This window comes from Macrotis lagotis, chromosome X (genome assembly GCF_037893015.1).
Source record: "Macrotis lagotis isolate mMagLag1 chromosome X, bilby.v1.9.chrom.fasta, whole genome shotgun sequence".
NCBI lineage: Eukaryota > Metazoa > Chordata > Mammalia > Peramelemorphia > Peramelidae > Macrotis > Macrotis lagotis.
The window spans coordinates 329,456,240-329,700,032 of record NC_133666.1 but is presented as its reverse complement, the minus strand read 5'-3'; the positions used below and the strand labels follow the sequence as shown (position 1 = coordinate 329,700,032).

The 243,793-nt window shown below is 36.1% G+C and overlaps 2 protein-coding genes and 1 pseudogene across 2 annotated transcripts; 1 reads left to right on the top strand and 2 right to left on the bottom strand.

Annotated features, from left to right (window-relative positions):
* The first annotated feature begins 327 nt into the window (after window positions 1–327).
* Window positions 328–140,156, top strand: TPPP (tubulin polymerization promoting protein). The gene is made up of 4 exons (XM_074200923.1): window positions 328–401; window positions 47,022–47,335; window positions 121,361–121,514; window positions 124,433–140,156. The coding sequence occupies exons 2-4, from the start codon at window positions 47,028–47,030 to the stop codon at window positions 124,625–124,627; spliced, it is 657 nt and encodes a 218-aa protein (XP_074057024.1). The 5' UTR covers window positions 328–401; window positions 47,022–47,027; the 3' UTR covers window positions 124,628–140,156.
* On the bottom strand, window positions 95,835–114,068 carry LOC141503469 (60 kDa heat shock protein, mitochondrial pseudogene; annotated as a pseudogene).
* Window positions 136,478–217,172, bottom strand: CEP72 (centrosomal protein 72). The gene is made up of 12 exons (XM_074200922.1): window positions 217,097–217,172; window positions 208,822–208,949; window positions 207,995–208,187; window positions 206,282–206,396; window positions 199,867–200,048; window positions 178,541–178,741; window positions 175,074–175,408; window positions 172,754–172,889; window positions 159,577–159,770; window positions 157,535–157,661; window positions 144,543–144,654; window positions 136,478–141,336 (listed from the first exon to the last, which is right to left on the bottom strand). Exons 1-12 carry the CDS (start codon window positions 217,170–217,172, stop codon window positions 141,180–141,182), a joined length of 1,956 nt encoding a protein of 651 aa, XP_074057023.1. The 3' UTR covers window positions 136,478–141,179.
* Window positions 217,173–243,793: the final 26,621 nt, after the last annotated feature.

The following is a 243,793-nucleotide window of genomic DNA, read 5'->3' as shown; positions in this document are numbered from 1 at the left end:
GGGCGCGGGGACCCCCGCACAGCTGGCCGGGCCGGGCAGCGGCGCGCCCCGGGCCTCCACCGGCCCATTTAAGGCAGAGGCTGAGGCGGCCGCCGGCCGGGGGCTGCGGAGCCCTCTCCTGCGCGGCCCCTGCAGAGCCGGCCGGGGGCGGGGCGGGGCGGGGCGGCGGGGCGGGGCGCGGCGGCCGGGGGCGGGGCGCGGAGCCGGCCCGTGCAATGAGGGAGGTGGGCGGGGGCCGGGCCGGCGGCCGGCGGCCAATGGGCGAGGGGGGCGGGGCGGAGGGGCGGGGCGGGCGGGGCCGCCGGGCACAGCCGGAGCCGCGGCCGGGGCGGCTCTGGGGTGTCGGGTGGCCCCGGAGGACTGGAGGAGGCGCCGCTGCTCCCGGAGCTGCCGTCCCCCGGGTAAGTGGCGCCGCGCGGCCCTCGAGGGCGGCGGCAGGGCGGGCCGGAGGCGGGGCGGCCCGGGGAGCCGGTGCTCTGCCCGGGCGGCGTCGGGGTCCCCCGCGCCCCGCACCCCCGCCTCGGCACCTGCGCCGGCCTGGGCCGAAGCTGCGCGGAGGGGTCCCGCGGGCGGGGGCACCGGGGCGGAGTGGGGGCGCGCCGGGGGGCGGAGGGGCCGGAGCCCCGCACCCGAGCCTACTGCGCCCCGAGAGCCCCCACCCCCGGGCCCGGGGCCGCGGCGCTGTCGCCATCACCTCTGGAGACGCCTGGGCGAAGGAGCCGCAGCCTCCCTGGCACAGCCCGGGGAGGGCCAGAGGCGGGGGTCTGCATCATCCCCCTGCCCCGCTCCTCACGGGACCTGTGCCACCCCTCAGGCAGGGACCCCGCCCGGCTTCCCTTCCCTTTGAGCCGGTGGTCTAGGCAGGGAGACTCGGGCAGCCCTTAGAACCCCTGAGCTGAGACGGGGGGGGGGGGCAGGGAAGAACCTTTGTGTTTGCGCTGCTACCCCCCGGCTGGGATGGAAGGGGAGAGCTCGAGGGAATTCAGGGGTCCCGCGGCCGGGGTTTCTTGGGGAATTAAATAATCAAAAATCACATGAAGCCCCATCCCTTTAGGCCTCCTATAACTGTTCAGTTTTCCTTCCCATCTTTATGCGAATACATGTAACAGCCTGGCTGTAGGCACTTTTCTTTATTGCCCCATAGCATGAAATAATTCTGCTCATAAAAATCCTGCGGTAGCTGGTTATAATGGATAAGCAATAAAAAGTCTTCCCCCGTTCCAGGTTATGATTCCAAAGTTAAGACATAACTGTTTGTCAATCAATTAAAAAATTGATTGAGTTTCCTCTAAGAGGCAGAAGCTAGGTCAAATTAAGTAACCTAAGAATTTAAGATCCTAAAATTCTTGTGAATGGTAAAAACGGGTCGTTTTGTGTCCTTGTAGCCTTGAGATGAATGGGGGATCTTTTGGCCTAATTTGTTAAGGTTCACTTCGTGAATAGAGACTTTCCACCAGCTTCAATGAATTTGCTCCAGTGCAACAGTTTTCCCTTCCCACACCAGGATTATTATTCACAGTGTTAATGGGACAGATTTTATCATATGCAAATCTCCCAAGTTATTCCCTGAAGAAGTTTTTGTCTTATCTCAGCTTATTGTCTCAGCATAAGTCTGTGAGCAAAATTCAGAGTGTATGCAACCCAAGCATCACTGGACTTTCATAACCAGGGGTAAAATTTGAGCATTTCTGTATCATTAAAAGCTTTCTCTCTTAGACAGAAAAGTGATGAATTTTAAAAAAAATGAGAAGCTAAGAAGTCTGCATCTTCAATTACATTCATTGCTTTTAAAATCTGGTCAAAGTACATTATTACATAACTGTTATGTTTGCATTTCCTTCTACTTTAACAGTCTTTTGGGTATCCTCTTATGGTTTCAAAATAAATTTCAGTTATTTATTCATTTATTAAACATTTTTCTCAGGTCCTGATGTATCCAAGGTACTGCACTAAGTGATGCAAAGAAAAATAACACATGGGCCCTATCTTCCAGGAGCTTGTAACCTAAGGGAGAAAGATCTGTACACAGATAACTGTGCAGCAGTATGAGAAAGACGCCATAAGAGGAGTTCTGGGGAGGGAGGGGAAAAAAAGGTCTAGCTGATTGTATGGATGAGGGATAATGAAAGGTGACATGGAATCATGGATCATGGAATATTTGATGTTTGACTAGGGTCTTAGAAGAGGGGCAGGATTTCAACCAGCAGTAATGAGAAGGAATGCCATGAATGCATTAAAGGAAATAAATTCTATCTGACGCATGGTTTTTTAGTGATCCACAACCCTATGACTGCTACTAAAGCAATGAATGATGCATTGCTTTTATCTTCTTAAAACCTGTGGATTTTTCTGTGCATGATTACCAACTGTTAAATCAATATTTGTTGGAAGCTGGTCTATGTTATGTAAAAAAATTATACTGATTTCATTTCTTGTTATGTCTTCTGTTGAAAGAGAAAGACCTTGAATACTTTGGGGTTTTTCCCCCCTTTACTTTTTATTTCCAGGAAGGCTTTACTGCAGTAGCTACAACTTGCCACATAGGTGAAGGCTTTCCAACATGCTGTGGCAATATGTCTTCTACTGCCTTAGAGCTGACAACACCCTTCAGTGATGAGACAATTAAAATGGAGAGCATCTTCAGGGCAGAGACTGTGGGATTTACAATTATACCTAATTATAGCCTATGATTTTGATGTATGACACGATATCGTCCCCAAGAGGATCAGATGCAGAAGATTTCACTTCATCTGTTCCAGATAGATTGAAACGTAGGTCTGCAGGGCAGGCAGTTTTGTTTCATCTTAATGTGTTTAATTTGTGTCCTCACTCCCGCTCATCCCCTAACCCTGAATGTTAGATAGATAGATAGATAGATAGATAGATAGATAGATCCATTGATTTACTGCATCTGATAATCAATGATTCCTGACAGTTTCTAATTACCATATTAGCTTCAAGTTTTAACTGGAGAATCTATATTGTTTTCACAACACCCCCAGCAAACCCATCTTGTTAAATTGGCAACACTAGCCACCTATGCCACCACCAGGGAGTGCCACCAATCAGAAGAAATGAGGCCCACTGAGAAAGCCTGCCTTAAGTAACACTTTAGTGGAACCTCTGAGCATCTCATGTGGTATATTTATTATTGTAGGGGAAAGGGTTTATTCTGAAAATGATTGAACTAGGAAAAGCAATTAAATTCAGTTTCAATTAAGTTCTATTAGAAATTCTAACATATTGCAAAGAATTATGCAGAAACAAAAAAGAAGATGCAAAGATGGTAATATATAAGGATGAAAAATTTTAAAATCCCTACCTTCAAGGAACTTGTATTTCAGGAGAATATAACATGTACTCAGATAGAGCAATTTGAGGAGGGGAATAGCTTTAATGAGGGACAGAAATCGCTTAGAGAAAACTCAAAGAGGAGGTGGCAAATGAGCTAAGCCTTGAGGAAAGAGACGGTACAATTTTAATAGTCTACTTCAGTATTTAGCATCAAGAGACCTGGGTTCTGGCCCCAGCAACCTCTGGAATTTTGTTTTTTTTAATTGTTTTTAATTGATATGATCTTAAGCATATTATTCGGTTTTCCTGAAACTCACTCTCCTCACCAATAAAATGAAGATGCTATCCTGAATGATGTCTAAGGTCTCTTCCAGCTCTGACATTCTTTGATTATAAAATCAAAAAATATGTAAATGTATATCTGTGGTCAGAATTTATAAAAAAAATTTACCTTGTGATAATTAAGCATTTTTTGTTTTCACATCCCAAAAACAAATTTGTTATTTTGAAAAAGGATTGTTCTAAGCATATAAAAAATTGTTCATTTCTAGCAGCTTAAGTGACTTCTCAGTTCTATAAAAAAGAATTATGGTTTCTTTCAAATGATTTCACATCCAATCCACAAAAACTGGTTACTGTACTAGGTACTCAAATTGTTCTAGCTTCTGAGTATACAAAGACAAATGGAAGAACAATACTTACCCTCAAGAAGTTTACATTCTCACTTCTATAATAAAATCAATCAAAAGATATCCAGCTTACAATCTAGCTGAGGAAAAAAAACAAACACATTTGAAAAAAAAGTAGCAATTTAAGACAGTATGTTCCAGATAATAGGAGTTCAGAGGAAGGAAAATATGGAAATCAGTTTCCTTAGTTTTTTTTTAAACAATTGAGGTTAAGCAACTTGTCTGGGGTCACACAGCTAATAAATGTCTGATGGCACATTTGAACTCAGGTCCTCCTGATTCCAGGATTGGGGCTTTATCCAATGCACCACCTAACTGCCCCAATTTCTTAATGTTTTATTGACTATATAACTATTTTAGCTTCTGCAATTGATAACATGAATGAGATCATAAATTATTGATTAGTATTTAATTTTTTTAAATATTCAAATAAGGCCTTTCTTTTTTTTTTAGCAAGTATATAGCATTCTTCAATATAAAGACCATGGTGGGGAGTGGGAAAGAAAATCTTGTTTTCACTATTCTACATTTTCAGTTCTTACCCAATCTTCGTATAGCCTAAGCCTCCCTTTTTACCATTGGATATTTTAGAATACAACATTATAGTAAATTTTGCTTTATGGGGAAAAAAAGACAGATGAAGAAGGACTGAGTCAAATCTTTTCGCAAACTGACTAAGAAAAATATGGATGGCCTTTCTTCCATAATTACATGTTTTATTATTTAGATGCATCTATGGTTTCATCAATTTAGTTTACTCTCCTCAGCAGAGAGGCCAGCAACCCCTCCAAATATTCTCATCATTTATGATTGTAATCCATGTTTTCTCGAAAAGCCAAAGAATACACCCAGTGTACTAAAGGCCTTGTTTTCACACTTTTAATGTCTATGGACAAGGGATGGTGTCTCATATTTCTATATGTGTCTTAACATACCATACATGCCGCTTTGAACATCTACTTAATAAATATCTTTTGTTTAAGTTCATTTTAAAGGAATAAAGTAATTTGTAGAGTAAGGCTAAGTAATTTCATACCAGAAAAATAAAAAAGATCTTTCTCTAAAACTTCTCTTTTTATCTCATTTGTTCCATTAATATAATTATTACCTCTGTGGAGATGATTTCCAATTCTGTGTATTCAGTAGTTTGTCCAATGTTCTATAGTAATCACTTAAGGTAAAAATAGCCTAAAATGTCATTGAAAATCCCTTGTTATATACATATACAGCAGCATGGTTAGTATCTTTAAACTGTTTTAGCTGGAACTGGATTATGGAGTCTTTATATATATATATATTTATTTTATTTTGAACTTAAATAAACCAAGCATTCTCATAACAAAATGGGGGGGGGGGGAAGACAATTGCACACAAAACTGTGAATCTATTATGTACAACTTGTTATTCCTTTTAATTATATAATAAAATTGCCAGTAACTTTCTTTTTCTTTCCTTCCCTCACCCCACCCTAGAGTTGGCCATCAAAAGACATATATATATGTATATATATATATATATATATATATATGTGTGTGTATATATATATATATATATATATATAGGTATGTATGTGTATAAAATCATTCTATACATTCTTTTATTTATCAGTTTTTTCTTTGGATTAATATAACATCTTTCTTCATAGGTTCTTTGTAGTTAATTTGGGTATTTATAATAGTCAAAATGACTTAGTCGCTCAAAGCTGTTCTAAAAACAATATTGCTGTTACTATATATAGCATTTTCTTGGTTCTGCTTATTTCACTCTTTGGTATTTTGTGCAAGTCTGTTCATGCTTTTCTAAAATCATGGAGCTAATCAATTTTCAGAGAATAGTCATATTGCATCATGATCATATATCACAACTTGTGATCTTTTAAAAGAAAATTATCTATATCAGAGCAGATAGGTTTAAATGGTTACTAAGGTAACAATTCCATTCCATATTATTTTTCACTTTCCTCATGGAATTTATTGATCTAGAGAAATGCAAGAACCAGGATCTCTACTCATATAGAAGTAAATAAAATTAAGTAAAGATTTATCTGACCAGAAAATAAAGAGTTAGGGGGAAATGCATTTTACATTTGCATACATTTAAAACAACTTTACACATAAGTGAGATTAAAATTAGAGGATGAACATACAACCATATAATCGTTTCTTTTTCTTGCTTCACCAAAAGGTAAAGGAGAACACAAAGGAAACAAAGAGGACAACCCCACTAGGTGCCTCCTAGTCGACCAAGATCTCTAAAAAGGCCAACCAAGGTTGTCCTTCCTTTCTTTTGCCATTGGGAATAGTCTCTGTGGTTATAATGAAGAGGGGTTCTAGAACCATATTTAGCAAATGGTGAGATTTGTCAAGATGCTTGCATAGTGAGAGCTGTGTGACCCATTGAGAGAACAGAAATTTTTATCTCACAATTTATATCACTAGGGCATGTTTTCATTGAATGGTGGGAGATATCTGTACTATTTATTAAAATATTTTTTAACTTTTATATTAAGTTTGGACAAGTAAAATGTATGGATAATATCAGATAAATACACATATAAGACTCCATTGTATAACCCCATTCTGTCTTCTGAGAAATAATTCCTTATTTCCAATTATCTGATGGACAGGTCCACCTGGATATCTTGCCAGCTTATGCAACTCAAAATATCCAAAGTCAAATTAATTATCTTCCCCTTATTCCTGCTCCTCCTCTAAATCTCCCTATTTCTGATAGGACAACACCACTTTCCCAGTTAACCAGATTCAAAATCTGGAAGCCATCTATGAATCTTTTCTTTTTCTCTCTCTCTCACTTCTACATGCAAGTGCCAAGTCCAGTTGATTCTCTCTTCACAATATGTCTTGCATCTGAACCTTTCTCTTCAACATGTCTAGTTCAGATGCTCATTATACAATGACTTTGCAACACCATTCATTAACTCTACTCTTTCCCCCTATTTAATTCTTCAACCAAATACTTGTCAAAATAATCTTTCAGGTTTGACCATGTCACTATCCTACCCAAAAACTTTGCTAATTGCTTCTACAATAAAACACAAGCTCTGTGCCCTAGTACTTTAGGCTCTCTTTTATTTGGCTGCAGCTTATTTTTTCAACTTTATTTCACATTGCTTCTTTCCACACTCTATATTCCTGAAGCTCCAGTTTGGATTTGCTTTCTTTGTAAATGGGAAACGTTGGGAGAATTTTTAAGTATGTTCTGATTAATGGGGCAATGGAAACAAAAGAGATGTTAGCTCTCTTTATAGATAGATATTTTTGTTTTATTTATTTGTTTGTTTTAAATATTTATTTTAAAATTTTAATTTATGGAATAAAACAAGCATTCCAATGAATAATACAATAAAAAGATGAATGTATATGTAACTGCAAACCTATGTACAACTTGCTATTCCTTTCAAATAGACAACAAAATGATCATGTAATTTTTCTTCTCCCCATCCTGGAGTTGTCTATCCTGAGATAGATAGATAGATAGATAGATAGATAGATAGATAGATAGATAGATAGATAGATAGATAGATAGATGATAGAGATAGAGAGATGCTTATATGTAAAATTATTCTATATGTTTTTTTCTCTAGATATAGATAATGTCTTTATATCTCCTTTTTAGTTAATTTGGGTATTTACAATAGACAAAATAATGATGAACTTAAATGATTTTTAGAAAAAATTTGGAAAGATTTGCAATAATAAAGAGCAAAAATGAGCAGAACCAAATGAACATTGTATACAGTAATAGCAATAATAGATACTTTCAAGAAAAACAAACTGTCTTGGGGCATTAACCAAGAGAAATTAGTTGTAGATTTTTCCATAGAGATCACCAGAATTATAGCAAAGTCTTTCTAAATAGACCTCAGGTCTTCATTCTCATTTAAATTGTAAGGGTATATACTTTGAAATATCTTCATTTTGATATTTGAGGCTAACCCCTTTTGCATTAAGTTTTTTGTTACAGTAAGAATGATGGCATTAGGGGAAGCTAGGTGGTGCAGTGGCTAGAGCACCGGCCTTGGAGTCAGGATTATCTGAGTTCAAATCTGGCTTCAGACACTTAATAATTACCTAGTTGTGTGGCCTTGGGCAAGCCACTTAACCCCATTGCTTTACAAAAAAAAAAAAAAGAATGATGGCATTCAAAGGTTGTGGCACTAGCTTGCATGTGGATTGACATGAAGGCAAAGCCATTATTTCCCTTCTTTTCCTTGCTGTTCAGTCTACCAGATACTAGCTTTGAAAGGTAATTACTGAAGATCTGTCCATTAAAGTTATGCTTTCCTCTTCAAAGATAAAGACAGGACATCTTTTTTAAGGATAACAGGGGCAGCTAGGTGGTGCATGGGGCAGCTAGGTGGTGCAGTGGATAGAGCACCGGCCCTGGAGTCAGGAGTACCTGAGTTCAAATCCGGCCTCAGACACTTAATAATTACCTTAGCTGTGTGGCCCTGGGCAAGCCACTTAACCTCATTTGCCTTGCAAAAAAAAAAAAAACCACCTAAAAAAAAGGATAACTGAATGCATCCAATGGCAGACATTGTGAACAATTCTCAGATCAGCCTGGCGTAGGGGATAGATCATGTGTTTAACTTGAAGTCCTAAAAATCTGGTTCAAATAGCTCCTTAGAAACTTATTTGCTGTGTGTGGGCAAATGACTTCCCCTTTATCAGACTTAATTTTCTCATCTTCAAAATCTTTTTTAAAATATTGCTTGTATATGAATGCTGTAGAATACTAGTTCTTGTAAAAAAATGGCTAATGGGTAATGCTTGAGTGAATCCTAGAAGATTTATATAAATTGATACAGAGTGAACAGAGAAAAGAGAATAATTTATATAATTACAACCTTTAAAAATACGTCTTTGACAGACTTAAGGATCAATGAAATTGTCAACTACCATTCTAAAGGACCAATGAAGCATGCCTCTTGTCAGGGAAGTGATGAACTTAAAGATACAGAATGTTACATATATGCAGGAATTTGTTTTGCTTCTTTACAGCAAAGGTTTGTTTTTCTTTTTATCTACCTTAATGGGCAGGGAAGGAAAAGAGGTGACAGAGAGAATATAAATGCTTGATAACAAAAAATAATAATAATACACACAAATACAAAAATACTAAAAATAAAAATAATACATTGAACAAACTATTTTTTGGCAGTTGTGAGGCTCAAATGAGATTATGGACATCACAAATATAAATTTTAGTTTAAAAAAGTACAAAGTGCCTCAAACAAGGTGGACAAATGTTCACAAAAAAGATGGAACTTCTGGAGGACAAGATTCCTAGGAGAATGACATTCATCTAGCCAAAAATATTTTGAGTAACAAAGGAAAATAATAAAAGCTGAAACTTAGAATATAAGGTCCTTGTGAGTAATAATTATTTCCTTCATTTTGCTTATGTTCCTAATGCCTCTCAAGTAGTACCTAGAACTTAATAGGACTTAAAAATGCTTCTAGATTTCAATTATTGTAGCTGTTTATGTTTTTCAAAGTATTCTACATGTACTACTTTATTCCATCCTCTTAAAAGTCCTGTGAGTCAGATATTTATTATCTTGTTTTGTAGGGAAAGTGAGGCACAGGGTGATTTAAGGTATTTGCCTCTAACCACACAGCTCATAAGTCTTTAAGCTAGTCCAAATCTTTGGCAACTCTTTGAAAACAGAATTTTTCCCCCTGCACCAAAATTCATCAGACATTTAGTGATGAACATTTGAGGGACAACTTAATGGGAGTACTGGCTTACAACTGAAAAGCTTCGAAACCCAGACCACCTAATAATACAGTCTTCTTGAATATTAGAATTATGAAAAGAAAGAAAAAAATCACTTTCGCTGCTTAGGTAATGTTTGAATAGGAGGAGGAAGAAAAGAGGAGAAAAGCATTGAGAAATCAGGAATAGCAGGAAAGAAAGAGAATTCATAGAAGGTTGACTGTTTGTGGAGGCAGAAAAGAAGAGACTGGACCAAAGAGAAGAGGATGCCCTGAGAAGTAGGACAGTGTTAATTGGGGAGAAGGGCAGGCAGAGAAGGGAAAAGGGAGAGATGGCATTGAGAGAGGCTGTGGCATCATTATTCCAACTGCCTGCCAGCTGAAACTCCTCTCAGAGATCCTGGTGTCATTGTTGCCCCTGGGCCAGGTTGGTTTTCACCCATTTGAGAATATTGTCTAGTTTCATGCCAACTGATAAATATCTAAGACATATGATAAATATCCCATTTTGTAACCCATCCAAATCCATTAAACCAGACACAAATTCATGAAAAATGGCACCTTAGAGTAAAGTAGTACCTTTATGAGATAATTATTTTGGTGAATAACTTCATAATCAATGTAATATAAGAGAAAAGGCACTGACTTAGAAGTCAGAAGACCTAGGTTTGAATTCGAGTTTTACTTAATAATTTCATAACCTGGAACAAGTCATTAAAGTACATTTAAGTCATCTAGAAAATTGTAATAAGCATATTAGCAAAAAATTATTTTTTTAAGTTCAAACAGAGATCTAAGAATTAGAAGAAACTCTAGTTTAAATTCTACCTGAAAGAGAATTCTCTTTATAATATTCCAGACAAGCACCCTTATAAAGTCAAAACTAAGAAATTTTACTTATAGGCAATCCAGCAGCAAAGAGAATTCTTGGGGCCAATCCCCTGAGACTCAGGAAGTTACAATGGAAGAAGAGCAGGGTAAGACTGGACCTGACTGGGAAGAATGAGCAGCAGCATTATTTGTTTGGTTTTTTTTTAGGTTTTTTTTTTTGCAAGGCAAATGGGGTTAAGTGGCTTGCCCAAGGCCACACCGCTAGGTAATTATTAAGTGTCTGAGACCGGATTTGAACCCAGGTACTCCTGACTCCAAGGCCAGTGCTTTATCCACTGCCACCTAGCCACCCCCAGCAACATTATTTGACAGCTTCCTGCTTTAATTGTCTTTTCTTCCCTGACTAGGTGTCAAGGTCTCTCATTTCTGTGCTCTATAGGTCCTCTAAATTTGTTGTTCTGGACCAAAACTCCAATTACTCCAACCTAATTATGCCTATTCATGGGAAGTAAAATACTATTTTTTCCTTTTAATATTCTTATACTAAGTTGTACTAGTGGCATTTCTGGACATTACTGTTATCAGACATACACTCAATGAACACCATTACCTTTCCTCTTAACTGAGAAAAAGTTAAGCAAGCCAAGGGACACAGTGTTTGACATTCCATCAATATTCTGCACCTCTTTATTCCCCATCTCTCAAATTTTCTTTTGGGTACAGGCTGGACATTACAAACACTCAGCAGGCAACTTTTTCTTGTGATCTTTTTGTTTATATCATTGTCATTATTTATGTTACTCACCTTTTTGGAGTTCTAAGTCAAAGAGGCTCAGAACTGAAGAGAAAAGGGGGGTCAGGAGAATCTCAAGTCAAAGTCTTCTTTCCTTGGTTCCCTAAGCTTCAGGGAGATTTGATGCTTGATCTAAACTGGCAAATCAACAGGATTGCTGATGACCATGACTTTGGAGAAGAGGAATTAATGAATAGGAGACAGAAAGGTCAAGTTCAAAAAGTAAGACATGCTGGACTGGGGATTGTCCTTGGAAGAGAGGTAGAAAACTGTAACTATCAGAACCAGAATCATATCCTAGTCAGTCTATATGCTGCACTTTGCCATCAAGGGTTAATCTGAGTGTGGATGGGTTTCCTACTTCTGATGACTTGGGTCAGCTGAGAAGCCAAGGACAAACATTCCAGAGCCAGTGAGTAAACCTCTGAGATGCAGGAATGCAGTTGTTGGTTAGACCACCTCCAAGGGTTCTGAAGGAGGTAACTCCCATGTTATCTACCAATTCATTCCCTTGCTATACTCATTACTTGATCAGGATGTGGACGGAGCGGGAACCAGCCATTCCTTCTGCCTGTCCTCTTCCCTCTTACAGAAGCAAATTTTGGCCATTTAAAAAATGACTAGCTCAGTGCCATATATTGTTTTAAGTATTTTCACAATATGTGATATGCAATTTGAAATCTGAGTCAATTCTCCTTACTTGAATGCTATTGGTGAAATTAGAAGTAGAGTGAGGACAAATGCAAAAGGGAAGTGGAAAGTATCATAAACATAATTAAAAGGTATCATAAACAAAATTTGAATTTTCTAGTGCCAACTGACTGAGGTTTTGAGCTACATAGTTTGATGAGATTACATTGCTTTAGAAAGTGAAAGAATAATGTTTAAGACTAGCTTCCTATTGAGACATACCTATAAGGAACCTTAGGCTGCAGGTGGGCAAAGTGACTTTTAAATAACTATTTTTTGACTTGCTAAGGTTTTAAAAGAATCCCCCACCCTACCCCTAAGAAGAAGTGAACTGAAAGAAAGTCATACCTAAATAGAGAAGAGAATTCTCCACCACCATCTACCTTCCTTAGCAAATAATGATAATAAAAATAATATTTATATTGTATCTATTATATACTAGACTGTGTTAAACACTTTGCAAATATTATCTCATTTGATTCTCACAGCAGCCCTCGGAGAAAGATACTATTATTATAATTTTACAATGGGGAAACTGACATTAAGTGAAAGCCATTGTCAGATGGCTATTAAATGTTTGAGGCTAGATATGAACCCACATCCCTGACTCCAAGCCTGGTACATCCTCCATTGCATCATCTAGTTATTCATGAACACTTTAGCTTCCCTAGCTAGCAGCAGTGCCTGTTGTTTGTTATGTAGGTGTATCATACTATGTATGTGTATATGTCTGTAGACATTTTGATTCTGCTTACTTCATTCCGTATCAATTCATACAACTTTTCCAATGTTTTTGGCATGCTACTAACATTATCCATTTCTTACAGCATAATATTATTCCTATATATTGATACACCATATTTTGTTCAGTCATAAACCAATAGATGTGAGAATTAACTTTTTTTTTAATAAAAAGTGTAATTCTATTGTTTTGGTACACACAAGGCTTATCTCCTACTCTACCTGGTTTCAGTTCTAAGGAACAAAGTGTCCCCTGATGTGTGTGTGTCTCCCCATCCCCCACCCTTCCTGCCTCCTTTTGTGTGTTGTCTCCCCTTTAGATAATAAGCTCCTAGAGGGCAAGAGCTATGTTTTTTTAAATTTTATTTTAATCTGAACTTAATTTAAACAAGAATTTTCATAACAAAATGGAATGGAAAAACAGAAAATTGCGCCTGCAATTGCAGATCTATTTATGTGTAACTTGCTACTCTTTTCAAATAGACAACAAAATTATCTTGTAAAGTTCTTTTTTTCCCTCCCACCCTCCACAAATTTCTAGATGGCTACCATTAGACATAAATAGGTGTATATATGAACAAACACATACATATACATGTATAAATCAGTTTTTTTTCTCCATGCAAACAACATTTTCCAGAGATCATAGGATCTTTGCAGTTAATTTGGGTATTTATAATAGAATGACTTGGACTCTGAGAATTGTTCTTAAGATAATACTGCAGTTACAGTATATAATTTTTTAAAATTTTACTCTACATACTTCATTATTTCATGTAGGTCTCTCTATTGATTCTAAAATCAATGAGCTCATTTTTTATGGTAGAGCAATACTTCATCATGTATATATATCACAGTTTGTTTAACCATTACCCAATTGATGAACATCCCCATGATTTCTTGTTCTTTGCCATCAAAAAGAAAGCTGCTATGAAAATTATAGACTATAAAGGTTCTTTTTCTTTTTTCATAATAATCTTGGGAAATGGACCTAATAGTAGTATTGCTGGGTCAATGGGTACAGGCAGGACTATATTTTTAGTAATTTAACCTCAGCACTTAGCATGGTGTTTGGTAAAAATAAATATTATTGGATTGGATTTGGTTGTTATTTCGTCTTTGATGTTTTTGATGCATTTATATTGTATCTCTGGATCCAATATGTGAAAATTATTTTTTCACTTTATTGTAAATTATTTTCCAGAATCTACCTTAATACTCAAGGCTACTCTAGCACTCTTCCTGTATTGGTAGTTTCCTCATTTGAGTAATAGCTGCGTAATTCCAAATCCAGGTCTTATTCCCATATTGTTTTATCTAATTCTTTTAAGTAACCTAGTTCTTTATAGTAATAAAAAGAAAGAATTCATTTATAGATTAATTTCTATACAAATCAAACTATTAATAATTGGTATAGAAATTAATCTATAAATGAATTATTTCTCTTTCTTTTTATTTTTTAATTGTATTTATCTTAGCCTTGTACATTATAGTAGATTGGATCCCAGATGTTTTGTGCATTTTATAGCTATTTTAGATGAGCTTTCCATTTCTACTTTTTCCTCCAAGGAATAACAATATTTTATCTTATCAAAGATTTTTCTATTCTTATCTAGAAATCACATAATTTTTTTGGATTTTGAACTTTGTTTCTTTGATGAGTTTGAGTTCTTCCCATCTTTTTTTATTCATATTTTTCAATTTACATGTACTACAACTATGTTAAAATATATTTCCATATTAGTCATATTGTGAAAGAAAAATCAAAACAAAAAGGGAAAAACTATGGACTCTCTGAGTTTTTTAATTAAACTCATGTAATCTGTATTGGGGATAATTTTGCTTCCTTTTTAATTAGAATTTATGATTTTAATTTTTGTTCTTGTCTTGCTTTTGCTAAAAATTTCCAGTTGTGCCTATTAATGAGGAGAAGGGACATCCTGGCTTTACTCTCCTTATTTATTATGAAAGCATTTAGGAAAATATTAATTTGTTCATTTATAGTTTGCTGTGAGTTTTCCTTTTTACTATTAGAAAAGGAGGGAGTTGGAATTTATAAGGGTTCTTATCGCATTAAATCTATGATGTCTTAAAAAGTTTATAAATTAAGTGGGAGAGAGATAAATATATAAGAAAACACAAAGAAAAATAATAAATATGGTAAAATTCCAATTTATCTTTATAACCACGAAAATTCTATAATTTTCTAATAATCTTTTTTCCTAGCCTGGTATTTTTAAAAGGAAAAAAATTTGAAACTGGAGTCTGACTGATATTATAAGCATAGCTATAAGGCTAAAATAGGCAATCTTCCTCCTTTTTTTCCCCTTCCTGCTACCACACAAATACCCTGCCTAAGTCTATACCAAATAATTATATGAAACATTCAATGCCTACTTCTTTACTCTCTGATTGTTTGCAACATGAGATTTTTTTCCACTCTTTCCTCGTCTTATGCTATCTAAGACTGGATGCTCCCACATCCATTCTCCATTTTTCACTTCTTTTATCTATGATAGGAGAACTGATAGTAGCTTAGAAAAAGGAAGAAATCTCAGTCCTTTCTCTTCCACTTAATTTTGTCTTCATCAGCGGAGTCCCCAGACCATGTTTCACTTCTCTAATTTACCAAGAAAAAAAATCAAATTAAATGACCTAGGGTCTTTTGCAGTTATAATATTCTCCAAGTGCCCACACAATCCTCTCTAAGAGCTTCTAATCTTTGCTCCACTCTCTGTGACAATACCCAATTATATATGTCTTTCCCCTAAACAGATAAATCTGTCTCTAGTCCTTTATACACTCACTGTTTATCAACCACACTGTGACTTTCTCTCTCCCTGTGGGCTCTTAGAACACTATACCCAGAAGGGTAGGAATTACAGGTGACCCTCTCTATCCTTCTTATCCTGAGTTTTCATCAGTAGTATCTCCAGCTCCCTCACCACCAGATGCCTCCCTTATTTGGAGATACCCATGCTACCATCATACCTGTCTTCTAAGGGTCCTCTGGATTGGAATTTTATTAAATGACTAAAGGGGTGGGGGGGAAGGAAATCTCAAAAGCAGTGAAACAGATGTAATCAAACAGAGTTCTATTTCCAACATTAATTGACCAGATCCCTTATTATTGCTATGGAGTATTGCAATAGCCTCCTAACCTATCTTCCTGCCTTCCTTTGCTCCTCCCTTCAATCCATCTTCCATCTTGTCTGTTGCCAGATAAATCTTAAATGTGTCCATATGAAGTCACTCCTCTGTTCAAAAATATTTGAAAGTTCCTCATTAAAGCCTGTCAAAGTTCCAACTCATCTGCCCAGCATTCAATGGTTTTCACAGTCTGGAGTCATTTTTTTTCTTTATAAACACAAATCTTGCCACACATGCTGAACTGAATGGATAACTGTATGCCCCACCTAACCCTACATATACAGTGATTTCCTGCCTCTGTGACTTAAGATTTTCTGAGTGCCTAAAACGTCATCCCTTTCTTTCTTCATTTTTTCTCTTTTTCCCCTTTTATTGAAGCCTCATTCAAATCCCACCTCCTCCAGGAAGCCCTCCTTTTCTCTCTCCAGAGTTGGTAAAGCCTTTCTTTCATCTTGGCTCACACAGCATTTTGGATGGTCACCCTCTAATGTACTTATGCATTGTAATGCATTAGAGCTGTGGTGGTAATTGATCCCTCTTACTAGACTCCAGGTGGGCTCCATGAGGGTGGAGACCAAATGTTTTCTAAACTGTGCATTTGTCCAAACACATAATGTAGGGCTCTGCATACAATAAATTGGTGCTTAATAAATTTCAGTTACAAGTACCTTAGCAATACCATGATTGATTTCATGCAGAGAGCTTTGTTTTATTCTTATCTCTTTTTTAAAAAATTTAAAATTTTATTTCCAGCTAAGACATGTAAAAATAATTTTGATATTTTTCTCAAATTTGAAGCACCAAATTCTCTTTTTTCCTCCCTCCTTTCCTCCCCAACTAAGAAGGCAAGAAATCTGATATATTACATGATATGTGCAGTCATGAAAAACACATTTCCATGTAAATCATGTTGTAAAAGAAAGCACAGACCCTACACCCCCCCCCAAAAAAAAAGAAAAGAAAAATAAGGAAAGTAAAGAAAAATTATTCTTTGATCTGCATTCAGGCTCTATGGGTTCCTTCTCTGGAGGTGGATAGTATTTTTCATCATCAGTTCTTCAGAATTATCTTGGATTATTGCATTGCTGAGAAATCCTCAGTTGACCATCATACAATATTGCTATTATTCTACACAATGCTCTGGTAGTGCTTATTTTACTTTATATCAGTTCATGAAAGTGTTTTCATGTTTTTCTTCTTTCTTTCTTTTCTTGGGAGGGGGCAATAGGTTTTAAGTGACTTACCCAGGTTCACGTAGCAAGTAAGTCAAATGTCTTGAGACCAATTTGTCTTCCTGACAGGGCTAGTGTTCTATCTGTTGGGCTACCTAGCTGCCCCTTTTTTCAGGTCTTTCTGAGAGCATCCTGCTTGTCATTTCTTATAGCATAATGGCATTCCATCACAATCATATACAACAACTTATTTAACCATTCCCCTATTAATGGGGAATTCAATTTCTAATTTTTTGCCACCACTAAGAGAACTGTTAAAAATAATTTTGTATATATAGTTACTTTTCCTTTTTTGAAATCTCTTTGAGAAGTGTTATTGCTTGATCAAAGGGTATGCATAGTTTTATAGCCCATTGGGCATAGTCCCAAATTGTTCTACAGAATAGTTGAATCAATATACAATTCGCATAGTTTTATAGCCCATTGGGCATAGTTCCAAATTGTTTACAGAATAGTTGAATCAGTATACAATTTTGCCAAAAGTGCATTAGTGTTTTAAATTTCCCATATCCCTTTCAGCATTTGTCATTTTCTTCATCTGTCATATCAGCCAATTTGAAAAATATTTTCTAGGCCCCGTTGGAAAGACCTGAGTTCAAATTTGACTTCAGACATTTGACATTTACTAGCTATATGACCCTGGAAAATTACCTCCCCTCCCCCAAAAGAAAACACGAAGAAAAACCTGAAAACACTAACATAAACTGATATAAAGTGAAATAAGCAGAACCAGAATAATGTATAGAGGAATAGCAACATTATATGATGAGAATATCTCAGCTTTATATTTATAATTTATATATATATATATAACTGAGAGTGCAAAAAAACCAGACTCAGAGTTATTTTAATTTGCTTTTCTCTAATCAATAGTGATTTAGAGCATTTTTTCATATTAATAAAATATTTGATTTGACCATTTATCAGTTGAGGAATTTCTATAAATTTCTATAAATTTGGCTCAGCTTTCTGTATATTTGAGAAATAATGTCTTTTATCAGAAAACTTGTTAAAAAATTTTCATACTACTATATACAGTTATTTCATACTATATACATACTATATACTATACTATATACATATACATATACATACTATACTATGCATACTATATACATACTATATACAGTTATTTCTTCCACAACATAGGGATTAGGGGAATGGTGTCCCTGTGATCTGGAAAATCCATGCAAACATGTTTGGCCCTCCCTTCAAACTAGAGAACAAGTCTGATTTTTTTCTTTTGCTTTGTTAGGGTTTTTATTTGATCATGGGCTATATGTAGGTCAATATTAAGTAAAATTACTCTTCTATGTCATCTGCAACTTCTACAAAACTCCACCCAAATTTTATTTAATTTCTTATGATGACCTACAATACATCAAAACCATAATGGAGAAAGTCATGATGCAAAAGGGATAATTGTATTTCCCTCCATGCTACTTGCCTCATTTATTCTACTCTCATTCTCTTTTCACCTCATCTATTCTCAAAAGTGTTTTACTTCTGACTTTTACTTCCCCTAATCATCACTCCCTTCTATTAGCACTACCACCCCTTTTCTTATTCCCTCTCCTCTTGTATTTTCCTATATTGCAAAGTTAGATTTCTACACTCAACTGGGTATGTTATTTCCTCTTTGAGCCAATTTGATGAGAGTAAAGTTCATGTCCTTTCCCAATCCCACCAATTCCCCAATTTCCCCTCTTCTGAAAAAGTTCTTCCACAGCTTTATCTCAGATTATTTTCCCCATTCTATCTCTCCTTTTTCCCCTTCTCCCAGTGCATTCTTCTTTCTCATCCCTAAATTTTTTAAGACAATCATCCCATCATATTTGATTCATTACCTATGCCTTCTATACTCCTTCTAATTGCCCTGATAATGAGAAAGTTTTTAGGAGTTACAAGAATCATCTTCCCATGTAAGAATGCAGTTTAACATTATTAGATTCCTTATGATTTTTCTTTCCTCCATATCTTTTTTTTTTTGCTTGTCTTGAATCTTGTATTTAAAGATAAAATTTTCTATTCAGCTCTAGTCTTTTCATCAGGAATATCTAAAAGTCCTCTATTTCATTGAATATCCTTCTTTTCCCCAAAAGATTTTTGTTGAGCAGATGATTCTTGGTTGTAAACCAAGCTCTGTTGCCTTCCCATAATATCATATTCTAAGTGCTTCAATCCTTTAAAGTAGAAACTGCTAAATTTTGTATTATCCAAATTGTGGCTTCACATTCTTTGAATTGGCTCTTTTAAGTTACTTGCAGTATTTTCTCTTTGACCTGGAAATTCTCAAATTTGACTATAATATTCTTGGGATTTTTCATTTGGGTGTCTCTTTGGGATCAGGAGCTGATCAATTGTTTTTGATTTCCATTTTCCCTTTAGAGAGTTCTAGAATATCAGGGCACTCTTCCTTAATAATTCCTTAAAAGATGATGTCTTGTCTCTTTTTTTTATCATGGTTTTCAGTTAGTCCGATAATTTTTAAATTATCTCTCTTGGATCTATTTTCTAGGTCAATTTATTTTCATTTTCTCATTTTCTTTGATTTTTTTTTCATTCTTCCAATTTTGTTTTATTGTTTCTTGGTGTTTCAAAAAGTCATTAACCCAATTCTGATCTTAAAGGAATTTTTTTAGTGAGCTTTTTTTAACTCCTTTTCTGTTTGACCAATCCTACTTTTTAAAGGATTCTCTTCAGTGAATTTTTGTATATTGTTTTCATTTAGTCAATTCTGCTTTTCAAGGCATTCTTCTTTTTCTTTAAATTCTTATGCCTTCTTTACCAAGCTGTTGACTCTTATTTCATGATTTTCTTGTATCAGTCTCATTTCTTTCCAATTTTTCCTCTGCCTCTTACTTGATTTTCAAAATCTTATTTGAGCTCTTTTGTTGCCTGAGGCCAACTCATAATTTTCTTTGAGATTTTAGATGTGGGAGTTTTGACTTTGTTGTCTTCTTCTGAGTTTGTGTTTTGATATTCCCTGTCACCATAGTAACTTTCTTGTCAGGATCCTTTTTTGTTGTTTGCTCATTTTTCCAATCTATTTCTACCAGCTCATCATTTTCTCTACCACAGCAAAATTTCTCCTTTATAGTATCCCCATCTATTTCTTGATTTTTAACTATGTCAATAAGGGGCTCTAATTCTGAGTAAGATGAGGCAATGTTTTCAGATATTTCAGCTGTTTCAGAGCTAATTCTGGAGATCTATAAGTTTTTGGCTCTTCCAAAGAAGTATGATCTCAGAAGAATGTTCATTACTTTTCTGTATTATGCACTTGTCTATGAGTGATCACAGGCACTCTTTTATACCCTGAAACTGTGAACAGGGTCCCAGCTCCCCTGTGGCTGCAAGCTTTACTGTGCTAATGCTTCTCTTTACCCTGAGACTCAGGACTCTGAGCCAGGTCCTAGAATAGACAAAGCAACAGAGTCCTACCCCTGGTACCAGCAAAAGGACCCTTGTAATCTTCCTCTGGCCAGTTTTCTAACACACTCACAGTCTGTCTGCTGAGGGGTCCAGAAACCACCAATATTATCACTTTTTTTAGTAGCCCACAAGGTTTGCTTCTGGTTTGCTGGAGCATAGCCTGCAACAGGAATTCTCAACCAGATACAACAGACCTTTCTTGCAGACCTTCTAAGTTGCCTTGGGCTGAAAAATTATTTTACCTTATTCTTTTGTGGGTTCTGTTGAATGTGTTTTAGGGCACTATTTAAAAATTTTTGAAAGGGTTTGGGGGACAGCTCATGCAAATTTTCTCCACCATCTTGACTCTACCCCCCCCCTTTATTCCTATTTCTTATGTCAGTCTTCAACCCCAAGTGGAAGAAGGCACTTCCCTCAGCTACCCTAGATACTACAATTTCCTTTTTCACTATTCCTCAAGGTATCTGTGACTCCAGAGAAATCCTTTTCTCTGTTTTGAGCTATATTTCTCTGCCTGAATTGGTTTGCTAGAAGATTATGTTAATGACTTGTCAAGGCAAATTCTACTATTTAGGTGAAACCCAGGATTTTCAGCTGTGGACCAATTGTAGCTGATCCAACATCCATGTGGCCTGGGTTGTCTGGTGATTTTTCATTAGCTTCTTCTAAACTCCAGTGACAGTCTCATTTCAAAATGCTACTCCCATTGGCAGAACTTTTGAACACCTTCTATAAAAGTTGCAACATAATGTTGCAAAAGTTCTAAAAAGTTGCAATTCTCTATACTCTGAAAAGCATCATTGATTCTTATTTTATTTGTAGAACAGAGGGGAAAAAATGGGTTCTACTGGCTGTTCACATCTCTCCCCCCACAGATTCTCAACTCTGTTCAACATCCATGTGATGACCCTTTTCCTACCACTCCAAAGAGTGACCTTTTTGCATCCTTAATAGAAAATTCTAAGCTCATATTGTGGCTGTAGTCAAACACTGCAACTTGATGCTAACATAGTGATGTCATTTTGATCTACTTAAAGAATGAATGATAGCCATACATATTGTAAGCATAGTAATAACTAGTAACTTTTATTGGCAAGAGAGAAACTTATCTATTTAGGTCAAAAACAAGAAAGTAAGAGGAAATAAAATTAAAGGAAGACATTTAAAAATAATTTCCAAACCACAAAGTTCTACTATATATATATATATATGTGTGTGTGTGTGTGTGTGTGTGTGTGTGTGTGTGTGTGTGTGTGTGAAGGAAAGCCATTTAGAAATCTCCAAAATACTTCAAAAAAAATTCTGTCATATTTCGAGCTTAAGAAGGAGAGAAATCTTTATCAAAAACATATAGGAGGGGGTAGCTAGGTGGTGCGGTGGATAGAGCACCAGCCCTGGAGTCAGGAATACCTGAGTTCAAGTGCAGCCTCAGATACTTAACAATTACCTAGCTGTGTGACTTTGGGCAAGCCACTTAACCCCACTGCCTTACAAAAAAAAACAACAACACCTAAACACACACACACACACACACACACACACACACACACACACACACACACACACACACACAAAACCATATAGGAGAGTCATTAAGACCAACAAAAAGGTCATTAGTGACTGATGCAAGTAGGAGACCCTTATCCCCTAGAATTTGCATCCCCATCCCTGACTGCTCATGGTTCCACATCCCTGCCCTTCATCTTTGGAGCTACAATTTGGAATTAGGATATGGAAATGTCTAGTATTTATTCTTGGCATTTGAAGTTAATCCACTAAAATTTTTTTTCACCAGTAGAAATATAAATTTATTTGTTAACAAAATATTTATTGAAGACATATTGGAGAAGGCATTGTGCTAGGTGTTGGGAATTTTTTTGGCCAGACCTGTGATTTCATTGGCATAAAAGAAACACTTAATGAAGAAATTCTCCTTACAGGTGCAGATCTGCAATCATTTTGCAATTTACAGTCAGTTGCTTAAGGCTGAAAAATCAACATGTCTCACCTGAAGTCATACAGTCCGAACTTGTTAAAGGCAAAACATGAACTTGACTCTGGAGTCAGAATATCTGGGCTCATATCTTTTTACTACTTGTGTAAGCTTGGGCCATTCTTTTAACATCTCTGGGCTTCCCTTTCTTCCAATATTAAATGAAAAGAATGAACCTTTAAGGTCCCTTGCAGATCTGAATTGATTCAATTGCTTTAACTTCACCTTGGTGAGAGCCCTTTTGTATTAAAAGAAAAACTTGTTCTAAATCCACTCTGTTCTCTTGATTATTTGTTCTCTGCTCCTAGTCTCCTACTTGTCAAACAGGAAGTTATTCATTACATCTTCTGAAAGTCTTCATTATAGGGCATTCAGAATAGGAGGATTCAAGGGTTTTATTTTGCTTGTTCTTCCAATTCTTCTATGTAGATGTGTTCAGTTGTTTATCACTGAATTAAATTGTGTTCCACATCTCCATGCTAGGAGGTGGGTTGGGAGTAAGCACATCTGTCTGTGGAGGAAAATTGCTGTTGCTTTTTCCTTTGTTTTCGAAGAAGGAAGGGGAGGTAATACTAAGACACATACATAAATTGGATTTGAATGGGGGGGGGTAGTGCAGTGCTAAATCTCAAATCTCACTTTCTCCTCCAGAGTTATCTGGTCCCAGTGGTCAGATATATTAATCAGATGGACTGGAGATGATTCTGGATGTGACACAGTCAGGGTTAAGTGATTTGCCCAAGATCACACAACTAGTATCAAGTGTCTGAGGCTGAATTTGAACTCAGGTCCTTCTGACTCCAGGCCTGGTACTCTATCCACTGCACCACTCAAACTCTTACTAAGTGGCCCTAAACAAATCATTTCACTCCATTTGCCTCACTTTCCTCATCTGTAAAATGAGCTGGAGAAGAAAATGGTAAATGACTTCAGTTTTCTTCAGAAAAGAACCAAGTAAACCTTAATTACTCCAGTCCTCTTTTATTATGAAATGGAGCCCTAACATTAAAATCACAAATACTTCTCTTCAAAAGACTGGAGTATGATACTTAAAGAATAATTCCAACTGATTAAAGTTGTATCATTGCAAAAGCCTAAACAGAGACAATTCCTTGGATTTAGGCCCAAGGCATTTTCCTCTGCCACAGATTCAATACATTTTGAGTCTCTTTAAGCTTCTGTCTCAGTTTTTATTCTTCTGAGACAGACAAAATGCAAATAGCTTTACTTTTAAAGCTATATAGCATTTTACATTCATTATCTCATTTAAACCTGATTGCTAATCTGTGAGATGACAAATCTCAAAATGTTATTTTCTTAATTAAATTTAATCAACAAATACAAACATTTCAAGATACAAAAAGAGAGAAGCTATTAAAAATTGCTGGGCAGCTAGGTGGCACAGTATGTAGTGTGCTGGGCCAAGAATTCCTGAGTTCAAATATGACCTCAGATACTTATCAGCTGGGTTACCCTGGGCAAGTAACATAACCCTGTTTCTCTCAGTTTCCTTATCTAAAAAATGAGATGGAGAAGGAAATCGCAGACCACTCCAGTATTTTTGCAGGAAAACCTCAAATGGGGTCACAAAGAGTCAGACACAACTGCAAATGACTGAACAAAAATAAAAACTATTTAAGGGTCTACATAAGAAACTAAACTTCTATTATAATTTTTTCAAAAATCTATGTAGCAAGTTTAATAAAGTAAAATTTTTTCTACTTCCTTTTTTTGCTTCTCCTGTTGTATTTTTAAGTTTTATTAAATCTCTTTTCATGTCTTTTACTACCCCTCCTCCCATTCTCCTTCTCTTTCCCTACAACTGCCTAATACAAAAATTATCCACTCATTTTACAGATGAGGTTTTGGAGTCTCAGAGAGTCAGTGGGCCTTACTTACCATCACACAATATATAAGTGATGAAGCCACTCTGCTATACTTTAGTAACCACATCATCAATACTCTCTTCCTTATTTGAATTATTTGTTTAAGCTGTGGTATCATCTGCTTTAAAAAGACTCTCTGAGCTAGTTGATATTTTTAGGAAATGTTTGTAAAAAAAATGGACATTTTATTATGTTTTATACTCAATGATCAACCTTCTATGCTCCAACTTTACCTGGTGTCTTTCTGTTTCTTTCTCTTCTTTTCTTGTAGGAAGAATTTTTCACATATAATTAATCTGTCAATCATTCAGTAAGTAATTATTAAGCTCTTACTATATTCAAATCTTGTACTAAACACTGGGATGCAAAGAAAGGTCTTCAAGAAGCCAATACAATATACAAATAACTATGTATATACCAGATATATGTATAATCAATACATACTTATTAATTAATATGTCCTGATAATTAATAAACACTGATTAAAAATCATAATATCTTGATAGAAATTGGTATTTACACAAACAAAAAAATCTTATTTTTTGCCAGCAAATAGAAAATGAATGTAACAGATAGAAGACTAAGAAAACTTTATATATTTACATTCATTATCTGACCATATTTTAGTCACCATAATATCTTCTTTCCAGATTTAAAAAAAATAGTATTCTCTTTTCTATATCAAGCATATGTATATATATATATATATATAATTAACTTATCAAGTTAATTTTTACATGATATATGGTATATATAACCATATTCAGCTGTTGTAAATGAGAATTATTGTTAGAAAGAAGGCTTCAATGGGGGGGGACATAAGGAAGATATCAGACCACCAGGATATCAGTGGTATGGTTCAATGTCTTTATCTTTCCTTCTCAAGTTTTCATATTCTACTTTTGGTTAGTTATTTATGCCTCATCTCCTCCTGTAATCTCTTTGATGGGAGCAAAGCCATGTCTTACTCATCTATCTTCCCTGGACTCTAGCATAATGTTCTGTATCTAGTAGACATCTAACAATATTTGTTGAATTGCAATAGAAATAGATTTTTTTAAGAAAGTTTTTCACACATTGAGCCTGTTGAAATCCCAGCTCTAATAACCTATTTGTACTAAGAATATGCCCCCTCTATCCTAGCCCCTCCACTCTACCCAACCTCTAGTAGTTGTCATAGTGACAATACCTTTTATTGATAGATGCACCTGTCCTATTGATCCTACATCCCAAATGTCCATATTCCATTCCTATGATAGACTTAGAATTTCTTGTCACATGTTTCCCAGAAGGAGCTAATGACATCAAATCAAAAAATTCTCAGGACTAAAGGGAATGTCAAAGGTCATGAAAGATGAACTCTAACTTTAAACATGCATCTAGTCTGTAACATATCTCATGAGTAACTTTTTGAAGAGTCCCAATGACAGGAAACTAGTAGACATTCCACTCTCTTTATGGAATGGCTCTAAATATTATAAATTCTTTTGACACTTGTGTGTGTAACCTCAGTCAAATCACTTAACTTCGATGGGTCCCAGTTTTCTTTTCTGCAAAAAAGAGGGGATAAATTAGATGGTCTCTGAGGTCCCTGAACTTTTAGCAAGTAAATAGCTTCAAACTGAATGTGGAAGAGTTAGAAAATTTTCCATAGTATTTACAACAGAGACAGGGAACATTGGGCCCTTGGGTACTGCCAAGGCAACTGCAAGCTGGAGTAGGGGGGGATTGGAAATTCATTAGGCCAAGGAGTTTTTTTAGGGGTAAATTAATCAAATGTTTGACCAAATAGAGCAGGCAAATGATTTTATAAATATCCAAATGATCCTTGGCAAAGAAAAGACTCCCTACCCCCGATTTAGAACTTAAAAGAAAATTGAGAAATTACTTATTCTAGTCCTTTCATCTTATACATAAGGACAATGAAGCCTACTAGTAAGTGATTTGTTTCAGATGATATCAAAATAGCACTACTAAGTAGTTGGAATTTGGTTCTAAATCAGAATCCAGTGCTCCTTCTAATAAACCATGCATCATTTCCCTAAGTTTTCAGATTATTTTTATTTTGATCTTTGGCCTTTTCCCACTCAAATTGCTGCATAATTTATTTGCTTGATACTAGATGGTACTGGCACAAAATAAAAGTTAGCTAATATTAAGTGAATGGAACAGTGATTAAAGAATAATAACAGTTTGATAGAAATTAGTATTTACACAAAAAGTAACCTTAAATATTTTCACCAGCAAATAGAAAATGAATGTGACAGAACATTTAGAAAGATTTAGACATTTACAATAATCACCTGACCATATTTTAGTCACTATATTATATTTTTCCAGATTTTAAAAAATAGTATTCTGTTTTCTATAACATATCAAAGCTTTTTTCTTTTATACAAAATCAAAAATGGCCAACCATTCACAACAGTGCAACAGGTAGAGGGCACACCTGTAAGAGGTGCTGCAAATAAACACTCAAAATTCCAGGGGAAAAATATTACCAATACTCTTGGGGTTCATTTTCATTGTCATGTATTGAATATTTGATAGATTTCATGGACATCATTTTATCTCTAACAGAAAAGACTAGTCTATCTTAGAAAATTGGCCTTTTAAAAAATGAGTTATAGAAGTAGAATTTTTAAAAGGAAGCCTGAGGCCATCTACTCCCACTCATTCTTGAAAAGGAATACCCCATAACTACATTCTTGACCTGTCATGCTTGTACAATTCCTGACATCATCAGGGACTTTCTCAGTTTACTTTAAGGCATACTTTAGCACACTCTGAGCCCCCTTCCCCCTCCTCCCAGCCCACCAGTCCCTTTAGTCAAATAGAGGACCCTAGTGCCATGCTAGCAGCCTGCCATGTTCTGGCTTTATGGATCTTGGGAAGGCAGTTCCATGTTCCTTTGTAAATGTCCCTGTCCATTAAAGGAGTGACAAGCCTGGTGTTACCAGAAATGGTTCAGTCCTTTCCCCCTTGGAGCTTGTGAAAGTTCTTTGAATTATGTTCCACTTTTTTTTCCCCATCCGCATGTCTCCCTTATCACTTCCTCCAAACCACTTTTAGTTTCCTATAAATAATTGGTAAGAAAGGCAGCAAATATTTACAAGCTACCATTCAGAAGTGTGAGCTTAGAAATCTGAAAATTGTGCTTCCAATGCTTCATTTTTGTATCCTCTCCTTTTCTAAGGAGTATTATCAGAATAGATCACAATGCAGAGCCATATCTGAGACTTACTATCTCTCTTTGACTAGATGGATAGATTGCATTTGATGGTCTAATGGGAAAAAGGTTTCCTGTTAATAAAAACAAGACAATGGCTTCCCTTGGTCATTCCCTCTGAGACAAGGCATAAAAGATAATATTTATCTTCAACCTGAAGAGCAATCAAATGCTTTATGAAAATTATCAGAAAGATGGGAATGATGCTACTGATTTAAAATACCATTTAAACATCAGAAATGACATCAGGGATTTGATCACAGGCTTAGATTATACCAGGTTTATTTAGGTCATGTGAATGTTCTAATTTGGAGGGCTCCCTGCTGGTAATTAGGGTTGCTGCTAGAAGTTCCCTGGTGGCTCACTATTAGTGACTGACTACTTATTATATGTGAATTGTTCAGTAGCGGTACTTCATATAAATAGCAACCATGGACTAGAATCTGAGCTACCAAGAGGTTTCAGGAGCCTCTAGGGTCATAAGAAAAGGATGAGGGCCTCACTGCAAAAAAAAAAAAATGCCAGGAGGGGAGGCTAGGTGGCACAGTGGACAGAGCACCGGTCCTGGAGTCAGGAGTACCGGAGTTGAAATCTGGACTCAGACACTTATAATTACCTAGCTGTGTGGCCTTGGGCAAGGCACTTAACCCCATTGCCTTGCAAAAAAACTGAAAAAAAAATGCCAGGAAATTCCAGTTAGACTTTGGATGATCCATAGAATCCCCAATGAAAAGCCTGTGCATATAGCTATAACCCTAGACTTAGGTGAGACCCAAGTAATCTCTAAAGCTCTTAGGAGGGCCTTAAGAGGAGGGTGCTCAGAATAAATGTCAAGGACATTTGGTGGAATCAGAGAAGGAGTAGGGAAGAGTAGAGGGAGTCCCTGTATATTTTTCTTGAAGGATTGTGAAATAAAAAAGACTACTACCAATGTTTCCTTTTCCTCCCAATACTCCATTCACATTTAGTCTTTATCCCTAAATGCTATCCTGCTTAAGTATCCCACTGAAATATCTATAATCAGTCTGTTTTATTATACCATGAAAACCTCACATCCCCATGAGAATTTGTGCCTGAACTACTGTTTAGTAACTGTGTGCTGTAGTGTATTGCAGTGCTTTGTTGGGTCACAAATATATCTTTGGCAATGTCAATCAATCAGAATTTTGCGAGTGTTTTCATTTGTCAAAGGAAGAAACAGATGACAAGAATATAAATTTCTATCTGGGATTTGGTCCAAAAGAAAACAGCTTCCAGGAAATGTCCCAAGGCCAAAACACTTTCAGCCCAATAACCTACACCTCCAACTATCAGAGAGTTCAAAGATGTTGGAGGCACTGCAAGATACTGATTGGGGGAGGTCATCTTTATTGTATTGTATTGTAGTTATTGAGGAAGGCAAGTAAACCAGTTTGCAAAAATAACAACAAAATAGAAAGCAAAAAGAAAGTTCTAACCCTCATTCCTGTAAAAAGAAAAGGAGAATCCTTCATTTTCTAATCATTCTAGTTAAATGAAGTTTTATGGGAGATAAAGAGATGGAAAGACAAGAGTTGGCAGCAGCTTGGATGTGATGAAGGGGAGAGCTTATCAAAAGGAAAGAATCAAGAATGACTCCAAGTTTGAGAAACTAGGTAGAAAGAGGGAAATATCTGGAGGAGGGGTAAATATTTTAGGGGTGGAATGGAAGGGGAGGAGTAATAAAAAAAGAAGTTTGTCTGGAATGTGGAACATATGAATGAGAGGGATGAGTCTGGAAAGGCAAACTGCCAAGCAGATTGTTAAGGAATTGAGGAGGCATGTACTGGGAGGCCAAGAGTTTATATGGTGAAGTTCTTGAGAATAAAGACAAGGATTAGGGTAAAGAATAAAACTGAGCATTAAACTCCTTTGGAAAAGAGTGAGAATGACTTGGGAAGAGAAAGGTTAGTCTAAGTAGCTAAGGGACTAAGTGCTATAACTGGATGGAGTAAACCTCAAAGGAGAAGTGATTACTGGGTTATAGTAACAAAGGGGAAGTCTGTAATCAGCAAGAAGTTTGCCTATTTTCTCCTGACCCTTTGTGTGTGTGTGTGTGTGTGTGTGTGTGTGTGTGTGTGTGTGTGTGTGTGCTGGAGTAGGGAGGGCAGGAGGGAGAGGGAAATGAGCAACCAAGAGTTTAAGGGTAGTCAAAGTTTTAGACTGACTATTCAGAGTTTCAGTGTCTTTAGAGGAATCAACTTCTTTGAGTTCCAGATGATAAGAGTATAAAAACAACATTTATTAAGCTCCTACTAGTTGCAGGACAGTACCTAAGCATAGGATAAGATCTTTGATGAAAGAGAGTTCTTAAACAATAAAGAAATGTTCCAGGGAAGAATTTCCCCAATGGAATGGGAGGTGAAAATTTATTAAAGGAAAGTGGAAAGTACAGGAACTATATATGTATAGTTTTATCCCCAATAGATGTTGACAAGGAAAAGGTGAATGAATGAATCAGTGAATAACCATTTATATTTCTATATGCCAGACATTTGGCTAATCATTGAGAATGCAAAAGAGATACAGTTCCTTCCCTCAAAGAACTTACATTTCAATGGGAGAGACAACAAACATATAAATAGTGGTAGTTAGGGAATGATGTCTTAGCCTGCAAAGTCAGAGGGATTTTGAGTAGAATACTAGAGCATTCAGTTAATACACTTAAAAGCAATGGTAGTATTTATTTGATTTCAGTTCTCAGAACAAGTGGAAAGTATATGGTAGGGGGTAATGACAGGCACTATACTTAATGGAAGATGTGAAAAGTGACCAAAGGTGGTTGGATCTGGGACCAGTTGTATGATAATGGTCTCACCAAGACACCATGCATGATACACAAGGACTTGACTCCCAAACAACCTGAAGGGAACAATTAGGAGGAAGTTTGTCTTCCCAGGGCATGTATGTGGAATGTCAGAAAATCTCCCAAGATTTATTACATCTAATACCTGATATATAGAGAACTTGAAATAATTCATATTGAGTTAAGAACATATAATTCTTAGGGAATTACAGAATCCCTGGGTTAAAAACTGAAGATTTTTAGGGTACAGGTGCTTTTTCAATAATGTTACTGATTGAAAATATAAATAAATGTTTGAAATACTGAAACAGGGCTTAAAGTACAGAAATGATAAACATTTGTTTTAGAATGGAGTATAGTAAACAAGCTGAAAAACACATTTTCTGAAAACTTAAAAGTTTGATCAAAGTAACTGTATGCTGAAAGTGGGATAGGAGCAAAAAAATTGCCCAAATAGGATATTTGTTTGTTTGACAGTATATTTGTTACAAAGGTTTTGTTGGGGCGGAGCCAAGATGGTGGCAGAAGAAAAGACTCTCCTAGGTGCTCTCTTCAAAATATTTCAAAAATCTTAAAATTATGACTCTTACCTAAATTTTCGACAGACAGAACCCACAGAAAAATCCAGTGAGGCAATACTCCACCCCAAGGTAACCTGAAAAATAGAGGAAAAATTCTGTTCCATGGGGTCAGGGGGTAGCCCCACCAGAGTGAAGGAACTTCAGCCTCCTGAGAATAGCCCCAGAGTGCCTGGGAGCCATAGCTTCCAGCAGCAGAAGCAATTTCCTAACTTGTACCTCAAGGAGTGCAGCACCAAGCACAACTTGGAAGATCAGCAGGGAGACTTCTGCCAGAGCAAGCACGAACCCCAGGCCCTCAGCGTACCCTGGCACTCAGCATGGCCCTAGCAGCCCAGATCCAGGAAACAGAAGTAGGCCCATGGAACTGGCCAGAAAGAGCCACTGAAGGTAAGGGAGTGGAGGGAGACTTCGGAGGTCTGTCCTCTGTCCCTGGAACAGGACTCTGGAGCTCTGACCACATTCAGATCCTGATTACAGTCCAGCCCCCCCACCCCTGAGAACAGGGACCACCCCAGCCCCTTGGCAGAGGGGTGTGCTTGTGGTCATTTACAGACCAGAATAGGTCTTGTGGGGGTGTCCCAACAATGCTCAAAAGCTCAGGAAGCACTCCAAAACCAGGCACAGGCTTGGGAAATGAGTAAACAGGAAAAAAAAAAAAGAATCAGACCATTGATAAATACTTTGTCTATGATCCCATGGAGGATCAAAATACCCAATCTGAAGATGAGCAAGTCCAAACTTCTGCATCTAAACACTCCAAGAAATATAAAAATTAGGTTCAGGCTATGAGAGAGCTCAAAAAAGATTTTGAAAATCAAGTAAGGGAGATAGAAGAAAAATTGGGAAAAGAAGTGAGAGAGATGCAGGAAAAACATGAAAACAAAGTCAGCAGCAACCAAGGAGATCCAAAAAAATGCTGAAGAAAATAACATGTTAAAAACCAGCCTAGGTCAAATGTATAAAACAGTTCAAAAGGTTATTGAGGAGAAGAATGCTTTAAAAAGCAGAACTGGCCAGATGAAAAAAAGAGACAAGAAAGTTCTTTGATGAAAACAAATCCTTCAGATGTAGAATGGAGCTAAAAGAAGCTGATGACTTAGCAGGAAATCAAGATACAATACTTCAAAACCAAAAGAATGAAAAATTAGAAAAAAATGTGAAACATCTCATTGAAAAAACAACCGATCTGGGAAATGGGAAACAGATTCAGGAAAAATAATTTAAAAATTATTGGGATACCAGAAAGTCATGATCAAGAAAAGAGCCTTGACTTCATTTTTAAAGAATTCCTACAGGAAAATTGCCCTGATATCGTAGAAGCAGAGGGCAAAATAGAAATTGAGAGAATCCACCTGGAAAGAGATCCAAAAAAAACAACCCCCAGGAATATTATAGCCAAGTTCCAGAACTCCCAAGTCAAAGAGAAAAATATTACAAGCAGCCAGAAGGACACAATTCAAATATCATAGAGCTGCAGTCAGGATCACACAGGACTTAGCAGTGACTACATTAAGGGCTTGTAGGGCTTAGAATATAATATTCCAGAAGGCAAAAGAGCTCAGAATGCAACTGAGAACAAACTACCCAGCAAAATGGAACATCCTCTTCCAGGGGAAAAGATGGACTTTCAATGATACAGGGAAATTTCAAATGTTCCTGTTGAAATGACCAGAGCTGGACAGAAAGTTTGACCTTCAAATACAGGAGTCAGGTGAAGCATAGGGAGTGGAGGAGAAGGTCAAATTATGAGGGACTTAATGATGATGAACTGCATGTTTTCCTACATAGAAAAATGATACTGATAATACTCATATGAAACTTCTCATTTAATAGAGCAGGTAGAAGGAGCTTTTATAGATGAAGCACAAGAGAGAGCTGAATTTGAAGATATATTGTAAAAATGGAGTCAGTGACTAAAAGGGAAATGTACTGGGAATAAGAGAAAGAATAGGTAGAATAGGCTAAGATATTTTATATAAAAGATTTTTTTTTGCAATGATGAGGGTGAGGGGGAATGAAGGAACCTTCACTCTCATCATAAATGGCTCAGAGAGGAAACAGCATACCTACTCAATAGGGTATAGACATCTAGAGGAAAAAAAGGAGAGAAAGGGGAATGAGGGGAGCGGGTGATGTGGGTGATAGAGGAGAGGGTAAGTCATAGGAGAGAATAGTCAGATATGACCCATTTTCTTTTTTACTTTTTGCAATGTGCTGGAATTGGGTGGCCTGTCCAGGACCATGGGGCCAGATGGTTGCTGGATCTCTGGGGTGGAATGGGGGCCTAGGGGCTGGTGCTCTGTCCACTGCGCCACTCATCTACTCTACAGCACATTTTAGAAGAGGGACAGAGTGAAAGGAGAGAGAAAATATAATAGATGTAAGTGAGGAAGAATGGATGGGAGGAATTACAATCAGCAGCAGCAACTGTGGAAAAATATGCAAGTACCTTCTGTGATGGACTTAAGATGATCCACTGGAGACAGAGATGATGGTATTAGAACACAGACTGAAACACATTTTTTTCTCTTTCTTTTACTTTATTTCTCATGAGGTTTTATATTTTTGTGGGCAGGGGGTATTATGTTTACTCTTAAATGAGAATATTTTAGTAATGGTGTAAATAAAAAAAGAAAAAAACAAAGGTTTTGTTATTGTTGTTTTGCATAGAGGTAGAAAAGTTGGGAGGGAGAGGAAGCTTGTAATAGGGTTAATGAGAAGAAAAAGAAAAGTCATCAGGCATTTTTTTAAATGCACAGACATTTTGTTGTTTTTTTAAAGGAAGTTACCAAAGAATCACAGATAAGCAGGACAGTTTTGTGTTAATTTTGTTTTATACTTAAAAGGAAAAGCAAAATGTACTTAATAGTTTTTATGTTTCATATACAATTCTCTTTTCCTATTCTATTTGGTATATGAAAATATTCTAGTTGTTTTATATTTATAAAGTTCAGAATTTTTTTGAAAGAAAAAAAACCTACTCATATACAACAGCTAACCCAAATACTACATCCAATAGCAGACTGCCCAATCAGAAACAAACAAAAAAAAAGAAATGATAATTTTCAGCAGTTGACACAGAAGGAAGATTTAAACTGAATTTAGGATTTAAATTGAATTTAAGATTTAAACTGAATGAATCAGTTTAACTTTCTGCACCAAACCACCTTTTGGTTGAACTCCAAAGCCAAAGATTTGCTTTAGTGATCATTTCATTCTTCCTAATGTTGAAAAAACAAAAAAGGGGACCCCACCATTCCTTAGAATCTAATTCTGACCAATAAGAAAGAAGCAGTTGCTAGAGTAGAAAGGACTGAAACCATGAGAGGAATTATCAAGTCTACATAGAGTAACATGGTCAGTGAAAAGAAGGAGTGATGGTCATTCTTACAGGTATCCTGCAGGGGTCTAGCCTCCACGGGGTCCTTGGAACCTGACAGGAGGGATAGAGTCGGCAAAAGTAATTGAGTCAATGCAAGGGTTTGAAGGCAGAAGCAGGTTGACTGACTGTCAGCTGCTCAGATTTATTTTTATAGTCTCAGAATCATATAAGCATCAAGCAAGCAAGCTAAGATCATTTTCTTGGTTACAAAAGTTTACAATTTTCATTATCAAGCATATAGTTCATGTGGTTACAAGTTTAATCATGCAATTCATGCGGTTACAAGTTTCATTATCAATCATATGGTTAATTAATTTTTTGTCCCTGCTCAGACTGTGATGACCTTAACTTGTCTGTTACCTAGTTTGTTGCTGCATTGTAAAATTATTAATTCATTTAAAGTTATTAATTAAGCAATTCATTTAATTAAATGTTTTTTTATGTTTCTGTGTATGTAATGTTTTTCAATACGCTCCCTTGATAACCTATAGTAAGGGTAGTTATGTTTGTCCACCTATCCGTTGACTTCTTCAATAACCAATTTCTTTCAGCCCTTGTTGACAGAAACCAGGGTTTCTGTGACTTTTTTTTATTCTTTCCTAATAAACGAAGGCTGTTAAAGTTCACTTATCAGTCACCTATACTGACTATTCTTTTACCATCTTTATCATATATTCCTGTGTATGGTAAGGGGGGGGCAAAACTATTGATTTCCCAGGATTCTACCTAACCCATTTTGTATGTTTTCCCTATATATAGTCTGATGTCTCCTTGGAATTCCCAATGTTATATTTTCCAAAGATTTCATAATATTGGAACCTTTTGTATGCCTCAGGGAGAGGCAATCCTGGTAAATTTGGACAGAGTTTACAATCTGTTTTATTCAAGGAATTTCCTTGGAATCCTTCCTTTATAGTCATTCCACTATTAGTATAGGTAAGTTTTGCAATCAATATTAGCCCTACAAATATTGGTATACATGGAATCCCTATGCATATTGAAGAAGGAAATGTTGTTTAATCAGGCAGTGTGGCCGCCTTGAGTCTTCTTGCCATGACTGTGTCAAGCAGCTTAGAGAACCTGGCTCCCAACAGTATCTAACATTTGAAAGTACAGATATAGCTCAAAAGTCTACATGAGAAAACAATCCAAGTGATAGAAATCTCTCAAGAATGAAATTCTGATGATAGAAAACAGTTATTTCAATAAGAAAGATAAAGGAAAAGCTGAGGAGATCAATATGATCCCAAAGAAAAAATCATCTACTAACTTAGAAGCTAAAGAGATCTTGGAAGCAAGGACAAATAACTTCATTTCTCTCTAAAGAATGATTTATGAGCACTTAGGGAATAGAAAGAGTCAAGATTGGATCTTGCTACAATAACCTCATTTTCTTTTGGATAGGGTGATTAGACCTATCAAAAGTGATTATCTAAGTAATGTTGGAATCATAACATTTTATGGATTTTATTGTTCTGGCTAAGTCTTTCATGGGATACTTGGGGTTCTTTAAAATTATGTCTATTGATGTCTTCTGTTTTTACCCCACTATCATTTCTGGATATATTTCCTACTCCTGTTTAGAACTTCCTTTGGAGCTTTACATGAACTGATACTGAATGAAGTGAGCAGAACCAGGAGAACATTATAAACAGCAACGGCAGCATTTTGCAATGATAGACTTAGCTCTTTTCAACAATACAGTGATCAAAGACAATTCTAAAAGATTTGTGATGGAAAATGCCATCCACATGCAGAGAAAGAACCAAAGAATCTGAATGTAGAACAAAGTATGCTATTTTCACTTGCTTGTTTTTTCTTGTGGTTCTTCCCTTTTGTTCTGATTTTTCTTTCACAACATGACTAATATGGAAATAAATTTAATATGATGTACATGTATAATCTATATCAGATTGCTTACAGTTTTTGAAAGAGATGAGGGAAGGGAAAGAGGGAGAAAATTTTATGAAAATGAATAATGAAAACTATTTTTACATATAATTTTAAAAATAAACTATAAAGACAAAAAATTTTAAAAGCTTCCTTTGTAACAAAGAAAACTTCTAAGTAAATACAACTGAGATAATGACTAGATTTCAGAACATATGTATTATTATGCCTTAGTAGTCCTCCATAAGAAGGAGGTTCATTTTAGTATCTCTTCTTGGAATCATTATTGGTTTTTCAAAAAAAAAATTAGAGTTCAACTTTCTTTGAGTGATCTTTTCATTTACTTTTTCATATTCATGGTATATACTTTTCTTCTGGTGCTGTTTATTTCATCCTGTATCAGAGCATGCAGATCTTCCAATAATTATCTGAATTCCTCAAATTCATTTTTTAACTGAACAACTATATTCCATTTTATTTATATACCATAGTTTACTCATTCCCCAATCAATGGTTATAAATTTTATTTTCAGAACTTTATCATATAAAATATGGCTTTTAATATTTTGGTACATATGGGGCCTTTATTTCAGTTTTTAACCTACTTGAGACATTCTATTCATCTAAATACAGGAAGCATTTATCTGAGTGAAGTGAACTATATGCTAAATAGTGTAGATACAAAAACATATATCATGTAATTGGATCAAATGAATAGGTGTCACCTGTCTTACATACTTCAACTTTCTTATCCAAACTTGGTTGAACCAAGACACAATTTCACTAACAGTGCACAATGAAGTCTCTCCACTTTACTCCCATTTTTGTCATCTTTATAATTTTCCAGGAGAAACTTTTTCATTTATTTTATTATTGATTTCATTTGATTCTTTGGAGTTTCCAATACTTTTTTAGAAAACTTTATTTTTAACCTTTGGCTATTTATCTATTGGGAATGGATTTTAGAGAAATTGATTTTTAGATGCTGGAAATAGGCATAAATGTAGCATCTATTAAGTAGTAAGCACAATGCTAAGTGATTTTTTTTATATTTGATCTTTACAACAACCTTATAAGATAGATATTATTATCCCCATTTTACAGTTTAGGAAACTGAGACAGAGAGATGTTGAATGATTTACTCAGGGCCATAAACCTAGCAAGTCCCTGAGGTTCAATTTAAAATCAGGCCTTCTTGATTCCAGGTCTAGTGTTCTATCCACTGCCTTGAGACTGGCAAAAAAGAAGGGATTTAATGTCAATAAGGGCCACAGCCTCACTTTCTATAGGAGGAAACAGTCCAAAGAGGTTAAGTCATTTGATAGTATCTAATTGATTATGATATTATTGTAGAGCAATGTGGGGTAGATGATAGAACAATTAAATGAATTCAGAGCTGATTGGAGGACTAGATCCAAAGGGTATTTACTAATTATTTTGTGGAAAAGAAGTAGATCAGTGACATTCATTAGGTTAATTCAAACTCGGGTTGAATTGCTATTTTTCTATTTTTTAAAAATTTCTGTTGGGGGAAGTTTTCTATGCATAAGCAACACAATTGACAACCAGTAAGTCATTCAGGTCTAAAGCTTACCCTATTTTTAATACCTACTTTAAATTCAGGTGGTCCAACTCTGTAGACAGTGTGAGGAAAAAAAATAGGGGTTAGGGAAAATGTAGCCCAAACCAACAATAAAATTAATATAGAAACCCTTTCCTTGTATAAACACATCTTCAATCACGCTTCTAAATTATGAATCAGAGAATATGAGTTAAAAGGAAACTCAGGTCATTTGGTCCAGCTGCCTTATTTTGTATATGGAGAAACTGAAGCTCAGAGAAGATAAGGTTCAAAGTTGCATGTGATTGAATTCTGGCTAGAAACAATATTTCCCATAGTTCCCATTGCACAGCACCATAGATAGATCAGATGAGATGAAAGTCCTCTTTATTGTATCCTAACCTCTTTGCCATGTTACTCTTGCTAAAAGGCAAGACACTTTCAGAGATTAATATAATATCTGGGATACAGTATGTGACTGACTGACTGCCTTCCCATTGTAAGATCTTTGGAGGCTAATATTAGTTTTATAAGAAGGTGAAGTAAATAGTCATAATTTAAGGGGGGAAGGAGATGCACCCTTCCCCAATTAATGCAACAAGTATAAGGTCTGATGTGTGTTTTGAAAAATGAACATCTCACTGAGGATGACAGTAGAGAAACAGACATAGTAGGTTTGCGTGTCAGCAGGTTGCAAGGCAAACCAATGAAGAATTTAGATGTTTGATAGAGAAAGAAGACAGGATGGTCAGGCAGCAAGGGATGACAGGTAGATGATAGCCCAGGTCTTTAATTGGCATCCTCTTGATGAAAGGAGGAATCAAGAAAGGTCTCTAGAAGGTAACTAACCTCTGTTTACATTGCTCCACATCAAACAATATTATGCCTTTCCATGCTTCTCTATGTTCATACTATTCATTGATTCTTGTAGCATAGTAATATTCTGTTACATTTACAGTCTATATTTTGTTTATCCATTCCCCCAGATCATATTCTTTGATTATCTTTTGGAATGGTTTTTGGTAATATGTATATGTGTATGTATGTGCATAAATTTATACCCATATATACTAGATAGCTTTACTATCTATATTATATCATATATATAATGTACTCTATTATATAGCATTTATTTATATTACATATATGCATATGCATATATAGTATATTAAATGGTACACTAGATGTATAATATTATATAATATATATGTACATAGATAGATAGATAGATAGATAGATAGATAGATAGATAGACATATTGTATATGAACTTCTATTTGTTCTTTTGAATGCAAGCCAGGATGGCATGCCTCTCTTGCCTCTATTTCCATCTTCCTCTTCTCTTCCTCTCTTCTCCCATGCTTCTCTCTACCTCTTTGTTCTTCTTTCCCTATTGTTTCCTATAGTATCATCTTCCCCTATTCCTTCTTCCTCTTTTCCTCTCAATGTCCAGAGGTATAATTGATAGGTGTAATCAGGTTAAAATGGTGGAGAGATATAAGGAAAACCATCTTGTTGCTCTTCCCCTACATTCCCACTACTTGCTTAGGTATGCAGTGTACCATATACTTCATTTAGACTGTTGACTATATAAAAGACAGAACAGCCCCTCTCTAAAAGACTCATAACCTATGCCAAGGAATCTAAATGAGAAAATGAGAAGAGTGTGACCATGGTAAGATATGATAAATTGGTTCCTTGACTGTGCTCCAGACTGAGATCAAATTTTTTTTGCCTTCTTTCCTTGGTGAAAGTGTCCTAATTGAACAAAGTGGGTGTGCCCCTGAAGGCCAGATTTCATGTCTCTCCTTGTCATGCAACTACTCTCATGATATGCTTTTCTTTGAGTTTTCAGGAGTGTGTGAATGATCTTCCTGGAAAACACCCTTACTTCTGTTTATATTGTCTTGCAGTTAATAATAAATGGACACAATATCTTACAAATTGACAAAGTCGGTAACTATACTCTGTAGAAGGCTACAAAACTGGAATTTTCCAAAAGATCTTTCAAGGCAGAGCGATGCATGGCTTTGGCTAGGTAGAACCTAGCCAAAGTCTGAAATTTGCTCACATCCAAAATGGATATAGTTATAAGGGTCATATTAAAAAGTATCTATATGAGTACCCCTGTTCAGTTGACCTTAGGCAAATGTTTGCTTTGTTGGAGTTTTGTGGGAATTTTCTGTTCATAATTATTTTGTACCCCTTCTCCTCAAATATGCTATATTTCCATGGATTTGTATGAGATTTGTTGTTTTTGCTATTGTTAGTGTTACATCTCTACCAGATTGAAAGTGGGGCAAGGAATTTTGTTTAAATTTATATCTCCCCCAGAATCTAACATAGGGCTCTGCCGGTCCTAAGAAAACAGTTAAATTCTGGTTGAATCTAATTGAAATGATTAGTGCCCAGAGAGAAAAAGAAAGAGATCCAGAGATCCAGGACCTAGGGCCCTGCCTCATAAAGAATTAGCTTCAAGTGTCCTTTGAAACATGTGTGTCTTTAATTTCTCAGTTTGACTTTGAAAGACTCCAAAACTAGAGTTCTCTTTTCATCTTCTCAAAACCCATTGAAAATATTCTGGGACCAAGGTGGTTTTGAGGGGAGAGATGGAGAGGTCTGCCCTGGGATTTTCTAGGCAACTGCATTTGTTGCCAGTGTGAATGAAACTTGATTTGGCTCTCACTCCCTCCCACACTTGACCCTTTTCCCTTTAAATGATGTTTGAGTCCAGGGTGGAACTAGATCTCTTGGGAATGCGTTATCCAAACACTGGAGAGTGCAGAGGAAGGTAAAGGGCCCAGTTTCCATCATGTAGTAGGTGGCCTGATAGTTCTTGCTTCTCCTTCCTTAGCCAGTTCCCTGGGACTGTAGGGCCTCTTTGGGACAAGTGATTTATTTTCATTTTCCTCCTGGTGGAAAAGCAAAGTGGGGGAGAAATATAAGTAGGAAACAAGATGACAGGTCTGCCGTCCATGCTGGCAGCCTTTTGGTTCCTCCCTACTTTCCTCTCCCTGCTCTCTGCTACTCTGAAAACATGATGAGGGAAGCTGCCTGTGTATGTGTATGTGTCTGAGGGAGGCAGCAAAGGAACAAGAGATAGATGGATAATTGTCCTTCAGCAGCTGTGGGACTAGAACTGGCAGCATCCCACAAACAATGGAGAACATACTTAATGAGTGGGATCTGGGTCAAACATGCTTCTTCAAATTTGGAGCAAAATACATCAACTTTTGATAATATGCAACCAAGAAACATTTTAAAATCAAAGCTAAATAAGTTAGGTTTGTTTTTTTTTTTTTTAGACTAGACCTGTGATTGCATTGGTGTTGGGATTCTCGGTGAGGAATTGATTCTACCAAAGTAGTTTGACCATCCCTCTGCAACTTAAGTGCCCAAGATTGGCCAGAACTTGAAGGCCAGTTCTCCATTCATTAAATGTGACCACCTCTCAGTACATTAACATCTATAAATAAAAGATTAATTTGGAAGATTCTTTTTGGCCATATTTGTGCTCCAATAAAACTGCTCCTTCACATAAAGCTTGTTTGATTCTTTAAGGATGATGTTAGCCCCAATACGCAAGAACCACTTATTCTGTTAGTTTTTAGAGAAGGGGATCATTGGCCTCCACAGAACTTACCAAAAGAATCAGAACTTTCTCTGAATACAATGAAGTTGGTCTGTGTTGTCAGAGCACTTAGCTCTGTTGTTACTGTGGAGCCTGGAGAAAAGAAAACCAAGGAGGGTCATGTTTGGAATCTTCACATATTTGAAGGCTGTAGGGTAAAAGAGAGAGAGACTAGACCAGTTCTGCTTGGCCCTAGAGGTCAGAGATGGAAGGATTGGGTGGAAACTACAAAGAAGCAGCTTTTAGTTTAAGAAACAGATAAATTTCCTAATAGACCTGTCTAAAATGGAACTGGCTGCCTTTACAAATGATGAGTTCTCTGCTGCAAGAGATCTCCAAGTAGTTGCTGTATGTTTCTGGGTTGTTATAGAGACAATGGGTGCTTCTGTGTGAGTCCTGAACCAGACTAAAAACACTTAAGAAATATTTAACAAAATGAATTAAAAATATAACAAAATAGATAATGGTTTTGTTATTGTTGTTTAATTGTGTCCAACTCTTTGTAACCACAATTTTGCTTAGCAAAGAGACTGAGGTGATTTGCAATTTTTTTTCCCTCCAGCTTATTTTTACTAATGAAGAACTGAAGCAAACAATGTTTAGTAACTTGCTGGTATCACACACTTAATAAGTATCTGAGGCTAGATTTGAACTCTGGAAGATGAGACTTCCTGACTCCAGGTCCAATGCTCTATTCTCTGAGCTGCTTATCTACCTCCTGTAGATAATATTACAATTTAAAATTATTTTAATATACAACTTGCAGGGATCCTTATGTACAGTTTAAAAGGCCCCTTTTCTATTTAAGTTTGACATCCCTGTTTTATCTGACAATTTGACTAAATGAGTCCTGAAGTTCCTTCCTGCTCTGTACTCCTATCATGCACCAAATTCAAATCCTTGAAAGAATGAGACTTGTTGAAGTGTTAGTGATTAATAATTCACTGATCCAGTATCATTAGAGAAGGAACTGGTTCACAATATAGAATTTTCCTGCTACTGAAGTCTTTTTATTTGAACTATTTTATAGAAACATATTTTTAAAATATATTCATTTTCCTACTGTCCTAAATAGAACAAATTAATAATTTAACAATGTTTTTCATCATTAATTTACTGATATGACTTTAGAAAAGTCACTTGACAATCTCTGAGTAATTGAGGTGTAGAGGATAGAGCACTTTTTTGGAGTCAGGAAGAAGACCTGAGTCTATGTAGCAATTAACAAGTTCGATCTGCCTCAGTTTTCACAACTGTAAAACGGAGATATAATAGCCATCCACTCCACACAGGGGTGTTGTGAGAATCAAATGAAATAATATTTATAAAGTGTTTGTCACCTGACAAAGGTGCTAATTAGATGCTTGTTTCCTTTTAGGTCTCTGTTTTGATTTATAAAATGGAAGAGCAAAAACTAGGTAATCTCCAAATTTCCTTTCAGGCCTGTTATTCTGCTATGAATATATACAGCTCTAAAAGTCTATGATTCTGTGATCAATCTTACTGTGTTGTATGTAATATAAATGCCTTTATGGGTCACCATAGGCCAGGTCTGAGTGATCCAAACCACTTAGTTTAGGAAATTGCCGTTTCCCAAGTTCTGACTTGAAGTGTCTATCCTGGTAGGGGCAGATGCTAGGGATGCTAAGCCACTCGTGTTGTGTTCCAGCCAGTAGACATTATGCATGTTCTCTCCATGTGTGATAGTGGTTGGTACTTTCTACCCGCCTTTTCCCTTTTAGGATGGTGAAGCACAAAAGAAGCTTAGCAAATTTAGAAGCTCCTATTTTAGATGAAGTAGAGGTGTCAAAGATTAAATTGGAAAAAGATTCTAGGGCTCTGATACCTGACCTAGGTCTTTTCTTCTAATCCAGATTTCTTTTACAGATGTTGGTCATGAGAGAATCACAGGCCATGGAAGGGAAGTGACCAACTAATGACCCCAAGAAAGTATTAATCCCTTCTCTTCAGCTTGCTAGTCAGATAAAAAGATACATTGAGAGCCTCTTTCATTTTGACTCTTCACATTTAAGAATTTCCAAGACTACAAAGGGCACCTGGATTTACCCATGGACAATTTAGCTAGAAGATATTAAATCTTGGAAAATGGACATACTTTATGGATCTGGAAGAAGACTTGAGTTCAGATCCTGTTTCCGATATTTACTTACTTGTGTGACTCTGGGCAACTAACCCTAACTCTCAATTTTTCATCTGTAAAATGAAGATGGTAGTAGTATGTACTTCACATTATGGTTGTGAGAATAAAATTATATAACTCATATGTATATTTGTGTATATTTATATATATACATATATATATATGTATATGAGAGAGAGAGAGAGAGAGAGAGAGAGAAAGCAAATGGTATTGTCCTCCTTTAGGCCCATTTTGCAATTGGAACAGTAGAGACACTGTCACATAGTAGATAGTAGAGTTGGAGCTGGAACTCAGATCTCCTAAATCTTCTAAACTAGGAAATCATCCCTGGAATTCTCTCCTTCCCCACCTTTATCTCTTGGAAGCCCAGATTCCCTTCAAGGCTTGGTTCAAATTCCACTTCCTTCAGAAAGCCTTTTTCATTACCGCTGACATCACCTTATATTTTTCTATGGAATTGTCTTTTATCCCCTTACTCTTTCCTCATTTTTTTCTTTCATTTGTATCTTCAGTACCTAACATAGAAGAACGTGGAACACAGAAGGTGTTTAAAAAATGCTTGTTGGTTGTTTCAGCTTTCCATTGTTAAGATGATGTGTGCTCATTGTATTTTTTTTTGTATTTTTGAGTATCAAAAGTTTCAGTTCTGAAAGTGAACAATAAATGAATGGTTCTAGTAAAATGAGCTTGAACTTCTTCACACAGACAACCCTATTTAGGGTTTCTGTGTTGATTTAAAATAAGATTTAGGGTGCTTCTTTCTAACTTCCTCCAGTTTATCTTCATGCTATTTGTTTCTCAGTAATATATTAGCAAGTTAATCATCAGATCATTTTTTCCTCAACAAAGCAACTATAAGTTTTGAGTTTGGAGCCAGATGTTTTTGATTAGGGACCTTCCCAAATTTCTCATCCTAAGACAAGGAAGATTCACTTTATGGTTGGCACTCAGACCAGTGAGCCATTAAAAAGTTTCTTCAGCTGTGAAGTCAAACAAAGTCCCTGCTGTTTACTCAAGCTCCTGCTCTGTAGTGGAGTTTGTCTTTCCAGAATGAGTAAAACACAGTTCAATCTTTATTACAATTTTGTAGATATGAGGAACCAATGGTAGACATCAAGAAAAGAAAATGATGCTACTCTTTGTTTTGACTACATTCCTAAAGATGATAGAACTTTCTGTTCTATATAATCATCTGAGAATACTGGAGTGTTTTAAAGGAAAATCAAAAATACCTTTGTGGTCAAAAGACTTAATGTTTGAACCATAACTGGCAATATTGGTGACTGAGACAATTTAGTTGAATAGGGGAGAAGGAGTCCCTGGAATACCTATAGATGGGGAAGATTTGGGAATAGGAAGAGGAAGGAAGCCAGTTTGGACTAGAGAGAAGAAAGGAACATCTCATTTGTTATTCAGGTCTCTCTAAACTTAGGCACCTTGGAACAAAGTCTCATTGTTCTACCCTAGGTATTGCTCTGCTGATTCAACTTTAATAGACTTTCTCTCTGGTTATTTTTCCCACATAAACAACTTCATATCTGGTTTCCTCAAATTACTATAATCTTCAATCAGTCCTCTTTCTCCATCTGACATATACCTCAACTGGAATCTCAGATACTATCTTTGTGGCAATGCATTTGTTTCCAAGGGTTTTCACTTCTGTTTTCCCTGAATTCTCTCCACCCTACCTCCCACACATACTTAGATTGAAATCTAAATAACTGCAGGGCCATTTATCATCCTTATATTTGATATCTATCCTTCTCATCCACATTATACCTTTTATATTTAATATTATTTTCCCATTAACTTTGAGAGGTGGTTAAAGCAGGTGATATGCTTAACTTCATATGAATCATTATAATTACTTATATTTATATAACACTTAAGAATTGTAAAACTCTTTACATATATCATTTTATTTAATCCATACAACAACCATGTATAATAAGTTTCTAAGTATTTTTAATTCCATTATACGAATAAATAGTGAGACTCAAAAAGATTGTGTTGTTTGTTGTTGTTTCCCAAGGCTACTTAACTAGTAGAACCAGGATTCATTCCTTGCCTAGTGCTCTGTCTACTACATCACATTGTAGGATATGTTGGCCTAAGTACGCAAGCTCTTGGGTGGCCTTGGAACCCTGGCATTTTGCACTGGAACAAACTGAGGGATGCAGAATAGTTGTCTAAATCATTTAAACAAGTGTGAGATGTTTGGCAAATGTAAACTCAGTCAAATTTCCTTGTCAGTCATCTGAACTGTAATGAATTGTTCTGGTTGGGTCAGAGGTACTTAGGTCTGCCAAATAAGTTAACAGAGAATTTTCAGACAAAGAGAGGTCTAAAGTTTGAAAGGCAAGGGTATTGTGTGGAGGGTCAGAGTCCTGAGTGAGAAGATCAGGGTTCAAATCCCACCTCTGATACATATTGGTCATGTGAACCCAGGCAAGTCATTGAGGTATTGAGAACCTTTAAGAAGATGAATTGCAGAGCAGGTTCCAGGCTGCATTGGTGCAGGGAGTGTCCTAACTAGGAATTTCCTTACACTGATGAAATCATGGGCCTCCACCAAAAAAAGAGATGCTATTCCCTGGGAGGGGGCAGGAAAAGGGTGTCTCCCATGATAGCCTTTTTAATATACTACTTTGTCCCTGGAGGAGACAGAAAGATAGAAGTCTGGGATGTACTCAGTTTCTTCAGCTATAAAATGAAGGGGTTGACTTAAATAGTCTCTGAGGTTTCTTCCAATTCTAATCCTAAAATTCTGTTTGTTGTTCCCTGGTTATCTATTACTAATAACAGCTAATGATGAAAGCTAACTTTGATATAGTGCCCACTATGTATTGGGTTCAGAGCTAAGTGTTAAAATTATCATTTCATTTGATTTTCACAATAACCTTGCAAAGTAGGGGGTTAGTATTATCTATATTTAACAGATGAGGAAAGTGAGGGTAAATGACTTGCTTTGGGTCATACAGTTAGTAAATATCTGAACTCAAGCCTTTCACAGTGTTAATTTGCTGTTCACAATGCTACTTTCGCTCCTACTTTTCTGTTCCCAAGTCTCAGAGTAGAGGAGACATTATGATGGCCCCCCGGGGGGGGTGATGCTCCCTAAGAGTTCTGACTCCTCTTTTGTTTGTTTCTTCACATCCTCTCTTACCTGTCATAGCATGTACAAGACCTCCCTACATCCTGTGAACAGGCTAACCAAAAAAGTGACCCTCGGGCATTTCTATCTGCGAGGATACAACAGAATGACTTCTCTCTTTCTCTTTTCTCCAGAAAAAAATGGCTGACAAAGCCAAGTCTGGCAAAGCTGCCAACAAGACTCCCCCCAAGTCTCCTGGAGATCCTGCCAAGGAGAAATCAGCTAAACGACTCTCCTTGGAATCCGAGGGCACCAATGAGGGGGCCAGTGCCCCAGAACTCAGTGCCCTGGAGGAGGCCTTCAGGAAATTTGCTATCCATGGAGACACCAGAGCCACGGGAAAAGAGATGCATGGGAAAAACTGGTCAAAACTCTGTAAGGACTGCCAAGTAATAGATGGGAAAAATGTGACAATCACCGATGTGGACATCGTCTTCAGTAAAATCAAGTAAGTCCCTGTTCCTGTTCACCAGCTCTTTTTTTGGATGTAAAGTGGCTTATACTGTTGTGACCTAGAAAGTCTCAACTCAGTCATAGACCATAACTCATCATTTCTTCCATATCCTCATTAGTAGATATGTGGATGTTCTACTCTTTTTAAGCAAGTATTGGGATTCTTAGAATTCTTTTTTTGTAATCATCTAAGCAGAAGTAGGTACTTCAATTTGTTAGATGGACATATCTTCTAAGAAGACTGACAATGCTGAATTCTCCAGAATGCTTATTGGATGAATATATTTGCTACTGTTGACAGGAGGGAATAGGGGCTGGTTTGTCAGGGTCAGTAAGCAATAAAGAATTATGACTTCAGAAATTCATCTTTTTTTGTTCCAGGATAGTGTGTCATGTTAAAAGAACTGGAAGAAATAGGGATGTGGGAGAGGAAGAGATCAAGAGAAAGGAGGGCTAGAATAATGTTTATATAGATGCTATTGTTTGGTGTATAGGGCAAGAATCCCACCTCCCTTGATAAGGTATGTAACTATAAGAGAAAGCAGTCTTGGGACCCTAATATGTGTGTGTGTGTGTGTGTGTGTGTGTGTGTGTGTGTGTTTTTCAAATAAATACATCTAAGACTTTGATTTCATGGGTATGGGGAACTTCGAGGTGAGGAAACTATGAATATAGATTGGCACCTTCTCTGCGTATTAGAGTTAATACTCTAGAGTTGCCTAAATCATACCTGGAGTCACCATATCAACATGTGCTGGAACTGGAACTTAAGCCATGTCCTCCTGACTCTGAGATCAGTTCTCTATCCTGTGTTATACCACTTCTCTAGATAATCTTTAAATCTTTATTATCTATCATTCACTTTTCAGTAAGAAACCTTTAAAAGCCAGCATTTCTGATATCTCCCATTATAAATATTCTCTCTGTCAACCAGAAAAGAAGTTGAAGCAAGTCTGAACAAAATGAACCCCACACCAGCATGAACAGAGACGAGATCTGCTCTAGGAGTCAAATTTCATCATTCTTACACATATAGTCAAAGTCCTGTTGTATTTTTTTCATAAGCACCTTTCCATGGTTCTCCTTATCTGCTAAACTTAAATAAAACAGCAGATGGATACTTTTCACACCAATATTTATTTTTTTAATTAAAGTTTTATTTTCAATGCAATCTGTCTTTGTATATTTAAGAATGTTCAGAGTTTGGGAAATTTATACTGACTTTTGTTTCCTCAACTGTCCTATCTCTCATGGCTTCCCTGTTGGTTCTCTTGATAACTTTTTTCCTATTTACTTCACTTCCATTTAGTCAGTAGCAAGTGCCTAGTACAACATGGCAAGCAAAGATTGGGATTAGTGGAGGATGTAATAAAAACAAAAATGAAACCATTCTTGCCTGCCTATGAAGAGCTTACAGTCTTCAAAAAATCTTATTTTTATTGATTAACTTTGGTTTTGTGACTTTTTATTCAAAAATATAATAAATTTGGTATATATTTAAAAGGAATAGCAAATTGCATATAATTAATTTTCGCTTCTGTGTGCAGTTTCCTTTTTTTATTACATACCATTCTATGGAAGTACTTGTTTTATTAAATTAAATAATTAAAACTAAATAAATAAATTAAAATGTAAAAATTAAATAGATACATGTGAAAAAATTTATCTTACCCTTCACTCTTTGGCACAAAAAAGAGGTAAGAAAGGGAGTTTTGCAAAACCAGTTAACGCAGAATATGAGTTTTGTGAGAAAAAGAATAGCTTGTGGGGTTTTTTGTTTGTTAGAGTCCTCTGGTATTGGGGAGGCCTTTAATAAATGCTTAGTGATTGATTGTGCTGATAGTCTCTACAACATAAAGACTACATTTCACTAGGCAATACTAATGAGCAAGTAAGTAAATGCAAAGTACATGGTGGGTCATGAAAAGTAAGTTTACTGTGGAGATTGTTCTAATAATTAAAAGAGTAAGGAGAGGCTTTGAGGTTTATATTGTCCTTCAAATGAGAGTTCTCTAATTTTGTACTTCTCCCCTTAGACTAGGGTGAACCTAATCACCTGAAGTAAAATCTGATGATCACAGGTCCAGAGATTGAAGGGACCTCAGCAGCCATCTGTTCTGACCTATTCATTTTATGGCAAAGGAAACAAAGATCCAGAAAGTTTAAAGACTTGCCCATGCTTATCTAGGTAGTAAGCATGAAGTAGGATTTGAACCCATGTCCTCAGCTTCCAGAGGCAGTGCTCTTTCCACTGCCTTCCTAAATAAATTAGTTCTTACTTAATTTCATTGCTTTTGACTACTTGGAATTTTCTCTCAATTCAATAAATATTGAGCACCTACCATATGTAGAACCCCATTTTCAGAAACTGTGGAAAATTCCAATTTAGCTAATGTAGACTTTTTGCCCTCATGGAGTCCATTTCCTAATAGTCCATATTACAAAAAAAGTATTATTTCTGTAAATGTGTTTGTTTGTTTTTGACCAATGAGAGAAGTAGGCCTGTATCCATCAAACCTAACTTCTAAATTATTATTGTTGTTTAGTTGTTTTTAATAGAGTGCTTAATTCTTTGTGACTCCATTTGAGGTTTTCTTGGCAGAAATATTGAAGTGATTTGCCATTTCCTTCTCCAGCTCATTTTATAGATGATGAAACTGAGTTAAACAGGGTTAAATGACTTGCCCAGGATCTCACAGCTAGTAAATGTCTGAGGCCAGATTTGAACTCAGGAAAATGAGTTCTGATATGATTCTGGGTCTGGTATTGTATCTATTACTTCACCATACCTCCTAAAAGCTTTCCACAAAGGTGTAAGAACTTAATCTAAGAACATGCATGCCTAATAATATGATAAAGAGACATGATTTTACCTCTGAGTTAGTTTTCCTAAACCAATGCCAGTCCTCTTCTCTACACTTTGTAGAACAAAGGCTAAAATTGTATCCTTCCTTGGTACAAAAATATCAATGAAGGCAGATCTCTGTTTTAGGATTTTGCTCACTAAAGTGTGTTTTGTCCACTAGCTCTATTTTTAAGAGGCATGACCAGAAGTACTCCTAATTTTGATCCACCTTGATTTTTTTGACCTGGTTTTCTTTTTCATCTTATTAGCCTCCTGATTCCTAGACCTTTTGTTTGTATTTTGATTGAGATAAATCCATAGTCCTATCAACAGTTTTCTACCATTGCTCTTTGTCACCATTTCAGGCCTCCTCCCATTCCCCCTGCCTCTCACTCCAAGCCTTGGTAATGTTTGCTATTCTTCAATATACAACACACTCTGGAAACACATTAGAACATAGCTCATCTTGACATAGGTTTTTATAAGTTATCTTGTCCTCCAAAACCTAGCAACTCCTTGTAGTAAAGCCTTGATAGAACACAGGCTGTATTCATTTGGATTATTTCTTTTTCCATTCCTTTTATGCCTTTTCCCCCTAAGGGGGGTATTTTGATTTGAATCTTTTTTATATAACTAGAGATTTTTCTCTATGAATATCATGTGTTTCCTATCAAAATTTCATTTGAATTAGCTATCTGTGTAATTTTTAGCTGTCTGAAATCTATAATAAACATAGAGAAATGTAAAATGAAAGACTATAACTTCAGTTATTATAATTTGTTGCTTCCTCAATTTAAGTCCAGGTCTTGAAATCCCAATGTCTCTTTTGGAATATGATTTTCTTCAAGGAGTCCAGGTCAATATAAAATCATAAATGTTCAGAGCTAGAAAGAACTTTACAGATAGTCTAATCCAGGCTTCAGTAAACTCTGACTTGTGGTCCATCATTTTTATTTATTTTAAATAAAAACCATTCTTAGTTCATGGGTCACATGAAAACAAGGGCCCAAGGACTATGATTTGCCAAACCCTGATCTCGTCACATCTCCTCATTTTACAAATGAGGCCTTGAAGCTCAGGATAGTGAGGTGATTAAACCAGGTTACAGAGCTAGCTGGTTAGTGAAAGACTCAGGATGAGAACTTAGGTTTCCTGATTCCAAAAACGTTGCTTTTCTTATTATACACACACTATGTTAGTCATTGTTTACCATTTCCAGGGGAGACTTTGTAAATCTTAAAGTATTAAAGTTTACATACATATGTGCCTCTGAATTGGGCTAGGTGTGTATGTCTTTTGTTGTGTAAGTTTAAGTGTGTGTGTGTGTATGTGTGAACAAAGAGACACACATACCTCTGGACATACACATAAGACGTCATATGCAGATACAATACATATACACAAACACATACATGGACATACACATTTACATATATAACTCTATTTCAATATTATCTGTTTCCTTTGTAACCCTATGAATTTTGTTTTATGCTTCTGCAAACATGAGAGATCTTTGACACAAAAAAGTTAAGGAGCCAGATTTTAATGAATAATGGAAGAAAGAAGATAAGCCATTTGAGGTCAGGAAAGAGTTCACTTTTGTCTTGATAGAAGTAGCATAAGTGGCACAAAGAATGTTAGACTTGATGTTGGGAGAGCTGCAGACTCAAGTTCTCCTGCCCCCGACTTAGCAAAGTATAACTTGGACAAGTCACTTACCCAAGAGGTTTGTTACATTTTTTGTTGTTCTTCTCTGCACAACATCCTTTGTGATGAAAGATTGAGGCATCAAGATTGGTAACATGAGTCAAAGTTCTTAGAAAAGCAAGGCATTCCTCATCTTCTAAAAGATGGAGAGTGCTTCTCAAGATAATTGACTGAATCTGTGTTTCTGCCTAGGGGACTATCCAGTGTTACTCCCTATGGATTTAAAAATCAATCAAGAGAAAAAAGAAACCAAACTAGTGTGGTTGCAGGGCAGGGCATCTCTTGGTAAATGTGATCTGGGGTATGATTTTAAGTTAATTATTAGAATAACTTCCAATTTGGTCCATCCAAACTTGGGAAAAACTGGAATTCTTATGGACTAACATCCCAAATATCCATTGTTCACAGTTGAAATCAATATAAGTCTGCTATAATCAGCAGAATTGTGGCTTTGTCATATATATACTGCTTTTACTTCTAGCCAATGTGGCTTCTTCCAAACTAAAGGAGGAAAACTAGGTCAGCTATATTTAACTTGTATAGTTTGGGGAGGAAGCAAATATATTCAAAACATCCTCATCTTCCAAAGGGATGTCAGTGTTCAAATCAGTTTAGTTCCACAGACGTTTAAGTGGCTACCACATGATTTGAGTCCCTTCGAAAAATGTGATTAGGAAAGAGCAAAAGCTAGAGTCATAGAACCAGTCTTCAAATTCTATCTCTTCTTCTTACTACCTGTGTGACCTTGGATAATTAACTTACTTAAACTCTCTGGACTTCAATTTCTAGATCTATAAATTGAGAGGGTTGGACAAGATAACCTCTGAATAACCTTGAATCCTAGGTCCTGTCAATCTTCAGACAAGTGGGGGGGGGGGGGCATGGGGAAGGAAGAGGTAATTCTAGTGTAATAGGAACACTAAAAGTGACTTGAGTCTTAGCTCTGCCACCTTTTAACACTTATATAACCATGGGAAAGCCAAGTACCCTCTGGGCCTCTGCCAATTGAGGAGCCATGAGACACCTTGCATTTTTCAACAAGGTTGAGGGAGCTAATTAGCTAGAATTTATAGTACCTTGGTAAGATAAGGGCTCAATATTGTTACTAAATATAGTCACAATGGATAACTGAGATTATTGGATAACTCTACTTATTCATTATTACCAAGGTTAAGACTAAATAATGGGTCTTAGGAAGGGGCATATGTATGTATGTATATATATATGTATATATTTACATATAGATAGATTTGTGTGTATAAGCACACATAAATATAAATAGACAATATATGTACATATACTTGTGTGTATATATATGTTAAACATAATTTTTATACAGATAGTTCTTGTTTTATATAATTTTGCATTTTGCAAATATGAGTCCCTAGCTGGCAGGTGGGTAGTAGGCAGTTCAGGTACAAGTCCATGCCATGGGTCCTGAAGCCACTTTGATTGCAGTATCACAGTCTCAGAGAAGACAAGGTCCCAAAGAGCCCCCCCCCACCCCGAAGGGAAGAGGGAGCTCTGTAGAAGGGCACACTTAGGTTAAGTAAGAATTAGCTTTAAACGTCATATGAAGATATACTTGGTGATTTAAGAGTTTAAGGTTTATTCTTCATCTGTAAATGCTCCCTCAGACCAGAAAAATGTGTATTTCATGTCTTCCTTTTTTTTGTAACTTCAATATTTTTTATATTTCTGTGTATTTCTTTGTAGCCTTTCATATTTGTCTCAGGTTCTACAGAGAATAATTTATCAGGTTATTTGATACCTATGCTTGGGAGGTGTTGCTTACTTTAAAAACATATCTACATCTTATAAAGTGGGGGGGGGTCATGATGCCAAACATTCATGTAATTTGGTGCTGTGAAAAGAGTTTTCGGGAAGTAGAGGACCTGAGTTCAAATTCCAGTTTTGTGACTTGCTGCTTGGATGACCTTTGGGTGAATCACTTCACCATGCTGAGGCTTACTTTCCTCATTTGGAAAGAGACTTATTTTAAGTAACTTCTAAAGTACCTTTCAACTCTATGAGTTTAGTTGATTAAATAGACTTCTTAGGTCTTTTCTATCCATAATATATCTATGATGCTCTGTCAATGCTTCTGTCTAAAACCCCTTAAGACTCACTGCTGATGGTAGAAAATTAATTCATTTTAGTTATTTGGAGTGAAGATAATATGATAGGCTAAGTACCAGGAAAACAGTCCAGTCCTAGTTCTAATTCTGGTCCCCAAAACCTGGCTCAATTCAGGATGGGTTATTTGAACTCTGCGACCCAATATGTCAAAAGGGAGGATGCTTGGTTGTTTATAACTGTATCTATGAGCTTTTCTTATAGTCTATAAGCATTTATTCAGAGATTCTGTGAGTGATATGGTTAAGGCTTAAATTATAGGAAGTACAAATGGTTAAAATAAGGAACTAGACTTTACATAGAGCTCTAGGGTTTGCAAACTGTTTTGCAAATAGTATTTCATTTGATCTTCACAATAACCTTGGGAGATGGGTCCTATTATCACCATTTTATAGGTGAGGAAACTGGAGCAGAGGTGATATGATTTGCCCACAGGTATGAAGATAGTAAGTGTTTGAAGTTGGATTCTAAGTCCAACACCAGATGACCCAGGGACTATGGTGCTACACTTAGAGTTTGTGCTTAAATGCACCTTCAATTCTGATCCCCCACGAGGAAGAACAGGAGAGAGAATACTGGACTTGGAGTCAAGGAAGTCCAGAGTTCAAATACAACTTCAGATAATTACAAGCTATATGATCCTGGACAAAATCACTTAATCTCTGTTTGCCTCAGTTTTTTCATCTGTAAATTGGAGAATGTGATGTACTTTGCAAACTAAGCATCAGACCAAATCTAGGACATCCTCCTACTTTCCTCTGCTCTTCATCATCCCTCTTTTTCTTTTCTTTCCTCTTCTCTTTTACATTCCTCTTTCCAGGCTTACTTCTTCTTTGTCTTCCCCACCAAAGAAAGCAGTGTGGGGGTGTATGTGCTGATAAATGCGACTCATTTCAGTTCCTCTTTTTTAGACTCGACCAGTTTTCCTTTATTATGCTCCCTATAATGTGACTCTCACAGAGAGAGGACCCATCTCTGAGCAGAATATTGGGGATAAGATCACTTAAGAAATGAAGACACCCTGCCCTGCCACCACTATTCTCTCTCTCTCTCTCTCTCTCTCTCTCTCTCTCTCTCTCTCTCTCTCTCTCTCTCTCTCTCCTCTCTTCTTGTTCCTCTATCTCCCTATTTCTCTCTCTCTCTCTCTCTCTCTCTCTCTCTCTGTGTGTGTGTGTGTGTGTGTGTGTGTGTGTATGTGTGTTTGTCTGACTGTCTCTATCTCTCTTCCTCTCTCAGCATGGTAGAAACACAGAATTCATTGGGGAAAATTTAAATATCAGGGAATGTCCTTTTCATCCAGCACGAATCTGAAGTTGAACTTTGGTAGATCTGAGAGTGAGTGTGTGTGTGTGTATGTGTGTGTGTTTTTACACATTTTGAAGAACAAAATATCCAAGAATGATTGTGTCCAATATCTGTTTGACTAGCATTCCCACATGTTGCTTTGGGAACATAAATTTCTTGGTTTATTGGGGTCAGCAACTGCTCAGGGGAATTTGATACAGAAGATATGTCCTACACATGCTCCACTTGTTGGATACAGTTAATGTGGTAATAATAATAGCCTTGATAAAAATACCTTTGCTCTTATTTTAAGAGCATAAGTACAGAACACTACAAGGAAATTATCTTAAGTACTGCCATAAAATTGTTAATTCTCTGACATTACTTGATAGAAAAAAAATCAAAATATTTCTGTTTATCCTGGCAGGTTACTATGGTTCCAGGCAGGCCTGGGTGACGTCATGTTTTGGATCTCTGTGAGCCTTTATTTAGGTAGTTGTCTCCATAGCAACATTTGTTTGTTTTGATGTAACTATGTGTTAAATTTTAAACAAATTTTTGTGGTTATATACTAGATTTTTATTGAAGACTACTGTTAAACTAGATAAATGCCTCTCTTACCCCTCCTCCCCCACAAAGATTTAGCCATATTTGAAAGGAGTCAAATAAGATCAACCAAATTTAACATTCTGAAATGCCAGCAATTGATATTCCTTTCATTGTTATCTGCATCATCTTATACCTCTGAAACGCAAAATGCAAAAAAAATCACCTTACTCATGTGTGTGCCCATATGTGTGTGCATGCATGCATATGTTCTAGGGAAATTGCTTATTCTTCCTGAAGAATTTTTCAAGACAAGTGCCACTCAGCTTTTTTTTTCCCCCATAGGATCATGGGTCTGGAGCTGGAGAAGCCAATACAACACTGTATCTAAAATGTTTTATAGATCTTGGTAGATCTTCATGATAGATGTATTTTCTTGTTCTTCACACAACCAGTTTGTGGGAAGCAGGTCAATGACCATTTCCCCACTTCATATTAGGGAGGCTAACATTTCAGAGGTGGTGAGAGTAAAGTTGTGTGGTTTATGTGGTCAAGGTCTGGGAGGGAGTAAATAATGGAATCCAAGATTAAGCTCTTCTGGGACTCAGACTTTGATGGGAAATTGAATACATCCCTATTCTGCACTAACTACCAGGGTGAAACAAGTCACTGTTCTTTTCTGGTCCTCAGTTTCCCTATCTGTCAAATGAGGGGGGGGATGGGCTAGTTGACCACTAAGGTTTCTCCTAACTCTAAATCTATAAGTATATGATAGTACCCTGTTCTCCCTTTCACTTCTTTTTAAAGCAATTGCTTCTCTAGTGCTACCAATTTAGATCACTTAGATGGCTCTCCTCAGGTCAGTGCAGGGCTAGCAAGACCTTCTCGCTGCTGCCCACAATTGGAAGCCTGGAGAACTGAACCAGATGTTCTGCAACCACAGCTGCTTGATTGTGATTCCCTGGCAAGGCTAAGACTGGGTCCTACTTCTCCCCCTTAGCCACCAGAACACTGCAGCAGTTGTTTTCTGCCTGTCCTGGGTAAATGCTAGGGATTGTTTATTTCAGACACCTGTGGGAGAGATGTGTACTCTCTCATAACAAAAGAAATTTGTCATACACGGGCTGTCACCACAGAAAGCTTCCAACTTCGTCAGTGAAACTCGAATGCTTTTGTAGGGAAAGTTTAAAAAAATGAAACAACTATGTTGTATCATGCAGGCAGATTTCTACGCATCAACTTCCACAGGTAAATTAAGAGGCAAAAGGTGACATAATTAAACATGACTTCTCGACTGCTATATCTTGACTTGCTTTCAAAATCAGTCATGACTAATCTTTTGAGAACTGCCTATTTTCAAGACAATCACAACAGTTGTGTTGACCCCAGGAAACAACGGTAATTGAATTTAAAGCATTGTACCAAAATTGTCTGTGCTGAGTAATTCTGACTTTGAGAAGTAACTGCCACTAAGCATTGACTAACCCTGAGAAAGTATAACCACAGACTACAGAACTACAGAGAAGCCAATATTACGCTCTCATTTTACAGATGAGAAGACTAAGACCTACAGAGCTTATGTATCTCAATAAGACTATTTTTAACAGTCCCTGGCCTAAAAGCAAATAAGTTGCCACAAGAATAATTTCTTCAAGAGAGCATTAAACATTTTTGGTCCTCATGAAAGGAAAAAGGACTAGGCTTTGCCAGCCTTGGATAGAATAAAGGAGGGATGAAGAAGGGATAAGCAGATTTAGTGTAATTGAACTAGCTAAACCTGAGGCATGTCATGGAAGACTATTCCTGGATAGGAAATGAGGGAACTCATATTTACTGGATTTTAAGGATCAAAGAAGGTGGTAACATATTAAGAGAGCTGTATTAATACTTTGACAACCTGGGGAACAATCCCAGATTTACTTTATAACCTTGGACAAGTCACTTCACCTCTGCTCTTCAGTTTCCTCACTTGCAAAATGAAGCAATGAGGCAATTAGGTGGACTGAGCACTGGACTTGAATCAGGAAGATCTGACTTCAAATACATCCTCTGCAACCCTGGACAAGTTACTTAAGTCTTTTTGCCTCAGTTAGAAGGAAATGACAAACCACTCCAGTTTCTTTGCCAGGAAATCCCCAAATGAGATCACAAAGAGATAGAGGTGATTGAAACAACTGAATAACAACAAAAAGAAGAGACTGGACTAGGTCAGGAGTTCTTCTTAACCTGGCATTGGTGAACTTTTTAATAAGTATTTTAATGTGATTGGTTTCTTTTTAATCCTATGTATTTTGTTTTGTTTATTTAAAACAATTATCTTGGCACTGGCCTGGAATCTAAGGAGTTCATGAGCCCAAAGAAGACAACTGGACCAGCCCATCTCCGGGGTTTCCTCTCTCAATGCTAGAAGGGTGGACTTTCCTTTACCCATGCTCTCTGATAGTGCAGATAATAAAGGAGACCCAGATAGAAAAGCACCTTAAAGTACTAAACAAATATGAGATCAGCTTATGGTGTCTTTCTTCTTTCATGATAGAGAGAACCCTGAATGCTACAGTTTGAGTTCTCAGCCAATGGACCTTGCTAGTTTGCAGTTAACCTGCCTTGCAGGCTTTAAAACAAACAAACATGACCAGTTCCTCTGGAATACTTCAATTATGAAAGCTTCCATGCACATTTTTAGTCACTGTCAGTATAGCTTCCCCTCCCAATAAAGTACAAAACATTTGTTTCTAGGAAACAAATGTCTTTCCACAAATGTCTCATGAATCCTCATGACAGGAGAAAGGTCTGGCTGCTGCCTAGCTACACCGTGACTGGGCAACCTTCTGCACATGTTCCCTCCTTCCTGCCTCCTTCTCCTCCCTATATCAGACTCTGAGGTCCAGCCCCATCCCCACCCTTGTCCTAGACCCTGGCACCTTTGACCTTGCCCAGGGCACTGCAGTGTAGGCAGTGATAGGGAGCTTTGTGGGACTTGCATGCCCACTTCCCTCTCCACCTCTCCCTCCTCCTCAAGTCCTATTCACTTCCACCATCCTCTTGCATGGATCTATTTGGAGCCTGCCATATGACCCAAATCTTATAGATATTCCTTAAGCACTAGTTATATGCAAAGTCAGTATACTTGGATCTGGGGGTACAAAAGTAAAAAAAAATGACACAGGCCTTTTCCTTAGGGAACTTTAAATTCTGTTGGGAATCTGGTACCCAGGAGCTTGGTGCTTATACAGCTTACTCTTGTGTTTTTGTCACAAAATGGAGGGACCTGTGTGGTTACTGAGCACATAGAGGGGAAAATGAGGCAGGATGTCTTTATTTACCTCTCTGTTATTTAAATCTTTCTCATCATTCTGTCTAGCTTCAAATGCCCTAGTAAATAAATGACTCAACAATAACAACAACAAAATGAATGTTCACAAAGCTGTGTTGGAATTTCACTATGCTTTCTGGCCTGATTTTTTTTTCCCATTAGGCTAGTCTGCTTCTCAATTCAATTTCTACTTGTTATATTAATTTCCAGGGCTCCTCTTAGTTTAATTAGCTTCTGACTGAGAAAACATTTTTCTGCTCTGTGACTCTTAAAAGACTTTTCTCTCTGACTCTTTTATATCTTATTTCAAAGAATATGTGGGCAGGACTGGACAAAACTCTAGGTCAGTGATGAATTCCAAACTCTTTTACGGAATGCCAGCATTCCAGAGACAGGTCTTCATGACTTCTTTGAAGGAAAACGGTGATTATGATAGATGCATTTAAATTGTGTCTAGTCCATCCCCTTTAGGGACTACCCTACCCCACTAAGGCTTTAGGATAGGGAAAACAAACCAGAAGGGTTTTATAAACTTGAAAGTTCGTCTCTAGACTAATTTTAGTGTAGTATAATGTATCAATCTTTCACCTCTTTCATCCATTCCGATATAAGCACCAAGAGTACTTTATCATCAAAAAAAATTCAATTTTCTTTGTGGTTGTCTTCCTCACCAAAGGACTTGTTGGATGTTCTGCAAGGCCAGCTTTCTCTTTGAGTAGTAAAGATTCTAAGGAGTAGAAAGGTAGAAGAAAGAAAAGATCCTTGTAGATGGAGGAGCACCCAAGGGGGCACCAATGATCACAAAAATAGGGCAATTTATCATTTCTACCACCAGTTAGTCTCCTCAGGATTTCCAACTGAGTCCCCATGCAAGTGCTAACCCAGTTTCACAACCAATGTGATTCCCAAAGCATGGTGCTATCCATCCCTCCTCAGTTACTCTTTTATAAAAAGTGGGAAGCTTCTCCAAGAGGGTCTAAGGTTTGAATTGTTATTACTTATACCATGATAATATAGTTTAACATAATTTACCTAGGGAAGCCCTCATTATCTAAAGCAGTTTCAATTTATCCAAATATTCTAAAGTGTTTGAGGAAGGGAAAGGGGAAAAGGAGTTTGTTATTATTGTGCTAATTATCAGATAGCCAAAACCATTCTTATATAAGATATGCCCTTTATGGTTTAGTTGATAGGATTTTTTAAAAGATATATATTTTTTTATTTGAAACTAAACACTTCTTATAGAGTGTGCTAATATATAAAGGTAGGTGGATTCCAGTGCCTTCTGTGTGCTAATATATAAAGGTAGGTGGATTCCAGTGCCTTCTATTACCCTTTTTATGCTCCCTTTATAGCTAAAGTCTGTGTACAATGTGTTCCTTTTATTATCATTAATTTCAAATTGGGAAAAGAAAATCCCAGAGGGATCTCCTAGGTCGAGGTTGTTAGAACCTACCCCTGGAGGTGGGTGTGTTAATCTATAATGCCCTCTAGTGGCAAAGCCATAGCAATGGTAAGAGTTGTATATTTCTACTGGGATCAAAGCATGGTTGATCATTCACCACACATCCCTAGACAAGAGCCAAGATCAAGATCGGAGACTCTAAGTCAATGTGAACAATATTTTTTCCCATAGTTTTCACCCTTTTTCCATCTCTGCAGTTCTTCTCACTGAAAGTTAATTTGGTTAGTCTTTTATCCCCATGAAATATATACATATATGTGTATATGTATGTATGCATAGAAACAGAGAGAGATTGAATGAATGAAAGAGTTAGAGTTGGAAGAGAACTTAAAAATCACTTCGGCTAATCCTCCCTCATTTTATAGAGCAGGAACCTGGCCTTGGGAGAGACTAAGTTGAACCAAAGTCACATAGTGATAGATTGGGGATTTGAACCCAAGTCCTATAAATCTAGTAGCCCTTAGTACCTAGAAACCATCTCACTCTGAAACTGTAGGTGCACTTAAATAGAATTCATTTTTATAACACATTCCCTTGCAAAGCATATTACAAGCATGACAGTAGATGACAGGAATCTTAATTGCAACACCAGTGAAATTTTAGATTATAAAGGAGACTCCACTTACCTCAATTATGGATTATTGAATAATTTTCCTTGGTCACAGATACACACATACATGTATGTGTGTGTATCTATATATGTATTATATAGATATAGTTATATAGATTCTGTGTTCAATGACATTTTTTATAGTGATTCTAACAATGTGTAGGAGATAGTTAAGTGGTTCAGTGGATAGAGGACTTAAAATCAAACAAACCTGATTTAAACTCTAGCCTCAGACACTTATTAACTGTCCCTTAACCTCTGTTTGCCTTAAAACACTGGAAAAGGAAATGGCAAACCACTCTAGTATCTTTGCCAAGAAAATCCAATGGACATTGCATTGCATAGGCATGCTATGATCCATGGGGTCATGAAGATTTGGACACAATTGAATGACTGAATAACAACAAAACCTAGTAAATCAATCATAAATTGCTTTGTGATTTGAAGGATACTGATTAGATGATTCTATTTGTAAATGATTCCAATGACTATATAATATTGAATATTTTTGTTTAATTATAATGTACATATTGCCTTCCCTGTGTGTATGTTTCTCAAAGGCAGGAACAGTTTTGCTGTTTTCCTTCATATTACTGACACTTAACACAAGCACTTAACACTAACACACAATAAGCAGATTGACAAGCATAAAGGAAAGGGGGGGCTAGGTGGTACAGTGGATAGAGCACCAGCGCTGGAGTCAGGAGTACCTGAGTTCAAATCTGACCTCAGACACTTAATAATTATCTAGCTGTGTGGCCTTGGGCGAGCTCCTGAACCCCATTTGCCTTGCAAAAAAAAAAAACCTAAAAAAAAGTAGGGCCCTCTCTTCTAAGAGGGGAGAGAGAGAGAGAGAGAGAGAGAGAGAGAGAGAGAGAGAGAGAGAGAGAGAGAGAGAATCTTTGCCCTCAGGCAGAAATCCTGTCAGGCTAAAATAGAGCTAAATATTTTTATCAGCCAATGTAATGATGTAATGGCAGCAACTTAGGGATACTTGAGGAGATACCCCTAGACTTTTGAAAATGGACTTTTTAAGTAAAGATCAACTATTTCAAGATACCCCCTTAGTACTGCTGCCAGAGACAGCACATAGGTTGGATGAATCCTGGGGCAGATCCAGTAGACAGCTGGGCAAGAGATAGGAAGCCAATAGCCCATTCAGGATCAAGGGGATATGGTACTGTACAAAGTACTCCTCTATTGGAAAGCTGTTATGAAACTAGGATAATTCTGATGGAAAAAAATTTTCTCTCTATTTGAAATATTAAATTTAGGAAAAATTTGATCTTGGTGATTAGTATCTGCCAGACATGTACTTTTGACTGATTATGAAATCAAAAATATTGACTTTTGAAGATATGGAAACTTAGCCTGGATTTCTCCAACCTCAATCTGTTACTTTTTTTTCAGTGCAGTGATCCTTGCTATCTATCACCCTAACCCAGAAGTATTCCCTATCAAATCAGTTGGGCTATTCTGTTTTTATAAATAGGACCCCATGAAACAAGGGTAGAAAAATGATGTGAGCCATCTAGGTGGTACAGTGAGTGCTGGATATGGAGTCAGAAAGTCAGGAAGACCTGAGTTCAAATCCAACCTGAGGCACTAGCTATGTTAGTCACTATCTGCCTTGGTTTCCTCATCTGTAAAATGAGGATAATAAAATCACCTCCTTCCCAGGCTTGTGATAAGGATAAAATGCAGTAATATTTTGCAAAGGACTTTGTAAGGTTTAAAGCACTTTAGAAGTGCTAGCTATCATCATCATCAACATCATCATCATCAACATCATCATCATCATCATCAACATCATCATCTGAGTTGCTGATGGTAGCTCAGGAAATGAGCAGATGAGCTGTGAGGGTTTGGGTATGGAACTCTTGGCTTAGCTCTTGACCTTGGTAGAGATCAGACCTTTCTGACTAATAAAGCAAAGACCTGATTTTAATCCCTTGGAACTCTGCCCTTGGCACTGGGTTATGACTCCTTTTACAGGTATTGTGCAGCCCATTTGTAAGCATAGGCAAAGACTTATAGTAAAGACTAGTCCCTTGTCATCAAAATCCTCAAATGGAAGTTATATTATTAATAATAATTACTAATATTCCTATAATACTTACTCTGTATTAGGCACTGTGCACTTTAAGCACTTTATAAATAATTCTTACTATTATGGGAATGTCTTACATGATTGCACATGTATAACCTATATTGTACTGCTTCCTATCTCAGGGAGGGATGAAAAGAAGGAAGAAGAGAGTAAAGAAAGGAAAGAGGAAGAAAAGAAAGAATAGAATTTGAAACTCAAAATTTTTTTGAATGTTGAAAAAAATTGTTTTAATGTGTAATTGGGGAAAATAAAATATTATATTAGTAAAGCATAGTGGTCAGAAAATGATTTTCCATATGACTTTCTTATGAAGGGAGGAAGGGAGAACAAGGGGAGAATGATTATATAGCTATAGGCCAGGAGTTGTAAACCTTTTTTTCATGGCAGTCTGAACCCACTTCATAGAAGATTGTTTTAAATGCACAAAATAAAATGAATAGGATTACAAAAAAACCAATTGCACTCAAATGCTGTAATCAAAATATTAAGAGAATAAGTTCGGGGTGGCTAGGTGGTGCAGTGGATAGAGCACCAGCCCTGGAGTCAGGAGTACCTGAGTTCAAATCTGACCTCAAACACTTAATAATTACCTAGCTGTGTGGCCTTGGGCAAGCCACTTAACCCCATTTGCCTTGCAAAAACCTTAAAAAAAAGATTAAGTTCCTGGAATCCAGGTTAAAAACTCCGAAGAAATTTTATTACTAGTTTAGCCTCTTCATTCTAAGCCTGAGGGATCTGAGATCCAGGAAGTTAAATGACTTGCCTAAGAACATACCATTGCTTAATAGCAGAGTTAATACTAGAACTCAGTTCCCTTGATTCCCATTCAAGGGCTAGTGCCACAATACTTTTCTTTTCCCCTCTTTTAATTGACCTTCTTTATTGGCTAAACATTTTGTCAAGTCAAATATAAATTTTTCTTTCACTGTTTTCTCTTAAAGCCTTCTAGACTGTGTGGTAAGTATTGTCCCAATATACTGGCCCAAAAGATGCTTTCTGGGATGGAGAAGAAGGTTCTCTTACCATCAGAACCATAAATGCATTACAGTAAGCACCTTGCCAGAGTATTCTCTTTTAGGTGAGACTGCTTTTACAAAGAAGCCCTTTTGGAGTCTCTGAAGCTTAGATAGGTGGGGTTAGGTGATTCTGCTTTAGCTAAGCCTTAATAATAAGCTGTAGCCTATCCCAGGACTCCTATATTTAAGTGGACTATTTTTCCTCATCAACTTATATTTTCTTTGTCCTCCAGGAAGTGTTCATAGTTACAAGAAGATATAAAAGACATAATATGATCTGACTCCTTCTCATTTCTTCAGGCCCGACTTTGACAATATAGCATATTGAGAGGTCTTAGCATAAAAAAATAATCTTAGAAACTCCACAGAGTGTCCTTGGGCTAATATGAGGCTCAATTGCAAATGTCACTAGGACATTCTGTCTTCCCTTTGCCCTTGCTCAAGGAATTTGCAACACTCATGGGGCGGCCAGTAGACTGGAGAACATTTTCATGCACATTATAAAGTATTTATCAAGCCACCTGATTCTCAGTTTCATTCTCAGGTTGCTTAGGAGGAGAAATTTGGGAGTATGATTACAGGGCTGGAATGGAAAAGTTCACTTGTAAATGCTAACTCTGCAGCACATGATCTGGCCTTTGAGATTGTGAAGCACATGATACAGTAGGTGAAGATTGGTCTTCAGCCAAATGAATCCCTGGTCTAACTAATTTTATCTGGGGACAGCACCAAAAAAAGGCAGCCTCCTTTCTACACATTTTTACATCCTGACATGGATATCAATTGGTAAAGATCCCTTGATGTGAGGTTCTATAAGCAGGGGTTCCTAATACACCCATATTTTTCACTACCTGAACCCAAGCATCACAAAAAGCATCATATGTGTTTAAAAAGTGGATATTTCTTAGATAGAGAAGGTTGGAATCCAGTTTTGTCTTTATAAGATTAGGTGACCTTCTGTCTTTTGGGGTTTTTTTAATAGTGTTTGGGTAAAGAAGATGGGAAATTAGTGGAAGGAGGATCTGGTACTGCTTCATGTTGGAATGAAATATGATATTTTCAGAAAATCTAATATCTCTTTGGATGGCCCTTCAGTTACTAAAAGATATATTATAAATAGTAGATTTGAGTTCATAAAGATCTGAGCTCAGACACTTACTAGGCAAATGACCCTGGAAAAGTCACTTAATTTCCCTTAGACTGTTTTTTCAACCATAAAATGAAGGTCATGATAGTGTATTCTTCACAGGGCTGTTGTGAGGATCAAATGAGAGAAAATTTGTAAAATATTTTGCAAAGCTTAAAACATATAAATGTTGTTGTTATTGACGTAGTTATAACTAATCAGATGATGGAAGTGTCTCATGCTGTTTAAAATCCAGTCAGCTCTCATATTGCACACCTAATAGAAATGCATTTATTTCTGTTTCGTATACTAGGAATGGGAGGTTCCTTTATCTCTGGAGATATTGCAACCTTAGTCAATCAATAGGTGTTTGCTAAGTGATTACTATGTAGCAAGCATTGTGTTGGGGGCAGGGGATACAAGACACCCTTGATTAATTTTGACAAATATTGCTTTGTTGTAGAAATTAGACTATTTGTTGAGATGCAAACCTATTCTTGAGTCAGCTTTATAAGTTTAACTTTAATTTGAGGATGTTAAGTGATGCTGTCATAAAGATTTATTTTGAGAACAACCTGACCTCCATTAAGAACCTTCCTTTCCAGGTCAGTATAAAAGGATATCTATTCCCATCAATATAAAGAACTAGTTGGAAAAGCAGAGAGAGTAAAATATAGTTTTTCACACTGCAAGCCTGTTGCAAAGTTATTGTTTTCCTGTGGGTTCCTTGGGAATTTTCCCATGCAAATGTATTACTTATTATTCTATTTTAGAAGATATTTACAAGTGGGTTCTCAGAAACAGGCATTGTTAATCAGCTTTTAGGAGCTGGCTCTGTTTCCTTTGGAGGAAAAGAAATTGTACAATAGTCATGCGCTCTGGTGATTCAAGTTTCACTTTGGGCAAAAACTTTTGTGGACTATTCCAAACAAAAAGCATGGCAACATCACTGCTTACAAGGACTTAGTGTTAGAGGGAATGCAACAATTGTTTCATTTATTCAGGGCTATCAGTGAGTATCTTACCATCCAGAATAGACTTTTGATTTAATTTATGAAAAAAAACTTCATTTATCTATTTCTGGAGCCTCTTCTGACTTTTTTGTTCCATCTATGTCACTGCTGCTCCTATGCTCTGGTAAATGTTGTCAACACTTTTCTATTAAAAGAAATATCCTAACTGATGCTGAGCGAAGGGAGCAGAACCCAGAGAACAATGTACACATTAACAACAACACTGTGAGTTGATCAACCTTGATGGAAGCAGCTCCTCTCAGCAGTTCAGAGAGCTACAACAACCATATTAAACCAGCTATGGACAATGTTATCCTCATCCAGATGAAGAAAAACAAAACAAAACAAAAACCCTACCGAATCTGAATGAACACGACATTCACTTTTTAAAAATTTGTCGTGTATTTCTTTCCTATCTCGTGGTTTTCTTTCTCTTCCCATTATCCTCATTCCTCATATCGAAAATGACTAATCTGTAAACATGTTAAAGATAAATGTGGATGTATAATATTGAGTTGACAGTTTGCCACTGAGGGGAGGGGGTGGGAAGGGAGGGGGGAAGGAAATTATGTAACTTAAAATATACATATCCATGTGGATGAATGTTGAAAAACTTTCATAGCATGTAATTGGAAAAATAAAATAAAATGCCAATTTAAAAAAGTTTTAAGAAAGAAATATCCTAATTAATTTAAGAATAAGGTAAGATGCATATTTATTTCTCCCTTTGGAACCATGGGATGATTTTCAGAATTTGGTTTGTTATTTTTGTATCTATGAAGAACTAATATATCTTACATAGTTAGACACAACTTCCCATCAAGTCAAGTTGGGAACCTGGGGACAAGAATGATAGAAAGTCACATTCAGCAACTAATTAGCAAGCAAATTCACCCTAATATTTGGGGAGAGGGGAACATGCCTTCTTAAAGAGTCTAGGAAATGTTTTCTAGAAGTCCTACTCTTTTCACCGAGTACACAGAGATCAAGTCTTAGAAGTTGTTGAAAATTTTATGTTGGGCAATGCCCAATTAATGGTTTGTACTTCAGAGTTACAGAAACTGAGAGGAAAATGTAAATGAAAACAAATGAGGCTATATAGATTTTGAGACTAAATAATATATCACATGTAGAGGAAAGATTGAAATATCAGAGATTTTAATATTATAAATATGAAAAGACAAATGATTTTAGCAATAAAGTATAATCATAACACTGTGACATTTTTTATTCATTCAAGATGAGTGCTGAAATTTTCCAAATACAATATGATCATTGTTTATAAAAATGGTCATTGACATTGTTTTGCAAAATCATTATATTTATATAATTTTCTTGGTCACACATACCATAATAAATGATAGGCACATAGTGAATAAATCAAAGCCCTCTTCTAATTAACATTTAAGAGTAACAGTTATTTCAAATAAGAAATATAGTCACTATTTATTTAACCACTCTTTTTCTAACCAGTTCTTAAACCTAGAGGGTAAAAGAAGTGTAATGTGTTTTTATAGTGAGAAATGCACTGATTCACCAGAGCATCTGGTAAGAAACTTTTTTTTTTCAAAAGGGCCTTAGAGTTCAGTTTGTTTTGAAGTTAGTCTCTCTAGGTCCACCTGGAGCCCGTCTATTTGCCTGAGTTTGTCCCTGACCTAAGTAAACCTCCCTCAAGTCCTTGGGCTAGGCTTAAACCAGTAGTTGTTGTTTTAAGATATATTGCTGTTTTTTGTTTTTAAACTAGATATTGTCTTTAAATCTTAGCTCCATACCTACCACTGAACCCTCCCTTTATAACAATGAAAAAGTTAAGCAAAACCAACTGACATAGTGTTGATGTCTGACACAGTATATCATTTTCTATCCATAAACCTACATTTCTTTACTTTTAAGAAAGCGGTATGTTTCACCATCAAATCTCTAGGTCTAAGATTGTGTAACTGTTCAATTGTTTTAGTTGTGTTCGACTCTTCATGACTTCATTTGGGGTTATAGATACTGCAGTGGTTTGCTGTTTCCTCCTCCAGTTTACAAATGAGGAAACTGAGGCAAACAAGTTTAAGTGACTTACCTTAGTTCACACAGCTAATAGTGTCTGAAACTGGATCTGAACTTCAGTCTTCCTGCCTCTAGACCTGGTACTCTATCCACAGTGCCACCTAGGAGTCATCATAATTAACCAGAGTTTAGCTGGGGTCTTTTTAATGTTTTCTTTTTTTTCAGGACTGTAGATATTAGAAATATTCTCCTAGGTCTTTGTACCACTATATCAGTTCATACAAACTTCTCATGTTATTCTAGATTCTTCATATTTAGTCATATCTTATTGTGTAATAAACATTCATTATATTTATCTATCACAATTTTTTTCATCCATTTCCTAGTCAATGAGAATCTACTTTTTTGCAGTTTTGGGTTCCAATCAGATTCCTGGTGGGGGGTAGGGGGGATTCCATGCAAGATAAGACGTTTCAAATCAATTTGCATGCATACATAAGATTCTGGAATCATGGAGACCAATAGACAATTCATCTTGACATAGGACTTTTAAGTGTCAACAAAAATACTATGTAGTTTGTGCTTTTCAGGCAACGATCACCATTCATTGTTTTCTGATTTCTATGACCCATTTGTATTTGTCATAACAGATTTCTAAGTAGATCCTCCCTCATCCAGCTTCCTTACTGTGTTGGCCTTTTGTGTGACAATCCATGAACAAGGTCAATTCAGGGAATCAGAGGTTATATCTTTTGATAATTCCTTTTGAAATCAGCTGCTTTTAAGAATTCCCTAAATAAAAAGAGATTTCTGATTAACCAATACTCTTGTAAGCTGGTGTTTGTAATTGATTGATGTGGGGCTAATTTCTCTGATTTCATTTGGTTTCTTTCCTTTCCTTCTTTCTTGTTCTTCCCCACTGCATTTATTTTGAGGCAGTGGATGTGGGGCTTTGAATAAGAAATTAGTTTGCATGAAAAAAGTGGTCAAGAAACAGGTCAAGCAACTGACCTTTAATTCCTATGTCACACTCAACTGAAATATCCCAAAGGGTCAGTTGTTTTGTCAGCCAGGAAGGGCTGAACTGAAGAAGTCCTGTTATTTTCTTGAAGTCATCTGGTAGATTCCACTTTACAGCCCAGATTTCCAGTAGCCCAGACCTAGCATGTCCCAGAATAGTCTTTCACTTTCATGTTCTCACACATGTCTTTATTAATTGTATACATAGACACCAAAATGAAATTGAAACAAACTGAAATTGTTGGGAGATCAGTGACTATATTTTTTCCTTCTCTATCTCTTTCTGTCTCTCTCTATATATCTTTGTTGTCTCTGTGCCTCTGTGTCTCTCTATGTCTATGGCTCTATTTCTCTCTGTGTGTGTGTGTGTGTCTGTCTTTCTTTCTCTCTCTGGTATCCCAATCTTTTCAACAAAAAAAAAATTAGTCTTAGAATAGGACAACAGGATAATGGTTTGCTTTTAGATTTAGTTAATTGGGAAGAGAAAACAGGAATAGGTCTCTAAAGTTCCTGAGAGGTTATTCATTGAGCTGTGATGAAAACATGAAAGCCCTAATGGACTTGAAGGGAACAAAATCACTCTTGACTCCCTAAAAGTAGACTCCAACACAGGGATCAAACTACAATGCCTATATAGGGAATTGAAAGTCATTATATTTCTAGATCACCATAGACATTGTGTACAGCAGAGTTTAGGACTGAATGATAGTAGGGTCTTGAGGCCTTGACGGTGAAGGTCAAAGATGAGCTTTGAAATCCTTGTACTTTCTCCTCCCCCCCCCCAAATGCTAATGCAATTTTACTATTAATCTCAGCTTTTGATTACCTACCAGGGAGACATATTTTCAGGCAAAACAAAATAATGGGGAAAATGTGTTTGTTTGCTTATTTGTTTGTTTGTTTTTAGAAACAAATTTTAATAAATTTTATTCCCTTTAGATGAGAAGATTTAAGAATAGGCTTATTCTCTGATTTTGAAGGGTTTAATCTCATTCTGAATCTGAATCTAGTTTCTGATGAGGGAAACCCCCTTTTGTCTCCCTTCAACTTCAAGTCTGGGAGTGAGTCATTCTGGGAGCCTGCAAGGACCTGGTAGAGCCTGGCACTGTGAATAGGAACCACTGTGAGCAGAAGGGGCTTGTGTGCTCTGCACTGGTGGTGCGATGCTCTCTTAAATTCCAGGCTTTGCCCTTCAACACACTAGTCAGGAAAAGGACATGGAGAGGAAAACAGGGGTTCTATTGAATATATCCCCATTACAGCTCCAAGATTAAACTATAAATATAAATATATATATATATTATATATATATATATGCATATAGTTGGCACTTTTATAGTTTAGTGAATCACTGTGCAAAAAAGAACAGGGAGGGTGTCTGTGTGAGTGTGTGTGTGTGTGTGTGTGTGTGTGTGTGTGTGTGTGGTGGGGGGGAACTATTATTTTTTTCATTCTCCCCCAGCACAACTTAGGTGCTAACTAGGCATTTTCATGCTTCCTACACAACACCTTTTCCCCTCCCACCTTTGAGACAGATGCCATATGTTTCCAGAGTCCTTGTCCAATGACAATCAGATGCTGAATGTAAGATATTATTTTGGATTCAAGTAGCAATACAGCTCATATTCTGTCTCCCACAGTGTCATCACAGGACAGATTGTGGGAGAGATGGTAGTCCTTCCTGTTGGCAACCTCCAAAATTAAGACTATATCTCAAATCTTTCTGGTTTGCTTTAGACCAATTTACCTAGATCCTTGAATTTATTTATGAGTTTTTGTTTTGTTTTGTTTTAGTTTGGTTTTTGCATAAAAAGACCACAACCTTATACAAAGGTCAGTATTACCTTTTCCCCTAAAACTACCTCTCCCTACTCTAATTCTGATTTTTCTTTTACATGATAAATAAGTCCATGTTCACCCAATCCATAAACTTCCAAACTTGACCCACTCAACTTAATTATTTTTAATTTTGAAATTCATTGGAATTCAATAGCACTGTCTGGATAGTTCTCCAACTCCATTTGTTCTTGAGGTGAAGTGATCAGAACTACATAGCCATCAATTTTTTTTTCTTTTAAACCAGAGAATGTTTTTAGTTTCATTTCCATTGTTCTCCCTGATATTGCATATCAAATGAGTCCTGTGTGTATAGCTAACAATCTAAAATAACTTTAAATCCTTTGTCTGAATAAAAGTTAAAATTTTATGAAGTTAGTTTGGACCATTTTTCCCAAAATGTATTATTTGTCTACATTAAAGTTTCTCTATCAATCTGTACAACCTCATGAAATCTTCCTTGTATATCTCTATTGGCATATTTCATTGACCAAAAACAGCTTAATTTTGTCTATCAAGCTGGCGATTTTACTGCATTCTACCTCTTCTCGTTTATAAATCAAGATGTTCTATAAAATTGATCCCAATTCTGATTCCTAGGGGATCCTACTATCTCCATTTCTCTACCTTGAAATAGAGAAATTAGAAATCCCCCTAGATAGATAAATGGAAATATTTATCTCTATTCTTCATGTTTTCTTTGTCAGCTAATGGCAAAGCATTTCCCCCCAAGCCCATAGTGACTCATTTCTTCAAAAATTCTTTGAGCTAAAAGTACATAATAAAAGGTTCCCTTGATCCAAGTCTATAATTACTAAGAAGGGAAACTAGGAGATAAAAACTACCTCAATTAAAGCATAATTACAAAGGGTAATACATGCATTGAAGGAGCTAATGTCATCATATCAGGATCATTATAACAAAGGATGAATGAGAATTTGGTTACTAACTAGGCAACTGATAGAGAGAACGTGGGTAAACAAGGATGGCATACACTCAATCAATCAGATTTCTTGCTTGCTGAATTGTAATTGGCTTCCACAAATTTCCTTATCTATTTTTATAGTTTGTTGATATTCCATCATCACTGACTTCCAATCAAAGCCCCAATTTGCTACTTCAAAAATAAGCCAAATTGATTTGCTATAATCGTTCCCTTCAAAATTTGATTATTCATTCAGAAGACAGTATAACAGACCAACTATGGCCCTATGTGGATAATACTCTTCCTCTTGTTCCATGTTTTCCTATGGCTTATTTATATAGTGTATTTCCTGAAACTTGCCTTCATGATTTTTCTCCCTATTCCTAATTAACAAGTAATAAAAGAGAAAATTTGAATGAATCAGATTTTATACTTGTCTTAGTTCAGAAGAGTGCTTATTTTTATGTTAAACAGTGATTTGAGATTTCATGAAAGAGAACTTTTCATTAGAGGGTTTGGATTTTTTTAAGATCAGTTAATCTGGGCTTGGAACTTAATTTTTGTTTTAGTTATTTTCAGCATTTTTATCATATAACAGAATATTTTAATGCTATTGGCTTTTTACATGATTCTTATCTCAGTTTTATTTTTAAAAAAACACCATTTCACAACTGCCCCTTAGTCAGGTAGTCAGGTAGTCTGAGAAGGCTTGTGTTTGTGACATATGTGGTGATGCCTGTCATTAATAAGATTGTTAGTTGGTAGTCTGGATTTTTTCCCCTTATAATAATAATGAAATGTGCTTCTTAGAAGTTTTTTGCCACATTGAGAGCTTATAACTATCATGAAACCCATCCAATTTCAATTTTTTCTTCATATGTTCTGCTCTGTTGTAAGGAATACTTTGAAAGATCCATCATTTGAATTTTCTAGGCATCTTCTCCCCTCTTCACATTTGCATTCTGTTTAATTCTCTCATTATCTAAATATCTCCCTTCCCCAGTATTACTCACCCTCTCAAATCCATATCTCTATACCTCCTAATTCCTTCATTTCAGCTGGGTTGCTGAAATCTTTGCTGCAGGTTAAGGAAACTTCCAACCATAGATTGGAATTTTAGTAGTCTATACTTTCATTGCTAAAAATAAATAAATAAATAAACGCAGAGAGGAAGAGAAATCCAAAAGCTTGGCATTGATCCTTGACAAATTTCTAGAGAAGATTACTAAATAGATGATTTGTTAGCACTTTGAAAAGGAAGGTGTAATCACTAGGACCACAGCATGTATGTGTTCACTAAGAAGTCATGTCAGACTAACCTCATTTCCTTTTTTGGAAAGGTTTATTAGATCAATATCAGGCAAATGCTGTAGGCATGGCAAGACATCTAACAAAGCCTTACACGATCTCTGAACAGTTTATTGGATTCCTCATATTCATGAGGTGTAAGATGCCAACCTGGAATTTGACCTCTAGTGGTATCTCAGTGGTATAGCAGATCTGTTAGAACCAAGAGGTGGTGTATGGTTTCAGGGGCAAGTGAAGGAAAAGAGAATAAATATTTATTAAGCATGCAAACAGGTGGCAGTGGATAGAGTGGATAGAAACTCCTCTTCCTGAGTTCAAATCTTGCCTCAGACTCTTACTAAGGAGTCATGGAGAGTAGGACACAACTGAAAAATGACTGAACAACATGAGACAGTGCTTCCAAAAAAATTGTGGGTTTTTTTTATTGATTAGTCATGTCTGTCTCTTTGTGACCCTATTTGGGGGTTTCGTAGCAAAGATACTGGAGTAGTTTGCCATTTCTTTCTCCAGTACATTTTACAAATGAGAAATCAGAGGCAAGCAGTATTAAATGACTTTTCCAGGGTCACAAAACTAGTAAGTATCTGAAGCCATATTTGAACACAGGTCTTCCTGATTCCAGGACTGCTGCTCTATCCACTACAACACCTTGCTGCCCTAAAATATTTCTAAAACAATTAGCTCATTTTATCTTCATAACAACTTGGAGGGATAGGTTCTGTTTATACTCCAATTTTACAGTCAAAGAAAGTGAGAAAAGTGGAAGTTAGGTGACTTGGCCAAGGTCATATAGATGTTATCTGAAATCATATGTGAACTCATATTTTCCAAACTCAGCACTATATCTAAAGAATATTGAACTGGGAATTAGAAGAGCAGTGTTTTATAACCTTTAGAAAGTCAGGTTACCTCCTTGTATCTCAGTTTCCTCATTTGTACAATGAAGATACAAGACTAGAGATTTCTAAGGTCAAGTCTAGTTTTGGTCATCTAGCATTCATGAGTGCTAACCTCTAAGAGTTCCTTAGAGCCTTGCAGAAAACACATGTCCATGGGTTTCCCTGCAGGAGAAAGAAGCAGAACCCTCATGAGAGGCTGACACATAACTTTGCTCAGGAAAGGTTCTGAATATACACAAAAGTGTGCAGATAAAGTACCTAGGATTTTCACAGTGGATTAAAAGTGGGATACCCATTTGTTGAAGATAGAAGAATGGGTGTGAGCTAGTTTAAGGCACAAGGTGGGGGGGGTATTTGAAATTAGATCAGTCTGATAGAGCATTAATTCGACAACATTCGAAAGTCAAAAGAGAGAACAAGACCAACACCCATGTGTGGGGGGTCAAAGTATGCCTGAAGTACAAGCAGATGGAAAGTTAGAATTGAAATTTAGATAAATTCCAAACTATAAAAAGTGACTTAATTACACCTAATATATCTGCCCTTTTTTATTTCTTCCTTTTCCTAGCTTCTTCTGAGATATATGGGTATGTGTTTGTGTGTGGATTATAAAACTGTTGCATTGGTACTCATTTCTTTCTTGTTTCTTATCAGTGACTCAACTTCATGTCCCATTCCCTATACCTTGTAAGAAAGAAGTACCACTAGACCAAATTCTCTTGCCTCTGAAGTCAAAACTAATCAATATCTTTCAATGACTGTGGTCGTCATATACAATGTTTCTTGATTCTGCTTCTTCCTATATGAATTCATAAATGTCTTCCCACATTTCTGTGTTCTCCATATTTGTTGTTTCTTACAGTCAATAATATGTCATAATTTGTTTAACCATTCAGCGAATACCTACTTTATTTAATACCTACCTAATTCCTTGCTCCTATAAAAAAGTGTTTATATATATATATATATATATATATATATATATACATATATATGTATGTATATATGTATAGGGACTTCTCTATCTTTTTTCTACAATGGATTCACTGAATTAAAGAGTTTCTGTACATTTTATTGATTTTCCTAATGTAATTTCTATATTTCTTTCTTAATAGTTGAACCAACTTATAGATCTACCAATAATGAGGGTCATCCTACAATCTACCCCAAACAGGAAGCATTTTTGTCATTTGTCATCTGCAAAAATAATAAGTGTATCTGGTGAAAACTCAAGAGTTTTCATTTGCATTTTCTTATTAGTGATTGGAGCATTGTTTCATATGATTGTGGAAAATTTTTGTTCTTTTGAGAACTACCTCTTTATAGCCTTTGATAAATTACATACACATACACACATATATGTAAAAATCTATTGTATGTAGTAGTTCATCCTTTATTCCTGAAGAGGACCAACATTGGGGTGGGGGAGAGGAAGGAATAGGGCAGGAATGGCTCTGATTCATATATTTCTATATCAATTCCTTATCTACTTTTTTGTATGAATCAGACTTTTACAGAGGTGATTGATATGAAGATTTTTCCACTTAATAACTATTCCCTTTCTAGATACACTAATTTGTGCCAAAGCCTTTAATTTCTTGTAATTGAAATTGTCTGTTTTATTGCTAATGATCAGCTCTAACCCTATTTAGTTAAAAATTCTTTTCCCAGCCTTAATTATACAAGGTATTATTTTCATTTGCCTTTAATGTTCATGTGATGTGAACTCTTACAATTACGTCAAATTCTGTTGGGAATTTATTATGATATATGCTATAAGATATTGACATAAATAGGGGTGGCTAGGGGATAAAGCACCAGCCCTGGAGTCAGGAGTATCTGGGTTCAAATCTGGCCTCAGACACTTGATAATTGCCTAGCTGTGTGGCCTTGGGCAGGCTACTTAACCCCATTTGCCTTGCAAAAAACCTAAAAAAAGAGAAAGATATTGACATAAATTTAATTATATCAAACTGCTTTTCAATTTTCCTAGCAGTTCTTATAAAATAGGCCTTACATCAATAGCTTATGTTCTTGAGTTTATCACACAGAATTGAAAGAATGAATGAATGGAAAAGCATTTATTAAGTCTTTACTATGTGACAAGCATACAAATATGAGTCAATAAAGCATTTCCTGCCTTCTAGAAGCTTAACTTCTAATGGGGAGACAACATAAATTGGGGGAATGGTGGCTAAATAGAAATGTCAGTTGAACAAGAAAGCTCATCAATCAGAACCAGGGTCCCAAGGGTCAGAGTCAAAGTCCTAAGAAAGTGCTATGGTATGGAAATGAACAGGAAGAGGCATAGTAGACCTTGGGTATAGGGGCTTAGCTAGACTAGTTTTGCTGCTTTACAACATAATTTGAAATCTGGATGTGTTAAATCCCCTTCATTTCTACCTTTTTCCTATTGTTTCTTTTGAGTCTTTACCTTTTGTTCCTTCAGATCAGTTTTGCTATTATTTTATCTAATTCTGTAACATAAACCCATTGATAATTCTTCTTTCATTCAGAGACTTCCCTGGTCCAGTTCTGTTAATCTATGATTTAAATGAGAGGTTAACCAGCTATAGCCTAGGGGCAAAATCCAACCCATCCCCTATTTTAGTACAGCCATGATTTTTACATTTATGTCAACCATTTTTAGTTAGTCTAGCTCTCATTTAGATGAAGATATGAAAGACAATAGAATCCAAAAAGCTCATAATTGACATGGGAAAATTTAATGAAAATAAATGTGGATTTCTGCAATTAGGTTAAAAAAAAGCTAAACAAATAACAGATGAGGCAGATGAAAACAGTTTGGAAGTTAGATTGCAAACTCTATAGAAGTCAACAATATATTGTGGTTGAAAAGGCACTAATATTATTTTAGATTGCATTCATAGAAGTATAATGAATAGAACAAAATGGGTTAGAGTCCTGCTCTAGTCTTTGTTGATCAGGCAGCATCTGAAGTATTGATTTCAATTTTGAGCCACCATACTTTGAAGGAACACTGACAAATTTGAGTGTTGTCCAGGGAAGAATAAGCAGCATTGCATAGGGAGTTTAGACTGTCATATGAGGAACAGCTGAAGAATTTTAGCTTAGAAAAGAGAAGACTTAGGAGAACATGATAGGTGTCTATAAATATTTGTCACATGAAAGCAAGATAAGACTTATTCTGTATAGTTCCAAAGAGCAGAAATAGGAGTGAGTGAAATTTATAGGGAGATTGGTTTTGTTTCAGTATTTTTTATAGGAAAAAACTCTTTTAGAAATCTAGGTGTACAAAAATAAAAATGGACAACTTTGGAAGATGGTGACCTTTCTGTTTAAGCAGTGTTTAGATTTTTCACTATTAAGCATGCTATAGGAAGTATTTCTGGATGGTTTAAAAGGCCAACAAGATGACCTCTAAGGTCTTAAGTTTCTATGATTCATCTTATTCTTGGAAAGTTGATCCTTTAATCTAAGTTCAGACCTTTATTCTTATTACAATTTATTTTTTAAGTTTAAACCCATTATTCTGTTCTGTCTCTTCTCTCTCTCTCTCTCTCTCTCTCTCTCTCTCTCTCTCTCTCTCTCTCTCTCTCATACACACACACAAACATATATGGTAAATATTAAAACACCAGAGAACAGATGACTTACTGTATAGTAAAATTCTTCTAAAAGATTACACAGATATAAATCAATGGTGCATTATTATGAAAAGATTCAACATAGAAACACAAAATTCTTTTACCTAACTGACCTCCTCTTCTCTCCTTTCTCTGTTGGGTTAAAAAATGTGATACTATTTACAAACATTTGGCTCATATAGTATCTTTTCAATAATACAATTAGAGTATAAAAGGGTATTTTATAGACAATAAAGGATTCTTATAATATCCTTTGTGATTACCAGGGACTCATACATACTAAGGATCAGGGACAATGTGAGGGATCATGTACAATTCTATTAATATATCTTATTCTTAACCAAACACCCTCATACTATAATCAGCTTACTCCACTTGGACTATAAACTCAATACTTTCAGAGTGTTTTGAAGAAGGTTATTCTTCATGACATTCCTAGAAGGAGGGACATAGGATCATGTCCTTTGCACAAGACAATTCAGCCTCAGAGATGATGACTTGCCATTAAAGAAGACAGGAAGCCAAAAATGATGGCTTGGTCCTTTAGAGGTAATACTGTTTCTCCTAGAAAAGTGTGTTTCTTTATAGAAATCACTCTAGATACTTCAAGAGTCCTGATTTATCTAGTGTAGGAGCTCCCTCTACTTAAATAGCACATTAGTGGACTGTTCTTATTAGGGTCAAAAATAAATTCACCATTTATTAGTCAAACTTCTGATAGATGAAAACTAAATAGGGATTGAGATTGAACCTGGATGGGGCAATATGGTAACAGCACCGGTCTGGGAGTCAAAAAAGGGGGCTTAAATTCTGATTTAGCTCATTATTACCTGAGTGATCTGGAAAAAGTTACTTAGCTTCTCAATGATCGTATCTGTAAAGCAAAGTTGTTGCATTAAATGGCCTGTAGGTATCTTCTAGCAAATAATCTATAATTCAAGATCCAGAACAGTGGTGCCCAGAATAGGGTCTGTAACGTGGTCAGACAATCAAAGGGTGGGAAGATGAATTCTATCTTATCCTTCCCTTAACAAATCATGGATCTTTTCTCCAACACAGACATATCTACCTTTCTTCCCATCCCCGTGATGTGCAAGCTACCAACTTCCCCTTTTGAAAGTGGCATCACTCTCTGGGACAGTTGAGCCTCTGCATTCAGAGAAGCATCTCCACAGGTACCATTGGGACAATTTCTTCCCAAATATAGCATACTTCTCCCACTATTTGCTCAACCAGTTCCTTTGGGATTGTAGCATTCCCAGCACACCTTAAAGGCTAAGCTATATGCTTGGAGCTGTAAGTAATATCCCAGTTCCCCCCTTTTTCATTTTGAATAGAGAAAGGCTTGAATGCACAAATATTACCACATGAATAGGTTGTGATCTGCAACTTAGATCTCATGGCATTGTTTTTCCCAAACCTACCCAGACATCCTTATTCCTGTTGAGTACACTCAGGTTCATCACTTTGGTGTTATCTAATTTTGTCTTGTATTCACTCTTCATGTTCAATCAGTTGCTGAATTACTATTTCTACAATTTTTTATGTCTCTTTCCTTCTTTCCTAGTTCAATTTCAATTTCCTAGTTCAATTTCCTAGTTCAAGTTTCCTAATTCAATCAAACATCACTTCTTACTTGTATAATTATAAAACCTCCTATTTGACCTTTCATATTCACATATTCATATTTAGCTGCTGAGTTGCCTGGGCGGCTAGGTGGCGTAGTGGATAGAGCACCGGCCTTGTAGTCAGGAGTACCTTGGGTTCAAATCTGGTCTCAGACACTTAATAATTACCTAGCTGTGTGGCCTTGGGCAAGCCACTTAATCCCATTTGCCTTGCAAAAACCAAAAATAAATAAATAATAAAGTGAGTTTCCTAAAGTCTTTTCCTCCCATGCTTAGTAAACTCTACTAGCTCCTGATCAACTCTGTGATCATTTATGTTCTCATCTTTGTTTTGTCCTTTAAATTGTCTATTTCTGTGCAATTTTTATAATTTATAATTATACATTAATAGGGCATATTTATAACATAAAAAAGAAAATAAATTATGTTGGAGGCATTTGCTCAGATATGTATAAAGACAGAAATATATAGATATAGATATTAACATATGGCCAACAATAACTATGATCAAAAAAGTTTAGAAAACTCTACAACGACTGATGGCTGAGTTCATATTCTTAGAAGCCACCACAATTCAATATTCAATTATTCAATATTACTGATATTAACTGATCATTCAATTAATTAACAAGTATTTATTAAGAATTTTCTTATTACACAGTATAGTTTATGAGTAGCTCTCCCTACCCCTACCCCACTCCCTTCATTACCCCACCCTGAGAATTCTTTTTTTAAGCTAAACTTTAGAATAGAGTTTCTCCCATTCATTCAAAAATTTGAATGATTTTATTTTAATTGTTTTATTATTCAATTTAGTATCATACTAAAGTTTTAGCTTGGTGAGCAAAGAAATCTTTAGACCCCCTTTTAGCCTCAGATATTCCCAAATCTTTCCATCTGAGTGGATGAATGAGTCAAGATAGGTTTATTGTCATTCAAAATCCCACAGCATTTGAACCCAAATCCATTTAGATCCATGGAGAGGGGACCTTTGACTATATTTAATTTTTTACTTGTACCGAATTCATCATCATTATTTGGTTATTTCCCCAAATATGAGATCTTATATAAGTAGAAGTGCCAGTAAACTCGAATAGCTTAGAAATGCTTTGCTGACTGTATTTTTATTTAAACATCAAGCATTAGGAAGCACTGTTCATTTGAACTGTCTGGAGATAAGGTCAGTCTGATTGAGCAAAAAAAGTCTGAACCACAGAATATTTTAAAAATAAATGCAAATTTTACTTCCAAGTACAAATAATAAATTCAAATTAACCTAAAGTAGTATTGCCAAGCTGATGAACTTTTAGTACATGCTTTAATGGGTAAAGACAGAGTCCATAATTAGTATGCATAGTGTGGTTATTTTAAGGATATTCTGAAAGTGATTGAATCAGTTGCTATGGGATCTCCTTTGCTCTTCTTTTATGCAGTGAACGTATTTTGCAAGTCATTTTTTCCAGCACTAAACTAAACTTCAGCCTAGACCCTAATAAAATTATCACCAATTCTGCATTAGTGCATCCAAAGGAATCAAATTGCATTGTATTTAAGAAAGACTGATGAAATGATCAGTTCTCTCTCTGCTTCTAGAATAGAATAGCACTAATCTCTATGAAGTACTTTGTTTTTAAATTGTATTTAATTTTTAATTGCTGACCTTATTATGACTGCTGATCTCATTCTTAAATTATCAGTTGAATATAAAACAGCTGTAGCTTTTATGACCTGAACAAGATTAGGTTTGCAGCAAAACAAGTTGCCTCCCAGCCTAACACTTGCAAATACAACTAATTTGTACAGAAAAGTCCTGGGAAGATGAGAGGTCATGGGGAGAGAGTGGAAAATCTATCAGCAACAAGCCTTCTGTGGGAACAGGGGACATTCATCCTGAAATAAGTTTTATTTCACTTTTAGCTAGGGAGAAATTTTTTTTTTCCTGCTGAAGGCTGAAATGAGGGAGACACCCTGAGGATTCTTTAGCTCATTGATTTTTGAAGGTCAGGTTACCATCATCATATTTGACCCCTATATTTCAAGACTAGAGGAAATTTGGCATAATGAGTAGACTGCTGACCTTGGTGAGAAAAATATCTGGATTCACAGACCCCTGATAGCTGTGTGACCATATACAAGAGCCCCTGAAAACTTTCTTGAAATTAGAAATTAAACAATAAGTACTGGAAGCATTAGAAGAGGAAGTTCCCAAAGAGAAAAATCATAGTTCAAGATCATCCTTACACTATCTTCCCCACCTCTGCCCCAAAATTTGTCTAAGTTTAAGAGAGAACAAGGAGATTTCCTGGATTTGAGCCTTAAATGTCACTATTCAAACTTCCCTCATTGAAGAAATTTCCAACAATGTCACCTGAAGGCATGAATGGGCAACTACATAGCTCATCAGTCATTAGGAAGAAAGAAGAACTGAAGTTTCACTACAGAAACCTAGATGGAGTGGAGAAATGGGCACTGAACTTCAGTGAGTATTCCTAAGTGTGTTTATCAATACTGGGCCTCAGAAATCCATCCTTTGTCTATGTAAAGCCAACCCTCTGAGCTCAAAAACAGTGAGGATGACTGTGAATTGGGTACATCGGAGGGTACAGATAACTGAGTTAAGTATTCACATTAGGCAGTATGGCAATGTATAGAACTGTTGGATTTGGAATTAGGAATACACAGGTTTGAGTCATTAGATACTTATTAACTGTGTGACCCTAGGTAAGTCCTTTAACTTTCCCGAATCTCATTCTTTTCATCAGTAAAATGTAAAATAGTAGCACCTTCCTTTAATTACTGTTTTCAGAATCAAATAAGCTAATTTATTCAAACTCTGGATAATATAAATGAGAGACATATTGGTAGTGGTGGTGGTTGTTATTCAAGCTTCAAATATGCATATATTCTCTGACACACTGGACTCTAAAAGAGAAAAAAAGAAGAAAAGTTGCAACTGACAAATCTGACCGATTGAAGTGCTACTTACTTAGAAGCAGAGATTTAAGTCTGAGAGAAACCTTAGAAATTATCTGATTTATCACTGTTATCTCACAAATGAGGAAACAGATGCATGGAAGTGGTCACAGGATAATAATTATTACTTTTTGTAATAATTAATAATAGTATTGATGTAATACTAATTTATATTCACTATAGTTTCAGTGATTTTATCCCCCTAACTATCCTGGGAAGTATTTGCTATTATGATCTCTAGATCACAATATGATAATAATAATAATAGTAGCTTGCCCAGGATCACATTGACTAGGAAATTGGGGTAAACTAGGGTCTTCCTGACTCCAAGTCTATAATAAATCTGTAATAATTAGCAGAGGCAAAATTTGAAGCCAGATTTAGTGTTCTTCCCATCATCTCATACTGTTTCAGAACAGAGATGCAGGGATCCTTTGGTTAAGCTCACCTATAAAAAAACTTTTTGCACTTCCAAGATGAACATCTAAGAAAGATTGCAAAGTGGCTAGTTGCACAACTCTCTGTACCTGTGTGAACTTTCTCCAATTTCCCTTAGGAATCCTTAGCATAAGCTGAGAATTTGGTCCTGGGGTTTTGTAGAGAGCATAGGACTGGGAAACAAGCAAAACTTCAAAGGACTATTTTAAGGTCCGAATGAGCTAATATGTGCAAAGTAATTTGCAGCTTTTCAGTTGCTATATAAAAGACTATATAACTTCCCTTTCTATATTTGAATCCCTCCTCTGGAATTTATAACTTATACAAATGTGGGCAAGACCCTTAAATTTCTATGGATGATTATTAAATACCTAGTAAGTGATATAAAACCAAAAATTAATAGTTATACTAGGGAAAGAGCATTCATATAAATAAATTAGTACCAAGTATATACATATATGAAATAAATAAATGCAAAGTAATCTTGGGGGGCACTAAGCAACACAGTGTGCTAGACCTCAAATTAGATAGGCTCGTTTTAGTGAGTTCAAATCTGACTTCAAGACTTAATAACTATGTGACCCTGGGCAAGTCTCTTAACCCTATTGATCTCACTTTCCTCATCTGTAAAATGATCTAGAGAAGGAAATGGCAAACCATTCCAGTATCTTTGCCAATAAAACCTCAAATGGGGTCATAAAGAGTCAGACCAATTAAAATGACTGAACAACAATAACAATAAATTGTCTATTTATTCTATATCAAACCTTTCCAAGAGAAACTTGCTTGCAAAGATTTTTCCCTCAGTTAACTGTTTCCATTCCAATTTTTTTCTTTCTTAATTTAGTTTGTATAAAGTCTTTTAGGTAGCTAATGTATAGAGTGCTGGGAATCAGGAAGAATCAGCTTCATGGAGTCTAATGTAACCTCAGTTGTGTGACCATGGGCAAGTCACTTGACCCTGTTTGTCTTAGTTTCTTCATCTGGAAAATGTGCTGGAACCAATATTTCTTCCCAAGAAAATCCCAAATGGGTCATGAAAAGTTGGACGTGACTGAAAAATGACTTAAAAAACAAATCTTGGGAGAATGGCACTAATAACTGTTGGGATCATGAAAGACTTGATACAAGAGGTGGCATTTGAAGGAAACTAAGGAAGAAGGGATTCTGAGAGTAGGGGATGAAGAATTCATTCCAGGAATGAAAACAAGTCATGTAAACATATGGGGACCAGCAATAGACTGTCCTTGAAAACAACAGTAAGAAAAAAATCCAGTTTGGTTGGAATCCAGAATATGTATAGGAGAATAATGTGTGATAAGGTTGAATGGGTAAGTGGGTAATACAGTTTCCTCACCTATAAAATAGCAATAAGAGCACCTACCTCACTCACATGACTCTTGTGGTTCAAATGAGATAATTATATTTTTACTTTTTAAACTTTAAAGTACTACAGAATTGGTGGTAATTAATCTCTTTCTTAACTTTTTGATGATGTTCAGAAAGAAATGGTCCTGGGACAAATAACTATTCTATTCCCATCCTTTTATATTAAATGTCCTCTTAATAGTTACACAGATGAGTAAAATAACTGATTTTTGAAGTTTGATTAAAAATATTAGGATGTAGGCTCATCCTCTATTGGTTCACCAAGTTTCCACTGTCCAACTCCGTTGGTGGCCACAACCCCAGGTATGATGTATGCCTCCTCCTGCTCTATTTGCTACATTTCTATGTTTTGAAAATTTTTCACTCTATGTGGCTTGGGGGACTGAATACCTGATATGCCAACTTCCATGACAAACTTTGACCTTTATGGATCAATGTCAAGCCGAGGCAATTGTCTATAACAGTTCATTTATGATAATGGTATAAATGTACCACAATTTGCTCACAAAATTCTGTAGTGTACTTGGATGCAAGTTATCAGCACTATTAGGATTTTCCATCTGTCAGTTCATGAAAGAAAATGACCAAGTCTTGTGTTACTGGGTGATAAATTTTTACAACCTACAGTGATTTTATTGCTCACTTTCTCCTATTTTTTGCATAATCTACATTGATTGTTAAGACCAGGCTCCTTTAAGGATCAACCTTCTGCAACTTACTTGATCCTGAACTGCTACCATAAGCAACCTCCTTTTTCACAAAAAAATTCACATGACTCTTTCACTAGTTTAATAATTATTTTTTAAGATATTATTGGCTAAGTTTATTTAGATATTGTCTGGGATAGTCCTTTTGACCATTCTTGAATCTGTCATTTCTTAGGTTCCATCCTTTTTTTACATTCAGCAAATCCAATTGCATTTATCTGTTATTAGACTTGACTGTTTTTCAGGGACACGAGATCTACTTGTTCCAAAAATATTTGTAAAGGCTTTTTTAACTTCTTTATCTTGTGCTCTAAGGATTTCTATCAATCTTTTTTCCTCCTTTTTGACAGAAAAGTATTTGTCTTTCTTTAAATGCCTTAGAGCAATGGGCCTTGTGTTTTGTTAATAATAAATACTAATTACTGCAAAAATTAATGATATTAAGTAATTTTATTTGGACACTTTCCAAACCTCTTGGGGTCCATTGTACAATTCCCAAAGTATATACATTGCTATTACAAAGGTGTTATTTACTTTAAAATTATTCTTTCTCTTCAGTTTTTGTTTTAAGATGCCTATAATTCTTTATTATCGTTAGTATTACTCAGGAGGGAAAATAGAGGAAGGGGATACAGTCTAACATTCCTCTGTCCCCTGACACTGGTTGAAAGAGCTGCCAAAAATCAAGGAAGTTGGAATGCTGAACACTTTTTTCCTCCCTTCCCTTTATTGATTTTACAAAATAAAGTCCTAGGAAGCACTTCATAGCCAAGGTACCTGTTGCCACACTAGACAGTAAGACCAATGATATACCCCACAATCTGGACTATTGCTTAGCATCTCTCTTGACATCCCATTAAGTAACTTGGAGCAAGGGAAACTTTCAAGAAGGGTATGAGCTCAGTCAGGTAGTGATGCTGATTGAAATAGCAAGGAGATCTCCTCCCTCTTTACAGTTGAGCACACATGTGTTTATATGCTCCATTATTATTTGGGTGGACCCATCATTACAAAATCTAAATGTATAGTTCTGTGGTCTCTTATCCTGTATGACTGGCCAAATGTTGTCATAAGCCCTGTCTTCTTTCCCCTTCACTGTTCTTTTACTGTACAACCTTGACTGTACTTCCCCTGACCCCTTAGCTCTCACTTCTAATATATATACTCTTTCTAGAATCATTGATCATAGTTCCCAAGAAAATACATAGGCTCTTCCCCAAAGACAGCTAGGAAGGCAGACACAAAGATTAGGAATAATGGAGTAGGAAGAATGAGTAATTTTTTGGTCAACCAAAAACTGGTTTAACAGTTTTGACAAACCCATCCCTGAGAATCTGCTGTCAACTAGTTCAATTCTGTTTCCTTGTCAACCTACAAGTATGTTTGGCTTGTAACCCAAAATTGCAGTTCAGTTAAAATGGTAGAAGGATCTGAGTAGAAGAGATATAAATGGGCCCAATTTGGGGACCATCTGAGCCCATGAAGCCCAGGGTGAGGGTTAATGAAGCAGAGTTTTTGGTGGACTGGTAGCCAAAGACTGAGCACTCTTGCTTAAGATTCCTTCCCTCACTCACTCATTGATTCATTCATTCAATCACCAAAGACAGATTGAGCTCCTATTCTCTGTCTCATAAGCATTATGCTAGAGGGCAGAAGCAGATTCAAAGTGCAGATTAGATGAGCAAAGCCCTTGGCCTTATAAAGTTATTATTCTTCACACAGTTAACAATCTTATACCAGTAGAACCACATTTTGACAAATGGCATGAAAACTTGATCCATAGAATAAATTCCTCCCTTCCCACATTACCACAACACCCTTAATGGAAAATTTGTTCTTATTCCTAGATCCACTAAACTAGGTCTGCAGTTTTCATGGCATTTCTAGTCATTTACTACTATATCACTCAGGTCATTGACCTTCTGGCCTCATCTGATTCCCTGCCCTGCTTGGATTCCCATAGTGAGTCTCTTATATGCTACCTTCATAAATACCCTATACTTCCTCCTCCTCCTCCTCCTTCTTTTTATCTTTTTCCTCCTCTTCTGTTCCTTCTCCTCTTCCTCCTCCTCAACTCTTTTACATGTTCTCTGTACTCACCTGAGATCACTCATCCTTTTCCTCTCCTCTTGAATGTTGGAGCATGTCCAAGAAGGTCATGGGACATCACCAAATGGCCTACTACAAATCTATGTTGTCTCACTTCAAGTAGATTCTCATGGACATTAAGCATTCCTTTTATTAATTTCTTGTCCATTTTCTATCACTGTTCCATGGCCACTGACAATTCTAAACCTTGTTTACCTTTCCATACTCTAACAATCTTGCCCATGTACCTCATTCTACATTTCCCTTTCTACAGAAAAGGTTCCTTCCCTTTGCTCATATCTGCACAGTGCTCTCCTTATCTTTAAAACAAGCAAACAAAAATAAACAGAGGTAGCTTGGTAGTATAAAACTCAGAACAGTATATGAATACTGGTCATTATCATTATTGTTATTATAATAATAAACAAAACTTAACCCTTATATCCCCATTTCTGTCCTTATTTTTATTACCAGATACTCTCTCAAATCCTATTACTTTTCAACCTTATGTAATTTGACTTGCTTCACTGCTCTACTGAACTACTTGTTCTGAGACCATCATTGATCTCCTAGTTGACAGATTCAAAGATCTTTTCTTATTCCTCATTCCCCTTGACCTTTATGGATCAGTTAATATCACTGACTCCTCCCCATTCCCTTTCACTTATTCCTTCTTCACCTTTAAAACTGCTTCTTTCTTTTTCCTTCATTGCCTCCTCTCTTTCTCTCTCCACTACTCAATGGGTGTTCTACAAAATTTGGTCCTTAGCGTTACGTTTTTCTCTTTCAACACATTCTCCCTCAGAGAATTTATCTACTCTTTAGCCATCACCTCTATAGAAATGACTCCCAAATGTAACTGATAACCACATCCAATCAGTTATCAAATATTGTTGGTCTTGCCTTATTTTCTCTAATATCTACCACTTCCTTTTTAGAATTATGGATACTATTTTGGATATATTTTTTGGTTTTGCAAAACCTCCCATATGGTTGGTATTTCTGGCTCTACCTCTTTCCTATACACCTCTACTTTTATCCCCCCACTTCAGTTATCTTCCTAAACTTGTATAGTCCACTTAGGGACTAAGTTGCCCAGGGATGGTTTTCTTTCATCATTGGTGATAGCTTCTGAGGTTCCCTATTGCCTTCAAGGTCCTTCACTTGGCTGACCCCAATCCATCCTTACTAATTTATCTCTCACTCTTCACTTACAAGAATTCTCAATTTATGCAAAGCTGGGCCCTTATCTGAACCTAACTTGGATATATCTAACCCCAGCCCAAAGCAGATTCAAGAAAAATGAAAAGGAACTCTATAGAGCCCTTCTTGGATAGAAAACAATGACCTTTCCCAAGAGAAAGTTAATTTTCAAAAATCTACCAATTAGTACAAAAAGAGAATTAAAATTCAGGCTTATTAATTATCAAAAATCTTTGATGAATCACTATTAATATAGGTTTAAGTAAGGTGATAGAAAAGGCCAGTTCTTTCAAGCAGGTTTAAAACACAAAATTTTGCCCAGTTGGCAGTCTAAAAATGTCTTGACCCTGAACTGTGATGAGGTTAGCAAGTACTTTTTGGCAACCATTCACTGACAAACAGCTGCAGGGCTTTTATAGTACAGCAAATAGGTTAAATAAATAAAAATTCAAGTGAACTCTTTCTGTTTTTTCCCAAGTAGTGTCTATTAACTGTCTTTTAATTCTGGGAGTTTATTTCGACCATGTTTGTTTTCCTTTTGTGAACCAAAGGATATGGGATCTTATAAAAAAATGTCCTAACTCTAGATGGCTAAGAAGGTCATAGGGTTTTTTTCCTTCTAGACAACAACTCTATTTCTAACTGCTTTTTCTTAAAATGATAACATATTCAAGTTCTTCTATTCACCATCTAGCTTGATTCTGTAGAAATCAAAGCCCTGTTCCTGCTCCTCTGTATCATGGACAATGATCATGGGGTCATAGGATCTGAATGTGAGTCCCAGCTCTGTTGTTGTATATACTCATGTGTTCTTGGATAAGTCAACCCCAACCCCAACCCCTGCTTTTCATGCCTTAGTTTTCTCCTCTGTAAAATGAGAAGGTTAGGCTAAATTATTGCCAAGCTTCCTTCCAACCCTCCATCCTGTGTTCCAATGATCTTTCAGATTCAGAACTGAGACCTTGGTTGATATAAGGAAAATAAGTTTCATAAAACTATTATTTCAGGGAAAACAATTATTCATGCATTCTTTTATTTATTAAAATTATTAAATATCTTCCAAGTGTAAGGAAGAGCTTTTGCTAGAGGTTGGGGGAAGAAGCATAAATAAGTAGAAAAAATGGTAATATTTTTATGTTTTTTAAGTTAATGTACTATTCCTTTACATACGCAAAGAGGACACTTGCTAGTCCCTTCATTAGTTTTTCTGATAAAGAAAATGGCCTTGGCTTATTCTGTTTTATTATCTTTTGCTCAAAATCATTTATATACCTATGCTAGGAAAATGACAGAAACCAATGATTTTGATGCCATCATTTTAATTATCTCAGAAGCAAAAGGGTCAGGCCTTAAGAGTCCAGAAAACTTGGGTTCCAATCCCATCTCTTACACACCAGCTGTGTAATCCTTAGTGCCAAGGCAGGCTTTCTGAGGTTATCAGCTTCAGACAGCTGTTGACCTGTTTTGGCAGAAAGAGTATCCTCACTGGGAAACAAAGTCAGAACAAACACAAAGTGGATACACAACAACTCAAATTTAGATAGTATGTTATAGTTTATTAAGTTATTTCATCAAAACAGCTCTTCCACAATCATTCTATACCCATCTTACAGATGAGGAAACCAAGGCTGATGAGGATAAGTGACTAGTTCAAGGTCACATTGCTAGTAATTGTCAGAAGTAGGTTTAGAACCCAGGCCTTCCATTCCAAGATAAGCCTTTGTTCTACTATATTACTCCTTGTTGCACTTACTTAGCTATATAAGTATTTAATTCTACTTTGCAGTGAGCTACTTATTCCCACTTCCTTAGTTTATATTGTGGAGAACAGACACTTGAGAAGGCAGGAGGTCTGGTTTCAGACTCTTTTTTTTTTTCCTTAAAAATCTTTGAGATTAAAACTATATTCTACTATTCTCTTTCCATGTGAAACAGGCCTCAAGAGATGAAAGTCAGAGAAGTGTGATCCCTGTGCTATCTTCTCCTTATAGTGTTTGAACTTCACTGACATTTATGTATCACTCTAAAGTTAGTAAAATAATTTATACAAGTTACCTCTTGTGGACCGTCACAATAACCCAAGGCTTGGATACCTCAGGGGTTAAAATCCTCATTCTCTACCCTGTGAGGCGGGGGCTATTATTAGCTTCATTTTGTAGTTGAGGTAATGACGCAGATAAAAGTTAAGTTACTGAGTCAGGGACACATGACTAGGAAGGATTTGAGGCAGGATTTGAACTCAGATCTTTGTAATTCCAGGTCCAGTGTTCTCTTTACTGCACTACATCTGCCCCAGCTTTCTTGAGTGCAAGTCATCCTGTTGTGTCCCCTGCTGCTTCTGCACCACTTCACTGGAGCTCCCTCTCTATTTCTTTATCTCTCTCTTTAGTTTCTAGGCTAGCTAATTGCATAGTCCTCTAGGTACCAAGTTGAACAATGATAGTTTCACCACCTCAGTTCAGCATATTTGGGGAGGTTAAGTGACTTGGCCAGAGTCACACAGCTAATGTCTGGGGCAAGATTTGAACTCAGGTCCTCCTGAATCCAGGACCATTGCTCTATCCACAGTGCTACCTAGCTGCTCCATTTCAGCATATTTTCACTGGCATATATCAACAGGAGTCCATGAAGCAAATATATTTACAATTTAGAAAATGAGTTTTTGGGGTTCAGCCCCTTTGTGATTCATTGTTTCAGCACCCTCTGAGAAGAGAGTATCGGCCTTCCCAAGAACCTGCCATCCCCATTCCTCCACATTTCCCTCTATTGTCAGCATTTTCTGTCACCACAGGTCCCCTCTGATCAAGGACCAGGACTCTTCAGCTGAGCAACAGGAGCAGATTCTATTCTCCATATGTGCCCCTACAGTCATGGAAAGAACGGCTGAACTATGGTTCAGTTTCTCATTGGTTTCCTGCAAGTGCCATTTCTTGTCAGTGAATCAGAAGAAGCAAGAATCAAAGGCTGGTTGTGGGTGAAATATTCCAGACTGGCAGACAATAAGCATGTGAAAATCTGCAGAAGTCTCCACTGCTTCCTTTTATCCATAAGTCACTAGTGAAAAGGGAACCATGAGCTCATCCTCTAGGATTTCCATACAAAGTGAGGTGTAGACTGATGTCTCTGGTATTTCTTATCACTTTAGGACTAGTTAGTAGATCAAGCATCTAGGATTATTGTTACTTTTTGGCTTTAAAAGACCCAGCAACTTTATTCCATGAAGTCAACTATCAATAGATAGAACTTATAGAAAGGTTTTTCTGATATATATGCACACACAATCTATAGAGTAGAATCTATATCCATATAACAAGATCTATCAAATAATCATGTACATAAAGAGAGGGATGAGGGAGAGAGAAAGAGAAAGAAGAGAAAGGGGAAGAGAGAGACAGAGAGAGAGAGAGAGAGAAGTAGACAGAGATAAAGAGAAAGAGCATGTGTGAATTCTAAGATGGAATTAAGTCACTGAAATCCCAAATAGTTTGAGCATATAACATTAGTTCAATCAACAAATCCAGATTTCTGCAAGTCCCTATGCTTGATCAGCTTGAATATTTTCAGCAGAGCTGTGAATATTCTTCTTTCCTTGAAGCCCACTGAGTTATCCATGTAATGCTAGGCTTTACTCAGTGGTATTGCACAGTCTTTTCTCTTAGAAGAATAAACAGAGAACACCAAGAACTGAAATAAAAATGTGAAGGGAAGAAGACTAAACTAGAGTTTTGCTCTTTGACACAACTGAGACTTTACCATACTCAAAAGTACCTAGAAACTTGGACTGCATTCTGTGTTGCTTCCACAACTGCTTCTCAGATATCTCCTTTCAGTGTCCTTAGGTCATTACTTTCCTCCCCTCCCCATCACTTCTCCTCCATCTCTTTCTAACATCTCTTTATTTGTTCTCTTTCTGTATAAGAATGTAAGCTTCTTCAAATCTGTTTGATTCTATTTATATTCTCCTCTCTAAGCACAGTGTCCAGCAAATAGTAAGTAGAAATAACTCAAAGCTGACCACATTCCTTATGGTTCATATCAGTGACCTTAGGCTCACTGACTGGTTATTAGAAAATTCCAGGGCGGCTAGGTGGCACAGTGGATAAAGCACCAGCCCTGGAGTCAGGAGTACCTGGGTTCAAATCTGGTCTCAGATACTTAATAATGACCTAGCTGTGTGGCCTTGGGCAAGCTACTTAACCCCATTGCCTAGCAAAAACCTAAAAAAAAAAATTCCATGCCACCAAATGCATTATTAGACAATGCAGAGCACAAAAAAGACATGTTTTGTTGAAAGCCTGACTTTAGTATACCCTACATAGAGCATATAACCTATATAAAGCACATATTACTAGGAAATCAGGACATAAGTTTCACCCTGTCCTTGAATTTGGATGAATTTCTTTCCTGAGAATTCTTGTGACCATGTCAGATCACAAGTTGCCTCTAAGTTCACAAAATTTCCAAAAGCAAGGTATTAAAAGGTTCTTCAAGTTAGAACTTAATTCAAGTTTCTCCAGTTAAGGTCTGACAGATCTAGTACTAAGGAATAAAACCAATGGAAACCAATTACTATTGAATATTTGGTTGGGATCCAGAGACCTTTGAAACGAGTCATTTTTGTTGTTGTTGTTATTCAGTCATGTCTGACTTTTCTTAACCCACTTTGGGGTTTTTTTTTTTTTTTTTTTTTTTTTTGGCAAGGCAATGGATTTAAGTGACTTGGCCAGGGTTACACAGCTAAGTAATTATTAAGTGTGAGTCTGGATTTGAACTCGGGTCCTCCTGACTCCAAGGAAAGTGTTCTATCCTCTGGGCCACCTAGCTGCCCTGCTTTGGGGTTTTCTTGACAAAGACAGTGCCATTTTCTTCTCTAGCTTATTTTACAAATGAGAAAACTAAGGTTAACATGATTGTGATTTAATGTCACAGAGCTAGTAATTGAGACCAGATTTAAACTCAAAAAGATGAGCACTATGCCACCTAGCTGCCTGTGAGCAAATCATACTCAACTAGTATTTATAATGAATCCATGGTGTCCAGAGTACATTAATTTTTATTATTTATTCATGACATTCTAGAGTGATTTGTATTTAAGTCATGATGTCATTGGTCCCCTTCATGAATGAAGGACAAACAGCAACAACGACAACAACAACAACATTTTGAGGTTCTGAGGAAGATAAACACACTGTCCCTGAACTCAAGTTTACAGTTCTTATAGATAAGATAAAAACAATTAAAATTTTAATACATGATGAACATGTTCATTAAAACAGTATGAAGTAATGAGGGAGGTCTGAAAGAAGGATCAGAGAAGACTTTTGAGAGAAGTTGGTCTTTGAGTTAGCGTTTAAAGGGGCTATGAATTCATCAAGTAAAGAGAGGGGATATTGGACATCATAGGCATAGGGAGGCTTGTGATCAAAGGTATGAAAACAGGAAAATTGAAAGGATGTTTGCAAGGTAGAGAGTAGTCCTGTGTAGCAGGAGCATAGACAAAGTAAAAGGAAGAAATAATGATAAAATGATGGAGAGTTAGGGTATTATCAATCTGGGGAAGGGTCTCAAATGTCAGTTTAGGATGTTTTAATTTTGCTCAGGAGGCAATAGGGAACTCCTAAAGATTTGAGAGTAATGAATGTCCTTAGAATCCAGAATTCTAGTTTAGGTAATAGACCATAACCATGTCATTGCTGGCCATGTGCTAAGAAAGTAGACTTGTTAGTATATGGACGGAGTGTTGAGAGGAAACTGAAGATTGTGTTTGTTTTATGGGCATTGACATTCTGCTATGCATTTCCAGAATCTGATGCTATCACTGTGTTTATGAGGAAGTCATTTGTTTGGATTTTCCCTTCTGATGCATTCCTTTTTGTCCTTTCAATGAAGCATTTCTAAATGACTGGGCTTCTAATAACCCTTTCTAGGAAGGGAATTTAGATCTCTTGCATTAACTCAGTGATGGAATGGAAGAAAGCTTGAAAATGGGATGATGTTCTAATGTTAGCAGTCCCAAAGTCACCATTAGCAAATGACTTCTTGAATGAATTTCTAGAGATAGAGCTGCTGAATTATTTACATTTATGGATATTTCTCAGTCAACTTCTGCCTGTGGAGGGTTAGGAGAGGAGAAAGGCTTCCTCTCTGCTTAGAGATTTGTTTATTTTAGTATTAACAAAGGTTAAAGGACTCCTTTCTACAATTTTGGCTTAAACTGAACCAGTTATTTTAGGGTACAGGATCCAAGAGGATAATAACTTTGTTAGTGTCAGTTGCTATGTCAATGTGGGTGGCCCACTAGTTAAACCTATAGGTAATCAGTTTTTGGTGAACATAATCTTTGTTTCATTAACAATATGTTTTACCCTACTAGTATAACTTCTTATATAACTTAATGGCTAATAATAGTAATAATAATTCATAATCATTTTAAAGTTTCTAGAAAGCCTCCCACACAACAAGCCTGTAAATTGTAGAAAGTGGGCTGATCTTGATCTCATGGGAACTGGGTTCAAATTTTGGCTCTGCCACTTACTACTTATATATCAGTCAAGTCACTTAACTTTGCTTTATTTCCCTGACATATTTTCCAACTCTGGGTCCATGATCATAGTGAGGTTGATAATGCAAGTGTTCATATTGCTCCTATTTTACAGATGAGAAAATAGTATGTAAGTTTGATAAGATGAATAAAAATAAGAGATGACCAGTAAAGGTTAATGGCAAAGTCACAGTAATAATCCTCAAAGGCAGTAGCTAAAATCATTATCAACTGAATGGATCTGCAATGATTTTATGATAGGAAATTATAATTTTTATCTGGTCTTTTTTAACTTTAAACAATTTTATTATACAAAGATCATCATATAATTGTATTTTTCTGCATTGTACACAATTTTAATTAGTCTTTGCATAGATAAGCTGTTTCTGAACTTTCCTTCTAGTAATGGAAAACACTAAAATTCTGATTTAACAGAATAATAAAAGTGCCTCAACTGTTTTAAGTTGACAACAGAACACTGGTACAAAGATCTTTTACCCAATGTTAGGAATTTACAAATGTCTTTATTTATAAAATTCAAAATAAATTATCCACAGGAATGGGTGACAGCAGGAAACCTTTACATATTTTTCAACTGAAACCAGAAACTGATGGTTATAGTGATCTTCTTAAATATCAGTCTTTACTTAATTTTTCTAATTGATTTGTCTTAAATGAGTAAAGAGTTAATGAGAATTGTTTGTGTCACAGTTTATAATTATAGAGTATTATCATAGGAAATTAGAACATTTGGTATCTCATACCTCCACTCATGCCACCTATCCCTCCCTTCCCAGGTTCTTTCTCTTCTTTAGGAATTTCAGTTACAAGAACTTCTGTTGTAGTTAACAGAAAAATCACACCAGCAGCATAAGCAGTTTTATAATCTTAGTTGGGTCATTCCTTTTTCAACCATATTCATAAATTCTCCAAGTCTGGCATCATAACTAATCTCTTCTAAGGCAAGAATGCACAACCACTTCCAGCACTATACCTTCTTCAACAGCAGCATGGGTAACATTTAGTGTATCAGTCATTTGGTCTTTCTTTTCATTCATTTCTACATCACTTGTTCCCCTAACCTTTATTACAGCTACTCCATCAGAAAGTTTGTCCAAACATTCATTTAACTTTTTTTTAATGGTCATTAGCAATTGTCTCTAACTGTTCAATGATTTCTTGAATACATTTTTCAATCTGGAATTTTTACCCTTTTCTTCCAAAAGCATGGCTTCATCTTTTGTCCCAATAACTTCCCCAACTTTTCCAAAGTCATAAGCTAAGATATTTTCAAGATTTAGAGTCAATTCCTCTTCTTCAAACAGTGCACTACCAATAGCAATATCCATATGCTTAAGCTAGTTCTACCTGTTATCACCAAAATCTGGAGCTTTTATTACAACAACCTGCAGCCCAACTTTTAACCCATTCAAAACCAATGTATTTAATGTTTCTACATCGATAGCTTCAACAATTATTACTTAAGGCTAACAGTGGACATTTGAAATTTCAAGTGCAGGTACAAAAAAGATCTTTTCACGTAAGAGAACATAGGCATCCTGGAATATTCACATTTCTATTTTTTAGCTATAATAAAAAATACAGAGCATTCTATCAAACTCTATGTCTCAATTTCTAATTCATCATTAAATGTTTTCCTTCCTTTACTGTGATGATACCCTTTCCTCCAACCTTTTTTAATTGCTTCAGACATTATTTTGCTAATTTCTTGGTCTTGTTTTGTAGAAATTACAGAACCTGAACAATTTCTTCTGGGGGTGTGACCATTTTAGACTGCTCCTTAAGCATCAACAGCCATCATCACACCTTTTCTGATCTCCACTGAATTTGCTAATCTCCTTAAAGCCTTCCTTAGCAAGGAAGGACTGTGGGGCAGTGCTAGTGCCCCTCTTCATTTGTGTTTTTGGCAATATCCTGAACTAGCCTATCACCAATGTTTTTATATTTTTCCTTCAAATCACTGTTGCTTTTGCAACAGTCACATTTTCTTTTGATACCTTAGGACATCTTCAACTATCCAAAGATTACAGTCCTCTCCTGTGACCCCATAGTATCAGCAGCAGCAGCAGCTAAATTCATTAAGACTCTGGCATTTGACATCTTTAGCATAAGAATATATCAAATGGGAGGCCAGAGCCCTCAGACAATTGAAACATTTCCAATCCTCCTTGGCTCTGTTCCTCTTCGACTGAGGTCATACCTTCTAGTGGAGCCACCTCCACAGTGATCACTGCCATTTCTTGCAACCAAGTCCAGGTCCTTCCATGGGCTGAAGCAGTGTTAAGCTGAATGTTTTGATCCCACATTTGGTAATGGGCAATGAGTGGTTGGTGGTACATTTTGCAGATGTCCACCCTGATAGTTAGAAATTCACATTCTCTTGAATTAAAAAAAGAAAAGACCTTCCAAACATAGATGCTGCTTAGAAATATATCAGGGAATTCAAATCACAGGAGAATAAATTTAGAGTTGAACTGTACCTCAAAGTTCACCTAGACTAATCCTGAATACAACCATTTTACAAATGAAAAAAAATGAGATTCTGAGAAGGAAAGGGATTTGTCCAAGATCTTACAGATAGTGAGACAGAACCAGAATTTAAGAGAGTCTTCCTGTCTCAGAGTGCATTTAATTTAGTTATTTGGGTTTTCATTTATCCAGATGATCGCATTTCCTAGATAATTTGATGGAAAGACTGTGTTATATATGGCATTTTCATAATATAGCTATATTGAATGCAAGAGTATTATAATTCCTTAACTTGCTATTAATAAAACTAGAAATGATTCTGTAAAAATGGTCTATTGTATATCTACTTAATAGAAGCCCATTATTACAATACAGCTGATTAATTATTCCTGAGTCCAAACTTAATGAGCACATACAACAAAATCCTGATTTAAAAAAATGTTAGTTCTATTCTCCCAGTATTAAAAATAAACGTGTTCTATAATTTGCAAGAATTAGAAGTTGAATCAATTCAACATTCTAATTATATGGAACAGGAAATATTAGTCAGGCAGAATGTTACAGAATTTAGAGTTGTAAGGGACTAGTCTATACTGTTAGAAAAGTATTCCCTTATGAGGAACCATACAGTTTTTTTCCCTTGAAGACCTCCAGGCTTCAAGGGAGAACCCACTAATCCTTGAGGAGGTCATGCCACTTTTTGATTGCTATAATATTAAGATACTTTCCTTTATATTAAACTTAAATTTGCTTCTTTATAGTTTCTGCCCATTGCTATTTGGTCTACCCTCTGGAGTCAAAATCCCTCTCCTACATATCATCTACTTGATATCTTAGAACTATTACATCTTCTCTGATTGAATACTAATACTATTACATCCTTCTCTAAGCTCTGTCTAATGATTCTTGTATGTTTTTATCTGGAGAGCTTTCCTCTATCTCCATTCTTCTCTGGAGGCTGCTCAGATTGTCAACATCCCTTGTAAAATATGATTCTCAGAACTGGAGAGTATTCAAAGTGTGGTTTGACTAGAGCAGAATGGAGTGTTCTCTGTGGTCTTGGATGTTCTGCCTCTTTCACTATAACCAAAAACTGCATTAACTTTCTTTGCAGCCATATCACCCTATTGATTCATATTGAGGTTGTGCATATTGGTTTTTATGGTTTTGTATATTGAACTCTACATCAGTTCATAAAGTCTTCCTATGTTTCTCTGAATTTTTCATTTTCATTGTCTTTTAAAGTGCAGTAATCTTCCATTGCATTCAGTTACCACAATTTGTTTAACCGTTTCACAATTAATGAGCTTATAATGCATTTCTAGTTCTTTACTAGCACAAAAAATGTTTCTGTGAATATTTTAGTAAACATAGGACTTTTTTGTCTTTGACATCCTTAGGATGTATACCAGCAAAAGGATCTCTGGGTAAAAGGGTACAGGCCTTTTGTTTAAAGCATAAATCCAAATTATTTTATAGAATGGGTGGGCCTATTCACAGTTCCATGTATTACTGGGCTTTTGTTACTGCAGCCCCTCCAAGAATGACTAATTCCATCTTTTGCCATCTTTGGCAATTTACTTGGCATGTGATGAAAATTCAGAATTATATTTCTCTCATTAATGATTTGAAATAATCTTTTAAAGATCTTTTTGAATCTTACTCAGCTTGTTAACAATTCTTCTCAAGACTACTTTGTATATTTTTAGTGATGCTAGATACACATTTCTTGACTTTTATTCTTATCTTCTCTCCTTCTAAACCTCCTCTACTTGCTCACTGATCTATTATATAATCTCTAATAATTCAAAGGAAAAAAACTTAGAAATAAGTGTTTGTTAAGTCAAGATGTCTCACCTATTAAGGATACCTTTTTTTCCTGGCCCTGATATACATATTCATCATAGTCATTCCCTAGGTATGCTTGATGTCCAGTACCCCAACCCCTGAATGAAATCAAACTCCTCACATTTAAATCTAAATATTTTGCCATATTCTGCCCTCACTGAACGTGGGAGACAAGCAGCTGAAAATTATCTGAAAAGGTATAGAGATGAACATGAGAAGTTTTCTCATGATACCATAAGGAGACTGACCTGATTAGAGACTGTGTTAACAAATAATTGAAAAATAAATCTGAATCAGGGTAAGATGATTAGATTGGGGTTGGGGGAAGGCAAAGAACAATCTTGAAAGTTTGAAGAGATTAAATTTTTTATTCAAGGGAACCATTGATTCTAAAATCTCTATCTTCAGTTTTGACCTGAACTTCAGCTGCTAAGCTTCTTTTGCCTACTAGAGACAAGAATGTTCTAAAGAAGAAAAGGGAAAGAGGAGGGATCAATCTTTGGGAAATGTTCACAGTCACAGGGGAGAAAGAAGAAAAAGAGATGGTAAATGAAACAGAGAATGAAGTCTAGATCAAATAAAACAAGTTTTCATTTTATTATACAGAGACAACTTGGAGCCCAAATAAGTTAGGGTTTCCTTGCTAAGACCTCACAATTAATTTGTAGAAAATCTGGAATTGGAACCCCAGTCTAATTCCAGTGCCTTCCCATTATACAAACACTGAAATGTTGGAGGAAGGTCAGAAAGAAAGAAGAGGGGGACAAAAAGAATTTATTAAATGCCTACTATGTGGCAAGCTAAGCACTTTAAAATCATTATTTCAATTAATCAGAACAATAAAGAGCAGCATTGTCAAACTCAAAAAAAAAAAAATGGAGCCACATAGCCATACATTAAAGTCCCTGAACGCTGAATATTTAACTTTAAAACACAATTTTAACTATGTTCTATTGCATTTTGGTTGATTATTTTGCAATTATATTTTAATCTAGTTTGGATAGTATTCTCAGAACTCAATTAGTCCAAATGGCAAGTCTAGGTATGGATATTGCAAATAACAGTTAATCTGACTCTTCTTTGGAAGCTGAGTTAGAATCTCTCTTGAATGTAGTTGTTGATGATAAAAAAAAAGAGCTTGAGAACCTTGGACACTCAAGCAGGGGCAGGGAAGGACATTAAAAACAAAAATCACACTTCACACTTTTGCCTAAGAAAGGTGTATGAGACTGGTAATTCCTTGGGATTAATACTTGCTCTTTCCATATCTAAAACACTGTGACATTTCTGGGAGCAAGGTAAAGTGGAAGAGTTAGAAGATACACTTGAACAACTACTACTCTGAAACCTTTGACAGGTTACTTAACCTCTCCAGGTCCTTGTTTCCTCATCCATAAAATGAGGAGAAGATTGGTCTAGATGGTGTCTGAGGTCCCTTTCAGCCCCCGTCTCTTCCACTGAGTACTTCATCCAAGAAAGTTTTTCATATTTAGAAAAGAAAAAGGGCAGCTAGGTGGCAGAGAATGCAGAGTCTGGAGCCAGTGAGTTCAAATCTGGCCTCAGATACTTACCAGCTGTGTGACCCTGGGCAAGTCACTTCACCCTTTTTGCCTCAGTCTCCTCATCTGTAAAATGAACTGGAGAAGTAAATGGCAAACTACTGTAGTATCTTTGCCAAGAAAATCCCAAATAGGGTCATGGAGAGTCAGACATGACTGAAAAACAAGTGAAAGAGAACCAGTTGTATAGTCAGAAGATCTGAATTCAAAACCTGGTTCTGGGCTTTCATTTTCTCCTCTGTAAAATGCATTGGTTGAACTAGATGACCTCTAAGGTCCCTGTAACCCTCAGTCTATGATTCTACAATCCTTGTCTTTATCTCACCCCTTCCCTCATTTCTTCTCCCATTTTTAAGTAGATGTATATATCTTTTGGTTTACAAACTTTGACAGGTCTGAAGAAGGGTAAAAATACCACTGAAGAAGGGTAAAAATACTCATATCAGCCCTGTTTGTGGTGGCAAAGAATTGGAAATCAAATAAATGTCCTTCAATTGCAGAATGGTTTAGCAAACTGTGGTATATGTATGTCATGGAACACTATTGTTCTATTAGAAATGAGGAGGGATGGGAATTCAGGGAAGCCTGGAGGGATTTGCATGAACTGATGCTGAGCGAGATGACCAGAACCAGAAAAACATTGTACACCAAACTTTGACAGGTCCAGACAGTTGGTTAAGGAAGCATTTATGGAAAAACATTATACAAAGAGTTTTAAGAAATTACTAAGAAAATAGAAAGTATGCTCCCTTCTCTCAAGTTTGCAGTTTGGGTGGGGGAGACTAAACATACACATGCAACACCTTGTGGTAGCCGGAGGAACCTTAGACTAGAATGTAGGAGTCCTGACTTTGTAATTTGTGTGAATTTGAATCAGTCCTTTATATTCTCTAGGCTTCATTATCTCATCTGTAAAACTAAAGAGTTGAACTAAACTATCTAAACCTCTTTCAACTCTGAAATGATTCTAACTGAACTTTACTACAACTGTAGCCTTTTTAAAAAAAATTATCTTGTTTTTAATTTGTGAATTAAACATGTATTACCATTATAGAATAATAAAAGGATGATTGTATATGAAACTGAAAAATTTATCATGTACAACTTGCTATTATTTTTAAATATAGAATAAATTTATAGTGTAAATTTCTTTTTTTCTTTTTTTTGTGAGGTAATGTGGTTAAGTGATTTCCCCAAGATCACACAGCTATTTTCATTTGAACTCAGGTCCTCCTAACTTCAGGGCTGGTACTCTATCTGCTGCACTACCTAACTACCCCTATTTCTTTTTTTTTCTTCTTTTATCTTTTCTCTCTCCATCCCACCCTAGTGATGGCTACCATTAAACACGAATATGTAAAATCTTTCTATATGCAGATAACATCTTCCTTCATACATCTTTTTTAGTTAATTTGGGTATTTATATAAGTGTGCCAGGTGGAGAATGTGCTAGACACTGGAGAAAGAAGCCATGAATGGAAAAGTAGTTGCTCTCGAGAATCTCATATGCTTAATGGAACATTGGAGTATTGATAATAATTGCCTTATTGTTTTAATGCTTAAGTGTCTTTCTTTGTCTTATGTTTTCTATTATAAAATCAATGCCAGCTGTAAAAACAAAACTAAAAAAAAAACTTGGAATAATATGCTCTTGGTACATCATAATGAATAGTTCCAACTCTGTGAATCAGGTTTGTTTATCATTGAGTGCAAAATAGTATATGAAGAAATAAATCAGTAAAATTTCTTAAAGTTATTAAGCAAGGTTTTCTGGTTGCACAGTGGAGTACTGAGCCAATTTTAAAAGATAAAGATGATTATGAATGGAGAGGAAAAAGACAGCTTATCTTATTAAAAATATCATTCTAGGGAAAGGACACAAATTATAAATGCCTAGCAATCCACAGGGTAGGGACCACAGGTAGGGTGGTTTGAAGGTGAACAAGTAGAAAGATGTAGTAGGGAATTTTAAAAAGCAAGGGTAGAAAAATAAATAGTAGCAGATAGCATGCCTTAAATATATCATATCAGACTGGGGAGTTGAACTTTTTATGTCAGAATCACTATAGGTTCTTAAGCATAATTTACTATTTGAAGAAGCATTTGTCTCTAAGCTGTTTTCTATAGACCTTAGGATTATGACAGGCAGTAAATAAACATTTATTAACCCCCTACTATAGGTCAGGCAGTAGTAGAATTAATACATTCTGGTGGGTAAAGTCTAAATTGTTTTTCAATTTTGTATCCTCAACTAGAGCACAATGCATCACTCATAAAAAGTAAGTGATAAATATTTATTGGATTGAATTAGGAAGATAAGAAACATTTTTAAAAAGTTATTTGTGAACTTTTCCCCCTTTTGGCTAGATGATTTTTTCATTCTCTTGATCCTAAATTTACCATTTGAAACTCACTTTGAATATTCCCTCTCCATTCTTACCTAACACTCCTTTCCAAAAAAAAAAAAAAAGAAGAAGAAGAAGAAGAAAGGAAAAAAGAAATTCTATTATACAAATTTGGTAAGTTTCAAGTGGTTCTGGTTTGGGGGGCAATTTTTTTCTATAAACTATTAAAAAAGTTATTTATAAATGAATATGTTTAGTCATGCCCATATAGATACAGGGAACATGAACCTATAATCATAGCATTATACATATGTACCATCCACAGTAAACAAGGGCACATATCTCTCCAAGTAAAGCCCATGTTTCATTTCCCAGGCCCCTGTCTATGCCTGGTGGTTCCAGGAAAGAGGCTATTGGTGCATTGGAGTATTGATAATAATTGCCTTATTGTTTTATAATGCTTAAGTGTCTTTGTCTTATGTTTTCTATTATAAAACCAATGCCAGATGCATAAAAATACCTTGGAATAATATATTCTTGGTACATCATAATGAATTCTTCCAACTATGTGAATCTGGTTTGTTTATCATTCAGTGATATGCCTGCCTTGTCCCATATCCCCAGAACTTCTAATACAATATAAAATCACAAAATTTCCTCCATTTTTGTCTCAAATTATTCAATTAAATGACTTCTGATCATGTGCCACAATTAACCATCAAAGATTTTTAAATTAATCATCTTTATTTTCCAAAGACTAATTACTTATTATAAAGGGATCAGTGTCAAATTGACAAAAACTAAATTTAACATGCTTACCAAGCTAGTATTACTTATAGCAAAATTCTTTAATTGATTTCCAGGAGTTGTATGATAGGGAGAAATAAAGGGAGCAGGTGTATTTGCAAGGCATTTGAAAGATATTGCTTAGAGTTTTCTTTCCTTTCAAATTTCAAGCAATGAAGTTTTCAAGTTTTAAAGGATCTTTGGTATAAAAGAAGGAAGAAGGACCCAAGGAAATCCTAATTTGCTACCTCCTTGTAGCCCCTGGAGAACAAAGATTTCTAACACAGACCATCTGGTACTTGCAGTGTGGCTGGAACCACACAGGCAAAGTTAAGATGCATTTGCTGAGACCTATTTCTATTTGAGTTTGATACCATTAAGTTGTAGACATTCATTGGAAGTTAAAAAATCTGCATTTCCCAACCCAAAGAAGGTCATTAGGAGAGAGAGATCAAGAAGGGAGACAAGAGGCATCTGACCAGGCCTCTAATCCATCCCTACCCAGACTCTGACTTGATAGACAGTAGCTAGTTGTTCCCTTAATTAATTTAATGCTGATAAGAATAAAGCACATGCTATTTAAGAAGTATCATTTGTCAATATTGATGATGTTTCAGGGAAGAAAAAAAAGGAGAAAGGAAATCATGTTGTGAGAAGTTTTCTTTATATGGTTCTCTAAAAATGAAAGTTGAAAAATACAAAAGTAATTTGAAGCTAAAAAGAAGTAAAAAAATGTGAATTAATGTTTTAGGATAAAAATGATATTAGCGATTCTCTTATTCTTATAAAGGCAGACACAGAACAATGTGGAATTCTCTTTTCACAGATCTAGATGCATATGAAGTTGAATCAATATGTAGTACTATATTTTATGATACATGTTTACCTTCTGAAGTATTCAGGATATGTGAGTAAATATGAATTATAAGGAAAGTTGGCATTTTTACCCAATATCACCTCAAATTAGGTAATGAGATAATAAGAGAGTTTTCAAGCATTCCTACTCATAGAGGAATACTCATAGAGGTGTAGAATTGAAAGGAGCCCTAGAAGTCAACAAGGTCACACTCTTCATTTTACAGAAGAGAAAACAGAAAGAGAGTTTTAAATGACTTGCCCAAGGTCACACAGTGAGACAGTAGCTGAGGAATGATGAAAGAAGCCCACAACCTCTAAATCTAGACATGGAAATTATTCTGCTAGCCAAAGAAGTTTCCTCCCCACCCACAAATCAAAAAGATGTCTCAATGTGATATGGGTTTTTGTCAGAAATAAGATCACAATGCTGAGCTCTAAGGCAAAAGAAACAGGAAATCTGGAAGAGGGGGTGAGAAGGCAAGGCTGGTCAGATGAATAACCAAAGTGACCATGCCTATAGACTTGATCAACATATTGACATCGGTAATTGTTTTTGACACCACTGGACAGAATCCCAGTCTAGAAAGGGAAATGTCACTTTTAAGGATGCACAGTGGTACTATTCATTTTGTAATTCATTCAGTTAACATATGCAAAGTAGTCACAAAATAATTAACTGTATTTTCAGTGGGATCTTAGAGTACATCTATTGAAGATAAAATTTACATAGTTATATATAATATATAGTTAATATGTATATAAATACCTAATATGTAGATATATGCACACATATTTGTGTGTCTATATTATATGTGGGTAGATATACATATATATACCAATACATAAATATAAATTTTGGGGATGGGAGTAAGTAGTGTCAACTAGAAGAAATCAGCAAAGGGCCTCTCTTATAGGGGATGGGCAACACTTCAGTTGATAATAGAAGGTAGCCGAGAACTCTGAGTGATGGAAGAGAGAAGGGAAAACATTTCATATATGGAGAACAGTCAATCTGTGCAAAGGTCCATGGAAAGGTTAAATGTTGTTTAAAGCTGGCAAAATGTCAAATGAGTGAGGGGAACAGCATGAAATACAGACAGTTGGGTGAGAGGTGAGAAGAATACAAACCAGGCTGGTGGCTTCTTTGAATAGAGAAAAAGGGCCAGATGTGAGATCTAAGGTGAAGGTGGAACTCATCATCTTTGGCAACTGATTGATTTAGGAACTGAGGGAAAGTCATGAGACTAGGAACAAATTTGCTGATAAATGTTTAACAACTGATTCTCCAGAGGGAAAAAAAAAGTAGACATGACATATTTTTAAGTTTAAACTGCATCATTAATATTTTTTCTCCATCACTTTCTTGAATTTAGATGATGACCTTTAGTAAGCTAATTTCTGAAATTGTAAATCATACTGAAATTTTTAAAAATCAGTTTTAAGAGTAGGGGAGGTAGAGCACCAGCACTGGAGTCAGAAGTACCTGAGTTCAAGTCCAGCCTCAGACACAATAATTACCTAGCTTTGTGGCCTTGGGCAAGTCACTTTACCCCATTTGCCTTGCAAAAACTAAAAAAAAAAAAAGAGTAGGGGAGGATTTGATCAGGAAGGAGATGGGAATAAGGAATAATAAATCCTATTTGGATATAAAATGCCTATAGGACTTGGATTTGGATATATCTTGGATAGTAAGACTGAAAATCAGGTGAAAAATGAGGGTTGGATTTATAGATCTGAAAGTCATCTGAATAAAGGTGATCATTGAAACCTTGGGTGTAAAAGTCACTGAACGAGAAGACCCAGGACAGAGCACTGGGAATATCTATGCCAAAAGAGCAGAGAAGGGAGATGAGGCAGCATATGAGAGGAATAGTCAGACAGACAGGAGACGAACCAGGAGAAAGCAGTCTCAGGAAAACCAGGAGAACAAAAAGAATCCTAAAGGAAGGGGGTAATAAAAAGCTCCAAAGGAGGTAGTAGAGGCCATTTGCATTCTTAGAAGTTTCCCATTTATGGTGTCAGAAAAGTAATTTATGGGACCTCTACCCCAAAAAGTAGGATGTGGCAAGTGGTTCTTACAGGTAGGGACTACTTTCAAGCTTAGTACACTGTTGGCAATGGAAGAGGCCTGTGAAATGTGACTTTTTTTAGCTGGAATTCCATATACATGCTTAGGTTTTAAAAGTACCAAAGCTTGAAGATGCCATCAACCAACAATAATAATTATGATTATTGTGAAGAAACTTGTGGTTAAAATATAGAGAAGTACATAGGCTTCAAATAAGGTTGTCTCTTTTAGTGGCAGCTGAACATCATGTCCAATATAGCAAGGGTGTCTAGGGTGGATGGGTGTGTTCACACAGGTATTTAACAAAGGTTTGGCAATAGCCTTGTGGTCTTTTGTATTACTGTGGTTGTTGATTAAGTTTAGCAGTCATTCACTTATTCAACAAAACCTATAATTCACACCTCCTGAATGCTCTGAAACATGCCCTAGGAGAGATGATATAACAAAAAATGACTCTCCTTAAGTTTATAATCAAGTAGCTTCAAAAATTATGTCACAGACATTTAGACAATTGATATTAACATTTCTTTTAGTGCTTAAAACTTTACAAAATATTTGCCTCAAAGAACTGGAAATTGAAGCAATGCCCATCAATTGGAAAATGGCTAAATTAGATGTGGCATATGAATATAATGTAATACTACCAAACTATAGGAAATGATGAGCAGGAATATTTCAGAAAAACTTGGAAAGACTTACATGAACTGATGCTGAGTGAAGTGAGCAGAAGAACATTATACCAGCAACACTGTGTGATGATCAGCTATGATTGACATAGTTCTTCTCAGCAGAACAATGCCATCAACATCCAGAGGAAGACCTAAGGGAGTCAGAATATAGACTGAAGTATACTATTTTCATTTTTTGTATGTGTTTTTTTTCCTTTTGTTCTGTTTCTTCTTTTACAACAGAACTAATATTGATATGTTGTACATGATTGCACATATATAATAACATATCAAACTGCTTAGAAGGTGGAAGGACAAACAACAACCAACCCCCTCTCCCCAAAACAATGTATATCTCTCATGACAACCCTCTGAAATAGGTAGCATCTGCCTTTCATTTTCAGATTCAGAAACTGAGCCAGAGAGAGAGAGAGTTAGTTTAGATGAGTTGTCCAATGTTATATAACTAGTGTATGGCAGTGCTTGGACCAAAGTCTCGGGTCAGAGGGGTAGCCAGGTGGCGTAGTGGATAAAGCACCGGCCCTGGAGTCAGGAGTACCTGGGTTCAAAATCCTGTCTCAGACACTTAATAATTACCTAGCTGTGTGGCCTTGGACAAGCCACTTAACCCCCTTTGCCTTACAAAAAACAAAACAAAACAAAAAACATAAAAACAAAGTCTCGGGTCAGTAGATATTCCTAATTCATTATCCTTCCTACTGTATCAACTATCTTCCCAATTCTAATATAGGTTAGTTAGTAGTCTATAAATTTAACTATATACTCTTATCCCACACCATTGAAAAATAGAGAGTATTTGGCATATGTCTCTTTTCCTGTGGATTGACATAAGGATACTTCTACTGCGTATCTTCCCCTTTCCCCTGTATTTATATTTTGTAGGAGTTGATGAGAGTATATATGTTCTAAAAACCCTCTGAACCCGAAGCATAATAATGTAAAATTTTATATTTGATTAAGACTTTTTAAAAACGTTTAAACATCGATATGTATTAAAACAGAAGCCTGTCTCTCCTTATCATTTACTTAAGACAAATTCCTTGAGCCCTTACTAGCTAGCTCTTCCTAAAAGATATTGTTACATAGTGAAAAGAGGACTTGATTTGGAGACAGAAAATTCATTCAGCTCAAATCTTAGCTCTGATAATTATGATTATGTGACCTTGGACAAGTCACTTGATTTCTTTCAACTTCAGTCTCCATCAGCCCTGAAGTCAGGAAGACCTGAGCTCAAAATCTGACCTCAGACACTTAATAACTGGTGATTCTAGGCAAGTCACTTAATCCTGATTACATGAAAAAAAAAGTCACAGGGGCAGCTAGGTGGTGCAGTGAATAGAGCACGGGCCCAGGAGTCAGAAGGACCTAAGTTCAAATCCAACCTCAGACACTTAATACTTTACCTAGCTATGTGACCTTGGGCAAGTCACTTAACCCCATTTCCCCTTAAATAATTTTTTTTTAAAGTCACATAAGGAGACTCAAACCCAAGCCCCACTCCCTTTAAATGCAGGGCCTTTTCCATTGCAATGTACTGCTTCCTTAGACTTTACATAAGGCATAACTTTATTGAGAGCCTTAAAGTTCCTGCCTGTAAATAGCCTCAACTCTAGATGGTTGTGTTTTAAAAGATCTGAGTTAAGACCATGATCCCATGCAGTGATTAGAAAATATAAGAAAATACTTAATCAATTGGTTTTGATTAAAAATACTTAATCGGTTCTCAGCCCCACTTTGAGAATATCCCAGATCACTTGAGTCACATAGATCATACTAGAGACCAAGGGCTCAATCTCTGTGACCACTTAATCCTAGAACAGATTAATAAATATCCCACTTGCCATCTTAGACAACAGAGAGTGGCCAAGTTCTCATCGTCTGCTCCTCCTAATCCAGACCTGTTTTGAGGGTTGTATACCTTTAAGTCCAAGGACATTTAGCATCTGGACAAGCCAACTCTAATTGAGGAGATGTTTGTATTTTATTCTTGAAGACATGAGGGAGGTGATGTCATGACAAACAAATGAATTGGATTTGAGTGAGGGGGAATCTGTGCTAAGTCACCAGCCTCAGTTTCTTCTCCAGAGTCATCTGGATTCAGTGGCTAGATATGAATCAGGATGACTGGAGATGGTCCTGGATAAGAGACAATCAGGGATAAGTGACTTATCCAAGGTCACACAGCTAGTAAGTGCCTGAGGCAGGATTTGAATTCATATCTTCCTGACTGCAGAGCTTGTGTTCTATCCAATGTACCATCTAACTGAGGAGAGCAATAGATTAGACTAGATAGGTGGTGAAATTCGATGATTCTCTAAGTTTGTCAGCCAGTCAGCAAAAGACCCTGGCCCCTTTTAGCCCATCTCTGCTGCCTGGGCCAATGGTAGCCAGAGAAAAATCTGGGGGTACTGGGAGAAAAAAAACCCATTTGGTGGCTGCCTTCTTATCTGTGCTTGTCTGTATAGATGTCCTATTGTATGTTGGTATGATTGCCACAGACTTCCAGTAGGGAGGGTCAATCATCTCATCACTGCAGTTGTGACCAAAGGTCCAAAGGTTAAGTGTGGAACAAGTTGTAATGATCCAGAGGATACTCCAGTGGATTCTTTGGAGATAATCCTGGTCAGTAATGCATACATCTGAGGGTCCTACAACCATAATAATTACGATAGTACTAGCTAGCATTTATATAGGGCCTTAAATTTTCTTCAGAGTTTTACATATATTATCCTACAGTGACCCTAAGAAGTCAGTGGTATTATGGCACTAATAAATTGAGGAAACACATAGATTAAGTAATTTAATCAGCTGGCAAGTAACAGGTAGAATTTGAGCTCTGATCTGTCTCCAGGTCTAGTCCTCTTTTCCCTTCCCTAAATTATCCCATGAATTTTTTAAATAGTCAAAAAGAATAGTGACACAAGAAAAGGAAAGCCAAGGGTCATTAGGCATGGGATAGAGCTCTGTCCTGGTGACCAATAAAGATTCAAACATAGGTAGATTCATTGCCTGCTTATTGGCTGTACCCAAGCTGACTGTGGAGGCTCAACTATTACTTCATTCTCATTCTTTCATTGTAGTTTTTTTGTCCTGTTTCTCTTGCCTGGAGTGAGTAGAGATGGGTGCTAAACTGACCCAGTTTACCAGCCCTTAGGGATTAGATGTTGTCTAGAGAATGTTTAGACCTCTTGGGGGTAACTACTCATGTGAGCAGATCTCCTGGGGATCCAAAAGACCCAGTCCTGATCTGCCTAAATCTGCAAGCTTCTGAATGAACTGAACTGACCTTGGGAATGTAGCTGACTTTTGAAACCTAAGTTCTGGCTCTTAGTTTATGAAAGTTTTAGCCCTTCTTTCTTTAGAGTGTTTATGTTCCAGAAAAGGAATTGAAATTTTCATTTTTTTCTAGGTCCGCTTAGAGTGAGGGTGGGCTATTTGATTGTCAAAGTCTGGGAATGAAAAGCAGGAGTGTGCAGGAGCAAGTGGTTGAGATTCAGAAATATTCTCTATGACCAACATCGGTTTGCCTGAGGACTGTGACCTTCAGAATCTGAAATTACCTCAGGGATTACACAACTGATGGGATAATACTTTGCTTTCTAGTAATATCCCATCTAAAACTGCCACATGTGAAGATATATGCAGGTGTTCATGTGTTTGGAGGTGTTTTCTGGTAATGTTATTGCTTATCTTACAAAGGAAACATTTCTCAGAGGCAGCTGTAATTTCCTTTTCTATTACTGAGGCACTTACCTTTGACAGATATTCTCTGAATTGTAACTATTGCCTAATTTGTCAACTTTGAAAGAAGTCCACTTATTAATAAATGCTTTTCTGAACATTGCTTTGAACTGTTCTTTCTTGTGAGAGTCTATTGCAAAATGAACTGACCAGAAAGGCTGTATAATTACTGATAGCTGTTCTATGCTTTAAAATCTTTTATATAGAAGTTTCACAGCTAGGGTTTAGGAGATAGCAGAAGAGTCAGGTTGGGAGAAGCCAGGACCAGGAATCCAGGTAGGTTTAGCCTTCCAAAGGCTGGAAGACTGGGGTTTGAATTCAGGTACACACACACACACACACACACACACACAAACACACAAACACACACAAAACCATAAGAAGAGGAGGTGGCAAGAAATGAACAATGAGCCCATAGAGATGAGTCCACATAGCAGGTGGTTATTTCAATAACTAGCAATGGCAAAGGGAGATATCACTATGACTAAATTCTAGTTCTGCATAAACAACTTAGGAAATTACAAAAGCATTAATTATGAAATTTAAAAGGTTCTAAACCTCTTAGGAAATGAAAGGGAATGGAGTTCCCAAGCCAGGATCAAGGCAAGGAATCAAGAAATTAGGATCCAAGAGTAGGATCCCAGGAACTAGGAAGTTATGGCATAATCAAATGGTACTCTTTTCCTAGAATTACCTTGGGAAATGGTTAGCATATGTCAGAAACAGTTGTTTCCATAGAGATTTTATGTAAAAATATACCCTCAAATTTTACTAACTTTATGGCTGTTTTCCTTTCTAAAACCATGGTTAATGTTTGGAATATTTTATAATTTATAGGGACTACTAAAAAAAAGTGCAGGAACATGGGACTGGGTACCAGAAGACATTGTGTTCTAACTCTGGTTTAAGTGACTTTGGGTAACCTAAGTTACTTCCTTGGGACTTAGTTTCCACATTTGTAAAATGAGGAAGTTGATCCAAGAAGATGCTTCCTCCTCTTCGCCCAAGAAAAACTTGGAAAGGATGAAGCCCAGGATATAAACCCACCAGTAGATGACTGACTTTCCAATATATTTGCTTTGTTCCAAGGTTTTAGCAAAACATTTTTTTAGCTAGTTCTTAGAGCAAACATTTACAAAACATGGTGAAATATTGTCTTTATCACTGTTACAGAAACTGTCACTGCCAGGAAAACCATTCTTGCTGCCATACCTTAGGAGACAACTATAATTTTATTAATATATGTATATTCTTTCAGGGTCCTCTCTGTTGTTTATATGGACCTAGTAGTGTTGGTTTTGACTTGGCATTGATGAACTTCAGTTACTAAAAATTCAATCAGGTTTCCGTGTGGTTTCTAGCTCCAGTTTATTCCTGCCAGTTCACAGTTTTCCTGTCCTTGTAGTCACCCATCATATGCACCTGAATAAACAGCTGTCACAGATGAGAGAGTACTGTGGTTCAGGTTGGAGTTTTTTAAATTTCTTTTTTCTTCTTTGGTCAAAGTGCTTCTATAAATTGGCACGGCAAGCCCCAGCTTAGGCTACAAACACTAGCTAACAGAGTAGTAGGTTGCCCAGCAACAAAGATTCTAAATACTCCCTTTGAAATTTAGATTGGGTACAATAAGTTCTTCTGTGGCCAAAAGAGCATTGATCCACATTTTCAGTTTTTTTTACAGGTTCACAAAAATAAATTCACACATAAGTGTTAAGAGTCATCAAAGAGCTCCATGATCCCAACCATATTAACTTCTGTAGCCCTCAGTTTCTTTCCCTTTAAAAAGATCTCAAAGGTCCTTTCCAATTCTGACATTGCAAGATTCAGAAATTGAATTGTCATATACCAAAAGGTATTCTAAGGTAAACTGAAACCACCTATTGTTTCAGTGTGAGTTTTTAAATCCATATGCTTCAAATCAGTAAAGAAAAGCAAAAAAACCTTTGAAATAAAAATAAAAATTTACTTTTGGTTTTAAAAATAAATAACATAATAAAAGTAAGTAATTTGATCATTATTTGCACCTGTCCTAAAGTGTTATGGTAAAGTTCTGCAATTAGGTATTAATTAAAACCTCAAGTTATAGTAGTTACACATATAATGGGATTAATGCTTTGTTTTCTAATAAAATCAACCAAAACTATTGTGTCTATGTCTAGGTATGTGTTCATGTGTATATATGGAACTGTTTGCTGATAGTGGTCCCGGACACTTATAAACCCCTATTAAACATATCTCAGAGAATAAAATCTGGGAATTATAATTTCATTCATACAAAATAAAGAGCCAAGATGGGTGTTGTGTGTATGTGGAGGGGGGGAGCGGGGGGGGGGGATTTCTAAAAGCCAGGCCAAAAAGATGTTCCCACTACCCTGAACCTTAATCTGATCACAGGAAAAAAAGGCTTGGAGTGCTTATTTGTAATCAGTTATCATCATGAATTCAGATATGCTATGACAGACACCAGCACAGTGTACCTCACAACCTACTAGTTCTCAATCAAACCTTTGCTCTGGGAGCTGGGGGAAGTATTTGAAGATCTCCCTGCAGGTCAGCAGCACTGCATCTTCTGCAGGGCCAGTGGCTTTCATGTTTCCCTTGTATTTCCATGCAATTCTCTAACTACTGATAGCTCCTACTATTGCTAGCATTGGGTGGTCTTGGTTCCTTTTTTTCCCCATTGATGACTTTTATCAATGACCATAAATGGCCTTCTCTTTCCAAGGCCATTGCTTATAAGAATAGAGACAATTCTGATTGTTTGAGGGGATTTTTTGGAGTGGGGGAGCAAGATTTTTTGTGTTTCATGAGGGTCTATCTCTCAGTTAATCAAACTATTCAGTCATGTGGGTCTACAGTAGCTGCCTTAATGAGATTTCAAAAAACCCCAGAGGGGACCTGGAAAGCTTCTCCCTCCTCCCAATCTGGGACTGCAAAGCAAGAGGGGAACTGGTAAGGATGACTCCCTCTGGGGTCAAGATTGACATGTGTTCCTATTCTTCCATGAATTATAATTTCAGGAAATCCAATAAAACAGAAATAATTTTAAATTGAGAAACAGGACTTTTGGTTTCTCATTTCATGATTATACAAAGCAATGGATAAGCACAAACTGATATGCAGTCAATGGGCAACCTTGAGAGCAAATCAAATTCAGGGGTAGGTAACCTGGTAAATTGATCACAACCATCACCTCCATCCTTTCACAAACTTAGACTATGGACTGTCCTGCCCACTGCCCTGAGCCATCATTATCTTGCACTAGACCTCAGCTGTTGTCATGCCACTGGGCCTAGCCTTACCCCTACCCCTAGACAAGAAGAGGTACAAGAAGTTATATCTTGCCCTAAGAGGTACAACCAAAACTAGGACTGCCCACAATTAAAATTATTTGTTGCTTTTGATTTTTGTGCCAATGGACCCTTAAATATGGGATTAAATTGATGAAATTAGGGACAGATTATAGAACAGGGAGCCTAAGTAGTAGAGAAATGAAGCACAAAGTAGAGATTACAGTCTGAGGAAAGTAATCCAAGAAGACTTCCTGGAAGAGAGAGTTTGAGGAAGGGCAAGGACATGATATGGCAGACATGAGAGGTATTCAGATGGAAAGAAGGGCATGTGCAAAGACCCAGAGAAGCTTAGATCTAATCTGACAGGTAACAGGGGAACCACTGTGGGCATTTGAGGTGTGGGGGTGATGTAATGGAAATGGTGTTCCCGGGCTTGCCTTGGGTGGAGCTGGGGAAATTGAGCACGGACTTCTGACCTCATTTGGTTTTCAACGCCACTATTTTTCTGTTTGATTGCCCTGAGCCATCATTTTATTTTTGTGTCTGTAACTATCATCCCTTCAAGCCTTAGGTCATAGATACAGAACAAGGGGATTGATTTTATTTAGATCCTTTAAATTCTAATCAGGGAATGTTTTTAAACAGGATATGAAACCAGGTACACAAGGCTGTCAGTTGCTAGGAGGGTGTTGTGTTTACCATTTGGGAGGAGGTACAAAGGAAATTATCCTTTACTACACTCCAGGGCTTCTGAAAACTGGCCCTGCCAAAGTCACATACAGGTCATGTCTACACAGAACAATTACCCACTTTTCCAGTTTAGCTGTCACCTTTGATCAAATTAACTAGAAACTTGGCAGATTTTTATTGCCTTTTGGAGCCCACACACACCCTACTTCCCTCAGTTTACAAAGGGTTGTGAAAAAAAATGGGGAACGGGGAGAACAAAGAAGATATTCTTAATATTTTGAGGGCACTATTGTAGAGGATCTCTGTGACTTGTCTACCCAAAGGCAGAACATCCAACTGGAACAAATTAACCCTCTTCCTGACTGTGTGAAATCTGTTCTATTATTTGTATTTTTTTTAAATGTATTTAAGGCAATAGGGTTAAGTGATTTGCCCAAGGTCACACAGCTAGGCAATTATTAAGTGTCTGAGGCTGAATTTGAACTCAGGTATTCCTGACTCCAGGACTGCTGCTTTATCCACTGGGCCACCTAGCTGCCTTTATTATTTGTATTCTTAAACATTACTAAGCCATGAATTTTCAAGCCAGTGTTTTAAAGTTTACAAGGTGTTTAATACATGTTCATTAATTTGATCATAAATATGACTCATTAGTATCAATGAACTAATTTTTAGATACATAAATCAAATTAGAGCTCCTTGAGGATAGGGACTGATTCAATTTTGCTTTTGAATTCCAGTGTCTGGCTTGGGACTTGATACATAAGAGGCACTTAATAGATACTGGTAAAGTAATTGATCAGTTTGATAAATTGAAGATGTATTGACAGATAATGTTTCTAGGTTGGATTTCCTGATCATTTACTAAGAAATTATTCAGAATTTTTAGTGTAAAGGCTGCCTTGGCAGAAGCTAAATATATATGTGGTTTTATGTAGAAAGTAAAGATAAGAGGATGTATATTTTCAATAGCTGCTTGAATAACGGAAAGGTGACTGAGTCCACATGAAGAGGTTTCTTATGTTTAGAATATAGATAAGGAGAAAGCTTGGGAGTAAAGTTGGGTTGATTAGATATAGAAGCACCAGATGATTTTGTGACAGTCAAAGTTAGGGAGAAGGAATCAGTAGCCCAGAGAAAGCTGATAGAAGACTTGAAAGACAAGATGTAAATAGAGGGCCACAGGTGTGGAATCTGGAGGGGGTCTGCTTTGTGGGTCCATGCAAACAATTCTGTACAAACAAGACATATAGGCATAGCTCTATGTATTTGAGAATATATAGGTGCATAGAGAGAGAGAGACAGACAGACAGACAAAGACAGAGATATAAAGACATAGAATAAATTTGAAATAATCAACAGAGGGAAGGCATTAAAATTAAAGGGGATTAGGAAAGACTTCCAAGAGAAAGTGGAATTTTAGCTAGAACTTAAAGACAACTAGGAAGGTTTCATGAGGAGGGAGAGTATTTCTGACAGAGAAAATATCCAACCTTTTTGGCAATATGTTTAAATTTAATGCTTAGTATTGAATGATTTTTAGTGATTTGTCTAGGCTGACTTAAGACTGCATTGGATAGGAGCTGTTATAAATGGCTCATAATTATAAATCCTTATTCCAGATTAAAATAGCTTTTACAAATAAACTTGTCTGTAGAAAAGATCCATTCCTCCTAGCAATAAAGGCAGTGAATTATGAAAATTTCCAGTCTTATATATAGTTTAAAAAGCTTGTCCCTTCCCTTTGTGCCAGCCATTGGTCAGGATTATTATCTAATTAATACATTCACCCCATCCCATTCTCTAAAAACGTTTTCCCTGCTCTGGTCCTTATACTAATAAGCACAGTACAAGGACCCTAGGTCAAGGACCCTTGACTAGCTGAAGCTAGTCTTTGACCTCCCCCTGGGTAAGGAGGTTTAATGTTGGGTGAGGGGACCTCATTCAGCTCAGTGATTGGTCAGGGTCATTTCTTTTGTCTTATATTCACACACCTGCAAGTAGGAACCAACAGCCATAGGCAGACCACAGTTTTTGTAATATATAAATATTTAAACTAGCACCCTCTTCTTATATTCTGTGGGAGCCAAAGATGCTACATTCCTCACAGGGGCTCCGAACACATATTAATATATGTATATGCATATTTTACATAAATATACATATATATTTACACACATATACACATACTTTAAATGATATCAGTTACTTACATATAACAAGCATGTCTCAGAGGTACCCTTGATAGACTCAAATTCAAAGTAGAAGGAAATGTGTGTGTATCTATTAGCATATAATGCTATATAAAATGTAGCCATTATTATTAAGAAAATACATGTATGCATATATATTAACTTCAATGTGGGGAAAAGAAAAATATAAATATACACTCATATATGCATATTTATATGCATGTAGATATGTCTATATATATACATGTATAGATATAGATGATATAGATGTAGATATAGATATAGATATAGATGTAGATGTAGATGTAGATGTAGATATAGATATAGATATAGATATATGCACACACACAAAATCTATTTCTATCTATACCCTGTCTTGTTCAAGCAGTAGCAAGGAGATTGGATCATAAAATATGTCAGGGCTGCGGTGAGAGGGTAGAGAAAAAGTATAAGAAGACTAGAAAGGTGGAGCAAAGTAGGACTAGGTTATCAAGAGCTTCTAACTCCAAATGGAGAATTTTATATTTGCTCCTGACAGTGATAGGGAGCTCCTAGAGTTTTATTGAAAGGCAAGAAGGTGATAATACAGTCACAAGCACTTTGAGAAGATCACATCATTAGCTGATGGAAAGGTGGAGCAGATAGAAGAGACAAGGCAGAGAGATCAATCAGCAGGTTTGTGAAATAATCCAGGCAATGAGAAACTGCAGGAGGATGGTGGCTGGGTCAGAGAAGGGAAGTGAGGGAAAGAATAAGCATTAATATGGTACCCATTAAACACCAGGCTCTTTATAGATATCTCATTTATGGCAGTAAAGAATAGAGCTGAAACATGAGCAGTCCTTTTGACCCTAAGTCTTGCAGTTTTTCTGTTACATCACACTGCCTCATTCCCAATTTAACTTTTTAATGACAAAGAAAAAGACATAGGAGTAAAGTCAGAGAGTGATGACATAACATATAAACATAGGCAGACCTAGTGTTCAAATAGGCTTTTGTTTTATTCTCCACATTGAAAACTGTCATCCTAGTTTCTCTGTCTGATCCTTTTGACCAATCCTATGGGGTCATAATAACAAAGTCCCAAACTGCCCAGTTTCAGAAAACTGGTTAAATTAACATGGCCACATGCTAGGAAAATATCCACATTTTAATTTTTTTTTTTTAAGGATTAATCAGGAGTGGCTGTAGACAAAACTGTGAAACAGATGCAGTTTGTCTTTGCTGCTTTCCAACCTTCCCTTTCCCTACCCATCTCTCAGATCCTAACCCCCCACTCCCTTAGCCTTTGCTTAGGGTCCTTTGGCCTTTTCCAGGCAGTGCCCTATTTTTATAGAAATACCAATTTAAAAAACTTGGGCGAGACCTTAGAAAATATCAAGTCCAAACCTTTCATTTGACAAATAAAGAAACCAAGATAGGTAAAAAGATGAAGAGATTGACTCCAAGTTGTACAGGCAACAAGAGAAAAAAAAAAACCTAGAAGGAAAATGGCAATATTCTGGGTCCAGGGTGCATTGTACTATATGTTCTGGACTGGTCTATTCTGTCAACATTTTCCTTCCATGAGCATTCCCCAGTTGTTTATAAGACAATTAAAGTAATCCATACTAAATCACTACTGGAGAAACTAAGCAGCACAGTGTACAATGACAGGTCTGGAATCAGGAAGACCCAGATTTCTAAGTTCAAACACAGCCTCAGACATTCACTAGTTGTGTGGTTACTTGCTGTGCAAATGACTTAACCCTGTTTGCCTCAGTTTCTTCATCTGTAAAATGAGATGAAGAAAGAAATGGCAAACCACTCCAGGATATTTACCAAGAAAATCCCAAATGAGATTACAAAAAAGTTGAACTCAACTGAAACAACTGAACAACAAAAACCAAAGTATTATTATTAGAAATAACTCACATTGGGGTGGACAGTAGATAGAGCTCTGGCCCTGGAGTCAGGAGTACCTGAGTTCAAATCCAGGCTCAGACACATAATAATTGCACAGATGTGTGGCCTTGGGCAAGCCACTTAATCCCACTGCCTTGCAAAAAGCTAAAAGAAATTAAAAAAAGGAAATAAATCATATTTATGACCAATAAAGCTTTCTTCTCAGACATTTAACAGTGTAAAATGCTTAACAAAAAACAAAGACTCTCTAATAGTAGAATTCCTGGCTCATAGGAAAGGGTTCTTAACTTTATTTTGTGTCATGATCCTTTTGTGTCATGATACCTTCTCAGACAAATGTTATAAAATACATAAAATAATAGGCACAGAATTACAAAAGAAATCAATTATACTACAAATTTTTAAAACTTCATGGAAGACAGGTCAAGAAGGAGAAGTATTTTAGGGTAGGGAGAGTAGGCTTTCCCAGCATTCTGGGAAGTTCCTGCTTCTTTTATAGCTGAGATCCATCAGCATTGTGTATTCACTGAAGACAATGAAAGTCATTGGAATCAGTTATCCCCGAATCTGTTGCAAGAAATCGGCATGTTTTACATGAAGAGGAGAAGATTTTGGATAGAGGTGGGCTTGGCAGCTATGTGACACAGTAGGTCTAGCCTCATCTTCATGAATTTGAATCCAATTTTAAATACTTAGGACAAGTCACTTAGGTCTGTTTGCCTCAGTTTCCTCATCTGTAAAATGAGTGGAGGAGGAATTGATAAATCAACCCAGTGTCTTTGCCAAGAAAACCCCAAATGAGTTGGATAAAGAGTCAGATGTGACTGGAATGAATGAACAGCAACAACAGGGGTAGGGACATAAAAGTTCCTTTAAGCGTATGAAGGGCCATCATCTAGAATCAAAATTATATTTATTCTACTTGATCCTAGAGGGGAAAAACCAGGATCAAAGGGTAAAAACTATAAGAAGCAGATTTATGTTGGATTTAAAGAAAAATTAATTAACAATTTGCTGCTGTATAAAAGTGGAATGAATTTTTATCACTGAAAGGAAAGTGGGAGATTGTCATAACAGGAATGCTTTTTTCAAGGATAAGATAGATGGGATAGTTAAAAGACCCCTCCCAGTTCTGAGATGTGGGAATTTGAGTATGGCTTCCATATTTAGTCTCATTTCTTTATAATCACTCCCTTATGTAATAATTTTTAAAAAAGGAACAAACATGCCATTTCTCAAAAAATTCTCCCTACTTCTAATTTGTCAGTAAACTAGGTTGGCAAAATATAATTTCTCTGTCATTATTGTATTTGAGGAGGGTGTGTAGTGTGTGTGTGTGTGTGTGTGTGTGTGTGTGTGTGTGTGTGTGTGTGTGTGATCTCTCATCCCACTGGATGAGTTTTTCTCCTAGACTACTCTTTTTCCATGCCCACCACAACTTTTCTGTCATTTCATTTGTCATTAGCAGTGACATCCCCAGGTTCAATTAGAAAATGGTTTGACAAAAACTCCTCTCTGGCTTAGGTATTCTCTAATGAGACTCTTCCATGGATCCAAAAATCTTGATGCATTGTGGAGAATAATATAAAGGTCTTGACTCTGTGGGCTGTGGAGTCGGAACATCCCATATGGTATGATCAGCCAGGATACAATGAGCTCAAATTCCCTTCTGAGTCACTTAGAGTAATGGGAGAATTAATTGTGTGTCCCTAAGGCTTATCAGGGCAGTGTGATGTTGCTACACAGCAAACTGGAACCCTAACTGCTGCTCCCTCTAATTGTTCTTTTCTTTCTCTGTTGCAGAGGGAAGTCCTGCAGGACCATTACTTTTGAACAATTTAAAGAAGCTCTGGAAGAACTCTCAAAGAAACGATTTAAAGATAAGAGCAATGAGGAGGCGATCCAGGAGATACACAAACTCATTGAAGGAAAAGCACCGATAATATCGGGAGTGACGGTATAGCATCACATTTCAGGGTTGACTTCAAGGCCTTTACCTTGGGGAGGAGGGGGTGGCTCCCCTCCAACTGTCCTTGGGATGTGGAGTGGAGAGAAGTAGCCAGGAGGAAAGGGCTTGCTCTCATGTTACAATTCTGAGGGGCTGGAGTGGAGGAGGAGGAAGGGAACTAAGCAAGAAGGAAAAAGGGGGAAATAGATATGAAGGAGGAGATGCACTAAAGGACTGATGAGGGGCAGTGCTCATTCACTTGACATTGTCTGGGCAAGACAGATGGGTTCCTCCGAAGAGGAAGGAAAAATCCTTTTATATCCCCTATCCAATACCTCTCTTTTTACTAATCAAATATAACTGAAAATCTACCTTTCACCAGCTTTATCCTTTGCTATAATGTCTTTGGGAAGAGTAATTTCCAAATTCTTTTAGGCACTGACAACTCAGTGCAAATGAGTAGTATTAGATCCTTTTCTGGGAGCAACTTTGTAAAATAAGCAGTTAAAAAGGCATGACCTTGAGTATCAAACAAAAGAAAAAGAAAGATTCTAAGGATGGTGATGAAGACAACCTAGACATGGCAATTTTACACTATCCTTCATATCAGAAGACAAGGAGGGAGTTTCAATTCAAACCCTAGGAGCTGATGTAATAATCGATAAACTACTAACCTAACCTCTTCACTTTATATGTATATATATATATATACATATATATATATATATGTATATATATATATATAAAGAGAGAGAGACAGAGAGAGAGAGAGAGAGAGAGAGAAATTGAGGCACAGAGAAATTAGATAACATGTCCAGAGTTGAACAGTTTATAAGTATTTGAGGTAGAATTCAAACCTATCCAGCTATACCACTAATTCTCAATGTGATCTGTGGACCTTTGGAACCTCCTGAGACCCTTTTAAGGGACTTGAAAGGCAAAACAATTTGTATATAATATTTAAGATTTTAATTTCTAACATGTGACTACTGATAGATATAACATATATAAACAAGTGGTCTTTGAGGGGTCCTCAATAATTTTGAAGAGTGTAAAAAGGTCCTAAGTCCCAAAAGTTGAGAATCATTGCACTATACCTTGGTGTTTAATGATACTACTGTTAGAATGTCTAAGAAAAGATTGGGTCCAAAAAGGTTAAATCTCTATGGATTTGGGGCAGGTTAGGTAGTCATTTCATAGAACCCTTGAATTCTGAACAAGATTTAAATAAAGTATTTGTCTTAAGATTAGATTTCTTGACCATGTTACCAATATAGCAGTAAATTTCACTGTTGAGTTTTCCATGTCTTGGCTTCTTTACCCTGACTCCCCCCCCCCCCCCGACACACACACACACACTTAAACTAGGTCCATTTGGACTGTCACAGGGGTCTTCTAAAATTCAGAAGCTGGAGGAGTAACAAAATTGTTAAAAATCGAAGTGGGTTAAAATTTTGTGAGATAATGAGTTCTCCATCACTGGAAGTGTTTAAGGGAGAGACTCAGTGACCATCTGTTAGAGATGTTGTGGGAGGTATAACAAGTTTAAGATTTACAAAAGACTTTTTTGTCCTAATTTCCTTTGAGTCTCACAACAGCCTTGTAAAGTAGGTGGGGTATGGTTACTATCCCCATTTGCAGATGAGGAAATTGAGATTGAAAGACTAAGTGAACTTGCTCAAGGTCACACAGGTCATTAATGACAGAGTTTGGATAAGAACCCAGATCTTCCTCCTACCCTCATGTTTTTTTTTCTTCATTCCATAAAATGTCTTTCAAGAAATCTCGAGGATTCATCTGAAACTTGTAGAGTGGGAAAAACCTGGTCAGTGTTCACAATTCAAAGCATTCAAAACTCCATATGGTTTGTTTTGCTATATAGCCATACACTATGGCCAACTGGAACCCAGCCTAGAATGAATTCAAAATAAAGGATTCAGAATTAATGTAAAAGTGTGCTTATGATTAGTACAAACTTTTGAGAGTGAAATGTTTTTGCAGTAAGTTGTATTAGTTAAATATGACAAGAAACAAAAGTGTCTCCTCCTTTAAGGAGATTTCTCAGAACCCACAGGTGTAAAATGATGCCCCTCTCATCAAAGTTGTATTTTCTTTCTTGAATCTTTTTTGTGATCATAGTCTTCTTGGTAGTTCAGTTGGTATGGGATAGAGCATTAAACTGAGAATCAGGAAAACAGTTTGAATTCTACTTCAGTTAAGTGTGTGACCCTGGATAAGTCCCTTAACTTTTTTCTGCCTCAGTTTCATCATCTGTAAAATAGGGCAAATACTAGAAACTCATAGTGTTGTTGTAAGTATCAAATGAGAGAACATAAGTAAAGTGCTTTTAAAATTTCAATGTATTGGGGCAACTAGGTGGCACAGTGGATAGAGCACTGGCCCTGAAGTCAAGAGTACCTGAGTTCAAAGGATTTGATACTTAATAATTACCTAGCTGTGTGACCTTGGGCAAGCCACTTAATCCCACTGCCTTGCAAAAAAAAATTTCAAAGTATTCTATAAATGCAGGCTCTTGTTGATACTATTGTTATATATTTTTGAACTTCCAACAGATTTTTAACTCTTAGAACAGAGGTTTTTAAACTTATTTTTTAATTTTATGTATTCCTTTGGCTATTTGGTGAAGCCTGTGGACCCCTAGCATTATAAAGAAAAACAATTATATTAGAATAGTCATAAAAAAATTTTTTTAACTTCATTGACCCTAGGTTAAGAACCTCCATCCTGGAAAGGAAGGACTGGACTGCAAATTTTTGTAACTCCATTAATGAGCACAGTGCCTTAGTATATGTTTAAATTGTTCTCTTTAAAATGAAATGATTATTTTACATCTTTCCTTTTTTTCCCTCTCTCTGCTTCTCTTCTCCTTTACATTCCTGGTCAACCTTCCTGCATCGCCACTACAGAAAGCCATCTCCTCTCCAACTGTGTCACGACTGACAGACACCACCAAATTCACTGGATCCCACAAGGAGAGGTTTGATCCATCTGGCAAGGGAAAGGGCAAGGCGGGGAGAGTGGACTTGGTGGATGAGTCAGGCTATGTTCCTGGATATAAGCATGCGGGCACATACGACCATAAAGTCCAAGGAGGGAAATAGGCATCCTCTATGGAGAACAAACAAGCATTGTCTGGATAGCGATGGCACACTGTTCAGGTTGGCATGAAGGCGAAGGTGATGATGTTGGAAATCGTTTTCAGGAACTGGAACTTATTCTACCACCTGCTGAGGTCCTCACAGCACAAGGCAACACTTCTTTACATTCCTCATGTTTAACGTGGGCAAAAGCAAAGGGGAAAAAAAATGAGTCTCTGAGCTATAGGCAAGAAAACCAAATGGAAAGGTCTTTTTTTTTTCTTTCTGATCCACACCATATCAGCACAAAGAGGCTAAAAACATTCCCAAATGTTCAGTGTTGCTTCAGGGGTGAGAGAGGGTCTTCCTTTGGAGTGTTCTCCTGACCTGCTTCATGTCTGGCAGAACATCTTTCAGAAGAATATTTCCCACGTGAGTGGGGTGGGGTCTGGCCATGCCCTTTATCATGAGTCCACTCTGCCCTCAGAGACAAAATGCTGAGCATTAAACTGGGAAGTAAATGGCTGTTTTTTTTTCCCCAAAGAACCTTCCACAAATCCATATTTAAGCCAGAGACATGTAGTTCCTGGATGATTAGTATGTGAGCATAAAGTGGCCTCTTCCCCTTCTGTGAACCATATCTACTTAAATCCAAATCACCAACAAGTATCAGGATCCACATAGCAAGGCTGGGGGAGGGGGAAAGGGGGAGGCTAGAGGCAATGAGAGCGAATCTACTAACTAGAACATATAAACACAACTAAATTAAACCTTAGGCAAATAAAAACAAGATTAAAGGTTGGCCACAATTAGTTTCTAGGCTTACACTGCCACATAGTGGTGTGAAGGGCATAGGAAATCTCAACTACATTAATAAGCAAAAGCTAATAAAGCTAACACTGCCTAGAGATTGTGCCCAGAATCTGGCTTGCACTACCATGTGCTGTCTGCACAGGGCCCAGGAGCCTAGTCCATGCAAGCACAACTCCGCACATTAACAAGGTATTGGCTTATTTGCTAGTTCTGAGGTAATGAAGTTTGAAATCTCAAATAAAAAGGTCAAACAAATGGGAAGAAAGTCTTCTGAAGTAGGACAAAAAAAACCTTCCCAGTTTACAAAATGCTATTCATACCTTCTTCACCTCTCCTCCCTCTCCAGAGTTGCAGAAAAATGACTTGATTTTGAAGTGAAAGTCTTATATTTATGAAGTCCATGGGCAATTTATGAAAGGCATTGTTCTCTATGTATCATAGAGTGCTCATTTCATATTACTTAAATCAAAAAAAAGAGTTTCAGCCATTGTAATGGCTTTTATGTTTTATATCCTGCAAGCAGAAGTTCAGAACAAATCCATTATTTGTCACTGCTTTTCCCTGTTTTGAAAGTAAAACCAATATGTCATTAAGTCCAAAACATGCAATGAAAATGAGTTATTTTTTTTTTAGCCTGGGTTGCAGTTGACCATTTAAAGCTTTGCTTTTCCTTTTGTGAAATGGAGTTTAACTTTAATAATATGTAACTTTGGCTATTAAAATTTAATCAATTTTACAGTCTCTCTCTGTTTGTCCCCTTTCCCATTTTGGATTCAGTACAGATTTTAGAAGTATCTTTCAGAGTAAAATCAGGATAGGATTATGTATGCTTTGCACACAAAATCAATAATTCCATCTGGTATTGACAATACCCAGCTAGAATCAATTTCCTCCCCTTTTAAAAAAATTTTGAGTAGTCTTTTACTCTTTTTTTAAAACAGTAATTTACTATTAACTGACTTTCCCTTGGAAGCCTCCTTTATAAACTTGACCTTCCCTGAACTCTTCCAATCCCTAACAGGACATGAAACCAAAACAACAAAAATAAACAAAGGAAAGAAGTCTCTCTTAGGCCCCAGATTTTTGTTTGGATTTTGTTTTGTGTTTGCAGGAAAAGAGAAACACAACCATGAGTCCATTTTTTCAGAAGGCACTGGGGACTATCTTGTGCTAGAATTTCCCAAGCCTTTGCCATCACTGTATCTTTTCAGGTTTCTTGAAGTTTCCAAGATATTTTTGTGGAGCTATGACAAGTCTTAACATTGTTGCTGTTGTTGTTATTGTCTTTGTAATCTTATATTAAACAGGGTCCCTGCATCATTCACAAACCATAAAAGAAGTGTCTACAAACATTTCCATCTGTACCCATGCTCAATAGTTGTAGCTGAGTTAAATTAGTATTACATTTGCCAATTTGTTCAACATACATATTTGTTTAGGTCTCAGGAAGCTTTACTTTGTATTCAACACCGTTTTAGTCATGGGAATATTTATACTTTTATATAAGATGTGAGTGTAGGTTTTGCTATGAGCTGAGTATCATTTTGAGCCTTAGATAAGTAGTAGAGCTAGGCCTCCCAAGAGTGAATTTACTCACTTGCTAGTCAAGCATAAGGGCAGGGAAAGCTTTGGAATGCTTCTCAGCCACCCATCCTAAAGCTTGGGAGCCTAAAACATAAACTCCTTGTCTTCTGTTGTTGGTGCTTTTTTTTTTTCCTTCTAAATTCAGACTGAGCACTGAACACCTCATGATGCAAGGGTCCTGCTTCTTCATCAACAAAGGAAACGTTAGCCAGTAGCATGTAAGGAATATTTTGCTTTTGAAAATGGATGGTTTCTAGATTGTGTCCTATTTCATTTCCACATATGATGGAAAGATTTCCTGTCCCAGTCTTCCCATAATTACCACTTAAAACAATACATCCATTAACATTATTCATTCATTTCACTCATTCTTTCATTCACTAGTTCAACAAAATTTTGTTATATGTCTACTATGTGTAATACTAGGGGAGTTGTAAAGCTATATGATGTCCCTGCACTCCTAAGGGTCACAGATTAGAAGGGGAGGCATGAAGGAAGCACAGTCTCTTACACTATGAGATAAACAACTTCTGCCCAGAATTAGAATACTGAGTTAATTGATTCACACAGTGCATTATGCCTAGGCAACTAAATTATGCTAATTAAGTTTTGCCCCTCTTGGCTTTGCTTTAGTTTGTGGTCCTAGGACTTGGGAATCCAGCCTCCAGGTGAGGTCTGCTTCCCACTCAGGTTTAGCCCAGAGGCTGGCAGTTTAGTCTCTTTTTTCCAGCTAAAAGAGTAATTCTTCATTTTCAGAAAAAAGAGCTTCTGAAAGCACCTGCTCAAAAAAAGCCAATGCAAATTCCTAGGTGTTTTAGCCTGGCTGAGGTGAGGCAGGACATAAAACAAAGATTTCTTAGCCATTTCCCCAGCATTTTGATGGTCTTACAAAAACCCAAAGGAAATGAGCCAGAAGTTTATCAGTTAGCAAAGAATTCCTTGGATTGAGATAAGTTATACTCACAGGAACAGAGATATAGAAATGGAAGGGACCTTTGAGGTCATCATGTCATTTTACAGATGATGAAACTGAGACTGAGGGAAGTGAAGTGGCCTGTCCATTGTTCACATAGTGTCAAAGGTAGGGTTTGAACCTGAGTTTTCTTGATTCCAAGTCAGTAATCTTGACCACAGAGTGAAGTGAAATTCAGGACAACTCTAAGAATAATTAGTAGCAAGGGGAGCTGGAGCACTTTCTTGAATTTTCAGGTTTTTTCTGTTTAAAGTGAGGCCTGAGAGACCTGCATTACCTTTGGTAAGGCCTGTGCCTGAGGCTGCCAAAGAACAAAGACCCACAACTCTATAATGGCCTTTTATAGTATGTGTTAAGAGATGGGACATGCCACCTGTTCCATGTAAAACATGAGCCTCTCTTCTTCCTTTAAATACCATGATGTCACAAATAGACTCTGAGCTCAAAAGTTTACAAAAGCCCTACCTAACTTTCGTGTCAAAGGAAATATCAATTAAGGTATCTTCCCTTTCCAAATGGATGGGGAATGGGAGGGGGCTGGGGTACTGTGACGGCAGTGCCACCATTGGTGCTTTGATATACCCTATTTTATTGACCCTGTTCTTAAATTACAGTAACTGACTGGTATCTCACACACAAATATATAGAATGTGAACTATGGACGTTCTACAAATGCTATGGATCAGTTGGAACCAATGACAAAACACAGCCTGGGGACTTGGAAATGCAGCTGTTTTCATTATAAAGTAACTGATGAAACATCTGGATCTGGATTGGATGCATCATTTGGCCTTTACAAGCCAACAGTATCTTCTTCAAATGCAAGAAATCCTCTACTGACATTTTACATTTGATTTCCAAGGCCCTCTTTCCTGAAGAATCTAAGAGTCTAGTTTAAGAGACTGAAGGGATCTTTTTACCTTAGATGATGAAGAGCTGAAGTTAAATGGAGGTTTCAGACTTTAGTAGCTATTTGTAGACATGAAGACAAGTTCTCCCTGCTTCCAATGAGAGTTCAAATAAGAAAAATATCTTTCCCTTTTCTTTTCTCATAGGTCTGGACCTACATGTAAAGAGCATCTCTAGGGGAGAGCTAATTACTTCCTGAAAAATGCTTTTGCAAAAATCCAGAAAACTGTTGGTAGCAGCATTTTAATATGCAAGTGCAATAAAGAACCTCAATTCACCTATTTTTAACTCCATCTCTCAAACTTTCTCCTATGCTAAACTTTCTCCAGTGGCTAAATCAATTCCTTCTGATTGGAATGACATACCCTTGGTAATCTGAAGAGAAACCCAAATTGGGGCATAGAAGATAATCATGTGAATATAGGCCCACTTTGGAAAAAACGAAATAGTCCTCTCTGCATTCTCTTAGATTTGTCAACATCCTATGGGGATAGGATTTGATCTTTACATAGGCAAGTTTCTCCCCCCCAGCCAGGATCTGTATAACAGCCAACGGAAAAAACCTTCCAGGATATCAAGATTCAATCCATTAAATAAATTATGCTTCTCAATGCATAAGGTCTTTTTGCCTCCTCAAAAGTGAACTGATCTTGGGGACTGGGTGAGGAAATTAAGCAATACATACCACCAGGCACCCCCTAGAGAATTTTATAAAATAGAAACAAATTCATTTTCTAAAAGTCTTTCATAAGAAAGCCTCAAGTATATTTCCTTACCTAGGGAAAAACATTCCTTTCATTGGCTCCCATCTAAAATCCCATTGGATTTTAAAATGCCACATGAATAATAGAGCAAAGGAGTCAATGGCAAAAGTATGATCAAGTGAAAAAACATGAAAAATTATGGAGATGACTCTCTTATACTATTCAGCTACATTTTACTATACTATCCCAAAATTATTCAAGAATTGTTACAGCAAAGTGAAGAAGATATACCTTTTGATGTCCTTTGCAATTCTGTTATCTCACCTGTACTACAAATAGCATGTACCTTCTCATACCATGGGATGCCAAGAACTTGTGTTTTGTCTTTTCATTCCTGCCTGAGAATGACAAGTAGCACTAAGGAGTAGGTGTGTTGGATTTCTGTTCAACAAGCAATTGGTGAATCATCTCTTTCTACAGTCTTTATGACCTGTTCACATTCAACCACAGACATATTCTTCTGGGCTTTGTGATTATTTCTTTTGGTCTAGTACTAAGATACAGGTTCTGATTCCATTCCATTCATTCATTCATTATGGTTTTTGATTAAGTTGATTTCCAGGCTCCTCATTGTCTTGGTTTAGATAGTTCTCATTAAAGTTTTAATGATTACATGTTATCATGGATAAGGAATGGACTTGGAGTCAGAAAGACCTGCATTCCTCTCAAACATTTACTAGCTGTGTGGGAAATTAGGTGATAAAGTGAATAGGGTTCTGGACCTGGAGTCAGGAAGACATGAATTCAAATCCAGCCTCAGACACTTAGTAGCTGTGTGACACTGGGCAAGACACTTAATCCTTTTTTGCCTCAGTTTCCTCATCTGTAAAATAAGCTGGAGAGAGAGATGGCAAACCACTCTAGTATCTTTGCCAAGAAAACCCCAAAAGGGTCATAAAAAATCAGACATGTCAGCAGATAAATAAGCAAATTAAACAACCAACTGTGTAACTTTGGCCAAGTCTCAACTTCCGGGCTCTGCTTTTTTCACCTTTAAAATCAGGGGGTCGAATACTATACCATCTAAGGTCCCACCTAGCTTTAAATCTTTAAGATTCTATGGCTGTAAAATAAGATTCATCTTATTCCTGGGCAATAGGCCTGGCATTTCTGACTACCCTTAATTCAGTGTGGTCACAGAGACAAGTTATGGTGAACAGGATAGAATATGCATGGCTGAAATGACATTTTACCAGTTGAACAAATACCCTGGGGGGGGGGGGGGCGGGGATATGAGAATGTCTATAGATGTAGGCTTTAATTCTTCTAAACTGAGTATTTCAGCAGTTTGCCTACCAGACCAAATTCTCCATTTGAATACATACAAGCCTTTCTTTGTTCATGAGTAGATGAAGATAGAACTATATCTTTCCTTTAAAAAATCATTTTTTTAAATCCAAAAAGCTATGGGAATATAGGCTCATTTGCCTATTTCATCATTTATCTGCAACCAAGGGGGTGGTAAATATTAGTAATTCTACTGAGCATCACAATATAGAGACCATTTAAATGTCCTAGTTAGTTGGTCAATGGGCTTGTATTAAACAAAGAACCTTTGCTTGGATTTGGAGTCTATGCCCCTAAAACATGTCTGTGTATTATCCTCAGTTCAGTTTCTGGATACTGTATATAGCATATAACCTGAATGTTTGCCTTTCTTGCATGGTTTATGCAATGCCAATTTAGCTTTTCTTAACCAAGGTTAAATGATTAAACATTTCTTAGTTAGGGTGTGGGATGGGGGGAGGGTTCTATACAGTTTACACCCTGAGAACACTCACCTTAAAGACAAGAACAATTTCTGTCATGGAAAGGGAGTGTATTGAAGGGTATCTTAGCCTCAAGAGAGAAAGGTAGGAGGAGGTTGTTTCATGACGCTGATCATAAAAAATTATTTATATTTCTATTTAATCTCTACTTAAGATAATGGTCAATGCAGAGGAGATAGGTTTAGTAGAGAGGTACCAAAATCCAAATTCTAATTATACTATAAATATAAAATGTTATAGCAAGAATTATATATTTATACAAGAGTATTTTTCAAATGTTTTAATGCCTTTAGTCTTTGAAGTTTTGGACAGATGAATATGATAACAATGCCAAGAAATCAGAACATAAGCAGCATGGAAAGTTTGTCATCAAATGTAGTTGTTTTTTAGTCTCCAGATTCCCTGACTAATGGCTGGCTGTCTTGTGTTGATCCACCACTATAGGTCAGGTTCAGATATAACATCCTGATAATCAATGCCTGGATTGCATGAACCTGGGCATGCCAATTTTCTCTTCAGCAGCTCAGGATCCAGCTTCCTGGATTAGAATTTGTTAACCCTTAAGGTGCCTAGCTGAAAAGTTTAAATGGCTGTTAGGTTTGTCTTCCTTGAGGTAAATGTATCAATTGCTTCAATGAACTTTACCCAATCCTACATCCTAACTCCAACCAAAAAACTGTTGTGTGCTTTCTTTGATACCTTGTCTCTTGCAGTGTTGAATATAGCATCTTAGGTCAGCTCTACTGTGAAGTTTTCAATCTACTTAAAGAGTCTTGGGGGTTGGGGGAGAATACAGAATTAAACTTGTAAAGTTGTTTTCTATTTACTTACTACTGAATGCTTGCTTAAATTTTGCAAGTAAACGGCTTAGTTTTTTAGGATGGGTATTCCTCAATCTGGACTGTAGTGGCTAATGAGCACATGGGCATTGGTGCTTAACTTTCTAGATTGTGGCAGTCAGATATCTTCTAGAGAAACTGAAGGGTCTGATCCAAAGGCATTGGTGGGCTTCCATCTTGAACATGAGGGGCCTGGTGAAGGGCAAGCACAACTGGAGGCATTGTATTGAACTCTGACCACTCTTCATTGAACTGCCATCTTATCTGTATGCTTTTGGGGATAGGGGTGGGGAGGGGAAAGAAAACTTAAAAGAAACTTGAAAGGGATCACATACTACTAGTTTGTACTAAGTTTTTCAGGAAAGGGAAACAAATTTATATATATATATATGTGATATATTTTTACACTGTTTTATTAATGCTAGAAAGTATTAAATGTTTCACATTATCTGTATGATAAAAGTCAAGACAATATTATGGACATTGAAACTTTGTAAGGTGGTTGTCACTAACTTCTAAAACTGTATTAAATCGTGAATAAGCTATGATGTCAAAATAAGCATTGCTTTTCTTGATATATAGCCCTCTGGATAGCCAAGCAAAGTAAGTCTGAAGTTCCAATGTAGCCATTGTCTGACTAGAAAAGGCTTGGCTTGCAAACCTTTAATATAATGTATAGTGTTATGTAAGTTGTATATTCTGGAGGATTGCAACACATGGTGTATGTTTTTGCTGTTGATTGTATACAATATTTGTTCAGTTGGTAAAGTGATTAATAAATGTGCTAAAATATGGGACTGTTTTCCATCTTTGAAACAAATGAATCTCAATGCCATCCCCATCTTATAAGCAAACTATGTAAAAGTCAGTATTATTTATGTAATAAGCAATTAAAAATTCTTCCACCCTGCTCTGGAATCAGAAGGATAAAGTAACTTGTCAAGCTACTTGATGAGCTTCCAGCTGAATCCCTTGAGATTTCTACCCAACTTTAGAAAGTGGAGTACCTTCTGTCCTCTTATTTTCATATCTAAATTTAAGTTGTTAATTTCTTATTAATACATATCAATCAATATAGCAAGCAAGAAATATTAAGTGCCCAATGGCAATACAAAGACGTAAGTGAAACACTCCCTGCTCTAAGAAGTCTTGCACTCTAATAAGGAAGACACATATACATATATAAAATATACAAAATAAATGAAAAATGGCAGATCAAGTCAGGAAGTCACTATCTATTGGGGGACTCAGGAAAGGCTATGTGAAGAAGGTAGTCCTTCAATTGATCTCAGTTAAGGAATCCTAGGAGGCATAATGAAGAAGAAATAAGTGCTTTCATAAGCTTCTCAACTTTTGGAAACAATTTGTAGGTGAAATATTGTTTTGCCTTTATAATAGGAATATGTCTCTTCTTAATCAATCCATCTTTCTATTTGTAATAAACTATAGCTATGAGATAGTGGAAAGAGCAATGGACTCTGAGTTAAGATTCAAGTTTTTCACTCTCCCCATTTAGATTCCAAGGGGATAGTCCCATTCTTTAAAAAAAGTCCAGTTAAGAGGGGAGGGGTCTAGAATTAAGGATGTTTGGGAGGGATATGGGGGCATTTTTGCTTAATGTACCTAAGACTTAAGCTAGGTCATCTCCCAGTCAGAAGAATCTTTGGAACTAGGTCATATTCAGGAATGGTCTGAAAATTCAAAGCTGGAGAAGATTATATAGAACTAAAAAGCTTCTGCATAAGCAAAATTAATGCATCTAGGATAGTAATCAAATGAGGGGAAAATAGCTTGAATCGAATTGGATCAAAAAACTTAGCTAAGAAATTTATAATCCAAGATTTGTAGATAATTAAGATAAACACACAAAACAACTATGAAAATATAAATATATAACATATTCAAAAGCCATTTTCCATTAAGTGTCAAAGAAAATGAACAAGTTACCCAAAAAGAACTTCAAACTATTATTATATCATATTATCATATGAAAGAATCCCTCAAATTACTAATAATAAGAGAAATGCAAATTTAAAAACATCAACCATAAGATTTTACCAGATAATAAAATGGAAAAGATGACAAAAGATAGGAATAATCAATGTGGGGGTGTTATGGGAAGATAGGTACATTAATGAGTCATTGGTGGACTTGTGAATCAGGACAATCATTTTAGAAGGCAATTTTGAATTATGCAAAGTGACTAAAATACCCTTTGATCCAGAAATTCCACTATTAAGCTTATACTCCAAAGAGGTCATTAATTAAGAAGAAAATCCCCATAGAAACCAAACCATTTATAACAGCACTTTTTGTGGCAGCAAAGAATTAGAAGCAATTCAGAGAGGAAATCTATGTGGAGAATAATAGCCAAACAAATTGTGGTTTATGAATGTAATGGAATATCACTGTGCTGCAAGAAATGACAAATATAATAAATACAAAGAAGCCTGGAAAGATTTAGAAGTCTAAAGCAAAGACAGACAAGCAAAGAAAACAATATACACAACAATGTAGATCACAAAACAATCAAAAATTACAAAGAATAAACATAGCACCAAAGAGATATAACAAAGTGACCAAACTTAATTCTTTTCCAAAGATCAGAGGTTGATGAGCATGGTACCAAATATTTTGAGATTTTTTTTTAATGGATTATGTTTTTCTAAAATAATTTTTTGTTTCTTCCTCTTTTTTTCCTTTTAAAAATATTTGAAACAGGATAACACTCTAGGAGGGAGAGGGGAAAGGTTATTGGAGAAATTCCAGTGATATCAAAAAACAAAATATATCAATAACTTTCTTAAAAAAAGAAATTAAGAGGTACATGGGTACTCCAGGCCCTCTAATTTTTAGATTATTAAAATTAAATGACTACAATTTAGATTTTGCAATTTAGAGTTGGTCCACAACTGGTTAGTTTATTTAATTCAGTGAGTAAAAAAATAAATTCTCTAAAATCTCAATCAGAAATGGATTTGTAACTGGTTAAAAAATAGCAAATGAAAAAAGAATAAAGGAAAAACTATCATTAGTATAAGTTATATTGGTTTATAAGCTTACTACAAAATAGTGTGACAAGATAAGTCAATAAAGCTGTCTACAGTGTCAGGCTTCATCAAGAGGTATAGTAGTTAGGACAAAGCTACTTATTGATGATCTGCTCTGGGCAGATATATTTGGGATATGGAGTTCAGTTCTGGATATATTTTAGGAAGACTTTTTGACAAAGTAGAAAGCAATCAGAAAATATCATGACCAGGATTGAGAAGGGACCAAAGACCATACCATAAAATATCAGTTAAAGGAACTGGGGAAGGGAAAGCAAGTGGGATAGTAGCTCATCTTCAAATATCTGAAGAACTGTCAAGTGGGGGAAGGACTAAACTTGTTCTGCTTGGCTCCACAGGGAAGAATCAGGAACAACTGATGTAGCATAAGGAAAATGTGATAGTTGTTAAAGTTATCCAAATTCTAACATGTTACTTCCCAAAATGGTGGATCATTTTTCACTGGAGTTTTGTAAATCCAAGTTGGATGAACATTTTAGGATCACAAATTTAGAGATAGAGGGGGTCTTGTAAATCATCTGTTCTTTACAGTTAAAGGAACCTGAGGTTCACAAAGTTTAAGGGAATGACTCAAGGCCGCCTAAGTAGTCAGTGCAATAACTATTTGAACCTAGATCCTCTGAATCCAAGCCTCTCATTCTTCCTATCACCCACACTGCTTCATTAGTTAGATGTTATAGAAGGGATTCCTAAATAGTTTGGATTAATTTTGTATGACATTCACCATGGAGAATTTATATAAATATATAAGAACAACCACCATTCTGCACTGCAGTTTTCTTGAAAGGACAGAAAATCACTAATAATAAGAGAAATGTATTTAAAGAACAAAAGAAAAATAAAATATTGAAGGTGTTGAGGAAGGAAAATCATTAATTTGTCCAGTTCTCTCAAAAAGACCATTTGGTACTAATCTACAAATAATCTTTGACAAAGCAATGCCATTATTAGACAAATGCCCAAGAATATCAAAGTTAAATGGAAAAGACCCATACATACAAAATTATTTATAGTAGCATTATTTTGTAGCAGTAAAGAATGGGAAACAACTACTCACCTGGAGATTGGTTGAAAAGACTGAGGCATATCAATGTGAAACTTGAAAACATTTTAATGATCTGATATAGAACAAAATAAGCAGAATGAGGATAATTTACATAATGATAACAATAATGTAAAGGAAAATAACTGAAATATTTCAGAATCTTTATCAGTGTCATGAATACTCATATGTTCAGAGGAATAATTATTATTACAATTGCCTTCTAACTATGGGCAAAAATATGATGAACTAATGGTAGAGAATAAAACTTTTTCAGACATTGACAATGTTTAGAATTCTTTGACCAGACTTGACTTAAATGCAGTGATGTGCTCTCTTGGGGTCAGGAGAGGTAGTAGAAAGTGACATAAATTTTTAAAAGAATGAACATCAACACAACCAAAATGCACAAAAGAACATTTTTAAAATTCAAAAAGGATAATAACTAGCTAAATTTATTACAAACATTGTTTAGTATATGCTTTAAAAACTGTATATAACAATAGTTTATCATTCCATATACATTTTTTTTTGTCCTTTTCTCTATGTGTTTAAGATCAGGTTTATAAAAAAAAAAAAAGAAATAGCTGTGGGAAGATAGGAGACAGCAGTAAGTACTTTTCCTAGTATTATTGCATTGTTTTAGGGGCCAAACTGTAAGATGAAAGATTGACACTATCACAGCAACTTTGGTTAAATTCTCAAATTATAAAGTATACGGATTTTCCATAGTGGTGTTGCTAGACCTGCTCCTTTTCAATCCTTTTTTTTTTTTTTAAGATCTTGGTAAAAAGATGACCAGTTTTATAATATCTTGTGACCTCAGGTTTTGTCATCTATATTATGTCTTTGTTAATCATGAGATTATCAAGATAAAAGGGACTTCAGAGAGGTTCTTTCTCATTTTCATGTCAATTCTTAACTTCTTCCCACATTGCTTAGATATCTCCTTGGTAGTAATTCAAGATGACTCTCTTGGGATCATTACTATCTTTGGCTTCCAAATACCCTTGCTAATAATTATATTGCTAATTCAATGATTATAATTATCTTTAGAGTGAGTCCCAAGTATTCTACATCTGTAAATTTTAATATTTTGTTAGGCTTAATTTAGCATGGTGCTAAGAATCAGAGATGATCATCCTGCTATTCTCTGACCTGATCAGTCAACAACTCCAGTTCTGGATACTTTTTTAGGAGGGCATCTGACACAAAACACCAATATGACAAAATAACTCAAAACCATTCAATAAAAGTATCATCAAATAAAAGAACTAGTTATGATTATAGTGGAGAAAGGAAACATTAGGTTTCAAAGAAGACCAATTAAGAATTAATAGAGGGGGCGGCTAGGTGGTATAGTGGATAAAGCACTGGCCCTGGAGTCAGGAGTACCTGGGTTCAAATCTGGTCTCAGACACTTAATAATTACCTAGCTGTGTGGCCTTGGGCAAGCCACTAGCCACTTAACCCCATTGCCTTGCAAAAACTAAAAAAAAAAAAAAAAAAAAAGAATTAATAGAAGCAGAATTCACTCATAAGAACTTCCTAACTATTAGAGTTGTCCAAAAATGGAACATTCTGCCATATTAAATGTTTACATCAGGGAGGAAATTACTGTCCTGGGTAGACCACATGCCCTTTATAAAATGTCCTCTTTCCAATTCATTTGGCTTCATTCTACCACAAATCATTACCATGAAGATATGAAATGAAGATTTTAAATAAAAATTTAATAACATATTTCCATTTCTTTCCAAGCTTTATTCTCCATTACCACATTAAAAATCAAGAAGCAAATTATTTCAAAATTTTGACTCAAGTAACTTAAGAAAAATATCTATTGTATGTGGCATGTTTTGACTCATATATAGAGAACAACTTGATTTAAAGTTTAAAGCTAATTAACATCACTTTTACCAAACTAATAAAACTATTTGCCTTGGGGTAAAGTTTGAATTACAGACAACAGCAGCAAACAAAGTACATAGAGGGGTGGCTAGGTGGCGCAGTGGATAGAGCACCAGCACTGGAGTCAGGAATTCAAATCTGAACTCAAATCTAGTCTCAGACACTTAATAATTACCCAGCTGTGTGGCCTTGGGCAAGCCACTTAACCCCACTATCTTGCAAAAACTTTAACAAAAAAGTACATAGAATTTAGAATTAAAAGACAGCATCATTTTATTCAGAAGGATCTTGAAGCTAAGTGAAATGACTTAACCAAGGCCACACAGTAGTAATTAGTTTGTACTCTAACCTAGATCCATTGCCTCCCAATCTAATACTCTTTCTGTACATTCTTTCTGTCTGATTTCCTTCTAATATACATCTAGACCACATGGATTAGACAATAACTTCACTTTGGTACACAGGTAGAACTAGTTTTTCTAAGTTTTTTATTTTTCCAACTTGCTTCTTCCATATGATCACATAGACCTGCATAGTTTTATTTCTTTCACTGCGAATGAGGTGTCACTGATCATTTATTGCTCTACTTTTGTAACAATGGATAGAAAGAGACCAGATGATTAAAAACCAAGGAACCAAAAAAACCCCCAAATCTGAGGCTGTTCTCCATTTGAACCAATGATAGTCTTATCCACAAACTATCACCAAGGCCAAGAAGTGGCCCTTCCCTTCTTGGATGACTTCTTCCAGGCATTAGCAAACAAGGGAAAGAGGAATTTCCAAAACCAGTTTTAAAGCTTGGGGTCTGGTGTTTGGGAGAAAGAATGTAAGAGAGAAGACACAAGAGCACCAGATTCAAGAGATTACCATCCTGCAAACCTTTACAACTCAGAATGAAAAAATAAGAACTGGAAAGGACAAAAGTTATTCAACCATTTATTTTACAAGTAAGAAAACTGAGGCAAAGAGAAGATACAGTGCCTTGCCCAAGATCACACCCAGCATTATTGCCAAGACTGAGAAGAGAATCACAGTCTCTTGATGCCCTTTCCAAAGATTTTCCCCTTGATGTTGCAAGAAAAGCTCCATTGGAGGAAAGAAAAGTGAAACAGAATTACTTCTAATGCCTCTGCTTTTTGCAGGAACATTTATTTGGGGTGAGGGTGGGGCAGATTATCTGTTCAAACAGTTTTGGAACACTTTTTAAACAAACACAAGGTCTTCAAAAACAGGGCAGTTAGAAAGTGCAGTGGACAGCTGGGCCTGGAGTTAGGAAGACTCAGCTTCCTGAGCTCAAATTTGGCCTCAGACACTTACTAGCTGTTGTGACCTGGGTAAGTCACTTATCTCTTATTTGCCTGTTTCCTCATTATAAAATGAACTAGAGAAGGAAATGGCAAATCACTCCAGTATTTTTGCCAAGAAAACTTCAAATAAAGTGAAGAAAATTTGGATACAACTGAAAAGATTGGAACTACAATAAATAACAAATCATACCTTTAAAATTAAATTCATGATGTACTCAAAATGAAGGTCTATTTTATGATAAATTTGATCTATCTAAAACTAAAATGTCCGCTACAAGCATTAACAAAAAATTAGGTTAAAAATTTTGCCTAAAATGTTTTAAAGCTTTTAAAATTCTAAGGCAAGAAAAATGGTTTACCTAAATGATAAGTTAATGCTTAATATAACCAGCATTTTAGCTTTAGATAAGTCAAATTTATTATAAAGTAAACCTTTGTTTTATGTGTTATCCATTGCATACATCTATATTAGATGAATGCTGAACCCCTCTGGATACCATGTGAAGTACATTTAAGCCTATTTTATAAGAAAATAATAAGAGAGAAATCATGAAATTGGGGGATTGCACTGAATGAGAAGGTGGGAGACCTGAATTCTGGTCTTTGTTCTATCATAATAATTTTAGGAATTCATTTAAATTGTATGAATTTCAGTTTCCTTAGTCATAAAATAAGAACATTGGATTAATTGATTTCAAGTCCTTCAGCTGTAAAATTCCATGGAAAAATTTTTTTTAAATTAATAGATTAGATCATAATTGTTATCTTTGCTTTCCAAATATACTACTGTTACTAGGATCCTGGTCAAGAATGCAACCTCAAAATACAGTGTTTTTGCTATAAGAAAATCCAATCCTCTTGATGTTATAATTTCCCAAAAAGTATTATAGTGAAAAATAGGAGCAGTCTATACAGTTTTATTTGTATTTTCTGAATTATTTTGATTTTAATTAGAAAAATATTTTCTTTTCATTATAGGTTGTTTGTTAAATTTTAAAGATGATTCTAATAATATTTTGAGCCAAATTTTGTTCCTGTAAAAATGGGTCTCTCGTTTGTGGTAATCAAAATTACAGAACTCTAAGTGAAGTTACTATTAAATTTATGAAGCATCATTTTATAACTGAATTTTTAGGACTATATAATATAAATATCTACAAGCTGAGTTTCCTTTGAAGATACTTATTATATTAAATGATAATCACAATTTAATAATTTAGCAGTTTTAGATCACATATAATAAAAGGCTACTCTCTGAATATTTGCTTAATTATTATTGCTCACTCCATCTTAAAAAATTTCACTGCCTGTTCCTTATTTATAGGCTTAGGATTTAGATTTCCTCAGAAGAAAAACTCCTTATTTTTCACTCCCCTTTGAAATTTAAGAAACTTTAAAAAAAAAAGACATATCTCCACACATATAAAATTTCTAAAAAAAAATAAGAAAATAAAATTGTCTTAATTATATCCTTCCTGAACAATTAAATATGAAGTAATGCAAAGATCAGAGGTAAAAATAGTTTTGATATAATTTTAAAATATAAAAATATGGACTGAAGAGCTAAAGAAATTCTCCAATATTAACACAAATATTAACTACTACTGAGATCAGAGTTGTTAAGAGGAAATTGAGACATTGTCTTTTTTAACTCATTATAACTCCAGTGTAACTGTTCAACTTCAGCCCTATGTTGAATCCGGGTCTGAGTGAGTTCTTGCAAAAGATGTTCATTAGAAGAAATCAAAGAACTGCAAGAAAAATAAAGGAAAGAAATTAGTTGGGTTTTTTCCTTCTTTGAAATGATGTGCTTAAAATCTATCCAAAAGCTCCAAAGCATTTCAAAATTACTATCCTTCTCCAAAGTTTTAATCAGTATGGTTCAAAAAATAAAAATTTGTTCATTCTTTTGCTCTACGGAAATGATGCATTAATGGATTCTTAAAAATGAAATAAAAGGAACAAAACCATTTCACTAAGATCATCATTATTCCTACAGCAAAAATAAACCCATTCATCCATGGATCAATAGCACTAAAATCCATGCCACAAGCATTCAAGTGCTTTCTCTTTATAAGGAACCACAGAAATCCATGGGAAGGGTACTGGGATAGCAGCCAGGAAGTATAAGGATAAAGGAACACAAGGTCATTTAAGGAGGGAGAGAGCACTATCAACTGGAAGTGGGCTACATGAGAAAAGACACCACAGAGGAAATGGTACTTGAGATGAAGTAAGGCAAGGATTCTGAGAAGCAGAAATGAGGATCAAATGAATTTCAGGCTTCATGAAGCAACTAATTTTTCATGTTGGTTTCAATGTAGACTACACAAAAGGAAATAATTTGAAATAAGGCAAAAAAAGAAAGATTAGAGCCAGATGGTGAAAGGTCTTAACAACAAGACTGAAGAGACATTAAAAGGGGCAGCTAGGTGGTATAGCAGATAGAGCACCAGCCCTGGAGTGAGGAGGACCTGAATTCAAATTTGGCCTCAGACACTTGATTACCTAGCTGTATGACTTTGGGCAAAGTCACTTAACCCCACTGCCTTGCAAAAAACAAAACAAAACAAAACAAAAAAAGAATCACTATCCACAATTTGGAGCCAGTTTATGAGCAAGGAAATAAAATGGTCAAAATAAGTTCTATAGTTAAATTCAGATCATGTGGGTCTGAAATATGTTTCTGCCACTAACTACATATGTAAACTTTAGTAAAATACTTAATCTTTTGCCCCTCAATTGTCTTATTTATTTAGTGAAGGTCACTTCTGGCTCTACACATCTATGAGCCCAAGGGCTTCTGAGTAGAAGATGGTCTCAATACAGTTAATATACCTAATTAAGTCCAGGCAGCAGTACTAAGGGTCTCAATTAGGCTTGGTGATAGTGTGAATGGAGAGCAGATAATGAATGCAACAGAAAATTGTGGTGGTAGACTGACTATAGAGAATAAAGAAAAGAGGAAAGTCAAGGAAAATTCCAAGGTTATGAACTGTAGGTGCCTGTAAGGTAGGTACCCTCAACAGAAATAAGAAAGTTTGCAGGAGGAACAAGTTTAAGAGGGGTCAAGAAAGAGAATCAATTCTAGTTCAGGCATAGTAAGTTATTAAGCCAATTTCAATTTTAGCCAGGACAAGATGTCTGGCAGGAGCTGGCAATGTAAGACAAATTCAGGAGAGAAATTAGGCCCATAACTAATTCAACCATTCCCCAATTGATGAAAGAAAAACTGCAATAAATATTTTTCTATTAATTTGTCCTTTTTACTTTTATAAAATTTCTTTGGGGTCTGGATCTAGTAGCAGGACTCCCAAGTCAAAGACTATGCATAATTTAATGGCTTTTTTGGGCAAAGTTCCAAATTGTTTCCAAAATTATTGTACTATTTCACAACTCCACCAATAGTTTATTAGTATTTTTCCATAGTCCCTGTAGTATTTATCATTTTTCATTTTTGTCATCTTAGCAACTTTGGTGGGTATGAGGTAGTATCTCAGAATTGTTTTAATTTGCATTTCTCTTTCTCTGAGAATTTTTTTCATATTACTATAGATGATTTCTTCTACTGAAAATTGCCCATTCTTATCCTTTGAAGATTATTAACTTGTGAATCAAACAGCTCTTGAAAAAGACCTTTATGTCTGAGCAATATTAGCTATGTGATTTTACACACCTTTGTAGCAGGCTTTCTCATTTCTCATTCACCCAAGAAATTTCTCCCCTGACAAAATCTCACTTCTCTCTTTACAACAAACAAATCAATCTCTTTTAATCTTCAATTCCTATACAGCAGTAGTCTGGTTTCCAGATGTAAGCTGGACTACAACTGCAAATGATGGGAATGCTAGAGTTTGTTCCCAAATTCTTTGAGGTTTCTAATAGCAGCATTCCTATCTCTGGCCTGAGGAGGAAAGAAGGCTGAACAGAGGGAAGGAGCAAATTTATATCCTAGCCTTGTAGCAACTACCACGCAAAAAAAAAAAAATCATGTATACTCCAAGAACAAGCATATATCTGCACTATTTACAATTCAGAGAATTTCTTCCAATTTTCCCCGGATCACTAATGTGCCATCCTTCAACAGTTTCTCCCTAGTACCCATTTATATTCAAACTTTACTCTATCCAACCCCCAAAGTATACCTCTTTTAAACTTCTCTTTCAGTGTCTTAAGATTTTCTTTGGTATGCTATTCTTCTAATTTACAATCCAAAGTCTTTTCATTGTTTCCACACTAAAAACTATTTTTAAAATTTGAGTCACTAGGGGGATTGGCAATAATACTTTATTCTGGATATGGAATAATCTTAAGGATTAAACAAGCATTTTTCAGTTCGGAGAAATAATACCAGTAGAATACTTCAAGTTATCAGTAATAGAGTTATTTAATCTCTGTGTGAATAATCTAGAAAAATTCCTCATATTCATAGCTTTCTAATTCAGGATACTAAGCTCTCAGTTTTAGTTCCCTTCCCAAAGAACCTTGAATCTCTAGTAAATGTTCTAGTGTCTAGGTAAATACGTAATTGTGAGTGTATATATGGCAAAGTAGAAAATGCAGTAGGATAATAACAATTCATCCCTCTTGCTGGATTTCCTGTTATTTTTCCCTACCCTAAGCTATCCAATTGCCTTTCCCTCCCCTGAATCATCACTCATTCTCTGCTATCACACTTCATATTACATAATGTTAAAACTGAAAGGAACATAAGAAAACAATTTTAGATCTGAAAGGATTTTATGTGATCAGATTCATTTCAAAGATGAGAAACTGAGGCTCAATGAGATTAAGTTAATATTAACTAGCCAATTAGTCCCAGGACCAGGATGAGAATACAAGTCTCCCAGAATTCACTGTTCTTTTCATAATACCATAAAAACCTCCAAATGCATTCCCCTATATGATTATATAAAGAGTAACACTTTAGAATCATACATTCTCAGCAGCAATGTACCTGTGACTTTCCTGAAGCATTTCTGTGAGTTCCTGAATCTTGGCATAGTGCTCAAGATGTTCCTTTAAGTTATCAATTTCCCTGGACAACTCCTGATTATTGTTTTGAAGATCTAAAATAAAAATGAAATCTTTTTAGTATTGCTTTATTTACTTCCATAAATAGGGATTTTAAACTTAATTTTTATAATTTGACAATAGCTGTGCTCCCAAAAAAAGAAAGGTAGTTTGAAAAATAAAAATTGTCATACATAAATGTCACATATTGAAAATAAATCTGTAAATAAATTTGTTCATTAGATCAATTTTAACAAATACCAACTATCTGTGCTTCTTAGAAAACCTAGTTATAGATATTACAAGAAAATTTGAAGTACATGAACCATATTACTTAGACTTATGGATAGACAAACAATTTATGAATAAACAAGAGATAGAAAGCAGAGTGAGGTATAAAATGGATAATTTCAATTACATTAAAATTAAAAGGGTCTACAAAAATAAAACTAATGTAGCCAAACTCAAGAAAGCAAGCAAAAAATTGGGAAATCATTTTATAGAGATAAAAAGTCTCATATCCCAAATATATAAAGAACTTTGTCAAAGCCATAAAAACATGAATTATTCAAAAACGTCAAAGGATGAATAGGCAGTTTTTTGACTGAAGAAATCAAAACAAGTAACTTGTGTAAAAACGCTCTAAATCACTATTGATTAGAAAAATGCAAATTAAAACAACCTTGATACATCATCTTACACTAATCAGACTGGCTTAAACAATTAAAGGGAAAAGTATTGTAGCAGATCTGCAAAAATTGGGACACTAATTCATTGTTGGTGGAATTGTAAACTGATTAACCATTTTAAAGAGCAAACTGAAATTATGCCCAAAGAATTATTAAATTGCCTGTACCTTTTGACCCAAAAATACCACTATTTGATCTATTTGCAAATATGATTAGAGAAAAAAAGGAAAGAATCTTTATCTTCTAAAATATTTATTGCAGCTCTCTTTGTGATAGCATAGAACTAAAAATTGTACAGATGCCTGTCAATTGGGAAAAGACTGAGCAAGTTGTGGTAAATGATAAGAAATGATGAGCTTAATGACCTTATAAAGACATGGATTAGCCATTCTGAAGAGCAATTTAGAACTATACCCTTTGATCCAGCAATACCATTATTAAGTCTATACTCCAAAAAAGATCATTAAAAAGGGGAAAGGACTCACATGTCCAAAAATATTTATATCAGCTCTTTTTGTAATGGCAAAGTATTGGAAATTCTGGGGATGCCCATCAAGTGGAGAATGGTTAAACAAGTTATGGTATATGAATGTTATGTTTTGTAAGAAATCATGAGCACAGAGTGGCTAGGTGGCGTAGTGGCCTTGGGCAAGCTACTTAACCCCATTTGCCTTGCAAAAATCTAAAAAAAACAAAAAACAAAAAACAAAAACAAAAACAAAAGAAATCATGAGCACTCTGACTTCAGAAAAGCCTGGAAAGACTTGTATGAACTGATGCTGAGTGAAGTGGGCTGAACCAGGAAAACACTGTACCCACTAACAGCAACACTGTAAGATGATCAACCATGAGGTTCAGTGATTGAGGACAATCCTGAGAGACAGGTTATGGAAAATGACACATCCAGAGGCCAAACTATGGATTTTGAATGCAAAGCAAAACTTACTATGCTCACTTTTCAAAAACTTCTTTTATTATTTTTCTTTCCTTCTCAAGTTATTTCCTTCCCTTAGTTCTAGTTTTTCTTTAAGAGCTTGAGTAATAGAGAAATGTGTAAAACACAATTTTACATGTACAGCCTATATCAAATTGTTTGCTGCCATGGGAATAGAGATGGGAAGGAAGGGTAATGGAAAAATTTGAAATTCACAAACTTGCAAAAGCATAAATGTTGAAAATTATCTTTGCATGTAACTAGAAAATAAATAAGGGGAAAAAAGTGAAAAGCTTAGAAAGACCTACAAGAAATAATGAAGAGCAAAATAAGTAGAACCAAGAGAATATTGCGGGGGGCAGCTAGGTGGAGCAGTGGATAGAGCACTGGCCCTAGAGTCAGGAGTATCTGAGTTCAAATTTGGACTCAGACACTTAATAATTTCCTAGCTGTGTGGCCTTGGGCAAGTCACTTAACCCCATTGCCTTGCAAAAACTTAAAAAAAAAGGAGAGAATATTGCAGTAACAGAATTGCTCCTTTAAGAACAACTTTGAGCAAATAAGTCATTTCAGCTATTACAAATATCCAAATTAAATATAAAGGAAGATGCTATCAACATCCAGAAAAAGGAAGGATAAATAGAAATATGTATACAGTGATTTTACACACATATGCACACAAATATACATACATATTTATTTCTAATGGTAGCCCATCTCTAGAGCAGAAGAGAACAGAGAGAAGAGTAAAAAAGAAAAAATTTACATAATAACTTTATATTTAAAAGGATAGATTTGCAGTTTCATGTGCAATCATCTTTTTAAATTATACTATGCTAGAGAAATGCTTCTTTTATTCCATAAAATAAAAACAAATATTTCTAAAAACCCAAGCATATCACCTATAGTAAGCTTTAAAAATAAGATATAAAGTTAAAATATTTTTTAATCTTGAGAATTCATGAGATATATACATTACCAACAGCTCTATACTGCCAGTATTTCAGTCTCTCCATATTTTCCCAATCTATCACCACTGCTCTGGTTTCACTCTCCTTGCTTTATAATCATATTGTTATTCAATTCATAAGCATCTATAATGGTCCAAGCATAGAACTAAGACGGTGATACAAAGATAAAGTCTTCTTCCTCCAAACAGTCCTTAACTTTGTTTATATTCTATTTAAGTTAATAAAATTGATACTTTATCCTCCTCCATCCTTGAATCTTCTGCCCCTGATTATTCCAGTGAATGTATTCTGACACCATCTCATTTCCTCTTCCTATTCCCTAAACTTACTCTGCTCCACTACAATATCAAGTTACCTAACTGATTTTTGACATATATTTCTATGTGGCAGACATTTCTTTTATTTTTCCCTGATTATGTTTCACATTCCTTCAAACCCCTCCTCCCATAGCCAACCCCTTGCTCTGAGTAAATAACCTTGATTCCTCCTTTGTTGTTTTCAGTTGAGACTATCCATATTGAGTACCCTTCATTCCCTAATCCACACTTTGAAATTTCTCAGTATTTTCACCCATCTCTAACTTTTCTGCTATAGTCTCTGAAAGGTGGTCCTTCCTGTTCAAGTCAATGTTAATCCAATCATATTCTCCCAATCCTATTCTTTTTCTGGAGTTCAACCTACAAATTGTACTAAATAATGTATAAACAATGATATAATGACAAATATCATTTTTTTCTACTTTTCTTCTCCTATCTGTTGGATCCAAGAGGCCTACAAATGTATTCATAAGTACCTTATTCTTGTTAAGAAATCTTCATTTGGGGAGCCAAGATGGCATCAGGAGAAGAGCCTCTCCCAGGTGCTCCCTCCAAAATATTTCAAAAATCTCAAAATTATGACTAACTAAATTTTTTAGAGACAGAATCCACAGAAAAATCCAGTGAGGCAATTCTCCAGCCCAAAGTAACCTGGAAAATAGTGGAAAAACTCTGTTCCATGGGGTCAGAGGGGCAGCCCTGCCAGAGTGAAGGAACTTCAGCCTCCCTAGAATAGCCCCATGGTACCTGGGAGCCCTGGCTCCCAGCAGCAGAAACAATTTCCTGACCTGCACCCAGGGAGCACCAAGCACAAACTTGGTAGATCAGCAGGGAGACTCTGCCAGAGTGAGCACAAAGCCCAGGCCCTTAGCGCAGCCTGTAGCAGCCCAGATCCAAGGAACAGAAGCATGTCTGTGGAGCGGGCCAGCAGGAGCCTCCAGGCAGCTGCACCCTGAGAGCTCAGCACACTGAAGGTAAGGGAGTAGAAGGAGATTTATGAGGTCTGTCCTCTGTCCCTGGAACAGTTCTCTGAGGCTCTGACCACATTCAGATCCTGATCTCAGTCTAGGCCCCCCAGAGAACAGAGACTTCCTCCTTCATCCCCATGGCAGAGGCATGTGCTTATGGTCATTCACAGACCAGGAGAACAGTCAGAGCCCCACACACTGAGGTCCTTGTGGGTGTCCCAATAAAACTGAAAAGCTCAGGAAGCACCCCAAAACCAGGCACAGGCTGGGGAAATAAGTAAACAGAAAAAAAAAAAGGAACCGGACCATTGACAAATACTTTGCCTATGATCCCATGGAAGATAAGGAAGTCCAAGCTTCTGCATCTAAAGACTCCGAGAAATATAGACATTGGGCTCAGGCTATGACAGAGCTCAAAAAATATTTTGAAAATCAAGTAAGGGAGATAGAAGAAAAAAATGGGAAAAGAAATGAGAGATGCAGGAAAAACATGAAAATGAAGTCAGCAGCTTAGTCAAGGAGATGCAAAAAAAATGCTGAAGAAAATAACATGTTAAAAACCAGTGTAGATCAAATGGATAAAACAATTCAAAAAGTTATTGAGGAGAATGCTTTAAAAAGCAGAATTGGTCAGATGGAAAAGGAGAAAAGAAAGCTCTCTGAAGAAAACAAATCCTTCAGATGTAGAATGGAGCTAAAGGAAGCTGATGACTTTATGAGAAATCAAGACACAATACTTCAACACCAAAAGAATGAAAAATTAGAAGAAAATGCAAAACATTTCATTGAAAAAACAACTGATCTGGAAAACAGATTCAGGAAAGATATTTAAAAATTATTGGAACATCTGAAAGTCATGATCAGGAAGAGAGTCTTGACCTCATTTTTAAAGAATTCCTACAGGAAAATTTTCCTGCTATCCTAGAAGCAGAGAGTAAAATAGAAATTGAGATAAAACACTGATCTCCTCCAGAAAGAGATCGCCCCCCCCCCAAAAAAAACCCAGGAATGTTATAGCCAAGTTCCAGAACACCCAAGTTAAAGAGAAAATATTACAAGCAGTCAGAAGGACACAATTCAAATATTGTGGAGCTGCAGTCAGGACCACACAGGACTTAGCAGCAACTACATTAAGGGTTCATAGGGCTTGGAATATAATATTCTGATAGTCAAAAGAGCTTGGAATGCAACCGAGAAACTGACCATCCTCTTCCAGGGGAAAAGATGGACTTTCAATGAAATGGGGAAATTTCAATTGTTCCTGTTGAAATGGCCAAAGCTGAACAGAAAGTTTGACCTGCAAGTACAGGACTCAGGTGAAGCATAGAGAACGGAAGAGGAGGTTAAATTATGAGGGACTTAATGATGATGAGCTGCATGTTTTCCTGCACAGAAAAATGATATTGCGAATACTCATATGAAACTTCTCATTTAATAGAGCAGGTAGAAGGAGCTTTATAAATGAAGCACAGGAGAGAGCTGAATTTGAAGATATAATATATAGTAAAAATGGAGTAAATGGCTAAAAGGGAAATGTAATGGGAGTAAGAGAAAGGAGAGGTGGAATAGGCTAAGATATTTTGTATAAAAGATATTTCATGTAGCTTTTGTAATGGTATGGAACGAGGGGGAATGAGGGAACCTTCACTCTCATCAGAAATGGCTCAGAGAGGAAATAGCATATACACTCAATAGGATATAGACATCTAGAGAAAAAAGGAGAGAAGGGAGAACAAGGGGAGGGGGAGATGTGGGTGAAAGAAGAGAGGGTAGATCAGAGGAGAGAATAGTCAGATATGACATATTTTCTTTTTTACTTTTTGCAGGGTGCTGGGATTGGGTGGCCTGTCCGGAACCACAGGGCTGGGTGGTTGCTGGGTCTCTTGGCTCCAGGGCCAGTGCTCTGCTGCACCACTCAGCTACCCTACAGCACATTTTAGAAGAGGGACAGAGTGAAAGGAGAAAGAAAATATTATAGATGGTAGTGGGGAGGAATGGATGGAGGGAATTACAATCAGCAATAGCAACTGTTGAAAAAATATGCAAGTAACTTCTGTGATGGACTTATGATAAAGAATGTGATCCACCTGAGACAAAGCTGATGGTAGCAGAACTCAGAGTGAAACACATTCTTTTCTCTTTATTTTACTTTATTTCTCATGAGGTTTTATATTTTTGTGGGAGAGGGGGTATTATGTTTACTCTTAAACAAGAATATTTTAGTAATGTATAAATAAAAAAAAGGATTAGTTCTGAATAAATAAAAAAATATTCATTTGCTCCACCATCCCTTCGAACTATTGTTTTATATAACTCTTCCCTTTTGCTAACATATTTTAAAAAATCATTTGTACTCACCATTTCCAAGTCACTGTTTCCACTCTCATCATCATTTATACATTCAGCATCTTTCAGTCAAATAATTTCTGAATCTACCCCTTCTAGTGAGACTCTTCTCCCAAAGGTTACCTAGATTCCCCTTTCTTCCAGCAATACTCTCCTAGAAATTCCAACTAGTAATATTCTTCTAAAGTAAAAGATCAAAATAAAAACAAATGAAACTATGAGTTTTGCTTTGCTTCAAAATCAACCACCAAAGTTTAACTTTACTCCATTTGACTTGCCTTATTCAATAGTTATTTCAATTCACCATTGGTTATGTGCCTTCTATGTGCAAAACATTTGTTGCTAGGGAAAGAGAAACAAGATCAAAACAGTTCTTGTCCTCAAAAAAAAACAAAACCTATATTCAAATAAAAAGAGTAGGGGAGAGGAGAGAAAGATTCAACTTTTGCCCAGATAATATAAAGTAACCTAAAAAAAAAAGGTGAGAACACTAGATTGGTGGTGATGATGGGAACCAAAGAATTCCCCAAAGAAGCATTTGAGTTCTAAGAGATAGAAATGATGAGCAAATAGTTGCACATGAAGAAGAGATGGCCTGTGTGAACACATAGAGGTGGAAGATGGAATGCTAAATTCAGTCTGGCCGGAATGCAGAGTGTGCATTGTAAGAAGTACAGTCAGATTAGAGAGGAAAGGTAGATTTTCATTTATAAGAGAAGTTCAAAGGCAGACCTTGGGAAATTAAAAATCATTAAATCCTGCTTTAGTACATAATCGCTATGAGATTTTGAGCAACTTGCCCCAAGTGCTTCAGGAAACTCTCAAGAATACAAGGGAGTTTCTTCACCTAAAAGTTCCTTATACTAAAGGAATTACAATAGAGTCCCTTTTCCCTAACCCTATTCTTATCTCTGAATACTGCAGATAAAACCCATTAAAGGAAATGCAATATGTTTTCTGAAAGTAGAATTAACATTTAATAATCTACTAATCATAAACAAAGAAGCATGGAAAAAATATGCTGCTGTAACTTTAAAAATTTGTCAAATTATGCCTTGTATAAAAATATACGAAATAGGTTTTAAAAATTAAAGAGTTCTATTAGCAACAAGGCCATTTTGTGAGTTAGTGCTTCCCTGATTATAGAAAACAAGTCCCCATTGTATTTTAAATAAATAATTCTTACAACAATTAAACTAGACATGCAAGTGGAAAAAAAAAGTAGAAGCATCAGGCAGCAAATGACCCAACACAGCTGGGATTAAGTTGAACTTGGCAGATGTGAAACGGAGAAGTTGTGAAACATATCCTTCCCAATAAATATAGAAAAGAAGGTAGAAATGGCAACAGCCACTAGTTGCCATGACAATGGAAACAAATTTTGATCCTGATAGAGGACATATTCATAGGATTAAGGTAGAAACAAAAAGTTTCTTCCTTAATGAGTATTTCAGTGTATAAGTAGTTGAAGTGGTAACAGTTGAAAGAAAATAATCTTTTTGTACCAATACTAGTAAGGGGAAAGAACAGTATTACCATTTATTAAACAAATCTACTTACTAAAGTGTTTTATAAAGCTCCAAAGGTAAGTCTTTATGGATTCATGGCTCAGAAGAAGTTGAGTTAGAAACTCCAGGCAGAATAAATGATCATGGAACCCTTCTGACCAGAAAAGCTTCCATTGTAAACTATTCTATAGTTTTGAGAGTGTATTGGGGAATTATTTAGATGTGTATATTTTGATTAGATACAATTGAAACTGAAGGGATCTTAGAAACCTAGGATAACCCACATTTCATAAATAAGGAAACCATAGCCTGGAGATGTGGAGTGAATTGCTTGTTACTTTAGACAAAGTCAGAACTAGAACTGAAATAATGATCATGATTCCTAGTCTTTGCTTCTATTTTATTTATTTTGGTTTTTACAAGCAATGGAATTAAGTGACTTGCCATACAGCTAGTAAGTATTATGTACCTGTGGTCTCATTTGAACTCAGATCCTCCTAACTCTAGGGCTGGTGCTCTATCCACTGCACCACCAAGCTACTCATATTCATGGGGAATTTAGTTAACAAAAGACGAACAGATTAATGAACTGGGCATATAACTAAGACACACACACACACACACACACACACACACACACACACACACAAAATCAAACACAAAAAAGAAACAAGAAACCCTGAAAAAAGGAACAAATCAATTATGCATAAAAACAAATTCTGAAAATCAAATGAGAACTTAAAAGCTGAAATATGCCTAAAAGCTACTGGAATAATAAAAAAAAGTGTTTTGGCTGATTGTTGAGTTTTGGGGGGGAAGTAAATAAAGATAAACCACTTGCTAATTTGACATTTTATAAAAAAAAGAAAAATCATATTGCCAAAATGAAAAGAAACAATGAACTTTTAACAAACTAAGAAGAGACAAATAAAATTGCTAGAAAATGCGCTGCCCAAATGTATACCACTAGGAATTATTTTAGTGATACAGATTAATTTTTAAAAATATATGAAGTGTTCAAATGATTGGAACAATAGAGTATTTAAATAACTTAATCTTCGAGAAATAAAATGAACAAGCCATACATTAATCCACAAGAAAAAAAAAGGACATGGACTCACATGCAAATTCTTTTTAACATTAAAAGAAAAATTGTTTTCAACAGTGAAAAGAGTTACCAAATTCCTTTAGAGACAGATATTCTAAATACCAAAATCAGGGGGAGACTTTAAGAAACAAAGATACAGATCAGTATCTCTAAACAATATCATTATAAAACTATTGAATAAAATACTTAACAAAAAGGTTACTGCAATATATTAAAAAGTATATAATACAACCTGGCTGGTTTTAGCCTAGGAATGCAGAATTGAATAAATTTTAGGAAAAATATGAACATAAAAGACTACAGTAATAACAAATAATAAAAGCTATAAGATTTTAACAATAGAGGAATCAAATCTTTTGACAAAACAGATTATCTGATTATGTTAAAAACCAACAGAAAGTTTGGGAATAAAATGATGCCCATCAATTGGGAAATGGCTGGAAAAAGTTGTATTAGACGATTGTGATAAAATATGACTGTTTATAAGAAAAGAAAAACAGTATACTTTCAGAAAAACTTGGAAAGACTTACATGAATTGATGCAAAGTAAAGGGAGAAGAACCAGGAGAATAACACAATAACAGCAAAGATGCTTAACAGTGAAAGCCTTACTTATGCTGATCAAGACAATGATCCCAAACAATTCCAAAGAATCTATGACAAAAAATGCTACCCACCTCCGGAGAAAATACAAACTCTGAGTGGAGGCTCAAGAGTTTACTTATTTTATTTTCTTTACATTTCTTGTTTTGTTGTGTGTCTTTTACCTTTTCGAGGGGTAGAGGAGGAGTGGGAGGGAGGAATAGAATTTGGAACTCAAAATTTTAAAAAATAAATGGGAAAATATTTTTACATGTAATTGAAAATATTTAATAAAATAAAAATCCACTTAAGAGGAATTTTTTAAAAAGAATATAGTTTGCTATAAAGAATATCAAAAAGGGATGGATTTAAGGAAACCTGAACTGATTAAGAAGTAATCAGAACTAGGAAAAAAACTATTTACACAATGACCACAACATTGTAAACAGAAACAACTCTGAAAGTCTTTAACAACTCAGATCAATGACTGATTACCATTCTAGAAAACTGTCAATGAAGGATACTCTCTTCCAAGAGTGGGGATAGAAGTCTAGGTGCAGAATGAGACTACATTTCTGGCTACAATCCAAAAAACAAATATTTGTTATGTTTGATTATGTTATTTGTTGGAAGGAAAGACTTTTTATCTGAGAGAAGAGATAAGGAAATAAGAAGTGATTATGAAACAAAAATAAAGAACATGAATAGAGCAATATTGATTCTACCACACCAAACTTAATATATATTAAAAATAAAATTCATATATAATCATTTTCTAATTTGTAACTAAAAAAATTGACAGAATCCATACTGAAAGTCTTTCCAGAATGACTGTCATGGCTTATAGTCTAGTGGGACAGGCTTCAAGAATCCAGGATCAACTCTGTAACCCAATGAGGCATCAAAGCAAGAATTTGTGTAGTATTAACTTATCTTAAAACAAGGAAACAAGAATTGGGAGTAAATGAGCACTTCTATGGAGGAAGAAATTTTTAGAAATGAATTGGTCTCCCAGATATCAGTGCTGGGACTGGTATTGTTTAATATTTTTATAAAAGATTGGGAAGATGGGATGTAGAGTTAAAATATAATAGTAAGAAAGTTAAAGTAAGTGATTTATTGATTAAAAACCTCAGAAATGGGGCAGCTAGGTGGCACAGTGAATAGAGCACTAGCCCTGGAGTCAGGAGTACCTGAGTTCAAATCTGACCTCAGGCACTTAATAATTACCTAGCTGTGTGGCCTTGGGCAAGCCACTTAACCCCATTTGCCTTGCTGAAAGAAAAAAACAAAAAAACAAAAAATAAAAATAAAAACCTCAGAAGTGCTGTTGAATATAAAGAAGAATTGGCAGATGAGTTTCAATGCAACCATAATTATATTTAGAAAAATAAATCCAAACCATATTTATAATAAGTATGGTCTTAAATTGACATTTAAGACCCAGAAAATGGATACAGAAATCATTATAAGCTGTTCTGAAGATAAAATAAAGTACTACAATGACCAAAACATTTACAAATGCTGAATACTATCAAAAAGAGTTTAGAAACAAAAGAGAAAACATTTCAGTCTTGTCCAAAATGTTGGACCTGGAAGAGTGCATATAGTTCTGGCATTCACAGATCAAGAAAAACAACATGGATATGAAGACACTTTGGAAAAGGATGATTAAAATAAGCAAAGGGTGGGAGAAGGAATAAAATAAAAATTGAGGCACTTCTTTCTAAAAAATAAGAGATATATGATCAATTTCTCTAAAACTGATACAGTTAGATGAACATAAACTTACTTTAATATGGGAATATAAGAACTTAAAAGGGAATCAGTGAATCTTGTGAAAAATTCCATTTTGGGACAAATAAAAATAAATGTTAGTAGTTGTAAATTTATGAAACTGATTATTTCAGGAAAGTAATGGCCCCCAAATAAAATAGGTTGAAAGAGAAATTTTCTTTTTAGGTTTTTTGCAAGGTAATGGGGTTAAGTGGCTTGCCCAAGGCCACATAACTAGGTAATTATTAAGTGTCTGAGACCAGATTTGAATTCAAATTTGAATTCCTGACTCCAGGGCCAGTGCTCTATCCACTACACTAACTAGCTGCCCCCTCAAAGAGAAATTAAGATAAATTTATGAATATGAAATCCAATTGATTTAGTCCTTCTTTATTTTAACTTTTCAAAAGATGAATCATGAGATCATTGAAGAACTGAAAGACATTCATTTTGATCCTGTTTTATTTTTACTATTTTCAGTATATAAGTATAGTATGGATAATACTGAACTAATAAATAAAATTTCAAAATAACAATTAAACATTTTAACTAAATTCTGATTTGATATACAGGAGCTAGAGATGGTAGACACTGAATATTCAGAAAATAACTTTTCATCAAACTTAGGCAAAATGCTTTGGAAAAAAAAGATCATTTGGAAGAATAAAAGGTGAAGACTGTCAAGGGAATTAAGGGGGGGAAATGTGAATGAAGGTGGTCTACTTCACCAGATTTCAAACTATTACAAAATGATAATCATCAAAACAATCTGAACCAAGAACAGAGGAACAGAGTGGTGGATCAAAGGTGCGAGCACGTACACACACACACACACACACACACACACACACACACACACACACACACAATTGAAAATGATCACAGTAATCTCTTTTAAAAAAAAATTCAAAGATTCAGACTTTTGGGACAAAAACTGAAACTTGCTGTTTGACAAACACTTCTGAGAAACATGGAAAACAGTTTGGCAGAAAGTAGTTATATAAATATATATATATATATATATATATACACACACACCTCACACAATACAAAGATCCAAGACAACTTTGAAGGGTACATGATGAAATATATCCACTCCCTGAGAAATAATTGATGGACTATTAATGCAAAAAGAAGCATACTGTGGGTTTTTTTGTCTATGCTTTTTTTTACTACACATGTATGAACTTTATCAAATTGCTTTATCAGTGAGAAAAGAGGGGTAGAAGATGGGAGAAAATTTGGAACTTAAAATTGTAAAACACAGGTTAAAAGTTTTACATGTAATTGGGAAAAATATAATTCTTAAAAAAAGAAAAAAATCAACTCTCACTTCCCCACTTTGATCTCTCCTTTCTTATTTTTTGCCTATTTTTGAACACTCATGTTCATTTAGAACACTTACATCTTTCCTTCAAGAGCTAAATGTCCTGGTGTGAATGACTAATAGTGTATATATACTTACAGACAAATTAAAAATGATATCTGGCAGAGCATGTCTATGTGCTGTTTCTTACTTCTCTCGTTGTATAATTTTAAGGTATGATTCTTCTTAGATGTATGTATGTTAGTATAATATATAGTTTTATTATTTTTAATATTTAATCTTACCTGTGATTAAATACTAAAATACCACTTTATTAAAGACTAAGTAATTAAACCAATAAAAATAAATATGTTAATACTAGAATGGCTTCTTCTAGTTAAGAAATATAACTGAAAGAACTTTAAACTTACCAGTAATCTTCATAGTTAGTATAGCTGAAGAATCTCCCTGTTTGGCATCTTGTTCCATATTTAACAAACGTGATTTCAAACTGTTGTTTTCTTCCAAAGACTTGCCTAATTTTTGTTTCAAAGTATCCTAATGACAAAAAAACAAAGAGATAAGAAAAACAAAATTAACTAAATTGCCTTTGGGCATTAGCAACAATTTAAATATTACTTTTTCTGAACCAATGTCTTTTCAGTATTTTTGATAATACAGATATTCATATTATTCTACATATGAGGCATTATTCAAAATTAAATAATAGTCATGGCCTTCAAGAAACTTTTTACTTAGTAAGACATAAGACATGTATTCAAATATAATAAATATTTGAATGTCAAAAATTCATGAGCATAAAGAATTTTTAAACATGATACAGATTTGATAGACATGTTAACTCACGTCTTCATTCAATAAAATGATAAAAACATCAAGAAGAAGGTTACTATCTACTATATCTGCTATTGCTGAATGTGAGAGGTGGAGCAGGAGTTGAACTGAGAAGGTAGAAAAAATGCTGCCCAGGATAGAGATCATTAACAAAGAGAAATGATTTTAACAGAAAGTAGGTCTGAGATTACTATACACCCAAACATAATGTCAAAGAAAGGTCAGAATAGAGGGCTTCAAATGTGGAGCCCAGATGGCAGAGAAAAGGTGGGGACTAACCAGAGATCTCTCCAAACCCCTTCAAATACCTTTAAAATAATGACTCTAAACAAATTCTAAAGTGGCAGAACCCACAAAAAGATGGAGTGAAACAATTTTACAGTCCAAGACAACTTAGAAGGTTGGCAGAAAAGTCTATTGTATTGGGAGAGATACAAGCCTACGTCCGTGCAGGCTTGGCCTCAGTAAACCAGGAGCATGCCTTCAGTGGTGGTTTCTGAACCTCTCAGCTGAATAGATACCAAAGACAATTTGAGGTCAAAAGGAAAGGTCTCTTGCACCTGGGTGAGAAAGGAACATAGTCCAGTGAAGGCTGTGCTAACAAAGACCTGCCCCCAGAATACTAGGAAAATATCTTGGGAGCCACTGAATCACAGTAACCACTGCTACCAGAACTCTTAGGGATTGAACAATTAGCCAGGAGATTGCAGGGGTCTTTTTGCTAGCACTCTGCTGTTTTGCCCATATTCAGATCAGGGTCATAGTCCTGGGTGGCAGTCCTAGGGCAAGAAGGAGTTCAGGATCATGGTGGAACAGGGACCTCCTCGCAGATCCGGGGCTTGTGATCACTCATAGATCAGAGTCAGATCAGGAGTCTCCTTAGGTCATACCACTTTGGAAGAACTGAAAACTTACATGTCCCTAAAAGTAGCTCTGAAAACTTGAGCAGGGTGCCCCCCACTCTGTAATTAGAGTCCTATTTTAACAAAGAGTTAAAAGTCAAGTAATCAGTGGGAAAGATGAGCAAATAACAGAAAAAAAAACCCCTTGACCACAGAAAGTTACTATGGTGACAAGGAAGATCAAAACACACACTCAGAAGATAAAGTCAAAGCTCCTACCATCCAAAGGCTCCAAGAAAAACATACTTTATTATTAGTGCCTACTATATTTCTCTACCACAAAGGAGTTCCTTCTTTCCATATGTAGGCCAGGAAGCTACTGAGAGAAAGGAAATCAATATCTAGAATCCTTTTGAAGATAGAATATATTTTCCCACAGAAACAATGGTTCAAATAGTAGTTAAGTTTTGGTTGAAATAGTACATTATATAAATATACTTCAGGTAGAATATGACCTAAATAAGCTTTTGTGTACTGACTGAAGAAACTCATTATAATTTATATTATATCTTTGGAGAAGTATGTTCCAAGTTATACAAACCAACTTAAACAAACCTTTCAAATATAACCCTTTCATAAGTTAAAGGCTGTTTGTACTCTAATGTAGTCAGAGTTGGAAAGAGTATAATAGAATTATTATTTCCTGTGATATCATTCTTCTATTTCTATATCCTATCCCCCACCCCAAACATCTATGAATTAATATGCATGCTCACCATCTCCTTAACTGTGTTGTTTAATTCCAACATCAGTCCACTAATCTTTATATTGTACTGTTGTTCCTGTTCAGCAAGATTTTTTAAGGCTTCATTTTCTAAAATCAAGTGATTAATTTTTTCACTCATGATGGATGAATTTTCCTGTCTGGATACAGATGTTTGCACAGAAGACAAAATGTGTCTTGCCTGACCTGAGATTAATAAAGCAAGTTTTAATATTATTTAAGGATATCACTAATGTATTTTAAACATTTCAAAGTGCTTTCTTTACAATTCTATTATAAATGAAATATAGCATACAGAATTCTAAAATTTACATAGTATCTAACAGGGTTTTAACATTGATATGATTACTCTATGAATGCAGAACGCAATCTATTCACATCTATTCATCCTGTGCTATTCTTATTTATTACCTTCAAATTTTCCAAAGATCTATTCAAAACATATTTAGGGAATTTAAAAAAATTATGGGTACCAATTCAGTATTCTGGATATCCATCTGTTATCCTTCACATTTCATGATGAGCTCACCTCTTAATTCTAGCTATATGTATTTTTAATGGTTGGCAATATATTTCAGCCTACTTATAATTACCATGGATCTCTATTACTCAGAATAATAAAAATCTTCATTCTTTTAAGACCGTATTCTTTCATGATTGACAACTATATTGCATCACTATTATCATTATTATTATTACTTAGTTTTTGCAAGGCAATGGGGTTAAGTGGCTTGCCCAAGGTCACACAGCTAGGTAATTATTGTGTCTGAGTCTGGATTTGAACTCAGGTACTCCTGACTCTAGGGCCTGTGTTCTATCCACTGCGCCACCTAGGTGTCCTATTTTTTTTTAATTTTTGGAAGCAACTGAGGTTAAGTGAATTGTAAAGGGTCAAACAGCTAGTAAAAGGCCTGAAGCAGGGCCTCAGCTCCTCCTGACTCCAGGGCCAGTGCTCTTTCCACTGCACCTAACTATCCCTACATCACTAGTATTTAAAATTAGGAGGTTTCAAGTTAGGAAGAAGTTTGGGATGATTGAAAGAATTGTATAATTTCCAGTATGCTCTTTTCTTCCTATTTGACCATGGACCTGGCTCACTGTATAACTGCTGAGCTAGTTTAAATTACATATTCTTAAACTATATTGGTGATGATGCCATAAGCTGGGCAGTAAAAAGTTCTTATTCACTTCACTTTTCCTTTGTGCTATTAACTAATATCAATTCAGTAAGGAAAAGCTTCAATGAGGGGGGCTCAGGAAAGTCTGGTAATTGATATAATCAGTACAATGTCTTTTGCATAGTGGCCTCTAGTTCATTTTCCATTTATCTTCCTAATACAAGTCTCACCCTCTTATTCCTCTTCTTAATAAAATTCAGTTTGAATCCATCTTACCCTAGAGGAAAATAGGAGAGGAAAGGAATGGGAGAAAAGGAACTGGGGAGGAGAAGGGGGTACTGGTGATAGAAGAGTGGGAGGATCATGGGAGAGGGTAGTCAGATAACAACACACTTTTAAGGAGGGACAAGGTAAAAGGAGCGAGAGAATAGAAAAGGGGCTGGGGTGGGGATAGTATGGAGGGAGATACAGCTAGCAATACCAGCTGTGGGAAAAAATATTGAAGCAATTTCTCTGTTGGACTTATAAGATTGCCATTCATCCCAAAGACAGAACTGATGGTATCTCAATACAAACTGAAGCATACTTCCCTCCCCCCCACTTCACTTTTCTTGAGGTTTCTCTTTGTGTGTGGGGAGGGTGGGGGTGGGAGGTTATGTTAACTTTTACAGCATGACTATTATAGTAATGTTTTTCATGGCCACACATTTTTAACCTACACCAAGTTACTTGCTTTCTCAATAGGGGAGTGATGTGGGAAAAAGGGAAAGAATTTGGAACTCAAGGTTTTGGAAGTAAATGATCAAGCTTGGGTTTTTTTTTTTTTGCAAGGCAATGGGGTTAAGTGACTTGCCCAAAGTCACACAGCTAGGTAATTATTAAGTGTCTGAAGCCAGATTTGAAGTCAGGTACTCCTGACTCCAGGGCTGGCTCTATCCACTGTGCCCAAACTTGTTTTTGCATCTTTGCATGGGGGGAAAAATTTAAATATTTTAAAATATAAATATAAATTAAAATTAAAAATAAACTTCAGTTCATTAAGATATCCATGAAATTTAATATAATCTGGGTTCAATAATGAATTTTACTTACCTCTGACATTTTTCTGGTATTATTGATGCAGATGGAATTTCTAGAACTATTTAATAATAATGCTTACATTAGGCATCCTTGTTTTACTTGGATATTATTGTACAGACCTCTAATCTTTCTCCATTATATGGAACTCTGGGTTTTGATACTACATATTATTTCTATACTAACTTTTTATTGATATCTTCTGTTTCTTCCATCATCAAAGTCATTTTGAGTATCCTTCCCCTCCTCTTCCCACAGAATCATCTTATATAATAAACACAATTTTTTAAAGAGGAAAAAAATTAGTACAACTAACTGATATTTAAAAAGTCTAAAAACATGTCAAATATGTAACATTTGTGCACCTCCCACCACAAAAGTGTGGATTGGGGTGTCTTCACATAGGGTAGTCTTCTTTTAAATCTCTCTTGTTACATTCACTTTTTTTTTGATGTGTGACTGTTTTCATTTAATTACTCTAGTCACTGTATAGTTGTTTTCTTGATTACCAGTTATTATCAGGTCTCACACAGATCTTTCTAGACTTCTCTGTATGCATCCTATACATCATTCTTTGCAGTACAGTAATATTCTATTACTTTCATGTAGCTCAATTTGTTTAGCAATTCCCTCAATTGCTTTAATTCTTTGTTATCACAAAAAGTTTTGCTATCAATATTTTGGTAAATACAAGGAGTCTAATCTTATTAATGGCTTCCTTGGGGATATAAACTCAGTAAAGGGAGTCTTTGGTTCACAGACTATGAACATTTCTAGCTTTGTTTTAATAGAAAAAAAGTATTTTTTTGTAAAAAGCTTTTTCAGCATCAATATAATCAGTTAGTTTTTACTGTTATTAACAGTCTATGAATACTTGAAAGATAAATAATACAAATTATGGAAACAAGCAATTTGTAAGCCTTTGGACTAGTTACAATGTTACTCTCTTCTAGGTTTATTATTTGGGTTTCTCTCATTTCATATTACTCTTTCTATATGGTCAACTTCTGTCATTTCTGTTCATATTCAATAATCACCGCAGGTTTATCATCTTCAACTTTTCTAAAGTTCTATTCAACTCATTAACTTTTTTTTGGTTCTTGTTCTTCTAAGATTTTCTTGGTCCAAAAGGAATATTTGATGCATAAATATTTAGTATTCATATTAATTTGTTATTTATGGTGCATTTAAGTTTACTATAGTATCCATCTACCATTGTGTCTTTTGTTACTGCTGCTCTTTTGAAAAATTGTTAACCTTGCTTTGAGTTTATCTTAAACACGATAGATTTTGTTCCAGATCCTACACAAATCTTTCTATTTCAAAAGTATTTCTTATAAATAACATATTGTTGGATTCTGCTTTCTAATCTACACTGCTATTTTCCATTTAATGGGTCATGAAATAATCAGACTAAGTCTGTTTTTTTAATCGACTCTATTTACATTAATTTTGTCTTGTTATTGACTATTGATACTTTGTCTCTGAACTTAGTCCAGAAATTCAGCTAATTTTAGTTTATAAATCCAGCTCTCCTAGATTTCTTGCTTTAGTCTTTTTTCCAAGGAAATCTGTTATTCTTAAGAATGGTGATGAATCACAGGAAGTCTGTAATATACCAATCTATCAAGAATGTATGGTTTGTTATCCAATCTACTATCTCTAATCTTGCAGGTAGTTTCAAATAATGAACATTTCTTAAGTCACAGGAGGGAAGAACAAGGTTGTTACTAGCCCCTCATTCTCAATTTCCAATCAATCATATTGTCTCTCACACCTCATCTATGTAATCAATTATATTGATTTCATCATTCATGATATTAAGGTCTTTTAACCAATTACAACTTGTTTCACCTATGATGTCCTCTTTTTTGTTCTATTCTCCCCAAAAATATAAAAAAGGGCTCATTCAGGATCTTAGCTTTGCTGAGGAACTGAGATCCTATTCACTGGTGAATTCATGTTTTACTAAGAAATTCATTATACTCAGAATTTTATGTCTCAGTCTATCTTATTTTAAGTGTTATCTCATTAATTTTAATGGTTATGATTACTGGGTATTTTCTTATAATCTGTTCACTTTTCTTTACTCTTTGCCTCCCTCTTCTCCCTTTACAAAGAGATGGTTTAAATGTGCTTAACATTAGTGGTCTATATTTGAATAAATGTTTGCATTTCATTGTCATCCTCGTCTCTCTCTCCCAATCCATTTTTTTAAACTTTCTTTTAAATATTCTTTAAATGGCCTAACTTTCAACATTGGCGTCTGACTACTCTCCCATGGATCTCATTATCCATTTGAATCTCTTCTTTGTCCCTCCTTATTTCCTTGTTGATTTTAATGTATTTGTGTACCAACCTCTATATGTGTATTTTTTCAACCTTCTTTTCCTGTTCAGATGAAAGTGAGGTTAATGAGATGCTAGCTCTCTTGACCCCTTCTTCCATTCATGTAGTCATGTTATGAGATAAGTTCCTTCCTATTCTTCCCCATTTCTTTTTCATTCTGTCAAAACCAAATCAAACCACTCTCAGAAACTTTGCCTGTCTTCTTTAACTTTATACTATGTAACTTGAAGACATCAGACATTTGCTTTGTTCCCCATTCTTAATATAAATTATTTATCATTGTAGAGTCCCTTTCAAATTAATAAGCATATTTATCTTTCTATGTTTCTCATGAACCCTGGGTTCAAAATTTAAAGTTTCTACTTTGGCCTTTTCATCAGGAATTTGGGGAAATTATTTCATGAAAGTATGTTTTTCTCCTATAAAATCATATTCAGATTTGTCAAAGAGATTATTCTTGGTTGTAAGCCTTTTGCTTTTACCCTGTGGAAAGGTGTTACAAGCTCTCTTATCCTTTAGAGTGAGAGCTACCAAGTCTCTTTCTTGCAAGCCTAACTTTAACTTCTTTATACTTTAATTATGCCCTACCCTCTGCCTCTAGTTGATGGTAGTATTTTTAATTTGACCTGTAAATTTGGATTTTGTCAATGACATTCTTGGTAACTGTCATTTAGAATTTTCTTTCAGGAGTTAACTAATGAGTTCAAATCCAGCCTCAGACACTTAATAATTACCTAGCTGTGTGACCTGGGGCAAGTCACTTAACCTCACTGCCTTAAATAAAAAAAAAAAGAAACAGAGTATTCAAGCTTCTTTTGCATGTGATTTTTGGGAGTCTGATGATTCTTATCAGATCTCTCCTTGATCTGTTTTATGGTTCAATTTTTTTTATATATTCATATATAAATACTAATATATATATATATATATATATATACACACACATACACAACATACACACAAAATATATACACAAATATACACATACATATATATTTTGAAGCTCTGAGTCCAAATTCTATCCCAACCTCCCCTCCCCACTCTGAGAAGCAGATACAGATTATACATGTTCAATATTGTAAAATATATAAAATATTAATAATTTTGTATAAGAAGACTTGAATAAAAGAAAATGAAAGGAAAAAATGGCAAGCTTCAATCTTTATTCAAACAATATTAGTTCCCCACCCCACCCCCTCCTGGTGGTATATAGTACACTTCATCATTAGTGCTTTGGGATTGTCTTTTGCTGAGATTAGCTAGTCATTCACAATTCTTCATCAACAACATTGCTATTACTATGTACATGGTTCTCCTGGTTCTGTTCACTTCACTTTGCATTGATTCATATCACTCTTTCCAAGTTTTCCTGAGAATATTCTATTTTATCATTTCTTATAGCACAAGAATATTCCATCACAATCATATACCACAGTATATTTAGCCATTCCTCAACTGCTGGGCATCTTTTGATTTCCTATTATTAGTCACCACAAAAGAATTGGTATAAATATTTTTTGTATAGGTAGGTCCTTTTTCCTTTTTGTTTTTTGTGGATGTCTTTGGGATATAGACCTAGGAGCAGTATTGTTGGGTCAAAGAGTATGTAGTTTTATAGCCCTTTAGAGCATTCTAAATTGATCTCCAGAATGGTTGGATCAGTTCATAACTCCAGCAACATTGCATTAGTGTCCCAGTTTTCTCATACTTCCTGACCATCCATCATGTTGGGGTTTTTTGTCATATTAGTTAATCAGATAGGTATAAGATAGTACCTCAGAGTTATTTTAATTTGCATTTCTCTAATCAATAGTGATTTAGAGCACTTTTTCAAATGACTGTAGTTTTGATTTCTTTGTCATATTTTTTGACCACTTATTAAGGAATGAAAGATATATTTTTAAAATATGTCTATATATTTCAGAAATCAGGCTTTTTTCAGAGATAACTTGTTACAATGCCCCTCCTCCTCCATTTTCTACTTTCCTTATAACTTTGGTTATATTGGCTTTGTTTGTGCAAAAACTTAAATTTTATATCATCAAAATTACTTCTTTTACATTTTGTACTGCTATCTCGTTAGGCCATCAATTCTTCTTTTATCCATAGATATGAGAGATAAACTATTCCATGCACTCTTAATTGGTTTATGGTATCATCTTTATGGGTATCATGTACCCATTTTGACTTTATCTTAATATATGGTATGTGATGTTGGTTTATATCTAGCTTCTGACATACTGTTTTCCAGTTTTCCCAGCAGGTTTTGTCAAATAATGAGTTTCTGTTACAAAAACTTGGATCTTTGGGTTTATCATATACTAGAATATTAAGGTCATTTATTATAAAGTAACTTGTAGCTAATCTACAGTATTAACCTACCCATCTATTTCTTAGCAAGAACCAAACTGTTTTCATAAGTACCACTTTATAATATAGTTTGAGATCTGGCATGGCTAGACGACCTTCCTTCACATTTTTTTTTCATTGATTCCTTGATATCTTTGACCTTTTGTTCTCCCAGATGATTTCTTATATATTTTTTCTAGCTCTAAAAATAATTTTTGACAGTTTGATTGATATGGCCCTGAATAAATGGAATAATTTGGGTAGAACTGGCATTTTTAATAAATTGACTCAGTCTTATGAGCAATTAATACTTTTCCAATTGTTTAGATCTAATGAAAAATGTTTCACAGTTGTATCCATATATTTCCTGGGTTTGTCCAAACAGGTAAATTCCCTGGCATTGTCTGGTTATTTTTACCAAAATTTCTTACTGGATTTTGTTAGTAATAGATAGAAAAGTTAAAAATTTACATATGTTTATGGTTCAATTGCCTTTGATATTATATTATATTTTCTTCTATTTTCCTCCACCTTTTAATTTTATTTCTTGAAGCAGAATAAAGACAATGCCTTCAATTTAATTCATAATAATTTTAAGATACTATTTTAGCATTTTGCCATCTTCTAAACTTTTAGAAGCAGGCAGATGATACAATGAAATGCATGCTAGACTGGGAGGTAGAACTCATTTCAAATCTGGCCTCAAACATTAGCTATGTGATGCTGGTTAAATCATTTAATTTTTTATCTGTCTCAATTTTCTCATCTGTTAAAATGAGGATGATAATAATAGCACCTACTTTCAAGGACTGGAAATGAGATAATATTTGTAAAGTACTTTTTAAACCTTAAAACACTAGATAAAATGTTATTCCTATTTTTACTTTTTTTCCTTTTCAGTCTTTTTTCATTGTCCTTTTCTTTAACTTTACATTTTGAATTTCAATAAATTTTTCCAAGTGCTTTCACAGTCCTTTTGGCCAAGACTTGTATGTTCTTTAAAGTTTTATTTAGATTTGTTGTGGAGCTACTCTCTTTTTCTGAGTTTTTTCTCTTGGGCTTCTCTCAGTCCATAATAATTCTTCATTACATTCACCATTTTCTTTTGTTTACTTTTCAGTTTTTGGATTGGGATTATACCTGGGTCACACTCTAGTTCCTTCCATAATTAATGGATAATGAGAGTAGGCCCTGTTTGGTCCTGCAAGTGGTAGCTAAGATTAAACCCCACCCTTTTGCAGAAATACATGTATGCTATACTCACTCAATTTAGGTTTTGGCATTTTCTGTATTCTCTGGACAGTCTTGAACTTAGCATTGGCTCCTTCTGTTACTATGAATCTGACAGACCATAAACAGATGTTGATTGTACAGTGTTCTGTTGTTTTTTCCCCATGTACTGACTTAGACTTTTCTACTGCTATATATGGTTCTGGCCTGGGTCACCTAAACATAGGCCTGCAATTCTGTGAATGGGCTACTTGGGCACTGCACTTGGATCAGGGATGATGTACCTTTTTTCTGCCAATTTGGATATTTGTAATATCATTCTCAGGTCATACAAAATTATGAACTTAAAAAATTAGCCTACTGTATCTGGTCAAACATTTAATTAATTCATCCCTTAAAAAAAAGCAACTAGATCTATTAAATTTTGCCTGCCTGAGGTTGCCTTATATGGCCTGAGGGTCAGAAGTTTCCCCTCCCCTAGCTTTTGTGGCTCTGAGCCAATCTCTTCCTGTGACCTAGGTAAAGCAGCTTAAGCACTGCCTTGGCACTGGCCTAATATCTTCTTTGTTGATCACTGGTCTGGTTCTTCTTCTGCTCTAGGTCTGTACTGCTTGTACAATTTGCCTTCTGTTTTATCTTCATTTGTCTCTGCTCAGAAACATGTGAAGGACTCTTGAAGTGCTTAGTGCTATATACTGAATGAAGCTATTTCTCTCTGGTTTTATCATTGTTCCTTCTGGTGTTATTTAAGTTTTCTGGTATGTTTGTAAGGTACTCTCTCTCTCTCTCTCTCTCTCTCTCTCTCTCTCTCTCTCTCTCTCTCTCCCTCTCCCCCCCATCCTCCTCCTTTCTCTCCCCCTACTCTTGCTCTCTCTCTCTCTCTCTTCCTACCCACCCCCCTTCCAAGGTTCCCAAACCCACTCTTTGGTACCAGGGTCTTCCTCTCTCCCCCATTAAGTGTGGGCTCCTTGGGAGGAGGAACTATCTTTTGCCCTTTGTATCCCCTAACACTTGGCACAATGTCTGATGTATATATAGTACCTAATTAAATGTTTGCTGACTAACTCAAGTTGTATGTATTTCATTTCTATTTATTATATAGGTTTTACACAGGCATATAACATAATTGTTTTGTGTATGTATGCTTAAATTCTCCATCAGAATGCAGTTCCTTTTAAGAAAAAACAGTTCCAGAAGCCAAGATGGTAGTGTCAAAATAACCTACTCCCTAGCAAAGCTAAATGGAACCGCTACTCTGACATTCACACTACCGATCCTACAAAGAAAAAGAGAAGATTCAAAGAAGTTTTCAACAGCAGATATCTTGAAGGATGTTCAGGGAAGGTCTGTCTCTTCAGGGGAAAAGGGGAAGTAAAGTCCAGGAAGCCAGAGAGCGAGAAAGCCAGAAGAGAACTTTTGGCCAAGTGCAATCCAGGTCCCAACTGCTTAACAACAGCAGAGGTCCTGGCAACTAGACAGCAAGTCAGCAGGGAGGACTCCAGCCCCAAACAAAGTCTGAACCCTAAAAACACCAGGGTAAAAGACAGGATTGGGTCGGGAACAAACAACCACTATTAATTCAGAACCTGAACATAAAGGAGTAAAAAAAAATAAAAAACAACTCTACAAAGGCAAGGTCTGGACTGCACAGGCAACATCTTGGCCAACAAGAAGCCAGGGATCAGACCCCAGCCCTAGCCAAAAAACGCTAAAACAACAAAGATGAAGAAAGCAGTGAAAAATCACTCACATGGAAGTATCAAAACAGTCTATAAATTGGACTCAAATACAAAAACCCATTGAAGAGCTTAAAAAAGAATTTAAATAACAAAGAATAGAGGAAGAAGAAAAATGGGAAAAAGAAATGAAAGTCATGCAGGAAAATTATGAAAAATTGACCAAAGAAATCAACTCTATTAAAAATAAAAATAACCAACTGGAAAACCCAGAAGCTAAATGAAGAAAATAAAACCTTGAAAATTAGAATTGAATAAATAGAAACCAATAAATCTACAAGACTATAAGATTCTATCAAACAAAATAAAAAAGCTGAAACATTGAAGGAAATGTAAAGTACCTTTTAGGGAAATGAATAACCTGGAAAATAGATCCAGGAGAGACAATCTACAAATTACCAGACTACTAGAAAGCCTGGATCAAGAAAAGAACCTGGAAAACATCATGCAGGAAATTATAAAGGAAAACTGTTCAAATCTTCTAGAACAAGATAACAATATCACCATTGAAAGAATCCACATAACTCCTCCAGAAAGAGACCCTGGGATAAAAACTCCAAGTGCTGTAATAGCCAAATTCCAGAACTCTCAAATAAAGGAGAGATATTGCAAGCAGGAGAAAGAAAACAATTCAAATACAAAGGAAATACAATCAGACTCACACAGGACCTATCAGACTCAACACTGAAGAACTGGAAGACGTGGAATAACATATTTCAGAGAACAAAGGACCTAGGATTTCAACCCAGAATATACTACCCTACAAAATCCAGCAGATACTGTCAGGGAAAAAGATGGATGTTCAGTGAAATACATGACTTCTAGAATTTCCTAACACAAAGACCAGAACTGCACAAAGAATTCACTCACCAAATACACAACTCAAGAGTTGCATAAAAAAAGATAAATGAAAAGGGGAAGGAAAAAAAAACAAATGTTGGTCAAGACCATCAAATTATATGCAACCCTAAATGGGAAGATATAACACTTCCAATTCTTTAGAATTTTACTTCTCTTAGGATAATTAAAGGGTAGAATAGATTTGAAGAGAATGAACCTAAAGTATATGGGTATAATTGGGTCTTATCTTTCAACTGAAGAGGTCCAAGATGACATCACTATGTTTGAGACAAAAAGTCCAGAAGAAAAGCAGGGGGGTTAACTGTAAACTTAAGTGTCTCATACTTTAACCCTCTTTAATCACATGGTGCTAAGCACCTTGTCTAATGAGGGTATCATAAACTTTGAGGACCTGAGTCAATGTCTCTATAACTTAGAATCATTTGTAAAGTTATCAGGTGAGACCTCAAGAGCCTCCCAGTACTTAAGAGATCTTTAAAATTCTTGCAGTTAATTAGATCAGGATTTGGATTTAACTAGTACTTCACTTAACAAAGGGTTAAGTACCATGGGTGGGGAGGGAGGAGATAACATGTGAAAGAAAATAGGCCTTGTTTCTCTTAACCTTGACCCTGGGTGGGGGAGGAGGGGGTAGGTAAAGTGTGAGAGAAAATAGGCCTGGGGGAGGGGCACAAATAGTTCAAGAAATGATATGGCTTTATGTGAAGGGATCCAACCTTTCTGGAGAGCAATATGGAACTATGCCCAAAGAGCAATAAAACTATTCATACCCTTTGACTCAGCAATTCCAATTGTAGGACTACATCCAGAAGAAATTATAAAAAATGGGAAAAAGTCCTACATGTTCCAAAATATTCATAGCAGCTCTCTTTGTAGTGGCAAAGAATTGGAAATTGAGGGGATGACCATCATCTGGGGAATGGCTAAACAAGTTATGGTACATGAATACTATGGAATATTATTGTTTGATAAGAAACCATAAGTGGTTGGACTCTAGAAAAGCACGGAACGAATTACAGGATCTAATGCTGAACAAAGGAAGTAGAGCCAAGAGAACAATGGACACATCTACAACATTATAAGATGAACAACCTTGATGGAAGCAGCCCCTTTCGGCAGTCCAGAGAGCTAGGACAATCATATTTGGCAGATCATGGACTATATTATCCCCAGCCAGAGAAAGAAAAACAAAACAAAACAAAACAAAACAAAACACATAGAAGAAAAAACACCCCTGCCAAATCTGATGAATACTTTATAAAAATTATCTCTTATTTATCTCTTTCCCTTAATCCTAATTCCTCATACTGAAAATAACTACTACTAATCTGTAACCTGACACTTTGCTGCTGAGGGGAGGGTGGAAGGAAATTTTGTGACTTGAAAATATGTGCAAATGGATGAAAATAAATTTAAAAAAAGAGACAGTTCCATTCATTGTATTTATATCCTTAGTATGCAGGTAGAGCCTAAAACATGTTAAGTTCTTAATACTTGATTGACCAATCTTTTTTTCCTTTATTGGCAAGTTCCTTTTGCCTTCTGATTCATCTCAATGACTGCAAGAATCAATACGATTTACCTTCAAGGCTTCTGGACAATAATGTCATATTTAAAGTGCCAATAGTTTATAGATGGAAATCAACCCAATGTGATTCTCAGTACCCTTTTCCATCTCTTTACAACCATCTCAGTAGAAACAGATGAGCACTGCAGAGTCCTGAGTTACTTTGTACTCTTGTTTCATGAGTTGCCACCACTAAATAACTAATCATCCTAGAGGTAATCTATTATGGATAGGCTTATTATAGGTGTAGCTTATCTTAAACCACAGACATATTATATCACTGGATCCATATTTAAACAATCTGCAACTTGGTAGAATATGTCAAAGTTATGCCCCATTAATAAAGTCTGGGAAAATTGAGGGCATTTGATTACCAGAATAAGTCTTGGAATAGAACTTTTGTGAATGAAAGAGCAGTAGGTCATAATTTCAAATAGATGGATGGATAGATAGATAGACAGATAGACAGATAGACAGACAGACAGACAGAAAGATAGGGCAAGCACAGGTTCAAGATGAAGCAGCACAGATTTGTACCAAGCCAACCTTAGCAAAATCATATATGGCTCCTCAGCCATCACCTGGCTATATCACTTATATTCTCTCTCTCTCTCTCTCTCTCTCTCTCTCTCTCTCTCTCTCTCTCTCTCTCTCTCTCCTGTTTAAATGCCATGTAATATAAAAAATTCACTTAATTCTTTCACTTATTATGTACAAATTTTTGAACTTGAACAGTAATCTTTCAAATAGTACCCTAAGGAATAAGTAGAATTAATGTACTTCTAAGAACCCAATTCAACAATCAAATGACTATAAGGTCTAATTCAAGGACTTGTTAATTCCTAGAATTATTAAGCATTATGTTTGCTTATTTTTACTTACAAATAAATTTTTCATTAGAGCGCAGAGATTTTCGACCATTCCAGTATTTATCCACTAAATCCAAAAGAGTATCCAAGAGTGCTATTTCAAATATATCTTTACTAACTGTCTGTGTTGCTGAATGAGATTTTGACACCTGCAATGCAAAGAAGGTCATTTCATACAACACAAAATGTACTATTGCTTAAGCGCTAATATTTATTTAAAAAGCTTATTTCTTTAGGAAAAAAGTATTATTCTTAATAGATAGTGCCAAAGTCCCTATTATTAGGTCACTCTAATTCTGAGGAAGTTTTTTGACTTAATATGATTCTACAGACCATGCTACAGTCAGAGGAGGATTTATGCCCCCATGCTATTTTACATAGAGATTGGAAATTTCCCACTTCTTCATATGAAAACCATGTGAAGAAGGCAAAAGTATTAGGCCATAGTCAAGGAATTGATAGTTGAGAAAAAAGAAATAACCTGTACCAGTTATCAAACTGACTCATCTTCAGAGAAATGAGATTCCTTAAGTACTTGTAAATATCTATAAATATCTCAGAAAGTCAAATAATTGGTGATTAGGTTAGGAAAAAAAGGACAGTAAAGCAACAGATGGGGAACTTCAAAACTTTCTTTTTGAAATTTGTATTTTAGGACTCAGAGGAGGGTAATCTATTTCTTTAGGCACTTTTCATGGTAACTGTCTCAGATGCAACTGGCATACATTGAAAAATATGCCTTGAAAAAAATAAATAAATTAGAGTTAGAAGGGACCTGAGAGGTCATCTATTTCAACTTCCTCATTTTGTAAATGAAGACTGAAACACAACAAAATTTGTGTCTAAAGTCACAAAGGTAATCAAGAGCACAGCCAGGATTCAAATTTGACTCCAGTTTCAAAACTGGTAACTAATAAGAGTTGAAAGGACTTGAAACCTTATCAAATTAGGCAATCAGGGATTTTTATAGCTAAGAAAAAAAGAGGGCAGTATGAGACTTCGAGGTGAGCTAATATCACATGATAGTATGTAGAAGAGGGAACAGACTTTTTCTGACTGGTTCTGCTCTATTCATTCTGAAGTTTTAAAAATCATCTTCCTTATTTCTTCAACCATATGAATAATACAGTAAAAGCACTATTTCCCCCAATTTAATACCCAAATTACAATAAATAGTAAGAGTACAGCCAGAATTTCAAAATGCTCTGACTCCAAAAACAGCAATGCACTACAGCTACTTGTGGAGCTGCATAATGGAGCAGTGATTTTCCCATCACTATTGCTGTTCAGGCATGTTGAAGTCATGTTCAACTCTTCATGATCCCATTTTTGGGGGGCATTTCCTTCTCCTGGTCATTTTATAGATGAAGAACTGAGGCAAACAAGATTAAGTAACTTGTCCAAGTCATACAGCTAATCATCTCTGAGGCTAGATTTGAACTTAAGATGAATCTTCCTGACTCCAGGCCTGGCTCTGTACCACCTAGCTGCCCATTCCCTTTAAGTAAAGGCTGGATGACCATTTACTGAGTATATGTATAGTTGATTCATGATTTGAGGAGGATTAAACTAGACCTCTGAAATTCTCTTTCAATTCTAAGAAGAACCTGATAATCAAGAGGCTCTTTTGATTTTAGGTGTGACAATTATTAGTAATCAACTATGAAAGGTAAAACCCTAGATTAAATAGGAAATGTCCTAAACAGAATATTTCCTTTAGAAACTGTCACCAGTGTGTGGCCTTGGGCAAGCCACTTAACCACATTTGCCTTGCAAAAACCTTAAAAAAAAAAAACCAACAAAAAAAACCACCTGTCACCAGAACAGTACTTATCTGGCTTAAAGAATCATCTTATCACAGACTTATAGTTTTGGAACTAAAAAGGAATTTTTCCTGCAACTGAACTAGCCTTTCCAGGACTCTGACAGTGACAGAGATGACTCTGCCACCATGTGGCAAGAATCATTGAATTACAGCTCTGAATAAAAAGGACAAGTAAAAGCAAATTCTAAAATCACCTATATAATCTCTATTATAATTATACTTCTATTTTAATAATTTTACATTGTAGGAGATCTTTAAAAGCAGAGAAATTTCTAAAGAAATATATAAAAGTATAATAAAAACTAATTTTAAAAAGTTGACAAGCTTTATTATAGAACTAATATATATTAATATTAAATGTTTAATGATAATTAGAGGAAAAATAATATCTTATGGTCCATAAATAGAAAAAAATGAAGACTAACACTCATTAATTACAAAATAATAACTATTAGAGTTCTATTGAATAAAAATAATTCTGCCAAAACTATTACATTTTTTGGCTTACCTCTTTGACAGATGCATTTATGCTTTTAGTCCTAGGCTGTTCAGATCTCTCAGGTTCAGATCTATCAAAGGTAGAAAAGCATCTATCATTTTTTCTTTCCAATTCCATGTTTCTTTCCATTTCTTGGTTGAAAATACTTTCATCAGCACTGGGTTGTCTATTATTTCTTTCCAAAAGATCCTGACAATTCTCTTCCTGAACTGACTGCAATCTTCTATTAAGCATTTTTCTTGTATATATTTTTCCAGAAGTAGCTAAAGATTTTAGCATCTTTTGAGCTGATGTAACTTTCTTCTGTTCAGGACTATTGAATGGTCCCTCTATTCCTGTAGATTCTATAGAGGGAGGAATAAATGATCAGATCCCCTACCCCATAGTTATGATACTCTAAAACTAACATTAACATTCAAAAAAACAACAGCAAAAGAAAATTAAATAAGAGTTAACAAAAATAATTTTTACATTTGAATTATACTTAATATACTAACATTCTGTTTTCTTAAAGCTTTATGTTCACAGATCTTTCTTTAGTATATGTAAAAAGAAATTTGAATGATGCAAAAATTCATAATCCATTTCACTCTGAAAATACATTTAAAAAATTGAATGTTTTAAATCCCATCTTGGTGTCTTTTTTTAACTCCTCATTCTCACTCATACACAGATCCAATTCATTGTCAAGTCTGGTCATTTCTACTTTCATAACATCACTTACTTACATAGTTCTCTTCTTCACTCACACAGGTCTAGTTCAGCACTTCTTGCCTCTTGCCTAGACAATTACAACAGCCTCTTAAACTAGTCTCCCTGCCACAAAGTTTGTCCTCCTTCTAATTTGGTGTCTGTTGAGCAGCAAAAGTGGTTTTCCTAAAGCATAACTCTGATCATAGAACCCTGGCCAGTGGCTCCCAATTATTTCTAGGACCGACTATAAGCCTTTGTCCATCATTTAAATTTCTTCAGGAGCTCAGCTCTTCCTAGCTTCTGGGGCCTCTCCTACCTTACTTCTCTCCACACACTCTATGATCCATTGTCCTGTGGTTCTGACTGGAATGCTCAGCATCCTCTCTTCCACCTCTTAGGTTCTCAAAGGTCACCTTGTAAAGGCTTTTCCTGATCTCACCAGATACTAATTCCTTCCCCTTTCATAATATCTTCATGTAGGTAGTTTAGGGACATACTTAGACGTTTCCATGTTGGATTGAAATACTTGAAAACAGGATCTGTGTGCTTTGTAGATTTATTTTTGCTTTGCTTTTCATCCCTATCTTTTATCACAGGGCCTGACACATAGTAAGCACTTAAAAAATGCTTACTATCAGTACATTGCTCAGATTGTCAGATTTTTATCATATGTTTAAAATTTTGCAGAAGAGCCTTTTTATTCTACTTTTTAAATTTTTGGTTGCCCTGACATCTAGTTCAAAGATGATGCAAGCACATCATCTTCAGAATTTCCATTCTGTCTGTCCTGCCCTCCCTGCCCCTCTCTGCCCTGGGGAAGGCTTCCTGGAAAGCCAGTTAGTTCTAGCTGAAAGGAACAGCCCATCTCCTCATCTGCATTGTTGCTCCTCTCAGAGTCATAATTGCCAAACTGGGCCCTCCACCCCTCCCCTGACTGGAGTGCACCATGGGGGCCATTCTATCCTGAGAATGGCTTCCAGTCTGGCTTCACCTGCCTATGCTGGTGCCTTAACCCATCATCAAATTAAAACTGCTATTGTTAATGGAAAAGAAGAAACAATATACTCTCCTCTGACTCCATTTAATATCACTATTAAATTCCCAAGCCAAAATAACCCTGCTGATTACTGTCCTTTTATGTGAGGTCTATACTATATGAATTTCTTCAAATCTGGGAATGTTTTCACTTTAGTATTTGTATTCCCAACACTCTGTACAGGACTGGGAATGACATTCCTGGTGAGAAAACAGTCTCTTCAAATTGTGATCTGCAACTGTTCTGCAACAGTCTTAGCTGATTAAGGGACAGGGAGAGGTTAACTTGGCTTAATTCATATCTGCCAGAAGCAGGTTGTTAACAGCTATTAATAATAGGTCTAGTTGAAAGGAAAAAAGTTAAGAACAATGAAAGGATTATCATTTGTCTATTAAAAAAGGCTTTTGTAAAAATTTCAAATTCTAAAAATAAAAAACAAAAATAAAAAAATAAAAAAACTAAAAAAAGTCAAATTCTGTGAGAATATATGGAAAATGATATGGTACAGTAAAATAAAAGGGAGATAAAATAGGTAAAATTAAAAAAAGAAAATGGGAGCATGAGATTAAAACAAAAAGAGAATTACAATTGATGATGACTACAGGACTCTGTTATAATTCTGTGCTTTGCAATGCATGTAGAAATTTGATTTAGTTTGGTAGTGACAAAAATAATTATAAGTGCTTCTATCACATAGAATTAGTGCCACTTACTATGATAATAAGCAAGGTATAAATTTAAAAAAGCATGTATTAAAGTTGAAAGAAATTATAGAGAAATTATTTTTAACATATCACTGATTTCTTAAGAGTTAACAATGGATGTTTCCACTTGTGTTTAAGTATATCAGCAAAATCCTCAAAAATCCTCAAGAATTAAACTTAAATTATAATTTTAAAACTAAAAATTTTGTAACATTAAGCAGAGGTAAACAATTGTGAAATCAAAAAAAATGAGCATTTTAACTTCAAAATATTGGGATTCACTGAACTTTCAAATGACCAAAATTAAATTTAATTCCTGCAGGTGGTGCCATGAATAAAGGGAGGAAAAAATATCAACACAAACAATCAAAGTATGAACCTTATTCGAAGTACTTCAAATTTAGTAGTATGATAATCCTAGAAACATATAAACCAATTACTTATTTACAAATCCAGCATATTATAAAAGTACACTACTTTATAAGTGCTAATTTAAATAAATATTGTACTATTGTACTATTAAATAAATATTGTACTATTGTTAATCTTCAAAAAAAATCAACTTGAGAATTTTAGCACCTACACATCTAAAACAAAGAAGGGGAGACTGGAACTAAGATTTCACAAATGAGGAACATCTTACCAGTGTAGATCCTTATCATCTCTGCAACTTATACTCTTAGATACCTAGAGAACTAAAAGGATTAAGTGTCTTGTTCAGGGTCAGACAGCCTAGAAGCAGAACTTGAACCCAGGTCTTCCTGATTTCAAGGCTAGTACACTATCTTCTATGCCAAAATATCACTTATCTTTGAAAAGTGACATAAAATTGCAAATGATGCCATAAAAAAATTTTAAGAAAAGAAAAAAAAGGTAATTTTTAAATTTTTAAGAGAAAATAAAGAAAAAACCCAATTTGCAATTTGATAGCAATCTAAGGTATATTAAATAAGTTTTCAAGAAGAAAAACATAAGGATGACCATAGCTGTGTCACATATATTGAGAGGGAAAAACAAAAATGTTTAATTTGTAATTTTATTACCTGAGGGTTTGAAGTCAAAATGAGTAGGAGACATATACTTATATGGGCCTTCTGTTTCATCTTGACACTTTAAGATGAGATGATCATGAAGTTTATCATTCAGAAAACTCACTTTGCTGCTGCTTTTTTTCTTTTCATAACCCCTTAAATTATCTTCAGAGATATTTGGCAATGATTTAGAAATCAGGAGATATCTAGAATCTGGTTTAAAAAAAATTATAAAAAAGTTTTAGCAAAAAATATAATACAATGACATTTTCAAACTGCCAAGCAAAAATATTTGAAAAGCATATTTTCCTAAAATAGATGAAATATCTAATAAAATTAATTTAGTAAAATAAGTATAGTTTAACAATCTGATATTAATAAAATAAAATGAACCAGTTGAACAATTATTTTTCAAAGGTAGGAAAATGTTATATTTTAAGTATAATTTTTAAATGAAAGAATTTCATTTTTGCAACAAAGGTTTAGGTTCAATAAAATAAAGTGGTGTTCTATTGTTTTGTCACAGAGTCATAGAATATCTTATCTGCAAACAATATTAATGATAATTTAGTTCTAATACTTTTATTTTACAAATGAGGAAACTGATGCCCAGGAGTTAAATGACTTGCCCAAAATCATGCAGCTAGTAATTGGCAAAACTAAAGCAACATATTTCTCTTAAGTTTGAAATTCTATAAAGGCAAAATTTTAAATAAATATAAAATAAACTACAAGAACACATTTTATTTTTATTTTTCAAAGTAATGAATAACTATCTTTAAAATGTTCATCAAAGCTTTTGTTTTGATATTAATTTTGAAAATTCCCCATGCTGTTTAAAATTAATATTACAAAAATTTAGAAATTCTTGTTTTCCTTTAAATCAAATCAAAAGCCTTTTTTCTATTACTTACACAGTGATCTAAAAATAAGCTATTTCCATATCAATCTTCCAATATCAAACAACTACATGGAACCAAGGAAAAAAATTATTGAAGGTCAAGGCAACCTACATTCCTTCCATTAAATCCCCTTTTCTCCATCCTACCAGCAAGCAAGTATATTCATCTCCAAATAGAATCACAGCCCAAGCCTGAAACCAAATTAGAGGTTTGGAATTATAAGTCTATTACAGTAACTACAGAATTTCTACTACAGAAATTCTTCTATCAGTTTACTATAAAATATATATATATATATACATATACATAATATGTATGTATGTGTATATATATATATATATATATATATATATATATATATATATATATAAAACATGAAGACAAATGAGTGGGATAAAGTCTGAGATTTATTCAGTAGAATATTATAGATTAGAACTGTGTCTCTTCTGCCCCTCTTCCCCTGACAAACAATTTTTGGGATATCAGTGAATGTTATTAGGAATGTAAAAAGCAAACTGACTTTTGTTCCTTATCTACTGAGTCTTCGGGAAGGAGACAGATGTCTGGGTTTGGCTTATTTAAATTAGCTTACAAGTTTAGATTATAAAGGTCACATTTTTAACTAATGAGAATGGGTCAGTGGTGGGGATTGCATTAGGATAAAAATGACTCCTGGATCTTTTGCCTTTGCCTCAGTCTTTCTCTAATTGACTGGGACCCATTCCTCTACAAAGGAATAAAACTTTTTCTTCATACCTTGAGAGATTTCCGAAATTTATTTAAGTGGCATTCCTCCCACACACAAAGATACTTATTTAGATATGCTGAATAGTAAACAATTTCCTAATTAACTTGGAAGGCACCCATAGTAGAATCATAAAATTTCCTCTTGTGATAATATAGGAAAAGGGATGAAATGTTTTGATATAGATCTAATTCTTTGCTGCAAACTTCTGCATTTCTCTAATCCAAGGAATTATGTGCTATCCACTGCCTACTTCTTATTTTGATAGGTGAAAAAGTAAGGAACTCAAATGTTAAGAATTCATTAAAATAAAACTCTTTAGAGTTCAAAGATCTAAAACAATACATTTATTTACATAATTGTTCACTAAGGAAATTTTTAAAAAAAGACAAAGTCCTGTTTAAAAAATATAAGACTGATAATCAATTAAACATATATCCTGAAGGATTTATGAGCAAGTTTATAAAGTCGCTTTAAAGCAAAAAATCAGACCACAACTTCAGATCCTGAAATGAGAGTTTCTTAACCAGAAATCCAAACCTGAACAAATGAGTTGCTTTTCAAATACCTCAGAAAACAGCAATTCAAGAAATGTAAATAAATACAGCAACCAAGGAACAGAAAAAAAACAAGAGAGACTGAGAGATTTCTTTCCAAAAACTGAGATTTCTTTTCAATTTCTTTCTAAAAATACACAGCAAGCAAACAAACAGAAGTAGTGGTGGAAAAACAGGTCTGAAACACATTTAAAAAAAGAGACACAAAATAATACTGAAGGGACAGAAATTTTTTCTACTATACGTAAAGTGATTTTAAGAATTAGGAGTTGCAATCATGCTGTCTCCCAAAGTAAAAACAGACATTTAAAATATAAAAAGGGATAAACAAGGAAATTTTGTAATGCTGTTGGGAACTATTCAACAAGCCAATATTAATATTAAATTTATCTGCTCCAAATGACTTATTAAATTCGTAACAGAAATATTAAGCAACAAAGAAACATATATAGATAGCAATACAAGAGTGAGAGAAAATCTCAACATCCCTCTCTCAGTTATAAATTATTCTAAAAGGACAATGAACAAAAGAGAAAATATATACTTGAACAACTTGCTGGAAAAAATTAGAGCCAAAAGATTTTTGGTATCTTCCAAATAGTATTGCAATAGAATATTCATATTTTTCCATATCATATAATCAACATTTACAAATATTGTAATAGTTAACCATAAACTAATTCAAAAAGATAGAAATGGTAAATATATCCTTTATAAGTCATAATGCAATAAAAATAATAATCACTTCAGAGAGCACAAAAAACCCTCAAAACTAAAGGAAAACTTAACAATTAAAACCAAAATAATAAGTTAAATAAAAAAACATAAAAAATGATTAATTTATGTGAAAGAATACTACAATGATGTTAAAAAACACATAAAATTTCTAGGATGCAATTAAAGTAGTTATTAGGGTAAAAATCATATCCCTATACACATAAATTAACAAAATAGAAAAAAGAAATAATTAACTGAACGTGGCTTTAAAAAATTTTAAAGTCAACAAATAAGCAAACCTAAAATAAGCACAAAATATATATTTAAAATTAGATAAATTTGGGAATGAAAGATTCACTAAGAATACCATCTGTATCCAGAGAAAGAATTGTGGAATTTGAAGAAAGACCAAAGACTGTTATCTTTAATTTTTTTTTTAAAAAATTACCTTATTATGTAATTTTTCTAATCTCTTATATTTTATTTTTTTTCCCTTAAGGATATGATTTCTCTCTCATCACATTCAATTTAGATCAATGCATACCATGGAAACAATATAAAGACTAACAGACTGCCTTCTGTGAGGGGTGGGGGGAGGGAAGCAAGATTAGAGGAAAAATTGTAAAACTCAAAATAAATAAAATCTTTCTTAAAAAAAGACTCATAAAAGTTAAAAAAAAGTTAAAAGCTGGTTTTTGAAATGACTTAATAAAATTGCTAACCGTTTTAGTCAATGTGATATAAAAAAAGATCAGAAAATCAAATCAACAAAACTGCAAAAAAAAACAGTAAAAGGGCAAAACAAAATTTGAAGAAATAAAGTCAACAGAATAAATTACATTGTTACAGGTTAACAAACCTGAGATCACAATATATATATATATATATATATATATATATATACACACACACACACACATGAGAGAGAGAGAGAGAGAGAGAGAGAGAGAGAGAGAGAGAGAGAGAGAGAGAACCTGACAAAAGAAATCAAATAATCAGGAAAGGAACTGGGGGGTGGGAGAGAACAGGGAAAAAAGTTTCTGGTCATGATGAATTCATTAAGTACTTCTATCAAATTTAAAGAACAATTAATACCCACATTATATAAATTATTCTCAAAAATGGAAAAAGCAGCCTACCAAAAGCCTTTTATGAGGCAAATGTAGCCCTAATATCTAAACTAGAGAAGGATAGAAGTAGAAAAAGTAGAAAAGTATAGACTAAAATCATTAATAATGAATAATGACTCAAAATTCTAAATAAAAATTAGTCAAGAATATCAAGGAATTTAATGGAAAAAATACAAAAGAAGGCAGTCTAGCCTTATCAGATCTAAAAATTATATAATAAATCATCTGTCATCAAAACTGTCTGGTACTGGCCAAGAAACATAGTAGTGGATCAATGGAATAGATTAGGTGCAAATGAGATAGCAAAAAATGATTATAGTAATCTGCTGTTTGATAAATCCAAAGAGTCCAGCTTCTGGGATAAGAACTCACTCTTCAATAAAAATTGACTAGGAAAATTGGGAGATAGTAGGGCAGAAACTAGGATTGAACTTAGAATTAGACCAACATCTCACCACATACCGAGATAAGATCAAAATGAGCAAGTTTTAGACATAAAAGACAATACTATAAGTAAATTAGGAGAGCAAGGAATTGCCTGTCAGTTCTATGGGAAGGGAAGCAGTTTATGACCAAGGAAGAGGAAAGAGGACATTATAAAAAACAAACTGGTTAATTTTTTAAAAAGATTTTATTTATTTTGAGTTTTACAGTTTTTCCCTTAGTCTTACTTCCCTCCCCCCACCCCCCACAGAAGGCAATTTGCCAGTCTTTACACTGTTTCCATGGTATACACTGATCCAAATTGAATGTGATGAGAAACCATTAAGTATAAGAGATAGCATGATCAGACAATAAGATGTCAGGCTTTTTGCTAAATTAAAGGTAATAGTCCTTGGTCTTTGTTCAAACTCCACAGTTCTTTCTCTGGATACAGATGGTATTCTCCATCACAGACAGCCCCAAATTGTCCCTGATTGTTGCACTGATGGAAAGAGTGAGTCCATCAAGGTTGATCATCACCCCCATGTTGCTGTTAGGGTGGACAATATTTTTCTGGTTCTGCTCATCTTGCTCAGCATCACAAACTGGCTAATTTTGAATACATTAAATTAAAAACCTTTTACACAATCACTCTAACCAAGTTGAAAAGAAATATAGCAAATTGGGAAACAATTTTTTACAACTAGTGTTTCTGACAAAGGACTCATTTCTAAAATATATAGAGAACTGAGTCAAATTTATTTAAAAAAAACCAACTAGCCATTCCCCAAATGACAAATAGTCAAAGGAAACACAAAGGCAATTTTCAGATGAGTAATCAAAGCTATCTATAGTCATATGAAAAATTGCTCTAAATCTTTACTGATTAGAGAAACACAAATTAAAGCATATCCAAGGTACCACCTCATACCAATCAGATTGGCCAATATGACCAGAAAGGACAATGATTAATGTTGAAAGGGATGTGGGAAATCTGGAACACTAATATATTGTTGACAGAGTTGTGAACTGATTTCTGAAAAGCAATTTGGAATTATGCCCAAAAGGGCAATAAAAATGTGCATACCCTTTGATCCAGGAATACCACTACTGGGTCTATACCCTTAAGAGATCATGGAAAAGGGTAACAACTCCATATATACAAAAATATTCATGGCAGCTCTGTTTGTGGTGGCAAAGAATTGGAAATTGAGGGGATGTCCAACAATTGGGGAATGACTAAACAAACTGTGGTATATGTACTTTATGGAATACTATTGTTCTAGTAATCAGGAGGGATGGGATTTCAGAGAAGCCTGAAAAACCTTGCATGAATTGATGCTGAGCAAGATGAGCAGAACCAGAAGAACACTGTACACCCTAACAGCAACATGGGGGTGATGATTAAACTTGATGAACATGCTTACTCCATCATTACAATGATCAGGGAAAATTTTAGGGGATCTGTGATAGAGTATACCATCTGTATCCAGAGAAGGAACTATGGATTTTAAATGAAGAACAAAGATTATTATCTTAAACTCTTAAAAAAGTTGTCATATGTATTATATTATTTTGCTATCTCTAGTATTTTCTTTCTTCCTTAAAGACATGTTTCTTCTCTCAACAATTCAATTTTGATATATACATATCATGGAAACAAATATAAAGACTATCAGACTACCTTCTGGGGGGGGAGGAAATGGGAAAAATTGTAAAATTCAAAACCTTGCCAAGAAAAAGATTGGTAGAAACTACTATTGTATGTAATTGGAAAACAAATAAAATAGATTTTTAAAAAATAAAAAATAAAAAGTATACGTAAAACCAAAAGGAAGTATCATATACAATGGGAATACAATAGAAACTTTCCCAAATTATACTTGTTCAAAGTTATATATCTTCTAAGTGTTAATTTATACTACAAAATTTCTGTAATTATACTTTGCTCTCCAACCCCACCTGTAAAGTTTTAGTCCAGTTTTTGGTCATTTCATTCTTTTGGGGGGGAGGGGGTTGCAAGGTAGATGGGGTTAAGTGGCTCGCCCAAGGCCACACAGCTAGGTAACAAGTGTCTGAAGCCAGATTTGAACTCAGGTACTCCTGACTCCAGGGCCGGTGCTCTATCCACTGTGCCACCTAGCCTCCCCTGGTTATTTCATTCTTAAACTGACAAATTCCTCTTAAACAGATTCAATTCATTTCAATTTTGTATCCACACAAAATTTTTGGCATCAACATCCATATCCAAGTAAATCATTTCTCATAACACCACAAATGAAGTCTAACATCCTCACCTTGTTTCTAAAGCTCTCCATTGGATTCCATCACAGAATACCTCTCTTCTCTTATTTCTTCCTATATCTCTCCCTAACCTCTCCACAACTATCAAGCAAACCTACCAAAATGCTCTCTTCATATCTTTAGGTCTTATAGCAAGACTTTTTCTCTCTTCAACCCTAATAAAATATTTCCCTTAAATCATTCTGCCTTTGATTCAAATTAAGAAACTTTCAATAGAGAGAGATGGAATTTCACAAAGTATTTCACTGATACATGAAAGATGACTTGAGGACTTCTGGCCAAGATGGCAGAGAGAAGTTAAGCACTGTCTTAAGTTCTCCTGGCTTTCTCTCAGAACTAACTTCAAGCCTCTTAACAGATTTTGGATCCACAGAACCCAGAGAAGAACTGAGGAGAACAATTCACAGCAAGTTTTGTCACAGGGGAGCCTGGGCATGTGGAGGGCAGATAGCAGAGACCCAGTACAGGAGTGGTGGGCTGAGGCTGGGGAACTGACCTGAGAACAGCAATGGAAGCATTTCCTGAATGTGTGCGGGCAGGAGAGCTCTAGTATGATGGCTGAGACCTCTGTCCAGTTAGCTCAGCTGCTCTGGAAGACCCCAAGCCCCCTATTTCCAGCTGAGTCCTTCCCCTCCCATTCCTGTGGGAAACTGTGCTTTCTCCAGAACAAACACACTAACAGCACCCCAGTTGTTTGCACCTTGCCCCAAGATTCAGGTATAGGCCTCTGATCTCCCTGTCACTGCCCCCCCAGTCTGATTGCAGATTAAGGTGAGATTAACTGTCTATCCCCAGCCCACAAAGTGCAAGGACAGCCCAGATCTTGCCACTGACCCCCCAGGCCTAGGGAATGGGCCACTAATCAACATCAGAGGCAATCCAAAAAAAGCTTCTGACATCCCCTGAAGGCCAACCCACCAAGTAGCCCCTTGGAGTGGGAAAGGGCTCTAGGGATCTCAAAACTAAAGATCTGTGAACCAGCCCATTCTCCAACCCAAGATCCTAGGAAAAGGGCCCAAAATAAAGAAAGGCCATTTTGCAAAGGGGGTTCCAATGAATGTTACCTCGAAAACAAGGATCCTAACTCAGAGACAACTGGAGCTTCAGAGGAGAATATGAATTGGTCTCCAGCTCAGACAGACTTCTTAGAAGAGATCAGAAAGGAGTTTAAAAATTGAATGGAAAAATTGGGAATGGAAATGCAAGAGAAAATTAACATCTTACAACAAGAAACAAATCCTTTGAAAATAAATTGGACAAGTGCAAAAAGAAAATAATTCTTTCAAAACCACAATTGGGCAAATGGAAAAAGACACAATTTCCTTAAAAACAGAATTGACCAATTGGAAAAGGAAGTACAAAAGGTAAATGAAGAAAAAACTTTTCCCAAAAAAGACTGGAATTTGTGGAAACTAATGACTTCATGAAACACCAAGAATGTGTTAATCAAAATTAAAAAAGGAAAAGAAAAGAAAATGTAAAATACCTCATTGGCAAAACAACAGACCTGGAAAATAGATTCAGGCAAGATAATTCAAGAATCATAGGACTTCCTGAAAACCTTGAAGAGGAAAAAAAGGCCTGGACTCCATACTTCAGGATATAGAGAAAAACTTCCCTGATATCCTGGACACAAATCCTAGAACCAAAGGCAAAATGTCATTGAAAGAATATATCAATCCCAAATTTCAGAACTATCAGATCAAGGAGAAAATCCTGCAAGAGGCCAGAAAGAAACAATTCAAATACCAAGGAGCTACACTCAGGTCACAGCCACAAGACCTGACTGCATCAACATTAAGGGCCTGGAATATGATATTCTGAAGAGCAAGGGAGCTTGGAATGCATCCAAGAATTCACTATCTAGCAAAATTGAGTCTTCTCTTCTAGGGGAGAAGACTGACATTTAATGAAACAGGACTTCCAACTTTTCCTGATGAAAATACCAGAGCTAAACAGAATATTTGGCCTTCAAAGAGGAAATTCAAGAGATACATGAAAAGGTAAATAGGGCAAAGAAAGGAAAACTGTTATCCAATAAGATGAAACTCCCACATGGGAGGAAGATTCTCTTAACTCTTTATTTATTCATTCATTCATTCATTCATTTATTTTGTAAGAAAAGGCATAGACTTTAATTCATAGGTCACTGCAAAGTTCACAGGTTACTACAGAAAATTCATAGGTTGCTATAGAAAGTTCATAGGTGACTACAAACAACTAAAAGTCTATGAAACCAAAGAATATAGATTATCCTTTTATAGGAAAACAAGTTCTTTAGAGAAGCAGCAAGATAGTGAATTCCTTAAAGGACAGGCTGCTTAGCAGAAGTTGAGGTTAAAAAACTAAAGTGCTTGAGAAAGAAAAAAAGGAAAGAAAGGAAGCTTAGATCCACATAGATCTAGCCAAATGGAGCTGGGGCCATACTGGTAGTTATAAGCTGAGAAAGGAGTAATCGACTTAAAAAGGAAAGGGAAAAGAGAAGAAAGAGAAGAGAGAAAGAGATAGTAGAGAGCCGAGGAGAGGAGAAGAGAAGAGAAAAGAAGCTTAGATCAACACAGATCCAGACACATGGAGCTGGGGTCATGGTATTCCAGCAGCATGATCAGACCATGTGGGTCTAGCTTAGGGAGAGGAAATTAGCAGCTACCCCACAGAGAAAGAGCCAGTGAGGGATCAGGCAGAAGTCTGCTCAAACACCTTTCAGGTGAGTGCGACAAGGTGAGTGCTACTTGAGGAACGGTTCAGCACCTGACTCCAGGTATTCTCCAATGTGTGTGCCACAGGAGCAATCCCCATGGATTCTCACTGAGCACGGGTGATGTTCTTCATGTTATTTGCCAAGCTTTCTCCTGCCCCAAAGGGAGTTACTAAAAGTCCAAGGCTAAATTTGAGCTATATCTGCTATCCTTCTTTAATACCCAAACTGCTTCCTTTCCCAAAGGACATGACCTTGATATCTATTAGACTTATAGAATGTTAGAACCAGAAGTTTTAAGAAATTATCATAGTCTATCTCCTTATTTCCAGAAAGATGAAAGTCTCATAACAGAATCTGAGACCACAGTATCTGAGTGTACTCTGATTGGTACTCTGTGGGTGTTGATCTCTGGGATTCTAGATAAACTTTTTTTTTCATTGTAATAAAAAAAAATCTTATGTGAAATATCTTGGACTATTCCCCCTCTCCTTTTTCTTTCTCCCATTCCATTTCCCTTTTTTCCCTATTGACTCCATTTTTACACCATATTTTATTTTTGAATTCAACTTTCTCCTGTGCTTCAACTATAAAAGCTCCCTCTACCTGCTCTATTAACTGAGAAGGTTCATATGAGTATTATCAGTGTCATTTTTCTATGCAGGAATACATGCAGTTCATCCTCATTAAGTCCCTCATATTTCCCCCCTCTCCTCCAATCTCCATGCTTCACCTGAGTCATGTATCTGAAGATCAAACCTTCTGTTCAGCTCTGGCCATTCCAAAAGGAACCTCTGAAATTCCCCTGGTTCATTGAAAGTCCATCTTTTTCCCTGGAAGAGGACATTCAGCCTTGCTGGGTAGTTCATTCTTGGTTGCATTCTAAGCTCTTTTGCCTTCCGGTATATTGTATTCCAAGACCTATGAGCTTCCAATGTAGTTGCTGCTAAGTCCTGTGTGATCCTGACTGCAGCCCCACGATATCTGAACTGTGTCCTTCTGGCTGCTTGTAATATTTTCTCTTTGACTTGGGAGTTCTGGAACTTGGCTATAATATTCCTAGGGGTTGGTTTTTTTGGGATCTCTTTCTTGGGGGGCATCGGTAGATTCTCTCCATTTCTATTTTGCCCTCTGCTTCTAGAATATCAGGGCAATTTTCCTGTAGTAATTCTTTGAAAATGATGTCAAGGCTCTTTTCCTGATCATGACTTTCAGGTATTCCAATAATTTTTAAATTCTTTCCTAAGTCTGTTTTCCATCTCAGTTGTTTTTTCAATGAGATATTTCACATTTTCTTCTAATTTTTCATTTTTTTGGTTTTGAAGTATTGATTCTTGATTTCTGGTAAATTCATCAATCTCCCTGAATTCTATTCTTTGTCTGAAGGATTTGTTCTCCTCAGAGAGTTTTCTTATCTCTTTTTCCATCTGGCCAATTTTGCTTTTTAAAGCATTCTTGTCCTCAATAACTTTTTGAACTGTTTTATCCATTTGACCCAACCTGGTTTTTAGTATGTTATTTTCTTCAGCATTTTTTTGGATTTCCTTGACTAAGCTGCTGACTTCATTTTCATGTTTTTCCTGCATCTCTCTCCTTTCTTTTCCCAGTTTTTCTTCCAACTCCCTCATTTGATTTTCAAAGTCTTTTTTGAGCTCTGTCATAGCCTGAGCCCAATTTCTGTTTTTCTTGGAGTCTTTAGATGCAGGAGCTTGTGCTTCCTCATCTTCAGACTGAGTATTTTGATCCTTCTTGGGCTCATTTGCAAAATATTTCTCAATAGTCTTCCTCTTATTTCTCTGCTTGCTCATTTTCCCAGCCTGGGCCAGGTTTTGGGGTGCTTCCTAAGCTTTTGGGACACTCCCACAAGGGTCTCAGTGTGTGAGGCTCTGTCCTCCCTCCTGGTCTGTGAATGTCCATAAGTGCCCCCCTCTGCCACGGGGCTGAGGTGGGGGGGGCCTGTTGTTCTATGGGGGGGCCTAGACTGGGATCAGGATCTGAATGTGTTCAGAGTGCCAGAGTCCTGTTCCAGAGGCAGAGAACAGAGCTAAGCAATCTCTCTCTTCACTCCCCTCCCTCAGCTCAATGGGCTCATGCCCTGGGGGCTCCTGCTTACTGGCTCTGCCTGCTTCTGCTTCTGGGTCTGGGCTGTGGAAAGACCAAGCTGCTGGCTGTGTGCCCTGAGGGCTGGGCTCCACGTGCTTGCTCTGGCAGAGGTCCCCCACTGTTCCCCCACTTTGTGCCCGGTGCTCCCCAGGGTGTAGCTCAGGAGGCTCCCCCACTGCTGTGAGCTGGGGCTCCCAGTGCCCCGGGGCTGCCTCCGGGAGGCTGAAGTTCTTTTCTCTCTGGCAGGCCACCCCTCTGGCGGGCCACCCCCTCCGACCCCCCGGGAGCAGAGCCTTTCTGCTCTTTTCCAGATTACTTTGAGTAGAACTGCCTCACTGGGTCCCTTTGTGGGTTCTGTCTCTCAAAAGTTTAGTTAAGAGTCCTTAGCTTATGAGTTTTATCAGAGAGCTCCTAAGACTCATTCCTTCTTGTCGCCATCTTGGCTCCGCCCCCGATTCTCTTTAACTCTTGAGAATTGTAACTCTATTAGCCAGAAGTAATGGACACTCATGACTTGTTCATGATCCTGATAGAATGATTTAAAAATATTATCTCCTTAAGAAGGGGAGGGGCAGTAAAGAGATGGGATGAAGGGGGAGATTGAATGGGGTAAATTACATCATATGAAGAGGTGCAAAGGACCTATTGCAATAGAAGGGAAGAAGATGAGAACCACCTGAATCTTATTCTCAATCAGTTTTGGCTCAAAGAATTAACACACACATTCAGTTGAGATTGGAAATTTATGATACCTTTCAAGTATTAAGAGGGGAAAGTAGGAGAGGGGAGGAAAAGGAGAAGAACTGACAGAAGGAGGGGAAGGAAGAAGGGGCAAACCAAAAGGGCAAAGAAAGAAGAGGGGGGTGGGAGGTTTGGATAGAAGGGGGCAAACATACTGAAGGTGGTGGTATTCATAAGCAAAATACTGGGGAATAGGGATAAAGTGGGGAATACAAATGGAGGGAAGATAGCATGGAGGGCAATAAAGAATTAGTAATTATGTCTTTGAATGTGAATGGGATGAACTCTCCCATAAAACATAAGTGGATAGCAGAGTGGATAAAAAACCAGAGTCCTACAATATGCTGCTTTATAAAAAAAACACATTTGAAGTAGATAGAATATACAGATTAAAGGTAAAAGAGTGGAGCAGAATATATTAAACTTCAACTGAAGTGAAAAAGGCAGGGGTAGTAATACTTATCTCAGATAAGGCAGTTGCAAAAATAGATCTCAGTAAAAGACCTATAAGGAAGGAAATTATATCCTCCTAAAAGGTACCATAGACAATGAAGTAATTTCAATACTAAATATGTATGTTCCAAGCAGTACAGTGTCGAAATTCTTGTAGGAGAAGCTGAATGAGTTACAGGAAGACATTGAGCAAAACTACTGATGGGAGACATCAACCTCCCTCTCTCTGTATTAGATAAATCTAACCATACAATAAACAAGAAGGAAGTTAAGGAGGTAAAGAGAATGTTACAAAACAAACATGATAGAACTTTGGAGAAAACTGAATGGAGATAGAAAGGAATATACCTTTTTTCAGCAGTAATTGGCACCTACACAAAAACTGATCATGTGCTAGGGCATAAAAACCACATAATCAAATGTAATAAGGCAGAAATTCATACTTTCTTTTCAAACCATAATGCAATAAATATCACATGCAATAATGGGCCATGGAGAAAAGACCTAAAACTAATTGAAAACTAAATAACCTCATTTTAAAGAATGAGTTTATCAAACAAAAAATCATAGAATTAATGATTTCATCCAAGACAATGAAAATAATGAAACAACATAACAAAACTTATGGGATACAGTCAAAGCAGTTATTAGAGGAAATTTTATCTCTCTAAATGCTTATATGAATAAAATACAGAAAGGGGAAATCAATGACCTGAGCATGCAACTAAAAAAGTTGAGAAAGAACAAGATAAAAACTCCCAATTAAATATCAAATTAGAGAAGCATGAAATGAATTAAGGGAGCAGAATCAAGGGAACAATGTACATATTAACAACAACACTGTGAGTTGATCAACCTTGATGGATGCAGCTCCTCTTAGCAGTTCAGAGAGCTACGACAATCCTAGTAGACCAGCTATGGACAGTGCTATCCCTATCCAGAGGATGAAAAACAACACAAACAACAAAAGCCCTTCAGAATTTGAAAGAACACTACATTCACCTTTTAAAAATATTCATCTGACTGTCTGTAGCTGATGGGAAGGGTGTGGCAAGAGAGAGTGGGAGGAAATTATGTAACTTAAAAGTATACATATGTATGTGGATGAAGATTGAAAAAATTTCATAATATATATTTGAAAAATAAAAAAAGATAAGAAAATATCAAAAAAAAAAGAAAAGAAAGAAAGAGGAGCACAGAGCAGTGGGGTTAGGTTGAAGAGAACTGGCCCCAGCAATCTAGTAAAATACCCCTGGGTCAGTGGCAGTGGTGGCAGTTTATAAACCTCTCAACTTAGAGACTGTCAAGGAAAATCTGGAAGATCAGCAGAAAAATTTTGCCACACTGGGTTAAGAGCAGAGCATAGTCCAGGAAGAAGCCTCAGCAGCACCAACCCAACCCCAACACGAGCAGGTCTCAGGAGCCACTGAATAAGCAGGAGCAGCTGTTTCCAGAGCTCTCAGTCCATGGATGGTAAGAAGGTCAGAAGGAGATCACAGGGGTTTCTTTGCTATCACTGAGGCAGGACTCTGTTGCTTTGCCCATACTCTTATACCAGTCCTAGAAAAAGGAGAAGCAGCACAACAGAGCTTACAGCCACAGTGGAGCCAGAACCCTCCTCACAGTTACAGAAAGGAGTGGCTTGTGGTCACCCACAGACCAGAGCACAAGGCAAATTGAAAATTTGCAGATCCTAGAAGTATCTCTGAAAACAGCTGCAAGAAACCCAAAACCTTGGGACAGTGCACCGAGGCAGAGTCCTACCTTAATGAAGAGTTAAAATCAAGTCATGGAATGGGGAAATGAGCAAACAACAGAAGAAAAAAATCTGACCATAGACAGTAACTTTGGTGATAAGGAAGATCAAAAACACACTCAGAAGAAGATAAAGTCAAAACTTTGACATTCAAAGCCTCCAAGAAAAATATTAATTTGTCTCAGGCAATGGAAAAGCAAAAAAGGATTTTGAAAATCCAATAAGGAAGTTAGAGGAAAAATTGAGAAGAGAAATGAGAGTGATGCAAGAAAAGCATGAAAAGCAAGTCAGCATCTTAGTGAAGGGAGACACAATATTAAAAATCAGACTGGGTCAAATGGAAAAAAGAGGTCCAAAAAAGCCAAAGAGGAAATACCACTTTAAAAAGGAGAATTGACCAAATGGAAAAGATACAAAAGCTCACTGAAGAAAATAATTCCTTAAAATAAGAATGAAGCAAAGGGAAGTTAAAGACTTTGTGAGAAATCAAAAACTATAAATAAAATCAAAAGAGTAAAAACTAGAAGAAAGTTATGAAATATAACACTGGAAAAACAACTGATCTGGAAAATAGATCCAGGAGAGAATTTTAAAATTATTGAACTACCTGAAAGCATAAACAAAGAGAGCCTAGATATCATCTTTCAAAATACTGTCATGAAAAATTGCCCTGTTATTCTAGAAGCAGAGGATAAAAGAGAAATGGAAAGAATTCATCAATTACTTCCTGAAAGAGATACTAAAATGAAAATTTCCAGGAATATTATAGTTAAATTTCAGAGCTCCCAGGTCAAAGAGAAAATATAGCAAGCAGTCAGAAAGAAATCATTCAATAAATGTGAAGCCATAATCAGGATAACACAAGATTTAGAGTTTCTACAAGATGGGATAGCAGGGCTTAGAATATAATATTCCAGAATGCAAGAGAGTTTAAATTATAACAGAATCAACTACCTAGCAAAATTCATATTCTTTCATGGTAAAAGATGATTATACAATGAAATAGGGGACTTTCAAACTTTCCTAATGAGAAGACCAGAGCTGAATAAAAAAGCTGATTTTCAGATATGAGACTCAAGTGAAGCATAAAAATGTAAACAGGAAAAGACAAATTATAAAGGTCTTAAGGATGTTGAACAGCTTATATTCCTGTATGGGAAGATGATACTGATAAATCATATGAACTGTCTCATTTATTAGGGTAGTTAGAAGGAGCATATATAAAGGCACAGGAGGGAGCTAAATATGAAGGGATAATATATTAAAAAGATAGATTCAAGGGGTGAGAAAGGAATGCACTGGAAGAAAGAGAAAGAAGGAGATAGAATAGGTTGCTATTTCACATAAAAGAAGAAAGAAAAAGGTTTTCTGTGGAGAGAGGGGGAAGTTGAAGGGGAGTGGTTCAGAGAAGGAATAACAAACACACTCAGTTGGGTATAGAAATCTATCTTACCCTAGAGGAAAGCAGGAAGGGAAGGGAATGGGAGAAAGGAGGGAAGACTATGGGAGGGGATATTCAGATGCAAAACACTTTTGAGGAGGGACAGGATGAAAGCAGAGAAAAAATAGAATAAATGCGGGAAGCTAAGGAATAGGATGGAAGGAAATACAGTTAGCAAGCATAACTGACAGAAACTTTTTCAAGTTTCTCTGATAAAGACTTCATTTTCAAAGAGAGAACCAAGTAAAATTCATGAAACATAAGAGGCATTCCCAAATTGATAAATTATCAAAAATATTAAGTTTTCAGATTAAGTTATCCATATTATCCATATTAGTTAGCCATATCCATGGCTATATTTTTTTAAAATGTTCCAACTCACTATTGATTGGAGAAATGCAAATTAGAACAATTCTGAGGTACTATCTTATACCTACTGCATTGATTAATAGGACAGAAAGAGAAAATGATAAATGTTGGAGGAGATGTATGGAAAATGAGACATTAATGCACTGGTGGAGGGATTGTGAAATGATTTAACAACTATGTAAAGCAATTTGGAACTTTGCCCAAAGAGCTATAAAACTATACCTATCCCCTGACCTAGCAATGCCACTTTCGGGTCTTTATTCCAGAAGAGACAAAAAAACAAGAAGGAAAAGGACCTATATGTAAAAGAATATTTATAGTAGCTCTTTTCTGGTGGCAAAGAACTAGAAATTGAAATCCATTGGTTGGTGAATTGTTGAACAAATATGCTTTATGTGATTATGATGGAATGCTATTCTGCAAGAAGAAATAATGAGGCTGCAGTCTTCTCTGACCATGGCCCAGCCAAGGCTGCTTGGCTGTTCTTTAATCTCTGACTGACTCTCTCTCTCTCTCACTAGCCCTTCCTATGTGTAGTAACCTTTTAAATAAATTTTTGACCCATGCTTTACTGAGTCTGAATAAGGATTCCTCATAGGCAGAACAGAATCTTAAGTAGCCAACAGCTACATTTTGGTGACCAACAAAGGGATTCTCTCTGCCCAGACTAGGAAATTGGATCCAGCTCCATAGCTTCTCCTCCAGGTGACACCACATATTTTTATGAACCAATGGAAGACTTGAAGTACCTGTTTAGGAAGACATCCTGAGGAAACTTGGAGATAAGTGTCTGTGGATACTTTGCACTCTGTATAACTGGGCATATTCTTATTCTTATCCTCACTGTCATTAAACCAAACACATTATGTTATTACTATTATCTTTTGTCTTTTTGTTCCTATTTCTCCTGACTTAAGGTTAAGTCAAATTCTTCATAACTGGAACTCCATACCAAGGAAATACTGCAAGAGACATCTTGGATGCAAGATCTCCATTCCAACATGAGCTCCCCTTTCTCTAGATTTTCTTGGGGCTCCCGGTTCCTCTCCTTTCTGAGTCCCTTGATTGTTCTACTTATAATAATTGTTCTGCTTCTTTTTGGCCCTTTCGTACTTACTGTCTTCTCTAAGATTCAAGCAACAGGTTTACAACTAATGACCTCAGCCAAACATCAGTCTCTGTCTGATCCTGATTGTCTACATCCCTTGGATGCCACTTCAATCAAGTTTCATCTGTAGAATATTCCTTCTCCAAATGGGCCCCTAATAGGCCAGGCTAGGTTAGGTTAGGTTAGGTTAGGTAGGGAGACTGCTACACCCCCTCCTCAGCTTTGAAGAAGTTATAGAAGACAGACCTTCATCCCAATTCCCCAGAAGTAATCTGGGTCCTTAATAATTCGAGAGAGGGGATATGATGCAGAGAAAACTGGGCATGGGAGTGATGAGATCAGTTGGAGACCAGCTTTGCAAATCTTTTGTTCAACTTGGTAAATCTTTTGTTCACATTGTAAAGGGAATCTTCCTTTATCATCTCATTAACACACCTGAGGGCCTGACCTTCAAAAAAAAGAAGAAATAATGAGCAGCTGATGGACTTATGATAAAGAATGCAATCTATCCCAAAGACAGCTAAAGTACAATTTTTTTTTTCTTTTTCTCTCTATCTTTAGTGAAGTTTTTTCTATTTTTATGGGGGGGAGAAGGAATTATGTTTATACTCTCACAACAAGACTATTTTAGTAATATGTAAACAAATAAATTAAAAAATTAAAAGGAAATGATGAGCAGGATCTTCTCAGTAATAAAACCTGGAAAGAATTACATGAACAGATACAATGGGAAATAGATTATAAACAAAGTAACCCTAATATTGCAGGATAATCAGCAGTGAATGACTTACCTTCTCTAAGCAATGCTGTGATACAAGACAATTCAGAAGAAGTTATGATAAAGAATACTATTCATTCCCAAAGACAGAGCTGCTGTGTCTGAATATAGATTGAAACATTTTTTTTACTTTTTTTTCAAGCTTCTCTTTCTTAGGGGAGGATGGAGGTTATGTTTACTTTTTCAATATGACTAATATGGTAATATTTTGCATGACTACATACTTTTAACCTTTCTCAATGAGTAGGTATGGTGGGGTGGGAAGTAGGGGAAAGAATTTGGAACTCAATATGTAAAAACTGAATGTTAAAACTTATTTTGTATATTAATTGGGGGAAAATAAAATAAAGTATAAAAACTGTTAAGTTTTTTTTTTAAAAAAGAAGATATTTTGAGCACATGAAACAACTTGAGAAAGAGGAACCAAAAAAACCAAATAAAATGTAGTTTCAATAGGTGAGCCTGAAAGCATAAGGAATAGGATTTGGAAAGTGAAACGGGGAAAAAACACAATCTAAAATACAACACAACAAAAATAATAATTTACATTATATAGTGCTTTAAATTTTGCAAAGAGTTTTATACACACACACACACACGTTATCATCTCATAAGCAATGCCTACTTCAGAACTATTCATATATATGGAATAAAAGCATAATAGTGTGTGAGAATATGTACATATATCTACTGTTTAAATAAATGTATATTTTAATAGTAACCTACTGAACATGAAAATTAATTATTTTAAGTTTAGAACACAGATATGTTAAGAACTATCTGAACACACCTTTATATATATTCTTCATATTGCTTATTTTTAAAAAAGTATTTGTAAAGACTAGGGAAATAAGATTGCTAATATATTATTACTTTTAAAATTTTTTCCAGAGTTCTAAAGATAATGCCAAAAATTTCTGTTTGCAATTTAGGACCATTTTACAAACATGTATGCCAAAAAAACATGTCATCTAAACAGTCACACTCTTGAGACATAGACATTTTCTCTGAGGATAACATATTATGTTTTGCATTTAGTAGATACTCAGTTATGTATATATAATCAATAACTACATTTGTCGCTCCTCAAATAGTTTAGGGAATTAGAACAGTGAACAAGCAGTTAGCTTCAGCTGTGTTCTAGAAATCAGCTAATTTTATCATTCATACAGTCGTTTTTAATAATAAAGGTCTATTAAACCTTTAGAATCTATGCTTATGTCACTTGACTATAAACCATTTCTAAAACTATATTAAATGTATTATCTTATATTTATATAACCCTGCAAGTTTGTAAAGTATTTTATGTACATTATTTCATTTATAGTCACAAAAACCTGTGAATATTAGGTCACTATTATCCCCATTTCACAGATGACAAAAACAATGCTCAGAGAAGTTAACTTGCCCATAGTCACAAAGCTATTAAATATAAAAAGCAAAGTTCAAGCCTAAATCTCTCCTGACACCACTCTATACTACTAGTCTCTCCATATTCTCTTCAAGTACACCACAATAAGCGAAGATAGGAGTAAATGTGAGAATTTTTGTCAGACTTTACCTTGATATATTTTTATGTTCAAATAAGTATAAAAATAAAGTATATATAGCAACATTTTAGGTTTTAAAAAAGACCCTTTATTAATAAAACATTGGAAATACTGAGAACTAAAATAAACAGAAGGCTTTTTTTTTTAAGATTTTTCAAGGCAATGGGGTTAAGTGGCTTGCCCAAGGCCACACAGCTAGGTAATTATTAAGTGTCTGAGGCCAGATTTGAACTCAGGTATTCCTGACTCCAGGGCTGGTGCTCTATCCACTGTGCCACCTAGCTGCCCCACAGAAGGCTTTTCTTAAAGAGAGATCATGTCATGCTGATGTCTATCTAGACAGGTTAAGTTTTGTTTTGTTTTTAATGAACAACTCTTGGAAACTAATAATGAAAATTGATCTGTACCACAAATGATTTCATGAAACTTTGTATACATTCATAAAATAATAAAACATGTAATCATAAATATGTGTGTATGTATAAACACATAAGGTATAAAAGTGTTAGCATGGTATAGACAGGTAGAGCTAAGAGACAGAAAGACCCAAGGTTTAAGTTCAACCACTGATACACATTGGCTGTGTAAGCCTCAGCAAGATACCAGATCTCTAAAGTGTTCCAAGAGAAATGGGGGGCTACTAAAACTTAGAAAAAGATCCCTGCAGGAACATATTGACTTTAAAAAAACACCTATTAATATCTTCCTAACTATAACTTAATTTATCTAGATAATTTGATTCCAGAGAAGAACCTTAGGAGAGTCTGATATTTCTTCAGAGAATGTGTCAACAACTTGCATTAGCAGGGGAGCTTCCTTAATGAAAGTTCCTATAACACTGAAATCACAGGTCTAGAAAAATATTCAAAATCTTCATGAAGATCTTATGAAATTTTTATGGCATAGTAAACTACAGCTATGAAAATGATCTATAAACTTAATTTAAAGGCACACAGAATTTTCTTCTCATACATAATGAAGACTTCAATTCTGCTGGCTACAGAATATCATTCACCTCAGTCAATTTCAAGAAAGATTTATTAATCATTTTGCTAGGCACTAAGAGAACATAGATGAAGAATACTGTAAACTTTGGCCTATAGAATCTTCTTGTCTGAGGGAGATATTTTTTAATCTGTTGCTGTCTCTAAAGTATTCAGAATTATGCATTTTCTTAAACTTTCATTTTCTTTCAAATGTCATTTGCTGGATTTTTTTTGGTCAATCTAAAACATAAATTATTAAAATTTAAAACTTCATAAAATCTTTAGGAAGACCTGGTATAAATAAATCAGTTTTCTAAAGTGTTCAAAATACAGATCCCAGGATTTAGGTCCCTTAATGGTCATCTGCTCCAATTTCCTTATTTATAGATGAGAAACCTGAAGCCCAGCCCAGAAGTCAGAACTCAAACCTATGTCTCGACTCAAACCTATGTCTCCCCAAATGTGGATCTCTTTCTATAAAACCATGTTGTTAAAGAAAAAAAGAATCACCAACTAAACAGTATGTGTGACACAGACCACAACCAACATTCAGTAAGCATTAATCACTATAAAATACCTTGCAGATTATGAAATTCAGGTACAGCATAGTCTTTTTTACTAGCATTTGTAATCCCAGGAGGCTTACTTAAATCCATTTCACATTCAGCAATTAGATTTAAAACAGCTTCATCTTCTGCATCCATGACTGAACACTTCTTTGTTAAGGAATCAATGTATTTTGTTCTGGAATGTGGATCTCTACAAAAGAAAGTGAAATTGTTCATTATAATTTTACATCACATTTCTGGGAGAGCTAGGTGGGTAAAAGCAGTGAACCTAGAGTAAGATCTGAGTTCACATCTGGCCTTAGATACTTACTGGATGACCCTGGGCAAGCCTATTTGATCAGTTTCCACATCTGAAAAATTAACTGGAGAAGTAAATGGCTAACTACTCCAATATCTTTGCCAAGAATACCCCAAATGGGGTTATAAAGGGTAAGACACAACTGAAACAACTCAACAATTACAACTATTCCATTTAGCAATGGTATCAAATACCTGCTGCAACATCCCTGAGTGAAGTTCAAACCAGATTAAAATGTAACTGAGAAATATTTAACATAATAAAAGTACAATTGTAATAAAGGTGTTAATATGAAGTTTTCTAAGTCAATGTATAGATGGCTACAGAGATACTTACGTAGGGCTTGGTGGCCCTGTTTTCTATTGGAGCTTGACACAACTATTCCACAGTATAAAGAAACTGGCTATGTAGAATCTTTAAATGTATAAAACAAGCATAACTGAAATTATATTGCTTGCCTGCTCAACAGCTGGGGTCAGCTAAAGAGAGAGAAAGAATTTGGAACTCAAAACCTTAAAAATAGGAATTTGATTACTACTGCTATTATCTAGCATTAATTTAAAAAGCTTTCTCTAGTAAGAAGACTCAAGTTTCACTGGTAATGAAATAAATTGAATTACATAATCTCTCCAAGTTTATCTCTAAATTCTAGAGTTATTAAGGGGTTTTTTAAGCATAGGGAAAGAGAAAGACATTACAAGAACATTTGATTTCCATAAGCTCACACAAATAGGTTAAATAAAAAGAAGACAGCTTAAAATGGTTCTCAAAGCATTCTTTTGAGGTGAGTGATACAAGTATTATTATTTCTATTTTACAGAGAAGAAAATATTCAATACATAATGACTTGACTGTGGTCACTCAGTTGCAGTCAAGATTTAAACACAAATATCTCCTGACTAGGTTCAGCACTACTTTTACTATATCAAGTCATCTTCCTTCCAGACAAAAGTACCTACAAGTATCAGAAAGGACAGTGCCAAAAGACATAATCATCCCTGTCTATTAAGATATTTTAAGTGTGCTACCTTCTAGCATTAAAGAAACTTCTCATAAGAGTTGTGGTGAGGATCAAATGAGAAAACACATGTAAAACATTTTCTAAACCTTCAAGTGCAAGATACATGTTATTATTCTTACTATTATTAAACCCTCTACTACAAAATAATACCTTGGCAGTTTGACACAGAATATATAAATAAATTTTGGCAAAATCATCATTTTTATTATATTAGCCCCAACAGTGTTTATATATAGATATAGATATATATGAAATATTTATTTAGAATTAATGTTCTCCATGAACATATCTGGTACACATAGTAAACATTTCATGCATTTTGTAAGGTATTTTCAATGGAATTTTTTTTGTTGGTTTCCTGTTGCTTTTTTAAAAAAAATATTGCATTATTCAATTTATCTCAAATTAACTTTGGTGGTTTTCATTGGAATTACAAAATTTGAGAGAGGTATTTCAGAAGTCATCTAACCTAACTCATCAACAAAAGGAATTCTCACTTTATTGTCCTTACAAATAATTAACCAATCTCTGCTTAAAAACCTCTGAGAGGTAATCTCCTACCTCTGAAGGCAGTCTATTTCACTTCTCTAATTCCTTATGTGAATTATGAGAAAACTGGCATCTTGTACCTTCTATCCATTGTTCCTGGTTCTTCCCTCCAGGGTTCAAATAAAACAAATCTAGTGCCTCCTCCACTTGAATTCAGTTAACATGCTTAAATGCAATTCATCTTCTCCAAGCAAAACCTTTCTAATTAATTCTACTAATTCTCATGTTATGTACAGAAGACTCTTCACCATTCTGGTAGCCTTTCCCTGAATTTACAACTTAGGAACATTCTTAAACAGTTGTACCAGGAATTTAACAAAATTGAGCTTACTACTTCAAATGAGGGAAGTCTGACAAGGGCTGAGTATAATGAAATTATCTCACCCCTCTTCATTAGAAGTTATGTCACCAGGGCAGCTAGGTGACACAGTGGATAAAGCACTGGCCCTGGAGTCAGGAGTACCTGGGTTCAAATCCAGTCTCAGACACTTAATAATTACCTAGCTGTGTGGCCTTGGGCAAGCCACTTAACCCCGTTTGCCTTACAAAAACCTAAAAAAGAAAAAAAATGGCTCAGAGAGGAAATAGCATACATACTCAATAAGGTATAGACATCTCGAGTAAAAAGGAGATGAGGAGGGGGGGGATGTGGGTGATAGAGGAGAGGGTAGATCATAGGAGAGAACAGTCAGATATAACACATTTTCTTTTATACTTTTTGCAAGGTGCTGGGATTGGGTGTCTTGTCTAGAACCACGGGGCCAGGTGGTTGCTGGGTTGGCTAGGGGCCTCTTGGCCCCAGGGCCAGTGCTCTGTCCACTGCACCACTCAGCTACCCTACAGCACATTTTAGAAGAGGGAAAGGAGAGAGAATATATAATAGATGGTAGTGAAGAGGAATGGATGGAGGGAATTACAAACAGCAACAGCAACTGTGAAAAAATATGGAAGTAACTTCTGTGATGGACTTATGATAGAGTGTGATCCACCTGAGACAGAGCTGATGGTATCAGAACACAAACTTTCTTCTACTTTATTTCTCATGAGGTTATATTTTTGTGGGGGAAGGGGTATTATGTTTACTCTTAAACAAGAACATTTTAGTAATGTATAAATAAAGTTATATTAACCAAAAAAAGAGAAAGAAACAAGGAGGGATGGGAATTCAGGGAAGCATGGAAAGATTTACATGAACTGATGCTGATCGAGATGAGCAGAACCAGAAAAACACTGTACACCCTAACAGCAACTGAGGGGGTGATCATCATACTTGATGGACTTGCTCATTCCATCAGTGCAACAATCAGAGACAATTTTGGGCTATCTGCAATGGAGAATACAATTTGTACCCAGAATTTTAGAATTTGAACAAAGACCAAAGACTATTACCTTCAATTTAGGAAAAAAACATTACCTTACTATGTAATTTTGTTATCTCTTATATTTTTCTTCCCTAAGGATATTATTTCCCTCTCACCACATTCAACTTAGATTCAATGTATACCATGGAAACAATGTAAAGACTAATAGATTGCCTTCGGGGGGGGGGGGGGGTAGGGGGAAGGAAGCAAGAATAGGGGTAAATTTGTAAAACTTAAAATAAATAAAATCTTTCCAAAAAAAATGACAAAATACATGGGCATAAAAGAAATCTTTAATATGATCAGAAGTATTTAAGAAATTTGAATATATGATTATACTAATGTTACAACATCCTTACATCTACTAAAAATTTTAGTGATGATAAAAATATTGCTTGCTATATTATAGACTATTTGCAAATTTTAAAATTTTTTTTCATTAACATCCATTAGTCCAAATGAGCTATAATTTTGTTTCTATGCCTCTCTGGTTTGTGCATCAGCATATGTCTTATAAAAAGGAGTCTAGTTCTTCCAATTTAAGAATAATTTTGTAGCAATGATATTAATTGCTCTTTAAAGATTTGATAGAATTAACTTGGATTAAGTGTATGGGTTTGGGTTAGTTTGGTTTTTAATCCACAACTGGGTTAAGATTTCATTTTTCATTTTATTACTTTGACTATTTCATATTTTTGTAAATACTAATCTTGTGTATCAGCACCATATTTATTTTATAAAAAAGGACTTTTTAGCAGAGTACTCTAGTGATTCTTTTTTTATTTTGAGCATTCGCTATATATATATATATATATAGACATACACACACATATGTAAATATGCTCAGTACAGTTTTAGTTTTAGCAATATTTTATTGTATCCTATTGTCTTTTTGAGATTGGAAATCTATACATAGAATATAAAGTAAATATTACTGAAAATTAATCTGATAAGTATGCTGATAAATAGGAGCTATTATGGTTCCTGCTAAGGGATACTATTATCACAACAAAAATAATCCCCGAACCGTTGCCTAAATTTCTTTATATTGAGATTCTCCTTAGGTGATAAAAGCATCCAGCACAGATACCCCATCTCAACTCAGAATCACAAAATTACTTAGTCAATTATTTACCTTACAGGCCTATTCTAGTTTCTAACCCACAAATAGTTCACGAAATCCCCAAGCAATGGCTTTTGTTTAATGCTGCTAATGTTTAATTGGACACTCGTTAACAAGTATTTTGTTTCATTATGAACAGTTTTAATGTGACAAATTTCTTCCTTATATTAAACTAAAATTAGAGTCATTTTGTCAGTTCTTTATTAGTTCTAATTATGTTTGTAATCTGAGGCAATCTACTTTTGTCATTTTTATATTGTATCCCCAGCACCTGATATATAGCAGGCAATGAATAAAGGATTATAGCAGCCATCATTTTCCCCTCTTAATTTTCTTCCCAGAATAAGCAACCTTTGTTCCTTGAATCAACATTCAACATGGTATCCTCTCTGGATATATTTTTCTTTTTTTAAAAGTTTTTGCAAAGCAATGGGGTTAAATGACTTGCCCAAGATCACACAGCTACGGTAATTATTAAGGGTCTGAGGCCAGATTGAACTCAGGTCCTCCTAACCCCAGGGCAGCGCACTAATCACAGCACCACCTAGCTGCCCTTCTGGACATACTCTAATGAGTCAATGTCTCTCTTAAAATGTGATTAAATGGAATTTAACAAATATAATCTAAGTCTATAGTCTGACCAATACAGAGTACAAAAGTATTAATAAAATTTAACTTTGAAATAATAACTTATAACCTTTAAATTGACAGCTAGCTTTGACAAAAAGAAATGGTTACTGCAGTTGTAATATGTAAGCACATTTTTGAAAAATATAGCAATGTAAAATTATAGAATGAAAATTTCCTAAAAGTAGAAATTTATTTCATTTTTTGTATTTGTATCCATAGCTCCCAGCTCAGTGTCTGGTATATGGTGTTTAATAAAGGCTTACTGAATTGAATGATACAGTAACAATTATAAAACGGCTTGTAACTGCTTAAACTCTTTGACTTAATGATTATTCACAATTAGCATTAGGGAAGTTGTTACTGAAAGGAAACAAAGATTTGCCAGTAAAGAATATTCATAGTAATTCAAAATGATAAAAATTTCCAAATAATTCACATATCAAACAGCTCAAAATGACTTGGACAGAGCTTATAAAACAAAATGGCTTACTAAGGTAAAAGAAATGAGGACTCTAAAAATTATAAAGAACTATATAAAAATTAATAACTGATGCATAGTGAAGAATCTTAATATGAATATTATATGATTTCAACTATATAATACTAATGAAAGCAACATTTTTCAAAAGAGAAATTCAGGATGGGACATAGAAGAAAATTATCTTCTATAATTAGTTATTTGAAAATTTAGTTGTGAAAATAGTTACTAAACTTTGAATAAAATTTTTAAAACAATTTAAAGACAGCTACACTGTCAATAGAGCCTAAAATTCTATTATTGTATTCTACATTTATAGATGCAGCACAATAGTAAATGTTATCTTTCATATAAACTTTCAGCAAGGGCCTAACCTTCATAAATCAGACAGGGTTTTACAATGCCTCAAAGTTAAATAAAATCCAGTAACAACAAATTACTTTTACTCAATGATATTCAAAAGTACTACTTTAAAATAATAAAAATTCATTACCTTTAGAATTAGACATTCCATAATTTAGACTTTCTAATGTCATCGCATGAATTAAGGAAAAAGTTATTTGAGATGCCAATATCTTTTAGGGAACCTTCATTAAAATATATATACTTAGCAGATTGAAGCATATTTTTAAACTTTATTTTTCTTCCTTTTCTATAAAAATGGCTAATATGGAAATGTTTTATATAACTATATATATATATATATATACACATAAATATATGTATGTATGCACACATACTACACATATATCCATGTAACGAGTATCACATTGCTTGCCTTCTCTATGAGTAAGGGAAGAACTATAGGAAGAATTTGGATATCAAAATTTTAAAATGAATATTAAAAAATAAATCTTATTTTAAAAAGAGCATGTACTTATTTAATGTTTTTAACTTGGGTTTAAATTTTTCTGACATTTCCAAACATCATTCTGAATATTCAAATATCATTTGTATTCATACCTTTCTGCTTTGTTTTTCAATGAATCTGAAGAAATCTGTTTCAATTCAAAAGTTTCTTCCATAGAAAAATGTAAAAGAGAAGCTTTTCGTTCACTCTCCCTTACTAAACGGTCATCTGTGGGGGGAAAAATCCACACAATCAAATATAAAGTTAATAAATACAAATCCATACAAAATAGCTATATAAAAGATAGTTTGGCGGGGAGGGCATTGTTCAAAGGATCAATAAAGGTTTCATGAAGAAGCTCCAGTTATATCTTAGAAGAAAGACTCTCTACTGTAAGATGGAGGTATGGGGGAAGCTAGATGGCACAGTGAATAGAGCACCAGCCTGGGAGTCAGGAGGACCTGAGTTCAAATCCGACATCAGATACTTAATAATTACCTAGCTGTGTGACCTTGGGCAAGCCACTTAACCCCACTGCCTGGAAAAAAAAAAAGAAAGGAAAGAAACAAACAAACAAACAACAAAAAAATGGAGATGGAATAGTCAGTGCAAAAATACTGAGACAGAGGGTGGAGTAGCTTGCATAAAAACAATGAGATGGCAATGGTTGGATCACAGAGAGTAGAGAATAAGGCTGGGGAAAAAGATTGAAGTCTAGGGAGAGGAGATAAGGAGTTTGTCCTAATTCCAACTGGAATGATAAGATTACATCCAAGAGTTGAGGGAGTTCAACAATTCCTTTAATGATGTGGAAAATTAATGATGCAAGTCATTTTATTCAGGTCTAATTTATAGAACATAGAAGTAGTAGGAAACTCTCCAGGTGTATAGAGTACCACCATCATGACCTAGAATAATACCACATATACTTTATAGAAATGGGTTGTTGTCTATTATGATGGAACTTATGTAGAGCATAGCTATAACTAATTTAACAAATCTCAAAATCTTTTGCAAGTATTTTGACCCTACCAATATTGTTTTGAATAATATCGCATTAACTTTCCTCATTTGAAGTAGAAAACTTAGGTCAAAAAGATTACATCTCAACTTTCTGATTCATAATTCTACTTTGTCTCACAAATTCAATGGCAGATAAGGTTGTCTTTTAATGCTTACATAGTTGATTCCATTTTAAACTTACATACTAATTAAAGTTTTTCTTACAGAAAATCTTATATAGCAGGAACCATCAAGTAAGCAATATTTTTTTCATTTCTTATTTTAAAATACTTTAGTCCAAAAGAGAAAGTAACTGTCTCTTCTTGAATTTCACTTGAAAATTACATTCTGCATGGGAGTAATTGTGACAAAAGTACATTATGTATCTTAAAAGAACTTTGTGTGTTATTATTTCTTCTAAGTATAGAAAAGAGAAAATTTTCAACTACCAGGATTTCATGTGATATTAGGCACTATTTGAGTGAATTAATTACTGAAATATTTAAATTACTTTTGTTAAACAATTCAAAAAGTGAGTTTTACTCACTATAGAAGTCATGACCAAGACCATGGGACTGATATCCATATAGTTCAGTCAGATGTCCATTCTTACATAACCCTTGCCACAAAGAAATATATATATGAATTCAATGGTCCAAATAGGGGGATTAACATAAATTTATTACCACAACTGAAAAAAAATACAGGTCTGAATTTATCAGTACCATCACCTCCATCATACAAAATTAAACATTATCATTCCATTTTTGTATAGCATAACATTTAGAAAAAAATAAGTTTTTGATGAATGTTGTCTCTCCCACCTAATTGTCTAAGTTTTGGAATTATATACACAAGAAAAAGACGATAATCAGGCTCATTCTTAGCTATAGGATTCAGTCGCAAATCCACATCTTTTAGTTCAGTTAACTGATGAAGTCGAAATACTTCTGCTAGTGAGGAAATATTATTGTAGTATAGATTGAGACTTTCTAATAATGTTAAGTACTCAATACCCTATTAAGAGAAAAAAGAAAGCAAAATCAGTTCACATTCTTTAAAAATACTCTAATAAAAACATTTTCAAATATCAAACAAAAGAAGATTACTAATATAAAGACTTCCACATAAAAATAAAAAGGACACCTGTTGAAACAGAAAGTTATTATCAGAATGAGAATAAAGACAAAATGTTATCACTGTCACTGAGGTAAATATCCAAGAAAGGACAATACTTTGACACAGTAATAAGACAATACTGGGAAATCCAATGTCACAGTCCTCATTTTTAAAAGAAGTCATTTTGTTTTCAAAGCATGTTTAAATATTTCTATGAATCTTGTTATGAATATAAAATTAGCTTTATGTTCCTTAATATTTTAATTTTTTATATAATAAAAGCACAAATATTCATTTTCATCTAAGATCTTTTCTTTAAGATATATTATCTCAGTTACTGAGAACTACAGTTTGAACTACAGAACTACCTAAAATACGTCATTTCAAAATTTAAGACAGAAATAGAGTACAAAATAAATACAAAGAAGTTTTAAGTGTAAAGGAAATTTTGTTCTTTGCTAATTTTGTCTTCTGCCACTTTAAATATTAATAGCAATAGTTTCTTTCAAATGAAAACAACCCAAAAATTTACCTCTAGACAAACCAATGAATTGCGTGAGAGATCTAGAGACTTTAAACAACTTAAATTCTTCAAAGAATTTCCTAGATGAGTAATCTTTTCTTGGTAAGTTCCTGGGATAGATAGTGACTGAAGTGAACCTAAGAATAAAAAATTTTAAGATTATTTATTCTGTCCTAATTCCTTGTAATTAAATTAAAATGTTGACAACACTCAAGTATTTCATTGAAGGATCAATAATATCAAGGACATGGACACTCCCTACAGTGATGCAGATAACAACTCATTCACAACTTACCATCCCTCTGTGCTTCTTTTAACTATCTTCAACAACTTTTAAGGGGTTTAACCCAAAACAATTTCTGGTTATATCTGTGGATATCACAACACAGTACACTGATGTTGAAGTTGATGCAAAAGAACAAGAATGAATGTACTAAAAAAATATTAATTTTTATTTGACTTAAGAATGTATAACAAGATTTTTTTTAGTGCTGCCTTTCCAAAAGGTGTTTAATATAAAAATTAAATTATTCAGGGCTGATGGATCCACATTGATTAATGATAGGGACATGATCCTAAAGAGAGGGCTGAACACTTCCATAGTGTTCAATCAATCCAGAAGCCATTGACCGTTTACCTCAAGTTGAAGCCAATCAGTCTCTAGTTGAAGTTCCAACTGGAGAAGAGGTTTTGAATGTCATTAGGCTCCTCTCAAGTGGCAAATCACCACCTGGTGCTATTTCTATTCCTTGAGATCTACACGATGGGGTGTGCATTGCTCATCCAAACTTTGCCTGAAATTTTCCAGGTTACATAGCACAAAGGGGTTATTCCCCAAGAATTCAAGGATGCCTACATAAGATTCTTACCAGAGTCCTTCTTAATAGGCTGATCCTTCACCTGGAAGATGGTCACCTCCCTGAGAGCTAGTGTGGCTTCAGAAAGGGACAAAGAACAGTCAACATGGTGTTTGCTGCCTGAAAACTCCAGGAAAAAAATACTAGGAACAGAACATTCATAGATCTGACCAAAGCATTTAATACTGTCAGTAGTGGGGGTATGGAAAACTGTCAAAATTTAGTTGCCTGGAGAAGTTCATCAGTATTGTAGGTCAATTTCATGATGCCAGGCTTGCCTGGGTTCTAGAGAGTGAACAATGCTCTCAAGATTTCACAGTCAGCAATGGATTAAAACAAGGATGTGTCCTTGCTCCCATGCTTTTTTTAGCATGATGTTTTCAACCACATTATGAAACACCTTCACTGAGGATGAACACAGCCCCAAGGTCAGCTACAGCACTGATGGCAAATTGTTCAACTTGAAAAGGCTACAAGCCAAGATCAAAGTGAAGGAGTGTTGGTGTATGATCTTCTGTTTGCAGATGATTGTACTCCCAATGCAGTCTCTGAGGCTGAGCTGCACAAAGTATGGATCAATTCTCTGCTGCTTGTGCTGATTTTGTTCTGACAATTAATACCAAGAAAACACAGTTGCTCTATCAGCCAACACTACACCATCCATATGTGGAACCACTGATTTCAGCAACTGGAGAACTTTTGAGTACTGTGGACAAGTTCACTTACCTTGGCAGAGTTTTTTCCAAAGAGGTACACTGACAATGAGGTTAAAACATGCATTGCCAGAGCTAGCTTAGTATTTAGGAGGCTCCGAAAGAAATGTAGGAGAGAAAATGACTGACACCAAACTAAAGGTCTACAGAGCTGTTGTGCTGACCCCATTGTTATATGCCTGTGAAACCTGGACAGTCTACCAGGGCCATGTCAGGAAACTGAATCACTTCCATTTAAATTGTATTAGGAAGATTCTGAAGATCATCTGGCAGGAGAAGATACATGACACTGAGGTCCTTTCTCAAGTTAAACTGCCTGGCATTCCAACATTACTACAGAGAGTGCAACTATGATGAGCTGGACATACTGTTAAGAATGTTAGATATAGGGACAGCTAGGTGGTACAATGGATAGAACACTGGCCCTGGAGTCAGGAGGACCTGAGTTCAAATCCAGTCTCAGACACATAATAATTACCTAGCTGTGTGACCTTAAGCAAGTTATTTAACCCCATTGCCTTGCAAAAACTAAAAAAGAAAAATGCTAGATAAATGCTTGCCAAAAAAAAAACAACCCTATTTTATGGAGATCTCACACAGGGAAAGTGCTCACAAGGGGTTCAGAAGAAGCAATGTCGTGACACCCTGAAGGTCTCCTTGAAGAACTTGGGAATTGATTGTACAGCATGGGAAACTCAGACACAAAACCACCCAGCATGTCATGCCCTTATCAGTGAGGGTGCCGTGCTGTATGAGAAGGGCAGAACTAAAGCAGTTCAAAGAAAATGTGACATTCATTAGTTTAGAGTAAGTACTCCACCCCAGGTGTTCAAAAGGACTATTTGTGTCTGACCTATGGTAGAGCATTCCAAGCTTGTGTTGGTCTAATCAGACACACTCTAATTTGTCTCAAACACAATGATGTCATTTTGGTCTTCTTTGATAATGAAGGATAAGAACCAATATATAATTGTTTGTATTTCACTGGCAACAACAAAATAATGATAAAATGAATCAGCTTAGATAACAAAGGGAAATTTAGAATTAAAAATGGAAAGCAGCATTAATTTTTAGACTGACATGCGTGAAAAATTGTGTATTAAATCACTTCTATCTTCATCCCCTGTGGATTCTCAGCAGCTTCATACATTTGTTGACCCTACCCCAACCTAAGCAGTCTGTCTTTTCTTGGCTCCTATTGGTTCTCCCATGTGTCTAACCCTCATCATTCATCTGGCTCCCTGTAAGCAAAAGTGTAACCAAAGGTTTGGTACCAAAAAGGCTATCTTGCCTTCGTAACAACATTTCTATATAAAAATGCATTCCCAATCACTCTTCAGGAAAACCAGAAACACATCTCCCTAGCCACCTGTGCCTATAATCCTACACCTCAACTCACCTTTACGTCCTTGATAAAGCAGTAATCGACCTTTTTCAATGCATACTCATTCATTCATCCTGACTTAACTACTTACAAATCTGATCTGATCTTCCTAAAGAATACTCTCCTTTTAACCATCTCCTACCCTCAACTTTCTCTATACACAATACCTCCAATTTATTAATTCCTTCCCAAAGGGGTTAGACTCTCAGCATTCTCATAAGGTTAAGCTAAGCTGGGAGAAGTAGATTGGTGCCAGATGATAGAAGGTCATAGATCCTAAGGAAACTGAGTTCTCAAAAAAAAAATTACCTTAGAAATATAATAGAAATATTATTAGAATAGAAGCTAGAGGACTCGAATTCAAATTTTATTTCTATTTCTTAAATGACTTAACATTTCTGGAACTAAGTTTGAAGTCATTAATGGAACTACGGCACTTCCCAAAGGCAATCCAAACCCACTCTCCTCCTCCTCCTATTTACATATAATTTAGCAACCTAACTTGTCCATTTATACAGTCCACATATATATTATCAATACATAAATTATAGGATGAGGCTCTAGAAATTGTATAACAAAACTTTAGAACATGAGAATATTTCATCTACTTCCCCCCCCCCCCCACAGTTGGATGGTGAAGTCAAATTCTCCTGAGTTGTTACAGATATTTTCCAAAATGTCCTGTAGTGTATCCAGGCATCTAGAACAATGTCATCTACAAATGTATCTGGACAACTTCACCATCCAGAGAGTGTGTGTTTTCAATTTGGAATCTGTGCTGAATCTTCTTTATGACAGTAATGAACACCCTTAAAAACATATGGTAGTACAACAATTTCTGAAACAAGATAATTCTGATCATTTCATTTTGTGATAGCAATGATATGCTTGCATGTTTCTGCTGACATTAGGCTAATTCAGAAATGTGTCCCTGAGCAGATGAACCTAGATTTAACCAATTTCCTGCTTTTAGTTAATATCTTTTTTTGGTTTTTGCAAGGCAAATGGGGTTAAGTGGCTTGCCCAAGGCCACACAGCTAGGTAATTATTAAGTGTCTGAGACCGAATTTGAACCCAGGTACTCCTGACTCCAGGGCTGGTGCTTTATCCACTGCGCCACCTAGCTGCCCCTTTAGTTAATATCTTGATGGAATTCATGCCATGCACAAATTTTTGATTGTCTCTTTTGCTGCTTCTAATTCTGTGATTATTACTATAAGGAAATATCCCAATGAGTTCCATGAGAGCACATTTCAATATCTGTTGATGGAGGAAAAGTCAAAAGTTTCAAGGAACATTCAAGTCCATAGATGAAACAGGATCAATCAGCACTGAAGTGCAAAAGGAAAGTGCAATTGAAAATAAAAACTAATGCCCCCAAAATTGGTAAATTGTTATAAAATTACCTAATACAATCTCAAAGAGTGACTGAGCTTATGAGATTGCTAATGATTAATCTGCAGTGCTTGATATAGTTCAAAGATGGAAGAACAGGGAAAACAGCAAAAATTTAACAACTACTAACCAATGAGTTTATATTTTAAAAAAAAAACTTAAAATGGGCGAGAAAATACAAATACTAAAAAAATTTTAAAGGTAATTTTTGCTGATAAAATTTACATTTTCTTTCACAACTAAACTAAAAACCTTTGTCAGAAGTAATCCCTACTTGCCAGTAAGATCTGGGTAAAACCTCTAATCAGAAAAAAAGTATTTTAGAGATTTGTTTTTTACTTCCAGTGGTTTGAAGCCTTGTCCTTATTGAGGAATGAATAATGAATAATGAATCTTGATAATCTTGATAAATATGTGGAGACACTGAAAAAAGATTTATACCTAAATCACAGCTTAATTTATTCCCAAATCACCATCAATATTAATTAATAATGGCATCCAGAGTATGGAGATAAATGTTTAGATGGTCTAGGAACTCGTAAAACAGATTTACACTTCAATGAAAACCTACTGACTATAACCAAGATTAGATTTGGAAAAACAATTAGAGGTAACCAAGGTAATAAAACTGAATTTTCATGATGAATTAAACAATATTTGTCAACATGTTAAGAACTCCATACAAGATCATATAAAACAAGTGAATGAAACAAAAGAACCTATTGTATACTAAACATTTGTAAAGATGCAAAAAGTTTCAAGGTTTATTACAAAAATTATTTTATGCAATATAATTATTTTTAGGTTTTGTTTTTTGTTTTTTTGCAAGGCAATGGAGTTAAGTGGCTTGTCCAAGGCCACAGAGCTAGGTAATTAAGTGTCTGAGGCTGGATTTGAACTTAGGTAATCCTGACTCCAGGGCCAGTGCTCTATCCACTGTGCCATCTAGGTGCCCTACATTAAATTATTTTACTTTGAGTTAATTTATACACAACCATCATGTTTTATGCCTTGCCTGCTTTTTGTATTTCATGGGTCAATGAACAAGGTTTCTCTATTCTTTATAGCTTTCAAGGAATCTTGACAAATTTTGATCAATTGATGGGAAATATCATCTTAAAAGAAATCCTTTAAAGTAGTATTTACCGCTACTGGATATTTAATGCTTTTCTATAACTAACAATAAGCCCAGAAAGATTTTCTATTTCCTGTATCTTTTAGTCAACTGATATGGTAAAGGACTCTTCTACTGTACATCAAGTCTAAATCTGCACCATGATACCACCCCAAAAAATTGTAATCTCTTTCCCACATCTGAGTATTTAACGAAACCTAATATATGCCCCTAATCTATTCTTTTCTAAATTAACCATTCCCAATTATTTCAAATAATCTTTACACTGCATGAACTGGAGACTTTTCACCAGCCTGGATGTCCTACTCTGGATCCAATTTATCAATCTTCTTCCTAAAAATGTAGTGCCCAAAACAGAACATAATATTCTAGATATAGTCTAACCAGGACAGAGCCTTACTAATCCTAATTCTTAATGTAGCTGCAGTGGATAATTTATTTACCTATACTTAAAACCTGCCTTAACCTGCTTTCTCAATTATTATATTTATGATCTAAATGCTGTCTAGAATTTAACTTGATGTACAAAGGTGCTTTTTCCTTCATGAGAAAGAGATTAAAAACTTGCAAAGTTTGTATAACTAAAACTCCTAAAGACTACTATTACAACTATTAACTCAAATAGTTTAAATGTTGTCTTTCGGATGTGTCTTCCTCCATACGCTCTCATGCATGCATTACAAATCTTAGCTCATCAAGCAGCTAAATTGCATTACTTTGTCTTATGCCTCTTTCCTGACCAATATCCAGCTCTGGCCAGGACTATGTACCCCAGGATGAGCATTATATGAGTCCCTGAAACTTATTTTCCTCTCCATGTTTCTGACTTCATTAAAACCTACTAAATGCCTCTCTCCAATGATACTTGGGAATCCTTTGGGCTGAAGACAGAATGAATTCCTCAGCTATGCAGTTATGAGAACTTTAGGTGTCAAAAATACAGAATGAGCTTCTTAAGCATGCCACCACAGGCTTCTGACATAGTAAATCTTGTGGTCCACCCAAACCAGTAGCTCTTTCCCAGATGATGTGTAGCCATGTGTCCCCTATCTTGTAGTTGAACTATGAATTTTTGGAACCTAAGTATAAGGCTTTAGATTGATCACTATTAAAGGTAGGGGAAGGGAAAAGGAAGAGAAAAGTGGCAAAAATTCTAGTCTGAATTCCATCTAATGGGTTAGTTATCCTTTCCAGAATCTTGTTACCTTCAAATTTGATAAGCATTCCACCTATAACTTTGTGGTCATTTAGTTGTTTTTCAATTGTATCTGCCTTTTCATGACTCCATTTGGGGTTTTCTCGGCAAAGATGCTGGAGTGGTTATTTCCTTCTCCAGCTCATTTTACAAATGAAGAAACTGGGACAAACAGGGTGAAATGAGTTCCCCAGGATCAAACAGCTAGTAAGTGTCTGAGGACAGACTTGAACTTGGGTTTTCCAGTTCTCTATATACTTCTATGTCTTTATCAGTCAATGATAAAAATGTTAAACAGCGTAAGAACACTCCATGGAAGACTTTCTTCCAAGATGCAACAATCCATTAATGACTTCTCTTTCAGTCTGGCCAATCAATCAGTCCCAAAGGATGAAAATGAGCTGACAGAGCAGGTTGGAATTAGGAATCAAGGAATATCTAGATTCAAATTTCACCTCAGAAACTTGTCTTCAGCCTTTAACACAGTGCCCATCTTGTCAACTGCAGGGCTTTTACCTCTTTGTACCTCCTAACAGTGGTCATTATAAATCTTCATAGTATATTTTCTCTCTAGTAAGGGTAACTCATTACAAAGAAGGCAATGGATTTATAATGAATTCTAAAATCTCTTCCAGATCTAAATCTATCCTTACATGATTCTAGATTAATGAAAATCACTCTACTGAATGGGCATTAGCCCTTTGCTAGTCAAGAAAATTCTAGTGAGCATCAAAGGGCTGCCTAGTATCAATTTTCTAACTAGAAAAAAGGCAGGGGCTTCTCTTGCTTCTATTGTTCCTCACAGACTGTTGGCTTCATAGAGCTCCAATGTAGCATTGGATATTTCTGACCCATTTGTTTAAAAAACAAAATTAAACACTGTGCCCAGAAGAAATATTAAAATTTTACATTTAAAAATCCAAACTGGGTTGACCTTTAAAAGTTACTTTTACATAATTACTATTGCTATTACATGAAAAAAGGTCAATGCCTTTATTTATGTTCCAAGTGATTAATGAAATACTTAACTGCTTGGTGCTGCCTTTTTTTTTTTAACTAGTCTTCGGTCTAATCTTACTCCTCACTAACTCAGGTCAATGTTTTTGGGCTTGAGAGGAAGCTGAGAAAATCTCCCCTTGATGCAAGCGCGTTCAGCACCCTTTTCAACCACGTAATAAATAGGATCACAAGTTTCAGTTCAGCCCCGAGCGGCCTGTGAGGGGGTGAGCGGGTGCATGGGTTGTGCGGCAGGGGCAGAGGGTGGTGTGCGCATGCGTGTTTACGTCACCATCCCACAGCAGCGGGGAGTGTACGTGTGCGTGCGCGCTCCTGTGTGCGTGCGCGCCAGAACTGTGCTTAGTGAGTGCGTGTGCCCCGACGTGAGTCAGGGGGGCCGCTCCCCTGGGGGAGGGGCATGTGGCGACAGAAGCCCCCAGCCCCGCCCCCGGGGTCTCTCCCACGGCCTCAGTCTTTCAGTCGGATAGCCTAACGCCACCCCGCCCCGGGGTATGCGGAGCCCAGACTCCTAGTTCCCGGAGCCGCTGGGGGGGATGGACACGGAAAGGCTTCCCGAGGCCATTGGGAGTCACTGGTTCCCCAGGTTACCCATATCGCGAAGGCCGAGGCCGCTCTTCTCCAGGATCTTCTCCTCCGACAGGACTAACTTACACGCCGTCGCCATTTTTTTTTCAAACCGAGCGCGGCTGCGTTTACGCCTGCGCAGTGAGGTTCGGCCTGGGAGACGCGACGCACTACGTCTCCCGGGGGGCGGTGACGCGCTCCGTCTCCTGGGAGACGCGACGCGCTACGTCTCCCGGGGGGGCGGTGACGCGCTCCGTCTCCTGGGAGACGCGACGCGCTACGTCTCCCGGGGGGCGGTGACGCGCTCCGTCTCCTGGGAGACGCGACGCACTCCGTCTCCGGGGAAGGAGGAGGCGACGCGCTCCGTCTCCCGGGGGAGGCCTCCCGGACTCCCCTCTGCACCCCTTCTGGGCCGAGGCTCCGCACCGGTACTGTGAGGAGGTGGGCCGGGCCCGCGTTCCGGGGAGACGCCTCTGCCCTCCCCACTGCGGGCGCTAGCTCGGGCACCTACCCGTCCAGGCCAAGTAACACGCTGCTCCTTTATGTTTCTCCCCCCCGGCCGAGGGGGTGGGCGCGGGAGAGGCCGCCCGGGGCCTGGGGAGGCGGCCGGGGCAGAGCGCTGGGGAAGCCGAGGCGTCCGGGCCTGCCAGGCGAGGGGGCTGGGGAGAGCAGCCGGGGCCAAGACGGCGGTGAGGAACCAGCCCGAGGGCCCTGCGTGGCCCCGGTGCTGGAATTTCATGCGATGAAGTACCCGAATCATTGCAGAACGGCTTTGCAAAGCGCCGGTCGCAGTCACCTCTGTGCTTCTGGGGTTTCGGTCTTTGTGACCCCGTTTTGGGGGGTAAAGAGACAGGAATGGTTTTGCTATTTCTTTCTCCAGTTCATTTTACAGGTGAGAAAACCGAAGCCAATAGTGACTTGTCCAGGGTCACACAAGTAGGAAGACCCAGCGGCTTTGCATTGCACCACCTAGCTGTAGCTCCCTATTCCTTATCAAATCCAGTATTCAAGGGGCGGCTAGGTGGCTCAGCGGCCGGAGCCCCGGCACCTGAGTTCAAACCGGCCTCACACTTCATAATGACCCAGCTGTGTGGCCTTGGGCAAGCCACTTAGCCCCACTGCCCTGCACAAGCTAAAAAACAAAAAACCGCACATTCCAGAGCTTCTATAATCTGAGGCAAGATGATAGAGGACTAGATGTGGAATCCAACCATCTGGGTTACAAGCAAAGTCCCATTTCTCACTAGGTGATCACTCCAGGTCTTGGTTTCTTCTCTTCACAATGAAGACATTATAGACGCCATGACCTCAGGGTCCCCTTCAGCTATTTGCCCCCAAATAACAATATTCCCCAACCCAACTGCCCTGATCACTGTCCTAGTGGCAATGGCATTCTTCCTGACTGCACCTTTTATTTTTTTCTTGGCAAGGCAATGGGGTTGACTGCCCAAGGTCTTATAGCTAGGTAATTAAGTGTCTGAGACTGGATTTGAACTCAGGTCCTCCTGACTCCAGGGCCAGTGCCCCCCCCCTTGCTCACTTTCTTATATCTAAAATATTTTCCTCTTCCCCTTTCCCCCTACCAGTATTTTAATTCCTTGTCATAAATTTAAAGGTGAAATACTGAAATATTTTCCCCACCTTTTCATATCAGACTTTTATTATTTTACATCACTTTCATGAGTTATTTTATATGATTGCTTGCATATTTCAAATACCCCTACTAAACTAGTACTTTCTTTACCTCCCCTTCTTATAGCTATGTGTCATTTTGTATGATAAGTTATTTGTATAGTTCATGGCTCATTCAGAACTATAAATTCCTTCAGGACAGAGATCCCATTAAATTTTATACTTTTCCGAGAAGCTATCACATATAAAAGGTAATTGAAGGATTAAATATTTCTTGAATCTTCAAATTAAGCATTCTCTACTTACTGTTCTTGAGACTGTATTCAAGGTGTTTAATCACTCCTAATTACACTTTTTTTAATTTATAAAAATGGGGGCAGCTAGGTGGCACAGTAGATAGAGCTCCAGTCCTGGAGTCAGGAGTACCTGAGTTCAAATTTAGCCTCAGAAACTTCATAATTACCTAGCTGTGTGACCTTGGGCAAGCCATTTAACCCCATTGCCTTGCAAAAAAAACTAAAAAATGATAACAGATGTAGCTTTGCAGACTAGGTAGAAAACTCACCTTTCAAGTCAAGAAGACATTTCAATCAAGTCTTGCTTTTGATACATTCTAGGTTTTGTAACTGAGGAAGTCACTCAACCTCTCAATGCCAAAACCATTTTTCTAAAAGTTTTAGGTCAGTTACTGATAGATATTAGTAGAGGAAGTTTCCACACCAAACTAAGTCAGTATTTACCTCAACATTAATTAGCTTCAACAAAAAGTGAATGTGGATGACAATTTTTTTTAAATTAAAAAAAGGGGGCGGCTAGGTGGGGTAGTGCACTGGCCTTGGAGTCAGGAGCAATTGTGTTCAAATCTGGTCTCAGACGTTTAATAATTACCTAGCTGTATGGCCTTGGGCAAGCCACTTAACCCCATTTGCCTTGCAAAAATCCTAAAAAAAAAAAAATTTAAAAAGCCAGAATCTTTTATGCTAGTCAGATGATCATGCCATTGTCTCACCTGGAAGAATACTCCTCCAACTCATATGTGGATCCCTCAGCAAAGCCTACTCCAGACTCCATTTCTGTGTAGGTTCCCATCCACTCAAAATCACAAATCACAGGCCTCCTCCAATGTGATTACATTTATTAGTCAAATGAAACTTAGTTCAAAGCAAAGCTCTTACTGAGATAACATAAGAAAGGAGCTGTGAACATTTTTTATGATAGCAAAGAACTGTACTTAAAGTAGATGTCCAACAATTAAAGGAAAATATTAATTGTAGGACATGTCTCATCACTGTATCATAAGGGACAAGGAATATGAAGGATTCAGAGAAACATGCATGTATATGATATGATGCAAAATGAAGTTAGCAGAAACAGACACAAGGACTACAATTATATAAATTTAAAAATGAAAATAATGTATAATTATTGTGACCAAATTTTCCTCCAAAAGATAAAGAGGAAAAAGAGGAAGACAGTGTATATAGTAGAGACCTGTAGTCAGAACAACTTTGTTGGGAGTCCTTAAATTGGAATCCTTATTTTTTACACTTAACCAAATGACTTTCAGCAAGTTATCTAACCTCTGTAAACCTCCATTTCCTGACTTATGAAGTGAAGATAATAATATTTAACACTACCCTATCTACATTACAGCCTTTTGAGGAAAGTATTGCACAAATGTTAGTTGTTATAATTTGCTATCCATACAAGTTGAGCTTATTTTTAACAGATTTAGGCAATAGTGGGATAATAATTGTCCTTTATGCTGTTCCTTCAGAATTCATGCTGATTGCTTTAGAATTCTTGGTTCTTGTCCTTCATTAATGATGAAGGCCAAAATGCCATCACTATGTTTGAGACAAATTACAGTGTGTTCCACTGTGGCTGATGAGCTCCATACAAGCTCAAAATACTCTATCAAAGGTCAGGCACAAATAGTCCATGTGAATGCCTGGGTTACGTTCCCTAAATTTATATATGTCAGGTTTCCTTTGAGCTGCTTCAATTTCCCCTTCCCTATAGAGCTCAACACCTTCACTGATAAGGGCATGTCATACTGGCAAGACATGGCAATTTTGTGTCAGTGTCTCCTGGGCTCTGCAATCAATTCAAAAGTTCTTCAGTGAGATCTTCAAGGTGTCTCAGCATTGCTTCTTCTGACCCCCTTGTGAGCGCTTGCCCTGTGTGAGTGCTCCTTAAAATAGTCTTTTTGGCAAGCATACTTCTGTTGTTCTAACAATCTGCATTCTCTGTAGTTGTGTTGAAATGCTAGGCAGTTTAATTCAAGAAAGGACAGCTTTTTAAAAAATTTTTGCAAGGCAATGGGGTTAAGTAACTTGCCCAAGGTCACACAGCTAAGTAATTATTAAGTGTCTGAGACCAGATTTGAATTCAGATTTGAATTCCTGACTCCAAGACTTGTGCTTTATTCACTATGGCACCTAGCTGCCCCAGACAATTTAAATGGAAGTGATTCAGTTTCCTGACATGGCACCGATTTCACAGGCATATATAGAATGAAGTCAACACAAGGGCTCTCTCAGCCTTCAGTTTGGTAGTTAATCTAATACCTCTTCTCTCCCACACTTTCTTTCAAAACCTCTCAAATACTGAGCTAGCTCTGGCAATGCATGTATCCAGCCTCATTATCAATGTGTACCTCCCTGGAAAGGACACTGCCAAGATAAATGAACTTGTCCACAGTACTCAGAACTTCTCCATTTGCTATAATTGATGGCTCTACATATGGATGGTGTTGTGCTGTCTGATGGTGCACCTGTGTTTTCTTGGTGTTAATTCCTAGACCAAAATTAGCACAAGCAGCAGAGAATTGATCCATACTTTATTGCATCTTGGCTTCAAAGGCTGCATTAGGTGTATAGTGATCTGCAAACAGAAGATCATGCACCAACAATTCCCTCCACGTTAATGTACCTGTTTTCCTCTCAATCTGTATTATTAGGAGATTTCAGTCTCATAAGAATCATTAATTTCTCATTACTAACACCACTGTCAGGATAGTCTTTGTGGTATCTAATCAGACATCAGTTGCAAATTTGTCTGAATTTGGTACAGACAATACCTTAGTGTGGTTTCATAAACTTAAAAACAATTAATTAATGCCCTACCTTTTTCAAAGTTTAACAAAGAAAGGTCAAAGGCTTTCCATGGCTGCCATCCAAACTCAAAGTATCAAAGCGGCTTGTCTCCACTTAGTCCTCTACCAAAGAACTTCAAAGTTCCTTCCTCTTGCAAAGTCCAGCCAAACCATGAGGCTTGCAAAGGCAACCATAGTGCAAGCCAACTCCATTATCTCTAGAGTCAAATGGAGCTACATCTAAATCCTGTAATTCTGCTACCATGGATACTACATCCATCTGCAAGTAGGAGAATGTTGATGAGGAGAGACAAAGAAGTACTTTGATGTTGCTGCCAACTGATACTTAAGGATATAATGACATCATCAATTGATGTTTATTTTCCAGGCAGTGAAAATACGTGCTGACTAGAAAGAGGGAACCTCTTAACAGGGATTCCATCTGTATCACCAACCAAGTTCTTACACTTCCCCTTTCAATCAAACTACTAAAATCCACTGCCTGTGTTATCTTTCTAGCTATCTAGTTGTTGGGGTTTTTTTTGTTTTTTTTTTTTAGGTTTTTGCAAGGCAAATGGAGTTAAGTGGCTTGCCCAAAGCCACACAGCTAGGTAATTATTAAGTGTCTGAGACCAGATTTGAACCCAGGTACTCCTGACTCCAGGGGCAGTGCTTTATCCACTGCGCCACCTAGCCGCCCCATCTAGTTGTTTTTCAAAAACTTGATTGATATTTATTAATTGCCAATAGAGCAAGGCACTATGCCAGGCACTAGAAGTTATGGAAGCTACCTCCATTTAACTAATTAGAGAATTGAAGGACTAACAAGGACTTCAGAAACTCAGGTAATTACACCCCTTATCTCCATTCAGTTATCCCAGAAAGGTGCTGTTTGATTTTTTAATGTCTACAGGGAATGAATTTTAGATATCCATCAATAGTGGAAATTGATAAAGATAGATTTAAGCAATATTAAGATGTAGACTACTGAAAAATTGGAAATGAAAGGTGAAAGAGAGAAAAGTCACAAATCTTACCACCATTTTAAACTTGAGAAACTGGATAAAATGATGTGGTCACTGATAAAAAAAAACAGTGAAGTTATTAGGAAGAACAGATTTGGGGAAAGATAATAAACTTGGCTTTGGACATGTTAAATCTAAGGTGCTATTAGATAACCAACAGCAAATGTCCCATCAGACACTGGAAGATGATGAGATTTATAAATAAAGGAGAACTTTGAGATCATATAAGTTGTTTCACATTATACAAATGAGAAAACTTATTCTTTAAGAGGTCAAGTGATTTATCCAAGGTCATTCAGCCAAATGTGGATCCAAAGCTCAAGAAAGAAGTCAGCAGTAAAAATAAAAATTTTGTAATCATCTACCAAGAGGTAATAGTTGACTTTTGGGGAATAAATCAGACTGTCAAAGGGAGATAGAAAAAAGATGACCAAGGACAAAACCTTGGGGAGCATCTTCCTTTGGAAGGTATGTTTTAAACCAGAAAATAAGATTCAGTAGAAATAGTAAGGGATACCTATTCTACTGAAATTAGAAGAAAGCAGAAAGTCTTCAAAAATTCTTCTTGCTAGATCTCGATGATAATTCGTTTTAATATCAAAGGCGTTTAATCCCATTATCTTAATCTATATAGATTCACATTGTGTTCCATGTTGCTTTTGGCTGACTCACAGTTGATGGGTGGAGAAGGTGCAGCTTCTTTCAGTTGTCCTGAATCTGGGTTCATCAGTTGCAGGCAGCTACCCTGCAGCATCTAGGCTGGGCCTCCATCTTCATCACCACCGTGCCACCCAAATTTGACCCTAAGAAAATTTAATTCGTGTTTTTAAGGTACACTGGTGATGAATATTAATGCCACATCTTTTCTGGCCCTCAAAATTGGTCCCTTGGATTTGTCTCCCCAAAAAGTTGATGGTGGCATCACCAAGACAAACAATAACTGGAAAGGGCTAAACTTTACAGTAATATTTACCACTCAGAACAAGCTTAGATTGAGATTGTGCCTTTTGCCTCAGCCTTGATAGCAACATTGCTCAATAGATGAGGCACCAATCCCTGGCAAGAAACCTCTTTGGAACCATTAAAGAGGTACTTGGAACAGCCCAGTCTATTCTATGGGCTGCAGTATTTATGGCAGACATCCTTATGGTGCCATTGATGACATCAATAGTGGTACTTTGGAATACTGAGCTAATTAGAAACTATAAAATAGACTTGTAATAAATTTACATTTAACTACAGACAAAGGCTCTCTTCATTTTTCCAACTGGTAATTTTTTCTGTCAGAGCCACCATATATTCTAGGAAATACTTGTGTTGTAATTTCTTTAGTTCTCTTGCTCTGTAGTAACTTTAAAACAATTTTGAAGCTCATGGGGCAGGCAGGTATTGGGTGGGGGGGAAGTTGTTGAAGCATCTTAGCTGGGGGAATTGTAAATTGAAAGAAGACTGGTTGACCTAGCCACCGTTGCCCCAGGCACAAGCAGACTTTTTAATCTAGCTAGACTATCCATTTGCCTTAAACTTTAAATAGAGGATTTTGGGGAGTGAGGATCCCTCTCAATACAAACTCAGGACAGTATGAATAGCGGCAAAAGTCATTGGAGCATAGGAATCAAGAAATTGAGAAGAGTAGTCCTAAAGAAATAATCCTTGGCTCAAAATTTTTGCATTGCACTATGGGTTTGTGCTAGGGTAATTGTACATGGTCAACATTGCTTTTTTTAATTTTAAAAAAATTCTACTTTTCATTGGATAATGACCTTCCCTTACACTGGGTTCCTTTACCAATTCATCCTTGCTGTTCTTTTTGCATTTCGTCATTCCCTATTACATTATATGCTCCTTAAAAACAAGGACTTTCTTTTTCTTTGTTTTTATCCCCAATATTTAGGAGAGTATCTGGCACAAGAGCAGGTACTTAAATTTTTATTGACTGATCCTACAATTGTCACTTTTAATTGGTTAATGCAGGTCTTCATTTCTAGGGTTTTATCATAATAAGTTTTTAAGCATTACTCTACATTATTCTTGAAATTCATGTCTTTTAAGCATGCTAAACAGTCCTCAGTGATTCCAGGTGATGTTAGGATAAAACACAAAATTCTTAGTCTGGCTTGAAAGATCAAAAGAGTCTGTATGTCTGTCTTTGTGTCTGGGTATATTTCTGAGTCCATAGTGATTAAGGACTTGCCCAAGTCACAGCTAATAAGCATTACAGGTCTGAGGCCAGATTTAAATTCAGCTACCCACCCTACCAGCAACATGGGATCGATAATCAACCTTAATGGACTTGCTCATTCCAACAGATCAACAATCAGGAACAATTTGGAGGTATCTGCAATGGAGAATGCCATCTGTATCCTGACAAACAATTGTGGAGATTAAACAAAGACCAAAGACTATTACTTTTAATTTTTTTTAAAAAATGTTATTTTACAATGTAATTTTGCTATATTCTCATACTTTGTTTCTTCCTTAAGGATATGATTTCTCTCCTCACATTCAGCTTCGATCAATGCATACCATAGAAACAATGTAAAGACTAATAGACTGCCTTCTGTGGGGGGTGGGGGAGGGAAGCATGATGGGGGGGGGGAAATTGTAAAATTCAAAGTAAATGAAATATTTCAAAAATAAAAAAATTCAGTTCCCTTGACTTCTTTAAATGGAATTTACCAAACTATATAGAAGAGCAAATAATTCTGAATTCACTGAGTGTCTGTGCTTTCTTTTATATGAGGAAATGGAGACTCAAAGGAGTTAAGTGACTTGTCTAAAGTCTCACAGATTTTATCAGCAGATTCAAAACTAGAACCCAGGACTTCTGCCTCTTAGTTTCCCATCATATAATGCTGCATGAACCCTACATTCATTAAGAATATAATCTTGAAAATTTATATTGAGGGCAGCTAGGTGCCAGCTAGGTTCTATCCAAACTCAGGACAGTATGAATAGTGGCAAAAGTAGTTGGAACACAGGAATCAAGAAATTGAGAAGAGGGGAGATAGAATATTGGCCCTGCAGTCTGGAGGACCTGAGTTCAAATGTGGCCTTAGACACTTAATCCTAATTGCCTAGCTGTGTGACCTTGGGCAAATCACTCCTTTGCCTTAAATGAAATAAACTCCCATTGCCTTAAATGAAATTCAAAAAAGAAAATTTATATTAATATTTTAAGAATCTTTATAATACTATATATAATATAATATATAATACTAATATAAATACTTTATAATACTAAATTGTATCTGTGATTCAAATAGCTGTCCCCTAATTTTACATCTATTTTTACATATAGTAGTAGATGCAGTATTTCTTTTAGTGAAACAGTGCCTAAAATCTATGCAGTCAGAAAAAAAGTTAGAATCATGCGCATTAAACTTAATGAGAAGCTAGCTCTGAACACAACTGGGCATTGAAAGGCCCGAGGAATCTTTCAATTATTCTCCATACCCTATTTTCTCATTCCTGTTCAAGAGGAAAATATTGTACAAACTACATATCTGTCTAGATACAGAGGAAGCTACTCTCCTGCCATCCCCTTAAAATATCCATCTTATATGTTACATCATATCATTAATGGTCAGTCTGTTTAGGTCATGAAAACTCAAAATCTCATTTGTACTTTGTGCTATCCAGCACATCTGGAATATTATATCCAATTCTTGAGTGAACCACATTTTCAAAGTATTTTGACTAATTTGTATTTGTCCAAAGGGGAACAAATGAGGGAGATAACTTTGAAAAATGGTTGGAAAATCTAAGAATAGAAGCAACAGTGAATAGAGCAACTGCCCTATTCAGGAAGACCTGAATTTAAATCTGGCCCTAGAGATTTACTGGCTTTGTGACCCTCAGCAAATCACTTATCCCTGATTACCTCAAAAAAAAAAAAGAGCCAAGAATCTTAAGAGAAAAATAATGAAGGCAAGATCCTTGCCTTCCAGTTCTTGAAGAGCCCTCCTGTAAAAGGGCAGATATTTTGTGTTACTTCAGAAGACAGATGAACTAATAAATAGAAATTATAAGGGATCAGGTTTTGGTTTATCATATGGAATACGATTCTAACAAAGGATAGTCCAACAATGGAATGTGTTAATCATTTCCCTCCCCTTAAATACCACTGCGGTATTTAAACAGAGTCTAGAAAACCATTTCATAGGAAAGCAGAAGAGATTATTTGCTGAGTGGGAAACTGAACCTAATGATCTAACTCTAAATTCTTTCAGATTCAAAATTCATTGGTTTTAATATTCTAAGATCAAAATATACTTGTATCTATACAGAAAACATTTCTGTAAGGGAAAAATGATACTCCTTGCTTAGGGTAGTTTACATTTGCAATTAATATGAGGCTTCTACAGAATTCATATTTCGCTGCCTCCTGGTTTAGTCGAGTTGAACATGGGTGCTTGAAGGCTCTGACAGCAAAGCATCAACTATGGCAGATGATATTGTGCTGAAAAGGCTCCAATTGCTATCCCAATGACAAACCTACCTATCTAGAGAGGATCATTACCTATAAGCAGGCCACAAGGTAATGAATTCTTTGTTCATGGAACCCTGTGAACAAAGAAAATGACAAAATACCTCTTGGTCTTGTTTCTCCCCCTTCTGACCCTAGCAAGGAGTACCAAAGTGGTTCAAAAAGAATTATGTAGGTTTTAGATCATCTCTAAACATTAACTATTGTTACTCTACATAAGAGATTCTTAAGAAGCATGCTCAGTCACCATTCATTTGAGGATGGGCAAATATTCTGTCTGCTCTTGGGAAGCAACATGGAAGTTTTGGAGGTTGGCCTTATCTCCCTGAGTTCAAATCTGAACTCAGACACTGACTGGTTGTGTGATCCTAGACAAGTTTCCTCTTATATAAAATGAACAGGAGGGGGTGGCTAGGTGGCCTCATGGATAGAGTACTGACCCTGGAGTCAGGAGTACCTGAGTTCAAATCTGGGCTCAGACACTTAATAATTACCTAGCTGTGTGGCCTTGGGCAAGCCACTTAACCCCATTTGCCTTGCAAAAAAAAAAATTAAAAAAAAATGAACAGGAGAAGGAAATGGCAAACCCCTTCAGTATCTTTGCCAAGAAAATCCCAAATGGAATCACGAATAATTGGACATGACTGAAATGACTGAATAACAAGAAAATGGCAATCCAGGCAGTAAGATGTGGTACAATTGATGGGTGACAAAAGAACAGGGCCCTCTCTCTACCCTAGTATCATTATGATTATGCCCTAATAGTTGCTAGGCCCTGGGCTTTAACTAAACTAACCAAGATCCAATGACAGACTAGCTTCCTTTGAGCAATTAGCCTGTTAGCTCAAAAGATCTAAAGATCAATGAACAGTTGCATCATTGTCACTGTCATATTTTTAAGTGACTCCAAGCTTCTCTTTGATTAGATTTTTCTTCAAAATCTTCTGTTTCTATAACCACTATTTTTCTACTGGAAAAGACAAATGGTAGGTTTAAGCCATTTATTTCAAGAGGAATTGTGAAGAATCAGCAGAGAAAAGGAAACTGAAGAAATGATCAGAAAGATGATGAGCAAGTCATATAGCAAGAACAGCCAGGATATTCTGATATCTTAATGATGTCAAGAGAAAAGGAAGGTCCACAGTATGTTGGGCAGTCCCCCTTCTGGTAAAGAAAGAATACAGAGGAGACATATAAAATAGACATGGAGATATCATGAATGATCTTTTATTAAATATTCATTATTCCCAAGCCCTGTGATGAGTTGTGTAGATCCACATAGAAAAAGTTCCTGCTCTCAAAGAGTTCATATTTTAGTTAGCAATGCCTGTAGGGCAGATTCAGCTGTAGGAATAATGAAAAGACATAGAAGCTCTAAAACTAAAACAAGTTATGTCCAACCTGTGGCCCCATTGCTCATGGCGGTCATTGGGATCCCTGGTAGATATGTCAGGAAGGGGCATTTATTGTTGTGCTATGTTGGTGATGTGTGCTGCATTGTATTCATGAACATATTTAATTACGCTACCCTTGACCAGCTATTGTTGGCCACTGCAGCCCAAAAGAGCCAAAAAATTGGACAATCCTGCTATAATGGTGAATTCATTTTGATGAATAGCAAGGTCCAAAAATTCTCTTTTTCAGAAGGACCCAAACCAGTCATTCCTTAACCTCCAGACTTTGTCATCATGTTTCCAGTGCCTTCTCCATCTACCTCTGAAGTAACCTCCTTCTCCTGTTAATTCATTTTAACCCTGGAACATTCATTTTTGAGGAAGAATTCAAATATCCTTCATTCTCTAAACAATATGCTTTCATGTAGGGAGCATCCCTTTTCAACTCCCTTTTTTCCTGTTTGTATTTGTCTTCCTCTCAAATGGAAAAGGAAAGATGTGCACCTAGCTAGCAAATTCATCAGCAGTTGTAATGAGGGAAGAAACTGACTTTTGGCTTGTATTTGCATCCCCAGAGTTTAGTAGAGAGCTTGACTCATGGTAAAAAACAAATATTTGTTGACATAATTTAGATTACATTGGGGCATTGTCCTGCAGGATGGGAAACAGAGTAGGCCACCATCATTGGGGAAAGGGGGAATGGTCTTAAGCGATCAAAGTGAAGCAGTAGTCTGTGTTCTTTCCAATGACTGGGGATAGGGCAGCTAGGTGGCGCAGTGGGTAGAGCACCGGCCTTGGAGTCAGGAGTACCTGAGTTCAAATATGGCCTCAGACACTTAATAATTACCTAGCTGTGTGGCCTTGGGCAAGCCACTCAACCCCATTGCCTTGAAAAATCTTAAAAAAAAAAACACGAGTGGGGATGCGAAAGTCAGTGTCCTGTCAGGAAAAGAAGCTTATTAGGAAGAAGATCAGAGGATAGGTAGGATCTGGGCTATACAGAGTGGAGAAAGAGGAAGTTTTCATTAAAGGAAACATCTCCATCAGTAAGATCACAGTTTTATATGAACATCTGAGCATTCTTTTGGTAATGCTATATGCCTGCAAATCATGAAACATTAATTTCTGAGAAATCAAAATTGAGAATCACACAAAGGATAATGGAGAGACATGTAGACATCAATGGGATGTAGCATTTTATGAATTATAAATCACAGGCACAAAGTTGTGTAAAAGTTACCATCAAAGGTACATGTAACCAGAAAAAAGAAAGTGAATTGCTTCACTTACCTTTCATTTTACTATATTCTTTAGTTTGGAAATCATGATAAATTTGAAATAACTACAGGACTACTAGGTCAAAGGGTCCAAAAGAGACTGTGTGATATAGGACTGGAGATCAGCAGTGAGACTAACTACAAATCTGGGTATCATCTGCAAAAAGATAATTGAACCAATGGAAGCTGATGTGATCTTCAAGTGAGGAAGTGTAGAGAGAAAAGAGATAAGAGCTTAGGACAGAGCATTGAGAACTCATTCCCATAATTAGTGGGAATTAGGTACATGACAGAGGAAGAATAGTCAGACAATTAGGAAAAGAACCAAGAGAATGAAAATCTATGAAAACCAGGACAGAAAAGAATAACCAAGAGGAGATCTAGATGAACAATGTCAAATGATGCAGAGAGGTTAAGATGGAAAATGATTAATAAAAAGTTATTAAGTTTTACAATTAAGAAATCATTGCTTTAAATTATCCTTAAATGGTGCTTAGTATGGATAATGCCCCTTAGTAAATATTTATGAGGTTTCATGTGTTATGTGATATTTCAATTGGGTTTTTCTAATAATCATTTTCAGAAGACAGGTAACAACTATGATGTAAATGCCATAGGAATTTGTTCCCTCCCTCTAAAAACATGCTTTTTAAATATTATATCAAAGGTCAGTATCAGTTGCTCTTGAAAAACCAATTAGCCATACATTTTACTTTGGATCAAATTTATTTTTTAGATATGTGGAACAATGACTGACTCATTTATTTGCAATTCTGTAAGCTTTTCCTCCTTATGTAACCTTTGAGGTCCATATGACAGTTTTTAAATCTGGCTTAGTACTATGTCCCTAAGCATCACAAGATCATGAAATTCTCAGATCCTATTGGATTACTCTTAAGAGGACCTTGTAACTTTTTAATCTCTCAATACCCATTAATTTACCCTCACTAAAGACTGTGTTTTTCTATATTATGACTGTTTCTTTGTCCATCTACCTGTTGAACTCATTACAACCCCTAATGAATTTGATAGCTAGGTGGTACAACTTTCCTTTTGCATTTGAGAGGAAGACACAGAAAGAGATTAGATCATGGATGTTTCCTATATTTACAATTGACTTTGACAGATTGGTAGCTACTCTATGGCTACCTGCTATTCCCCAGGAATCATGAAATTCTGAGATAGGATGTACACATGTGCCTATGATGTTACCACTTCCTGATGCTAAGTTACCAAGGAAGTAGACTTCTTCACCTGATATTTTCCCTAGTAAGTTTAAACCTCTACATTACACTAATTTCCCATGCATTGATCAACTAGTGGATTCACTGCAAGGGTGAAATTGACCTGACTGAAGTGACTAATATTTGCATTTTAACATAAAGATTTCAGAATAATAGTAGCTTCCAGATATATAACATTTTCTGTGCATATATATATATATATATATATACACACACATGTATACACACACACACACACACACATATATATATATATATATATATATATATATATATATATATGTGTGTGTGTGTGGGTCTGTGTGTAGTCCAGTTCACATTTTATAAATGAGGCCATTGGACATATTCTCTAAGGTCCTTTCCAACTCTTAATCTATGAACCTGCAAGTCATTGAAAGATTGAAAATATGAGAGGGAACTACAAAATTGGAGAAGAGGAGGAAGCACTCCAACTTCAAAAAGGGCAAGGGAATGGAGTAAGTAAACTATTTATCAGTGGGCTTGACTTCTATTCCTGGCAAAATTCTAGATTACATTATGAAGGGGGGGATATAGTTTTTGAAAAAGAAGTGATGTTCACAAAGTGAATATGACTTCTTGAAAGAGAAGACACATCACATTTACTTTATCTCTTTTTTGGGGGGGTGCAAAGCAATGGGGTCAAGTGACTTGCCCAAAGTCACACATCTAGGTAATTATTAAGTGTCTGAGGTCACATTTGAACTCAGGTCCTTCTGACTCAGAGCCACTGCACTACATAGCATGTGCATTCTCATTTGTTCTCTCTCTCTCTCTCTCTCTCTCTCTCTCTCTCTCTCTCTCTTTCTTTCAGAAATAACTTTTTACTAATGTCGAAGTCATTCCCAAATTAGCTGTTTATGATCATGCCACCAACTTGTTAGAACAAAGATCAAAATTAATATATAACTAGAAAAATTAAAATGAGAAAACTATAAGACAGGCAATTAAAATAACTCCAATATAATCTATTTTTAAAAGGTGCTGATTTCAAAAATTAAAAGAAGATAGAGTAATAAAACTTTGACTCAGATTAAAACCATTTTCTAGGGAAATATAATGCACACGTACATGTATATATTATATATACATATATATATATTTACACCCACATATATATTGCCATATTAAAGAAATACAGTTAGCTTGGAAAGTATCTTAGTCAGCAAATGTTTGTTCACTTCATCAAGGACTTTACCATTTTAGAATACATGCACATTCTAAAAGCTTTCAGTGGGGCAGCTAGGTGGTGCAGCGGATAAAGCACCGGCCCTGGAGTCAGGAGTACCTGGGTTCAAAAGCAGTCTCAGACACTTGATAATTAACTAGCTGTGTGGCCATGGGCAAGCCACTTAACCCCATTTGCTTTGCAAAAACCTAAAAAAAAAAAAAAAAGCTTTCAGAGAAGGGGAGTAAAATATTATGAGCAACATAATTGCATGAAGTAATGGAAAGCAGACAGAAATAGTTTGATGAAAGATCTTAATTGTTATCCCAAAAGATTTCTTAAAATATATTTGAAATGCAGCAAAAAATGAAAGATTTTTATAAAAAACATCAATGCTGTCAAGGACAATGGAGTCACTATATTTGGTCTTTAACTTCATATTCCTAGATATGTCCAACTTGAGCAGAACACAGCAACAAGAAAGTGAAAAAACAACTGGAAGTAGATCAAATATACGAAGAAAAGCCCCATGCTGAAAGCAACCTAATTTTGAAATTATGATTATTTCTCAAGATATAGGAAAGAAGGGGAAGCTAGATGGCACAGTGGATAGAGCACCAGCCCTGGAGTCAGGAGGACCTGATTTCAAATCCAACCTCAGACACATAATACTTAACAGGGTAAACTTGGACAAGTCACATAACCCCATTGCCTTGCAAAACCCAAAAATAAATAAACTTAAAAAAAATATGAAAGAGAGTACACCAAAAGCTTATGGAAAAAAAGAATTCACATCTTACCACATTGAATAAAAACATGACTAAGAATATAGATAAATAAATATTCATAGGCTTACTTTCCCAGCCCTCCAACAGTTTTATGAAAATAAAATATGCGTGCATAGAAGGCATCCTTGATGAAAAGATGAGAATGGAACAAGTGGGCTTTCTGAAGTAATTTTCTATCTCAGATAACATCTTTTAGCAATAAATTGACTGAAAGCTATACAGCATCCAATATCCCATTGGAGGTATCATTTAATAAAAAAAAAATTTGATATGGTAGAGCAGAATGTTTCCTTGGAGATATTACTGCAACAAGGTATGTCCAAAAATTTCTAGAAGGATATAAAAATACAAATCACTTTTTTAACAGCTCTTTGATCAATTATATCAAGCAAGACATACAACTGAGTCAGATCCTCATAAAGGACTGTCCATTGCACAATCTGAATGGAATAAAGATTCTCCTACCTGTCAGACTGTGCCTTTTCTGGATCCTTTGTTGAATCTTTGTCCAGATCACCTCCTTCAAAGGTGATTTCACCTTAGGATTCTGTCCTGTTTTCCCTCCCCTTTTCCCCTCTCTGCTATTTTACTTGGTGACCTCATCAGCTCATGGTTTCAATTATTATCTCTATTCTAATGATTCTCAGACCACCTTATCTCATCCTTACCTCTCTCCTGACCTTCGGTGAATCTTCCATATTCAATGGCTTATTATAAACATCTCAAACTAAATGTCCTTTAGTCATATTAAAGTTAACAGGTTTAAAACGGAACTCATTATTTCCCTCCCAAATACCCTACAATTCCAAGATTCCCAGTTACTGTCAAGGATACTATTATCTTCTCAGTCACTCAGGCTTTTGACCTAGTCACCTAATCTGTGACCATTCATTTCTCTCTCTCACCACCCCCATATCCTATCTTTGCCAGTCCCTGGTGATTTTTACCTTTATCATATGTTTCATATGTACTCTTCTCTCCTCTGACATTGCCAGTACTTTGGTGCCTGTCCTTGTCATCTCAAGACTAGACTATTAACATAGCATGCTGGTTGTTCTCTACCTCATGTTTCTTCCCATTTTAGTCCATCATCCACTCAGCTATCAAATTAATTTTCTCAAGTGTAGATCTGGTTATATTATCTCATCCCTTGTTTAATAAATCCCAATGATTCCCTATCTAATGTAAATCCTTTTGTTTAGCATTCAAGACCATAACATGGTCCCTTCCTACCTTTCCAGTCTTACACCCTATTCCCCCCACACAAACCACCTTCACATACTCTATCATGCAGTATCAGTGACCTGCTTGCTATTTCTCCCACATAAACACTCTGTCTTCCTTATCCAAGTATTTTTACTGGATATTTCTCATGCCTGGCAGGAGAATGCTCCCTCTTTATCTCTGGCTTCTCTGACTTCCTTCAAGGACCAGTTAAAATTCCATCTTCATTGAAAATTCCCATTAATGCTGGTGCCTTCCTTCTATTGACTGTCTCTTATCTATCTTGTATGAATTCAATATGTTCCTAGTTTTTTTCATGTTTTATCTAATTAGACTGTGAGCTCCTCAAGAGTGTGGAAACTATCTTGTCTTTCATGGTATTCTCAGTGCTTAGCACTATGCCTGGCAGTGCTATGCACATAATAGGCATTTTATAAATGCTTATTGATTGACTTATTGGCTAACTGATTATATATCAAGAAGTCTTGCTTTTGTCCCTTTCTCAGAATGACATTATGCTATCTAACTCAAAAGGAAAAAAAAACAAGTGAACAAAAAATTCCTATTCTCCTCAGTATCCCAAGTAGTTGAATTATGGAAGCTTCACTGAAGGTTGGGAGAGAGTTAAGGACTAGATAAGGTGGTCATTCTGTCAAACCCTTTTTGATTTGTGCCTAGATCTTAGACAATGGAAATAAACAATGAAGTGAGACCAGAATTGAATAGAAGGAGATGATAAAAAAAATGTAGTTTAAAAGGGATACCAACCTTCATCCTGAAACAAAGATTGATCTTTTGAATGCCAGCTTTCTTCAGCTTGTTGTGTGATTTCATGGAAAATCCCAATCTCTCAAAAGTTGAAGTTCAATGTCATACAAAAGAAATTGAGGGGTATGTGGTAAGAATGAGTAGGCTGCAACGTATTACAACAAAAGAATTGTATAAAAGTAGCATTATGGTTTGGTTCAATGTCCAACCCCCAGCAGTAGTCATTAATGTTTCATTTTAGAAGGTCTTGAGTAGAGTACCCCAGATATCTATGCTTGACCCTGTGCTATTAAACATTTTTATTAATGACCTGAATTAGACAGTATTGGCATATTCACTAAATTTGCAGATGACACGAATCTGAGAGAAAAAACTAAAATACTAGGCACAGAATATGTAGTCAAAAATATTTTTATGGTAAAGATCAGAGGTTGATAAACTAGACTACAAATCAAAACCATCCTGCCAACGAAGGTGTCCATTGGTCATACCTAACTGTAATTATATTATTATCCCTTCTTCTCCATTCTTAAGTATCTTTGATGATATCATTTATTCTGTTTCTATTGTGCAATTAATTCTTCATGTGTCAGGTGTTGTACAAAGCAAAGAGGATACAAAGAGAGTGAAAAGACAGTCCTTGCCTTCAAGGAATTTACCACACGCAAACAAACATTCAAAGCATGCTACATATAGGATACCTTTGGTAAACATATGTCTCCCTGATTTATACTTCCCTTGATATCAGCAATCAAAATCTAAGATACAAAAAGTATAGGATCTGGAGCCACAGGACCTGGGTTTTAGATTCTAGCTTTGCTGTTTTAATAGCTTTGTGACCTTGGGCAAGTCACAACCCCTTTGGATTTTAGTTTCCTCGTATATAAAAAAGAAGGTGTTGGACTAACACGACCTCTAGAATACCTTTGTACTCCAAACCTCTAATTTTTTTTAAATGCCATTAGAACATGAGACTGGAAACTTGATGAACAAGGTACTTATCCCAGCTCTATAACTAAATAGTTACTCTAGTAGAATATAAATTCCTTGTAGGCAGAAACTGTTTTTCTTTTGACTTTTTATCTTTAGTGAAAGTTATTTTTATCATTAGATGTCTCAAGAAATATTGTTTGGTTTTTGAAAATCTGGGAGATCACTTATTGTAGGGGTTGCCTTTGGGATTTTTGCTATTTTGAATCAAGTTTTTATTGTTTTTTAATATTCAACAAATAATGAACATAGTGGGATTCTGTCAGTTGTATAACTGTGAAAATGTGATCTAATAAAATATTGTCTGGCAAAAACCTGCTCATTCCTTTCCCATATTTTCATTGAAGATACCATATTGCCAGTATAGAAAACTTATATAAAGATTCTATAGAAACAGAAAAGTAGACATATGATTCAGTTATTGATATTTTCTTAGTAGTTTACCTTTTCCAGTAATGATAAGCCTATTTTCCCCCAAGTATTTGAGATCTCTCCTCCTTTTGAATATTTTCAGCATTAGCTCTCTAAGCCCATATAATTACTCACATTCATAATCCTTGATACTGGAGTAATTGAAACTGGTGCAATTCTTGGATTTGGAATTTCTGAGTTATAGTAGAGATAATCATTTATCTGAGCTAAGATCAAGCACCAATATGGTGAGCCCCTGGAAGGAGAAGGCCAACTGGCTGCCTAAGGAGGGGCTATTTGACTTAGGTCAGAAAAGGAGCAGATCAGAAGGGAGTCAAGATGTGGTGAGGTAGCAGGAAGAAGCAGAGTGAGCTCCCTGTTCCCTCATTCCTCCAATCCTATCTAGAAAGCAAACCAGACTGAATCCTGATGGAGAAATGTTTTGGTTTAAAAAAAAAAAGTTCAGTGAAGTCATTTTTGCAACCCAAGTTGGAATAGGGAGACAGACAGAGAGCTCTGTAAACATTGGGAACAGACTTTGATCAGGAACTCACCTCTCCAAGCACAAGGAAGAGGTTGTCCTATATTACTGGGGCACCCAAGATCATGCAGGGTGAGGGGGCAGGTGTTAGTTGGCAGCTTTGCTACTCACTGCCCTATTCTAGTCACAGATCAGAGCAGACTGAGGAGAGGATATGTACATATTTCAGTGTATTGAGCAGTCTTGGGTCTTAGGCTGTGTATCCAGAGAGATGCAAGGTAAGAAGCAACAGCTGTGGTTAAGACCCCAAAAGCAGACCAGAGTCTTAGTTCCAACTTCTATCCCAGTCTGGAAGCCTTCAAAGAAAGAACCAGATGGCCAATAGTCTAGTAATATTCCACTGTTGTTTTTTTCTTTTTTTCCCTAAATTATTATTATTTTTTTATTTATTTTTTATTCTAATTTTGTACAAATGTTTTTTTTTACATTAATAAAATATACTTGTTTACAAGTAAGCAAAATATCCCTCACCCCCCATGAATATAGATAGACTTGCTTGGGCAAAAAAGTAAAGGGGAGAGAAAAAAAATTAAAATTAAAAAAATAATAGTAATAATTATAGGTATGGCCAGGTGGCGCAATGGACGAAGCACCAGCCCTGGAGCCACGAGCACCCGAGTCCATACCCAGCCTCATAAACCCAATAATCACCCAGCCATGTGACATGCAAGTCACCCAATCCCCACTGCCCTGTAAAAACCAAAAAGAAAAAAAAAGAAAAAAAAAGACCCAAAATAAAATAAAATAGTAATAATAGTAGGGGTGGCTGGGTGGCAGACAAAGCTTGGCCCTTGAGCCAGGAGCACCTGGGTCCGAATCCGGCCCCAGACACCCAAAGATCCTACTGCTATGTGGCCCCAGGCAGGCCACCCAGACCCACTTGCCCTGTACCCTCCCCCAAATAATAATAACAAAAAATATGCTTCAGTCTTTGTTCCAACACCATCAACTCTGTGCTGGGTGGATCCCATTCTTTATGATAAGTCCATCACAAAAGTTATTTCCATATTTTTCCAGCATTGCCATTGCTGATCACAACTCCCTCCTTTCTTATTTCTCCACTACCATGTACTATATTTTCTCTCTCCTTTCACTATGACTCTACTGTAGGGTCGCTGAGTGGCACAGCAGACAGATCCCTGGTCCTGGGGCCAAGAAGCCCTGAGCCCCCATACCACCCCTTAGGCCCAGAATCCACCTGGCCCTATGGTCCTGGACAGGCCATCCAATCCCAGCCCCTTGCAAGAAGTAAAAAAGAAAATGTGTTATATCTGACCACTGTTCCCCCATGGTCCATCCTCTCCTCCTTTATTCACATCCCCACCCCTTCCCCCTGCTCCCTCCTCCTTCTTACTCCAGATGTCTATACCCCATTGAGTATATTTGCTGTTTCCTCTCCTAGCCATCTCTGATGACAGCAAAGGTTCCCTCATTCCCCCTTGCCTCCCCCCTTCCATATCATTGCAATAGCTCATTGTAATAAAAAAAATCTTATTATGTGAAATATCTTGGACTATTCCCCCTCTCATTTTTCTTTCTCCCATTCCATTTCCCTTTTTTTTCCTATTGACTCCATTTTTACACCATATTTTATCTTCAAATTCAGCTTTCTCCTGTGCTTCAACTATAAAAGCTCCCTCTACCTGCTCTATTAACAGACATGGTTCATATGAATATTATCAGTATCATTTCTATACATGCAGCTCATCCTCATTAAGTGCCTCATATTTGCCCCCTCTCCTCCAATCTCCATGCTTCACCTGAGTCCTGTATCTGAAGATCAAACCTTCTGTTCGTTCAGCTCTGGCCATTGCAAAAGGAACCTTTGAAATTCCCCTGGTTCATTGAAAGTCCATCTTTTTCCCTGGAAGAAGACATTCAGCCTTGCTGGGTAGTTCATTCTTGGCTGCATTCTAGGCACTTTTGCCTTCCAGTATATTGTATTCCAAGCCCTACGAGCTTCCAAGGTAGTTGTTGCTAAGTCCTGTGTGATCCTGACTGCAGCTCTATGATATCTGAACTGTGTCCTTCTGGCTGCTTGTAATATTTTCTCTTTGACTTGGGAGTTCTGGAACTTGGCTATAATATTCCTAGGGGTTGGTTTTTTGGGATCTCTTTCTCAGGGGGATGGGTGGATTCTCTCCATTTCTATTTTGCCCTCTGCTTCTAGAATATCAGGGCAATTTTCCTGTAGTAATTCTTTGAAAACGATGTCAAGGCTCTTTTCCTGATCATGACTTTCAGGTATTCCAATAATTTTCAAATTATCTTTCCTAAGTGTGTTTTCCATCTCAGTTGTTTTTTCAATGAGATATTTCACATTTTCTTCTAATTTTTCATTTTTTTGGTTTTGAAGTATTGATTCTTGATTTCTGGTAAATTCATCAATCTCCCTGAATTCTATTCTTTGTCTGAAGGATTTGTTCTCCTCAGAGAGTTTTCTTATCTCTTTTTCCATCTGGCCAATTTTGCTTTTTAAAGCATTCTTCTCCTCAATAACTTTTTAAACTGTTTTATCCATTTGACCTAAGCTGTTTTTTAGCATGCTATTTTCCTCAGAATTTTTTTGGATTTCCTTGACTAAGCTGCTGACTTCATTTTCATGTTTTTCCTGCATCTCTCTCTCTCCTTTCTTTTCCCAATTTTCTTCCAACTCCCTCATTTGATTTTCAAAGTCTTTTTTGAGCTCTATCATAGCCTGAGCCCAATTTCTGTTTTTCTTGGAGTCTTTAGATACAGGAGCTTGTGCTTCCTCATCTTCAGACTGAGTATTTTGATCCTTCTTGGGCTCATTTGCAAAATATTTCTCAATGGTCTTCCTCTTGTTTCTTTGCTTGTCCATCTTCCCAGCCTAAGCCTGTTTTTGGGGCTGCTTCCTGAGCTTTTGGGACACTCTCACAAGGGTCTCAGTGTGTGAGGTTCTGTCCTCCCTCCTGGTCTGTGAATGACCACAAGCACCCCCCTCAGCCATGGGGCCAAGGTGGGGGGGCCCTGTTGTTCGGTGGGGGGGGCCTAGACTGGGATCAGGATCTGAATGTGGTCAGAGCCCCAGAGCCCTGTTCCAGGGGCAGAGGACAGAGCTCTGCAGTCTCTCTTCACTCCCCTCCCTCAGCGCAATGGGCTCATGCCCTGGGGGCTCCTGGTTACCAGCTCCACCTGCTTCTTTTTCTGGGTCTGGGCTGTGGAAAGACCAAGCTGCTCCCTGTGTGCCCCAAGGGCTGGACTCCACATGCTCGCTCTGGCAGAGGTCCCCCACTGTTCCCCCACTTTGTGCCCGATGCTCCCCGGGGTGCAGCTCAGGAGACTCCCCCGCTGCTGTGAGCCTTGGCTCCCAGCACTCTGGGGTTGCCTCTGGGAGGCTGAAGTTCTTTCACTCTGGCAGGCCGCCCCTCCGACCTCGGGGAGCAGAGCCTTTCTGCTCTTTTCCAGGTTACCTTGAGTAGGAGAACTGCCTCACTGGGTCCCTCTGTGGGTTCTGTCTCTCGAAAGTTTAGTTAGAGTCCTTAGCTTATGAGTTTTTATCAGAGAGCTCCTAAGACTGGATCCCTTCATGTCGCCATCTTGACTCCGCCCCTCCACTGTTGTTTAGACTAAATCAAGTCAGGAACTCACAGAATTCAGACCAGTAGACAATAATCAGAATTTGCTTTGGATAAGACCACTTTGGGAGCCCTGTGGATTTCCATCCTAAACTGTCCTTGAGATATTGAAATAACACAACAGAATACTTCAAGAAAGCAGCAACATGGGGTGGCTAGGTGGTGCAGTGGATAAAGCACTGGCCTTGGAGTCAGGAGTACCTGGGTTCAAATCTGGTCTCAGACACTTAATAATTACCTAGCTGTGTGGCCTTGGGCAAACCACTTAACCCCGTTTGCCTTGCAAAAACCTAAAAAAAAAAAAAACCCCAGCAAAATGACCAATTTCCAGAAATACACAGAGTACTGCTCTAACATCAAATTCAAAATCAGGAAATAGACTGGAAGAATGAGCAAACAAACAAACAAAAAGAATCTCACCCATAAAAAGCTCACCTATACTACAATTACAGTCTAGTCAGACTAGTCAATAAGCATTTATTAAGCACCTGTTATATGCCAGGCATTGTGTTGAAATGCAAAGACTATTGGAATATCCTCTCTTAGTTTTTTGTTTTTTAAATCAGTTTATTTTATATTCAATTGGAAATTCTCTCTGTTGGGGGAGGGGGGCAGTTAAGAAAGCAAGAAAAACAAAGCTATAAAAATAAGTACAGTCAAGGAAAACAGATTTCTGCATTTGCCTTGAACAACAACAACGAAATGCTTCAGTTTTTGCTCTGAGTCCATCAGCTCTCTATCTATAAGGGGGTAGTTTTCATCATGAGTCCTTTGGAACTATGGTTGTTCATTATATTGATCAGAGTTCCTAAGTCTTTCAAAGTGGTTTGTCTCTTCAGTATTATTGACAGTGCATAAATTGTTCTCCTGGTTTTACACACTTCACTTTGCATCAGTCCATGCAAGTTTTTCCATGTTTTTCTGAAACCATTCCCTTCATTATTTCTTACAGCAGAATAGAGATGCAGGGAATTATGGACATAAGAGATGTGAGTAGAAACAAATTTTGTGGAAGGAAAAATATAGTCTGTGCCTATCTGAGGTGCTCTGTTGTAAATCAAGATGGGAGTAGCCTAGGTTTACTCCCCTTCCTCCAGTTTCCAGTTTCCAGCTACTTGACCTTGACCACTGATGCATGAAGCTTACACTGGTGTGATAGGAGATGACATGTTGGACTTAGAGATCACACCCCTTGGGACAGGAAGGAATAGTACATAGCTTGCCTATTGGAGAACACCTGGAACTAAGGGCTAGACTACTCCCCATGCACCATCCTTGTCCAAACCACTACAGAAGTTCATTTAAGTCATCGGGAAGAGAAGTGCCGGCCCCCTTTTCACTCTTCTTAACCCTACTTTTGCCTTGCAAGGATGACTATCCCTCTCTTTCTTTCTTGGGCCACATGCCCCTGGCCCCTGGAGAACCATGGACCCCTATGCCATGTGGCGTATGCCTACCCTGTCCTCAAAGTGCTTACTGCATCTCCAGGATGAGAAAAGGTTTTAATCGGTATATTTTCTAGGCTAGTATAATAAATCCTAAGCAGCTTTAGAATCCCAGGGATTTGCATGAATTCTTTCACCATTCAAAGAAACTCTCAATCTTCATCTCTCAGTCTTAAATTGGCAACCCCAAACCCTTTTTTTAACCATTCAAAATATTCAGTCTTCATTTAGAGACACCAATCCTTCAACAATAGTATTCCATCCCATTCATATACCATTCTTATTTGTCCATTTCCCAATAACTCTGAGCAGAGATCCAATCCCTTCTTTGTTATTCCTTTTGACCCCAACATAGCTAAAGAATCATTTTAGTTTTCCTTAGTAGACACTGATAACTTCAAGACATTCTGAGCATTAATGCTCCTGACACTATTCTTAAAGGATTTTATCCTCATTTCCCCCTGCAATCTATACTTATTTCCATACATATTTTAACATTTAAACTGATTAATGTCCTCTGAATATCAGTGTTTAGTAGGCTCTTCATTTTCTTCATAATAATTTATGTCATCAGAATTTTTTTCTGAAGAGCTTCCTATACCTCTTAGGCTGGAATTTTAGGCTACATTCTTCCTCTATTTTCTCTGTATACTCTAATATTCATTCTTCCCAAATCTAGGGTAAATATCAAATTATTTCTGGTTTTCTTCTTTTCTTTCATAAATTGTGGTTTGAAATGTTTCCATTATTCCCAAGTTCTCAATATTTCTATATTCATCAATTCCTGCTTTCTTTCTTTTCTTTATTCTTTCTTTTTCTCTCTTTTCCCCTTCCTTTCCTTTTTTTCTCTTTCCCTTGCTCACTCCCTGTTTTTCTCCTTTACTTTCCCTTTTCTTTCTTTCTTTCTCTCTTCCTTTATTCTCTCTATTTTTCTGCTTTCCCTCCCTTTCTTCCAGTCTTGTTCCATTCCTCCTTTCTTTTCTTTCATTACTCTTTTTTACTTTTTGTTTTTGTTCCTTATCTTCCTTTTTTCTTTCTCCTCTTTACTTTCTTTGCTCCTTTATTTCATTCCTTCTATCTCTTTCTCTTTTGATCTCTCTCTTTCCTTCTTTCTCCCTTCCTCCCTCCCTTCTTCCTTTCCTTCCTTCCTTCTTACCCCTTCCTTCCCTCTTTCTTCTTATTTTTTTTTAATCCAAAACAGGTCTAGGATAGCAGTTCTCTCTCTCTCTCTCTCTCTCTCTCTCTCTCTCTCTCTCTCTCTCTCTCTCTCTCCCCTTCTCAGTTCTTTGATCTGCTGAGGACTGAAATCAGTGGTAGAGTATTAAAGCAAATGTCTAGATATCTGAAATCCTCTATCACTTTTATAGGATACTTTAATGGCTGGATTATTGTCTATTTCCCAATTTCTGTCTCCTTCCAGTGTCTTTTCAGTTGGCTTCTATTTTTCCTTGAATTACTCTTTGTCTAAATTCATTCTAGTTCTCTTCCCTTCATTAACTTCTCTGGAGTTTTTTAAAACTACATTCAAATTACTTTATCCCACTTGCAATCCTAAATGTTTTTGCACTTTGTTTAAAATTTTCTTTTATCCTTGAAGTAACTGCTTTATTG

Excerpts from the sequence above, each read along its gene's own strand:
- CEP72 (XM_074200922.1), bottom strand. The coding sequence starts at position 217,172 with ATGGCGACGGCGTGTAAGTTAGTCCTGTCGGAGGAGAAGATCCTGGAG. Across the intron at positions 208,950-217,096 it reads CCTCGGCCTTCGCGATATGG|GTTCACTTCAGTCACTATCT; the intron begins GTAACCTGGGGA and ends TTTTATTCTTAG. Across the intron at positions 175,409-178,540 it reads TTTTGACTTCAAACCCTCAG|AATCTACAGGAATAGAGGGA; the intron begins GTAATAAAATTA and ends CTCCCTCTATAG.
- TPPP (XM_074200923.1), top strand. The coding sequence starts at position 47,028 with ATGGCTGACAAAGCCAAGTCTGGCAAAGCTGCCAACAAGACTCCCCCC. Across the intron at positions 47,336-121,360 it reads ATCGTCTTCAGTAAAATCAA|AGGGAAGTCCTGCAGGACCA; the intron begins GTAAGTCCCTGT and ends TCTCTGTTGCAG. Across the intron at positions 121,515-124,432 it reads CGATAATATCGGGAGTGACG|AAAGCCATCTCCTCTCCAAC; the intron begins GTATAGCATCAC and ends TCGCCACTACAG.